This window comes from Pristiophorus japonicus, chromosome 9 (genome assembly GCF_044704955.1).
Source record: "Pristiophorus japonicus isolate sPriJap1 chromosome 9, sPriJap1.hap1, whole genome shotgun sequence".
In the NCBI taxonomy this organism is placed as follows: Eukaryota; Metazoa; Chordata; class Chondrichthyes; family Pristiophoridae; genus Pristiophorus; species Pristiophorus japonicus.
In genome coordinates this window covers 47,889,006-48,177,363 of record NC_091985.1, presented here as the reverse complement: position 1 = coordinate 48,177,363, position 288,358 = coordinate 47,889,006, and the positions used below count along the sequence as shown (strand labels likewise).

Genomic DNA, 288,358 nt, shown 5'->3' with positions numbered 1-288,358 from the left:
CAATGTCTAGACCATACATTCACTGCAGTACAAAATACATTCCCAGTGCCAAAACCTCTGAGGTTTCAAGGCCGAACTGGCTCTTTGTAAAATTGGGGGCATTTTCATTTATATTCAGAATCTCCACTTTAACTTAATACAGAGTGAAAGATCTTGAAAGACAATTTGTAAGTAAGACTCAGTCCATAAAACTATACTTTCAATGTTTTTCCTTTACAATGTAAATTCCAATGTCTAAATATACATTCAAATTTGCTTCCAGTATGGTCATTAATCACAGGTGAAACAACTAGACATGGGCATATGGAGCCAGGGTGCTGGTTCCTTTCAGCAGGTGATCTCTCATTGGACATTAAGTACAACAGGAAGACCTTCCAGCAAATACTGCAGCTGATACAACAGGTGGCCTCTCATTGGAGTGATCTTAAAAAACTGCTTCCACTGTAACAATTAAAATCTGAATGATCATAGCTGTTGTTTACATAAGAACTATGAGACATTATGGCCTTAAAAGAATGGAGCACCAACTTAACATAATAATGCATTGTACACTAAATGGTCGAACACTCCTGTCCCTAGAAAACAGCATATCTTTCGACTTACCATGAGCAATTCAAGGGGAGATCCTCTACCACATAATTAAGAGTATTGCATATAGTGCATATCACACTTTAAATGTGTCTGTAACACAAGCAATTTTTCAAGCTTTTCTGATTGGCTTGAATCACTATCAAATTGGGGACCTCTCCATTCATTTCCTGCATGCCACTCTCCCAGCAGCTACTCCTTGGCTCAGATCTCCATGACTCTCCCCCATGTAGGGCTGCTTAAAATTATTCTGACTCTGCTGCTTCCAATCATAGGATCAGGAGTAGGTCATTCAGCCCCTCAAGCCTGCTCCGCCATTCAATGAGATCATGACTGATAAGTATCTTAATTCCGTGTACTGACTTGATTCCGTAACCCTCAATAATCTTGCCGAACAAAAATCTATCAATCTCAATTTTGAAATTTTCAATTGACCTAACCTGAACAGCTTTTTGGAGGAGAGAGATCCAGATTTACTCTACCCTTTGTGTGAAGAATTACATTCTGACTGCACCCCTGAACAGTCCAGCTCTATTTTAAGGTTATCCCACCAGTTTCTCTCTATCTACCCTACCAATTCCTTTAACCATCAACCAGCAACAATAAGTAATACCCGGAGAGATTAATTAGTGTTTTCCAGTTTGTCACAATAATATCTTGGATTGATATTTTATTAATTACAGTTATGAATGTAGTTATACCTTGTAGCATTCTACATTATTAGTGTATAAGTTCCAGCATGTTGGGGCTGAATTGGCTCTGCCAAAGGATGATACAACATGAATCCAGATTCCCAACAAGAGGTTTTTAATCTTAGAATCATAGAATGGTTACAGCACAGGAGGCCATTCAGCCGACGATCCTGTGCCAGCCCACTGCAAGAGCACTTCAGTTAGTCCCACTCCCCTGCCCTTTCCCTGTAGCTCTGCAAGTTTTTTTCCTTCAGCTACTTATCCAATTTCCTTTTGAATCTGCCTCCACCACCCTTTCAGGCAGTGAATTCCAAATCCTAACCACTAGCTGCATTAAAAAAAATTTCCTCATGTCACCTTTGGTTCTTCCTTTGGTCAATAATCTTAAATCTGTGTCTTCTGGTTTATAACTCTTTCTCTCTATCTACTCTGTCTCGACATATCATGATTTTGAACATCTCTATCAAATCTCCTCTCAACCTTCTCTGCTCTCAAGAGAACCCCAGTTTCTCCAGTCTATTCATTTAACTGAAGTCCCTTATCTCTGGAAACATTCTTGTAAATCTTATCTGTACCTTCTCTAAGGCCTTCACATCCTTCCTAAAGTGCGGTGCCCAGAATTGGACACAATATTCCAGCTGAGGTTGAACCAGTGTTTTATAAAGGTTCATCATAACTTCCTTGCTTTTGTACTCTATGGGCTAGATTTTCTACTTTTTTTGCATGCATAACGCCCATTTAATGTCCATTTTACTGATGAAATGACGTATAACGCCCAGATATCGGCCATTTAGCCACAAAATGGAAACTGACGCCCATTTTTCGGACACTTATCGCCGAGTGTTACTTTCTCCATGAGCGTAACGCCGGAACAAAATAATACCGCCCGCCCACTTTTTTTGGATGGAATCATCAGAATGGGCGAAATCAACGCCCATAATATCGCCCAGCGTTAGTTTCCGCACGTAATTAACGGCGAGATTCAATAATACCGACCACCCACTTTATTTTGTCGTAAAGATCACATTTGCCGAAACTAACGCCCAGGAGATCGCCCAGCGCCACTTTCACTACCTCACACACATCTCGCCCACAGTATCGCTTGCCCAAAAAAACGCCGGGAAAAAGTGGAACCGGAACTACTCACAGATTTATAGACGCCATGTTCTAAATCACATGTCTCATCATTTAAAAGGCTGCTCTGCTTCAACATCAGGGGAGTTCGGATGTACTCTGGAGATTTTTGGAGGTGATGTGAACATCTGAACAAACATCTTTATCATACTCTGAATTTAATAGGTGTCTTTGTCGGGACATTCATTCTTTGTGACCAATTGGTGGAAAACAGATAGCTATTGGAATGGGGCCTGTCCTTTCTCACCCTCTCTTGATGACCAATTACATGCTGCAGACTCGAGATGACAGAAGGTACACTCCACAGCATTATCTGCCCAATGTAAGACGTGCCAGACTGATGAGGAGGACCAGACGTTATACCCCCCCACAAGTACAGGGAGAAGCGGTCTTACCTCAACTTGCCTGACACCACCTGCCTTCAGAGAGTGCACTTCCACAAAGAGGTTATCATTAAGGTATGCCAGCTCATAAGGGGAGATCTGCAGACTACCAGCACCATCAGTACTGCACTGTCCGTTGAGGTCAAAATCACCATGGCACTGTCGTTCTAATCATAGGGTTCTTTTCAAGCCTCAGCTGACGACATTTGCGGTCTGTCTCAGCATGCCACACATTGCTGCATTGGACAGGTCACTGAAGCCCTGTATGCATGCAGGATGGACTTTATCAGCTTCTCTATGACCAGGGAGGCTAAGACTGAGAAGTCTTTAGGATTCTATCGATTTGCTAACTTCCCCAAGGTGCAGGGAGCAATAAACTGTACGCACATCGCGATGCGGGCACCTTTTCAGGATGCAGAGGTTTTCAGGAACCGCAAGGGATTCCACTGCCTGAATGTGCAACTCATTGTCGACCACCAGCAAATTATTATGGCAGTGAATGCTAAATTTCCCGGCAGCATCCATGATGCTCACATCCTGCGTGAGACCACTGTATCTGACTTGTTTAACAATCAGCACAAGGTCAAAGTTGAATTCTTGGTGACAAAGGATATGGCCTCACCACCTGGCTGATGACCCTCTGCATGACACCCACACCAAAGCCGAGAAGCGATACGAGAGCCACAGAGCCACTCGCAATATCGTGGAGAAAACTATTGGAGTGCTAAAGCAGCGCTTTAGATGCCTGGACCACTCAGGAGACGAACTTCAATACCACCCTGAGCTCAATTTGTGGTCTTGTGCTCCATGCTGCACAACTTGGCTATCAGGAGGGGACAAGAATTGCCAGAAGAGTCTGACAGTCCACATCAGCAATGAGAGGAAGAGGAGGACGAGGAGATGGATGCTGACATTGACCCAGACAATCAGGCTGATGCTGAAGCCATGCCACCCGCCCCCCTGTAGACCGCATGAAAGGAACCGTGGTGGCATGATAGCTGCCAGACTCTTACTTCAGGAGCTCATAAATGAGCGCTTTGCCTGAAAGAATGTTGGTGTTATTTACAAGGCTGACACACTGCTGGGTGTGCAGGTGATACATCAATGGTGGGCATCACCTTGGTGACAGTCAAAGTTTAAGTTGATTGAAGTTAAGTATAATTATACTCTTTGATGTTAAGGAATCACCAGCGTGCAATGGTGCAGCTAACTGAGCCAATGCACAACAAGGTTTTGTTAAATAAAAAAACATTTAAACCGATCATTTATCTGAAATCATAAGTATTTCTGTAAAAACAAACCCTACCCCCGCCCTCCGCTTCTCCTCCCCACTCTACCCCTTCTCCTTTCCCTCCTGACTCCAAGCCGCCTGGCCGAGGACCTCCTCAGGCGATGCTTCATTGGGGGGGGGGGAGGGGGGCGCGGGGAATGACGGCCGAACCGCTGCTTGGACGGATACGAGAGAGAACGGTCCTGAGGTGGGGACGTTGCTCCTGGCTCTCATGTGTTGTTGACAATGGGGGTGCAGCACGTAGGGGTGCAGTGCCACACTCCAGAACCACTGGGAGCCCTCTGCCACCAGTGTTCCTGGCTACCAGCTCCATCCCTTCCATATTATATATTATTTGCTGGACAAAAACTCGGGGCCAACTATGTTCTTGGTGCTTAGTAGGTTTTTTGCTGCTGGTGAAACTCCCTCGTGCCTCCCACAACAGCCAAACAAGCACACACCACAGCCGCACACGCTTTCAGTCCCTCTCAGCTCCCTCTCTCTCCGTTTCCTCTTCTACGCGTCATGATGACCCTTGACCTCTTGAATCGCGGGTTACTATGCCATTGCTGAGGACGGCGACACTTTACGACAGAAGGTCAGAGAGATTTAACGCTAACACTCATTTCATATCGCTCGCGGTGATGTCTAATTTCAAAAATGGAGACTAGGGGCTTTGAGAATGGGTGACAAGCCGGCGATCTGCAAACTCATTTTTACCGCCCATGCCGGAAATACCGCCCATTTTTGGGTGACCACAAAAGTGTAAAATCTAGCCCTATGTCTCTATTTATGAAGCCCAGGATTCTGTATGCTTTTTTAACTGGTTTCTCTACCTTCTCTGCCATCTTCAATGATTTGTGTACATATAGCCCCAGGTCTCTCTGTTCCTGCACTCCTTTAGAATTGTACCCTTTAGTTTATATTGCCTCTCGTCGTTCTTCCTACCAAAATGTATCACTTCGATTTAAGAAGGGCTGAATTGGGGTTTACAACAGGGCTGAGAGGTTAAAAAAAACACACCAAATGAGTCACCCTAGACCATTCCAAGTAGCCAATTTAGGGATATACCTTACAAATCATCTGGCTGGGCAGTTTCCAATAACCTGTGCCAGTCCTCAACTTCCAATGTTGCAGATAAGCATCACGCTTGCATTCTCCCAACATGCAACAAAGCAGTTCAATTGAGAAGTTTACCTGCAATACTTGGGGTTCAGGTATTGGTACAGATATGAGATTCTCCCAGATAGATCAGGAGCCTCATACAATATACAAAAGGAGCATAAATAATACCCTTTCCATACCATGCTTCGCAGTATAGCTTACATTGCTGTATTGTGTATACAGGTTTCTGTACTTTAAAAATGAAAGACTAGCATATTAGAGGTTTGATTACTTCTAATGTTACTATTATATGAGCCACAATTCTGTCTCAAATCATTATAATTCAGCTCTTTGGGTTGGACTGGTTTATAGACATCTTTACAGATGTCAAACTCTCTCTCCACACTGTTTTTGTGGTAAAGTTGGTAAACTAAATCTTTGTCTTCCTACCAAATTAATTGTGACATCGTGAACATTTTTAAATATTAGGCAGAAATTGACCCAGTTCGGATGTTAAAAAGGGTCAATGGAGCTAAGTTGGGTTAATTGAGGTGCCATGATGTAATTGAATGGCAGAGCAGGCTCGAGGTGCTAAATGGCCTATTCCTGTATCAAATAATAGCTTCAAAGCTTTTGAGTTTTTGAAGAAAGTAATATTTTTGTTGCCAAATTGGCAGATAATGTATAATGTGGATAAGTGTGAGGATATCCACTTTGTTGGCAAAAACAGGAAGGCAGATTCTTATCTGAATGGTGACACAGTTAATTCAGAGTCTAGGGTCCTGAACTTAAAGAAAGGTAACTTCGATGGTATGAGATGTGAATTGGCTAGGATAGACTGGCAAATGATACTCAAAGGGTTGACGGTGGATAGGCAATGGCAGACATTTAAAGATCACATGGATGAACTTCAACAATTGTACATCCTTGTCTGGCATAAAAGTAAAACGGTGAAGGTGGCTCAACCGTGGCTTACAAGGGAAATTAGGGATAGTGTTAAATCAAAGGAAGAGGCATATAAATGGTCCAGAAAAAGCAGCAAACATGAGGACTGGGAGAGGAGGACAAAGGGTTTAATTAGGAGGGGGAAAATAGAGTATGAGAGTAAGCTTGCAGGGAACATAAAAACTGACTGCAAAAGCTTCTCTAGATATTGTGAAGAGAAAAAGATTAGTGAAGACAAATGTAGGTCCCTTGCAGTCAGGTGAATTTATAATGGGGAACAAAGAAATGGCAGATCAATTGAACAAATACTTTGGTTCTGTCTTCACTAAGGAAGACACAAATAACCTTCCGGAAGTACTAGGGGACTGAGGGTCTAGCGAGAAGGAGGAACTGAGGGAAAGCCTTATTAGTCAGGAAATTGTGTTAGGGAAATTGATGGGATTGAAGGCCGATAAATCCCCAGGGCCTGATAGTCTGCATCCCAGAGTACATAAGGAAGTGGCCCTAGAAATAGTGGACGCATTGGTGGTCATTTTCCAACATTCTATAGACTCTGGATCAGTTCGTATGGATTGGAGGGTAGCTAATGTAACCCCACTGTTTAAAAAAGGAGGGAGAGAAAACAGGGAATTATAGACTGGTTAGCTTGACATCGGTAGTGGGGAAAATGTTGGAATCAATGATTAAAGATGTAACAGCAGCACATTTGGAAAGCAGTGACAGGATCGGTCCAAGTCAGCATGGAATTATGAAAGGAAAATAATGCTCGACAAATCTTCTAGAATTTTTTGAGGATGTAACTAGTAGAGTGGACAATGGAGAACCAGTGGATGTGATGTATTTTGACTTTCAAAAGGCTTTTGACAAGGTCCCACACAAGAGATTAGTGTGCAAAATTAAAGCACATGGTATTGAGGGTAATGTATTGACATGGATAGAGAACTGGTTGGCAGACAGGAAGCAAAGAGTAGGAATAAATGGGTCCTTTTCAGAATGGCAGGCAGTGACTAATGGGGTACCGCAAGGTTCAGTGCTGGGACCTCAGCTATTTACAATATACATTAATGATTTAGATGAAGGAATTGAATGTAATATCTCCAAGTTTGCAGTGTGAGCTGTGAGGAGGATGCTAAGAGGCTGCAGGGTGACTTGGACAGGTTAGGTGAGTGGGCAAATGCATGGCAGATGCAGTATAATGTAGATAAATGTGAGGTTATCCACTTTGCTGGCAAAAACAGAAAGGCAGAATATTATCTGAATGGTGACTGATTAGGAAAAGGGGAGCTGCAAAGAGACCTGGGTGTCATGGTACATCAGTCATTGAAGGTAGGCATGCAGGTACAGCAGGCAGTAAAGAAAGCAAATGGCATGTTGGCCTCCATAGCAAGGTGGATTTGAGCAGGGAGGTCTTACTGTAGTTGTACAGGTCTTGGTGAGACCACACCTTGAGTATTGTGTGCAGTTTTGGTCTTCTAATCTGGGGAAGGACATTCTTGCTATTGAGGGAGTGCAGCTAAGGATGTGATTAGGGCATGGAAAATAGAGTACAAGAGGAAGCTTGCAGGGAACATTAAAATGGACTGCAAAAGCTTCTATAGATATGTAAAGAGAAAAAGGTTAGTAAAGACAAACGTAGGTCCCCTGCAGTCAGAATCAGGGGAAGTCATAAGGGGAATAGAGAAATGTCAGACCAATTGAACAAATACTTTGGTTCAGTATTCACTAAGGAGGACACAAACAACCTTCCAGATATAAATGAGGTCAGAGGGTCTAGTAAGAAGGAGGAACTGAGGGAAATCCTTATTAGTCGGGAAATTGTATTGGGGAAATTGATGGGATTGAAGGCTGATAAATCCCCAGGGCCTGATGGTCTGCATCCCAGAGTACTTAAGGAGGCAGCCTTGGAAATAGCAGATGCATTGACAGTCATTTTCCAACATTCCATAGACTCTGGATCAGTTCCTATGTAGTGGAGGGTAGCCAATGTAACCCCACTTTTTAAAAAAGGAGGGAGAGAAAACAGGGAATTATAGACCGGTCAGCCTGACATCGGTAGTGGATAAAATGATGGAATCAATTATTAAGGACGTCATAGCAGTGCATTTGGAAAGAGGTGACATGATAGGTCCAAGTCAGCATGGATTTGTGAAAGGGAAATCATGCTTGACGAATCTTCTGGAATTTTTTGAGGATGTTTCCAGTAGAGTGGACAAGGGAGAACCAGTTGATGTGTTGTATTTGGACTTTCAGAAGGCTTTTGACAAGGTCCCACATCAGAGATTAATGTGCAAAGTTAAAGCACATGGGATTGGGGGTAGTGTGCTGACGTGGATTGAGAACTGGTTGGCAGACAGGAAGCAAAGAGTAGGAGTAAATGGGTACTTTTCAAAATGGCAGGGAGTGACTAGTGGGGTGCCGCAAGGTTCTGTGCTGGGGCCCCAGCTGTTTACATTGTACATTAATGATTTAGACGAGGGGATTAAATGTAGTATCTCCAAATTTGCGGATGACACTAAGTTGGGTGGCAGTGTGAGCTGCGAGGAGGATGCTATGAGGCTGCAGAGTGATTTGGATAGGTTAGGTGAGTGGACAAATGCATGGCAGATGAAATATAATGTGGATAAATGTGAGATGTGGTAAAAACAAAGAGACAGACTATTATCTGAATGGTGACAGATTAGGAAAAGGGGAAGTGCAACGAGACCTGGGTGTCATGGTACATCAGTCGTTGAAGGATGGCATGCAGGTACAGCAGGCGGTTAAGAAAGAAAATGGCATGTTGGCCTTCATAGCAAGGGGATTTGAATACAGGGGCAGGGAGGTGTTACTACAGTTGTACAGGGCCTTGGTGAGGCCACACCTGGAGTACTGTGTACAGTTTTGGTCTCCTAACTTGAGGAAGGACATTCTTGCTATTGAGGGAGTGCAGCGAAGCTTCACCAGACTGATTCCCGGGATGGCGGGACTGACATATCAAGAAAGACTGGATCAACTGGGCTTGTATTCGCTGGAGTTCAGAAGAATGAGAGGGGATCTCATAGAAACGTTTAAAATTCTGATGGGTTTAGACAGGTTAGATGCAGGAAGAACGTTCCCAATGTTGGGGAAGTCCAGAACCAGGGGTCACAGTCTAAGGATAAGGGGTGAGCCATTAGGACCGAGATGAGGAGAAACTTCTTCACCCAGAGAGTGGTGAACCTGTGGAATTCTCTACCACAGAAAGTTGTTGAGGCCAATTCACTAAATATATTCAAGAAGGAGTTAGATGTAGTCCTTACTACAAGGGGAATCAAGGGGTATGGCGAGAAAGCAGGAATGGGGTACTGAAGTTACATGTTCAGCCATGAACTCACTGAATGGCGGTGCAGGCTCGAAGGGCCGAATGGCCTACTCCTGCACCTATTTTTTATGTTTATATGTTTCTGACCTTTCATGTAACCATGGACATGGACAAGAGCGAGAGTTCTTGTTTTTCGGGTGTATGTGAAAGAATACTGAAAGTGCTGAGTGGAAGTGCATGAAACAGGATTGTTATCTGTTCTGATGAAGGATTATACCTGGAATGTTAAGTTGTCTGTCCTTTCCAGAGCTGCTGAGAGTATCCAGCATTTTTTTGTTTTTGTTTCAGATTTCCAGCTGTTTTTACTTTGCTATGTGTCTGGTTTTGGAAATTTACCCCAAAAATGCAAAGCAAAAGACCTAAAAAAAATCATCAAAATAGGAGTAAAATTCCCTTCAATAATGACGTGCCTTATGTCGGTTGGGAGGGAAGGGGGAAACTTCCTCCCTTTTGTACCAAACCTCATGTCAGCCGCTGGTGCCAATTTTGGATCAGAAAGCCACTGTTTGTCCAACCCCCCCCGCACCAACACCCACACACACACCACCCTTGCGTGCGAATGAGCTCGGCCCGATGGACATTCCAGTCACGAGCTGCTGACCAGTAACGAGGCACCCGGGGTCAACTGCAAGGAGCCTCCCAAACAATCCACCACCAAACAGTGGAGTCAGGTGGTATCCTTATAGGCACAGCTTCTTCTATAGAAGAAAACTAAACATTGATTTGTTTTAATGAACCAACTGACTGAAGGCAAAGTACTGTAGATGCTGAAAATTTGACTTGCTGAGTGTTTGTAGCAGTTTTTGTTTCAGTTGTTCCAGGTATCCTCCTTCAGTGGACGGATAGACTGCTTGTTTTCTTGTCAGGATTAAAATCAATGCTAACTTTGGTAAGTAGTCCCATTCATGACCAATCCACAGAAAAGGCAGCGGTTACATTCAGGCATGGGGAAGCAACTTCAGGCTGTATCGACAGTACGTGGACTTTGAAGAGGTTTCACACTCCATGGCTATTCGCACAGCTGGTAATCTGATAGGAGGGTTTTATTCATCTTTGAACTGCGCATCTTCAAAAATGTTAATTAATTGCTTAAACATTAGTTCAGTAGGCCCATTTGAAGGTGGAACCACTTTTAAAGATTGAAAGCAATACAGATAAAGTAGAACCTATACTTCCCCACCTCAAAGAAATATATTACAATAAATGTTTTGCATCAGTTTACAATACAACATTCAAAAATGCATTTTCTTTTTTCTCCAAACTTTCCTGCATTTCAAATTAATTTATTGACCCAGATTTTCCTGGAGACTTATCATTTTAATGCCGCCTCTATGTCAAAAAGCTCAATTTATAGCTCAAAAATACTAAGACATTATGGCGTAAGTGTTTTACACGTTACCCACGCCATGCCATATTTTTCTTGAAATTTGGCACAGAACACCTCGCAGTGTGTGGCGTGAATTGGCTGTTGCCCCTCAACCTCCAGCTGCAATTATTTTTGTGCCTCATACTGCTGGAAGTGGTCAACGGGGCATCTGGGACCTCATGAACGTCAGGTCAAATGGTCTCTCTCCTTAACCAATTAAATTTAAGACAAAGAAATAGTAAACAACGGAGAAGGAAATAGGGTTAATTAGAGTCAAATTGGATACAGAAAGATTGGATTAAGAGAAAGGAAAATATGAAAACATTTAAAATAGTGAAAATCTCAAGGAACATTTTACTCAGTTGTTCCTTTTATGAGCCTCAGCAGTTGAGTGGCATTGCAGGACATAGATCTCATCATTAAAATAGACCTTATATCATGAAATTCCAGCTCTAACTTTCTGCGGTGAATTTAATTCGTATTTAAGCTGCAAATTCAGCTGCAATTTGTAGGCATGCATAGGGAGATTAATGGCAAGACCCCGTTTCCGTGAGGCCAATGGCAGAGCGATGCAAATCGTCCAGCAACTTGTGACAATTCGTAACTCATGCCGTATCTCTCCCTAGCCACAAGTTGCTGGGTTTTTTTACATACTAATAATGACACACGCTGTGAACTCACCATTATTTTCTCAGCCAGTTCAATTGTGCCCACCCCTCATAAAAATCAATTTTGCTAAATGAACGGTACTTTGATCGCCCACTGCCATTTAGACTGTTAAAGAATGGCCTTAGTGAGCTTTCTAATTATCTACAAAATTCTGTAACATCACCCCAATTCTGTTTTTCTTTCGTAATTCACATTTATAAATGCATTCAATTGTACATCAATGGAAAATTGTCTCAGTAACTATTTTGTTGAGGTGAACAATTTCAAATTTGAGTCCATATAGCTGCTGCTCAGAATTTAAAAGCAGGGATATCTGAGCAAAGAATTATTAAATAACTACTTCCTACAGATTTTACATTGAGTCTGTAATATATTTCCACAGCAAAACACAGCTTTGAAATGAATTTGCTACCAAACATCTGAAAATAATTACAATTTAGAAGCCTTCAATTAGTTCAGCTACCTGCAGCCACACACACTGCCAAATATTACACCCAGGAATTATATTTCCACAACTTTAGAAAACAAAACAAATAACTTGAATATCAGATTCGTAATAAATTTGAACAAGGAGAATCACAGGTGGAAAACGCGCCTTTATAAACCAGAATAAAAAGTGGATGAATAATGAGATACTATGCAAATGATCGAAATTGGAATTGATCGAAAACATTTGTCGATGGACATTGGCTAAGCTCACTGTGGCGCATTCTAATTAGAAAAGCAGGAAACTATGGAGTAAGTTATCAACGGCAAAATCGGACTAGCAGTGAAATTCCGGTCCATGTTGCCCATCTCACTGTTGCAAGAAAATCTGAGCCATTGTATGTGAAGCACTTTGCGATAGGAGGCTACATAAATGCAAGTCTGTGTTGTTAAATACGTATTTATAGATTCTTAGGATATATAAAATACAGCTACTATATTTATTGTTGGACCGTAACTCTTAATTTTTCTAAAAATTTACGAAAGCACAAAGGGGTCAATTTTGACATTTAGGCAGGCAACCGGGTGAGTGCGTAAGTTGCCTGTTGTTCCGGCAGTGAAAAGGTGAGTGCGATTTTGAGGCCCCGACCTTATTTCAATTTGTCAGGTGAGCTGCGGACGCCAAACAGAAGTCCTGATGCAGCTTCCCGCTCTGGCCTTAGGAATGTCAGCGGGCTGGGTCGAAGCAGTTTGAGGCCGGGCCGGGCAGACTGCAGCATTTTTGTGAAGCCAGGAGCAATCCTACTTCTTCCAACTCTACCAAAAAAATTCATTTTTGAAACTTTTTCTAGCCGTTCTGATCATAGCGGCAGTACACATGGGCTGAGCGCTCACATTTGCAAGCTCCACCCATGTCTCCATTAAAATGCAATCAAAGTCCTAACTATATATTGTTTCATACAGGTGCTTTGGCTGTCCAGTGTTAGGCCTCTATGAAAGTTACAGTGGGCTGATCATTGGGGTTAATGGGGCAGTCAGGTTACTGACCCATTTTTAGGACCTTACGCCTATTTTCCCCAGTGAAAACCGGCCCCCCAAAATGTTAGTTATACATGTATAATATGATTTCAAGAAATCAGTTTCACTCACCTTCAGTCTTCTTCCTATTCTTTGCACTGAATTCTCTCACTCTGGCCTCATTAACGACTCAAATGCTGACAAGCTTGATCCTCACAAGACTATAACACGTTGGGCGTTTTCTATCTTTCACTGATGCCCTTTTTAGAATACATTTAGCGCTTATGCAAGTATTGTTTTTCTATAGTGCCGTTGTTTCAAAATCTGTAAACCTGAGTAAGGATCCTATTCAGTTATTTAACTACATGTTCCCTGAGGCACAAGAATACCCTAGTTTGCGATATAGAAAGAAAATGGAAACCCCATTTCATTGATGTGTGCAGATCATGTTACCTTAATAACCTATTATAATGAATGAGAAACCTGCCTTTTGTAAAATAATACTTTTGTTTGATCATACCGGTTGGAAGAGTCTGTTGGCACCAAGTATCTGTGAACTACACTTAAGATTTGTAAGGTTATTTCACATCCTGGAAATTTTTTTAAAAATTTCATCTTAAAAAAAAATACATACAGCAGGCTATTCGGCCCAACTGGTCATTGAAAATTATTTTCAGCTAGACTCAGTTGGTAGCATTCACCTCTAACTCAGAAGGTCATAATCTTTCACAATTCATTGTAGTATTGAGAGTGCTGTGTTGTTTGAGGTGCCATCTCTCAGGTAAGTTATTAAATCAAGGTCCCGTATGCCTCTTCAGGTGGACGTAAAAGATTCCATGGCACTATTCAACAACAGTAACTTGTATTTATATAGCACCTTTAACATAGTGAAACATCCCAAGGCGCTTCACAGGAGTATTATGAGATTAAAAATTTGAAACTTAGTCACATAAGGAGAAATTAGGGCAGGTGACGGAGAGGTTTAGACAAGGAATTCCAGAGAGTTTCCCCTGTGTCCTAACCAACATTCCTCCCTCAACCAGGGACTGACATATCAAGAAAGACTGGATCAACTGGGCTTGTATTCATTGGAGTTCAGAAGAATGAGAGGGGATCTCATAGAAACGTTTAAAATTCTGATGGGTATAGACAGGTTAGATCCAGGAAGAATGTTCCCAATGTTGGGGAAGTCCAGAACCAGGGGTCACAGTCTAAGGAGAAGGGGTAAGCCATTTAGGACCGAGATGAGGAGAAACTTCTTCACCCAGAGAGTGGTGAACCTGTGGAATTCTCTACCACAGAAAGTTGTTGAGGCCAATTCACTAAATATATTCAAGAAGGAGTTAGATGTAGTTCTTACTACTCGGGGGATCAAGGGGGATGGCGAGAAAGCAGGAATGGGGTACTGAAGTTGCATGTTCAGCCATGAACTCATTGAATGGTGGTGCAAGCTCGAAGGGCCGAATGGCTTACTCCTGCACCTATTTTCTATGTTTCTATGTAACCAGCACTACCAGAAACAGCATGTCTGGTTAATCATTCATTTGCTGTTTGTGGCACCTACTCACCTCAAAAGCCCCCAGCACTTTGCTAGAAATGACCCTGGCCCTATCACTGACCAACCCTGGGACTAATGTAAAGATTTTTTCATAGAGGCCAGGGTCTTCAACCCTCCCTCTGCTGATTTCTGGAAAGCACTGGGAAAACGCAATCTGTAAAATGGGATGAGAATGTGTTCCAGCCCCATTGGATTTCCCACCGGAAGTGATTGGGTGACTTTCAATACACCTATCCATATATGGGCAGGTGTATTGAAATGACGAAATATGTCATCCAATGTTCCGTCATTTGACCTTTAGCAATGATGATGGCAAGGGATGCCTGTTTGTTGTTAATATCCACCGTTGCTATGGCAGAGAAATTGATTGCACAGGCTGGCGTGCAAAACTTTTCAATTTGAATACAAAATTCGAATGACATTTTCCGTCAGCTCAGAGGCTGTCAGCATGACCAGGCTGTAGCTTTGAGGCCTGCTGCATGAAATCTGTGTCCCCCACTACTGGCAGAGACTGTGGAGCCTGCTCAAAATATATAAATAACCCCAGACCAAAGATCAGACCGGATTAGCGGTATATATCTGTGACAGGTAGAAGTTCTACATTCTGAATATGTGCCCCAAAAGTGGAAGATCTAGCCTAAACAATGATTATAATATGGAATTCTCTGGCACAAACCATTGTTGAAAAGGAAGAATATTAAAGGATATGTGGAGTGATCAAGAGACTGTGATTAGGCTAAGTTGCTCAATGGAGCAAAATAACTACCAAGACTTTATTGCCAGAATAGCCAGTTTCTGTACTGTAATGTTTTACAGTTCCTCAGCCTAGCTTCATCCCGACTGTTGCAACTTTTTCTAGCATGTGGTCTTGGACTTCAGGCTCTGGTGTTCACTGTTTCCCCTCTCTCTGCTCTGCTTTTAGTCACTGAATTTTCAACCATCTCAAATACCCTCCCTAAACCTCTCCACCTTGCTACCTCTCATCCTTCCTTTGATAGCCTCCTCAAACCCAACTTCCTTGATCATGCCTCATTCACCTCCCAGAATCCTTGTCCCAACACTGTGTTTGTTGGTGCCTCTGTATACAAGGTGTCAGCCTTGACTCATTGGTAGCACTCTCGCCTCTGAGTCTGAAGACTTGAGCACATACTCAAAGCTAACACTTCAGTGCAGTATTGAGAGAGTGCTCCACTGTTGGAGGTGCCATCTTTTGGCTGAGATGATAAACCAAGGCACTATTTGTACTCTCAGGTGGATGTAAAAGATTCCATGAAATGATTTGAAGAAGGGGTGATCTCCCCGGTGCCCTGAAAAGTACTTCATTGGCTGTAAAATGTGTGGGACATTCTGAGGTCATGAAAGCCGCTATTTAAATGCAAGGTTTTTTTTCTATATAAGCGCAAGTTGTTGCTGTTGTTAACGAGTCCTTAACAATGTTTTCTTAAAGTGATGTGTAAATAACAAAAACTTAATGAATGGGTGAAAATTAGATATAGGTGACAGTTGGTCTTAAGGGAATTTATTAAACCAAATTTTATCGCTAGGTTTTCTTCACTGTGATATATTCTTACAATATCACTAAGAAACACACAAGATGGCACCAATACAAAAAACCTGTCATCATGACTTTGCCACGTGATCCTTTATTATTTCTGCCAGCAGTTGCAGTACATCAGTAGTCCACTAGGTGGAGCAGTAGTCCACTAGGTGGAGCTCTATTACACTTCTCGCTCCTTAATGAAGAAGCAATCATAACAAAATAATCATCATACATAACTTCCATTGTTATACACAACGAAATATATGAACTTATTTTTCCATATTTACAAATCAAACATAACCACTGGTTTTTGTTTCGAAGAGGGCACCTTCACTCTCAAACACAACTTTCCAAACTTGGTGTTGAACTTCGACTCATTCTAGGCTAAGCCTGAGAAGAGTTTTTCCCCAAGGGTAGCCCTTGATATACATTTGAACTCTCTACAACTTCACACTGTTTGTCTGCCTGACTCGGACTCAGGCTTAAATTCTGACTTTCTCTTGAACTTGTTTCGAGTACATCTAATTAGAATTCGCTACAGGTATGTTACTTGTAACAAAACTATCTGACTCATCAGAAATAACCGAATCATTCCAACTTTCAACTCTTTCCACATCTATAGGTAAAATATGATCAATGTGAACAAACCTAACCTTTCCATGATCAAACATCTTGACCAAATATGTGCGAGGGCCACATATCTTCACTACTCTTGCTGGTAACCACTTTAACCATTTATGGTGATGATTCTTCACTCTAACCTTTTTGATTCAATTTCACACTTATCTCTCTTACTCTACCTCTATCATGATTTTCTTTCTGTATTGATTGTTTCTCTTTTACTGACTGTGCCACATTTGGCTTTAACAACGAGAACCTGGTTCGTGGCTGTCATTTGAGAAACAACTCTGCTGGTGTTCTACCAGTAGTTGTATGAGGAGTATTATGAGGGAATAGCATGTTGCGGCCTGGCCCAGAAATCGGCGCGGTCCCGGCATGCAAGACCATCAGCAGGCTGGGGCCATTGGATGGAGCAGCATGCGGTGGCCTGACCTGGAAGTCGATGTGGTCCCGGCCTGTAAGACCATCAGCAGGCTGGGGCCATTGGATGGAGCAGCATGCGGTGGCCTGACCTGGAAATCGATGCGGTCCCGGCCTGTAAGACCATCAGCAGGCCGGGGCCATTGGATGGAGCAGCATGCGGTGGCCTGACCTGGAAATCGATGCGGTCCCGGCCTGTAAGACCATCAGCAGGCCGGGGCCATTGGAGGGAGCAGCGTGCGGTGGCCTGACCTGGAAGTCGATGTGGTCCCAGCCTGTAAGACCATCAGCAGGCCGGGGCCATTGGATGGAGCAGCATGCGGTGGCCTGACCTGGAAATCGATGCGGTCCCGGCCTGTAAGACCATCAGCAGGCCGGGGCCATTGGATGGAGCAGCATGCGGTGGCCTGACCTGGAAGTCGATGTGGTCCCGGCCTGTAAGACCATCAGCAGGCCGGGGCCATTGGAGGAAGCAGCGTGCGGTGGCCTGACCTGGAAATCGATGCGGTCCCGGCCTGTAAGACCATCAGCAGGCCGGGGCCATTGGATGGAGCAGCGTGCGGTGGCCTGACCTGGAAATCGATGCGGTCCCGGCCTGTAAGACCATCAGCAGGCCGGGGCCATTGGAGGGAGCAGCATGCGGTGGCCTGACCTGGAAATCGATGCGGTCCCGGCCTGTAAGACCATCAGCAGGCCGGGGCCATTGGAGGAAGCAGCGTGCGGTGGCCTGACCTGGAAATCGATGCGGTCCCGGCCTGTAAGACCATCAGCAGGCCGGGGCCATTGGATGGAGCAGCATGCGGTGGCCTGACCTGGAAATCGATGCGGTCCCGGCCTGTAAGACCATCAGCAGGCCGGGGCCATTGGAGGGAGCAGCATGCGGTGGCCTGACCTGGAAATCGATGCGGTCCCGGCCTGTAAGACCATCAGCAGGCCGGGGCCATTGGAGGGAGCAGCGTGCGGCAGCATTTCAGTTCAGGAAGCAGCGCGTGGTGCTGCAGGAGGGCGACGGCTGCGAAGCCAGGTCAGTGATTGCAGTGCGGGCAGGCACAGCAGGAGGGGTGAAGGAGTGGCAAGAGTTTGAAGAGGGAAGTGACCGGGGCCCAGGAGAGGCGCGAGTTTGGGGCTTAGAAGAGGCAAGGGCCCTGGGGCAGCACGGGCCAGCCCACACTGCGATATGCGTGCATGCTAGGTCCATGCAGCAAAGCTGGTCTCCAGTCATCTTTGGTAATCCTTGCCACTGGACCAAGACCTAGCTCTGTCAAGCTCGTGTGATGGCTGGTGTGCAACGGCCAATACATGTTTAAAAAAAAATCCACACACAGGCATCTTCCACCCTTCAAGATGTAATTCTGGATCTGGAATATTAGGTCCTTCATTGAAACACCTGTGAACTCATCCCTTTTTGGCGTGGAAGCTACCTGTGGTGGCGGTGGTGGTGGTGATGATGATGATGATGATGATTATGATAAGTAATCAGAAAGTTTGCCAATTTCTGGTCCAACGACAACTGCCATTTCTTTAGCTTTGGATCCAACATTTTCTTGATGAGGGAATGTTTTACAATTTGTACTGTGCACTCAGCTGCACCATTTGAAGCAGGGTGGTATGGTGGAACTTTGGTATGTTTCACCCGTTTCTGCTCATGAACTGTGCAAATTCTTCTGAACAAAATTGTGTCCCATTATCAGACACAATTTCTTCTGGGAGGCCATATGATGAAAACAATCTTCACAAAGTGTCTAGTGTTTTACTTATTGTTATTTTCCACATTGGAAACACCTCTACTCACTTCGAATTGACTATCAATCACAATGAACAACTATTGTCCTTCTAGCTCAGCAAAATCTACATGAACCCTTTGTCACACCCTGGGAGCAATTTCCATGACAATAATGGTACTGATGGTGATTTATTGCTTACCAATTGACATGTTGTACACTGACTAATGATGTACTCTATATCTTTATCTAAACCTGGCCACCATAAGTAACTGCGTGCAAAACTCTTGGTCAAGCACATTCCCAGGTACTGGTCATGAAGATCTCCTAACAATTTGGACCTGAACTTATTTGGGATAACTACTCTTACACCCCACATGCTCCAATCTTTATCTACTGATAATTCATTTCTACGAATGAAGTATGCATGAATATCTTCTTCTGATACTTGGTTTGGCCAGCCATTTGCTATGTAATCATACACCTTTGACATAACTGGGTCAGGTTTGGTTGTTCTACCAATCTCTTCAGCTGTGACTGGCAACTCAACAATGTACGAAAAATAGAACACTTCTTGTGTAACTTGTGATGGGGATGGCAGCCTGGACATAACATCAGCATTACTGTGATCAGCTGATCATCTATACTCGGTGTCATACGTATATGCTGACAAAATCAAAGCCCACATCTGCATTCGGGCTGCAGCTAAGGTTGGAACTAGGGACATTGGATGAAGGATTGCTGTCAGGGGCTTATGGTTAGTAACGATGGTAAACTTATGACCATACAAATATTTGTGGAACTTCTTGACCCCAAAAATCAATGCCAAAGCTTCCCTTTCGATCTGCGCATAATTACACTCACTGGTACTGAGAGTGCGAGAAGCAAAAGCAATTGGTCTCTCCTTCCCACCATGTAGTACATGAGAGATCACTGCCCCAACTCCAAATGGAGCGATGTCACATACTCCTTAGATACGTCATAGTGAACTAATATGGTACTCTTTACCAACTGGCTTTTACACTCTTGGAATGATGTGTCGCATTCTTCTGACCACTTCCAATGGACCTATTTTTTAAACTGCTCGTTCAATGGATGTAATACTGTAGCCAAATTTGGTAGGAACTTCCCATAATAGTTCAAAAGACCCAAAAATGATCGCAGTTCAGTGACATTCTTCTGAGTGGGTGCATTTATGATTGCATCCAGCTTTCCCTTGGTTGGATGTAAACCATCTTTGTCTACTCTGTGCCCTAAGTACTCCACTGAGTTTTGAAATAACTCACACTTGTGAGCAGTCACTCATACTCTGTGCTTCTCTAGCCGTTTGAGCACTTCATTCAGTATGTTATTATGGATTTTTCTGTTTGACGCTGTAATGAGTATGTCATCTAAATAACATACTACCCATTCAAGGCCTTGCAAAATCTGGTTCATCACCCCTTGGAATATGGTGGGGGCGGAAGATACTCCAAATGGTAGCCTATTAACTTGATATAGGCCTAGATGAGTATTTATAGTCAAGCATGACTTGGATTCCTCATCTAGCTCGAGTTGTAAGTAGGTATTTGTTGGATCTAACTTTGAGAAGATCTGGTCACCTGTCTGCGTTGTGAACAAATCTTCTACATTTGGCAATGTATTAGGTAGATTACCCTCTAGAACCTGGTTTACGGTTACTTTATAATCACCACACAATCTTACCTTATCATCTGACTTAGGTACAACAACAATGGGTGTAGCCCAATTACTTAGATCTACCTTAGAGATAATATTCTTGGTTTCTAGTCTTTTGAGTTCTTGCTCAACTTTCTCCTTGAGTGTGTATGGTACGGGATGTGGCTTGCAGTAAACTGGTCTAGCGTCCTTCTGCACTCTGACACTTGCCTTGAAGACTTGGATCAGACTGCCAGTTTTGTGGAACACCTTTGGATACTGCTTGATGATGTCATCTTTCGATGCAAATCTCATTTACACATGAAAAATCTCATTCCAATCCAGCTTCAGTGAACCCAACCAATTTCTACCTAATCAAGGCAGGCTTGTCTCCTGCCACTACTATGAGAGGCAAGCTCTGAAACTGATCCTTGTATTTCACCGGTATGGTGACACGTCCTACCACAGGGATTTGCTCTCATGAGTAGCCTCACAGCTCTATCTTCGATTTCTCCAGTCGAAATCATGCAACTTGTCGAGATATAACGAGATGCATGAGTGTCGATTTCCATGGGTATCCTACTTCCTGCAATGTCTACTTGGATGATGATACTTCGTGAATCATCTGTGAGATACCTTGGTGCCCCTGATGATATGTTTCTCCAGAACCTCCTCATCCTGTTGCTTTTCTTCAATGCTATGTAGTGTCTGGCGATTTCTACTTCTAGTATTGAACAACGGTTTACTCTTCAGTTGGCATGTCTTCGCAAGATGCCCAGTTTTTTTGCAGAAGAAACACTCTGCCTTCACATATGGATAGCTTTGAGCAATGTGTTGTCCCAGGCACTTCACTTCATGTGAAGCATGACTTCAATGTGCTGTTACCTTGGCCAGTTGCTGAGGCCTTGGTGCCCAACTGCTTTTTACTGTTAACCTGCAGGCGATTCACCTCGGTTGTCTGATGACTGGAAATGGCACTAAATTCTCGGGAGTGAGTATTGGTCGGCCATATCCATCGACATAGCTGTCTGACAAACTAAATCAAAAGTCAAGTTAGCAGTTTCCTGATTTCTTCATTTTTCATCCCACAAACAAAGCGCAATGCTCAGTCCTGAAAGTTTCCCAAATTACAGTGAATAGTTAGCCTTTTTAAAGCAACAATGTACTCACTGATATCCTTGTCATTCAATTGATCTTGTGTTCCGAAACAATAACTTTCAGCAATTTCCAGGGGCTCAGGACTGTTGTTCTCCGTCAGTGGCGTGTCCTTTGGCTTGATGGGTACAAGCAAATTTTTCAGGGTTTCATATACCTCGGGGCCTGCTTCAGTCAATAAAATAGCCAGTTTCCTTTCTAACACCACCCGGTTATGGCTTTCATCATCGGGGACTTCAACGACACATCTAGTCACTCCACATGTGCTCCGAAAGTCTCTCGGTAATGATGGAACCCACCCAAGTGCATATTATTCCCTTAAGCATGGCCATCTGGACTCTGGAAATGTCGACAGTTCAGCCAAGTGTGCTTGTAATTTACCTTGGATTTTTTATCTGTTCTGCAAAACAAAAAATCTCTCAAAGTTGCTCTGTTGATGGGCAGGATTATCCTATCCGCGTCACCAATGCGATATATTCTTAGAACATCACTAAGAAACACACTGCACAAGATGGCTCCAATATAGCAAACCTGTCATCATGTGACTTTGGCACATGATCCGTTATTATTTACATCAGTAATTGCAGTACATTAGTCGTCCACTAGGTGAAGCAGTAGTCCACTAGCAGGAGCTCTATTACGTTCACCACGTGGAAAACACATTCTAAAGTAGCTGCAGTCGGAAGTACAGTAAAAATACACATTTTGCCTGGTCTGTCCTTATATGAATGAAGAGGAGAGATTAAATTAAGTAATAATGGAGGCCATGATAATACCACATATTTGAAGCCAATAAAGTGCAATTTATTTATTTGCCAGTTGAAAATAGCTACATAAAAATCCATGGTTTGTAAAAAATGTTGTGCTGTGCCCTTTTATCAGTAACAGAGTAAAGTGCATTTTCCATTTGTTGTCTTAGCAAAATTCTGCAAATACTTGGAGACAGATATGATATTGAAAGGTTGTAGTGCCCTCTGCTGTGTTACATTTTACACAACTTTTACAAAGCAATTAAGTATTGTTTACATTTTGGAATCTGAGTTACTTGCTGTAACTTCCTGATGGATTTTAATGTAACTTTAGAATTCATAAGCCTTCAGATGTAAGAATGTACGTATCCTGAAGGGAAACACAGAAGCAAAGACAGCTTAAAATTAATTCCCAGTTTCACATACCACACTTTAAAAATACACGTCGGGGTCATTTTCCGAGTATGAGCTGGTGGTGAAAGAGGTTCATACTTGGGAAATTACCCCTTTCAATCTGGGATGTGCTTCAGTGGAATTTTTTTATTGAGAAACCAAAATGAAGAGCTAAGATCTGTAGTGGACACCAACAAGTTTAAAAAAAATAAAGACGCTTACAAAAATCAGGAAATAATGATTAAAAAGAAAGAAATGCATTTATAGAAATGAGCTTGCATTTTTATACAAAATCAAAATACTACAGATGCAGGAAATCAAAAATAAAAACAGAAAATGCTGGAATACTCAGCAGGCCAGGCAGCATATGTGGAGAGAGAAACAGAGTTAACATTTCAGGTCGATGACCTTTCGTCAGACCTGAAACGTTGCCGCCCTCTAAGGACGGCGCACCTCCATAAGGTGCGCCAATTTTCTGGAATAAAAAGGGCGCCTAAAACTTACCTTGTGATTCTGCGAGCTCCTCAGGACGTCTCTGTGCTCGGCGTCGCGCAGCACAAGGGGTCGGGGGCGGAGCCAGGTTCCGGCGCTGAAAACAGTGCCGGGACCTCTGCACATGCGCGCTAGAGTGTGCGCGCATGTGCAGTAGCTCCTCGCCCCCGAGACTGCGTGGGAGGGGCCTGAAGCACGCCGCCCCTAGCCCTGGCCGAATGGGCTCCCAGGGCAAAGATCAGACTCAGGCCTCCCTCCCTTCTGTTCAGCTCCCCGCCTCCCTCCACGTCCTCGGCGGGGCCCGCCCGCCCGGCATCTTGCTGGGGGCGGGCTCCGCACAAAGTCTTCAGCCAGGCATCTGCGTCGTCGGCGGGGCCCGTTCAGCCTCCCCCTCCCCTCTCTCTCACTCCCCTCCTCTCCCTCCTCTCCTTCCCCCCACCCCTCACTATCAGAAACACAGAGAGACACTGACAGAGGCAGAGAGAGAGAGACACTGGGAGGGCCCCGTCCCAGCACGCTATTGGAGGGCTCCTAGTGCTGCAGTAGGTGAGTAGAAACTTAATTTTTTATTTATTGATTTTTTAAATTATTTTTTTTATTTTTTATCTTTTAATTTTTAATTTTTTTGATTGATTTATTGATTTATGATTTATTATTGATGCCTCTTTATTTGTAAAAGTGAAGTGTTAATGTTTGTAAACCCCCCCCCCCATCTCTCGTTCCCTATGCCTGATTTATAAGTGTAGGCAAGGTTTTTCTGAGCGTACAAAAATCTACACTTACTCCATTCTAAATTAGTTTGGAGTAAGTTTTCGCTGCCTAAGCTTGCAAAACAGGCGTAAGTGGCTGGACACATCCACTTTTGAAAAAAAAAAATCTGTTCTAAAATGAAACTATTCTAACTCACTAAAACTGGAGCGAACTAAATGCCGAGAATTGCAATTTCTAAGATGCTCCATTCTAAACTAGTTGCTCAAAAAAAAAAATAGGAGCAACTCAGGCCGAAATTTGAGCCCGTTAACTCTATTTTTCTCTCCACAGATGCTGCCTGACCTACTGAGTATTTCCAGCATTTTCTGTTTTTATTGCATTTATATAGCGCCTTTTGTGATCTTAGGACGTCCAAAAGGGCTTTACAGCCCTGTTAGTTGACGTTTGTTTCTGTTGATGTTAAACTCCAGCCTAGTTGAAGGGTTTTTAATATTTTGATATTTCAAATAAGTGTGTTGATATTTGATGTCTCCAAGATAAGAGGAGACTAATTGATGTCCTGTTACTGACTGCTCCATTTTTGATTGGGGCGGAGGAGCGGTAAGAGATCGGGGCCCAGGAGAGGTGAGGCCCCAGGGGCAGCACGGGCCAGCCCACTCTACGATCTATGGATAGTAGGAGTATGTGTGCACACTAGGTCCGTGCAGCAGAGCTTGGTCTCCAGTCGCCTTGGTTAACCCTTGCCACTGGATCAAGACCGAGCTCTGTCAAGTCCATGTGGTGGCTGGTGTGCAATGGCCACCCCACGTTAAAATAATCCACTCACAGGCATCTTACACCCTTCAATCTGTAGTTCAGGACCTAGGATATCAGGTCCCTCATTGAAACCTGTGAACTCATCCCTTTTTGGTGTGGAAACAAGTCATCCTCGATACGAGGGACTGCCTAATACTATACTACTACAGCTAATTAACTACTTTTAAAATGTAGTCACCATTGTAATGTAGGCCCACCTTGGGGGTCTAACCGGAGTTGTATCCTAGCTCCCCAATGATTTATGGTAATAGAATTTTTTTTTACTTTTAAGATACTCTGGGGATTAATTGTTTTGGGGGAGGGGATGTCCTACATCCTTCCCCACTTGGCCTAGTTAAAGTCTGCATTTTGTGTCATCCTGGATCAGGGAGGCACCTGAGATGTCCACTTCCCTGCCCACTCCCCATAACCCCTTATTCCCTTATCAGTCAAGAAACTGTATCTCTGTCTTAAACTTATTCAATGACCCAGCTTCCACAGCTTCCTGAGGCAGCGAATTCCACAGATTTACAACCCTCTGAGAGAAGAAATTCCTCATCTCAGTTTTAAATGGGTGGCCCCTTATTCTAAGATTATGCTCCCTAGTTCTAGTCTCTCCTATCAGTGGAAATATCCTCTCTGCATCCACCTTGTCAAGCCCCTCAAATTCTTATACGTTTCGATAAGATCACCTCTTATTCTTCTGAACCTTTCCTCATAAGTCAACCCCCTCATCTCCGGAATCAACCTAGTGAACTTTCTCTGAACTGCCTCCAACGCAAGTATATCTGAGGAAGGACATTCTTGCTATTTAGGGCGTGCAGCAAAGGTTCACCAGACTGATTCCTGGGGTGGCAGGACTGACATATGAGGAGAGACTGGATCGACTGGGCCTGTATTCACTGGAGTTTAGAAGGATGAGAGGGGATCTCATAGAAACATATAAAATTCTGACGGGACTGGACAGGTTAGATGCAGAAAGAATGTTCCCGATGTTGGCGAAGTCCAGAACCAGGGGACATAGTCTAAGGATAAGGGGTAATCCATTTAGGACTGAGATGAGGAGAAACTTCTGCACTCAGAATTGTTAACCTGTGGAATTCCCTACCGCAGAGCTGTTGATGCCAGTCATTAGATATATTCAAGAGGGAGTTAGATATGAACCTTGCGGCTAAAGGGATCAAGGGGTATGGAGAGAAAGCAGGAAAGGGGTACTGAGGTGAATGATCAGCCATGATCTTATTGAATGGTGGTGCAGGCTCGAAGGGCCGAATGGCCTACTCCTGCACCTATTTTCTATGTTTCTATCCTTTCTTAAATATAGAAATCAAAACTGTAGGCAGTATTCCAGGTGTGGCCTCACATACCCTGTATAACTGTAGCAAGACTTCCCTGCTTTTATACTCCATCCCCTTTGAAATAAATGCCAAGATTCCATTGGCCTTCCTGATCACTTTCTGTACCTGCATACTAACATTTTGTGTTTCATGCACCAAGACCCCCAGGTCCTGCTGTACTGCAGCTCTTTGCAATTTTTCTCCATTTAAATAATAACTTGCTCTTCGATTATTTCTTTTCCTGCCAAACTGCATAACCTCACACTTTCCAACATTATCCTCCATCTGTCAAATTTTTGCCCACACACTTAGCCTTTCTATGTCCTTTTGCAGTCCTCACACATTGCTTTTCCTCCCACCTTTTGTAGCGTCAGCAAAGTTGGCTACGTTACACTCAGTCCCTTCATTCAAGTCGTTAATATAGATTGTAAATAGTTGGGGTCCCAGCACTGATCCTTGCGGCATCCCACTAGTTACTGATTGCCAACCAGAGAATGAACCATTTATCCCGACTCACTGTTTGTTAGCTAATCCTCTATCCATATTAATATATTACCCCCAACTACATGAACTTTTATCTTATATAGTAACCTTTTATGTGGCACCTTGTCAAAAATGCCTTCTGGAAGTCCAATTACACCACATCCACTGGTTCCCCTTTATACACCCTGTTCGTTACATCCTCAAAGAATTCCAGAAAATTTGTCAAACATGACTTCCCCTTCATAAATCCATGCTGACTCTGCCTGACTGAATTATGTTTTTCCAAATGTCCTGCTGCTGCTTCTTTAATAATGGACTCCAACATTTTCCCAACCACAGATGTTAGGCTAACTGGTCTATAGTTTCCTGTCTCTTGTCTGCCTCCCTTTTTATATAGGGGCATTACATTTTCAGTTTTCCAATCTGCTAGGACCTCCCCAGAATCCAGGGAATTTTGTTAAATTACAACCAATGTATCCACAATCCCTGCCGTTACTTCTCTTAAGACTCTACGATGCAAGCCATCAGGTCCAGGGGATTTATCCGCCTTTAGTCCCATTATCTTACTGAGTACCACCTCCTTAGTGATTGTGATTGTGTTAAGTTCCTCCCCTATCCCCCCCTCCCCCCCAATAGCTCCTTGACTATCCACTGTTGGGATATTTTTAGTGTCCTCTACCGTAAAGACTGATACAAAATATTTGTTCAGAGTTTCTGCCATCTCCATGTTCCCCATCACTAATTTCGCAATCTCGTCCTCTAAGGGACCAACATTTACTTTAGCCACTCTTTTCCTTTGTATACACCTGTAGAAATTCTTGCTATCTGTTTTATATTTCGTGCTAGTTTACTTTCATAGGGCTCAATTTTCCTCAGTGATTTGCGCCGTTTTTTTGCAGTAGGCTGCTTTTTTTGGTGCATTGAGTCAAATTTTTGACTTTTTTTTCCAAAACTTTTCCCCCTGCGATCTGCGCTGGCGTAACTGACTGAGTTACGATTTTTCTCGGCCAGTTTTTGTTTGACGTCATAGGAGGCCTTCCCTCCTGTCTGTGCCGTTTTTTTCAATTGTTCGCAGTTTGGCCAACATTTTTTTTTATTACGTTGGCGTATCTGGTCACTCGTGAAAAACCTTCTGGTGAGTTAAGAAAACCAGTGCACATTCACAAATCTGTGCTGAAAGATACCATTATTTTTAAATCTAAGATATTGGAGGGAGTCAAGAACACTGTCAAAATCAATAATAAAGTTCAACTTTTCTTTACCTGTCAATGTAGAAGTGTAAATTTGTTGGATTTCACAAGTTTTCTCTTTTCTTTTACTCACTCACACGCCACCAGCGAACGTCTTGAAGAAGGCCTGGAGGGTTGTAGGTTTGGCCGGCAAAATCGGCCTCGCGTCTGGACACAGTGGTTTGGGGTTCGGCTACAAAACAAGCCATGGGAGGTGGGGGAAAGAGATAGCCGACCTTGCGGCTTGTAGCCCGGGGAGGGAGAGGGGGAAGGAGAGGGAGAGACGATCTCACAAGACTCAAGGCGGGGGGGAAGAGAGGAGACCCTGAGGGCTCAGCGACAACTATTCCACATGGACATGTTTACCGTTTGGAGCTGTTCCGTAATGTGGTGTTGTGTTAATGGAACATAGTTCAGTTTTAAAGTAAAATATATTTTATTCAAAAGTTTACAATAACTTAACTTTAATAAAATTATTCTTGTATCAAACTTCACTTTAAGATCTCTCTTTAAGATCACTTATAAACTTGCAAATTTACATAACTTACAAAAAACTTTCAATTTGAGAACAGTTACAATAGTAACAATAATAATAACAACAGCAAAGAAAGGCTGCACCCATCTCTCATCCCTCTTATTCTAAGACTGCCCACTGAGCTTAGTCTTGGACTCGCCACCACCCCTGCCCGCAGGCGGTAGCACAGTGTACCAAGCTTATTCTTTCTAACATCTCGGGTACTGTGCACCTCGAGGGTGGGGGGGGGGCGCGTCAGCGTCAGGCGGCAAGTTGGAGGGGCCGGCTTTGGGCTGGTGTGGGGATTGCAGTGGGAGTGGCAGTTGATTCTGTCAATGGGCACAGGGTCTGGGCGTGTTCCCTTATTGCAGTAGCTAACTCCAACATGCTGTCCCTCATGCACCCTGACAGTGTCTCAGCAGCCCACAACATTCCCTCCCTAATGGCCAGTGACGTGGTTTGCACTACCTCTGACATTCCCTCCCTCATAGCCACTATTCCCTCACTGATAATCCCATCGTTCCCATTTCTCGTGAGAATGTTGTTACTTCTCCCGACAGTCCTGCTACATCATCACTCACCCACTGATGGTGTCCAGGAGTGATCGGATAAGGTCAATGCTCTCCACACTCAATGACATCATCTGAATCACATCTGTTATATCCTGCATCTCAGGAGAGCGTGGTCGAGCTCTCCTTCCCCTCCTCCCCATGGGTGCGGTTCACACCATGCCACTGGAACCCACAGCCTGGGATGGTGGGGGCCCTGGCTGTGCCTCGCTGTACCACACCACTGGGACCCGCAACCTCGGAAGGTGGGAAACCATGGAATGTCCCACCAATACTCAAACCACTAATCACGGAAGAGGCTGGCACCTCCATGAGCGGCACCTCCTTCATATTCAGTACAGCAGTGGGAGCTTCATCCAGTTCTTGGTCTGGAGGAGTGGGATTGAAAGATGTTCTCTTCAGGTTCATCCTTGTCTGAATCTTCTTCTGCATTGTCAGGGTTGGCCTCAAGTTCTGCAAAATATAACAGAACAGTCAAATGTTTAGCAGAGAGCAGGATGGGTGGCATGAGTAGGCTCACACATCGCAGGCCAGGCAGCAGGTTGATTTGAAGGGCCACAATGAATTAGAAACGCTCCCTCGAGTGTGGGCCCAGCTTGTGCAGTACTGATTGCTTTTTTCCAGGCAGGACCCATCAAAGCAACGACCCTCTCTTCCAAGGGTGTCAGTGGGTGCAGATTTGCCGGGCCTCCTCCTGCTCGAGTTCTTTCCCTTTTTGTTGTGTGCCACTTTCCTCTGCAAAGATGAAAATGCAACTTTTTAGAGAGGGTGTCTTTCTGCTGGGTGGGACATATACAGATGGTCACATTTACAATTGCATTGAATAAATGAAAATATTACTTACACTAACTACTTGACCAAGGTCCTGCCATTTCTTTTTACACTAGCTTCCAGATCTCGTGGTGTTCACCACTAAGCAGTAATCTTCTGTAACTTGGTTCCAGCGTCTCTTCATTTCTTTTGGTGGAACTTTTATGTGACCTCTGCTGGTACCCAGCTCCTGCCATCTGTTCTCAATCACAGTAACTAGTGCCTCCACTTCTTCCAATAAGAAATTCTTGTTCCTTGCATCTTGTATTGCTTCAGCTGTGATTTTTCCAATGCTCTCACAGCACTCCTTCAAATGGCCGATTGCCAAATCCGAGCTGTACTGAGCATGCGCGTCCATTGGAACGACATCAAAAACTTTATTTTTTTTTTTCCATGCACGCGCAGAAGGTACGGCATTGTTTTTTGGCGCAGACAGCAGGTTCCACTCCCCAAGGAGACTGGACATGCTGTGCGGCGTCAAATTTGAATTATAGATCGGGGAAACTTTGGCAGAATATTTCTGCCGTATTTCTGGCCTAGAAAATCTGGCGTAACTCTGACAATACGCTAGAAAACAGGCTTGGGGAAAATTGAGCCCCTAGTCTATCTTCCCTTTCTTAATAATTTTTTTAGTTATTCTTTGCTGGCTTTTAAAAGTTTCCCAATTTTCTGTCCTCCCACTAGTTTGGGTCACTTTGTATGCCCTTGTTTTTAATTGGATACCATCCTTTATTTCTTTAGTCAGCCACGGATGGCTATCTTCTTTTACACCCTTTCCTCCTCACTGGAATATATTTTTCTTGAGAGTTATGAAATATCTCCTTAAATGTATGCCACTGTTCATCAACCTTTACTTTAATCTATTTTCCCAGTTCACTTTACCTAACTCTGCCCTCACACCTTCATAGTCTCCTTTATTTAAGTTTGGTATGTTGGTTTGTGATCCAACTTTCTCACCCTCCATCTGAATTTGAAATTCAATCATACTATGATCACTCATTCCAAGGGGATCCTTTAGTATGAGATGTTTATTAATCCTGTCTCATTACACAGGACCAGATCTAAGATAGCCTGCCCCCTGGTTGGTTCCATTACATACTGCTCAAGGAACCTGTCCTTTATGCACTCTATGAACTCTTTCTCAAGACTACCCTGACCAATTTGATTTGTCCAATCAATATGGAGGTTAAAATCACCCATGATTATTGCTGTTCCCTTTTTATAAGCCCCCGCTATTTCTTGATTTATACTCCGCCCAACAGAGTTGCTACTGTTAGGGGGCCTAGAGACTATACCCACCGGTGACTTTTTCCCATTATCCTTATCTCCACCCAAACTGTTTCAACATCCTGATCATTTGAGCCAATATCATTTCTCACTATTGCAGTGATTTATCAAGAGCGCTACCCCATCTCCTTTTCCTTTCTGTCTGTCCTTCCGAATTGTCAAGTACCCCTGAATGTTTAGTTCGCAGTCTTGGTCATCTTGCAGCCAAGTCTCTGTTATGGCTATCAGATCATACCCATTTGTAACTATTTGAGCCAGCAGCTGCAGTAAGTTGTGACTCTTCTTCTAGTTGTACTGGCATATTGTGCATGAAGCTGAAGGAAAGATAAAGCAAGAATAATGGGCTGTCACTTCTGGCATGTTTCACATAGTGTTATAATTTTTTTTTTTTTTGAAATTCGTAGCCAATCGTTCCAATTCTTTGTCAAATCACAAACGCCAGAGGTCACCTTGCACACATCAAGGATCACTCTGCGCCAATGCTCTTAGCCAAAAGGCCTAGAGCCACTGCACCGTTCCTGGAAGTACTGCAATACCAGGTTCGTGCCATGGAGGTGGATGGGTCAGGCCCCCCACACACCTCCGTGGAGGTGGATGGGTCAAGCCACCCCACCCACCTCCTATTTCCAAAAAAGCAAGCATATACCTTCCTGATCCAGGGAGAACCACCCTGGGGTTATGGTGGTTACTCCCCTGTCAGGTCAGTTACGCATGATCTTAGCCAAAAGGCCGAGCCTCCTGATGTCGTACTAATACATGGGTTCCAGGTTTCCTCCCTAGTCCATGCTGACATAGCTGATCTCAGTGCTTCATGCACATCTAAGTTAGGAAGGTTAAAAAAAAAATCAGCCAAGGTTTGTTCCATTGCTGGAAAGTGCATATGCGTACATGAAATGTGAAGACAATTTAGAAGAGAAGAGATTGAACAATTTGCTAATGACATTAAATGCTCACAAATGACAAATGGCCACTTGGGTGAGATCGAGGAAAGGCACTGTACCACTGAATGAATCAGTAGACCGAACTGGAAAAAAAACATTGCAACATTTTGAGATGGTGCAGCAGCATTCAACAGTAGTTATTTGGAAACAGTTGTGATTAAGCCACATGGGGGCGCCCAAGGCACACAGTCAAAATGATTTTCAACTGCTGCTTTAAATCTGACCAGCCATCACAGATAAAATTAACAAATAGTAAAATAATTACTGCATTACATAGAATTACAGCACAGAAACAGGCCATTCGGCCCAACTGGTCTGTGCTGGTATTTATGCTCCACATACCCTTCTATTCTTTTCTCCCTCGTGTACTCATCTACTTTCCCCTTAAATGCATCTATGCTATGCACCTAAACTATTCCATGTGGTAGCAAGTTTCACATTGTAATCACTCTCTGAGTAAAGAAGTTTGTCCTGAATTCCTTATTGGATTCATTTCTATATATGACCTCAAAATTTGGATGTCCCCACAAGTGGAAACATCTTCTCTACGTCTATCCTATTCAATCCCTTCATAATTTTAAAGGCCTATATTTGGTCACCCCTCAGTCTTCTTTTTTCTAATGCCAGGGAATATTAGATTTAATTAAAGCTAAATTGTTCTGTATTAAATTTCTCATGAAATGCAATATTACAAAACAAATGTAAAAATTACAATTTAAAAACAAAAGAACATAAGAATTAGGAGCAGGAATAGGCCATTTGACCCTTCGAACCTACTCCGCCATTCAATAAGATCATGGCTAATCTTTTACCTCAACTCCATCTTCCCGCACTATCCCTGTATCCCTTAATTCCCTTAATATCCAAAAATCTATCGATCTCTGTCTTGAACACACTCAATGACTGAGCATCCACAGCCCGCTGGGGTAGAGAATTCCAAAGATTCACAACCCTTTCCGAGTGAAGCAATTTCTCCTCGTCTCAGTCCTAAATGGCTGACCCCATGTCCTGAGACTGTAACCCCTAGTTCTAGGCTCCCCAGCCAAGTGAAACATCCTCCCAGCATCTGCCCTGTCAAGCCCCTTAAGAATTTTATACGTTTCAGCACGATCACCTCTCATTTTCTAAACTCTGGAGAATATATTGCATCTCTCCTCATAGGACAATCTCCCCATCCTTGCATTCCCTTGAAGGCAGGTATATCCTTCCTCAGGTAAGGAGACCAAAACTGTATACAATACTCCAAGTCTGGTCTCACCAAGGCCCTATAAAATTGCACTAAGACTTCTTTATTCTGATACTCCAATCCTTTTGTAATAAAGGCTTATACCATTTGCTTTCCTAATTGCTTGCTGTACCTGGATGTTAACTTTCTGTGATTCATGTACGAGGATGCCTAGGTCTCTCTAAATAGCAACATTTCCCAATCGGTCACCATTTAAAAAATATTCTGCTTTTCTATTTTTCCTACCAAAGTGGATAACTTCACATTTCTCCACATTATATTCCATTTGCCATGTTCTTGCCCACTCACTTAACCTGTCTATATCCCTTTGCAGCCTCTTTGTGTCCTCCTCGCAGCTTACTTTCCTACCTAGCTTTGTATCGTCAGCAAACTTGGATACGTTACACTCAGTCACCTCATCTAAGCCATTAATATAGATTCTAAATAGCTGAGGCTCAAGCACTAATCCTTGTGGTACCCCATTAGTTATAGCCTGCCAACCCGAAAATTACCCATTTATTCCTACTCTGTTTTCTGTCCGTTAACTAATCCTCAATCCATGCTAATATATTACCTCCAATCCTATGAGCCATAATTTTTTTGTAATAACCTCGAGTGTAGAACCTTATCAAATGCTTTTTGAAAATCCAAATACAGTACATCCATTGGTTCCCCTTACGTGCCCTGTTCAGTACAACCTCAAAAAACTTTTGACAGGTTTGTCAAACACGATTTCCCTTTCATAAATCCGTGTTGACTTTGCCCTATCATAAATAAACATGAAAAGGCATAGCACGTCAGCCAGCATCTAAAAGAAAAAAGCCAAGTTGACATTTTGGGTGAAGTCCCTTTATGAAAATTGGCACAACTGACCAAAATTCAGGGAAGATGGGAGAACACGAGGTACAAGTCAAGATAACACTTTGGTTATCTCTTTTTAAAGCAGTTTCCACAATGAATTTAATAGATTTCAAAAGGCTGGAAAGAAGTAGCACATACCAGTGATATACAAAGATCATCTAAGTCCAACTGCAACAAATTATTTGCCAGATAAAAGCTCTAATTTTGAAAAACGTGCAATGGAATGTGAATGGGAGAATCGGGCAGAAAAACCGGGTGAGAGCTAAGATGTGAAGATGCAAAGGTCAATTTGCAGATGATACATCTAATCTGTAGCAGAAAATATAATCATGGCTTCTCCCCAGTGGCTGAAATAAAAAGGTAGACATTCCACTCCCAGGGTGGGTAATTCTGGTGGTGTTGTAGTTTGTGGTCATGGTGTAGGACAAAACTGGTATCTGCTGGATTTCAAACCCACGTGAAAATACCCACAAATTGCCCGCCAGGAGGGTTGGGCAATTCTTAATCCTACTATCATCACGTTCACAGCAAGCATTGGAAGTCTGCTGGGGCTACCCAGAATTCTGCACTTATCTACCTTATAGAACCAGTGGGGCACAAGAAGAGATTATCTTCAGAATTATATCATTCCAGTCTCCATGGGAACTGTGTTACATCTTTAATACTCTTATGAATGACTCCACGAGGTCTAATACTTGAGCTGTTGTGACCTTAGTCCCATTTATTGTAACTCCAGAGTGAGGCACAAACATGGTGGGCAGCCTTTTATGCTGGGCCCTGCACATCTATGCAGGTGACCCTCAGGTCTCCCACCACAGTGCCCTCTGGTGGCACACCTTATGTGACTATACAGTTAGTATACATGGTCTACATACATGACATCACTTTCCCCCCCCCAAAGTCTTTAATGCAAATTGACTCGTACATTGACGGTGACCTGGGCTTTGCTCTTCCTGGTTGACCATTGGAGGGTCGCTTCTAGCTTGGGTGGGTTGGTAGTGAGATTTGTTGCCAGTGGAGGTCCCAGTGGTTTCTTGTGAGTCCATGACTATTCCATTCTCCCCCCCTCTTCCCCCCCCCCACACAGGGATCAGGCTAATGGCCCGTTACATGCAAGTTGCATTCAAGTTCATCACATGGGTTTTACATTTACATCTTGGTACATTTGGGTGGATTACAGTTGCATTTCTTTTTGTGTGGTACATTTACATGATCAGTACAGGTATCTCAGTACAGGTACACAAGGACAGTCTAGTTCCAGCACGGCCGGATGAGATCCGGGTCGTCTGGTGGCGGCGCAGCGCCCCATGCTAGTGAGTGTATGGGCGAGGTGAGCTCATTTTGCTCAAGTTGCCGGAGCTCAGGGCTCTTGTTACTTACTCCAAGTGTCGGGCAGGCCCAAAGACAGCTGATGTGTCTGTGACCTCCCTGTCCTTTTCGTTTGCACAGTGTCGCTGCTGCTCCCTGGGAAGCGGTCTGAGTGAGTGAACGTTTCGTCTAAGCGACGGTGGGGCTGCCTCGTCTTGTCTAGCAGTTCACAGGGGACTGCTGACTCGCTTTTCTTGAGGGCACCGTTGTGAGCACTCTCTAGTTTTGGATCCTGACTGGTCGAGGTCCCGTTCGGAGGAGCCGTTGCAGGTGACCCTTCGCGCTTGGGCATTGCCGTGATGGCAAGTGGGTTTGTGGGCTGTGCCTTTTCCATCTGGGTGGTGGGCGACGGTAGCCGCCTGTGAGTTCATGCCATCAGGTGCCTGCAATGTTAAACTGATCTGAGGCAGGGTATCGCTACCGGTGCCTCTGCTCTCCGGGGATCGTTTACTCTGCAGCTTGTCTACTTCTGTCAGCTGCGGGGACACTTTATGATACATTGTTCTGGTCCCGGGGATGCAGGTTGCAGCATTGTGTAGCCTGCTGGACCTGTATACGACCGTTAGGTGTTCGCCCGCTACATTGGCTGATTGCAATTTGCACCCGACATCGCTCAACAACAACAACAGTTGGACTTTTACATTGGTTACCAATTTCAAGCAGTTCATTCAAAAATGGCGGGTTGCTGGCCTCCTTTAAAATGGCCTTACTACTTTTACCCCAGTTGTCTTCCTTGCGTGGAACCACGTGTCGTTGCTCCATTAGCGCTGCACCTCGTGGTCCCTGTCCATGATGTCGACTGCCGCGATCTTCTTTCCCAGGGATTCTGCCACTGAAGCTTGGAAAGCATCCTCGGATCCAATCTTCCTCCCCAGGAGTCCTGCCACTGAAACCAGGAAGGTGCGTTCAGGTCGTCTCGGCTGGATCATCGCCACGCAGTTGTGATGAGCGGCCTGTGCCTCGGGGGCTGCGCGGATCTGTTCTCCGGTGCCTGGTCCAAGCGAAGGTGGGGGCTTGCTCTGCCTCTGAGCACGGGGGACGTCGATCACTGGAGGGATGAAATCTTCCCAGTTCCAATGAATCTTCCCCATCCATCTTCTCTTTTATATATGTAGACTATAGATATATTCTCTGTGTAGTCACTGTATAGTTGCATAAGATGGAGACTTGTTATCTGATGTACTATCAATAAGGTTCACACTGTGTATATACTATGCTGTCCACCAGAGGACACTGCAGTGGGTCACCTGCATAGGTGTGCAGGGCCCAGTATAAAAGGCTGCCCACCATATTTGTGCCTCACTCTGGAGTTACGAATAAAGGACCAAGGTCACTACAGTTTGAGTGCAACACACTGCCTCGTGGAGTCATTCATAAGTGCATTACAGACATAACTGGCGATGAGAATACGGACTTTCACGCGATTATGGCTACCTTTGGCACTCTAAAAGACCGCAGAGGATTATGATTGGGATACCTTCATGGAAAGGCTTGAGCAATATTTCGTGGCAAACGACCTGGCAGGGGAGACGGACACATTGGCGGAGAAGCGCAAGCCTATACTGCTGACCAGTTGTGGGCCTGAGGTCTACTGCTTCGTCAGGGACTTGCTGGCACCCACGAAGGCCAAGGATAAGACATACGATGAGCTGACTGAACTAATTCGCGACCAACCAAACCCAAAACAGAGCATCCTCACGGCCAGGCACAGATTCTACATTCACCACAGACCTGAGGGCCAGGAGATTGCAAAATATGCTGTCGACCTCAGGCACCGTGTGATTTCGGCACGCACCTCAACGAAGCATTGTGAGACATCTTCATTATGGGAATTGGCCACGAGGGCCTCCTTCACAAGCTATTATCTGCCGACACCACAGTCAACCTGCAGAAGGCCATCAGCATCAGTCAGGCATTCATGACCTCGACCTGCAGCACCAAGCAAATTATTCATCCTGTGGATTCAAACCCAGCAAGTACTGTACACAGAATGGTGCCTTTCACAGGCAAGACTGTAGAATATGGCTCTGCCCAGGGCAGAGAGCACAGACCTCAGGGTTCCAGAACTGAGTCTGCCGAGGGATGCTAATCGAGTAGCACCATGCTGGTGTTAGTGAAAATAAATTTACATAGACTCCAGTAAAGTAAGAGAGACAACTTTATTGCTAACAGAGCTCTGGGAGAAGAGTTGAGGTCCCGCGATCTGCGAACACCTTCTCCCCGAGTGCCTGGTGCCGCGGGGTTATAAGCAGTTTACAGAGGGCGGAATACAATCATTTAAATTCACTTACATACAACCAATCAATCCATATGGCAACGCAATTCATTTACATACAACCAATCATATTGTTGCACAACCTTTTAGTCCTAGTGAAACCTGATAGCATGATGCGAGTTTGGGGGCCCTTCCTCTGTACCTTCTTTTGTGGTTAGTTATTCTGTTGCAAAGCTTTCTATGAAACAGTGGCCTGCACCTGGCCATGAGTCACTTGTTGCGGCAGAGTTCATTAGGCTTCTTGATATAAAGTTCATTTAGTGAAAAGGCAGATAGTTGGCTTACCCAATCATGCTTTGCTATGTCCGAAAATCCACTCCAACAGTTCCCCCTGTTGGTCCTGGAGGATGTTCACGAAATCCAGATGACCACAATGAAGGTGGCTCAGTGCCTGTGTCGTCTGCTCCGTCTTCCTCGGCGTCTCCGGGTGTTCCCATCAGATGTTCTTTTCCGATGATCACGCTGGCAACCGGCACTATTCCTTGCTGATGGCCCGTGTTACTATCCTTCTCCGGGTATGCCCCCTTTGGGGGCATGGAACAGTGAGTGGTCCTATAGTTCCTACTGCAAAGAGGACCGGGAGGGTCGGTGTTGCGGTCTTGAAGGTGCCGTTGAGGAGGAACACTAATCCCTCCTTAGCTCTATTTACGTCGGTGTTGCTAACACTCGTGAACTGCTTATACCACCAATTGCTCGGTTCCCTTGAATTTGAGCCCGATCCTACCAATTGGTAAGCATCAAACGGGTATGCCCATGTTTCTGAGCTGACATGAGTTCCGTTGCACTGACCGCAGATAACTTGCCTCCCTGCGGTCACGTTCAGGCATCTTTGCTCGTTACAGATGCAAGTAAACTGGCCTCTATGCACTCGACAGTGCTGACTGGCACACTGCGTCTGTACACAAGTGGCATTCTCGGGGACCAGGGCATAAGCACACCCCCATCCTTGCCCCGAGAAGCAAAGCGGGTAGCTTGCATTGTCTGAGCATACCATTTCGTCCTTTCCTCGGGACCCCCTGCACACAGGATCTGTGGGATTTATTAATTCCACGCATCTTCCATGTATACCCCTTCTATATTTGCCCGTTTGTCCCTCACAGGGTGCGTCCGAGGTATCCGCCATATATAAGTCACGGGGTCCACCCAGGGGTGGCCACGAACAGGGCCTCTACTGATTGGGCTAGTGGGTAACACACGGTTCGATTGCCGTGTAAACGTATATGGGTCTTGAAAAACAAGTTATCTTCTAATCCTATTAGCTTTACAATCATGTCAACATAGAGTAACGCGATTATATACGCTATCTTAGACATGTTTGTTACGCTCAAACAATACAATATTTACACATTAGCAGTAGCCGTAATTTGGACTTGCTTGCAGTCGTCACCTGTTCGGGGTGCATAAACAAGTATCCTGGTTACATTATCGTGAATCACATGTCTTATGTTTACTCATTAGTTTCTCTGTACAATTTCAACTGGGTCCAATGTTTCCATACACTCTTCCCTCTTATGTCCAGACAGACACAGGTGTCTCCACTGATTATGACCTCATATGGGCCATTCCATTTTGGTGCAAACCCTGGTTTTTCAGGTAATGTTTTTACCATGACATGACGTCCCGCCCTCGGGACGTCAGGGAGCCTTTCAAGCTCTTTCTGAGCTTCTCTCTCTTCCTGATTGTCTCTTACTAATTTACGCATCCCTTTGAGTTGAGTGCTTAGTTCCAAAACATACCGTTTAATTTTGTCTTTTAATGGGCCTACGTCGGCCCCACCTGTTATGATGCTTTCTGGTAATTGCATCGCCCTTCCTGTCATTAGTTCATAAGGGGTTAATCCGGTTGTCCGGTTTACCGTGGCTCTTAACTTCATTAATATAATAGGTAATACTTCTGTCCACGTTCTTCCTGACGTTTGCATGGCCTTTGCCAGGGCGTTCTTAAGGGTTCGGTTCATGCGTTCTACCATTCCCGAACTCTGCGGGTGGTAGGGGATGTGGAATTTTTGTTTTAGGCCCATTAGCTGGCATATTGTTTTTACAATTTTTCCCGTGAAGTGGGTGCCTTGGTCGGAATCTATTTGAAGAGGCACTTCCCATCGGGGAATCACCTGCTCAGTCAATATCCTTGCCACTGTTGAGGCAGTGCAATCACGTGTGGGGAAAGCTTCCACCCACCGGGTACCACTAGGCAATATCTTTTTCCATGGGATGGGGGCAAAGGACCTGTGAAATCAATTTGTACGTGTTCCCATGGCCCCCGTGGACGGGGCTGGTGTCCCATTTTAATTTTAATGGGCCTGCCTGGATTATATTGTGCGCACGTAACGCATCGATGGCAATGTTTGGCAATATCTCTCCCCATCCCCTTCCACCACCAATCTCTTCTAAGACTCCCGGTCATGGTCTCTCGTCCCAAATGGGACAGGCCATGGTGCAACTCCGATAAGGTATTCTGTATGCATTCAGGCGCCATTACCTTGTCGTTTCGTCTCCAAACGTTATCCTTTCCTTGAGTTGCGCCCTGCTTTGTCCACATACCCCTTTCTTCCTCAGAAGTGTCCTGGTGTAGTTTCTCGATACTTATCTGTTTGTCTCGGACCCCAGCGGCGCTGACTGAGGCTTCCTCACACCCCTCTTGTTCTCATGCCTCTTGTACAGCTAAGTCCGCAGCTTGATTTCACTGGTGACTCAGTCAATCTGGACTGGTTCGGTCCGGTTCCCTTTGGTGGGCTTTAATTTTAATGACCGCTACCTGTTTTGGTTTATTACTGGCTGCTAAGAGAGCTTCTACTCTCAGCTGGTGTTTTATGGGATGTCCGCTGGTTGTGATAAAACCCTTCCTCCCCCATGCTGTCATATAATTGTGTACTACCCCGAATGCATATCTACTGTCCGTATAGATATTAACAATCTTACCCTCTGATAGTCCCAGTGCCCGGGTGAGGGCTACCAATTCTGCCACCTGAGCTGACGACCCCCCCACTAATTTGCCCTGATTCGACTGTCTCTAGATCCTGGTTAACTACAGCCCATCCGGTACGAGGTAGTCCCTCTATGTATTTTCGCGAGCCGTCCACAAACAAGGTTTGTTCTGCGGTTTGAAGGGGCATGTCTTTTATTCTATCCTCTTCCACGTCCCCGCAATTGTGGGGCTCTCCCTCTTACACTATGCCCTCCGCGGGGTTTTCCCCTACATCTCTAATTATAGTTACTGCTTTGTTGGGTGGCAAGAGGACTGCTTCCCACTTTGCCCGTCTCATATTAGAAACGGATCTCAGTTTTCCTGTGTTTAACATTTCTACCAACGTGTGTTTGGTGTGGAGAATGATGTTTCCGGTCATTACCACGAGCTCGCTTATTTTTACTGCCCAAGCTGCGCAGTCTAGTGCAGCTATACATCTGGATAATCCGGTCACCACCGGACCTTCGGAAGTGGAGTAATAGGCTATAGGTCTCCTTTTATTCCCGTGATATTGGGTGACCATGGCTGTATAGAACCCATCTTCATTGGTACAGTGGATGTGGAAATCTTTACCCATGTCAGGCAATCCCAATCCAGGTGCGGAGACTAGTTCTGACTTGAGTTTACTATACGCCTGTTCGTGTTCAGGGCCCCACTCTATAAAGTCTAGGGCCGGTTTTCCTTCCTTTACTAGTCTTCGTATAGGCTCGGCAATCTTTGCAAACTCAGGGATAAAGTTCCGGCTGTAATTAAAGAGACCCAGTACCTTCCTCACCCCCTTACCGTTACTGGTCTAGGCATGTCCTTGACAGCCTTTTTCCTATCCGAGGGCATTTCTTTCAACCCCTTTTGAAAGGCAGTACCCTAGGTACAGGAGTTGGGTTTTCCCTACCTGGGCTTTCTTGTGGTTGACCTTAAGGCCTGCCGTCTCCAAAGCTCGTAACACCAGGTATAGGGTTGCCTGATGTCCCTCCTTGGTTTCTGAAGCTATTAATATGTCATCGACATATTGTAAAATACTATTTCCTGCCGGTATTTCTATTTGTTTTAGTACGTCGCTCATGACTCGGTGGAATATGGCAGGACTATTATGGAACCCTTGTGGTAATCGGGTCCAAGTATATTGTTTATCCTCCACCGTGAAGGTGAATTTCTCTTGTGATTCTGGGTCGAGGGGAAGTGCCCAGAAGCCATTGGCTATGTCCAGGACTGTAAAGATTTTATGTTCAGGGGATAATCTATTAAGGATTGTGGAGGGACGGGCCACTATCGGATATAGTTTGGGGGTGACCTTATTAAGGGTGGTGTAGTCAATGGTTAGTCTATAACTCCCATCTGGCTTCCCTACTGGCCATGTTGGGGAGTTAGTGGTGCTAACAGTTTCTCTTAAGATACCTTTTTCCACTAGTCCCTTTACTATTTCTACAACTTCTGTTCTGGCTTCGGGTCTTATAGGGTATTGCCGGTGTGGTTTATGATATGGTCCAGGGACCTTAATAGAGTCCATGTCCGCCTTTCCGGTATCCAATTTTGTCTGTGCCCAAACCCCGGGCACAGGGGCACAAATGCCGCCATATCCTCCAGTCTCGGTATGCCAGTTGGTTTTTGTGGCTGTTGCTACACCTAAACTTTCCATATGGTGAGCTATCTGTCCCAAATCTCCCTTACTGCCATCTGCCTTTGGCCATGTTAATTTCCCCTTGCCACAATCAATCAGGGCCTGAAATTCCTTCATTACGTCATTCCCCAATATTGTTCCCTCACGATTCTTGCATACGTAAAATCTCATGGGTATACATAAATTATCAATTTCCACCACTTGGGTGGTGCTTAGATAGGCTGGTGTTGGCCGTCCATCTATTCTGTTTATTAAAGCCTTTTTGTCGGTTACGGGAAAGGGTAGATTGGTAATGGATATTGAGGCTCCAGTGTCCACTAGCATCTCACACTGTCGGCCCCCTACTAATGTATATCTGGAATAATCGTTTCCATACTCTGAGGCTCCTTCCCCCTTTTGTTGTTTGGTTGTAGTAATTTTACTCCAATTAGTAGGGGCATTACCTAAAGTGTAGTTGGTGGCCCACGCAAACTGTATCCAGCTCTGCCCAAAATTTGGTATTCGCACACCGGGGTTGTAATTTGCCCAGGGATGCCATTATCTGCTGTCTCTCGCCGGGGGTAAATGGTTTATAGGTTGCAGTGGGATTCGCTGCAGTTCCTCCCCTGGTGACTGGCACCGCCGGGAAGGTTTCTAGATCTTCCTGACCCGGGGCTGTTGCCTCACCTTGGTAATCTTCGTAAGGGGACAGTGAGGCTGTTTCTCCCCACTATTGGGAACGGTTCTGAATCTGTTGTTCTAACGCCAGGCATTTCTTTTCCCATTCCCTACATTTTCCTTGTGCCTGACTTAATTGTTTACTTTTCTCTTCCCTTTTCTCTCTAACGTCCTTTACTTGCTCAATTAGTCCTGCTAACTGATGTACTTAAATACTCCGGCCTTTTTGGTTTTATCTTTCTTTTGTTTTGCCATCCAATTTCGTCGTTGTTCTAATGTCTGGGATACATCCCAGCTGTCTTTCTGCATTTTTTTTTTTAATTAAGACTTGTCGATCGGTCATGTAAGAGTTAATTAGGGACCCGGGCGGTCCACATTTTACGTCCGTTTCCTTACCTGCCATTGAAGATGTTTATTCTATGTTCCTGTATTCCCCTTTAGTTTATGGAATTTCAGAACTTAAATACTCACGGCCACGATTCACCTCGCAGAGACCTCTTGTCTTGTTCGTGAAGATTAACGTGTTTCCTTACCACCGGAGTCCGGCTCTTGGTTGGAGTGATCAGCTCCCTTCCGCACCGATTTCTATGTCACCTTCTATGAACATTGGACTAAAATAATCAACCCCCGCATCACTAATTACTTTCAGTCTGCATTGTATGCCACGACAGTCTGAATTTCTTAACTCTTATCACATACTATCACATATTATCACGTTATGTCTCTTTCCTCACTTAATCTATTTTATTCATTTGATACCACTTCGCCGGCCAGCCACTTCCCCCAGTATAATTTCTGGGTGGTCAGAAATTGACTACTGTCCCGTTCTACTGGGTCATACGACTATCCAGCTCTGCGGTATCCTGCCGACTATGCCAATTTGTTAGTGATAATAAATTCACATAGACTCTAGTAAAGTAAGAGAGACAACTTTATTGCTAACAGAGCTCTGGGAGAAGAGTTGAGATCCCGCGATCTGCAAACACCTTCTCCCCGAGTGCCTGGTGCCGCGGGGTTATAAGCAGTTTACAGAGGGCGGAATACAATCATTTTAAATTCATTTACATACAACCAATCAATCCATATGGCAACGCAATTCATTTACATACAACCAATCAATTCATATGGCAACGCAATTCATTTACATACAACCAATCATATTGTTGCACAACATTTTAGTCCTAGTGAAACCTGATAGCATGATGTGAGTTTGGGGGCCCTTCCTCTGTATCTTCTTTTGTGGTTAGTTATTCTGTTGCAAAGCTTTCGATGAAACAGTGGCCTGCACCTGGCCATGAGTCACTTGTTGCTGCAGAGTTCATTAGGCTTTTTGGTATAAAGTTCATTTAGTGAAAAGGCAGATATTTGGCTTACCCCATGATGCTTTGCTATGTTCGAAAATCCACTCCAACACTGGCGTTGTGGAGGAAACCATAGGGCTCACCAGTGTCGATTTGCTGAGTATATTTGCAAAGCCTGTAACTTAAAGGGCCGCCTCCAGCGTATGTGTAAAAGAAATACCGTCAAGCAGAGGAATCAGTAGATGACTTTGAATCCAGCAGGGAGTATGATGATTTGGCCAGAGAGGCAGCTCAGCCCCAAGAAGACTTGTATGGAGTGTATACCTGCACCACCGATTGTCCTCCAGTGAAGATGGAAGTCAAGATAAACGGCATTCCAGTCTTCATGGAAGTGGACACGGGAGCGAGCCAGTCAGTGATGAGCCAGGATGCCTATGAGAGGCTATGGAACGAAAAACGACCCGAGCTGGTTCCAGTATAGGAAAAATTGCGCACCTACACCAAGGAGCTGATCCCAGTCCTTGGTAGTGCAGATGTAAGTGTAATCCATAATGGCGTGGTGCACAAGTTACTTCTGTGGATTGTTGCAAGTGATGGTCCATCGCTACTCGGAAGAAGGTGGATGGGGAAAATCCAGTGGAAAGGGGAAGACCTCTTCACTCCAGCAATCGATGTCACCCATGCTCAGAGGCAGAGCAAAACCTCACCTTTGCTTGGGCCAGGCACCAGAGAACAGACCAGCGCAGCACCTGAGGCACAGACCGTCCATCATGTCTGCGTGGCAATGATCCGACCGGAATGACCTAAAAGTACCTTCCCGGCTCCAGTGGCAGGACTCCTGGGGAGGAAGATCGAACTCACATGCACTCTTCCAGCTTTTGTGGCAGAATCGCGGGAGAGAAGGATCAAGGCAGTCGACCTCGAGGACAGAGGCAAGATGGTGTCCCTGCTGCAGCGAGGTGCAGCTTGGCTGAAAAAAAAGATGGCTGCGGCCAAATCACGAGGTGCAACACTGAGGGACCAACACGTGGTGTCTAACAAAGGATCTGATTGGGGTAAAGCCATCAGAGTTCTCTTAAAGGAGACCTGCAAGCAACTGAACTTAAAGAGACATTGTATGCATGGCAATCAATGTCACGAACCGAGTAAGATTGTGAAAAAAATGTTGTTGCGAGACGTCTATACTATTCCTAATGTAAAGAACAAAATGTTGTTGCGAGGTGTGGGAATAGAGTGTCCCCAAAAGTAGAAAGCGAGCAAATTTGGGAGGGTAAAGGCGCTGATCCTGATGCCCTGCCCCAGGTGTCCCCACAAGTTATAGGCCAGTGACCTCAGGAGGGTGAAGGCACTGATCCTGATACACTGCCCCAGGTCTATCCCAAGCTGCAGGCACCCGATGGCACTATTCGCCACGGACCAGGAAATGAAAACGGCACCAATAGGTGCAGTCGCCCACCGTTGCCCACCATCGGGTGGAGACGGCGCATCCCCCAGACCCAGTCACTACCTCGGCCATGTCCAGGAATGAAAGGTCAGAACCAACGAGTTCCCCAAATGGGACCTGGAACAGCCAGGTTCCCAACATCATTAGAAAGCAGGGAGAAGATTCTGCAGCCCTCAAAGGAGGACAGGGAGGCCACACACATCTGTGGCTCTACCCACCACTAGGCAATGGCAAAGGCCCTGAGGCCTGGCTAGGTGAGCGAACCAAGCCCACCCTGCTAGCAGGGGGCACAACGCCGCCATCAGACGGCTAGGACCCCATCCGGTTGCTCTGGAACTAGTGTCCTCGCATACCTGCACTGCTACCTCAGTACTGACCATGACTGAACCATGAATGCAATCTACCCAATCCTGATGCATGACTGCAAAACGTAACGAATGTAAGTCACTGAACCAAGGTGTCACGATACAAACTATAACTTCCTTTCTTTGTACTTGCACTGTGTCTGCTCCTGTATGTTAATGTAACGGGCCTGCTGCATGATCTTGCTGTGGCGGGATGGGGGAATGGGCGGGGGGGAATGGATGTATGTAGCCACGGACACACACATGGATCATACTCAGAACCCACTGGAACCTCCACTGCATCATCAAACCATCCAAACTGATAACCACTACCCAACGTTGTGGCAAAAGGACTTGGGGGTTAAGAGGGAGAGAGCCAAGCCAAAGCACAGCCACAATGCAAGGGCTATTGGCACTTAAGTCTGGGGAGAGCTAAGCCAGAGCACATAGTGCAAAGATAATTGGCACAAAGGACTTGGGGGAGAGTGATGTTATATATGCAGACTATAGATATACTCTCTGTGTAGTCACTGTATAGTTGCATAAGATGGAGACTTGTTACCTGATGTACTATCAATAAGGTTTATACTGTGTATATACTATGCTGTCTACCAGAGGGCACTGTGGTGGGAGACCTGAGGGCCACCTGCATAGGTGTGCAGGACCCAATATAAAAGGCTGCCCACCATGCTTGTGCCTCACTCTGGAGTTACAAATAAAGGACCAAGGTCACTACAGTTTGAGTACAACACATTGCCTCGGGGATTCATTCATAAGTGCATTACAGACACAACATCTTCCAAGTAGCGTTGGTCCATCACCTGAAACAATCCACAATGGTAAATTGTGCACCGGGCCATCATGGGATACATTTACACCTGCACTACCAACAACTGATATCCATTCCTTGGTGTAGGTGCACAGCTTTGCCTGAACCAGGACCAGCTTCGGTCATTCTGCTTGATCATTCCATAGCCTCTCAAAGGCTTCCTGGCTCATTACTGACTGACTCGCCCCCGTGTCCACTTCCATGAAGACTGGGACGCCATTTATCTCGACTTCCATTATCACTGGAGGATAATCTGTGGTACAGGCATATACTCCATACACTTCGTCCTGGGACTGAGCTGCCTCTCTAGCCATCTCCTCGTAATCCGCGCTGGATTCACAGCCATCTGCTGACTCCTCTTCCACGTGGTGAGTCACAGCTCTTTTGCACATTCACTGGAGGTGGCCCTTTGTGCTGCAGCCTTTGCACACATAGTCTCTGAACCGACACTGATGAGCCCTGTGATTACCTCCGCAATGCCAGCATGGTGCTACTCAACTTACGTTTGCACCCCTTGGTGGACTCTGAGTTAAAGGACTCGGGGGCCTGTATGCTCTGCCCTGGGCAGATTCACGTTCAACAGTTCTGCCTGTGAACCCACCATTCTATTTACAGTATTTGCCGGGTTTGAGTCGTAAGTGTGAGTCATCATCTGCTTGAAGCTGCAGCTTGAGGTCATAAACGCCAGGCTAATGCTGATGGCCTTCTGCAGAGTGACAGTGGTTTCGGCAGACAGTAGCCTGTGAAGAAGGGCCTCCTGACTGATGCCAATTACGAAGATGTCCGGCAACGCATCGGCGAGGCATGCGCCGAATTCACACGGTCCTGCCACCTTCCTGAGATCAGCAGAGTACTTTGCGATTTCCTGGCCCTCGGGGCGGCGGTGTGTATAAAATTGATGCCTGGCCGTGAGGATGCTCTCCTTCGGTTTGAGTTGGTCCTGAATTAGCACTTTCAGCTCCTCGTATGACTTGGTCGTTGTTTCCTCTGGTGCAAGCAAGTCCCTGACGAGACCGTAGACTGCGTCAACAGGATAGCTCTGCGCTTATCTGCTAACATGGCCGGATCATCACCTACCAGGTCGTTTGCTATGAAATATTGGTCGAGCCGCTCCGTAAAGGCTTCCCAATCTTCACCCTCAGAACTTTTCTAATGCACCAACGTTAGTCATTTTTGCATGAAAGTTCGTAATCTCGTCGCCAGTTGTTACTTCTTTGATACTCTTTTATGAATAATTCCACGAGGTCAAGTATTGTACTTGAGCTGTTGTGACCTTATTCCCCCCGTTTATTGTAACTCCAGAGTGAGGCACAAGCATGGTGGGCAGCCTTTTATACTGGGCCCTGTACACCTATGCAGGTGACCCTCAGGTCTCCCACCACAGTGCCCTCTGATGGCACATCTTATATGACTATACAGTTAGTATACATGGTCTACATACATGACAAACTGAACTCTTCCTTGTGTGACCTTCAGCTTGAAAGGACTTCAGGTTACACCACTCTCCTACCCGCCCACCCCACCCCTGCCACTCCCTTGGTGCAGCTGGGTGCCACACTGAGCTTGCAGTGTCACAGCAGGTCAGATACCTCTACAGGCATGGGGTATGGGGTGTCCACACTGAATATTTCAATGACCCTGTCTTTGCGATTTGGTACGGGGAGAGCAAAAAGGCAGGATGAAGTCTCATTGTTCCCCACTATGGGTCCAAGTTTCCACAAGAAAAAAAACGGGCGCCCCTCCGAGCTGGGCACCCGTTTTTCACGCCTAAAACGGCGCCTAAAAAAATCCTCGGTATTCTCCACCTACTTACAGGTCCTCTGGCCCTCGGCGCAGCCAGCACGAGCTGTGGGGGGGGCGGAGCCAGGTCCCGGCGCTGAAAACAGTGCCGGGACCTCTGTACATGCGCGCTACAGTCGGCACGCAAGTGCAGTAGCTCCAGGCGCCGAACTGTGTGGGAGGGGCCCGAAGCACGCAGCCCCTAGCCCTGGCTGAATGGCCTCACTGGGGCTGCGTGAATAAGGCTCCTCCCACGGCCAGCTCCTGCTCCCCGCCCCCGACAAGACCCGACACCCGCTCCCCGCTCCCCGCCACCCCCCGCCGACCAGACCCGACCCGACACCCGCTCCCCTCCCCCCCCGACCCGACACCCGCTCCCCGACCCGACACCCGCTCCCCCCCCTCTCTCTCTCCCCCCCTCTCTCCCCCCCTTCTCTTTCCCCCCCCCACTCTCTCTCTCTCTCTCTCTCTCTTTCTCTCTCTCCCTCCCCTCTCTCTCTCTCTCTCTCTCTCCCTCTCCCTCTCCTTCTCCTTCTCCCTCTCCCTCTCCTTCTCCCTCTCCCTCTCCTTCTCCCTCTCCCTCTCCCTCTCCCTCTCCTTCTCCCTCTCCCTCTCCTTCTCCCTCTCCCTCTCCTTCTCTCTCTCTCTCTCTCCCTCTCTCCCCCTCCCGCTCAGCGACACGAACGGCTGCAGAATTCTCCCTGGCTGAAGCACTTTCACACAGGTAGGAAGATGGTTTATTTAATCTTTTCTTGGCTTATAAATGTTTATTCAGGTTGGATTTATTTGTAGAAGTATAAATAAGGATTTATTGTCGAATTTAATGAGTTCCCTTCCCCCCCCCCCCCCCACACCTCGTTCTGGATGCCTAATTTGTAACCTGCGCCTGATTTTTTAATGTGTAGAACAGGTTTTTTCAGTTCTACAAAAATCTTCACTGGCTCCATTCTACTTTAGTTTGGAGTACGTTTTCACTGTGGAAACTTTCAAATCAGGCGTCAGTGGCCGGACACGCCCCCTTTTGAAGAAAAAATTCTGTTCTAAACTAGAACTGTTCTACCTGACTAGAACTGCAGAAAAAAAAATGTGGAGAATTGCGATTTCTAAAATAGTCCGTTCTCCACCAGTTGCTCCTAAAAATCAGGAGCGAATCATGTGGAAACTTGGGCCCCATATTTCTACCCCCTCACCGGGGTCCTTGGAAGTTTTAGGCTGAAGTCTCCCTGTCTGACCATGAAGGTTCTAGTTTATGTTGAGGTAGTTGAATTCAGCCAGGGTATGATGTTACAACTGGCTTCAGCATGCTAGGGCAGGGAAAGGCAAAATCAGCTACTGCTGCTGAACTGAATACATTTTTGGACATAAGAACATAAGAAATAGGCTGATCTGATCATGGGCTCAGCTCCACTTCCCTGCCCGCTCACCATAACCTTTATTCCCTTATCGCTCAAAAATCTGTCTATCTCCGCCTTAAATATATTCAATGACCCAGCCTCCACAGCTCTCTGAGGCACAAAATTCCATAGATTTACAACCCTCAGAAGAAATTCTCTTCATCTCAGTTTTAAATGGGACGTCCCTTATTCTGAGACAATGCCCCCTCATCTTAGTTTCCCCTATGAGTGGAAATATCCTCTCTGCATCTACCTTGTTGAGCCCCTTCATTATCTTATATGTTTCAAGAAGATCATCTCTCATTCTTTTGAACTCCAATGTATATAGGCCCAACCTACTCTAACTACCTTCATAAGTCAACCCTATCTCCGGAATCAACTTAGAGAACCTTCTCTGAACAGCCTCCAATGCAAGTATAGCCTTCCTTAAATACGGAGACCAAAACTTTACACAGTACTCTAGGTGTGGCCTCATCAATACCCTGTACAGTTGTGACAGGACTTCTCTGCTTTTATACTCTATCCCCTTTGCAATAAAGGCCAACATCCATTTGCCTTCCTGATTACTTGCTGTACCTGCATACTAACCTTTTGTGTTTCATGCACAAGAACCCCCAGGTCCCTCTTGCTTTTCTATTTTTTCTGCCAAAGTGAATAACCTCATATTTTCCCACATTGTACTCCATCTGCCAAATTTTTGCCCACTCACTTAGCCTGTCTATATCCCTTTGCAGATTGTTTGTGGCCTCCTCACAATTTACTTTCACACCCATCTGTATAAGATCAGCAAACTTGGCTACATTACACAAGGTCCCTTCATCCAAGTCATTAATATAGATTGTAAATAGTTGAGGCCCCAGCACAGATTCCTGCGGCACCCCACTAGTTACTGTTTGCCAACTGGAAAATGACCTATTTATCCCGATTCTCTGTTTTCTGTTAGTTAGCCAATCCTCTATCCATGCTAATATATTACCCCCAACCCCGTGAACTTTAATCTTGTGCAGTAACCTTTTATGTGGCACCTTATCGAATGCCTTCTGGAAATCCAAATACACCACATCCACTGGTTCCCCCTTATCCACCCTGCTTGTTACATTCTCAAAGAACTCCATGAAATTTGTCAAACACGATTTCCCTTTCATAAAACCATGCTGACTCTGCTTGATTGAATTATGCTTTTCCAAATGTCTTGCTACTGTCTCCTTAATAATGGACTCCAGCATTTTCCCAACAACAGATGTTAGGCTAACCAGCCTGTAGTTTTCTGCTTTCTGTCTGCCTTTTTTAAATAGGGCCATTACATTTGCCGTTTTCCAATCTGCTGGGACCTCCCCAGAATCCACGGAATTTTGGTAGATTACAACTAATGCATCCACTATCTCTGTAGTCACTTCTTTTAGGATTCAGGATGCAAGCCATCAGGTCCAGGGGACTTGTCTGCCTTTAGTCCCATTATTTTACCGGGTACTACTTCTTTAGTGATAGTGATTGTATTAAGTTCCTTCCTCCCTATAGCCCTTTGATTATCCACTATTGGGATGTTTTTAGTGTCTTCTACCGTGAAGACCGATACAAAATATTTGTTCAAAGTCTCTTCCATTTCCCTGTTCCCCATTATTAATTCCCCAGTCTCATTCTGTAGGGGACCAACATTTACTTTAGCCACTCTTTTCCTTTTTTATGTACCTGTAGAATCTATATTTCGTGCTAGTTTACTTTCATAAAAAATGATAGAGAGGTAAGATAGATTTAGTCGTTCTTTGCTGCCTTTTAAAAGTTTCCCAATCCTCTGGCCTCCCACTAGTCTTGGCCACATTGTATGCCCTTGTTTTCAATTTGATACCACCTCTTATTTCCTTAGTTAGCCACGGATGGTTATCCCTTCTCTTATGGTCTTATATATTTTTCTTGAGAGTTATGAAAGATCTCCTTAAATATCTGCCAAAGCTCACCAACCGTCCCACACTTTAATCTACTTTCCCAGTCGACTTTAGCCAGCTCTGCCTTCATACTTTTGTAGTCTCCTTTATTTAAGCTTATTTGTCGGTATAAGCTGGTTTGAGATCGAACTTTCTCACCCTCAAACTGAATTTGAAATTCAACTATGTTATTCCGAGAGGATTCTCACCCAACTGGACATTGAATGAGAACATAATTGGCTTGACACTGAACCCTTTTGGTTCAATAGCTTGGACAAAACTCATCTGCAGTCAGTAATGCTAATTGTTGGTTTTGTGTATTAGCACCTGCCCAATTACATCAATGTTGACCTGATGAGAGTTCTCGGCTTTGGCCCTTTTTGCCCTGATGCTGAGAATTGACAGAGGAGGCATGGGAAAAAGTGCATCAGCAGCCCTTAAGAAATTCCTAACGAGATGATTTAAATTTTAAAGGGATGTGGCCACTTAAAAGGCACCGACCTCCCCTTTCCTGTTTTCCTTTCCTCTTCCGCCCCCTCCCCCTGCCAACCAGAGCTTACCTGAGGGTCACTGCCAGCAAAGCTGCCAGGTGTAATTGGAGGCCATTACACCTGCGTGCTGCCTCTGGAGGCACGATAGGTGCCCACAGCTTGCCGGAAATATGCTGACGAAGTCCAATATTGGTCGAGCCTGCGCCTGCTCGGACACTTCTGGACACAAAAATGGAACCAAGCCAATTTCCTGTCCAGTGTCAGCTGTGGCTCAGTGTGTAGCACTCTTGCATCTGAGTCAGAAGGTTGTGGGTTCAAGTCCCACTCCAGGGACTTGAGCACAAAAACAATCTAGGCTGACATTCCACTGCAGTGCTGAGAGAGCGCTGCACTGTCGGCGGTGCCGTCTTTTGGATGGGGCGTTAAACTGAGGTCCTGTCTGCTCTCTCAAGTGGATGTAAAAGATCTCATGGCACTATTTCATAGAAGAGCAGGGGAGTTATCCCTGGTGTCCTGGCCAATATTTATCCCTCAACCAACGTAACAATAAAACCGATTATCTGGTGATTATCATGTTGCTGTTTGTGGGAGCATGCTTGTGCGCAAATTGGCTGCCGCATTCCCTATATTACAACAGTGACTACACTCAAAAAGTACTTCATTGGCAGTAAAGCGCTTCGGGACATCCGGTAGTCGTGAAAGGTGCTAAGATATAAATCCAAGTGAAAGATATAAATCCAAATCTTTTTCTCCATTTTTGAGGAGGGAAATGAAATTGAGTAAAGAAAGTTAGCTTTGCTTACATCTTTTACTCCATACATTCACTTCCAATGTGTAAAATGAAGAGGCCCAGAAGAGACGAGGGCCCAGGGGCAGCATGGGCCAGCCCACACTGCGATATGGGTCCACGCAGCTGAGCTGGTCTCCAGTTGTCTTGGTTAATCCTTGCCACTGGACCAAGACCTAGCTCTGTGTCTCCGTGTGGTGGCTGGTGTGCAATGATCACCACACGTTAAAAAAATCCATGCACAGGCATCTTCCACCCTTCAACATGTAGTTCGGGACCTGGAATATTAGATCCTTCATTGAAACACCTGTGAACTCATCCCTTTTCGCATGGAAGCAAGTCATCCACGACACGAGGGACCGCCTATGATGATGATGATGTAAGATGAAGCAACGTAATAATTTGCTTCAGGTTTTGTCTCACTAAAGTGTTCTCCGTCAACCTACTAAAAAATTTGAGAATTGCATGTGAGAGCACTTGCAAAAGACTTATCTAGTTGTTACACCTCCTAGGTTATATTAGCAGATAATTAGATATTGGACAGTATGGCAAACTCCTGAATGTAAATTTGTAACAGTGTGCAACCTGCAAGGCCTGGTATATATATTCAAGGCTGAGATAGACAGATTCTTGAACTATAGGGGAATCAAGGGTTATGGGAACAGGCAGGAAAGTGGAGTTGAGGCCAAGATCAGATATGATCTTATTGAATGGCGGAGCAGGCTCGAGGGGCCATATGGGCTACTCCTGCTACTAATTCTTATGTTCTTATACTTGGGGCAGCCTTAAACAAGCTGCCATGGTAAACATACCCAGTGGTTTATGTCATGTATTCAACCAGCATTGTAACCCATGTATAATCTGACCTAAGTTGTACACTGTGAGAACACTGACCACTAGGTGGTGAACTTGTGCGAGACACTCCTAACCTCGACCTTCAGATATAAAAGGGGACGCTCCACCCACTTCCATCACTTGAGTGCTATGAAATAAAGGACAGGTCACAGACTGATCTCTCAAGCATGGGCCTCATGTGCATTTATACTGTGTAGTAAGGACGTATCAATGGCGACAAGAAACTGGGATTTAAACCACGCGAGCATGGCCACTAGCAGAACAGACGAGAGGTACTGTGTTTAAGGAATGGTTGGGACAGAGATTCAACATTGTTAAAGCAGCACACAGTTCTCCAGGCAGACAAGGGCAGTCGGGCATGCCCCAACATGTAGTCGAACCCAGAGGGGGAGTTCGACAGAGACAATGGCAAGCTGAACGGCGATTCACGCCATTGCAAGGGACAATGCGGCCAGTAATGGGGCCATCAACACCTGTTAATGGCGCACTCAAGGACAGTCACGGGCAGTCAGGGCCGATCGACTGGCAAGGGACCTTTTGTTTCCAACAGCAGCTCATGCTGGAGGCGTGGAGGCACACACTCAGCCGGAGTTTGCAGAGGTGAGCAAAATTCCTGCAGAAATTGCAGAAATGAACGCTGGGGGAAATTGCTGGAAGCTGAAGTTCAGCGAGTTCTTGTGGAGCACGTATACAGTTCATACACCAGGACGCCACCGATAGTGATGAAAGTGATCCTCAATGGCATCCCAGTATCAATGGAGCTAGATACGGGGGCCAGCCAGTCCCTGATGGGTATCAAACAGTTCGAAAAGTTGTGGGCGTCCAAGGCCAGGAGGCCAAAATTATTGCCGATTGACGCACAGCTACGGACATACACAAAGGAGATCATTCCGGTGCTAGGCAGCGCCACGGTAGTCGTGACCCACAAAGATTCGGAGAACAGGTTGCCACTCTGGGTTGTCCCGGGGGACGGTCCCGCACTACTAGGGAGGAGTTGGCTTGCTGTCATGAACTGGAAATGGGCGATGTCAATGCAATTTCCTCTGTGGAGCGAGTATCATGCTCACAGATCCTGGACAAATTTGACTCATTATTTCAACCTGGCATTGGCACTTTCATGGGGGCCAAGGTAGGGATTCACACAAACCCGGACGCCAGGCCAGTACACCACAAGGCCACAGCGGTGCCGTACGTGATGCGGGAAAAGATAGAAGGCGAATTGGACCGCCTGCTGAGGGAAGGCATCATCTCGCCAGTCGAATTCAGTGACTGGGCGAGCCCGATTGTGCTGGTGCTCAAGGCGGATGGGTCAGTCAGGATATGTGGTGATTACAAGGCCACCATCAATCGCGTGTCACTCCAAGACCTGTACCCGCTACCGAGAGCAGAGGACCTCTTTGCGACGCTATCCGGTGGCAAACCTTTTTCAAAATTGGACCTACCCAGGAGCTGGCGAGTGAGTCGAAGAAACTGACCACCATCACGACACACAAGGGGTTGTTTGAGTACAACAGATGTCCGTTCGAGATTCGCTCGGCCGCCGCGATCTTCCAACGAAATATGGAAAGCCTCCTCAAGTCGATTTCCAGGGACGGTGGTTTTTCAGGACGACATGCTCATTACAGGTTACAATACTGAAGAACACCTCCACAACCTGGAGGAGGTGCTACAAAGACTGGACCGGGTAGGGCTGCGACTGAAAAAGGCGAAGTGCGTCTTCCTAGCTCCAGAGGTAGAATTCCTGGGGATGAGGGTAGCAGCAGACGGGATCAACCCTACTACGTCCAAGACTGAAGCAATCCAGAGAGCACCCAGATCCCGTAACACGACGGAGCTGCATTCATTCCTGGGGCTCCTGAACTATTTTGGTAACTTTCTTCCCAAATTGAGCACGCTGCTAGAGCCGCTGCACGTGCTCCTATGCAAAGGTCACGAATGGCTCTGGGGGGACAGCCAGGAAAGGGCTTTTACTTGAGCACGCAATTTGTTATGTTCCAACAATCTGTTAACGCTATATGACCCATGTAAGAAACTTGTGTTAACATGCGATGTGTCGTCCTATGGTGTCGGGTGTGTGTTGCAGCATGTCCATGCCAAGGGTCAGTTACAGCCGATAGCTTATGCCTCCAGAAGTCTGTCCCAGGCAGAAAGGGGCTACGGGATGGGAGAAAAGGAGGCGCTCGCATGTGTATATGCGGTAAAGAAAATGCACCAGTACCTGTTTGGCAGGAAATTTGAGCTGGAGACAGATCACAAACCCCTAACGTCCCTTTTGGCCGACAACAAGGCCATAAATGCAAACACATCGACCCACATACAGAGGTGGGCACTCATGTTAGCCGCCTATGACTACACAATTCGGCACAGACCGGGCACCGAAAACTGCGCCGATGCACTCAGCAGGCTCCCAGTAGCCACCACTGATGGGGCTACCGAGCATGCTGCTGAGATGGTCATGGCTGTTGAAGCTTTCGGAAGCGAAGGCTCACCCGTGACAGCCCGTCAGATTAAAGTCTGGACAAATAGAGACCTGCTATTGTCTCTAGTCAAGAAATGTGTCCTGAATGGGGACTGGGCAGCCACGTACAGGGCATGCCCTGAGAAATTTAAACCATTTCACAGGCGCAAGGATGAACTCTCGATTCAGGTCGATTGCCTACTGTGGGGAAACCGCGTAGTCATGCCCCAGATGGGTAGAGAGGTGTTCATCAGAGAATTCCACAATGAGCACCCGGGCTTTGTCACGATGAAGGCAATTGCCAGGTCACACGTTTGGTGGCCAGGGATAGACGCAGATCTGGAACTTTGTGTTCGCAGGTGCAACACGTGTGCCCAGCTGGGCAATGCGCCCAGGGAAGCCCCCCTTAGCCCCTGGCCATGGCCTGCCAAGCCTTGGTCATGCATCCATGTGGACTACGCAGGTCCTTTCATGGGAAAAATGTTTTTGGTTGTAGTAGACGCCTACTCCAAATGGATCGCGTGTGATATTTTAAATTTAAGCACATCCTCTGCCACGGTAGAAAGTCTACGGGCAATGTTCGCCGCCCACGGTCTACCGGACATCTTGGTCAGCGACAATGGCCCGTGCTTCACAAGCACTGAATTCCAGGACTTCATGGCAGGCAATGGAATTAACCATGTTAGAACGGCACCGTTCAAGCCGGCCTCAAATGACCAGGCAGAACGAGCAGTGCAGATAATCAAACAGGGGATGCTCAGAATCCAAGGGGGTTCCCTACAATGCCGCTTATCACGCCTCCTGTTGGCCTACAGATCCCGACCACACTCGCTCACAGGGGTTCCACCCGCAGAGCTGCTAATGAAAAGGACGCTCAAAACCCGGTTATCCCTTATACACCCCACCATGAAAGAAATTGTTAAGAGCAGGTGCCAGTCACAATATGACTACCATGACAGGAATGCGAGGGCGCGGTGTATTGATGTAAATGACCCTGTTTTTGTCCTCAACTACGCTGCAGGGCCCAAATGGCTCGCAGGCACTGTGGTTGCCAAAGAGGGAAATAGGATTCTGGTAGTTAAACTTACCAATGGACAAATCTGCCGCAAACATGTGGCTCAAACAAAAAGGAGGTTCAGCAACCCCATAGAAGAAGCAGAGGAAGAACACGATGTAGAGTTCACTCCACCACAGGTGACCGAACACAGGAACCAAAGGGAGGAGAGCCCAGTCACTGTGGGCAGTCCGGACAGGCCTGAGGCACCGCAAACAGCAGACACTCAGGCCAGCGCCTAACAACCGGAGCCCCAACTCGGGCGCTCTACAAGGGAGCGTAAACCACCAGAGAGACTCAACCTGTGATCCCAATAAGACTTTGGGGGGGGGGAGATGATGTCATGTATTCAACCAGCATTGTAACCCATGTATAATCTGACCTAAGTTGTACACCGTGAGAACACTGACCACTAGGTGGTGAACTTGTGGGAGACACTCTTAACCTAGACCTTCAGATATAAAAGGGGAAGCTCCACCCACTTCCATCACTTGAGTGCTATGAAATAAAGGACAGGTCACAGACTGACCTCTCAAGCATGGGCCTTGTGTGCATTTATACTGTATAGTAAGGACGTATCAGTTTATGTAGCTGGGATTTGGCCCATTTATGCATATCACAGGCAACCTGCCATGCATTGGTCTATGCTAAGCCCTCTCACAGCCTTGCAGCTCTTTCATTTCCCACAATACATAGGCACACAATACTGCTGTAATTTACAATTAAAGTCTTGGCAAACAGAGCACCTTCAAAATGCTTCACACTTTAAAGCATTGTGACACAACCTAGCTGCATGAGGCTTCGACACTTAATGCCACCCAGAATGATCTACAGTTTTGGCACATGTCTGTCACTATGCACGTGTTTCAATATGTCATAACTACTCTGCTTGCACCACAACATGGCACATAATACAAGGGAGCCAACCCAAACTGGAGTAGAACTGAGAAAGTATCCATCCTTTGAGGAGGCCACCCTAAAAAATCTTCTTTATAAAGGCATCACGAGGGTAAGAAGTGAAGCCATGGATCTCCTCTAAGCTGATTGGATAATACCAGCCAGTTTTTATGTCTTGCCCACTTCTCACTCACTTTTACACAGGCTTACACACCTACAACATACATAATTAATATCTTATGATGGTGTCATTTGGACACAGCATTGTAATATTAGGCATTTTTCTATCATTGTAGGCCTGGACCAGCACTGTCAAAGGGCCAGGATTAGCATTGCAACCCTCTCAGCAGCCTTTACAAGTATAGACACTGTAATAGAGAGCTCCCCCTAGTGGAGTACTGCAACTACTAATGTAAATAATAACGGATCATGCGGCAAGGTCACATGATAGTTTCTGTCATGAGCCATCTTGTGTATGGGTGCTTCTTAGTGATGATGTAAGAATATATTACATATTGGCGAATGAGGATAGGATTTCTGGATTCCCGAGCTGAAATTTTTATTGGTGGATAATCCAGCCAACCGACAGAGACTTTAAGAAGTTCTCTGTTTTGCAGAACAGCGAAAAAAATCCAAAGTAAATTTAATGCACACTTGGCTGAACTGTCGATGTTGCCAAAGTCCAGATGGCCGTGCCCATGGGAATAATAGGGCGCTTGGGTGATTTCCATCATGACCGAGAGACTTTTGGAGTGTATGTGGAATGGCTAGAAATGTTTTTTCACCACGAATAGTATCGTCGAAATCCCCAATGATGAAAACCGTAACCAGGTGGTTTTAGAAAGGAAATAAGCTTTTTTTTTGACTGAAGCAGGCCCCGAGCTGTATGAAACCCTGAAAAATGTGTTTGTTCCCATCAAGTAAAAGGACACGCCATTGACGGAGATTCTGCACGACAGTCCTGAGCCCCAGGAAATTGTTGAAAGTTAGCGTTTTGGAACACAAAATCAACTAACTGATGGGGTATCAGTGAGTACATTGTAGCTTTAAAAAAGCTATCCATTTACTGTCATTTCAGAAACTTCCAGGACCGAGCAATTTGTGACTGCTTTGTTTGTGGGTTGAAAATTGAAGCAATCAGAAGGAAGTTGTTGACAACCCCTAACTTGACTTTTGATTTAGCTTGTCAGACAGCTATGTTGATGGATACGACCGACCAATACTTCCGAGAATTTCATGTCATTTCTAGTCATCAAACAACCGAGGTGAATCGCCTGCAGATTAAAAGTAAAAGGCAGTTGGGCCCCAGGGGCTCAGCAACTAGCCTAGGTAACAGTACATTGAAGTCGTGCAATCGGTGTCTGGGACAATACCTCGCTCAAAGCTGTCCATATGTGAAGGCAGAGTGTTTCTACTGCAAGAAAACTGGGCATCTCGTGAAGCCATGCCGACTGAAGAGTAGACCAACTTTCAATGCTATAAGTAGAAATCGGCAGAGACTATATAGCATTGAAGGGAAGTAACAGGACGAGGAGGTTTTAGCGATGCATGTTATCAGGAGCACAGGGGTATCTAACAACAAATCGCGATGTATTGTCATCCAAGTAGACATTGCAGGAATAAGGATACCCATGGAATTTGACACTGGTGCATCCATAGTACCGAAATCGCTATATCTCAACAAGTTGCGTGATTTTTTGACTGGAGAAATCAAAGATAAAGCTGCAAGGCTACTCAGGAGAGCAAATTCCTGTTTTGGACGTATCACCATACCAGTGAAATACAAGGATCAGTTTCAGAGCCTGCCTCTCATAGTAGTGGCAGGAAACAAGCCTGCCTTGATAGGTAGAAATTGGTTGGGATCACTGAAGCTTGATTGGAATGAGATTTTTCATGTGGAAACAAAATTTGCATCGAAAGATGATGTCATCAAGCAATATTCAAAGGTGTTCCATGAAACAGGCAGTCCAATCCAAGATTTCAAGGCGGGTGTCAGAGTGCAGAAGGACGCAAGACCAGTTTACTGCAAGTCACGTCCTGTACCATACGTGCTCAAGGAGAAAGTTGAGCAAGAACTCAAACGACTAGAAACTGAGAACATTATCTCTAAGGTAGATTTAAGTAATGTACATGCTATGTCTAGGTTACCATCCCCACCACAAGTTACACCCAATTGGGAAGAAGTGTTCTATTTTTCATACATTGATGAGCTGCCAGTCACAGCTGAAGAGATTGGAAGAGCAACCAAACGTGACCCAGTTATGTCAAAGGTGCATGATTATATAGCAAATGGCTGACCAAACCAGGTATCATAGGAATGAATTGTCAGTGGATAAAGATTGTATCATGTGGGGTGCAAGAGTTGTCATCCTGAATAAGTTCAGGTCCAAACTGTAAGGAGACCAGTATCTGGGAATGTGCTTGACCAAGAGTTTTGCATGCAGTTACTTATGGTGGACAGGTTTAGATAAAGACAATGGGCTAGACTTTACACTTTCATTTGCATGCATAATGCCTACAACGTCCATTTTACCGTTGTAATCATGTATGACGCCCAGATATCGCCCATTTGGCCACAAAATGGAAACTGACGCCCATTTTTCAGACACTTATCGTCGGGCGTTACTTTCTCCATGTAGGTAATGCCGGGAAAAAATAATACTACCCGTCCACTTTTTTGGGGAGGAACCATCAGAAAATGGGCGAAACCAACGCCCATAATATCGCCCAGCGTTTCTTTCCGAGATTGACGCCGAGATTCAATAATACTGACTGCCCACTTTATTTTGTGGTAAAGATCACATTTGCCAAAACTAACGCCCAGGAGATCACCCAGCATCACTTTCACCATCTCGCACATATATCGCCACAATATCGCTCGCCCAAAACACCGCTCTGAAAAAGTGAAACTGTTCTGAACGAATCACAGCGGTGTGGGCGCCATTTTTCAAATCGCAGATCGCTTCATTCAAAAGGCTGCTTCAACTTCGGGGGAGTTTGGATTGACTCTGGAGTTCTTCTCAGATGAAGTGACCATCTCAACAGACATCTTTTCAGAATCTGGACGATTGGGGTTTACTGTAGGTGTATTTTAGTGTAGAAATTATTGCTTCTGATCAATCGCTATTATACTTTCATTGGAATGGGGCCAGCCATTTCTCAGCATGCATCGATTAATACGCAGATGCTGCAGAGTATAAATGGCTCAACGTCTAATGCACATCATTATGTGCCCAATTTAAGATGTGCCAGAATGAGGAGGAGGTCCAGACTACACACCACGCACTTACAGAGAGAAGAGGTCTTACCTCAACATGTCCGAGCACACCTGCCTTCGGAGACTGCGCTTCCACAAGGTGGTGATCAATGAAATATGCGTGTTCATCAGGCTAGATATGCAGCCTTCTATCAGGACATCGGTGTCGGTCGAGGTCAAAGTCACCGCGGCACTGTCTTTCTACGCGTCCGGTTCCTTTCGAGCCTCTGCGGTCGAGATTTTCCCTCTATCTCACCGTGTGACCCATCGCTGCATTAGACAGGTCACGGAGGCCCTGTTTGTGCGTGGGATGGACTTTATCAGCTTCCCCATGAATACGGCAGCTCAGACTGACAGCGCTGGAGCATTCTACCGCATAGCTAAGTTCCCCAGGGTGCAGGGAGCAATACAGTGCACTCACATCACGATGCGGGCACCTTCTCAGGATCCAGAGCTTTATCGTAACAGAAAAGGATTTCACTCCCTGAAGGTCCAACTAGTTGTCAACCACAACCAGATAATTATAGCAGTGAATGCCAAATGTCTGGGCAGCTTCGATGATGCTCACATCCTGCGTGAGAGCGCTGTCTCTGACATGTTTAAGAGTGAGCCACAAGGACAATGCTGGATGCTTGGTGACAACCGATATGGCCTAGCCACCTGGCTGATGATCCCCGTGCATGACACCCACACCGAGGCTGAGAAGCGATACAACCAGAGACACATGCAATGTTGTCCAGAAAAACATAATTGTGCTTAAGCAGCGCTTTGGATGCCTGGAGCACTCAGGAGGGGAGCTACAATACAACTCTGAGCAAGTAGCTAAATTTGTGGTTAGTGTGCTCAATGCGGCACAACCTGGCTATCAAGAGGGGACAAGAATTGCCAGAAGGGACTGATGGTCCACCTCAGGAGAGAGAGGAAGAGGAGGACGAGGGGCTGGACGCTGAGCTAGGGCCATACAATCAGGCTGACTATGCAACCATGCCCACGCGCCCTCCAGACCGCAGGAAAGGGCCCGTGGTGGCTACATAACTGCAAGACTCTTGCGTCAGGAGCTCATAACTGAACAATTTGCCTGAAAGAACGTTGCTGTGATTAACAATGCTGACGCACTGCTGTGTGTGTGCAGCTCAGACATCAATGGTGGGCATCACCTTGGTGCCAGTTAAAATTTAAGTTGATTCAAGTTAACTTTTATTTAACCCTTTCATGTTAAGGAATCACTAGTGTGTAACGGTCTAGCTATCTGAGACAATGCACAACAAGGTTATGTTGAATAAAAAACATTTTATACGACCATTGGTCTGAAATCATAAGTATCACGGGCAAAAACACTCCACCCCCACCCCACTTTTTCGACCATTGACATCAATCAAATAGTCAACATGTCCAGCAACACAGAATACAAATGCAAAGCAGGAGGGTGGCCCCCTCCCCCCATAACATTACAACAAATTGCATACACCCAGATGGAGATATAACACAGCCATCACCTGCAGACATGCACCTCACTTTCTTTCCTCTCCCCACCTCTACCCCTTCCCCTCCTCGCTCCACGCCACCTGGCCGAAGAGTTCCTTAGGTGGTGCCTCATTGGGGGGGATGAACGCAGAGGCGGTGGTTGCACGGGTACAGGAGCGGGGGGTGCCGAGGTGGGAACATTCTCGGATCCAGAAGCAGGATCTTGGTCCTGCCTCTCATCTGTCGTTGGCGGTGGGGATGCGGAACTTAGGGATGGAGTGTCGCGCTCTGGGACCACTGGGAGGACTGCCAGTAGTGTTCATGGCTATCGCCTTCAGGGCCTCCGCTATCCGCGGAACGTACCTGGTCATGGTAGCCAGCTGTCGGGATATGCCCCCCAGATGCATTGAGGATCTGGTCACCAATGTCTACAGTCCTCCTGGACAACTGTACCATCTCTCCGCTCTCGTGGTGTTTGTGGAACAGAACTGCCGCGTTCACGAAACCTCCACGAGGTCGTCGCCGTCCTGGGGACAAATGGGGTGCCCTGTGGTGAGGTGCTTGGGCCCGGTACCTCCAGAGTGGAGGCGGGAATGGCCGGAAGAGCACTAGATGGCCTAGGAATGGAATGGCTTCTGGAGCATGGCAATGCAGGTTCCTCAAAGTCCGCGCTTTCATCCGTGGAGAACAGACCCAGCGGATTGACGGGCGAGAATCGGAGCTCCTCAGCACCAGATGTTGGATCACCCAGCGAGTCCGGCCCCGTACCCCCACCTTCTGGCCTCTCTGGTCTTGCCTGGGGCTGCGCTGCTGGCTGAGCTGCAAAACACAAATGAGGTTATTGGAGGAGAAGGGGGCGCTGGAGTCACAAGCTGATTCCAGTGCTACACACAGCATATGCATGACAAGAGCACCACCGCTATCAAAATCATCACAGACATCACATTTCATAACCATCAACACATTCTGCATTGCAATGATTTTCATTAGACCAGCATTATTTATTGGACAATTTTAGAAATCATCTATCATATATTATTGTTCGGATGAGTGGGTGTGGCATCTATTACATCACGCAATGGTGTAAACTTTACTCACGTCACATCACTTCAGGGTCTGAAGATGCTTGTGTGGCCATCCGGGAGTGCTTCCCCATGAGTGTGAGCATCCACTCCTCCATCTCAGTGATGTCGCTGGGGACTGGTGGCCACCCACCAGTTCGCCTCTGCACGGACCTTATCGTCGATAGCTTCTTCTGTAAAAAATAACAGGATGACATGGCATGAGATCATTGCGTGATATCATTGCTAGGGACTGATACAACACATAACCGACAGATGTAATCATGATGATTATCATTCTTTACCGACAGACGTACACTGTGGCCGCAGGCTTTGAGTACAATATTCCCAGTAAAAGTGAAAGACCTCATATCTGATGATAGTCACTCATGACTTACAAATCAAGTTATATAAGTACATGTAAATAAATGTAATACTTACTCTTGCGGATCCGACAAGGTTGTTCCATTGTTTGCGGCATTAGTTGCCCTCACGCACCTCATTGGTCGCCGACGAGATCACCTCTGCTATCTCAGCCCAAATCTTCTGGTAGGCCTTTGGGGTGGGCTTCCTACGCCCTCCCTGTGTCAAATCGCCCCATCATAACTCGACCTCCTGCACGAGTGAGGCATTTGCCTCATCCGAGATCCTCCTCGCTCTTTTGTGCCCTCCAATGTGCTCCTCTCCCAGACTTCTGCTCTCGCCATTATAGTCTCCACAGTGTGCTGTGTTGCCTCCTCCTCTCCCTCCATTATAGGCACCAAATTCGGCCAAATATCTGGCTGGTAACAGCTAATTTTTTTTTCCCCCAATTGCTTAAAGCTCGAAAATCTCCCTCCTTCCTCCCAAAACAGCCACACCACACCCACACATGCCTTCACTCCCTCTCAGCTTTCTCCTCTTCTGGGAATGTCATGAAGACCCTTGACCTCCTGAATCGCGGGAATCGAGTGTTGCCATGCCGTTACTAAGGACGGCGACACTTTACGGCAGAAGGTCAGAGAGATTTAACGCTACCGCCCATTTCATATCACTTGCGGTAACGGCCAATTTAAAAAATGGAAACGAGGGGCTTTGAGAATGGGCGACAAACTGCCGGTCTGAAAACCCATTTTTACCGCCCACGCTGGAAATAATGCCCATTTTTGGGTGATCTGCACAAAAGTGTAAAATCGAGCCCATAGAATACATCGTTGTCAGTGTACAACATGTCAATCGGTAAGCAAGAAACCACCATCAGTATCATTACAGCCATGGAAAGGGCCTCCTAGGGTGTGACAAAGGTTACATCTAGATTTTGCTGGATAGTAGGATAGCAATTGTTCATTGTGATTGATAGCCATTCGAAGTGGGTAGAGGTGTTTCCGATGTGGAAAATAATAACAAGTAAAACACTAGACAATTTGTGAAGATTGTTTACTTCATATGGCCTCCCAGAAGAAATTGTGTCTGATAATGGGCCACAATTTTGTTCAGAAGAATTTGGACAGTTCATGAGCAGAAACAGTGTGAAATATACCAAGATTCCACCGTACCACTCTACTTCAAATGGTGCAGCAGAGTGCACAGTACAAATTGTAAAATGTGTCCTCATCAAGCAAATGTTGGATCCAAATCCAAGGAAACAGCAGTTGTCATTGGATCACAAACTGGCAAACTTTCTGATTACTTATAATAATACTCCTCATACAACTACTGGTAGAACAGCAGTAGAGTCGTTTTTCAAACAACAGCCACGAACCAGGTTCTCATTGGCACAATCAAGACAGAAAGGGAGTCATGATAGAGGTAGAGTAAGAGAGAGAAGTGTGAAATTGAATCAGAAGGTTAGTGTGAAGAACGAACACTGTAAATGGTTAAAGTGGTTACCAGGAAGAGTAGTGAAGATATGTGGCCCTCGCACATATTTGGTCAAGATGGTTGATCATGGAAAGGTTAGGTTTGTTGACATTGATCATATTTTACCTACAGATGTGGAAAGAATTGAAAGTTGGAATGATTCAATTATTTCTGATGAGTCAGATAGTCTTATTACAAGTAGAGTACCAGTAGCAAATCTAACATCAGATGTACGCAAAACAAGTCCAAGAGAAAGTCAGAATTTAATTCTAAATCCAAATCAGGCAGACAAACAGTCTGAAGTTGTAGAGAGTTCAAATGTAGATCAAGGGCTCCCCTTGGAGAAAAACTCTCCTCAGGCTCAGCCTAGAATGAGTCTAAGTTCAACACCAAGTTTGGAAAGTTCTGTTCAAGAGTGAAGATATCCTCTTCGAAACAGAAAACCAGTGGTTAAGTTTGATTTGTAAATATGGAAAAATAAATCCATGGGGTCAAAATGGGAGCCATATCGCCATTGCAGAAAGCCACAGCCTCACTGCCCCATCAGGAAAAAGTAGATTTTGGCACCGCCCGGCAGGAGAAAAATTTTCACAGCGGAGTGGATCATCAACGGTGCGCACTGTGACGGATCGGCAGCAGTGGAGCGGTAGGAGTGAGAGTGGGTCACCGCCGGGATACCGCAGGAGCGGAATTTTGATAATGGCAGCCATTACATGAAAAGTCGATGGCCATTGCACTCCGCAGCGTAGCCGCCGATTTCCTGTGTTAAGAGGCCTTAAGGAAAGGGGCAATTTCGGCCCCCATATCTTTTGTTGTGTATACCATGCAAGTTATGTTTAATGATTATTTTGTTATGAGTACTTCTTCAATAAGGAGGGACTACTGATGTACTGCAACTACAAATGTAAATAATAAAGGATCATGTGGCAAGGTCACATGATGACAGTTTCTGTTAAGAGACATCTTGTGTGTGTGTGCTTCTTAGTGATGATGTAAGAATATATCACAGACACCACTACACACATTTTGGAGGATGCAGTTGGTGAGCATGATGATGTAAACACAGAGCACAACTGAAGAGGAACAACTCGTGATAGCACATGGCTGCTATCAATGACCCCTGTCCTTTGTCAAATGGAGCAGTATGCTGCCATATCATGCTACTGTTGCTCTTTAGTGAGAAAGAGAAAACGGTTGGTAATGCTGATCACCTCATATTCATGTGGACAGTACATTAGCTGATAGAGCAATGCTAACTTAGAATGAACTGAAGGCACAAAAAATGAGAATGTTATTGACCTTAACTGTCACTGGTAATGTCGTGTCTCTTTCAGATTGGCTGGAGATGTCCTTGCAACAGGTAACAAATTCTGCATATGCATCCCTGGTGATCTGGAGGTTGCAGAAACAATTGTCAGTCATTGGCAGGTAGATTGCCATGATCTGCAGGTATAGTTGGTGGTATAATGGCAGATGCATTTTTTTAATTCAATCACAGGATGTGGCCCAGCACTTATTGCCCATCCCTAATTCCCTCGAGAAGGTGGTGGTGAGCCGCCGCCTTGAACTGCTGCAGTTTGTGTAGTGAAGATTCTCCCACAGTGCTGTTAGGTAAGGAGTTCCAGGATTTTGACCCAGCAATGATGAAGGAACAGCGATATATTTCCAAGTCAGGATAGTGTGCAACTTGAGGGGAACTTGATGGTGAGGGTGTTCCCATTCTCCTGTTGCCCTTGTCCTACTAGATGGTAGAGTTTGCGGGTTTGGAAGGTGCTGCCAAAGAAGCTGTGGCAAGTTGCAGCAGTGCATCTTATAGATGGTGTGCCACTGGTGGAGGGAGTGAATGTTTTTTTTAGGTGGTGGATGGTGTGCCAATCAAGTGGGCTGCTTTAAGTGCATCTTGCTCCATTCGGCTGTGTGAGTGATGGTATTTTAGAGTCAGTGTTGCTTTGTTTGGAGGGAGCTTTGCTAGTGTCTGCTCTGTGTTGTCAGGTTTGTGTTATTGGGGGCCTTTGATAAATTCATGACTCGAAACAAAAACATCAGGAATCAGGACAGCCCAAGAATCAGTGCCTTTACCCAGGAAAACATCAGGGAATCAACGTAGATCAGGAATTGGTACCTTTACCCAGGAAAACATCAGGGAGTCAGCACAAACCAGGTAATCTTTTGCCCACTAAACCCGCAGAGAGAGACTCACTTTTAAAAGGATAACTTCTGTTGAATTTGTGAGCCATGCTTTGTGGAATGCTTTTGTCCCGAGACATAGTTGTTGATCCAGTGAAAGTTTGCACCTGTGTCTGACAGTTGGTTAGTTAGATATTGTATCATTTTATTGCAACATTAATGTACTGAGTGTACTGACTAACAGTTTTTCATCCATCAGATACAAGGCACCTGGAGTAAGGGGAAGTTCCCCTGTTTACGTCAAGGACATGTCTCCAAATCTTTGCCACGCCTATGTGATCTGAATTTCCTTTTGTCCATTTTGGATGTGCATTTTAGCTGCCGCTCTGGACCCAAGCCCATTACTTCTATCACCCTTGTTTCCACCTAGCCTTTCTTGGGCACCTCCTCTACCTGGCACCCATTCATGCCACCTTCTGTAAGATATACCTATTTTTCTTGGAACAAAGCACAGGAAGAGGCCACAAACAAACTATTTTGAAGTAAAACAAACTGTTGGACTACCTGGGAAGGGAACAGGTGCCAGCCTGAGGCAAGTGGTGATTCATCACCCATTAAAAGCGATCTCTGTGGTCAAGGACGAAATTTGGTTATGCATACAGACAAAGACATTGATACCCCAGAGACTACAAGTCTGCAAGAATACCAGCACTTCAAAGGACCTACGAAATGCACATTTTTGGATAACGGGGCATTAAGGATAAGGAGTTATCTTTTGCACTGTCGACTCTGTGTGCAAATTAGTAGCCATTCAAACTCCTCACCACAGCCAGTTAAACAAATCACCGCATCGATCCAGGTGCATTAATCGGACCCCGGCCCAGCAGGAAACTTATTCATACTATGGATGAACACAGAAACACAAGCGGGCACGGAAACGAGGAAGGAATAGAAGCAGGAGGAACAACGAAGGAAGAAGGACAAACAGAGAGACAGAAGGACATGAAAAAAACAGCACTGCAGAGAATGGCCAGAAGAAGAACCAACAGGTCACGGAATCAATAACCACGAACTTACAATAGCTACAGCCAGGGCTGGTGATTGTATGTCTTAAATCAATTTCTCTAAGAAGTCTAGTCCTGAGGTTTTCGTAGGTTTTTGTTGCGTAATAAAACTGACACTAGTTAAGCCTAAATTTTGTGCCACGTGTTGTCCTTTCCCACTATAAGTTCCGAGGTTTAAGAATCAGAGTAGAGTGAAAAACATATACCCTACACTTCGGAACCTGGACATCAGTTTGCTGATGCTCCAAGCTATCGCCACATTTTCTACTTCATCCCACCACAGGACCTCTGACTTTAACTTTGGACTCTCTCCTATTGTTTTCTCTCTATTCTCTGTTTACTACCAGGACATATCCTCATTTTTGCCAATCCTTGAAGGCTGAGTGTTGCACAATTTGGCTGCTGTTCCGGACTCAAACTCGTGACTTCTATTTCCCCTTTTTCTTCTTTTCTATTCACACCTCTTAGGCCCTGCTCTCCTGTCATCATGCCTCTTTTGATTTCTCCCCTCACGGGTACTCTGCCCCCCTGCAAATCCCTACCCCAACCCTACAGCACTCCTCGACCTTCCCACTCTTCTGGCACCATCACAGGCTTAACTCCCTCTTTGATAAGCCCACAGCTTCCCTCTGTGCCTCGCTCGGCATCCTCCGAAGGGCCCATCAAGGCACTCGTCACTGACTCCTTATGAGCAGCATCCCCAACTTCCCCATCCTATGCTCTCGCCGACCTTGCCGCTCGGCACGCCAGCTGAGGGCTAATCTTGCCAACCTCCTTCCCGTCACATTCACCCCTTGCACTGCTGATCCTGTGGACTTTGCCAACGAATAAACTGTCACCAACCCTCTCTGCATTACCTCCAGAATGTCAGTTCACTTTTGAACCAGGTCCTTGCCATCCACGAGCTTAGTGTGGAAGATTGCATCGTGGCCTTGACAGAAACTTGCCTCATGCGTGATGGCATCTTGCCCATTACTGAAACCTCCCCGCCTGGCTATAGCTTCCATAGAAACATAGAATCATAGAAAATAGGTGCAGGAGTAGGCCATTCGGCTCTTCGAGCCTGCACCACCATTCAATAAGATCATGGCTGATCATTCCCTCATTTCACCACATGTCCCGGTGGAGATGTGGTCCTTAACACCAAATCTCACGTTGGTCTATCCTCCTATTCCTCTGGCATCGCTCCCTTAATTTCAAGGAATGCAGACTTGAACATTTATGGCGGAAAATAGTTTAGCCATTCATCGGCAGACCTGGTTGGACTTAAGCACTATCGTGTCCTTCCCTCCTCTGCTAAAACTATTCATTACTCCAGGATCATCCTGGAATGCAAAGATAACTTCCGGCATCTCTTCTCTACTACCAACAGTCTTCTTAAACCCCTCTCCCCTGTCCCCTCCACCCTCACCATCAACAAGTGCGAGGAGCCCATGGACTTCTTTGCCACTAAGATTGAGACCATCTGTTCAGCTGCCTTTGTCGTATCCCTCCCTTTCCCTAACCCACCAACCTAAACTTCCCCTAAGGGTCCCTCTTCCCTAGCCCTGAGCTCGTATCTTCCTCTTGTTTCTCTCCTATCTCCCCTCATGCCTTACCCAAGCTCATCCTATCCATCAGACCAACCTCTTGCTCTCTTGACCCTATTTCCACTAAATTGCTGACTATGCAACTTTCCTTCCTGTCCTCATGTTAGCTAATAATGTTAATGGTTACATCTCCTCTGGTAGTTCTCCCCCACTTTCAAATCTACTGTTATCATCCCCCTGCTCAAAAAAACCACCCTTGGCACTACTGTCCTTACAAACTATCACCCCATCTCCAACTTCCCTTTCATTTCCAAAGTTCTCGAATGTGTTGTCACCTCCCAAATCTGTGCCCATCTTTCCCACAACTCCATGTTTCCACCTCTCCAATCAGGTTTCCGCCCCTGCCATTGCATTGATACATGCCTTATCAATGTCACAATTGATACCCTATGTGACTATGATCATGGTGCACATCCTTCCCGACATGTCTGCAGCCTTTGAGATGGTTGACCACATCATCCCTCTCCAACATCTTTCCTCCATTGTCCAGCTGAGCTGGACTGCCCTCACCTGGTTCCATTCTTACCTATCCAGTCGTAGCCAGAGAATTTCCTGAAACAGCCTCTCTTCCCTTCCCACACCATTACCTCTGGAGACTCCATGGATCCATTCTTGGCCCCCTCCTTTTTGCCATATACATATTGCCCCTAGGTAACATCATCTGCAAACGCAACATCAGATTCCACATGTAGGCTGATACCACGCAGCTCTACTTCACCACCACCTCTCTCGACCACTCCACTGCCAATGATTCATCACGCTGCTTGTCCAACATCCAGTATTGGATGAGCAGAAATTTCCTCCAAATATTGGGAAGACTGAAGCCATTGTCTTCAGCCCCTGCCACAAATTCCGTTTCCTACCCACTAACTCCATCCCTCTCTTTGACAACTGTCTAAGGCTGAATCAGACTGTCTGCAACCTTGGCCGTCCTATTTGATCCTGAATTGAGCTTGAACTCCATATGCTCTCCATCACCAAGACCGTCCATTTCCACCTCCGTAATATCACCCCGCCTCAGCTGCTGATGTGACACTCATCCATGTGTTTGTTACTTCCAGACTCGACTATTCCAATGCTCTTGTGACTGGTCTCCATCTTCCACCCTCCGTAAACTTGAGCTCATCCAAAACTTTGCTGCCCGTATCCTGACTCTGTGCTTGCTGACCTACATGACTCCCAGATCAGGAATACCTCAAATTTAAAATTCTCATCCTTGTGTTCAAATCCTACACCCCTCTCTATCACTATATTCTCCTCCAACCCTACAACTCTTTGAGAAATCTGCATTCCTTCAATTCTGGCCTCTTGCGTGTCTCCAATTTTCTTCACCCACCAGTGGCAGCCGTGCCCTCAGCTGTCTCAACCCCAAGCACAAGAATTCCCTCCTTAATTCTCCCTCCTCCTTTAAGACACTCCTTGAAACCTACCTCTTTGACAATGTTTTTGGTCACCTGTCCTAATATCTCCTTATGTGGCTCAGTGTCAAATTTTGGCTGGGCGGCCACAGTCTGGGCGGGCTGGATGACCACCAGCAACAAGTGCAATAGCAGAGTGGCGGTGGTGAGTACATGTGGCATCCAGCTGAGACTGCATGCGAGCAGTCTGAGCTTCCATGCCATCAACCATTGTCTGCATTACAGCACTAAGACGTTGAGTTGCTTCCGCCTGTGCTGCAATGGAAGCAGCCACATCACCTATGACACGCGTCATGAGGTCTGGATCCGCACGGTGTCTCTTGGAGTCCTCCATCATCTGCAAACTGGCAGTGATGTGATCCATGGTGTGCACAGAGCTCTGTGCAATGCTGGAGGTAGACACCACCACACTCCATACCACTGCTGAGAGGCTCTCAGGCATCCGTGCCATTGCATCTATGATGACAGTGTGCATGGCCATCATCATCATCATCATAGGCAGTCCCCCAGAATCGAGGAAGACTTGCTTCCACTCTAAAAATTAGTCCTTAGGTGGCTGAACAGTCCAATACGAGAACCACAGTCCCTGTCACAGGTGGGACAGATAGTCGTTGTGGGAAAGGGTGGGTGGAACTGGTTTGCCGCACGCTCTTTCCGTTGCCTGCGCTTAATCATAGAAGTTTACAGCACGGAAGAAGGCCATTCCAGCCCATCATGTCCATGCCGGCCAACAAGAGGATATGCAGCCTAATCCCACTTTGCAGCTCTAGGTCCATAACCCTGCAAGTTACAGCACTTCAGGTGCACATCCAAAACGTTTAAAAATGTGGTGAGGGTTTCTGCCTCTACCACCCTTTCACGCAGTGAGTTCCAGACCCCCACAACTCTCTGCATGAAGACGTTTCCCCTCAAATCACCTCTAAACCTTCTACCAATTACTTTAAACTGATGCCCCCTGGTTGTTGACCCCTCTGCTAAGGGAAATAGGCCATTTCTATCCACTATATGTAGGCCCCTCATAATTGTATACACCTCAATGAGGTCTCCCCTCAGCCTCCTCTGTTCCAATGATAACAAACTCTGTCGGTATTCTGGGCGTGGCGCATGGGTCAAGAGAGAGCCGAAAGTGTGAAGCAAATGCAATCTGCGTTGTTGCATGTCGGCACACTTTTCCCCGGCGGTACGTGGAAGCGCCACCGTGAAGGGGTCACTGAGGATCCCGCTGACCGGGTTTTCGCTGCAGAGGGTCAAATCGCGGCGAAAACCCGGTCGCAAAGTCGGCCAAATTCCAGCCCATTATATCCAAAGCACAAATCTGAAGAACAGGAATTTCTAAAATTCATGTTTTATCAAATATATTACAAAGCTAAAAATGACAGTCTTTCCCAATAACTGTGATATAATTATAATAAAGTATAAAATTAGAAGAGGAATTTAAACAATCTCTCCAAATTTAATTCTTTATGACTTTTCAAGAAATTAATTAGGTTGCCGAGCAGCACTTTCTGAAAAGGCTGCAAAATGAACCCCATGCTCTCGGCGATGAGACTCCAGGTGCTCAGCGGCTTCCCGGATGCACTTCCTCCACTTAGAACGGTCTTTGGCCAGGGACTCCCAGGTGTCAGTGGGAATGTTGCACTTTATCAGCAAGGCTTTGAGGGTGTCCTTGTAACATTTCCTCTGCCCATCTTTGGCTCGTTTGCCGTGAAGGAGTTGCGAGTAGAGCGCTTGCTTTGGGAGTCGCGTGTCTGGCATGCGAACAATGTGGCCTGCCCAGTGGAGCTGATCAAGTGTGGTCAGTGCTTCAATGCTGGGGATGTTGGCCTGGTCCAGGGGATTTGCAGGATCTTGCGGAGACATGGTTGGTGGTATTTCTCCAGTGACTTGAGGTGTCTACTGTACATGTCTCTGAGCCATACAGGAGGGTGGGTATTACTACAGCCCTGTAGACCATGAACTTGGTGGCAGATTTGAGGACCTGGTCTTCAAACACACTTTTCCTCAGGCGGCTGAAGGCTGCACTGGCGCATTGGAGGCGGTGTTCAATCTCATCATCAATGTCTGCTCTTGTTGATAAGAGGCTCCCGAGGTATGGGAAATGGTCCACGTTGTCCAAGGCCATGCCGTGGATCTTGATGATTGGGGCCAGTGCTATGCAGCGGGGACAGGTTGGTGGAGGACCTTTGTCTTACGGATGTTTAGCGTAAGGCCCATGTTTTCGTACGCCTCTGTAAATACGTTGACTATAACTTGGAGTTCAGCCTCTGTATGTGCGCAGATGCAGGCGTCGTCCGCGTTCTGTAGTTCGACGAGAGGTTGGGGTGGACTTGGACCTGGCCTGGAGACGACGAAGGTTGAACAGGTTCCCACTGGTTCTGTAGTTTAGTTCCACTCCCCAGTTGACTGACTGTGAGGTGGAACATGGCAGCGAGGAAGATTAAGAAGAGGGTTGGGGCGGTGACGCAGCCCTGTTTGACCCCGGTCCGGACGTAGATTGGGACTGTGATGGATGCGTTGGTAAGGATCATGGCCTGCATGTCGTCATGGAGTAGGCGGAGGATGATGATGAACTTTTGGGGGCATCCGAAACAGAGGAGGACGCTCAATAGACCCTCGCGGTTGACAGTGTCAAAGGCCTTTGTAAGGTCGATGAAGGCCATGAATAAGGGCTGGTGCTGTTCCCTGCATTTTTCCTGCAGCTATCGTGCTGTAAAAATCATGTCTGTTGTGCCCCGTAAGGGACGAAATCTGCACTGTGATTCCGGGAGGAGCTCCTCAGCCACAGGGAGAAGACGGTTGAGGAGGACGCTAGTGACGACTTTCCCAGTGGCTGACAACAGGGAGATTCCTCTGTAGTTGCCACAGTCGGACTTGTCCCCTTTTTTAAAGATGGTCACGTTCACTACGATTTCCCGGCATGCTCTCCTCCTTCCAGATGAGAGATGAGGTCATGTATTCGTGCCAACAGTGCCTCTCTGCCATACTTCAGTGCCTCAGCAAGGATTCCATCCGCTCCCGTAGCCTTGTTGTTCTTAAGCTGTGGCGCTTTCTACCTCGTGCAGTGTTGGGGTCTCAGAGGTGGTGGCGGGTCGAATGCTGCAGGATGGAGTAGAGAACACTCGAGTCAAAGGCAGCGTCTCGATTGAGGAGATCTTCAAAATGCTCCTTCCAGCGGGCCTCGACTGCCTCAGTGTCCTTGATGAGTGTTTCCCCGTTCTTGGCCAGCAGTGGGGTGGGGCCCTGGGAGTTTGGACCATCAGTGGCCTTGACTGCGATGAAGAATCCTCGCACATCATGGCTGTTGGCCAGCTGCTGTATCTCCTGCGCTTTCTCCATCCACCATCTGTTCTTTAGGTCCCAAGTTTTTTATTGGACCTCGGCCTTAAGCCGTCTGTAATGCTGCCTTGCTGCTCCCAAGTTGGGTTGTTGTTTAAGGCTCAGAATTGCCCTGCACTTGCGATCTATTAGCTCTTGGATCTCCTGGTCATTCTCATCAAACCAGTCCTGGTGTTTCTTGGTTGAGTGACCGAGCGTTTCTTTGCAGGCACTGATTATGGAGGCCTGGAGGGCAGACCAAGCGCTGTGGGCATTCTGTGTCTCCGGGGTCATCAAGGCACGCCAGGTTAGCTGTGAGGTGCTGACTGTACTGGGCTCTCTTAGCTGGATCTTTGAGTGCCCCAGCATTGACTTTTTTGTGGCACTACTTCTGCCCTCGCCGCTTTGGTCCTATGCTGATGTCAATGATGGATCGGATTAGGCAGTGGTCCTTCCAGCAGTCGTCAGCTCCTGTTATGGCGCGGGTGATGCGCACATCCTTGCGATCCTTGGCTCGGACGATGACATAGTCGAGCAGGTGCCAGTGTTTGGAGCGAGGGTGTTGCCACGATGCTTTGTACTTGTCCCTCTGGCGGAACAAAGTGTTGGTGATGACAAGTTCATGTTCTAGACATTTTGTGGAGTAGGGTACCGCTGCAGTTGGTTTTCCCTACCCCGTCTCTGCCGATCACATCTCCCCAGAGGGCTGTGTCCTTGTGTGCCTTTGTGTGAATGCCTCCCCATTTGAGTCCTATGGAACAGAACTCGCGCGAACTCGCCCTCCGGGGAGATGGCTCCCGAGGTTCCCTTTCCTCTTGGCCTTGCTGCAGCCCGCTCGTCCCTGCTGCATCACCCAGTGCAGAACCCTCTACTAACCTAACCTCTAACGAATGCATTGTGTCAGTATCTGAGCTGGTGCCTGCGGGTGAGAGAAGCAATGATGCAGTGCTCAGTCCCTCCTCCTCCTGCTCTTCCTCTTCCTCTTGTTGTGTCCTTACACTGTACTGTAAATCAACACGAGGCACATACTGGAGACAAGGTCATTCTGTGACCTGTACCTTTATTCACACGACCAAGGAGTGATGACCCTGCGTGGGACCTCCCTTTATATACCTTGATGACCAGGTGAGGAATGTCTCCCACAAGTTCACCCCCTGTGGTCAAGGTGTGCATTTCTTAGGTGTATACAGTGTACAGTGTTGTTACATGAAGGTTACAGTTACATTAAGATTGCATACATGATATCACCTCCCCCCCAACATCTTTGGGTCAAAGATTGAGTCTTTCAGGCGGTTGATGCTCTCTCGTGGAGCGCCGCAGTTGGAGCTCTGGTTGTTGAGCCTTGGCATGTGTCTCTTGTCACCTGTGGTGATTCCGGCTTGTCCGGGCTGGCCGCAGGGACTGTGCATGCTTCTGAATGTTCTTGTTGCTCGTTCACTGGCGGTGATGTGGGCAACATCTCATGATCTTCCTTGGGTTCCTCAGTGTCCATGCTGAACCTTTTTTTTAACTTGGTCCAGATGCTTGCGGCATTACTGTCCATTGTTAAGTCTGACCACTATGACCCTATTCCCCTCTTTGCCAATTACAGTACCCTCAAGCCGCTTGGGCCTCAAAGCGTGATTAAGAACAAATACAGGGTCATCGATTTCTATACATCTCCCCTTTGAGTTACGGTCATGGCACTCATTTTGGGACTGGCGCTTGCCCTCAACAATGTCTGACATGACTGGATGAATGAGGGACAGCTGCGTTTTAAGTGTACGCTTCATGAGTAGTTCCGCTGGCGGGACTCCCGTGAGCGAATGCGGTCGGGACCTATAGGCCAGTAGGAAGCGCGAAAGGCAGCATTGAAAGGAGGGTCCTTGAATCCGGAGCATGCCTTGTTTTATGATTTGGACCACATGTTCCGCCTGGCCATTGGAAGCCGGCTTGAACGGTGCCGTCCTGACATGTTTGATGCCATCACCCAACATGAACTCCCGGAATTCATAGCTAGTGAAACATGGGCCGTTGTCGCTAACCAGGATGTCCGGCAAGCCGTGGGTCGCAAAGACCGCACGCAGACTCTCCACTGTGGCGGATGTCGTGCACGAATTCATTATGATGCACTCGATCTATTTTGAGTACGCATCAACAACGATGAGGAACATTTTTCCCATGAACGGGCCCGCGTAGTCTACGTGAATACGTGACCATGGCTTGGTGGGCCAGGGCCACGGGCTGAGTGGGGCCTCCCTGGGGGCATTGCCCAGCTGAGCACATGTCGTGCACCTGCAAACACAGTGTTCCAGGTCTGCATCAATTCTCGGCCACCATACATGTGACCGGGCAATAGCCTTCATTAGCACAATGCCTGGGTGCTCACTGTGGAGTTCCCTGATGAATGCTTCCCTTCCCTTCTGGGGCATGACTACCCGGCTGCCCCATAGTAGGCAGTCAGCTTGGATGGAGAGTTCATCCAGCCGTCTGTGAAATGGTCTGACCTCTTCATGGCATGCTCCGTGTGCGGGCGTCCAATCCCCAGTAAGGACACATTTCTTAATCAAGGATAGGAGGGGATCTCTGTTCGTCCAGGTTTTGATCTGGCGGGCTGTGATGGGGGAGCCTGCGCTGTTGAAAGCATCGACAGCCATGACCATCTCAGCGCTTTGCTCCACTGCCCCTTCAGTGGTGGCCAGTGGAAGCCTGCTGAGCGCATCAGCGCAATTTCCGGTGCCTGGCCGGTGCCGTATGGTGTAGTCATACGCAGGCAGCGTGAGAGCCCATCGCTGTATGCGAGCTGACGCATTGGCATTGACAGCTTTGCTGTCGGACAACAGGGATGTTAACGGCTTGTAGTCCGTTTCTAACTCGAACCTGCCAAAAAGGTACTGGTGCATCTTTTTCACCCCGTGGACACATGCGAGTGCTTCCTTTTCAACCATCCCATATCCCCTTTCTGCTTGGGAGAGCGACCTGGAGGCATAAGCTACAGGTTGGAGTTGGCCTTCATCATTACTCTGCTGCAACACGCACCCAACCCCATAGGATGATGCATCACATGTCAAAACCAATTTCTTACAGGTGTTGTACAGGGTTAACAGCTTATTGGAATAAAGCAGGTTCCGCGCCCAATTGAAAGCCCGTTCCTGACAGTCCCCCCAAAACCAATCACAACCCTTACGCAGGAGCACGTGTAGCGGCTCCAACAATGTGCTTAAGTTCAGCAGAAAGTTCCCGAAATAGTTCAATAGTCCTAGAAATGAACGTTACTCTAATGTGTTGACGGGCCTGGGCGCGCGACGGATCGCCTCCGTTTTGGATTTGGTAGGCCGGATCCCGTCTGCGGCAACCCTCCTGCCCAAAAACTCGACCTCTGGGGCCAAAAACACACACCTGGACTTCTTTAGTCGCAGGCCTACCCGGTCCAGTCGGCGTAGCACCTCCTCCAGGTTGTGAAGGTGTTCCTCGGTGTCTCGACCCATGATAACGATGTCGTCCTGAAATACGATTGTTCCGGGGATGGATTTGAGCAGGCTTTCCATGTTCCTTTGAAAGATAGCGGCTGCTGAACGAATGCCAAATGGACACCTGTTGTAAACAAACAGCCCCTTGTGCGTGGTGATGGTGGTCAGTAGCTTGGATTCTTCGGCCAGTTCTTGGGTCATGTAGGCCGAAGTGAGGTCCAACTTGGTGAACAGCTTGCCGCCTGTCAGCGTGGTAAAAAGATCTTCCGCTCTCTGAAGCTGGTATTGGTCTTGTAGTGACACTCGGTTGATGGTGGCCTTGTAGTCGCCACAGATCCTGACCGAGCCATCCGTTTTTAGGACAGGGATGATGGGGCTTGCCCAGTCGCTGAATTCAACGGGTGAAATTATGCCCTCTCTTAGCAACCTGTCCAGCTCACAATTTTCTCCCGCATCACATACGGCACAGCTCTGGCTTTGTGGTGCACTGGTGTGGCGTCCGGGGTGATGCGTATTACCACTTTGGTACCTTTGAAAATCCTGACACCAGGTTGAAGTAATGACTCAAACTTTTGTAGGGCCTGTGAGCATGAACTTCGCTCCACAAATGAAATGGTGTGCACATCCCCCCATTTCCAGTTTATCTCGGCTAGCCAGCTCCTCCCCAAAAGCGCGGGACCATTTCCCGGGACAATCCAGAGTGGCAGCCGGTTCTCTAATCCATTATGTATGACCACCAACATTGCACTACCTAGCACTGGGATGATCTCTTTGGTGTACGTCCGTAATTGCGTGTCAATGCGTTCTAGTTTATGTCGGCTAACTCTGAGTGGCCATAGTTTCTCGAATTGTTGGACACTCATAAGTGAGTGGCTGGCTACTATGTCCAGCTCCGTGCATACCGGGATGCCGTTTAACAGTACTCTCATCATCATAGGTGGCGTCTTTGTGTATGAGCTGTGGATGTTTGCCACCTGAACCCGCTGAACTTCAGCGTCCATTGCTGTGTCCCAAGCATAACCCTGCCTTGCAAACCCTTCTGTGGTTCATCTGCTTCGTAAACCAGCCTCACTGCGGGCTTCCTGCACATTTTGGCTAAATGTCCCCTGAAGTTACAATTTCTGCAGATAAATTGTTGAAACCTGTAGGTTTTCACAGCATGTTTGCTCCCGTACCTCCAGCATGAGCTGAGATTGTTGTGAACAAAAGAGCTGTTACCAGGCATTCCTCTCTGATTGATTGTCTCTTTGATTACTCTTGAGCACTCTGTTAGTGGGTGTCAATAGCACCATCCCGGGACGTATTGTCCCTTGTGATGGTGTAAATGTCCATTCAACCTGCCATTGTCTCTGTTGAGGACCCGCCCTAGAGTCTGTTACTGCCTGGTTGGTGTCGAATTGCCCTTGCCTGCCTGCGGGGTTCTGAGTCGCGTTTACCATATTAACTCCCTGCTCCATCGCCACATTGGGAGCAGAGTTGCGCGTGTATATGATCTTGGATTCCTCCTCCCTCGCCATGAAGGTTTGAGCCATCAACGCCGCTGCTTCCAAGGTCAAGTCCTTGGTCTCAATTAGCTTCCTAAAAATTCCGGCATGACCAATGCCCTCAATGAAGAAATCCCGTAACATCTTCCCCCTGCAGGCGTCTGTGAACTTACAGAGGCTGGCCAAGCACCGAAGGTCCACAACAAAGTCCGGTATGCTCTGCCCTTCCCGACGTTGGTGCGTATCGAATCGGTGTTGGGCCATGTGTATACTGCTCGCCGGTTTGAGGTGCTCACTGATCAGTTTGCTGAGCTCCTCAAAGGTTTTGTCCGCTGACTTCTCGGGTGCGAGCAGGTCTTTCATCAGCACGTATGTCTTAGGTCCACAGCTGGTCAGTAGATGCGCCCTTCGCTTGTCAGCCACTGCCGCTCCCAGCCAGTCCTTCATGACAAAACTCTGCTGGAGCCTCTCAATGAAATCGTCCCAGTCCTCACCAACACAGTACCATTCCTCTGTGCTACCAGTGGCCATTCTCGTGAGTCGTTAATTCCCGTTTCTCGTCGCCAAATGTTGTGTCCTTACACTCTACTGTAAATCAACACGAGGCACATACTGCAGACAAGGTCACTCTGTGACCTGTAGCTTTATTCACACGACCAAGGAGTGATGACCCTGCATGGGACCTCCCTTTATATACCTGGATGACCAGGTGAGGAGTGTCTCCCACAAGTTCACCCCCTGTGGTCAAGGTGTGCATTTCTTAGGTGTATACAGTGTACAGTGTTGTTACATGAAGGTTACAGTTACATGAAGATTACATAGATGACACTTCTCCCTCAAATTTTCTAGGGGGAGCTCAGCTGCAGGCTCCGCAACTTCTGCCTGGTTATCTGAAAGTATAAATGGCACAAGACTCTCATTAAGGTGAGGGCAGTGGGGAAGAATGGAGCAAGGAATGCAGACAGTATCAGGAGCTGGAAAATGATAACGCCTTCTGGTGTTGGGGGACGGGGGAGGGGAGGGGAATGGTATGAGAGGACATGGGATTGGAAAATTATAAAGCCTTTCTGTGTTGGCGGGGGATGTTATGAGAGAAGGAGAGGGGATTGGAAAGTTATAAAGCCTTCTGGTGTGGGGTGGAAGTGGTATGTGAAAAGGCAAGGGGATAAAGATACCGTTGTTGTCCCCAGTGGGATTGACGTCTCCACTGGCCACGGGCCAATGAGCTGCAGCACTCACTCCTCAAAGTCAGACAGTGGCCGCATTTCAAGTTCCCCTCCTCCCTTCTGCTCCCTTCTGTTATGTGCCATCTTGGCCTGCAAAAGAAAGGAACTCATGTAAGAGTTCAGCTATGTATGTGGAAGATATGCCTGCCATGGTTGAATATCTGTGAATGTAGGCAAGGCACGAAATGAGGGTGTGAGTGTAAGTACTTGCAGATGCTTGATGGTTGAGTGGTGGGGAAGTGGTGGTTTGCACAGTGTGGTATGGTATGGAGGAGGTGTTGAAGCATGTACTCACCTTCGCCACCCGACAAAGGTCGTTGAATTTTTTCCTGCACTGGGTGAGGCTTCTCTGCACCACTGTGCTGGCCGACACCTCCTAGTCCACCTCTTGCCACATAGCCCGGAAAACCTGCGGAGATGGCCTCCTTCCTAATGCAAGGAACAGTGATTCCTTCCTTGTCTCCAGTGCCCCCACCAATGCCTCCAGAACCACATTGTTAACTTGTGTGGCCCTCTCCCTTCAAGAGGGATTAGCAGCAGCCATTTCAGAATGTTCCTCAGGTCCACAGATCACTGACTGAAATTTAGCACTGCTGAAAATGAGCAGCGGCAGCTTCAAATGATTTCCTCTTTAAGAGCCAGATCGAGCTGGAGTCAAGGATTGAAGACTGATTACTGAATGGAACTCAGCTGAAATTGGGTAACTGTCTGTGAAACTCTTTTGAGTTTACCTGAAAAAAAACATAAACATTAAACCGTGCCACCCGCCTGGGTGACACGGCAGACATTTTCAAGGCCCCTTTTTTTTTTCCTTTTTTTGTGTTTTTTTTTTCTTTTTTCTTTTTGTTTTTTTTTGGGGGCGCTAAAATCACATTTTTCCAAGTGCCCCCTATAAAAGGGGAGGGGGACACTAAAAGCACCGGCAATTAAAACAAATTAAACTTTAAAACGTAAAATCAAATTAAAATTTGGTTGCCGGGCGTGATGATGCACTCCAGTCCCTCCGGTCTGTGAATAGCACCACTGCAGCATCCAGCTGAGGCCATCAGTGCCTCATTCACCGCTCCCCTTCACCCTTGGGCTGAAAACGCCAAATTTCATACAATTTGGCAAGGCATCTCACCGGGCGCTAAATTATCTAAAAGTGAAAAGTTACCGCCCAAATGGGTCACTGCTGAATTTTGCCCCCCTTGTTGTCATTTTTAAATCCAAACCAAATGTTTCACACAAACAAATAAGCATAGTGCGATCTCTTGGATAGTTTTCTTCAGAGACTGAAAAGCTACTTTAATCTAAACCCAATAATGATAATCATAAGCTGCTGATCCCCACCCTCACCAACCAGGAACAGTAGAACTAAATTCAGCAGAGGGTGCTGTAGCCACTTACTACAGACTGCAATCTGTTCTGGTCTCTTAGTTTTCTCATCGTGCCACATGCAGTCAATTAGCTTAACTGTTTTTTTTTCCTTTTAAATCTGGAACTGGAAAGAATTGTACAGTTTTTTTGTGGGTTTTGAAGTAAGTTTCATTTGAGTAGTTGTTAATACAAAAAGAGGAACAGAATCATTCCAATGTGCAGCACTGATTTCCTGTCAAGCTACAAAAAGAAAATACAAAGCAACTTCTTCATGATAGGATTTGTGCATCTATTGTGCCCCAGTTCGAGTAGCAGTGTCATGCACTGCAAGGTCGATAAAATCCAGCTGCCATTTAGGATTGTCGCCTTTGGCTGAACGTAAAACTGAATATGGGAGGGGCTTGGGACAGGGCTTACGCAGTTGATGTGCGATTGACTGTATGTGATTCTCGGTTTCCCTGTGTGCTTGGGAGGAGACTTATATCTTGTACATGCTTGAGTTGTTTTAGCTTAAGAGAATATGATTTAATAGAATTCAGTGGGGAGCCCATCAGGCTCCAGTGCTTTGACAGATGGCGGCCCATTTATTGCTGCTTGGATCTCCATGACCAATATCAGGGAGTACAACAACTTGGCAACATGTGGTATGTTGTAAGGAGGGAGGTCCCCTAAATAATCCTTGTTCCTTGTTAGGTAACTTACGAATTTGAGCATAATCAGAGCATCTGGAATGTTAAAATCTGTAAACTCCGTTGATTTACTTGAAATAAAAATGAGACTGCCTTTCACTTTTCTAATTGGTGCTATCATTCTACAGTGCACTTGCTACTGAAGCAGGTATGCTAAAGGGCTGCTTTTTTCAAATGCATATTCCTAGTTTGGAGTTTCCTTTGCTGAAACGAGTCTCATTCATTCTTATTTGAATGAACCAAAAAATGTGAGGATTGCCTCCATAATTTCCCAACATACGCTACCAGGCACTGAAACAAAAATCCTCTGCCCTTAATTGCTGGTGCCCAAAACACCACCCCCCATTCCCCAACACTCCTGGTGCATCATGCATCCAGAGTCCAAGAAAAAAAATCAAAACAAGCCTTGCTAGGATCACAAAGTTGGAGAATTGCCCCTTTTGTGCAACATTCATCTGCTGAACAAAGTTTGCCCTTGTTCTGATGATTAAGAGTGTCCCTGTAGGAAAGTTATTAATAAACAGATACTGGGTGATGACATCATACTCCAAACATGTCGGCAACAAAACTCTCAAATTTCAACAGCTGCTTCAACATGGCTGGTCCTCTGCTTGTCCTTTTTTTAATCTCATAATACTCCTGTGAAGAGCCTTGAGACATTTCACTATGTTAAAGGTGCTATATAAATACAAGTTGTTGTTGTTCTAATCCTCACTCTGCGATTGTGTGCTGCCTTGGCTAGGCACTGAACATTTTGATTTGTTGCATGCCTTCTATGATTGAAGAGCGTGTCATATGGAACACTGGATACACTTAACTCGGCAATCCTCCAGGTGCCATTGAACTTGTGCTTTTGCTCCCAGGTCCAATGCATTACTTGAAAAGAAAACATTTCTAGAGATATGGGGAAGGAGCAGGGGATTGGGACCAATGTGCCCTGTATTTGTTTTTGCTGCGCAGGCCCTTTAACTAGCTGCATGGCCCATTTAGTTTTTTTGAACCTGCGTGGTCACTTCCATTGAAAAGCCTGTGAGCAGCCTGCGCGATATCTCCAGAGCATTGCACAGGTTAGCGAAAACGCTGATTGGGACTAATTGGCTAGCTCTTTCAAAGAGCTGGCATAAATGAGCCCCTTCCTTCTGCACTGTCAGATTCTAGGCACTCGATCCGCATTCTCCACCTATGCAGCTTGGACCTGTGATTGAACAGGAAGGCAACCTTCAGCTCCAAACCCTTACCTGCAACTCCTGCAGAAGGACACCCAATGATTCATTTGGACAGAAAGAAGCCTTCATCTTCCCTCATGGAGCACATTTTATAACTAAACTAGGGCTTGGATTTTCCACCGAATTACTGTCTATTTGTTGGGATTTTTGGCCAGGCCAGGCCAGCCTGCACTGCCACTTGCGGGATTTTCCGCCAGAAGTGATGGCAGATATGCCTGCCCATGTTCAAACAAAATGTCAATGACAGGAATACGACACCTATTTTGCATCATTAGCAGCTTAGCAATGCTGGGTATCAGGATTACCATTAGCTCCTGGCGTCCAGCGTTGTTGAGGAGGCAGATTTAAATTTTAAGCGGCCACAGAGCGATTAAACAAACTAGGCAAAGTAACATACTTTTTTTTTTAATTGAAACTTTTTTTTTCTTCCGCCAGCCACAATTCCCCTCCCTCCCAGTGGATCAGAAAAACTGCCGAGGGCCCATCACAAAAATCATAATTAGCCTGATGTCAGTAAACGGTGATGTGAGGGCATAATGACTGCCATCTAGCAGAATCCCCACTGAATCAGAAAATCCAGATCATCTATACACGGCTCCCCACAATAATGGCACTCCTGCAGGTCAAAAGAAACAGCAACTTAGACCTTATTAAGAGCTGGTGCCCTGCCCAATTTTGCACCTCCCAACCAATCGCACAACAGGCCTACCTCCCTGCTGCTGGCACAGATGCGCCTGCCTGATGGGAAACACAGCCCTGATTTTGCTGCTGTCACAAAATCAGGATTTATATGTCTGAAAACTTAGAGGGGCTGAAATTCCCCTGTTGTGCACCTCCCGTTAGCGCCTCTGGGAGGCGCAAACGAGCCTCAAAAGTGTTTTCGCCCGGCGGGGCTACTGGCTCCTGCGAATTTAGCGGAGGCACGAATCCATTAGTGCTGTTCCCCGCTAGTAGTGCCCCGGGCCACTGCGCCGGCGATGATAACGTCAACATCATGCACGGTGACCACTTTCCGCCCCATAGCACAAACCGCGCCACACACCCATCGCGGGGCGAAAGTTAAATGTGAGGTGTGTTGCGCCGAGCGCCACCATTTTTTCTTCTTCATGACTTACCGGTTGGGCCACTGTGCGACGTTGCCGCAGGGTCTGGCCCGCAATTGTGCAGCCCAGCATTACATTTCAGTGCTGGGTTATGGCCACGGCACCCCTTAGTCCTGGTGGCCCAGTGGAGGTGCATCAAAAGGCCTGCAGAGGTTGCACCGACCCTCCGACCCTCCCCTTTAACTGAAGGGGAGGGGTGTTGAAATATGTCAGTGATGCGCCCGCATAGCCCCCCCCGATCCCACCCCGAAAGGAAATGGAAGATATTGTGCTCCACTTCCTGTGTGGAGTGGTTACCCACATTTCGCTTCCAGGGCAGGACTTCTGCCGTGAGGTTACCGCCCCCAACCGGGCCGATAGCCAATTTCACCCGCAGAATACCTAAGCGATGACTGATTCAGAGACAGGAGTGTGAAGATAGAATTTCAAATGTGTTTACTCTTCATTCTCACACATTATTACACCCCTAATGTGACTTCTACCTTGTAAATGTCTCAGAGATAGAAATTGATATGCGCTGTACCCATTTTCCGGCTGTAAAATAGACACAAATAATACCAATTTAGCAGTGGGACAGCCTGCATCCAATCTGCACAGAGATTGATCCCACTGCTCAATTCCTGGGGCTCTTTTTTTTTAGGTGTCCCAGGCAAATACCTAAAACAAGCTTTAGACCCATTAAATATGTAAATTGGGGGCCTAACACCTATTCAAGGACGCCATCTGGATATTAAACACGAGGAGCCACAATTGGCCCCCACCCCCTCGTAGCTCGCTCCAATCCCCCCTCTAGGGACATCCTGAGGGCCATTGCTGGCGAGGCAGGAGGCCTGACATTGATGTCTCCGCTCGGTCGTGCTGCCTGGAGTACGTTGATGAGGCCTGGGAAACAATTTCCATCGATCATCAGGTTCTCAGTTCGGTAATGCGCTGATCACACTGCACTGAATCTGGGCACAAGAAAGGACCCAGACTAATTTCTAGGAATAATTTCTAATTCTAATCATCTGTATTTCCAATTTGGCATTCTATGTATGACATTCAAATGTAAACAGAGTCTTCTGATCATTTGTTGGCATAATCTCATCAGGGTGGTTTTTCTCACATCATAAATTTGCAGATCTCTATGCAAATATATGCAAATCGTATGACTAATATTGACCTAATTTGTCTCAGTCATAAAGGAGATGACTGAAGCCAGACTTATGATACTGACGTATAACGTCAAATGATAAAATCAAGTTGGCGAATCAGTACCTGTATCACGAAATACTGGTTCAGTGCTTTCCTCTATTGTATGCTATTTTGCACCTTTACCTAAGGATCGCTAGTATTTATGTTAAGTTTCAAAATCACATCATTCCTACTTCATTGAATTGTTCTGCTTGATCAAACTAAGGGAAACTTAAGCTATAATCCAGCACACTTTATCTTTCCTGCCTTGAATGTAGATGAACATTGCCACAGGAATAGGCCACTGAGTTGGTGGGGGGAAGGGGGGGGGGGCGGAAGGGAACAATGCACTGGCATTAACATGATTACTGTTCCTCTTGCTGGTATGTATTTCTGCTGTTATCTGTATATTTTCTCTAATACTTACAGCCAAGTGCCACTGTCATGTCACCACAACCAAGCATGTATTTGTATCCATTCTGCCCAACCCCACAACTCGCTGTGGTACGTCTCCTTGTGGTGTACTATGACGGAGCGGGTAGAGACTGACTTTACACATTGACTACTCACCTTTATTTCTTAAGGCAGCAGAGCATAGCTGATGAACTTTTCAGGGAGAATGGCCATTAACTAATTTTTTTTTTGTATTGTAAGGCATATACAAAGCCCATTAAAATTAAAAGTTGAATATTTATTTGGCAGCACAAATAGCAAACCTAAATGCACTGTTTTGAAACACTGTGAGATCGACACACCCTTGAGTTACAGTTCTTTAAACTAGTGCTGTCCTGTCTGCACTTCAATGGACTGCCTTGTGTTAGAGTTTTGATTAACACAGTTGTTTACTTTTGGTGAAGTGGACTCTTTCAGTGCCAGTAAAGTTGTTGCTGAGGGGGAGGGGAATGGGGAAAGGGAGTGTCGACTGCTCCTGATCGGTTTGTTATTTAGTCAAGCTTCTGAGGGAATATAGCTAACTCACTTTTGCCAAAATTCCTGGGAAGGGAGAGTTTACAGGAAACAACTTTTGATTAATCTATAAATTAATTACATTAATATATAAAACAAATGGACTGTTTGTAGCAGTCAAAAAACTGCTGCAAATACAGTCAATATCACAAGTAAAAACAATTTCACTGATTTAAATGCATGCAAGTATCTCTCCCACTGACTCGCGGGGTGATGTTGCACTGAGCAATATAACCAGAAAGGTTCCAGGTTAATGATAAAAACAGAAAATGCTGGAAATACTCAGCAGGTCAGGCAGCAACTGTGGAGAGAGAAAGAGTTAACGTTTCAGGTTGTTGACCTTTCGTCAGAATTGCAAGAAAATAGATATTTAACAGGTTTTAAGCAAATACAGAGGCAGGGAGAGGGGATGAGGTGGAGGGAAGGAAAGAACAAAGGGAAGGTCTGTGATAGGGTGCAAGGCAGGAGTGATTGAATGATGGGATGATGGTGCAAGGCAAAAGGGGGTGATAATGGGACATGTAAAAAAACAAAAGATGGGTCTCAAGGAGCTGTAAATGGCAATAGCTCCTCCTCTTAGGCAGTCCCTCGGAGTCAAGAATGACTTGCTTCCACACTAAAAATGAGTGCTCATGGCTGGTGAGTCCTATGTGGGACCTACAGTCTCTGTCACAGGTGGTGCAGACAGTGGTTGAAGAAACGGGTGGGTGGGGTGCTTGGGTTGTCGTGCGTTCCTTCCGCTGTTTACGCTTGGCTTCAGCTTGCTCTCGGCGTAGAGACTCGGTGTTTGGCGCCTTCCCGCATGCTTTTCCTCCACTTTGTACAGTCTTGGGCCAGGTATTCGCAGGGGTCAGTGAGAATATTGCACTTTTTCAAGGAGGCTTTGAGGGTGTCCTTGAAGCGTTTCCTCTGCCCACCTGGGGCTCGCTTGCCGTGTCGAAGCTCCGAGTAGAGCGTTTGTTTTGGGAGTCCCGTATTGGGCATGCGGACGACGTGGCCCGCCCAACCGAGTTGATCGAGCGTGGTCAGTGCTTTGATGCTGGGGATGTTGGCCTGAGCGAGATTGCTAACAATCGTGCGCCTATCCTGGATTTGCAGGATCTTGCGGAGGCAGCGTTGGTGGTACTTCTCCAGTCCTTTGAGGTGCAAGCTGTACATAATCCATGTCTCTGAGGCATATAGGAGGGCGGGTATCTACTGCACTGTAGACCATGAGTTTGGTGCCAGATTTGAGGTCCTGGTCTTCAAACACACTCTTCCTCAGACGACCGAAGGCTGCACAGGCACACTGAAGGCGGTGTTGAACTTTGTCAGCGATGTCTGCACTTGCTGACAGTAGGCTCCCTGTGATGTATTTGCAGCCACGATCTGTACCATGTAATTACATGCAATAGCCAACAGATGGGGAAAGCCCGGGAGGCACAAATTACTGCACCTCATGCTGCCTCCTATATAAAGCAGGATCCCCCTGCAGTGCTCACTTTTGGAGTTTACATTAAACCTAGAGGTCACAAGGTGATCAGCTCCAGCATGGGCCACGTGTGATTTATTATAGTGATAAGCATATGTATCAACTGGCGACAAGAATGGGATACTAACACGCAGCTATGGCCACCGTTGACTACATCGAGCAATATTGCGTTGGGGAAGACCGGGATGACTTCATTGACTGGCTGGATCAACGCTTTGTCGCAAAAGACTTAGAGGGAGCCACGAATGCCAACAAACGCAGGGCCGTCCTCCTCACGGTCTGCGGATCACAGACATACACATTGATCAAGGACCTACTGGCCCCAACAAAACCCGCTGAGAAAAGTTACAAAGAACTGTGCGAGCTAGTTCGAAATCACCTAAAGCCGAAACGCAGTGCGCTCATGGCGAGGTACCGTTTCTACACCCACCGGCACGGGGTAGGCCAAGACATGGCAGCGTTCATCGCTGAGCTAAGGCGTCTTGCTGGGCCATGCAAATTCGGGACAGTTCTTGAAGAAATGTTAAGAGACTTCTTTGTTTTGGGAATCGGGCACGAAGGGATTTTCCATAAATTGCTAGCGGAGGAAGACTTGGACTTAGCCAAAGCCACCCGGATTGCTCAGGCATACATGACCAGAGAGGAAGAAACAAAGCTACTCTATTCACAACTTCGGAATCACCCGGGGCCAAACACCGTAAATAAGCTAAATTTGTCAGCAGACAGGAGAAGTGCCCTCAGCTGGGCTAATGGTACCTCTGCTCGACCTGAGATGACTCACTCACCACAACAATGGACTAATGCGAAGAGATCAGTACCTGTGAATGCAAGTCCATCAGCAAGCTGTTGGCGCTGTGGAGGGGCTCATCGCGCAAACCAGTGCAGGTTCAAACAATATGTCTGCAAGAGTTGCTCAATGATGGGACACCTCCAACGAAAGTGTAAACGTGTTACAACTCGATATGTAGCGGAGGATGGGAGGTCAAGCATAGATCCTGAGGATCGCGCAGAGATGGCCGAGGAGGAAGAGGTACATGGGGTGCACGTGCATGAAGTGCACACCTTTACCAACAAGAGTTCCTCGATTATGATGAACGTTAATGTAAAGTCCTGTCCCCTCAGTACAGATTCACACGAGGCATGTAGTGAAGTCAAGGTCACTCTGGACCTGCACCTTTATTTCACAGCTCTGGAATGCTGCACTTGCCTGAGACCTGTCCTTATTTGCCTGTCTCTTGCAAGTGCATCCCTGTGGTAAGGTATGCTGGTGGTTACAGGTCATATCTTATTACAGTCATGTATAGCATGTTAGGATAGTTATATATAATAATGTAAGATACATCGCCCTCCCCCAAGGTCTTATTGTCTTTATAGGTTCAGTCTCTCAGGTGGTCTACGCTCTTGCGTGGAGCGTCTGAGTTGTGGTTCAGTTGTTTGCCTTGGTGTCTGTTTTTTTTTGGGTGCGGCTGCTGGTATCTCGCCTGGGCTGTCTGTTTCGATTGGTGTGATTGTTGTTGACTCGCCTGGGCTGTCTGTTGGGATTGCCCTTTCCTCAGGTTGTTCCCTCTGTCTGTCCACCAAGTGTGGTGCGAGTTCCACATTGTAGTCTGCCTCTGGTTCCACAGTGTTGTTGGTAAATCTGCTTTTGACTTGGTCTACATGCCTCCGGCAGGTTTTGCCATTGTCCATTTGTACTACCAGTAGCCTTCCTTGCCCGTTACTATCCCTGCAAGCCATTTGGGACCCCTGCCATAGTTTAGTTCAAACACTTTGGACCCTATCTCATTCCATCTCCCCCTCGCATTTCTGTCATGGTACTCAGTCAGTTTATGGTGGTTTGCCTCAATGATTTCATGCATGTCTGGGAGGATTAATGAGAGCCTTGTTTTTAAAGTCCTTTTCATCAACAGTTGCGCGGGGGGGGATCCCAGTCAATGAGTGCGGACCGAGATCTGTATGCCAGCAGCAGTCGCGACAGGCGACCCTGCAGCATGGGACCTTGGATTTTAAGCATGCCTTGTTTAATGATTTGCACTGCTCTCTCCGCCTGGCCGTTGGAGGCCGGCTTGAACGGGACCGTCTTGACGTGATTTATGCCGTGGTCAATTATAAAGTCTTGGAATTCTGCGCTGGTGAAACACAGACCATTGTCACTGACCAATATGTCAGGGATTCCATGCATTGCAAACATGGTTACAAAGCTCTCTACAGTGGTGGAGGTTGTGCTCGAGTTTAAAATGGTGCATTCGATCCACTTTGAAAATGCCCATGAATGGGACCGCATCATCTACGTGCACCCGCGACCACGGTTTGGTAGGCCAGGGCCAGGGGCTCAGTGGAGCCTCCCTGGGGGCATTGCTGAGTTGGGCACAAATGGTGCACCTTCGGACGCAGAGCTCCAAGTCCGCGTCAATACCAGGCCACCAGACGTGGGATCTGGCTATGGCCTTCATGAGAACAATCCCCGGGTGCTCGCGCTGGAGCTCCCGGACAAATGCCTCTCTGCCTCGCAGAGGCATGACTATTTGGCTGCCCCACATCAGGCAGTCTGCTTGTAGTGATAGCTCATGCATGCGCCTGTGAAAGGGTTTTAATTCCTCAGGGCAGGCATCGCGAGCCTCTGCCCAGTCACCGGTTAGGACACATCTTTTTACTAAGGATAACGTGGGGTTGCTGGCTGTCCAGGCTCTGATTTGGCGAGCCGTCATGGGCGAACCTGTGGACTCAAAGGCATTGATTGCCATGACGATCTCACAGTCCTGTTTGTCAGACCCTTCCGTGGTCGCCAGGGGTAGCCTGCTGAGCGCGTCAGCACAGTTGTGTGTGCCTTATGGTATAGTCGTAGGACGCCAGCATGAGTGCCCACCGTTGAATTCGCGCCGAGGCGTTGGCGTTTATTGCCTTGCTCTCGGATAGGAGGGACGTGAAGGACTTGTGGTCGGTTTCTAACGCGAACTTGCCCCTGAAAAGGTATTGGTGCATCTTTTTGACACCGTACACGCACGCAAGCGCCTCCTTCTCTACCATTCTGTACCTGCACTCCGCCCGCGAAAGTGACCTGGAGGCATAAGCTATGGGTTGTAATTTGCCCGCACTATTGACATGTTGCAAAACGCACCCGACCCCATACGCTGACACATCGCATGTGAGAACTAGCTTTTTACCTGGGTCAAAGAAAGTCAAAACACTGTTGGAACACAGAAGGTTGCGTGCCTTATTGAAGGCGCGTTCCTGGGCGTCCCCCCAAAACCAATCGCACCCCTTCCTGAGTAGCACGTGGAGAGGCTCCAGCAGCATGCTTAAGTTCTGCATAAAGTTCCCAAAGTAATTGAGTAGCCTGAGAAAGGCGCGCAGTTCTGAGACATTCCTGGGCCTGGGTGCCAGGCGAATTGCTTCTGTTTTGGACTCTGTTGGCCGATTCCATCAGCGGCAATACTTCTGCCCAAAAATTCAACCTCGGTTGCGAGAAACAGGCACTTGGATTTCTTGACTCGTAGGCCTACCCGATCCAAAGGCTTTAGTACTTCCTCCAAATTACGGAGATGGGAGTTGGTGTCCCTGCCCGTGATAAGTATGTCGTCTTGAAATACCCGGGATGGACTTGAGCAGACTCTCCATGTTGCGCTGGAATATGGCAGCTGCCGACCTGATGCCGAATGGGCATCGATTGTACATGAAAAGGCCTCGATGTGTATTGATGGTGGTGAGAAGCTTGGATTCCTCGGTCAATTCTTGTGTCATATACGCAGATGTGAGCTCTAATTTTGAGAAAAGTTTACCTCCAGCCAATGTGGCAAATAAGTCCTCCGCTCTGGGCAGCAGGTACTGGTCCTGTAGGGAGACTCAGTTTATGGTAGATTTGTAGTCCCCACAGATTTGTACGGATCCATCAGGCTTCATGACTGGGACGATGGGACTTGCCCAGTCGCTAAATTCCACAGGTGATATAATGCCTTCCCGCAGAAGCCTGTCTAGTTCGTGTTCAATCTTTTCCTTGTGATGAACCGGTCTAGCATCCTGTGTGATGTAGATTTTGACTTTGGCCCCTTTGAAAGTGCCCACACCTGGCTGAAAGAGATGTTCAAATCGCTTTATAACTGTTGAGCAGGAGGTCCGTTCCTCTAATGACATGGCATGGATATCATTCCATTTCCAGTTTAGTTTTGCCAGCCAGCTTCTCCCCAGCAGTGCTGGGGGATCTCCGGGGACAATCCACAGGGGAAGTCGGTTCACTATCCCTTTGTGTGTGACAGAGAGCATGGCGCTGCCGAGGACTGGTACGATTTCTTTGGTATAGGTCCTTAGTGTGGTGTCGACCATTGTGAGTTTTGGTCTGTCTCTTTTATGCGGCCACAGTTGTTCAAATTGTTGAGTGCCCATGAGAGATTCACTCCCTCCCATATCCAGCTCCATGTTGACAGATATCCCGTTGAGTAGGACCCTCATCATTATAGGAGGCATCCTGTTGTAGGAGCAGCGGCCATTGATCGTGTTGACACGATGTACATCGGTGTCCCGGGTACTGTCCCACCATCTTCTGGTCCGCTTTCCAACCCATCCAATTCGTATACCAGCCAAGCTGCCTTTTTCTTTGCACAAGCGGGCCAAATGCCCTGTTTATTCACAATTTCTGCAAACAGCCTGCTGAAATCGACATCCCCTTGACGAGTGCCCACCCCCACACCTCCAGCACAGACCTGTTTCATTGTTCAAAGTGTTCCCAAAGAATGAGCTGCGTCTGGCTGATCTCTCTTGAGCTTCTCTCAGTTTGTAGTTGATTGCTCGCATTGTGGGTTGATGAGGTGTGAACGGCCATTCCTGTGGCCCTTGATGGCTTCTGCCTGCTGTCGAGAGCCTGTTCTCCCGGTTTTGTCTGTGTGTGGGGGTAGCAGCTTGTTTAGCGCTGTGAACTTCTTGTTCCGATATTTCGTTAGTTGTCGTACCTGCATTGTAAATCAACCTCGTTTCTTCTTCCCCTACCAAGAATGTCTGTGCAACCAGTGCTGCTGCCTCTAAGGTCAGGTTCTTGGTCTCTATGAGCTTTCAGAATATGCCTGCGTGGCCTATTCCTTCAATGAAAAAGTCTCTCAGCATTTCTCTCCTCAGTTCATCGGAGAACTCACATAAACTAGCCAACCTCCGAAGTTCCGCTACGAAGTCGGGTATGCTCTGGCCCACACAGCATATGTAGTTGTAGAACCTGTGCCTGGCCATGTGTAGGCTGCTCGCTGGCTTCAGGTGGTCTCTTACCAGTGTGCTCAGTTCTTCAAACGACTTGCTTGCTGGTTTCTCGGGTGCCAACAGATCCTTCATTAAACCGTATGTTTTCGAGCCACAGCTGGTCAAGAGATGGGCTCTTCTCTTGTCTGCCTTATCGTCGCCTAACCAGTCTTTGGTTACAAAGCTTTGCTAGAGCCTTTCTATAAAGTCCTCCCAATTGTCTCCTGCATTGTACTTTTCATCTGATCCGTTGTTCGCCATTCTGTGGATTCTGTAATCCCATCCTCGTCGCCACTGTAAAGTCCTGTCCCCTCAGTACAGATTCACATGAGGCATGTAGTGAAGTCAAGGTCACTCTGGACCTGCACCTTTATTTCACAGCTCTGGAATGCTGCACTTGCCTGAGACCTGTCCTTATATACCTGTCTCTTGCAAGTGCACCCCTGATGGTAAGGTATGCTGGTGGTTGCAGGTCATATCTTATTACAGTCATGTATACCATGTTAGGATACAGTTATATATAATAATGTAAGATACATGACAGTTAAATTGAATGGCATACCGGTACCAATGGAACTGGACATGGGTACGAGCCAATCGATCAGAAGGCCTTCGAAAAGTTAAGGGCAAACAAGGCACACAGGCCCAAGCTGAGCCCGATCGTCGCGAAGCTGAGCACCTACACTAAAGAGATTATCCCGGTCCTCAGAAGTGCAATGGTTGAGGTGCTGTATGATGGTTCTGTGCGTAAATTGCCACTATGGATTGTTCCCGGTAACGGGCCCACGCTGCTTGGCAGAAGCTGGCTACGGAACTTTAACTGGAAATGGGGCGATGTAAAAGCATTATCATCGGTAGAGAAAGCCACGTGTGCGCAGGTCTTCGACAAGTCTCCGTCACTGTTCCAGCCTGGCATCGGCAGCGTCACAGGGGCCAATGTGACAATTCACCTCAGCCCAGAAGCGAGACTCGTTCACCACAAGACCAGAGCAGTCCCTTACATGATGCGGGAGAAAGTAGAAGTCGAGCTAGATTGGCTTCAGCGCGAAGGCATCATATCGCCAGTGGAATTTAATGACTTGGCCAGTCCCATTATCCCCATTCTTAAAAGTGATGGGACAATTAGAATCTGTGGCGATTATAAAGTAACCATAAACCAAGTATCGCTACAGGACCAGTACCCGCTGCCCAAGATGGGAGCAGTGGGAGTCCAGGGACGTCGGAGCGGCCTATAAAGGCCTAGCAGTTGTCCAGGAGGTGGGAGTGCGAGCAGTGGGAGTCCGGGGACATCGGAGCGGCCAGAAATGCCCAGTAGTCATCCAGGAGGTGGGATTGCGAGTAGCGGGAGCCCGGGGACGTCGGAGCGGCCTATAAAGGCCCAGCAGTCATCCAGGAGGCCAGCTGGTGCAGCTGCAGCAGGGAGAGAAGGCAAAAAAGAAGTAGAAAGAAATCAAAAGGTGACATCACAGCCAAGAGGGTAAGTGATTGGTTGGTGACTGGTGAGTAGTTTTTCTTTTTCTTTTCTTTATCAGTAAGTAACCTTTCGTATTATTGTTGCCAAATTAAGTTAATCTAGGGGTTAAGTCATGGCAGGAGAGCTCAGACACGTGTTATGCTCCTCCTGTACTATGTGGGAAGTCAGGAAAGTGTATCCAGCTGCAGCTCCTGATAGACCGCATTGCGGCACTGGAGCTGTGGGTGGATTCACTCTGGAGCATTCACGATGCTGAGAATGACGTGAATAGCACGTTTAGTGAGTTGGTCTTACCGCAGGTAAAGGTTACACAGCCAGATAGGGGATGGGTGACCAACAGGAAGAGCAGTGGAAGGAAGTTAGTGCAGGGGTCTCCTCCGGTCATCCCCCTGCAAAACAGAGATACCGCTTTGGCTACTGTTGAGGGGGATGACTCATCAGGGGAGAGCAGCAGCAGCCAGGTTCATGGCACCGTGGGTGACTCTGCTGCACAGGAGGGCAGGAAAAAGAGTGGGAGCGCTATAGTGATGGGGGATTCTATTGTAAGGGGAATAGATAGATGTTTCTGTGGCCACAACCGAGAATCCAGGATGGTATGTTGCCTCCCTGGAGCAAGGGTCAAGTATGTCTCGGAGCGGGTGCAGGACATTTTGAAGGGTGAGGGTAAACAGCCAGTTGTCGTGGTGCATATAGGTACCAAGGATATAGGTAAAAGACGGGATGAGGTCCTACAAGATGAATTTAGGGAGCTAGGAGCTAAATTAAAAAGTAGTATCTCAAAAGTAGTAATCTCAGGATTGCTACCAGTGCCACATGCTGGTCAGAGTAGGAATCGCAGGATAACTCAGATGAATACGTGGCTTGAGGAGTGGTGCAGAAGGGAGGGATTCGAATTCCTGGGACATTGGAACCGGTTCTTGGGGAGGTGGGACCAGTACAAACCGGACGGTCTGCACCTGGGCAGCACCAGAACCAATGTCCCAGGGGGAGTGTTTGCTAGTGCTGTTGGGGAGGGATTAAACTAATATGGCAGGGGATGGGAACCTATGCAGGGAGACAGAGGAAAGTAGAATGGGGCAGAAGCAAAAGATAAAAAGAAAAGTAAAAGTGGAGGGCAGAGGAACCCAAGGCAAAAAGCAAAAAGGGCCACATTACAGCAAAATTCTAAAGGGGCAAAGGGTGTTAAAAAGACACGCCTGAAGGCTCTGTGCCTCAATGCGAGGAGTATTCGCAATAAGGTGGACGAATTAACTGCGCAGATAGCAGTTAATGGATATGATGTAATTGGCATCACGGAGACATGGCTCCAGGATGACCAAGGCTGGGAACTCAACATCCAGGAGTATTCAACATTTAGAAAGGATAGACAGAAAGGAAATGAGGTGGGGTGGCGTTGCTGGTTAAAGAGGAAATTAATGCAATACATAAGAACATAAGAATTAGGAACAGGAGTAGGCCATCTAGCCCCTCGAGCCTGCTCCGCCATTCAACAAGATCATGGCTGATCTGGCCGTGGACTCAGCTCCACTTACCCACCCGCTCCCCGTAACCCTTAATTCCCTTATTGGTTAAAAATCTATCTATCTGTGCTTTGAATACATTCAATGAGCTAGCCTCAACTGCTTCCTTGGGCAGAGAATTCCACAGATTCACAACCCTCTGGGAGAAGAAATTCCTTCTCAACTCGGTTTTAAATTGCCTCCCCCGTATTTTGAGGCTGTGCCCCCTAGTTCTAGTCTCCCCGACCAGTGGAAACAACCTCTCTGCCTCTATCTTGTCTATCCCTTTCATTATTTTAAATATTTTTATAAGATCACCCCTCATCCTTCTGAACTCCAACGAGTAAAGACCCAGTCTACTCAATCTATCATCATAAGGTAACCCCCTCATCTCCGGAATCAGCCTAGTGAATCGTCTTTGTACCCCCTCCAAAGCTAGTATATCCTTCCTTAAGTAAGGTGACCGATAGTAAGGAAGGACATTAGCTTGGATGATGTGGAATCGGTATGGGTGGAGCTACGGAATACCAAAGGGCAGAAAACGCTAGTGGGAGTTGTGTACAGACCACCAAACAGTAATAGTGAGGTTGGGGTCAGCATCAAACAAGAAATTAGGGATGCGTGCAATAAAGGTACAGCAGTTATCATGGGCGACTTTAATCTACATTTTGATTGGGCTAACTAAACTGGTAGCAATGCGGCGGAGGAGGATTTCCTGGAGTGTATTCGGGATGGTTTTCTAGACCAATATGTCGAGGAGTCAACTAGAGGGCTGGCCATCTAGATGTGTAATGAGAGTGACCATAATATGGTAGAATTCTTTATTAAGATGGAGAGTGACAAGGTTAATTCAGAGACTAGGGTCCTGAACTTAAGGAAAGGTAACTTCGATGGTATGAGATGTGAATTAGCTAGAATAGACTGGCGAGTTATACTTAAAGGGTTGATGATGGATAGGCAATTGCAAACATTTAAAGATCACATGGATAAACTTCAACAATTGTACATCCCTGTCTGGAGTAAAAATAAAACTGGGAAGGTGGCTCAACCGTGGCTAACAAGGCAAATTAAGGATAGTGTTAAATCCAAGGAAGAGGCATATAAATTGGCCAGAAAAAGCAGCAAACCTGAGGATTGGGAGAATTTTATAATACAGCAGAGGAGGACAAAGGGTATAATTAGGAGGGGGAAAATAGAGTATGAGAGGAAGCTTGCTGGGAACATAAAAACTGACTGCAAAAGCTTCTATAGATATGTGAAGAGAAAAAGATTAGCGAAGACAAACGTAGGTCCCTTGCAGTCAGATTCAGGTGAATTTATAATGGGGAACAAAGAAATGGCAGACCAATTGAACAAATACTTTGGTTCTGTCTTCACGAAGGAAGACACAAATAACCTTCCGAATGTACGAGGGGACAATGGATCTAGTGAGAAGGAGGAACTGAAGGATATCCTTATAAAGCAGGAAATTGTTAGGGAAATTGATGGGATTGAAGGCCGATAAATCCCTAGGGCCTGATAGTCTGCATCCCAGACTACTTAAGGAAGTGGCCCTAGAAATAGTGGATGCATTGGTGATCATTTTCCAACAGTCTATCGACTCTGGATCAGTTCCTATGGACTGGAGGGTAGCTAATGTAACACCACTTTTTAAAAAAAGAGGGAGAAAAAAAACGGGTAATTATAGACCGGTTAGCCACACATCAGTAGTGGGGAAAATGTTGGAATCTATCATTAAGGATGAAATAGGAGCGCATTTGGAAAGCAGTGACATGATAGGTCCAAGTCAGCATGGATTTGTGAAAGGGAGATCATGCTTGACAAATCTTCTGGAATTTTTTGAGGATGTTTCCAATAAAGTGGACAAAGGAGTACCAGTTGATGTGGTACATTTGGACTTTCAGAAGGCTTTCGACAAGGTCCCACACAGGAGATTAATGTGCAAAGTAGGAATTGAGGGAAATCTTTATTAGTCGGGAAATTGTGTTGGGGAAATTGATGGGATTGAAGGCCGATAAATCCCCAGGGCCTGATGGACTGCATCCCAGAATACTTAAGGAGGTGGCCTTGGAAATAGCGGATGCATTGACAGTCATTTTCCAACATTCTATTGACTCTGGATCAGTTCCTATCGAGTGGAGGGTAGCCAATGTAACCCCACTTTTTAAAAAAGGAGGGAGAGAGAAAGCAGGGAATTATAGACCGGTCAGCCACACATCAGTACTGGGGAAAATGTTGGAATCAATTATTAAGGATGTCATAGCAGCGCATTTGGAAAATGGTGACATGATAGGTCCAAGTCAGCATGGATTTGTGAAAGGGAGATCATGCTTGACAAATCTTCTGGAATTTTTTGAGGATGTTTCCAATAAAGTGGACAAAGGAGTACCAGTTGATGTGGTATATTTGGACTTTCAGAAAGCTTTCGACAAGGTCCCACACAGGAGATTAATGTGCAAAGTTAAAGCACATGGGATTGGGGGTAGTGTGCTGACGTGGATTGAGAACTGGTTGTCAGACAGGAAGCAAAGAGTAGGAGTAAATGGGTACTTTTCGGAATGGCAGGCAGTGACTAGTGGGGTACCGCAGGGTTCTGTGCTGGGGCCCCAGCTGTTTACATTGTACATTAATGATTTACACGAGGGGATTAAATGTAGTATCTCCAAATTTGCGGATGACACTAAGTTGGGTGGCAGTGTGAACTGCGAGGAGGATGCTATGAGGCTACAGAGTGACTTGGATAGGTTAGGTGAGTGGGCAAATGCGTGGCAGATGAAGTATAATGTGGATAAATGTGAGGTTATCCACTTTGGTGGTAAAAACAGAGAGACAGACTATTATCTGAATGGTGACAGATTAGGAAAAGGGAAGGTGCAACGAGACCTGGGTGTCATGGTACATCAGTCATTGAAGGTTGGCATGCAGGTACAGCAGGCGGTTAAGAAAGCAAATGGCATGTTGGCCTTCATAGCGAGGAGATTTGAGTACAGGGGCAGGGAGGTGTTGCTACAGTTGTACAGGGCCTTGGTGAGGCCACACCTAGAGTATTGTGTACAGTTTTGGTCTCCTAACTTGAGGAAGGACATTCTTGCTATTGAGGGAGTGCAGCGAAGATTCACCAGACTGATTCCCGGGATGGTGGGACTGACCTATCAAGAAAGACTGGATCAACTGGGCTTGTATTCACTGGAGTTCAGAAGAGTGAGAGGGGACCTCATAGAAATGTTTAAAATTCTGACGGGTTTGGACAGGTTGGATGCAGGAAGAATGTTCCCAATGTTGGGGAAGTCCAGAACCAGGGGTCACAGTCTAAGGATAAGGGGTAAGCCATTTAGGACCGAGATAAGGAGAAACTTCTTCACCCAGACAGTGGTGAACCTGTGGAATTCTCTACCACAGGAATTAGTTGAGGCCAATTCACTAAATATATTCAAAAGGGAGTTAGATGAAGTCCTTACTACTCGGGGGATCAAGGGGTATGGCGTGAAAGCAGGAAGTGGGTACTGAAGTTTCATGTTCAGCCATGAACTCATTGAATGGCGGTGCAGGCTAGAAGGGCTGAATGGCCTGCTCCTGCACCTATTTTCTATGTTTCTATGTTTCTAGCCTGAGCCTGAATTAAGAGGACTTTTGTCCCACGTGACGGCCAGAAACTAAGTAGGCGTAGGGAACACACTTAGACGGTGGGATCGTGATACCGAGCGACACTTCCCGGACCCAGTGGTGTGATTTGAAAATATACCCCGGGGACCAGGTGGTGCACAGCGACCAACGGAAATCAAACCTGTGAACAGGGTCGGAACAACAGACAAAACGGTGGTAGGTAGTCGTTAAGGAGGTGTGGGACACTGCGGGAATTGCTTAAGCGCGTTTTAAGAATTGTATAAGTTTGTGTAATAGCAGAACTAATGACCTGACAGTAGCCAGGAGATGGTCTACTACAAGTTACACTAGGTAGAAAGCGGACCTCTGAGAGTAGATTCCTAACGGTTCTCGTCCTACCCAGGAATGGCCAGTAAAGCAAGTAACCTCGAGTGGGGACCGGAAGGGTCCCTTACCCGCTACCTGGTGAAAAAACAAAAGAAACTAATTGAGAAGATGATTAAGTCAGGATGGGACCCCCAGGACCCGCCAGCAAATCAGCGGGAATGGTGGGAGAAGGAAAAGAAAGATAAAGATGAGAAAGCCGTGGTCTTGATACTGCGAGCCCATGTAAAATTAACAGAGGAAGTAAATCAATATGTAAGAACTAAAAAAAAAACCTGATAGTGATTATCTCAAGTGAAGTATGGATCCAAAAATAGAGCCAGCTAAACAATAAACTTTGTTGAATGAAAAGAGACTTCTGTGAATGTCTGTCTAGGAATAAGATAAAGAATGGAGAAGGGAAGCTGTAATGCCTTTAAAAAAAAAAGCCTGAGTGGATGTCTCGAGGCTGCAGGCTGGGGAAGTACGCTTCCATTTTTCCTTTGTGTAAAACCTTGACGCGAAAGCTTCTAGCTCAGTAAAGAGATTTTTAAATAACAGATTGGCAGTACAATATTTAAATTGGAATTTTGAGATATTTCAGGTGATTCTCATTGATAAACATTTTGGTTGTATTGGAAAATCTTGGGTTTGGAAGCCTTTTTAATAAAAGTACACGTACTGCGTCAAAAGCTGAAACTTTAAAAAGATGTAAGTTATGAGATATAGTACCACAAAATTGAAGTTACAGAGCAATAGATTAGAGTTTTTGATCAGTTTCTAAAACAGATGTTAGGCACAAAAAAAACAGTATTACCATATTTGACATTTTGTAATTCAACAATAAATACAAATTCTACAAAAGGGGAGCAGAAATTAGGATGGGAACAATGAAGAGTTCATTTTGTTGTGAAGATTTCAAGTACCACTGGTTAAGAAAAGGCAAAAAAAAATGCGATACATTTAAAACAAAAAGTTAAATCTGATCTCTTTTTTTAAAAGTTGTTTGCGATGGGAAAAGACATAACTTACTAAATACTGGTTGATATTGGCTGTGAAAAAGATATTGGTTTAATTGGGAAAAGAAAAAAAATTGGAGGTAAAAGACACTCTACATTGATAATGATTTTAAATTACGAGAAAGTTTCACTGCAGTTTGAAAGATTTCCAAAATGGGCGTTGTTTATCAAGAAAAGTCCCGAACAGTCTAAACAAGCAGAAGGGTTTTGAAAATAATGAGGAGAAAAGATCTAAGCTATGCGAACTCAGCAGAGAGATAAATAAAACACAAGATTTTCCCAGTGAACGGGCCCGTAAAAAAACCCCCGAAATGTTGGAATGTATACAGCTTGTGTGAAAATTGGATTTCAGTAAACAAAATAGCTATTAAAAATGTGTGCTCTCGTTTTTAAAAAAAATCTTTGGCAAGTACTTGAATTAGAAGTTAAGAAAAATTGGAGTTTAATCTAAAATGCTGTCTTTCCCAATGAGAAGAGTTTTATTATGACCACTTTACTAATGATTTCTGCTGTTTAATCGGATTCCTAATTTCTAAGCAAGTTTTGAAGGCACAAAGATTTGAATGATTATGCGAAGTCACGCAATTTGACATCAGGCCTTCTTACAAACCTGTAAAGGGGTTAACCATTTCCATTGACAGCTGTTTTACACTGGACCTTACTAATTTGAATTTCTTAATAAAATAAAGAAGACTCATCTGACAGACAGAGGAAATGGTGGGGTAGTCAGAATAAAAAATAAAACAGAACTAGCTGGTCAAGAGTTAAAAGCTAAGATAAATAGGCTGGAAGAGATTTTTAAAAACGGGACCTGACGGACAGTGCAGTGCAGTGCGCAGTCATAGCACCATCACCTATGGCAATAGAGCCACTGTACCCCACGGTGGGTACGTGTAGTCTACAAACCCAACCTAACAGTAAACCAGACTGCGATGTTTGGAGGAATAGTGGTGGCATTGGTGTTGATTGGAGTTTGGATAATATTTAGATGGGTCATCGTGCAGGCTCGAGCACAGCAGGCTCAAATGCAAAATCGACAGCAGCCCAGACAGGGACATGAAGTGATAGAGATGGTCGACTATAAAGAATATGGATAACCTAACCATAACCTCTGATTCCACAGAGTGGCCACGACACAAGTAGACCAGAACCTAACACCTGGTGACGACCAGGCTATCTTTAAAATTTGCAGATAAAACACTCACCGAGATGTGACCGCAGCGGCGACTTCGACTCTGGGGACTCATGATACTGGGAACCTTTAGGCCCACGCACACGCTCGGGAGGATACCAATGGACTACAGAGCACGCTGGAAGTGGACAATCAATGAACTATGGAGTTTAGTTTACTTTGACTGATGGAATACGCATTCCAGCAGCCAAGGACTGGAGCAAGGATAGAACTTATTTTAACGCGTGGCTGCAAGTGAATCCGGATAAGAATAGAGTATGTGTGCAATGCTCCAAGGTTACAAGGAGCAGTTGCAATAGACGAAGGGAGGCCGGGGGCCCGATGAATATACCTTTGGAATAATTTGCGCGCCTCCTGGCCAGCCACAACCGTTAGTCACCCACAAATAGGGGGTGGGGCTGTGTAGATACTATGAGGAAGTAGAGGCTGCTGCAATATCGTTGTATGTATGCTTCTCACCCCCTCCAACACCGCGCCCCAAAAGAACCACCACACTGCCCATGGAATTGCCATGTCCAACAATTACAAGGGGATCGGAAAATGGGATTGTGCTGTCCAATAAAGGTGAACTATTGTATGATAATGTTAAGCATGAAATTGTGCCTGTCCTGATCAATATCTCAGGTATACAGACTCCGGGAAATCCTGCCGACTTCGCCACTGTTAGCGTGAATGTTTTCTCACAAGAATCACTCAACACTCGGGATCGGTTCCAAAGCCAAAACGGCCTTCATTGCGCCGGCGGGGAGGAAGCCTCTGGTCTAAGTCCAGGCACCTCTCTCCACTGAACAAAGAAATTCGTCGATATTTATATGTTTTACAATAGTTCATTACAATTACTCAGCCCATGTCGGCTGGACACAATCCAATCATAACGATTACAGATCGATTCCACTGGGCCAATGGAATTGGCCGCAGGCACCAGGGGACTGCGTGAACATCTCATGTTTTAGCTGGGGCTTATTCATGGCCTCGTGATATTCTCCAGACCCCCTTATCTCTACTGTCCTTGGGTTCTGCTTGCACCTAACCTCCTTATCCTTACACAGTCACAGGAATTTCTTTGTTCAGTATTCTGCTAGGACATCTTGTCTGTGGTTTGTTGATTAAGGACGTTCTGCTGAGCTCGCCCTTTCCAGTGTTCCTGTACACGGAACTGCAGTGTCATCATCTACCCCAAAATGTAGTCAAGCTAACGGTTAGCTGAATTCCCCTAGTGCTTTGCGGAATCCCTGGCAGCCATTTTATATCTGGCTACCATTTTACACATACATACATGCATACATATATTCAGCAGGTGCCTTTGCCTTTGAAAGTGCCCAACAACAATCCCCCCTTTCGGTAAGGGACTAATCCTAGTCCCCTTTAACCGACAACATAATTTGTTACTCTATTTATATTTTTATGTACCACCCGGTACTTCCTGCCTCAACATGCTGGCCAGTCACGTGGTTTCAGAAGTCCCGGTTGTTTAGATCAAATTGATATAGTTCAGATTCCCCTGTCCCTTGCTGGACAAGTCTCTTTATTTACTTGAGCCCTTGTTCTGATACTCCTTTGTCGCGCATAATGCCTGTAGGATCGACATGCCATGACGCCCCATGTTCGTGCTAAGACCAGCTGTATCCCTCCCATTATGTGTGATATTATTTGAGTCCAGGGGTGGATGTTTACGTTCAACCCCAGTCCCAGACCCTCCTCCACCAACTCTGGTTTTGTAACTCTTGGTCAGTATCCTCCTCCAGTATTTCAATCTTTGTCTACAGTTGGTGGTAGGGTCTGACAGACTGGCCTTAGTTCCTTTAATACTTCAACTAAATGTGGGATAGGGCCCTGCTCTGGCTCGTCATAATCCTGCAGGTGATGGTGGAGCTGATCGATGGCGTTAATGATATGGATAATGCGGGCTTGTCCTATTGTGACGGGTCATAGGGGTGTGAAGCAAAAGTTTGGTTGCGAGATCTGGCATTGTAAGCCATTGTACCGATATGTATGCATCGTGGTAGAGACACAGTATTTCCCTTTGCCCCCATAACCTGCTCTGGCAAAATGTGTGGGGGCAGGTACTATTTCTAATACGCATCCATCGGTTGGATTAAATCCACACTCGTCTAGTTCTCCCTCTCCCACCGGGTGAGGGCACACCGTAATGTTACCCGTCTGCTTGCATCCCGTCAGGGAGATCTCACAGAGTGTGTTGTCTCTGAGGATAGCAGAGGCTGCGGTCAGATAGCAATGGAGAGAGGTGTTTTCCCGTATGATCCCGATATTCTACAGTTGCTAAAGGGGAAACGGTCCTGAGTCTTGTGTGATGATAGGTATCATCAGGGCTATTCCCACTCTGGCAGCTTTGCCCATTAGGCAGTTTGGGATCACTTGGTATACTCTGGTTAGTCCCTTCAGAGTGCAATTATCCAGTGTCCCCTTCACTTTGGCCAACTGAGCCAGATGTGGGCTGTCTATCCAATCTGGCAACTCCCCCCTTTGGATCTGATCGAGGTTGTGCCATATCTGTTCCACCATCCATGGGCCATAAGCGTGACAGAGTTGCCCCTGTTTTCCGGTATCTTCTCTCTCCCTGTCAATAAGGTGATTGATTGTTTTTGCATGAGCTTCCAGGACCGAGATGCCATCCAATTGGATTTCGGCACCCTCTCTTCCTAGTTCGGCTTGATCTTCCTAATTCCGCTCTGCCCGTTCTAATAATCCCTTTATCACCCCTTTAAGCTGCTCCACCCTTTCATTTAGCCCTTGTATGTCCAATGAGTTTACTATGGAGGTTCCGGCATTAAAACCGGTAGCAACATCATTAACTATTTCCCTCTTAGTCCTATGAACTGGCTCCTGTCCTCGGAATCTACTGGCAGCCTGCTGCATTACAACTTTACTTAATACATTATACATTTTTCTTGCCTGCTCTGTACAATATTCCGGCATCTGTATATCTGAGATATTGATCAGGACAGGCACAATTTCATGCTTAACATTATCATACAATAGTTAACCTTCATTGGACAGCACGATCCCATTTTCCGATCCCCTTGTAATTGTTGGACATGGCAATTCCATGGGCAGTGTGGTGGTTCTTATGGGGCGCGGTGTCAGAGGGGGTGAGAAGCATACATACAACGATATTGCAGCAGCCTCTACCTCCTCATAGTATCCACACAGCCCCACCCCCTTTTTGTGGGTGACTAACGGTTGTGGCTGGCCAGGAGGCGCGCAAATTATTCCAAAGGTACATTCATCGGGCCCCCGGCCTCCCTTCGTCTATTGCAACTGCTCCTTGTAACCTTGGAGCATTGCACACATACTCTATTCTTATCCGGATTCACTTGCAGCCATGCGTTAAAATAAGTTCTGTCCTTGCTCCAGTCCTTGGCTGCTGGAATGCATATTCCGTCAGTCAAAGTAAACAAAACTCCATAGTTCATGTGATTGTCCACTTCCAGCGTGCTCTGTAGTCCGTCGGTATCCTCCCGAGCGTGTGCGTGGGCCTTAAGGTTCCCAGAATCATGAGTCCCCAGAGTCGAAGTCACCGCTGCGGTCCCATCTCGGTGAGTGTTTTATCTGCAAATTTTAAAGATAGCCTGGTCGTCACCAGGTGTTAGGTTCTGGTCTACTTGTGTCGTGGCCACTCTGTGGAATCAGAGGTTATGGTTAGGTTATCCATATTCTTTATCGTCGACCATCTCTATCACTTCATGTCCCTGTCTGGGCTGCCGTCGATTTTGCGTTTGAGCCTGCTGTGCTCGAGCCTGCACGATGACCCATCTAAATATTATCCAAACTCCAATCAACACCAATGCCACCACTATTCCTCCAAACATCGCAGTCTGGTTTACTGTTAGGTTGGGTTTGTGGACTACACGTACCCACCGTGGGGTACAGTGGCTCTATTGCCATAGGTGATGGTGCTATGACTGCGCACTGCACTGCACTGTCCGTCAGGTCCCGTTTTTAAAAATCTCTTCCAGCCTATTTATCTTAGCTTTTAACTCTTGACCAGCTCGTTCTGTTTTATTTTTTATTCTGACTACCCCACCATTTCCTCTGTCTGTCAGGTGAGTCTTCTTTATTTTATTAAGAAATTCAAATTAGTAAGGTCCAGTGTAAAAACAGCTGTCAATGGAAATGGTTAACCCCTTTACAGGTTTGTAAGAAGGCCTGATGTCATTGCGTGACTTCGCATAATCATCCAAATCTTTGTGCCTTCAAAACTTGCTTAGAAATTAGGAATCCGATAAAACAGCAGAAATCATTAGTAAAGTGGTCATAATAAAACTTCTCATCGGGAAAGACAGCATTTTAGATTAAACTCCAATTTTTTCTTAACTTCTAATTCAAGTACTTGCCAAAGATTTTTTTTAAAAACGAGAGCACACATTTTTAATAGCTATTTTGTTTACTGAAATCCAATTGTCACACAAGCTGTATACATTCCAATATTTCGGGGGGGGTTTTACGGTTCCGTTCACTGGGAAAATCTTGTGTTTTATTTATCTCTCTGCTGAGTTTGCATAGTTTAGATCTTTTCTCCTCGTTATTTTCAAAACCCTCCTGCTTGTTTAGACTGTTCGGGACTTTTCTTGATAAACAACGCCCATTTTGGAAATCTTTCAAACTGCAGTGAAACTTTCTCGTAATTTAAAATCATTATCAATGTAGAGTGTCTTTTTCCTCCAATTTTTTTTTCTTTTCCCAATTAAACCAATATCTTTTTCACAGCCAGTATCAACCAGTATTTAGTAAGTTATGTTTTTTTCCATCGCAAACACCTTTTTTTTTTAAAGAGATCAGATTTAACTTTTTGTTTTAAATGTATCGCATTTTGTTTTGCCTTTTGTTAACCAGTGGTACTTGAAATCTTCACAACAAAATGAACTCTTCATTGTTCCCATCCTAATTTCTGCTCCCCTTTTGTAGAATTTGTATTTATTGTTGAATTACAAAATGTCAAATATGGTAATACTGTTTTTTTTTGTGCCTTACTTCTGTTTTACAAACTGATCAAAAACTCTAATTTTTTGCTCTGCAACTTCAATTTTGTGGTACTATATCTCATAACTTACATATTTTTTAAGTTTCAGCTTCTGACGCAGTATGTGTACTTTTATTAAAAAGGCTTCCAAACCCAAGATTTTCCAAGACAACCAAAATGTTTATCAATGAGAATCACCTGAAATATCTCAAAATTCCAATTCAAATATTGTACTGCCAATCTGTTATTTAAAAATCTCTTTACTGAGCTATAAGCTTTCGCGTCAAGGTTTTACACAAAGGAAAAATGGGAGCGTACTTCCCCAGCCTGCAGCCTCGAGACACCCACACAGGCTTCTTTTTTTTTAAAGGCATTACAGCTTCCCTTCTCTGTTCTTTATCTTATTCCTAGACAGACATTCACAAAAGTCTCTTTTCATTCAACAAAGTTTATTGTTTAGCTGGCTCTATTCTTGGATCCATACTTCACTGAAGATAATCACTATCAGGTTTTTTTTTAGTTCTTACATATTGATTTACTTCCTCTGTTAATTTTACATGGGCTCGCAGTATCAAGACCACGGCTTTCTCATCTTTATCTTTCTTTTCCTTCTCCCACCATTCCCGCTGATTTGCTGGCGGGTCCTGGGGGTCCCATCCTGACTTAATCATCTTCTCAATTAGTTTCTTTTGTTTTTCCACCAGGAGGCGGGTAAGGGACCCTTCCGGTCCCCACTCGAGGTTACTTGCTTTACTGGCCATTCCTGGGTAGGACTAGAACCGTTAGGAATCTACTCTGAGGTCCGCTTTCTACCTAGTGTAACTTGTAGTAGACCATCTCCTGGCTCCTGTCAGGTCATTAGTTCTGCTATTACACAAACTTATACAATTCTTAAAACGCGTTTAAGCAATTCCCGCAGTGTCCGACGCCTCCTTAACGACTACCTACCACCGTTTTGTCTGTTGTTCCGACCCTGTTCACAGGTTTGGTTTCCGTTGGTCGCTGTGCACTGCCTGGTCCTCGGGGTATATTTTCAAATCACATCACTGGGTCCGGGAAGTGTCACTCGGTATCACGATCCCACCGTCGAAGTGTGTTCCCTATGCCTACTTAGTTTCTGGCCGTCACGTGGGACAAAAGTCCTCTTAATTCAGGCTCAGGCTAGGCGTTTGAGATATTAGACCGTCTCCTCGTGTCGATCAACCGGCTTCCACCTTCCGCACCCTTTATAATTACATTTTTTTTTATACTTACCCTTGTTTTTCCAAGGGCGTCCAGCGACTCCGGGAAATCCTGCCGACTACGCCACTGTTAGCGTGAATGTTTTCTCAAGAATCACTCAACACTCGGGATCGTTTCCAACGCCAAAATGCCCTTTATTATGCCGGTGAGGAGGAAGCCTCTGGTCTAAGTCCAGGCACCTCTCTCCACTGAACAAAGAAATTCATCGATATTTATATGTTTTACAATAGTTCATTACAATTACTCAGCCCATGTTGGCTGGACACAATCCAATCATAACGATTACAAATCGATTCCACTGGGCCAATGGAATTGGCCCCAGCCACCAGGGGACTGCGTGAACATCTCATGTTTTAGCTGGGGCTTATTCATGGCCTCGTGATATTCTCCAGACCCCCTTATCTCTACTGTCCTTGGGTTCTGCTTGCATCTAACCTCCTTATCCTTACACAGTCACAGGAATTTCTTTGTTCAGTATTCTACTAGAACATCTTGTCTGTGGTTTGTTGATTAAGGACGTTCTGTTGAGCTCGCCCTTTCCAGTGTTCCTGTACACAGAACTGCAGTGTCATCATCTACCCCAAAATGTAGTCAAGCTAACGGTTAGATGAATTTCCTAGTGCTTTGCGGAATCCCTGGCAGCCATTTTATATCTGGCTACCATTTTACACATACATACATGCATACATATATTCAGCAGGTGCCTTTGCCTTTGAAAGTGCCCTACAACACAAGCTTAATTACTTACCTGTGGGCCATTGCGATAACAGTAGCCCAAACTTGGAGGACCTACCTCCTCCCATAGTGTCATCTTCATGATCATGTGGATCACTGCCAAATACCCGGGGCTCCTCGAACCTCACCATTTGTGCACTCCTGAATTTAATCCCCTCTGTCTTCTATCTCCCAACCAATTTCCAACCCAAGTCAAAAGGCCAATTTGCTGCGCTCTCATTTTTGCCAATAATTTTTTGTGTGGAAGTTTATTGAATGCCATTTGGAAGTCCATACAGATAGCTATAGATACTCTCTTGACTATTTTATTAGTGATCTCCTCAAAAAAGGCAGTAAGCAAAATGCTAGAATCTATTATTAGAGATGTGGGAACAGGGCACTTCGAAAATCATAGTATGATTAGGCAGAGTCAACAAGGTTTTATGAAAGGGAGATCGTGTTTGACAAATCTGTTTAGAGTTTTTTGAAGATGTAACTAGTAGGATGGATAAGGGGGAACTAGTGGATGTAGTGTATTTGGATTTTTAAAAAGCATTTGATAAGGTGCCGCACAAGAGGTTATTACCACAAAATTAGGACTCATGGATTTGGGGGTAATATATTGGCATGGATTGAGGATTGGTTAATGGACAGAAAACAGAGAGTAGGAATAAATGGGAATTTTTCCGGTTGGCCAGTTGTAACTAGCGGGGTACTACAATGATCAGTGCTCGGGCCTCAGCTATTCACAATCTATATCAATGATTTGGATGAGGGGACCAAATATAATATATCCAAGGTTGCTGATGATACAAAGTTAGGTGGGAAAGTAAGCTGTGAGGAGGACGCAAAGAGGCTGCAGAGAGATATAGACAGGTTGACCGAGTGGACAAGAGCATGGCAAATGGAATACAATGTGGGGAAGTGTGAAGTTATCCACTTTGGTAGGAAAAACAAAAAAGCAGAATATTTTTTGAATAGCGAGGGACTGGGAAATGTTTGCATTCAAAGGGACCTGGGTACATAAAACACAGAAAGGTAAGCAAGCAATTAGGAAAGCAAATGGTATGTTGGTTTTGTTACAAAGGGATTAGAGTATAAGGGGCCGAAATTGCCCACCGCCCGGAACGAATCGCACCGAACGCTTTTGAAGTGTTCCGGCCGCCCCAATGCATGGGGCAGCCAATTCAGAGAAATTCAGCACTTCGGGATTTTTTTTTGGAGCTGGGCAGAAGTGGTCTTATCATCGAGGCAGAAGTAGGGGCTGGCCGGAGCAGCCGTCATTAGCGGGGCGGTAGTGGGGGCAGGTCGGAGTGACCGACGCTGCAAGGCATCAGCGCTGCATTGATGAGGTCATCACGCTGGTGCGTCACAATGTCCCTCCCCTTCAGTTAAAGGGGAGGACCACTGAAAGCTCTGCAGCCACTTCAGTGGCAAACATTGGGCTACCAGGGAGGATTTCAGCCAGGTGGTGCCAGGCTGCCTGTTGGCAGCCCGGCCGAACCCACGGGCATAATTGTCAGCTCGACCTGGCAGCTGGCTGACAAAAAAAAATGGAGTTACCGGCAGTGCAACCCCCTCCTTCCCCCCCCTTTAAGGGTGGCCGTGCCACCAAGCCACAGAAAGGGTACTGACAGCAAAAGTGGCACCGGCTGGCAGCAGCGCCACTCCCGCGGGGCAATGTTCAAAAGGGGCAATATCCCGAGGGGCAATTTCGGGAAGGGGTTGATGCAGGTCAGTAAGGGATCGGCGCGTGCAAGAGTAGAGCGGTCCCGTACACCACTCCAAAATTGAGGAAGGGTCATTTATAAAATGGCGGCCCCATCGCGGGGACGCGACGGCCAGTCCGCACCGACCCGTGGCCGCCGCTTTCAGCCAGCCACGGGCCTTATAGAAAGGGGCAATTTCAGCCCCTAAGAGTAAAGAAATGTTACTACAATTATACAGGGCATTGGTGAGGCCACACCAGGAGTACTGTGTACAGTTCTGCTTTCCTTACCTAAGGAAAGACATACTTACCTTAGAGGGAGTGCAACAACGGTTTACTGGACTGGTTCCTGGAATGAGGAGATTGCCCTATGAGGAGAGATTGAGTAGACCAGGGGGCCAAAATTGCCCCTTTTGACGATGGCCGTTGGACGCAAAATAAATTTTGCCCAGGCGCAGCAAGAAGATCAGCCGACACAGAATTGGGCAGTGGTTTTGCGGAGAAAGCACCATCGTCGTACGTATCGCCCACTTACCGCCCCGGAAATGAAATTGCCCTGCGCAACCTATCTTAGCGCCTGCCGATGACATCGACAGCTCGAGCTGTCGAGTTTCAGTCGCAAATTCGATGCGCCTGCGCTATATAAAGGCGCCATTTTGCAAAGTTTTTTTTTATTGGCCATTACCTATTTCTGGTTTGCAACAGTTAGCCAGCGTGGCTGCTGCACCAATCTCAGCGATTTTTTTTTTTTTGCTAGCCATTGTTTTGCCTCCTACCTTTTCCACTGCATCACTCACGGCACTTTCGACATTGTACCATTTCGGTCGCTTCATGGGGTGCTGATAGTTGACCACCTGCTACGACTTCAGCGTCAGTGGATGCTTCGCCGAAGACAATGGCGTCGCCAATTGCAGAGCGAAAGGCATCGAGAGAGGGAGAGAGAAAGGCTACAACTAAGAGAGGGAGCAGCACAGGGAGAGGCCTATGGAGCATGCCACAAGGAGAGGCACAGGAAGAGGGAAACATAGAAACATAGAAAGTAGGTGCAGGAGCAGGCCATTCGGCCCTTCGAGCCTTCACCACCATTCAATATGATCATGTCTGATCATGCAACTTCAGTACCCCACTCCTGCCTTCTCTCCATACGCCCTGATCCCTTTAGACGTAAGGGCCATATCTAACTCCCTTTTGAATATATCCAATGAACTGGACTCAACCACTTTCATAGGTTCACGATTCTCTGGGTGAAAAAGTTTCTCTGGGTGAAAGGTAGAGGCAGAGAGAAGTACATCCAGTATCACAGGGAGAAGCACATCAAGATGCTGCCAGAGGAAGAAGGCAACAGAAGGCCTTACTCTCCCAGGATATTCCGTCAGCAGTTCTCCTACATCAATATCATTGTGTGTGTGAAGGCTGCATTTCAAGAAGGATGTGGTCACAGACCTCTGCCATCTGCTGCAACCTATCTTAGCCTCAAACCAGGATGAAGACAGCTCTCTCAGTGGCAGTGAAGATCACAATCGCTTTCAATTTCTACGCCAATGGATCTTTCCAAGGAGCAACAGGCGACATCTCCAACATCTCCCAGTTTGGCGTCCATTCCTCCATCTGCGAGGTCACAGATGCTCTGTAGAGAAGGAGGAGGAACTATATCTCCTTCCCTATGAGCAGAGAGAAGCAGCACGAGCGTGCATGTGGCTTTGCCAGGATTCCCTGGAGAGCGGGATTCCCCATGGTGCCATCGACTGCGTCCACGTAGCTTTGAGTGCACCACAGCACAATCCAGAGATCTTCTGTTAACAGCAAATGCTACCATTCACTGAATGTACAGTTGGTGTGCAACCACACACGCTGAATAATATCCGTCAATGCCCGCTATCCTGTCAGCAGCCACGATGCCTTCATCCTGCGCCAGGCCAGTGTGCCAGCTCTGTTCCAGCCCTCAAATGAAGCTCGGGGCTGGCTGCTCGGAGACAAGGGCTATCCGCTATGCACTTGGCTCATGACTCCCCTCCGCAACCCCAACACTCCTAGCCAGCACTTGTACAATGCGAGCCATGGCGCCACCAGGATCATCATTAAGCAGACCATCAGAGTGCTGATACAACGGTTCCGCTGCCTTGACCGCTCGGGAGAAGTCCTGCAGTACTTGCCTGAGCGGGCGTCCCTATTCGTCGTCGGCTGCTGCATGCTGCTCAACCTGGCCATCATGAGGGCACCAGGAGTAAGAGCAGGAGGATGAGGAGGAGCAGGAGCAGCAACACCCGCAACGGAGGAGGCAACGAGTCCATCGCAATCCTGCAAGGGAGGTCAGTGACCATCTCATCAGAGCTCGTTTCCACTGATTTGTATCCCATTTCCCAGTTCCCGTGGATGTCACCATCACCATATCAATTTGCCCTTCCATACCAAATCCCCAACACTAAAATGAGAGACAATAGCATACATTAAACATTCCACCACCATTCATCAAACAACAATAAAATCTATAACTGTATTTAATTATCACCCGTGCAGTTTCTTGTAGCCCCTTTGTCGACGACCTATTCTACAACTTCTCCGCAGTGTCTCCCCTGTGGCTGCAGCATGGCTGGTGGAAGGCTGCTGTGCGTCAGGGCCAGAGACTACAGATTAGGCTGGGATTAGGCTGGAGAGATGTTTGTTGACCGGCACGGACACGATAGGCCAAAATGGCCTCCTTCCGTGCCGTAGATTTGTATGATTCTATGAGATGGCCTTAATAGGACACCCTCGACCAGCTCTGGGCCTGGAAGGCCTGGAAGGCCTGGCTGCAGACTGTACTACCTCAGGCTGGGCGGCGGCTGTCTGGGCTGGTTGGGTGACAAGCAATGGCAGAGTGGCAGTGGTGGGATCAAGAATGCTGTCATCCTGAGAGAGGACAGCAGGTTCCTGCTCCACTTATCCAGTGCCATTCCCCGGTCGGCTGTGGTGGACCCAGCGGCAATGGCAGCAGTCAGGGCTTGCGTGGCATGCAGCTAAGACTGCATGACATCACCAAGACGTTGCGTGGCATCAATCTGAGACTGCACGAGAGCAGTCTGAGCATCCATGCAAGCAACTCTATTGCAGAACCAAGACATTGTGTTGCTTCCGCCTGTGCCACAATGGAAGCTGCCACATCGCCCATGACACGTGTCATGAGGTCTGGATCTGCACGGTCTGTCTGGGAATCCACCATCGTCTGCACAACTGGTAATGATTGGCTCCATGGTGTGAGCAAAGCTGTCTACAATGCGGAGGCGGACTCCTCCACGCTCCTTACCACTTGCGACAGGCACTCGGGCAACCTTGCCATTGAACCTATCGTGTCAGAGTGCATGGCCATCATCCTTTGTGTGAACGCCTCCCCATCGAAGTTCTCATCTGAGTCCTCGGCAGCAGAACTCACATGCGATCTCACCCTCCGGAGAAATGGCTCCCGAGCTTACCTTTCCCCTTGACCCTGCTGCAGCCTGCTAGGCCCCAGTGCATCACCCAGTGCATAACTGTGTCCTAAACTATCCTCCAATGACCGCGTAGTGCCAGTATCTGAGCAGATGAAAGAAGCAGTGACGCAGTGCTTGGCTCCTCCTCCTCGTCATCATCCTGCCCCTGTTCTTCTCGCAAGTGTCTGGGTTGTGGGGGGGAGGGGGGCCTCGGACACAGGCTGCTCATCTGCTGGCTCATTATCTGAAAGCATAAATGGCACAAGAGTCGTGTTAAGGTGAAGGCAGGGGGACAGGAATGGAGCAAGGAAGGCAAACAGAAAGTGATAAGGCCTGTTTCAAGGGAACTGTGGGATGAGAAGAAGGGATTAAGATATCATTGATGCCCCCAGCGGGCTCGACATCTCCCACGGCCATGGGTCCACCACTTGCGGGCCAATGAGCCACAGTACTCGCTCCTCCGAGTCGGAAAGCTGGCGCAGTTCAGCTTCTCCCCCTCCAGTCTGTTGCTGTTGCGTCCTGTTGTGTGCCATCTTGGCCTGCAAAGGAAAAGAAGCTGTGTGAGTAAAAGTCCAGCTATGTATGTGGAAGATATGCCTGCCGTGGTTAAATAGCTGTGAATGTAGGCAAGGTGTGAAATGAGGCTGTGAGTGTAAGTAGGCACAACATTTTGGTGGTTGCCTGCTGGGTAAAGTGCTGGTTTGCAGAATGTGCATAGACAGAGGCTCAGAGGCTGGTATGTAAGAGCTATGGAAACCCGAGTGAGGTCATTAAATTTCTTGCGACACTGTGTGGGGGTTCTAGCCACGACCATGCTGCCTGACACCTCCGCAGCCACCTCTGCCCACATTGCCCTAAAAATCTGTGGAGTAGGCCTTCTCCCCGATGGAGGGAACAGTACCTCCCTCCTTCCCTCGATGGCCCCCACCAATGTCTCCAACACCAGGTCGCTGAACCAAGTGCTCCTTGTATAACGCATTGCAGCAGCCATTGCACACCTTCCTTGCTGCTCAGTCAACAAAACAATTTATGAGATTGACCAGGTGTTGCCTGAAACGATATCCGCTTTAAGAACTGGAATGAACAGCAACCTCATTATCAGTGAATGAAAGTCAGGTGAAATTGGGTGCAGCCCAGGTAATAGCGCCCCTGCAATGTCCTACTGAGGCCATTAGCGCCTCTGATACCACCTCACTTCATTTCTGAGGGAAACGTGCCCAATTTCACGCAATATTGCAGGCCATCTCGCCGAGCATTAAATCGTCAATCTTAACAAATTTTGTCCCCTGGGACTATATTCCCTCGAGTTGATCTAACTGAGAGGTGATCTAATTGAAACATATAACATTCTTAAGGGGTTTGACAGGGTTAATGCTGAGAAGATGTTTACCTTGGCTGGGGAATCTAGAACACAGGGTCGGCCATTTAGGACTGAGATGAGGAGAAATGTCTTCACTCAAGGGGTTGTGAATCTTTGGAATTCACTACCCCAGAGAACTGTGGGTGCTCAGTCATTGAGTATATTCAAGACAGAGGTCGATAAATTTTGGAGAATTAAGGGATATGAGGATAGTGCGGGAAGGTGGAGTTGAGGTAAAAGATTAGCCATGGACTTGTTGAATGGTGGTGCAGGCTCAAAGGGCCAAATGGCCTACTCCAGCTTCTATTTTTTATGTTCTTATGCAGTCAGACATGACTTATCTTTAACAAAGCCATGCTGACTCTCTTTGATCAATTCATATTTATGCTCAGTCACTCTTTCCTTAATGACAGATCCTAGTAGTTTCCCCACAACTGACGTTAAACTGACAGGCCTGTAGTTACCTGCATTCTCTCTCCCATTGTTCTTAAGCAATAGGGTTACATTAGCAATTTTCCTGTCGAATGTCAGTTACAGAATCAAGAGAGCTTTGAAAGATTACATAGAATTTACAGCACAAAAACAGGCCATTCAGCCTCCCACCCTACTTCATCCAACCCTATCAGCATATCCTACTATTCAATTCCCGCTTACGTACTCATCTAGCTTCTCCTTAAATGCATCTATGCTATTTGCCTCAACTACTCCATGTAGTAGCAAGTTTCACATTCTAAGTACTCTCCAGGTAAAGAAGTTTTTACTGAATTCCCTACTGGATTTATTAGTGACTATCTTAGATTTATGGCCCCTAGTTTTGGACTTTTCCACAAGTCAAAAGATCATCTCCGTCTACCTTATCGGACCCCTTCATAATTTTAGAGACCTTGATTAGGTCAACCCACAGCCTTCTCGTTTCCAGATAAAAGAGCCACAGTCTTTTCAATCTTTCCTGACAGGTATAACCACTCAGTTCTGGTATCATACTTGTAAATCTTTTTCGCACCTTCTCTAGTTCTATATTTTTGTAATATGGAGGCCAGAACTGTTATTCCTTTTGAACTTCAATCAATTCTTTAGGGAGCCTCCTGAGGGTTACTTTCCCAAGGAACTGTCTTAGGTTTTTTAAATGTGTTCTACACCTGTAGTCAACATTAAGAATGCAGTATTTGAGATGGGTGGCTACACCATCCTCCTCCAACACCTCTCCTCTGTTGTTCAGCTCACGTGGTCGACCCTTGTTTGGCCCCAGTCTTACCTGTCCAATCATATCGAGAGTATCGAGCAATGGCTCCTCTTTCTTACCCTCCCTCCCCCCATGGTTACTTTTGAGGTCCCCCAAGGATCTGTCCTTGGCCCCTCCTCCTCCTCATCTACACACTGCCCTTTTGCGACATCATCCGCACACATGGGGTCAGCTGCCACATTTTGCCCAGCTCTATCTCTCCAACACCTCTCTCGACCCCTCACTGCCTCTATGCTGTCAGATTGCTTGTCCAACAGCAAGTCTTAGTTGAGCTGTACAAGTGGAATATTTGTCCTTTAGAATTATGTATCGGTATATCTTGTACTAAATACTTCTTTGAATACCTCCCATTGTTTTTCTGCAGGTGTACCTGTTAGCAGCTCAGCCCTGTTTAACGTGCTCGGCTTATGTCTCATTCCTTTGATATCACATTACTTAAGTTTAAATCCTTGCTAAGTGTGTGATCTTTCTCCTTCTCAAACTCTATCATATTATGGTCACTGTTTTCAAGATGCTTCCTTACTGTCAGATTATTAATTAATTCTGGCTCGTTACTCATTACTAAGTTTAGAATTGCCTGTTCCCTTGTTGCTTCTAAAACATATTGGCCCCGATTTTAAAGGGAGGGCGTGTATGGTGCGCACGAACCCCGAAACGGACAGCGCAGTCGAGCAATCCTGCTGCTCCTGATCTAGAAGGAAACCTAAAATAAAATGTTAATACTTATCTTTGGCCCACTATCCACCTCTCGGCAGGTCTGGCCTGACTGGGAAGCCTCACTGCTCCCCTGCTCAGAACTAAATTGCATCATCGGACACGATCAGCAATATTTAAAGAAGGACCCCACTGCTTTCTGTGGGTATTCTGCTCGTCTGCTGAAAAAAGCAGGCTAACATCGGGACACCGGGACGCCAGAGAGGGGGCGGGGTTGAAGTTAGTGGGATGGGGGGAGTCATTTTAACTAAGCCCCCTGACCGCTTTCCGCCAGGCAGTGGCCAGCTGACTCTTTCGGGCTTGGTGGAGGGGAACTAAGGTTTGGCGGAATTAGGTGAATTCATAATGGGGAACAAGGAAATGGCAGACCAATTGAACAAATACTTTGGTTCTGTCTTCACTAGGGAAGACACAAATAACCTCCCGAAAATACTAGGGGACCGAGGGTCTAGCGAGAAGGAGGAACTGAGGGAAAGCCTTATTAGTCAGGAAATGGTGTTAGGGAAATTGATGGGATTGAAGGCCGATAAATCCCCAGGGCTGATAGTCTGCATCCCAGAGTACTTAAGGAAGTGGCCCTAGAAATAGTAGATGCATTGGTGATCATTTTCCAAAATTCCATGGACTCTGGATCAGTTCCTATGGATTGGAGGGTAGCTAATGTAACCCCACTTTTTAAAAAAGGAGGGAGAGAGAAAACAGGGAATTATAGACTGGTTAGCCTGACATCGGTAGTGGGGAAAATGCTAGAATCAATTATTAAAAATGTAATAGCAGCACATTTGGAAAGCAGTGACAGGATCGGTCCAAGTCAGCATGGATTTATGAAAGGGAAATCATGCTTGACAAATCTTCTAGAATTTTTTGAGGATGTAATTAGTAGAGTGGATAAGGAAGAACCAGTGGATGTGGTGTATTTGGACTTTCAAAAGGCTTTTGACAAGGTCCCACACAAGAGATTAGTGTGCAAAATTAAGGCATATGGGATTGGGGGTAATGTACTGACATGGATAGAGAACTGGTTGGCAGATAGGAAGCAAAGAGTAGGAATAAACGGGTTCTTTTCAGAATGGCAGGCAGTGACTAGTGGGGTACCGCAAGGTTCAGTGCTGGGACCCCAGCTATTTACAATATATATTAATGATTTAGACGAAGGAATTGAATGTAATATTTCCAAATTTGCAGATGATACTAAGCTGGGTGGCAGTGTGAGCTTTGAAGAGGCTGCAGGGTGACTTGGACAGGTTAGATGAGTGTGCAAATGCATGGCAGATGTAGTATAATGTAGATAAGTGTGAGGTTATCCACTTTGGTGGCAAAAACAGGAAGGCAGATTATTATCTGAATGGTGACACATTAGGAAAAGGGGAGGTGCAACGAGACCTGGGTGTCATGGTACATCAGTCACTGAAAGTAGGCATGCAGGTACAGCAGGCAGTTAAGAAAGCAAATGGCATGTTGGCCTTCATAGCGAGAGGATTTGAGTATAGGAGCAGGGAGGTCTTGCTGTAGTTGTACAGGGCCTTGGTGAGACCACACCTTGAGTATTGTGCGCAGTTTTGGTCTCCTAATCTGAGGAAGGACATTCTTGCTATTGAGGGAGTGCAGCAAAGGTTCACCAGACTGATTCCTGAGATGGCAGGACTGACATACAAAGAAAGACTGGATCGACTAAGCTTATATTCACTAGAATTTAGAAGAATGAGAGGGGATCTCATAGAAGCATATAACATTCTGAGAGGATTGGACAGGTTAGATGCAGGAAGAATATTCCCGATATTGGAGAAGTCCAGAACCAAGGGTCACAGTCTAAGGATAAGGGGTAAGCCATTTAGGACCGAGATGAGGAGAAACTTCTTCATTCAGAGAATTGTGAACCAATGGAATTCTCTACCACAGAAAGTTGTTGAGTCCAGTTCGTTGAATATATTCAAAAGGGAGTTAGATGTGGCCCTTACGGCTAAAGGGATCAGGGGTATGGAGAGAAGGCAGGTGCGGGGTACTGAAGTTGCATGATCAGCCATGATCATATTGAATGGTGGGGCAGGCTAGAAGGGCCGAATGGCCTGCTCCTGCACCTATTTTCTATGTTTCTAAGATTCAGCCCTCTTAGGCTGGAATTTGGGTTGGGACCCAGATATGCCAGGTCCCAGCTTTCCTGGGCGTTGGAGCCTCCACCAGCACCAAAGAGAGCCAGCAATTTAGGGTGGTTGGGGACAGGGGCAGGAACTCCGAACACCAGGTCTTGGAGCAGATTGGGCAAACTGGGTGGTTTCTGCAGCCAGTAAAATTAAACCTACCAGCCCATCAACTAAGGTATGTGGGACCACTTCGGCGTCCATGCAAGGGTTGCACTGCCTAATATTGTCCTTCTGAGGGTACCCGGCACAAACCATAGAACTAAGGGCATTCAGCTAATTTTCTGGCCTTTGAGGGAAGGCAGACACCCTAGGTGAACCCCTAGTGACATGGGTACCTGATCATACCAAATTTGGTGGGATCAGCGGCAGAGGTCCTGGATGGGTGCATCCTGGCACTTATGCAAGAATGCCTCCTCTCGGCTACCTTTTGGCTCTTCCATTTTTATCACATTTACTCCCACAATAATTTTAGCACTCCATAAAATTATATACCATATAATCACCACCACCGAACTACAAATTACTCTTAATATGTATCATCACAATGCTATCCCACCAGATGATTTCAATTTACAAAACTGAAACAAGAAACAGATTAAGTGCTTAGTAGAGTTCCGACAGCTTTGGCAATCATATTCCATTCAGGAAAAACCCAGAAAATCTTCCATAAGTATTCTGATTGCCTGTTCTACGTATTGAACATTTTTGAAAATTCTTCTTCATTCACACAGCCACATCAGGTAAAGAGGGGCATATTTCACCTTTCCTTTGTACAAGATTTTCGTTAAGGTTAAATTGTGCTCTTCTCTTTTGCAGATTCTCAAATATGCAAGAAATATGATGTTCCAAGAATTTCCCACTTACAGATCCCCTAAGTTCCTTGCCTCTATGATCCTGGAATCTTTAGACACTTTTACATTAATCACTTCGAGAGTTTGGATCTCTGGAGAGTGACACTTGTGCACCCACTCAACCCTTATCCTGACAGCACATTTATAGACCCACATAAATGTGGGGGTTCAACTCTGCCATTGGTATAATGGAGCCAGTTTTAGCAATGTTGACAGGGAAGCCATTGCACAAACAGCTCTCCCACATGATCTGAGCTACATAAATGCTAAATATAAAAGCGTTAGAAGGTGGAAAGTTATAGACATGGGCCTAGAAATTCGGTCATGTCCAAAAACAGGTGCACAGGGAGTGGAGAGTACACTGCATACGCCTGTTTACTTGGGCACAGTGACCATGTGAAATTGGTGTTGAGCCCTCATTATAATGTGTCAGGCATGCCACCAGCGCTATCCGTGCTGCTTATTGGCTGCATGCATGTTTTGAGGGGGGAGGTCAAAAGTTAGTCTCTAACGCTACTTAAAGGCAGCCAGCACCTCTTGCGGGGAGGTGCACTATTGCTGCAGATGTGAGTGGACGCTTGTGAAAATAGAAATAATTACAAAACCCCAGGATCGAGCCCTCAGGTTCTCCAGTGCCACTTTGGAGGCCTTGGTTTAGATGACGGAGAGGAGAGAGGGGGTGTTGAGGGGGAGAAGATTGCCTTCCAAGTAACACCTCCGTCGCCAATAGGAAGAGGTGGCTAAGGAGATCAATGTGAGGCGCTTAGCTCCCAGGACATGGCTGAAATGCCAAAAAAAAGTTGAATAACCCCAGCAGAGGTCAAGATAAGAATCTTAACTCTAGCCTCAGTTACTCTGCTCACACCTCCATCACCTGCAATCCCACTACTCACAACACTCCCATCCCTTGCTTCCTACCACTTTCTTACCATCACTGCATCAATTACACTCCACCTCTTTCTGCTCTGCACCTCATACTCTCACCACTATTGCAACTTTCACTTCCCTATACCTCACATCTTACACACATCTGCATTATTCGAACATGACAAGCACATTTTCAACACAGTTTACAATGCTGTCACTAACACACTCTGTTCCTTTTTGCAAGTAAAGGTTGGACACTATGAGACAGCAGACAATGACTGGAGAAGCCAGTGGCCGCTTTGACACACTCTCCCCACTTGAGGAGGACATGCTGGACATCACGGGCAGGGGATGAGTTATGGTCTTGGTGAGCGGCAATGCTAGAGGAGATGTCTGGCTGGGTCTCTCGAGACCTCGCCCCCTTTTCTTCTCAATTCTATCTCACCCAACACACTCTGCATGACAAACTACAGCTGCTCATCACTCTCTGCATTCTTATCACACTAAAATCTAATCCTTGTTCCTCTCTTTCATTTCATGTGCTGAAAATGTCATAGGAGGATAGGATGCCACAGGCGCCAATTCAACTGGAGGATGAGATCACATACTAGCTCTGTTGCAGAGGACTCAGATGCTGATTTTGAGTGCCCAAACTACCGATGAAGGCTGATGGGCACAAATCAGGAAATGCGAGGTGTGCTGGGTAGCCTGCCAGCGAGCTTGCACACAATGGCTGAGAGCATGGAGGAGTCCAACTCCAACTTGTGTCATGGCTTTGCACAGAGCATGGAGACCATTCTGTCAGATATCGAACGAGTTTCAGGAACATGACAGTGGGGTCCACCTTCATTAAGCTTCTGGTGACCGCTCTGACAACTTCCATGACAGCTCACACTGCTTGGTGAAGCACAGGAACCTCACACATTGCTCTTCAGCGAAGTTGAGGTACGAGAAGTGCTCCCTGAAGATGTACTGTGGGTATGGCTTCCTGCACAGTGCCTTTCTCCTCTCTCTTTTGCCAACTGCTCTTGCTCTCTCTTTCTGTTACTATGGTTAGGGCTATAGCAGCAGAAACAAGAAGCTTTAGTTCTCTGTTATTTCCACTATTGTTTTGTTCTGGAGCAATTTCATGAAATGAAACAGACTTTAACCACGTGTGAAACTTTAAACTAATTTACCTGAGATCTCCTTCCCTTTTCTCCCCTTCTGAAGGCACAGGATGTATGCTGGGGTTTGGTTCCATGGGTGCCAACAGCTCAAATGTGCCTCAGCCAATTGGACATTCATCAAATGTGAGCAGGTTCAACCATGAACGGTGTAGCACAGCCAAGATCAACCCTGTCCTCATCCGATGTTCACATGTGTAGAGATAATGTGATACCATTGTACAGTTGAGATTTTAGCTACTTTCTGCTGCCTCTCTGGCCCAGAGAGCTGAAGTCAATGGTGGAAGAGGAAGGGGAAGGGAAAAGGATTGCATTTTTATAGCCACTTTCATGACCTCAGGATGTCCCAAAGTGCTTTACAACCAATTAAGCACTGTTGTAATGTAAAAGCAAAATACTGCAGATGTTGGAAGTCTGAAATAAAAACAGAAAATGCTGGAAATGCTCAGCAAGTCAGGCTACATCTGTGGCGAGGGAAACAGAGTTAACGTCTCAGGCCAATAACCCTTCATCAGAACTGGAAAAAGTTAGAGATGTAACAGATTTTTAAGCAAGTGTAAGGGAGGCAAGAATAAAAGGAAAAGTCTGTGATAGGATGGAAGGCAGGAGAGATTGAAATACAAAAGGGATGATGGTGCAAGGCAAAAGGAGATAGTAATGGGGCAAGTTAAGAAACAAAAGATGAAGTGTAAATGGGAATGGCAGAATCATCATCAGATGCCATGAGAAAAAAACAAGTTAAGGGCAGAGGTTCTGGTTTGAAATTGTTGAACTCAATGTTAAGTCCAGAAGGCTGTAAAATGCCTAATCAGAATGTTGTAAATGTAACTGTTTCCCAAAGGTCAGCTAACTCAATACAGATCAGGGACTGAGCCAGAGACTTTCCCTGGTCTGTATAGGTTAGTTAAGGTGGAAGTAGATCTTATACTTTCTGCCCGGGTGTAAACTGCCATTGCAGATCAGCTGCCTGTTATGGAAACTGCATGAAATCAATGGAATTGAAAATCGAGCGTTTTCTGTAACAGCCGGCCAATCTGCAAGGTCAGTTTTAGACCTGGGCAGCAAGCTGAAGATCTACCCCAAGCTACATTTACCTACGAAGCCATTATAGAGCTGAGGGAAATTGTTTTAGTAAAAATAATTTTGGAAATAAAGAAAAACACCTAATATACCAAATGGGGCAGCACTGCTTCCTACTGCTGTAAAAAATGCTTCCATTTATGGAACTGAAAAAAGATTTTAAATTCTAGTTTTTAAAATGGTGCATAAAATACTGCTGTGGTCTCGGAAGGGTTACAAGAATTGAATGTGTATAATTGGCTACGTCAATTTGAAACAGAAATGAACATGCCTTCCTCGCCTGCCCTTCCCCCAGCCAAACATTGGCTCTCTGAAATGGTTGCTATGGACCACGCCCTACCAACCATGATATGTTTAGTGTTTGTGCTGCTGTAACTCAAAAACAGGTATGTCCAGTCTCTCAGCTTTTGGGCTGTTCTCACAATCTCTCCACTTTATCTCGTAAATAATACACTACATTTGTGCGTGACCTGTAACTTTCTGCTATAGTTTTTGTATCTCTCATTCAAATATTCTCCCTTCGGCTCCTGAAATCATTGACTATTAATGGGGTACAGTTGCTCGAGCATCAGCAGCCCACCACTTCCTTGGTCCCATCATGACTGAGCCTAGACAGTGAATGTCGATATTCTATGCGGCAATGGAGAGCATCAGATCCTCACTCCTCATTCAACATCGACATACGGGCACTTATCATTAGGAATCAGTGATCAGGAGTGGGAACCCTGACTTATTTTTCCCTTCTCCAGCCCAGTTGTATTGCGGCCAATTCAAACATCCTAATCCTAATTTCCGCCAGCTATTTCAGCATAAACCAGAGATCGAACCTGGGACCGTTTTCTCCACGACACCCTAGTCCACTCTTCTATCACCCCTAACACCTGCTCCCCTTCCAACGATACCTTCCCATGCAAATGTAGGAGATGCAATACCTGCCCTTTCACCTCCTCCCTTCTCATGGTCCAGGGTCCCAAATACTCCTTCCAGGTGAAACGGCGATTTACTGTACTTCTTTGAATTTCGTATCATTACTGCTAACGATTCCTACATTGCAATAGTGACTACATTCCAAAAGTACTTCATTGGCTGTAAAGCACTTTGAGACGTCGTGAGAGGCGCTATATAAATCCAAGTCTTTCTTTCTTTTCAAATGCAGATTGGGTGATCGCTTTCCTGAACACTTCTGTATAGTCCGCAGGCATGACCCTGAGCTTCCAGTCATTTACCATTTTAATTCTCTATCCCGCTCCCACTCAATCCGTGGCCTTTTACACTGTTCCAATGAAGCTTAATGAAAGCTCAAGGAACAGCACCTTATCTTTCGATTAGGCACTTTACAACCTTGCGGTTTCAACATTGATTTCAACAACTTTGGATGATAACCACTGCTCCCAATCTTTTCAGGCAGCGGGTGCTGGTAATGGTTCTGCTCTTGCCCTTTACAGCTCCTCCAGACCCATCTTTTGTTTCTTTACGTGTCCCATTGCCACCCCCTTTTGCCTTGCACCATCATCCCTATTGCCATTTAATGAGTCCTGTCCTCCACCCTATCACAGACCTTTCCTTTTGTTGTTTCCTCCTCTCCTGCCCGTCCCCCCCCCCCACATTATAACAGTGACTACACTTCAAAAAGTACTTCATTGGCTGTAAAGCGCTTTGAGACATTCGGTGGTCGTGAAAGGCGCTGTATAAATGTAAGTCTTTTCTTTCAGAGTGGCCTTTCTTTTTGTATAAGCTTGGACAGTACTCCGTAGTGCCACTACCATGACAACTAATTCAGCACAGGACACAGAAAAATTACAGGACTGAAAATCCACAGCTTTTTTTGTACACTTCCATTATAACTCCAGTGGGAAAGTACCAAAAGGACCAGGAGATAGGCTGGCACCTGGATACACCGGGTTGCAGAGGACTTCCCACTCGGCCGAGTTGGGGGTGGATCCTCTACATCAAATAAGACCAGCAGCATATAGAAAGATTCGGGGATGGGGATACCCAACCCAATTATTTGGCCTCCTCTTCTGCTCTTCTTCCTCCATTGTAATGCCAGATAAACAAATACCCATTGGGAGTCCCATACCTGATCTTCAGAACCTCTCACAGGTGATCTCACAGTTCCCTAGGCAGTTAGAGACAAGTCCAGTGCTGTCGAGGGGAAGAGCAAAAACTATGTTCCAAAAACTCTTTCCCAGCTCCGGTAATCCATTGTCAAAGTTGCTGCACTTTTCAGGCTCAAAAGTTCTTAATTTCTACCAATCTCAAGCTGATCCTGGCAATCGATAGGCTTAAAAACACATTCCGAATAATCCCTAATGCAATGCAAGCATAACTGCTGCAATTTCGGCACACCAACGCCACTGGCCCTCATTTTAATCAATGATAATGACCTCTATGGGGACACAGTGGGAGATAGCAGGAAGGGCCAAATTGGAATCAGAAACTCAAGTGATTCATTATTGCGGGGGAGAAAACCGTCAGAAATGGCTAGTAAACAAAATAACACTAATTCTAAATCCCAGAAACGCTAAAACAGCAAGGAATTGCAGAGACAATTTTATTATCTGTTATAATTTCAGTATACAGTATAGAGACGCCACCTTTACCTAAATTCTAACTGGGCAGGCAAGAACAAGGAACGGTTGGGTGTGTGATTATTCCTGATATATGTTTTGATGTACCGATGCTAAGCATTGATTGAAAGCTTTAATAACCTTGCTTACTAATATTCCACATAATAACTAAAAGGAGTAAATGGGAAAAGTGAAATTCGGGTTCCTTGTTTTATATTTTAGAAATTTCTCTGAAAACTGGTTGGATGATAATGCTAGCACAGACAAATGGTAATAGGTGGGGAAGGAGATCCTAGTCAGAGCGCTGATGTGGCACTAAACCTCTCCACTCAAAGGTTTCATGATTTCTGCAAGGCATCATATGGAGAGCATTACAACCAAACATGATCCTGTCCTCACTAGTATCTAACAAGCCCATGTTATGCAGAAGTCACCGAATAGTAATCAGAACAAAAACCCTGGCTTGACACCCCAGCCCTGGGGTCAATTGCAGTGTCCCTACTGTTGGGATCAGCTAACTCAGCAGAGGTTGAATCTGGGATCGGTATGGCTCAGTACCTCACCAAACTGTGTATTGACTGCCTAGTATCAGCTTTGGCTCAGTGCAGCACTCTCACTTCTAAATGAGAAGATTGTGGGTTCAAGCCCCACTCCAGAGATTTGAGCATGTAATTGTTGACACATTGGATAAAATGTTAAATTAGGGCCCTTTCCGCCCTCTCTAGTGAATGACACTGTTTCAAAGAGTAAGGGACTTCCCGTGGTGTTCTGACCAGCATTTATCCCTCAAACAACACCACTAAAATGAATTATCTGGTCACTTACCTGATTGCTGGTCATGGGACTTTCCTATGTGCAAATTAGTTGCATTACAATAGTTACTGTACTTCAAAAGTACTTCATTGGCTGTTAACCATTTAGGGATGTCCTGATGACATGAAAGGCACTATATAAATACAAATTATTTATTTCCTTTATCCACTAGCCATTACAGAATGTATTGTTTTCCAATTTGCTTTGTTTGGGCCCATAAAATCCAGAGTTTATTATCCAACACAAGGTGCAATGTGCCTACACTTGTGTGATTGAGGAAGTCCAGAAAGAAAGAGAGAAATTAATTATCTATAATATGTTTATTTCTTTAACAACACTGATAAGACAGGCCGCAGATTGCATTGTTCAATTCAATAATCTTATCGGCCTAACATTATCAAGATAAGTCGCTGAGGCCCTGGAGCTGGTAGCCAGGAACACTGGTGGCAGAGGACTCCCAGTGGTCTTGGAGCGCGGCACTGCACCCCAAGGTGCCGCACCCCCATTGCCAACCACACACGAGAGCTAGCAGCAACATCTTGCTTCTGGCTCGGAGCGCGTTCCCACCTTGAGACCGTCCTCTCCTGTATCCGTCCAAGCAGTGTTTCGGCCGTCACCGCCCCCCCACCAATGAAGCATCGCCTGAAGAGCTCCTTGGCCAGGTGGCTTGGAGTCAGGAGGTGAAGGGGAAGGGGTAGAGGTAGAGGTGGAGAGGAGAAGTGGGGGTGGGGGGGGAACTGTTGGTTTGTACAGAAATACTGATGATTTCAGACTAATGTTCCGTTTAAATGTTTTTTATTTAACAAAATCTTGTGGCGCATTGGCTTAGATAGCTGCACCGTTATACGCTGGCGATTCCTTATCAAAGTGTATAATTATACTTAACTTCAATCAACTTAAACTTTAACTGTCACCAAGGTGATGCCCACCATTGATGTATCACCTGTACACCCAGCAGTGTGTCAGCCTTGTAAATAACACCAACATTCTTTCAGGCAAAGCGATCGTTGATGAGCTCCTGACATAAGGCCCTTGCAGCTATCATGCCACCACGGGCCGTTTCATGCGATCTACAGGAGGGGCGGGGGCATGGCTTCAGCGCCAGCCTGATTGTCTGGACCGATGTCAGCGTCCGCCTCCTCGTCCTCCTCTTCCTCTCTCTGGTGAGGTGGACTGTCAGACTCATCAGGCAATTTTTGTCCCCTCCTGCAGCATGGAGCACATCACCACGAATTGAGCTACCTGCTCAGGGTGGTATTGGAGCTCGCCTCCTGAGTGGTCCAGGCATCTAAAGCACTGCTTTAGCACTCCAATGGTTTTCTCCACGATATTGCGAGTTGCTCTGTGGCTCTCGTATTGCCTCTCGGCTTCTGTGTGGGTGTCACTCAGGAGGGTCATCAGCCAGGTGGCGAGGCCATATCCTTTGTCACCAAGCATCCAGCATTGACTTTGTGACTGATTGTTAAACAAGTCAGATACAGTGCTCTCACGCAGGATGTGAACATCATGGATGCTGCCAGGAAATTGAGCATTCACTGCCAGTATAATTTGCTGGTGGTCGACAACCAGTTGGACATTCAGGGAGTGGACTCCCTTGCGGTTCCTGAAAACCTCTGCATCCTGAAAAGGTGCCCGCATCGCAATGTGCATACAGTCTATTGATCCCTGCACCTTGGGGAAGTTGCAATTCTGGAGAATCCTAGAGCCCTCTCACTCTGTGCCTCCTTGATTATAGGGAAGCTGATCAAGTCACTCCTGCGTGCGTACAGTGCGTCAGTGACCTGTCTAATGCAGTGATGTGTGGCATGCTGAGAAACTCCGCAATTATCTCCAGCTGTAGCCTGAAAAGAACCTGCGGCATAGAACGACAGTGCCGCGGTGACTTTGACCTCGACGGACAGTGCGGTACTGATGGTGCTGGCAGGCTGCAGATCTGCCCTTATCAGCTGGCATACTTCAGTGATAACCTCTTTGTGGAAGCGCAGTCTCCGAAGGCAGGTGGTGTTGGGCAAGTCGAGATAAGAATGCTTCTCCTTGTTCTTGCGGGGGTTGTAACGTCTGGTCCTCCTCATCAGTCTGTCACGTCTTACATTAGGCACATAATGCAGTGGAGTGTTCCTTCGGCGATATCGAGTCTGCTGCATGTAATTGGTCACCAAGAGAGGGTGAGAAAGGACAGGCCCCATTGCAGTAGCGCTGTTTTCCACCGATTTGTCACAAACAAGGAATGTCTCGCGAAGACACCTATTCAATTCCAATCGGTCACTGTATAGTCAAGATATTTTTAGAGATGTTCACACCAACTCTAACGACCTGCAGAGTACATCCGAACTCCGCCGAGGTTGAAGCACTGCAGCCTTATAAAGCAATGCAACATGAATGTTCCCGATGTTGGGGAAGACCAGAACCAGGGGACATAGTCTTAGGATAAGGGGTACGCCATTTAGAACTGAGATGAGGAGAAACTTCTTCATTCAGAGAGTTGTTAACCTGTGGAATTCCCTGCTGCAGAGAGTTGTTGATGCCAGTTCATTGGATATATTGAAGAGGGAGTTAGATATTGCCCTTACGGCTAAGAGGATCAAGGGGTATGGAGAAAAAGCAGGAAAGGGGTACTGAGGGAATGATCAGCCATAATATTATTGAATAGCGGTCGGTGCAGACTCGAAGGGCCGAATGGCCTACTCCTGTACCTATTTTCTATGTTTCTATGTGATCTAGTCCATAATGCATGATTAGTTCCGGTTAGTTCCACTTTTTTGGGCGTTTTTTTGGACGCGTGATATTGTGGGCGATATGTGTGCGAGGTGGTGAAATTGACGGTGGGTAATCTCATGGCCGCTAGTTTCAGTAAATATGCTCTTTACGACAAAAAAAAGTGGGCGGGCGGTATTATTGAATCTCGGCATTAATTCCGTGCGGAAAGTAATGCTGGGCGATATTATGCCCGTTGATTTCGCCCATTCTGATGATTCCGCCCAAAAAAGGTGGGCGGGCAGTAATATTTTTTCCCGGCGTTAAGCACATGGGGAAAGTAATGCTCAGCGATAAGTTTCCTAAAAATGCCTGTCAGTTTCTATTTTGTGCCAAAACGGGTTATATATGGCCGTTATACGTCATTTCAGCGGTAAAGTGGGTGTTAAGCATACAATAAAAGTGGAGGTTCTAGCCTATTGTCATTGGATCAATACCTACACCATCATGGGAGCACCATCAACAGAAACCCACCACCATCTCCTCTCGGCAACTAGGAAGAGGCAATAAATGCAGTCTTGCCAACATCATCCACATTCTGAGACAATTTTTTTTTGAATTGTGGGGTGAACTCATTTGCAAGACCTTTGGCAGTTCATTAGCGCAGATCCTGTTTAACACAGAAATATTACACTGGGGGTCCTTGGAAATTAGATATTGTTAGCAAGGATGTGGCACCAGGTGAATCACAGAGCACAAGAGAACCAGAGGAGTGGGGAGTGGGTGAACATGTGCAACCTTCCCAACGGAGGCCAAGACTTTAGAATTATAGCATCAAGATCTCATGGGTACTCATCTGAAAAGAAAGATATACGAGGAACAACACCCTTAAATGCAGGCTCTGAGGTCAGTCACCAAAGATTTACAGAAACGGATATGGATGGCTGTAGAATCTATGGGCCCAAGTTTCCACAGGATAAAAAACGGGCGCCCCTCCGAGCTGGGCGTCCGTTTTTCGCGCCTAAAACGGCGCCAGAAAAAAAACGCGCTATTCTCGAGCACTTTGCAGCTCCTTGTCTGTTTGGCGCGGCTCCCAGGGGGGCGGAGCCTACACTCGCGCCGATTTTGTAAGTGGGAGGGGCGGGTACTATTTAAATTAGTTTTTTTCCTGCCGGCAACGCTGCGCGTGCGCGTTGGAGCGTTCGCGCATGCTCAGTGTGAAAAAAAACATTGGCACTCGGCCATTTTTGTAGTTCTTTGTAGCTGTTTAATTTTTGAACATTTTTTAATAAAATCACATTGCCATCAGCACATCAGCACTGAGGCTACCCTTCTCACTGTCTCCTTCCCCTCCCTCCCCTCCGCAGCAACAAACGGCTCTCTCCTTCCCCTCTCTCCCCTCCCCGCGCGGCAACAAGCCGCTGTCTCCTTCCCCTCCCTCCACGGCAACAAGCCGCTGTCTCCTTCCCCTCCCTCCCCTCTCTCCACGGCAACAAGCCGCTGTCTCCTTCCCCTCCCTCCCCTCCCCTCCACGGCAACAAGCCACTGTCTCCTTCCCCTCCCTCCGCTCCCCTCCACGGCAACAAGCCGCTGTCTCCTTCCCCTCCCTCCCCTCTCTCCACGGCAACAAGCCGCTGTCTCCTTCCCCTCCCTCCCCTCCCTCCACGGCAACAAGCCGCTGTCTCCTTCCCCTCCCTCCCCTCCACAACAACAAACCGCTTTCTCCTCCCCCCCACCCCCCCCCACTCCCGCTCAGCGACACGAACGGCTTTCTCCCCCCCCCCCTCCTGCTCAGCGGCACGAACGGCTGCAGAATTCTCCCTGGCTGAAGCACTTTCACACAGGTAGGAAGATGGTTTATTTAATCTTTTCTTTGCTTATAAATGTTTATTCAGATTGGATTTATTTGTATAATATTTGTATAAGTATAAATAAGGATTTATTATAGAATTTAATGACTTCCCTTCCCCCCCCCACCTTGTTCTGGACGCCTAATTTGTAACCTGCGCCTGATTTTTTAATGTGTAGAACAAGTTTTTTCAGTTCTACAAAAATCTTCACTTGCTCCATTCTACATTAGTTTGGAGTATGTTTTCACTGTGGAAACTTTGAAATCAGGCGTCAGTAGCCGGACACGCCCCCTTTTGAAAAAAAAATTCTGTTCCAAAGTAGAACTGTTCTACCTGACTAGAACTGCAGAAAAAAAAATGTGGAGAATTGCGATTTCTAAGATAGTCTGTTCTCCATCAGTTGCTCCTAAAAATCAGGCGCAAATCATGTGGAAACTTGGGCCCTATAACCTTCAGCTGCAACAACAATAAGAAAGTATTTTCTGTTTTTATAACAGGAAAGTATCATCTATTTTACAGAAGGCAAAGAACAGACAGTACTCTTTCCTATCTGATTTCAGACCCTGGGGCCTGGCATGCAAGATTCTGTCTCACAGGGCTTTCAGAACATGATAGCTACCATTAAGCCAGCCATATCGCTGGTTAAAATGAACACCGATGCCGGACTCAGTGGTATGAGAATGAGAGGAATTGACCTGCATCAGGCTACCGTTTTCCAAGACCCAGCTACGTGGGAATCACCTAATTCATCCTGCACTTTCAGAAACTAAGCAATACCATGAAAATGTTTGGCCTTGTCTCACTGCTGCGATGTCAAACTGGAAGAACTTCCCACCTCTCTGGAAAATGTGTCCGTTACCTAACAAATTCATGCCCGGATGGCCACTGGCTAATGTTACGCATATCCCCCATGACTGCCTTAAATGATTTGTTGACACAAAGGTTGAGTGTGGTCAGCCACAGGTGGAGCTGTGCAGGCAGATGACCGTGGCAGCAGGTCTTCAACTAGTAGCTGGCACAGCTGCCCTATTGCATCTTAGCTCTTCACTAAAGTCTGTATAGGATCTAAATATCCTGTAAATTCGTTGTTGGGTATTATCTTGTTTTTCTGATAATCTTCTTCACTTTCCTTTCCTACATGCTCTCCTGCTATTCCTCCACCTCCATTATAATGCAAAACAAAAGAATTTCTATTGGGAATCCAATACCTGATCCTCAGTACCTCTTACTATAGGTTTGTGAAAATGCCAAGGGTCTCATAGTCCCACACGCACACCTGATGACTGAGGAAACTGTGTCAGGGTTGCAGTAGTGTTGAAGGGGCAGGCAGAAGTCCTGTTCTGTTGGAACACTGCTACTGGGAGGAGAATCCTATCCCGAATAACTGGTTCAGAACATATTTCTTATACACTTCGATAATCTGCAAGACTTTTTCAAAGGCACAGAATTTTGAATATTTCCTGATGCAACATGTTTGTATATGGGTGTTGTTCAGCCATCAATTTGGACATAACCGACACTGAACAAAAATGTACAGGAAAGATTGCTGTATGTATTCCTAAATAAACAGGAAGCTGAATAAAGAACTGTCAAGCCAGTTCTTCAACAACAACAACTTGTATTTATATAGCACCTTTAGCATTGTAAAAACACCCCAAGGCTCTTCCTTCCTAGGCAGTCCCTTGTATCAAGAATGACTTGCTTCCACCAAAAAGGGATGTGTTCACAGGTGTTTCAATGAAGAACCTAATATTCCAGGTCCCGAACTGCATATTGAAGGGTGGAAGATACCTGTGCGTGGATTTTTTTAACATGTGGTGGCGAGTGTGCAGGCTTGACAGAGCTAGGTCTTGGTCCAGGGGCAAGGATTAACCAAGACGACTGGAGAGCAGCTCTGCTGCATGGACCTAGTGTGCACACATATCGCAGTGTGGACTGGCCCGTGCTGCCGCTGGGCCCTCGCCTCTTCTGAGCCCCTAACTCATTCCTCTCCTGGGACCCGATCACATCGCTCTACAATCTCTTGCCGCTCCTTCGCCCCGACCTCGTGATACCTGCCCACGATCCAATCAGCGACCTGGATTTTGGTGACATCCAATCCAATCACCCTCTTCACAGACGTCGCCCTCCCAGACCGGCTCACGCTGTACTTTGCAGTGGCATGCTCCTTTTATAGCCCCGACCTGCCGCAGATGGTTCCTCGCTGGTCGGGGCATCGCAGGAGTGTTATCAAACAAATTTTGACACCGAGCCACATGAGATATTAGGACAGGTAAGCAAAAACTTGGTCAAAGAAGTAGGTTTTAAGAAGTGACTTCAAGGAGGAGGGAGAGATAGAGGCAGAGAGGTTTATGGAGGTAACTCAAGGGCTTAGGGCCTAGACAACTGAAGGCACGACCACCAATGGTGGAGCAATGAAAATCAGCAATATGCAAGAGGCCAGAATTGGGGGAGCGCAGTGATCTTAAAAGGTTGTGGAGTTGGAGGAGGTTACAGAGATAGGGAGGGGCGAGGCCACGGAGGGATTTGAAAACAAAGGTGAGAATTTAAAATCGATGTGTTGCCGAACCAGGTACCAATATAGGTCAGTGAGCACAGTGGTGATAGATGAACGTGACTTGGTACAAGTTACAATATGGGCAGCAGAGTTTTGGATGAACTGAAGTTTTCAGAGGGTGCAAGATGGGAAGGTGACCAATAGAGCACTGGAATAGTTGGGTCGAGGTGTAACTCTAGTTCAAAGATACAATGGTGCATTCAGTGCATTGAATAAATTATCGAGTTGATATTCATATCACGGATGGGCTTTGAATAACAAATTAATGCTTTGACTATATATACGATGGCAAAGTTCAACATCCTGGCTCACCTGCAGCTGATAAGACAGTAGGTCTCCTCCATATCCTCTACACCAGCGTGTGCAACCTTTATGGACTGTTATGTATGAAGAAAGAGTCAGACTGAATACTGTGAACTCAAAGTAAAGTGTGACTGTAGTCTTTTATTGCAGGTCTCCAGAGTGCCTCTCCAACCTGTGAGGCCTCCTTAAATACCTGTGCTCCCAAGGGATTATGGGATCCCTTGAGACTCCAGGGGATGAGCCCTCTGGTGGCTGTACAGAGTATATACAAGTTTACATATATAACACTCCCCCGCAAAGTCAACAGTATAACTATTTACAAGGTGAGTCGATCTGGAGCCCTTCTTGCCCTGGTGGATTGTCTCGGGGCAAACGCTGGTATTGGTGAATTGTCTGTTGGGCCCTCGCTGGGCTGCTGTGCAAATGGCCTTGCTGGGCTGCCTGGTGTGGTGAGTCCTGCTGGGCTGCTATGGATGATGGGTTCTGCTTTGTGGTCAACCGCTCTGTCAGTTGCCTGAGTTGGGGGGGTCAAAGAAGGTAGGGTCCAAAGTGGGCTGCTCAGGATAGTCCGTGAATCTGAGTTTGATTTGGTCCGGATATGTCCTTACTATACAGTACAAATGCACACGAGGCCCATACTTGAGAGAAGGTCACTCTGTGACCAGTAACCTTTATTCCAGCACTGAAGTGATGAAGGTGGGTGGAGCTTACCCTTTTATACCTGAAAGTCCAGGTTATGAGTGTCTCCCACACGTTCACCACCTAGTGGTCAGCGTTCTCACAGTGTACAACTTAGGTCAGTTTATACATGGATTACAATGACAGTTGAATACATGACATCACCTCCCCCCAAAGTCTTATTGGGATCACAGGTTAAGTCTCTCTGGTGGTTTACGCTCCCTTGTAGAGCGCCTGAGTTGGGGCGCCGGTTGTTGGACGCTGGCCTGAATGTCTGCTGTTTGCGGTGCCTCAGGCCTGTCCGGACTGCCCACAGTGACTGGGCTCTCCTCCACTTGGTTCGGGTGTTTGGTCACCTGTGGTGGAGTGTTCTTCCTCTGCTTCTTCTATGGGGTTGCTGAACCTCCTTTTTGTTTGATCCACGTGTTTGCGACAGATTTGTCCATTGGTAAGTTTAACTACCAGAATCTTATTCCCCTCTTTGGCAATCACAGTGCCTGCGAGCCATTTGGGCCCTGCAGCGTAGTTGAGGACAAAGACAGGGTCATTGGCATCAATACATCACGCCCTCGCATTCCCGTCATGATAGTCACATTGTGACCGGCGCTTGCTCTCAACAATTTCTTTCATGGTGGGGTGTATGAGGGATAACCTGGTTTTGAGCGTCCTTTTCATTAGCAGCTCTGCGGGTGGAACCCCTGTGAGCGAGTGTGGGCGGGATCTGTTGGCCAACAGGAGGCGTGATAAGCGGCTTTGTAGGGAACCCCCTTGGATTCTGAGCATCCCCGGTTTGATTATCTGCACTGCTCGTTCCGCCTGGCCGTTTGAGGCCGGCTTAAACGATGCTGTTCTGACATGGTTGATACCATTTCCTGCCATGAAGTCCTGAAACTCAATGCTTGTAAAGCACGGGCCATTGTCACTGACCAAGACGTCCGGTAGACCATGGGTGGCGAACATTGTCTGTAGACTTTCTACCCTACCGTAGCAGAGGATGTGCTTGAATTGAGAATGTCACACTCGATCCATTTGGAGTGGGCGTCTACTCCAACCAAAAACATTTTTCCCATGAAAGGACCTGCGTAGTCCACATGGATGTGTGACCATGGCTTGGCAGGCCAGGGCCAGGGGCTAAGGAGGGCTTCCCTGGGCACACTGCCCAGCTGGGCACACATGTTGCACCTGCGAACACGAAGTTCCAGGTCTGCATCTATCCCTGGCCACCAAACGTGTGACCTGGCAATTGCCTTCATCATGACATTGCCCGGGTGCTCCTTGTGGAGTTCTCGGATGAACGCCTCTCTGCCCATCTGGGGCATGGCTACTCGGTTCCCCCATAGTAGGCAATCGGCCTGAATCAAGAGTTCATCCTTGCGCCTGTGAAATTGTTTAAATTCCACAGGGCATGCCCCGTACGTGGCTGTCAAGTCCCCATTCAGGACACATTTCTTGACTAAAGACAGTAGCGGTCTCTATTAGTCCAGACTCTGACGGGCTGTCACGGGTGAGCCTTCGCTTTCGAAAGCTTCAACAGCCATGACCATCTCAGCAGCATGCTCGGTTGCCCCATCCCTGGTGGCTAGTGGGAGCCTGCTGAGTGCATCGGCGCAGTTTTCAGTGCCCGGTCTGTGCCGAATTGTATAGTCATAAGCGGCTAACGTGAATGCCCACCTCTGTATGCGGGCCGAAGCATTTGCATTTATGGCCTTGTTGTCAGCCAAAAGGGACGTAAGGGGTTTGTGATCTGTCTCCAGCTCAAATTTCCTGCCAAACAGGTACTGGTGCATTTTTTTTACTGCATATACACATGCAAGCGCTTCCTTTTCTACCATCCCGTAGCCCCTTTCTGCCTGGGACAGACTTCTGGAGGCATAAGCTACCGGCTATAACTGACCCTTGGCATTAACATGCTGCAACACACACCCGACCCCATAGGACGACGCATCGCATGTTAAACAAGTTTCTTATATGGGTCATATAGCGTTAACAGATTGTTAGAGCACGCAATTTGTTATGCTCGATCAAAAGCCCTTTCCTGGCTGTCCCCCCAGACCCATTCGCGACTTTTGCATAGGAGCACATGTAGCGGCTCTAACAACATGCTCAATTTTGGAAGAAAGTTACCAAAATAGTTCAGGAGCCCCAGGAACGAACGCAGCTCCGTCGTATTACGGGGTCTGGGTGCTCTCTGGATCGCTTCCGTTTTGGACGCGGTAGGTCTGATCCTGTCTGCTACTACCCTCATCCCCAGGAATTCTACCTCTGGAGCTAGGAAGACGCACTTCGCCTTTTTCAGTCGCAGACCTACCCGATCCAGTCTGCGTAGCACCTCCTCCAGGTTGTGGAGGTGTTCTTCAGTATCGCAACCCGTGATGAGGATGTCGTCTTGAAAAACCACCATCCTTGGAATCGACTTGAGGAGACTTTCCATGTTTCGTTGAAAGATCGCGACGGCCGAGCAAATCCCAAACGGACATCTGTTGTACTCAAACAAACCCTGTGTGCCGTGATGGTGGTCAGCTTCTTCGACTCACTCGCCAGCTCCTGGGTCATGTAAGCTGAGGTCAGGTCCAATTTTTTAAAAAAAAGTTTGCCATCTGATCGCATCGCAAAGAGGTCCTCCGCTCTCGGTAGCGGGTACTGGTCTTGGAGTGACACCCGATTGATGGTGGCCTTGTAATCACCACATATCCTGACCGACCCATCAGCACAATCGAGCTCGCCCAGTCACTGAATTCAACTGGCGAGATGATGCCTTCCCTCAGCAGGCGGTCCAATTCGCCTTCTATCTATTCCCGCATCACGTACGGCACCGCTCTGGCCTTGTGGTGTACTGGCCTGGCATCCGGGTTTATGTGAATCACTACCTTGGTCCCCATGAAAGTGCCAATGCCGGGTTGAAATAGTGAGTCAAATTTGTCCAGGACCTGTGAGCATGATATTCACTCCACAGAAGAAATTGCATTGACATCGCCCATTTCCAGTTCATGACAGCAAGCCAACTCCTCCCCAGCAGTGCGGGACCGTCCCCCGGGACAATCCAGAGTGGCAACCTGTTCTCCGAATCTTTGTGGATCACGATTACCGTGGCACTGCCTAGCACCGGAATGATCTCCTTTGTATATGTCCGTAGCTGTGCGTCAATCGACAATAATTTTGGCCTCCTGGCCTTGGACGCCCACAACTTGTCGAACTGTTTGATACTCATCAGGGACTGGCTGGCCCCCGTGTCTAGCTCCATTGATACTGGGATGCCATTGAGGAGCACTTTTATCATTATCGGTGGCATCCTGATGTATGAAGTGTATATGTGCTCCACATGAACTCACTGAACTTCAGCTTCCAGCGATTCCCCCCAGTGTCCATTTGGCCTCGTAGGGCTTACATCGGGCCCGTCCTCCTCGTACATCAACCTGGCTGCAGGCTTCCTGCACATACGCGCCAAGTGACCGCTGACGTTGCAATTTCTGCAGGTATATTGCTGATACCTGCAAGCTCTGACTGCGTGTTTGCCTCCACACCTCCAACATGAGCCGTTGTTGGAAACAAAAGGTCCATTACCAGTCGATCGTTTCTGACTGTCTCTGTAACTGTCCTTAAATGCACCATTGACAGGCGTTGATGGCCCCATTACTGGCCGCATTGTCCCTTGCGATGGCATGAATTGCCGTTCAGCTTGCCATTGTCTCTGTTGAATTCCCCCTTTGGGTTCGACTACATGCTCGGGCATGTCCGATTGCTCTTGTCTGCCTGGAGAACTGTGTGCCGCATTAACAATTTTGACGCCCTGTCCCTGTGTATTTAAACCAAGATTTTTGTCAAACAAAATTCTGGTCTCTTCCTCCCCTGAGATGAATGTCTGTCCACCTGATACCTGCAAGTGCCTCTCCAACCTGTGAGGCCTCCTTAAATACCTGTGCTCCCAAGGGATTATGGGATCCCTTGGGACTCCAGGGGATGAGCCCTCTGGTGGCTGTACAGAGTATATACAAGTTTACATATATAACAGGGAGCACGTTCATTGGCGAGAGACTTGTAGGCAGTGCACACATTTTTTTTTTGATAAACTGCCTACATCGCAATGCAAAGCCCTGTTAGTGGCAGTAGGTATCAGAAAACTTTGCCCAATATTTATTTTATTTGTAAATAAATTAAATATTAGTTTTTGCATGATGAGAGAGTTTGCTATCTTACTTGGAATATTTATGTAAATAATGAGGAACTTACTGAAGAATATATGTATTGTCTCAGTAAAGCATATTCATTAAATTAAGTTCAGTTTTGTGGCAACTGCACGAAACCCAATTATCTGCCATTGTAAACTTGACATTTTTACATACATAATCAAATTCCCTTCAAGCATAAATCAATAGTTAAACTACTGAAAAGGAAAGAAACAAATAACAAGATAAAAAGACATGTAGCAACATTTTTATGTTGGAAACTTCAGAATTCACTAAAGATGAACTGAGGAAACAAAATGTGTTCCTTTCTAATCCCATCCCCAGAAACACATGTTGGCAGGCAAAAATATTTTAAAATATTGAATTTAAAAGTGGATTGTAGAATATTGAAATATTAGCAAATTATTTATGTATATATTTATATTTCAACCATTCATTTTCATATGCCACCACACACATATGGAGCTATAAATACCCAATTTCCTCTGTTCTTTGCTGGGGTAGCAGGAGAAATACTAAATTATGTAAAAGGTGCTGTATAAATATAAGTTGTTATTGTAGATACGTTTGGCCAAAAAAATAACTAAAATGAATTCAAAAAATATGCTTTTCCAGCAGAAGTTGAAATAGATTCTGTAATAAAACCAACATTAATATAACCTAAAACAATTGCCCTAAGCTTTACTTATCTTGTCCTCACCTTCCACCGCACCATTCAAAGGATCATCCTCTGCCGTATCTGCCACCTCCAGCGTGCTGCCACTAACAAACACATCTTCCCCTCCCCTTTCAGCATTCCAAAGGGACTGTTCCCTCCACAACACCCTGGTCCACTCTTCAATCACCCCCAACACCAGCTCCTCTTTCCATGGTACCTTCCCGTGCAAGTGCAGCAAATGCAACATCTCCCCTTTCTCCTCCTCCCTTCCCACCATCCAGGGCCCCAAACACTTCTTCCAGGTGAAACAGCAATTTACTTGTACAGGTATTTTTTTGATTTAGTATACTATGTTTGCTGCTCACGATGCAGTCTCCTCTACGTTGAGGGGACTAAGTGGAGATTGGGTGATCGCTGAACTCCTCCATACAGTCCGCATGCATGACCCTGCGCTTCCGGTTGTTTGCCATTTTAATTTTCCATCCTACTGGGTACATAAAAAATCAAAAAGGCTAATGGGATGCTGGCCTTTATATCTAGAGGACTAGAATACAAGGCAGTAGATGTTATGCTGCAGCTATTCAAAGCCCTGGTTAGACCACATCTAGAGTATTGTGAGCAGTTCTGGGTACCACACCTTAGGAAGGATATATTGGTCTTGGAGGGAGTGCAGTGTGGGTTTACCAGAATGATACCCAGACTCCAAGGGATAAATTACGAGGAGAGATTATACAAATTAGGGTTGTATTCCCTAGAATTTAGAAGGTTAGGGGGTGATTTGATCGAAGTTTTCAAGATATTAAGGGGAATGGATAGGGTAGATAGAGAGAAACTATTTCCGCTGCTTAGGAATTCTCGGACGAGGGGGCATAATCTAAAAACTAGAGCCAGACCTTTCAGGAGTGAAATTAGGAAACACTTCTACACATAAAGGATGGTGGAAGTTTGGAACTCTCTTCCGCAAACAGCAATTGATGCTAGATCAATTGTTAATTTTAAAACTGAGATTGCTAGATTTTGGTTAATCAAAGGTATTAAAGGATATGGGCCAAAGGCGGGTATATGGAGTTAGGTCACAGATCAGTCATGGCAGAACAGGCTCAAGGCGCTAAATGGCCTACTCTGTTCCTATATGTTCCTATGTTCACTCTCATGCTCACCTTACCGCCGTCGGCCTCCGACACTGCTTCAATGAAGCTCAATGGAAGCTCGAGGAACAGCACCTCATCTCTCGATTAGGAACTTTACAACTATCTGGTCTCAACATTGATTTCAATAACTTCAGATCATAACCACTGCTCCTATTTTTTTTGAAAGGCAGTTGCTGTAAAGGTTCTGCTGTTGCCATTTACAGCTCCACTAGATCCACCTTTTGTGTCTTTACATGTTCCTTTTGCCTTACACCATCGTCGTTTTTGTCATTTAATTACTCCTGCTTTCCACCTTATGAAAGATCTTCCCTTTTGTCCTTTCCTCCCCTCCCCCCTTTCGCTGCCCCTGTACTTACTTAAAAACTGTTACATCTCTAACTTCTTACAGTAATGACCAAAGGTCATCAACCTGAATTGTAACTCTGTTTTTCTCCACAGATGCTGCCTTACCTGCTGAGTAGTTCCAGCATTTTCTCTTATTTCTTATTTAAACTCGTTTATATATTTATCTAATATCTTCATCTGTAGTGTTTCAATTTATTTAATTTATAAAGTTGTAATGCAGAACAATAATTTGCTTACTAAAGTATTAAAAAAATATATACATACATATATAAAATGAGTTTTGAGTGACTAGGCCCCACGTTAGTTAACATTAAAATAAACATAAAGAACAGCATGGTCTGGATTCGGATGACCCCACATTATAATTTGAGATTACGTGATTCTCTCGATCTAAGGGTGATGAATAAAATGCCAGTGATTCAGTGTCACGTCCTTATCGGTATTCTCCACTTTCTGGGTGGGGTGAAGAGGGGAATTAATCTTTGTATTTTGTTCTCAACGATCCCAGAGCGAGAACGAGAGGTAGGATCACGCCCTTTTCTCGAGAAGAGGAAGAAACAAATATAATATGGAACAAGGTAGAGACTTCAGCGAAACGGTGATATCACCTCACAGGAAACGACTCATTCCAGTTTCAACAGGTAATGAACTGACGTCAGCTTCCTTAAGGTATAAATACCTGAAGCGAGGAAGAAACTCGCATTGAGACTCCGACGGGGAAGGTCGACATAAGCAGCTGTGGTGCTTAAAACAAGTTATTTGTTTATTTACAATTAATATATTGGGGCCAATTGTAGCTGGTCTTAAGCCAACAGCTGCAGAATCAACGTTGACGTCAAGAATTCATTTGTTGCGACTGACTGGGAAGTGAATCCGACCTGAAACTTGCCGCTGACTTTCCTACCGGTTGATCAGGAGATCGGGCATCGGCTCCGGCTGCTGACGTTGTGCGGGTTTTCTCCCTCTCCCTGCCGCTGAGTCTGTGAAGGGTGAAGATGCGTGTGCTGGGCTCGCTGGTACTGGCCGTGTTGGCGCTGGTCGCCTTCGCACAGGAGGAGGAGGAGGAAAAGGGTGAGTGAGGGAGGGAGGGAGTGCCGACCTGGCGCTTTGTTCTCCAGGTGCGGCTCCACCCAGGCAAGCTGCTCGCTGAAGTAACTTTTTTTTATGGTTTAAAACCACGAATTAATTCATTTCCACTGCAACAAGAGTAAAGCTAACCAATGCTAATGGATTAATTAAATGTGTGGGTTTAAAAAAAAATACCTGTGTTTTTGTTTTTTTAACTTTTTTTTCTGAGCTTATCCACTCGTTTAGTTGGGCGGTAGAATTGTTTAGTGGCTTCGGACTGTTGCCCTGACGAGCGAATGCCCGGGGTTTGGGGGTTGACGGTTTGCCGCTGTTGGGGCGCGGTCCAGTGTCCCCGCGCTGGCCGCCAGGGGCAGGGGCCGCTGGCAATCTCCGGAGCGGGCTGCTGCTGCTTGCTCATGGATAGCTTCAGTGCGGCTAACAGTAAACACCTGGAACCGTATTGTCTAACTTCTTCACCCTTTCCCCTTCCCTAATATGGGTCTTTTTAAGTGGCTGGCCATGGTAAATCTGTCAAGTTTACTGTTATGAGTGTCGGTGGCTCTACTATCCGCCTAAGTTCCTGTGCGTATCCCGGTTGAATTTTGGGGAATATCTGGTCTCTTGACTCGTTTAAACTACAGGTTAGTTCAGTCGGTAACAGCCTTGACTGAGTCAAAAGGTGGTGGATTAAGAGCTGCTCCGGGGCTTGAACATGATCCAGGTTAACACTTGGTGCTCATTTTGGGGTTTAACATGATGTAGAGGACCAAAAAAACCCACACTTGTCCATCTGATTTGAGATGTTTTGTATAGTCATGGGTCCAAAATTTGATTTCCCACAAACATTCTGTTTTGAGCTTCAAACAACTGGCTCATTTGTACTTGTGTAACTGCAATGAATTGTCTTGATTACAATGTGGTTGGACTGAATTTTGAAAGCTCTCTCTAGCAAACTTTTGTATTTAACTGATTTACTGAGGGGGCAAGCAGTGAGCAGGAATTGCAATTCCCATTTTTTAACACTGGTCTCAGTTAATGAGTGAATTTGTCAGCTATACCAGTATTTTGTTGTAAGTTATGTATAATTTTGGTCTTGACAAATTGCATCTAATGTATAACTTTTCTTCCAGAGTGTTCTGTATGTATGACAAACCAATTTGCCAAATGTCAGGGTTCCAATTGTGAGTGTACCTTGCAACTATCTACTGACAATACCCCTATAGTAAATTGCAGCACATGTAAGTTTTTTAAAATATTTTTACTATAAAGATCTAAAAATGAATATTTTAAGCAGGATGTGTATTAATACTCGTGAATGCAGGTACCTTCAGTTTGCTTACACACTGTCCCTTGTGCAATATCGTGCTGTGCAAATTACTACTTGCAGTTGAGTTTCTTTTTATTTAGCATAATGATGGTCAGATCTTTAAGTTTAAAACATTGATTGTAGTATGCTGGGGGGGGGTGAAACTAGTGGGTTTTTTAGATCTATGGTTCCCAGTAATGGAGGGGGGGGGGGTTCCCCTCATGTGCCTTGGTCAGAGATTTATTGCCATGAATATGATTTATCATATAACTACCATGATGGTAGAGGCAGACTAGATGAACCTTGATATTCCAGTCAACCTTGTTTCTATCTTTAACATTCTAGAGAAATGGTTTTAAAATGTATAGTAGGACATCAATCCATTATATGGCTGGTTCCTCAATTAACTACTCATAATTTGCATTCCCATTTAAGCTTGATCTTAAAAACCCTGGGTCAGGAGCGTGGCAGTAAAATTCAGTTTGTCAGTCTAGATGACCAAGTTGTCATTTTTGGTCTCTAGGTATCCATCATATTTATATCTATACAGTATTGGTCTTTACATGCAGCACATGTGTAGTGAGTGAATGTGGAGCAATCACTAGTTTTGTTCTACATTTGGCTAATAGCATAAATGTTAATAGAACTATTGGAGCCAATCTATGACCTAGACACTGAGCTCTGCCCAGAGAATCAAATAGCAAGGAAAAACTATACTTTCAGGCCACTGCAATATTGCAATTAATTAAGCATAAAGTTCTGCATTGAGTTAGAATTTTTTGTTACTTTTGCATGCACAAGCTTCATTTCTGTAACCAACAGTTTCATGTATCAAATGTGCACAACTTCAGTGTCATTTCCATAGTTTTAGTACCTTGCATTTGGTATGCTTTTAATGTCCCTTGCTGTGGTTTATGCATGTGACTGGACTGTAGTTTTTTTTCCAAAAGCTGCTAATGTCCTCTTCTGCCTACTGGCTGATGATGCATGTACCCAACACTAAAGTAAGCAGGGGATTCAAACTTCACTGAGTCATGGGGTACTTGAGTTGCTCATTTATTTGATGTAATGCTTCAGAAAAGTCTCTTGACTGCTTTTCATATAGGTCCTGCACTGACAATATTTCAATTTGAACTGCACTTAAGCCTAGAGATGTAACAAAATGCAACTGAGTCAGTTTTTTTTTAAACAAACTGTTCATAATAGGATAATGCATAGTGGAAATGGTTGTATTGCCAATAGGTTCAATGGGTAACTGTTAAGAAGTTGTAGAATTTGGCCATTAATTACTTCATCCTTCGCAGTTCAAATTGGGGGGACTCCATTAACTGTAATCAGTTGGTGTTGCCTTTCCATTATAGTAGATAATTGCAGTTTCATTTTCCTAAATCCCACTTGTCCAACAGTTCATATTCTGGCAGCCCTCAAATTTCAACTGGTGGGGAAGTAGCAAGGGAATGAGTGGTATCAAAGCAGCTGCAGGCTCTGCCAGCAATTGTGGGGTGAAAACAGGGAGGAACTGCAATCAGAAGGGTTTGCATGACACACATAGGATGAGCAAGATTGAGAAACTTGGAAGACTAGAGTGAAGAGTTACAATTAATACACTAGAGGACAGCAAGGGCAAAAGTGATGGGAGCACAGCTTTAATGACAAACAGGATACTGATGGCTGTAGTTTGTGGGTGGGAACAGAGTCTAGATGTGATCAACACAGATCAGTGTTTTGGCAGGGCCAGAGATGTGCATGTGGAATTGGGGTGGTGGTCTTGATTGAATATAATTTGGTTCGTGATGGATGGCAGGTCAATAGGTATGGATCACTTCAATTCTGAAAAGAATATGAAGTAAATATTCAAAAAAAAGTTTACCATTATCTTGAGGGCAACTTTAGATGGGCAATAAATCACTTTGCCATCAATGTTCACATCCTGTGAACCAAAAATAATTGTATAATGAATGAGGATTGGATACATTGCATGAGCCTATTTGTCAAATATCAACATACACTTTTGAACCCTTTAGTGACTAGCAAATGCTGGATGATGAAGAATGAAATGTACAGAATAAAAAATGGAATTGGAACCCGCAGAAAGCCCACTGAGCATGCTATGTTGGATAATGATGGCATCTATGATCCTGATTGCCGGGATGACGGAAAATTCCATCCCAAGCAGTGTAATGGGACTAGCACCTGCTGGTGTGTAAACAGTGCAGGTGTTCGAAGGACTGACAAGGGTGATGAAAACCAGCAGTGCCCTGAACTTGTGACTACTTTGTAAGTGCATTGCAATCCTAGGTATTTTGGAGGGAGGGGTGTGGTCAATGGGAGGGGGTTGGTTGATGACAGCCCTGTAATGCCAAGAACATAAATAAGAGCAGGCCATTTGGCCCCTCATGCCTGCTCCACCATTTAATAAGATCATGGTCGATCTGACCTTGGGCTCAGCTCCACTTTCTTGTCTGCTCCCCATAACCCTTCACTCCCTTATCGTTCAAAAATCTGTCTCCGCCTTAAATATATTTAATGACCCAGTCTCTACAGCTCTCTAGGGCAGAGAATTCCTTAGATTTACAACCCTCAGAAAATTCCTCCTTGTCTCTCTTGTAAATGGGTGACCCCTTATTCTTAAACTATGCTCCCTAGTTCTAGATTCCATCATGAGTGCAAACATCCTCTTTGCTGCATCTACCTTGTTGAGCCCTCTCAGTATCTTGTATGTTTCAATAAGATCATTTCTTCTTCTTGACTCCAATGAATATAGGCCTAACCTGCTCAATCTTTCTTCATAAGTCAACTTTCATCTCAGGAATCAACCTAGTGAACCTTCTCTGAATAGTCTCCAATGCAAGTATATCCCTCATTTTTTTTTAAAAAATGAGATCAAAACTGTATGCAGTATTCTAGGTGTGGTCTCATCACTGTAGCAGGACAAATCCCACTTGTAATAAAGGCCAACATTCCATTTGCCTTCCTGATTATTTGCTGTACCTGCCTACTAATGTTTTGTTTCATACCCTAGGTCCCTCTCTACTGCAGCATTTTGTAATCTTGCTCCATTTAAATAATTTGCTTTTTACTTTTCCTGCCCAAGTGGATAACCTCACACTTTCCCACATTATATTCCATCTGCCAAATGTTTGCCCATTCACAGCCTGATTATATCCCATTGTAGATTCTTTGTCCTCCACACAACTTTCTTTCCCACCCATCTATCATCAGCAAACTTGGCTACATTACACTTGGTCCCTTCATCCTCTTCTTGTGCATTCCATTTTGGGCAAATGAAAACCCTGCAGGTGGCTGTAGGTTTATTAATAGATGCATGGTGATGAGATACTCAGCTGACAGAAAAATAAGAATCACTGTTTTAAATGGATGTGAAATTTCAAAAATTCCCTTATGTACTTTTTGTATATTAACTGTTTATGCATCTGTCTTGTCAGACAAATAATTAGTAGTTTTTTCCTTTTTATTGCAGTTGGTTTCAAATTCAACTGAGGCATAAAGCCATGGATAAAGAAATGGATGAAGCTAAACTTAAGGAGTAAGCATCACTACTTTTCAAATGTGTCAAGTGCTATTTTATGTCTGCTTGTGTCCTGAGTCAAAAGCTATGGGTTTAAGCCCCATTCCCTGGATGTGGAGTGAATAATTTAGGTTGACATTTTAGTGCATTCAAGTGCAGTCTTTCAGATGAGATATTAAACAGGCCCTGTTTTGCCTCTATTGAATGAATAGTGCCACATGATCTTTCACAAACAGCAGAGATCTCCTGGTGTTCTAACCAACACATATCCCTCTGACCAACATCACAGATTATCTGGTCCTTTATATTGCTGCTGTTTGAGACTTTGCTACATGCAATTTGGGTGCTGTTGTCCTACATTACAACAAAGTACACTTCAAAGTAATTCATTGGTTGTGTAACACTTTGGAAAGCTGTGAAAACTGCTTCTACAAATGCAAGTTTGTTCTTTAATTGGGCATGGAACATTTGCATTTCAGGCACCTGGTGTTGCATAAAGTACAACTCTACCTCGAGCAACATTGTTGCACCAGGGTGCCAGGACTTGAGGCTTGAATTGTTCAGCAATGGGGGAAACTGGATTGAGTTTCTAAACTTGATTCAGTCTATTTAGCTAGTAGAGGGGTAGTTTTTCTTTCTTCTATTTAGGCTCATTTTAAGTCTAAGTTTAGGTCTGTCTAATCTATTGTGGGAGCCTGTCTTGTTGCAGTAGTACATTTGATGACTATTGTGTGTACACTTTGCTTACAATATTTTCTTTCAACAGAGTTATCACAAAGTCTTTTGCTGCCTACCAGGTGGACCCAGGCTACATCGAGAAGATTGAGGTAGTCAAATATTCATGGACTATTTTCTCTTGCCTCCTTTTTTAGAAGTATTGCTGAATATGTTCCTTGGAATTTCTTAACCTTAGTTGTTGCAGAGTATGACTATTACAGTGCTGGCCTCTTCCAACTGATTCTTCCAATTGACTGCTGGATTAATGTGGAAACTTGTGTCATTCCAGTTTTCTGACTTGGGAGTTAATTAACCTACAGATGTTTAATTACTCAGCTATTTAGCTTTTCAATGGCCAAATCAAAAGTGCAGATAATATGAATGAGATTACTTGTGTGATCTAAATTTAAAGGCTCTTGGCAGCAAGGCCAACTACAGTTGTTTTCTAAGCAATTATTTTTTTAGACTAATTTTTAGCTAACTATTGGCTGACAGTTTAAGGATTTTACTTTCTCGCTTCCACTCCTTTTCTCCCCTGCCCTATGACAAAAAATGTATTCTTGGCTAAGATTTCACCTAGTTGCTTTTCCAAAAGGATGAAGTATCTTTTTATAGGCACTGAAGTTTAAATTCCAACAGACTAACTTGTCTTTTTTTTTTTAAAGTATCTTAAGGAGGACCGGTATATCCTGGTGGATCTGAAACAAAATCGTACTGTGCAGACACCAACTGATCTTGCAACTGCTGCATATTATATAGAGAAGGATGTAAGTTACATTTAAATATATCCTACAAACTAGATGCTAGCTGTAGCTCAAACTTTCTTGCCCTTATTCAAACTATCATACCTCAAAGGTTGGAAATTAATTGCCAGAAAGAATATTGAATGTTACTAGCTTATCGCTCCCCTTGAGCAGAAGGCTTTGGAAGATGATTAGAGGAAGGTGATCTTGGCTAATGCAATGGGAGACTTTTTAAGCATCACTTGTATTAAAATTTGTGCTTGTGAACTAATCCCCTAGAAGATAACTTGTTTCTTATGGATTAGCTGCAATAAAACATTAACTGTAACCCTTTTTTCTTCCCTACCAGGTCAAGGGTAGCAGCTTGTTCTCTTCCACATATAATAGATCAATTCTGGATGATGGGATCCCATTTAATGGAGATAAGCTTAGTTTTGAACAAGCTTATGTGTACTATATTGATGAAAAAAATCCAGAGTTCTCCATGAAGCAAATGACTCCTGGCATTATTGCAGTCATTGTGGTGGTGTGCCTTGCAATTGTTGCTGGACTTGTTGTGCTTGTAAGTATAAATGGAAAGAACTTCAAAAGCTGCAGTTTGTTACTGGAAGATTAATTTTGTACCCAATGAAACCTTTGCTAGCATGAATAATTTCTTGCTCCTCCACAAATCTATTGAATTGTGTATTTGCAGTTTCCATGTATTGTGAATTACAATTAGTGGGTGTGGCATACTTGAAGTTTCCAAGTCTGCACTTTGTTTATCAATGACCAACTATGTTTCAAACTTCTATAGTGGGACAGAGTTTAATGCCTTGTGTTCCTCTTTCAGTTTGTTACCAGAAGGAAGGCAGCCAAGTCTCACATCTATCAAAAGGCTGAGGTAATTTTTCCACCATCTTAAGCTCCAATGTTTTTTTAAAAAGATGGAAACTTTTTCTAAATGTTTGCATTCTTCTATTACAGGGAAGAGAATTGGATGAAATTCAGAAACAGCAGCTGACTACCTCCTAAATAACTGGACCCTTTGCTAGGATGTCAATATCCACCCTGAATTTGGGGACATTTTGAACTAGTGAGAAGGCAGTGCAAGTGGGACAGTCGCCTAGTTTTGGGTTATCTACAAGGTTGCTGTACAGCTCCTTAATTTCCATTCATTGAATTTAATTTAACTACATTCCATCCTTGCCACTTGCCTATGGAAGAACATCACTTGATACAAAATGGTACTGTTACGGGACTTTTCCCCCAAGAAATCGGATGCAATATTTCTGAGACCAGCCTTTTATTGGATTAAGATGAGTGATTTTTGTACTTGGTCTCTTAGACTGTCATCTTAGCATTAAAACTAGGATTGTGTTTTTTTGGGGGGGTGGGGGGGAGGATGGAAGGAACCTTGCAAATAGTCAATGTAATTCATAACTTTTTTAAACTATGCTGTACAGTGCAACAGCCTGTTTTAGGTCGGTAAGCTTTGATACTTTAACAATTCAGAATTTATGTATGAAGTACTTTTTTAAATGACCATGTAAAATTTCATTTTTAATAAAGACTGACTGACTATTTCTGAAGCAGTGGTTCACTTGTTAAATTGGAAGTCCAGGCTCTTAAAATGCAGTGATTTGTAATGGTGCCTTTTCTACCTCGTGGGCATAGTTAACTTCTGTACTACTTGCTGCTCCTTCTGTGCCCAGGCTCCTGAATTTTGGTGAGCTACTTCATCCCAAGCTAGGATTAACCATGAATCCTTGCAAACTTGTTTTTTCCAAGCCCCTACCCAGCCCAGAGTACAGCAAATTGCTGAACTGACTAAGTGTAGTTCTAAAGTTACTTGGTATGCTAGTATTAATTGTTTCTCATAAGCACGATAGGAACTTATTAAATCTTGAACTTTAAAAAAAAACACATTGAAGACTTGCAATTTGCTTAACCATCAAATGCACAAGGATGTAATTAACAGGGTGGATAAAGGGGAACCAGTGGATGTGGTATATTTGGACTTTCAGAAGGCATTTGACAAGGTGCCACAAGGTTTTACTGCACAAGATAAAAGCTCATGGGTTTGGGGGTAATATATTAGCATGGATAGAGGATTGGCTAACGAACAGAAGAGTCAGGATAAATGGTTCATTCTCAGGTTGGCAATCAGTAACTAGTGGGGTGCCACAGGATCAGTGCTGGGACCCCAACTATTTACAATCTATATTAACTAAAGGAAGGGATATACTTGCTTTGGAGGCAGTTCAGCAAAGGTTCACAAGATTGATTCCAGAACTGAGGGGGTTGACTTATGAAGAAAGGTTGAGTAGGTTGGGCCTCTACTCCATTGGAATTCAGAAGAATGAGAGGTGATCTTATTGCAACGTATAAGATTGAGGGGGCTTGACAAGGTGGATGCAGAGAGGATGTTTCCACTGATGGGGGAGACTAGAACTAGAGGGCATGATCTTAAAATAAGAGGCCGCCCATTTAAAACTGATGAGGAGAAATTTCTTGGAGGTTGTGGATCTGTGGAATTCACTACCTCGGAGAGCTGTGGAAACTGGGACACTGAATAAATTTAAGATAGAAATAGACAGCTTCTTAAATAAGGGGTTATGGAGTGCGGGCAGGGAAGTGGACCGGAGTCCCTGATCAGACATGATCGTATTAAATGGCGGAGCAGGCTTGAGGGGCCGTATGGCCGCCTCCTGCTCCTATTTCTTGCATTCTTATGAGTGGCTGAATCTGGTTGGTAGCTACTGATTTTCAGCCAGCAGAACTTCAGTGCTTTCTACAAATTGACTCAATTGACTGGTGTGGGCTTTCACAGTGCTCCATTCTGGCTGATAAATTTTTAAATATACCAGGTATAGCTAGGAGAATTTTGCACAAGTACCCTAAAAGATCACAATTTATAGACCATTGCATAGCTGCTAATTTTTTTACTTGGTAATCTATGACTGCAGCTTTTTTAAAATGGCAGCATCCACAATAGTCTAGCATGATTTGGGATAAACACCAGTATATAAGTTCTGACTCCAGGGCAATGAGGATAAAGGAGCTCCAGTAAACATCTGTTGAAGACCAATGCCATATGATAAATACACTAATTGATTAATGACACTGATTTGAAATCCAACTCTCTCAGGCTGTAAGCAGAAGAAATGAGAATCTACTGGGAAGAGTGCATGCATTTTATTAAAAATCTAAAGCTGGTGAGTGTGGGAAAAGGGTTAGAAGAGAGCTGTAGAAATTAGTCCTATGGTGCTAGTCCAAAAGGAATTGCATCTTTAAAAGGATACACATTGGGTTGAAGTTAACTTAAAATGCTTGTCCTGGAACATAATTGATGGCATGAACATCCCCCAACCTCAATGATGGCAAAGCCCAGCATGAATGGGAATACACATGGCTGGTGTTCATAATCATCAGCCAGAAGAGCTAAGTGGATGATACTCCTGAGGTGCCCATACCAGTCTTCATCCAATTTGATTTCACTGACATCAGGAAAAGGCTGAGTGCACTGAACACAGCAAAAAGTTCTAGTCCTGACAAGCTGGCTAGTGTGTTGATGTGTGCTCCAGAACTAGCCATGCTATTGTCTAAGCAATGTGGAAAATTGCCTGGGTATGTCATGTTGACAAAAAGCAACACTAATTGGATATTGCCAATTATCTGCTTAACCCCCCCCCGGCTTACTCCCAATCAATATTTCCCCCAATCTGTGCGGCACCAATCAGGAGGTCCTGTGCAGGCCACTTACCAGCTGTTGCACTGGAAAAGATATAGTGAATTTAAAGGGACCACACACCAAAATTAAAATTATAAAAGAACATTGCTCCTAATCATCAGCAAAATAATGGAAGGCATCTTCAATAATGCTATAACGGGGCACTTGTCAATAAACTGTACACCGATGCTCAGTTTAGGTTACTCCAGAACCACTTGGCTCCAGACCTCATTATCGGTCCAAACATGGACATGAGCAGAATTCCATAGATGAGAGTGACTATCCTTGACATCAAGGCAGCATTTGATGCGAATGGGGCACCAAGGAGCCCTGGCAAAACAAGTCAATGGGATCAAATAGAAAAAACTCTCCAGTGGCTAGAGTCATAGCTGGCAGAAAGCAAGATGGTTGCGGTTGTTGGAGAGCAATCATCTCAGCCCAGTCTGGCCCAACTATCTTCAGCTGCTTCATCAATGACCTGCCCTCCATCATAAGGTCAGAAGTGGAGCTGATGATTACAAACTGTTCAGCACCATCTGTAATGCCTCGAATAATGCAGCTCATGCCCACATACAGCAAAACCAGGACAACATCCGAGCTTGGGTTGATGAGTAGTAAATAACATTTGCACCACACAATGTCAGATTATGACCATCTCCAACAAGAGAGCATAATGGCATTAGCATCGCCAATTCTGGGGTTCACCATTAACCAGACATTGAACTGGACCCCGTGGTTACGAGAGCAGGTCAGAGGCTGGGTATTTTGCGGTGAGTGGCTCACTTGACTCCCTAAAGCCTCTACCATCTACAAGGCACAAGTCAGGAGTGTGATGGAATACTCTCCACTTGCCTGGATGAGTGCAGCTCCAACACTATAGAAGCTCAACACCATCCAGGACAAATCCCAAAACTGCAACACTCATGCTTGCTCGGCACCCCATCCATTGGCTCCACAATCATACCATGGCTGCACGGTACTATCCACAGGATGCACTTCAACAACTTGCCAAGACTTCTTTGGCAGCATCTCCCAAATCCATAAACCGCACCATTTATAAGGATATGGGCATCAGGTGCATGAGAACACCCTCACCGCCAAGTCACTCACCATCCTTATTTGGACAAAAATTACCATTCGTTCATTGTCGCTGTTTAAATCCTGGAACTCCCTACCTAACAGCATTGTAGTAATACTTTCACCAAATGGACTGCAACAGTTCAAGAAGGCCCACAATACCTTCTCTAGGGCAACTAAGGGTGGGGCAATAAATGCTGGTTTACCAATGATGCCCAGATCCCGTGAATGAATTATAAAGACTTCCAAAAGTGTAGTACTCCCTCAGTAATGCATTATAATGTTAACATAGGTTATGTGCTAAAGTGTTGGAGTGAGGATTGAACACATAACATTCCACCTCCACAACACTGACTTTACCTCATCCCCATCACAGTTGAAACGTTCCTTTGACAGTTCCAGGCTTGCCTTCTCCAGTGCTGTCCTCACTGGCCTCTCGAGTTCCATCGACCTAAATTCCAACTACTCCCAAAACTGTTACCTCCCTCCTTTCCCATGCTGTTTGCAGTGTCATCCCTTTGTCTTCAGCAACCCTACTGGTTCCTCAACCATCTCCAGCCACAGGTACCAGTGTACATCTTCTGCCCTTTTGACTTTGACCTCCTTTGCATCTTCATCTTGACAGGGCACCCATCGTGCAAACTCCAACTTGTTCAAGATTTAGCTGCCATATTCTGCACAAAGTCCTGCTCACCCATCACTCCTGTACTCGCTGACATTCCCAACGTATTGAATTTAAAATTGACATCCTTATCTTCATCTACAAATCCCTACATGCCTTCACCTCACCCTTTCTCCATAACCTCCTCCAGCTTTACCCACCACCCACCTCTGCATGCCCTCTTGTTCTATTTTCCAACCTTTGCCCCAATATTGATCAGTCCTGGTCTCTGGTGCCTCTTCCCCAACACTTTCTGGCTTAACTTTTCTCTCCACCGTCTAAAATCTCATCTTTCTTTTTAACCAAGTTTTCGGTCACCAGCGAGCCAGTAAAAGTATATTCGATGATATACTTTTACTGGTGACTGAAAGCTTGGTTACAGAGCAGTCTACAGAGCAGTAGTGATATCCGCCCTCCAAATGCTTCAGAGATATGGACCATGTAGAGCAGGCACTTCAAAGCACTGGAAGGGTACCACCAACACTGCCAACGCAAGATCCTGCAAATTCATTGGCAGGATAAGTGCACCAACGTCAATGTTCTCGCTCAGACAATCATCCCCGTCATCGAAGCATTGACCGCGCTCGATCAGCTCCGTTGGACAGATCACATCATCTGCATGCCCGATACGAGACTCCCAAAACAAGCACTCTATTCGGAGCTCCGACAAGGCAAGAGAGTCCAAGGTGGGCAGAGGAAATGCTTCAAGGACACCCCCAAAGCCTTCTTGAAAAAGTGCAACATCCCCACCGACACCTGAAGGCCCAAGACCACTCAAAGTGGAGGAGAAGCATCCGGGAAGGCGCCGAACACCTCAAGTCTCTTAGCTGGGAGCAAGCAGAAGCCAAGTGCAAACAGCGGAAGGAGTGCACGACAACCCAAGCACCCCATCCACCCACCCTTTCAACCACCGTCTGCCCCACCTGTGACAGAGACTGTATATCCCGCATTGGACTCATCAGTCACCTGAGAACTCATATTAGTGTGGAAGCAAGTCATCCTCGACTCCGAGGGACTGCCTAAGAAGAAGAGTAAAAGTATAGATCTGAATTCAGTGTGAGTCCCACGTCATTGTGTCATAATACATTAGCTGCAGAAGGAATCCCTAGCTGTTTTAGTGTCATGGTAACATTTGTTGCTATGCAAGCTCACTAGCCAAGCTATTGCAGCCAGTCTGTGCATACACAAAATGCAGAAATCAAGTTCGCAGCTGGTCTACACAGAGGCCAACTGAATTCTATATAGTAATAATAACTTTTATTTATATAGCGCTTTTAACGTAGTAAAACGTTACTTATATGCATAAACGTAAGAGAATAGCATGCTTAGGCCACTATCCTACAACCCGGCCCTCTTGAATTACAAAAGGCGGGTGATGCATGTTAACTCAGTTTCCTTATCTGATGCAGAAACACAGTGCAGCCATCCCATAACCTATTACTGTCAATGGTGAATGATCAGAGAATTTTGATTTGAAATCAGCAAGCAGATAAATTATATTAAAGTTATAAATTCTGAATTTAAAGTTGAAGGTGATTCCTTCTAAAAGTTGATTTTAGAATGATCCCAGAGTTTAAATATAAATTGCACTGAGGCACTCGTGTTGTGTACATTGATGGCTAGCTACGTGCTTATTTTCTATTTCTATTCTCTATAATGCAGCTAATAAAAAGTTAATTATTGATGTTATGTGTCTGAAGACAGCATCTAAAGAGAACACTATGTTTCCTGACTGAATTATAATGCACCATAAGCTGAACTAATTTACAGTATTGAATTTACAGCTGTAAAGTAGTGTTAATTATTATTTTTTACCTTTTACCCTACCAATTAAACTGGACCGTCGAAATGGTTTGAAAAAATGACTTACTGTTATTATTGTCTGGAATAATACAAGACATTCTACAGCTCCATAGTTTGAACTTGAAGGGAAAATTAAGTTAAAAAAAGCACTTCATTAGTAACTAAAACAGAAAATACAAGAAAGACACAGGTCTGTGAATATCTGAAAAGTAAAAAGACTGTTAACATTTTGATCTGAACAGGAAGCTGGAAGATAAATTAATTCCAAATAGGATGGAAGAAACAAAAGTGGGGGGAGGGGAAGGGGAGAGACTAAAAGGTAGAAATCAAGAACCAGGAAAGCTGACTTGTCACACAGCGGAGTTAATGGACTAAAGGGGATGCCAATATGTTTTTTTAAGTGTAAAGAGGTGAACACATATAAGTGGTTTTGCCCTTGGTAATTTCAAATCACCCCCCCCTTACAACAGTTCTAGACACCGGAATTATAGTAGTGAACAGATATACACAGTTATAGCCAGATCTTTCGGTCTCAACCGTGCTTTTATTCAAGTTAAAGCACACACCTGCACCCAGTAAAACACACCCTGGTGGTGTAAAACAAACACAGTACAACACATAACCCTGGTCCATCTGAACAGGCTCCTATCGTGAAGTACCCACGACTAAAACACACCTGCTTGGTTCGATAGGGCACCACCGAATCTGTCCAACAGAATGTGCGTATGCCTATGATCCGTGCAGAAACCTCCCCACTAAACCCCTAAGGCTTGGTTAGGACACACGACACCCCTTTACACTATGCGGTGGTCTTAAAGAATGCATGAGCTGGGATAATGCTCACCAGTTACCTCTCTGGCTTACTCGCTGCTTCTCCCGATGAGCAAGGCTCTTTTTGCTCGTAGATGTTGTTTCTTCTCTCCATCCCAGACAGAGTGCTTGGTCTTTGAGTGCATTGAACGAAGCAAGCAAGCATAGAACAGGAGAGAGAGAGAGAAATGGCAGCCAAAACTGCCTCTCTTATACCTGCAAAGATGCTTCTTCTCGCGCCAAAAATTAGTTCTTCGCCTGAGGCAGTACAGCTAAAAAGCAAATGAAAGACCTTTTCGGCCGGTGTCTTTGTCAACTGGCTGTTCCTGGGGATAAGGCTCCAATAAGTCTGGGTGGCCAAAAAGCTTCCTTTGTGTCTTGAGCACCGACCAATCTTCCTGATGGGTTCCCATTATATGACAAAGGATCCTCCATTAGGTTCCTTCCTGCGATGCTTTCCTGCATTCAGCCATCGACCCATCCCTGCCCACTTGATGTGTATTCCTGTGGAACATGTTTGGACCTGTCCCAAGTAATGCTGTTCTGCTCTTCTGCAGTAACAGAAAATGTGTCCAAAAGCAAAGTCCAAAACTTAAAGTCCAAATGTTTATGCTTTTGCTGTCGATGTTTTCGCCGAATCCTTACCCTATGATATTTCAAGAATCCTTCTGGAATATCAAACGTCTGCTGGTGAAAAAACATCATGGCTTCCAACCAACCCTATATACTTTACTTTTAAATACACCGAGTACATCCCTTAAAATACAACACGAACACATTCATACAACATATTTACAGAGAAAAACATTCAGGTTCAACTTTTAACCAAGGCCTCCCACTGACTTCGGAGCGCTTTGCTTCACCTTTTGCAAGACAGCGCAACAATGAGAAAATGTATAATTACAAGAGTGTGAGCAAATCCGGATCCACAGAGGAACTTCTACATTCAAACCAATGTCCCACCAGGGCGGTGAATTTATCCCTTTAATTTCCTCCCGTGTTCCAGTTTGTCTGTTCCAATGTAAAATAATGTTTCTGCGAGAGCTCAACGGCTTTTATTAACATTGTGAGGTGTTCAGGCAGAAAAGGAATCTGATATCCGAACTGTGTGATGTACTGCTGCAGATTATGGATTGTGTCATTCACCGTGATGTGTACCGTGGATGGCTCTGGGATTGGAAGGATGCACTCTTGGGCCACTTGAACTTTGGCATGGGGTTTGGAGCAGAAAGTCGTGTTGGTGACCGGTCTCTAGGCCATCACCTCCATGCTCTGCACTCTCTGATTCAAATCCGCACTCTGGCCGATCGAACGCATTCAAGTGCTGGGGACACAATATGACATGTGCGCCCCTGCTGTGGCACCCCTGGAGGTCAGTGCCGGCCATGACGTGCTCCCACTTTATTACAAACGGTGGGGCCCCTGGTACCACACGTGCATACCCTTCTATAAGACGCCAAGTTTTCCACTCGGTATACCGGCACTGGCTGTGGTGTCCCGCCCATCACTGGCATACGCAACACAATCACCATAACCAAGTGGTTAGACCGACCGACCACAATCCACTGGGACTGGGAAGGCTTTGGAAGCTAAGCGGAGCTGACACAGACTCAGCGATTTATGATACGGGCTGAGCGCTGCGAGGTGCCGGTTGCTGACCCACGATGGGACACGACTTTGCCAGAGGTCCTCCAAATTACTGCGTCCTTCATTCAGCAACCAGACACCGTAAAAAACACACACTTCATGGCTGCCTGTGCCGAGGCATTCCTGTCCTCTTGTATCAATTCATTAACTGTTTTAGCATGTGTCATCAGCTCCGCAATGACCTCTTGTAAGTGAATAGCCATCGCCTGGTCTTCCTTTTGCTCCGACCCTACCACTTCGTTCCCTGACCCCAGGATCTTCTGCAGCTAGTCCTTTAAACTGCTAACCTGCATTTGCAGCTGCACATTGTCCATACCATTGATGAGCGATGTACCCGCGCTAAACGCTGTAGCGACATCATTGAGCACCCCTCGCCTCTGTCTCCCCGGACTAACGTTATCATACACTTCCATGTCGTACAACTTTCCCCGACTCGCATCCCAGTAACTGAGTTCAAAGAACTGGCAGAACATTCTTTAATGAGGGCCTCATACAGCTGCTTAATTTCTTTTAGACACCACTCGGGCAGATGTACCCTGGTTAAATTTAAAATGACTGATGCGACCGCGTAATGCATCCCTGGAGTAGAACATTCCCGATCATGACTAAAACTAAAGCATTCCCTAGGCCTGGTGTGGTGGCGGGACACCTAACTTCTGTCGTCTGTACCGGTGGGGCTGTGGGCAGGGGCTTCCTCTTGTGTGCGACAAGCTCCGTGGAATTTATTCTCTTGGGAGGGTCTGGGATCACGCGGGAGTCCATACTTTGATCCCATCTGATCCCAGCCCCGGCATCCTGCCATTGCCTCGAAAAGGTAATCGACACACCTGCTGGGCAGATCCGTTCCGACCCCCACATACACACATAAATTCCCTGTTCCTCCTTCCACCACTTGTCCCAGCACACTTCCACTCCCCCCTGTGACCCTGTAATTTGTCGGTATGTATCGTTCCCTAGTCCCTCCCAGTCCGTTGTCTGGTTCCCCGTGTCCTGACTCAATTTCCTGAGCCACCACCACCGTCCCAGAAGAATGTGTCCCTTGCACTTCAAGCATGCACGCTTGCCCTCGGTCACCCTAAACCGTGTGGCTGTGGACCTTCAGTCTGGGACACTGTATTGAAGCCTCCCTGTATGTGAACCCGGAGTGGCTGGAGTACTTCGTCGAATTCGACCCCAGCCACCCTGACCTCCTTCTCTCGTGGTAGTAGGCTGCCATCCCGTCCGTGTCCCCTGTCCTACCCCCCTGTGTCACGGTGGGTCCTTTGCCCCCAGTAGAGCCATAGAGGAAGGACAACTCGGTGACTGCTCTCCTGCTGTGCCCCATTCTGGCCAGCATCCAAATCATGCTCAGTCTCAGGGCTGTCTCCATTCCGTCCTCAGCTTCCTGCAAAACAAAACTAACAAGCATCTTGCTGTGAGAGGGGCTACCTCCACAGGTCTGGCTTTATTACAACTAACCAAAACACTTTAAAAGAAAACTATGTACAATACCATCCATGACGCCGGGTGGCCCCATTAGCGCGCCTCTTGCCTGGGCCTTTTACGGCTCCTGGTCGGCGTGTAAGGAGGCATCCACGGCATCCTTGGTCATGGGATCCTGCTGCTCCTTCTTACAGCCCCCACCACGGGGTCCTCGCTGTCCCAAACTATGGGAGGAAGACCCGCGTCCACCATGCTGTTTACTTTCCTTTCATTTCCCTTTCCCCTGGGTTAAACAACTTACACTGGTTCACGTGGAACCACTTTGTGCACCTTGGAAGTTTAACCGCGTAAACCATGGGGCTTGCCTTATCCACTATACTGTAAGGGCCCATATACAGTGGCTCAAACATCCCTACACGAGCGTAGTTTTGGACCATCACCTGGTCCCCTACCTTCCACTTGTGCGTTCTCTGGAGTTCGAGCAGCAACCGATTACTCCGTTGCTGCTTCTCCATGTTATTGGCTGCCTGCCAATGAATCTGCTTCAACCTCTCGTACAGATTTTTGACAAACTTATCCCGGTTTACTTCTCTCACTTGACCTTCGGTGAGAACCGGTGCCAGAACATGGATGGACGTGTGATGACCCTCCCGATCATGAGCTCGTGCGGGGAGTACCCTGTGCACCTGGAGAGGCTGCCTTGGACCCCCATCAAAACTAATGGCAGGACCTCATCCCACCTTTTCGGGGACGGCACTGTTTCCTTCCGCAGCCTTTCTTTGATGGTCCAATTAAGTCGTTTCACAACCCACGACGACTGTGGGTTGTGAGCCACATGCCATTTACCTTCTATCCCCAGAACCTTCAAAGTGGCCTGCATGACTTGCCCCGTGAAGTGGCTCCCTTGGTCGGACTCCACGATCTGTGGCAGTCCCCACCTGGAGAATACTTCCCTTACCAAAATCCAACGCCGTGGCTGATCGGCAAGGGAAGGCTTCCACCCACTTGGCGAACACGCCTACTAAGACCAAACTTGTAATCCCCCCTTTGTGGTGGGAAAGGGCCTGATGTAATCAACCTGTACTGACTGCCATAGTTCCTCTACCCTTCTCGTCCTTAGCCAGCTGCTCCAGGACAACCTTGAGGACGGGATCCTGTGCCTGGACTTGCCTCTATCGCGGCTAATGCTACCCCTACACTCCCTGATGTCCCTCCTTTGTCCCGAATCACTGCCACTGGGCTGGACCCGTATGGATCCCAAAAAACTCCTTCCCTGGCTCCCTCCTTTGCTAACTTGTCTGCCCTTTGGTTACCTTCCCCTCTGGGCTCTGTCTTAGAGTGAGCCTTTACTTTGTGGATGTAATGACATCCTGGGGTCCCTGTGGCCTCTAAGACTTTTCTCAGCAATGGTGCTGTTGCTACGGGCTTCCCGTCTGCGGATGTGAAACCGCGACGAGCCGAGATGGCCAAGTATTCGGTACATGAATTGCACGTAAACATGGATTCTGAGCAGATGGTGTATGGGGCCGGGAACTTGTCAGCGTGGGTAATGACGTACACCACTACTGACAGTTCAGCGTGGTGGGCGCTCAGAGTGCTTGGGAGTTTAATGGCCCTTGCTATCCCAGCCATAGCGTCATAAAACCCGCACCCGGTGAAACGCTCCCCGTTCACTACCGAACTAGACCCGTCGACGTAGATCTCGCGGCCTGTTGGGTGTAACCCGGACTGGAATCCTACATCCATGTCCCATACCCCTTCCGCCGTATACTTGTGGGCCATCCCTGGGTAGATCTTGTTGGCGGGCCAACTTTTGCTCACTCAGGTCTTGCACTCTCAGATGCATTTGTGAGAGCAATAAAGTCCAGTGGGCAATGCGAGCACTGCTCACTGTGATTGGGATTACAGAGACGTGGCTCCAGGATGATCAGGGCTGGGAACTCAACCTCCAAGGGTATTCAACATTCAGGAAGGATAGAATAAAAGGAAAAGGAGTTGGGGTAACATTGCTCCTAAAGAGGAGATTAATGCAATAGTTAGGAAGGACATTAGCTTGGATGATGTGGAATCTATATGGGTAGAGCTACAGAACACCAAAGGGCAAAAAACGTTAGTGGAAGTTGTGTGCAGACCTCCAAACATTAGTAGTGATGTTGGGGAGGGTATCAAACAGGAAATTAGGGGTGCATGCAATAAAGGTGCAGCAGTTATCATGGATGACTTTAATATGCATATAGATTGGGCTAACCAAACTGGAAGCAATACGGTGGAGGAGGATTTCCTGGAGTGCATAAGGGATGGTTTTCTAGACCAATATGTCGAGGAACCAACTAGGGGGGAGGTCATCTTAGACTGGGTATTGTGTAATGAGAGAGGATTAATTAGCAATCTCGTTCTGCGAGGCCCATTGGGGAAGAGTGACCATAATATGGTGAATTCTACATTAGGATGGAGAATGAAACAGTTAATTCAGAGACCATGGTCCAGAACTTAAAGAAAGGTAACTGTGAAGGTATGAGGCGTGAATTGGCTAGGATAGATTGGCGAATGATACTTAAGGGGTTGACAGTGGATGGGCAATGGCAGACATTTAGAGACCGCATGGATGAACTACAACAATTGCACATCCCTGTCTGGTGTAAAAATAAAAAAGGGAAGGTGGCTCAACTGTGGCTATCAAGGGAAATCGGGGATAGTATTAAAGCCAAGGAAGTAGCATACAAATTGGCCAGAAATAGCAACGAACCTGGGGACTGGGAGAAATTTAGAACTCAGCAGAGGAGGACAAAGGGTTTGATTAGGGCAGGGAAAATAGAGTATGAGAGGAAGCTTGCAGGGAACATTAAGACGTACTGCAAAAGCTTCTATAGATATGTAAAGAGAAAAAGATTAGTAAAGACAAACGTAGGTCCCCTGCAGTCAGAATCAGGGGAAGTCATAACATGGAACAAAGAAATGGCAGACCAATTGAACAAGTACTTTGGTTCGGTATTCACTAAGGAGGACACAAACAACCTTCCGGATACAAAAGGGGTCAGAGAGTCTAGTAAGAAGGAGGAACTGAGGGAAATCCTTATTTGTTGGGAAATTGTGTTGGGGAAGTTGATGGGATTGAAGGCCGATAAATCCCCAGGGTCTGATGGTCTGCATCCCAGAGTACTTAAGGAGGTGGCCTTGGAAATAGCGGATGCATTGACAGTCATTTTCCAACATTCCATAGACTCTGGATCAGTTCCTATGGAGTGGAGGATAGCCAATGTAACCCCACTTTTTGAAAAAGGAGGGAGAGAGAAAACAGGGAATTATAGACTGGTCAGCCTGACATCAGTCGTGGGTAAAATGATGGAATCAATTATTAAGGATGTCATAGCAGCGCATTTGAAAAGAGGTGACATGATAGGTCCGAGTCAGCATGGATTTGTGAAAGGGAAATCATGCTTGACAAATCTTCTGGAATTTTTTGAGGATGTTTCCAGTAGAGTGGACAAGGGAGAACCAGTTGATGTGGTGTATTTGGACTTTCAGAAGGCTTTCAACAAGGTCCCACACAAGAGATTAATGTGCAAAGTTAAAGCACATGGGATTAGGGGTAGTGTGCTGATGTGGATTGAGAACTGGTTGACAGACAGGAAACATAGAGTAGGAGTAAATGGGTACTTTTCAGAATGGCAGGCAGTGACTAGTGGGGTACCGCAAGATTCTGTGCTGCGGCCCCAGCTGTTTACATTGTACATTAATGATTTAGATGCGGGGATTAAATGTAGTATCTCCAAATTTGCGGATGACACTAAGTTGGGTGGCAGTGTGAGCTGCGAGGAGGATGCAATGAGGCTGCAGAGTGACTTGGATAGGTTAGGTGAGTGGGCAAGTGCATGGCAGATGAAGTATAATGTGGATAAATGTGAGGTTATCCACTTTGGTGGTAAAAACAGAGAGACAGACTATTATCTGAATGGTGACAGATTAGGAAAAGGGGAGGTGCAACGAGACCTGGGCGTCATGGTACATCAGTCATTGAAGGTTGGCATGCAGGTACAGCAGGCGGTTAAGAAAGCAAATGGCATGTTGGCCTTCATAGTGAGGGGATTTGAGTACAGGGGTAGGGGGGTGTTGCTACAGTTGTACAGGGCCTTGGTGAGGCCACACCTGGAGTATTGTGTACAGTTTTGGTCTCCTAACTTGAGGAAGGATATTCTTGCTATTGAGGGAGTGCAGCGAAGGTTCACCAGACTGATTCCCGGGATGGCAGGACTGACATATCAAGAAAGACTGGATCAACTGGGCTTGTATTCACCGGAGTTCAGGAGAATGAGAGGTGATCTCATAGAAACATTTAAAATTCTGACAGATTTAGACAGGTTAGATGCAGGAAGAATGTTCCCAATGTTGGGGAAGTCCAGAGCCAGGGGTCACAGTCTAAGGATAAGGGGTAAGCCATTTAGGACCGAGATGAGGAGAAACTTCTTCACCCAGAGAGTGGTGAACCTGTGGAATTCCCTACCATAGAAAGTTGTTGAGGCCAATTCACTAAATATATTCAAAAAGGAGTTAGATGTAGTCCTTACTACTAGGGGGATCAAGGGGTATGGCGAGAAAGCAGGAATGGGGTACTGAAGTTGCATGTTCAGCCATGAACTCATTGAATGGCGATGCAGGTTAGAGGGGCTGAATGGCCTACTCCTGCACCTATTTTCTATGTTTCTATGTGCCGTCCTTTGTCCTCCCACCTAATAACAGCTGAGTGGGGGTATGGTGGGTTAGTAGAACGATCAGGGATATTCCCGTAAAGCGCTGTAATTCGTGGCTAGGAGATGCCTCTCGCCATTGGAATATCCCCGTTCTACATGCGTGAGGACTCTTGATAAGTGCACCATGAGCCTCAGTTTGCCATGTCGCTCCTGGAGCAGCACCGCGCTCAAACTGTCCCCGCTAGCGGCTTCTTCCAAAAGGAAGTCCTCCCAGGATTAATCACCTCTGAAGCGGGTGCCATCTGCAGGTCTCCCATGAGGCGATTAAACGCTGCCGTGCAGTCCTCATCCCATTCCCATCCAACTCCCTTGTGAAGGAGCCGAAGCAGAGTGGCTGCCGTGGCGGCCTAATCCTCAATGAAATCCCTGCACTACTCCGTGAGCCCCAGGAAGTGACGGGGGGGCTGGGAACTCCTGTACCGCCTTCCGTTTGGCCTCGTCTGTAGCCCTTTCCCAGCCCTCACGGTCAGCCCAAGGAAGTTTACTTCCCTCTGACCAATCTGAGCTTTCCTCGGATTGACCTTGAACCATGTCTCTCTCAGCAGCTCCAGCAGCTTGGCCAGCAGCAGTCCATGCTCTTCCCCCTCATCGGCGAACAAAAGCTGGCACAAAAACTGTCAGAAGGGTGGCCACCAGAACATCAAATTGTTTTGTGGTCAGTCCCTTCACCTCGACAGGTTTTGTCTTAGGCACTGTCTTAAAGATTGCATGAGCTGGGATAATGCTCACCAGTTACCTCTCTGGCTTACTCGCTGCTTCTCCCGATGAGCAAGGCTCTTTTTGCTCGTAGATGGTGTTTCTTCTCTCCATCCCAGACAGAGTGCTCGGTCTTTGAGTGCGTTGAACGAAGCAAGCAAGTGTAGAAAAGGAGAGAGAGAGAGAGAGAGAGATAGAAGCCAAAACTGCCTCTCTTATACCTGCAAAAATGCTTCTTCTCGCACCAAAAGTTAGTTCTTCACCTGAGGCAGTACAGCTAAAAGGCAAATGAAAGACCTTTTCAGCCGGTGTCTTTGTCAACTGGCTGTTCCTGGGGATAAGGCTCCAACAAGTCTGGGTGGCCGAAAAGCTTCCTTTGTGTCTTGAGCACCGACCAATCTTCCTGATGGGTTCCCATTACATGACCATTAGGTTCCTTCCTGCGATACTTTCCTGCATTCAGCCATCGACCCATCCCTGCCCACCTGATGTGTATTCCTGTGGAACATATTTGGACCTGTCCCAAGTCATGCTGTTCTACTCTTCTGCAGTAACAGAAAATGTGTCCAAAAGCAAAGTCCCAAACTTAAAGTCCAAAGGTTTATGCTTTTGCTGTTGATATTTTCGCCGAATCCTTACAACACTGGATATGCAACGATCACCACAGTGAAGCAATGAAAAGAGTTTCAAATAACCAAAGGGTGAGAAAGTTAAATAAGGCATGGGGAAAAATACAGCAAAACAAGAAAATGGGAGAAAGGAAAACTACAAACATATGGACTGAAATAAGAACAAGAAATCCTGGAAACACACAGCCAGCTCCTGGGGTGTTAGTCTTTCATTTCTGTCTTCATGTGTTGGCAGATCTGTTGTGCGTTTCCAGCATTTTCTGCTTTTATTTTAGATTACCTGTTTTTTTTCCTTTTAATTTGAACACTTAATCAATACAATTGATTTTGCTGGTGTACAGTATTACAGGCACCTGGGGCTAGAAATTCGAATTTCAGCGAAAATGGTATTTTTGTGCCAAAATTACTGTTTTCGCTTCACTACTGTTATTAGGCCCGATATTCAGCCTTTAATTTGAGCAGTGGTAAAAATCGGCGTTGCACAAGGATTCACGGCGCAAACCGCGAATTTCGGCAACTTTAGTCCGAAGCCAATAGTGCTGTGAGAGAGGCCTTGGGAGTCGTGGCCCCCTGAGCTGTGAGAGAACTCCTCCGCAGGTCGGGGATATAAACGAGCTGGAGCGGCAGGCATGGAACATCGTGCCCTCCCCCCCGACCTGTGAGAGAACACCTCCGCAGATCGGGGATATAAAAGAGTATACCACTACAACTTCCAGCGCGAGCTGCTACAAATGTACAATGATTTCGAGGTGGGTGACTGGGTGATGTCATCAAAACCCAGGTCTCCATTTGGAGCATGGGCAGGAACATTGGCGGGGCCCTAGTACAGTGGAGGAGCGGGAAAGTCGGGGCGGATGAGTGGCAAGAGATCATGGCAGAGGTGCGGCAAGTGATCGAGGCGGAGGAGCGATGAGAGATCATGGCTAAGATTCGGCGAGTGATCGTGGCAGAGGCTCAGCGAATGCTTGATACGGAGGTGCGGTGAGAGATCGTGGCGGAGATGCGGCGAATATTTGTGGTGGAGGAGCGGCGAGAGATCGTGGCAGAGGTGCGGTGAATGTTTTTATGGCGGAGGAGCGGCGAGAGATCGTGGTGGAGGAACGGTGAGAGATCGTGGCGGAGGTGCGGCAAATGTTTGTGGCGGAGGAATGGCAAGAGATCGTGACGGAGGTGCGGCAAATGAGGGTACGGGGGCCCAGAAGAGTTGAGGGCCATGGGGCAGCACGGGCCAGCCCACACTGCGATATGTGTGCACACTAGGTCTGTGCAGGTCTCCAGTCGTCCTGGTTAACCATTGCCACTGGATAGAGGCCTAGCTCTGTCAAGCCCGTGTGGTGGCTGATATGCAACGGTCACCACACGTTAAAAAAATCCACGCACAGGCATCTTCCACCCCCTCAGTTGGAGTTCAGGACTGGAACATCGGATCCTTCATTGAAACATTTGTGAACTCAAGTGGAAGCAAGTGATCCTCGTTCGAGGGACCGCCTATGATGATCATGGGAGGGGGGAAAAAAACAACAAAATAAAAATTAGAAAAAACAACAAAAAATTCACAAAACATTCACGCTCTTACCGACTAAATCGCTGAAAAAGAATTAAAAAATAAAAACGGTAACTGACTTTTTTTGAAGGTATTCATACTTACCGCAGCTCGCAAGGCTGCAACGCAGGTTTTCCCCTGTTGGTATTCTGGGCGCAGAATACAGGTGCGGAGAGAGCCAAATTTCAGGCGAAAACGACATTTCGTGTGTTGCACGGCGGCGCCCCTCTCCCCGGTGGTACATGGAAAGCGCCATTGCAAAAGGTCACCGAAGTTCCCACCGACCATTTTTTCGCCGCGGAGGGTGAAATATCACCAAACACCCGGACCCAAACTCAACAGTGTGTGTAGGCAGCCTACTTTGTGTGGCATCACAAAAACTGTCCACACCTGTGCAATTCTATCCAGCAGGACTTACAATCAGAAAAAAATTAATTTGTATTTATATAGCGCCTTTCATGACCTCAAGATACCCCAAAGCACTTTACAGCATGGCAGGCAATTTGAACACATTAAGATCCCACAAACAGCAATGGATAATGACCAGAAAATCTGTATTAGTGATGTTGGTTAAGGGATAAATATCGGTCAGGACACTGGGGAGAACCAATCTTCTTCGAATTAGTGCCATGAGATCTTTTACATGCACCTAAGAGGACAGATGGGGGTCTGATCTAAAAGCCGGCACCTCCAACAGTGCAGAGCTTCCTCAGTACTGAATGCTCGAGTGTCAGCCTAGATTTTGTGCTCAAGTCCCTGAAGTGAACTTTCAATCTTCTGTCTCAGAGGCAAGAGTGCTATCACTGAGCCACAGAACAAAACCTCCAGCTGATCCTTCCACTCACAAAATTAGTAGCACTGATCAATTCCCTGAACGATATCACTGCTCCAGCTGAGATCAGCACAGACAGAGATCAGCACAGACAGAGGAACTTTATCTACTAAGCCAGGTGCTGCATTTACAGACCGAATCTTTAGAGAAGTTACAAAGGCATCTTATGACTTAGAACTGTGTGAGAGACGCTATCGGGTGTGGTATCAACATACTATACCATGACAATCAGGGGGACACAAGCTTGATACCACAAATGCAATTGTATTCCTATTTCAGCTACATTGGTATGTGGAGGAGCTGAGCAAAGGTCAGGAGATTCCACCATAGAATAGGAAAGACCTGAGAAGAACAATTCTTGTGGGTGGTCACGAGATACTGGGAAAAGTGGGAGAAAAAGAAAGCGGCTGATAATATTTTACAATGATTGTATTTGCTCTAGTCAATTAAAAACATCTTTACTGCATTTTCAAATTCCACAAAGATCCGAAAATTCCGCTTACCAAAATAAGCCAAATAGGAGTTACTTCCTGGCTGCACTGAACTGAAATGGAATAAAGGTCCATAGTGAAACTTTCTGAAACTCAGCATAACCTCTGTAGTGTGTGCATGTGTTGACATGTGACTAGCTGCAGTCACTCCCTTGTGCTGGGACAATAACCTTGTTGTTCCTAACCTGCAATTTCTCTTCTGGCTAAGTTGTCATTGGGTAAACTGTTCCCTTGTGTTGTCATCACAGTCCCAGCAATTGAACAATGGTTGTTTTTATTCACGAACTGCTGCTATTTACAAAATAAATATCTTTCCAAGCTCCCTCAGTGCCTCAGTGGATGAATGCACCATGTGCTGTACGATTGAGCCAAACAGAGCAAGAATGTTTCAGGTTCCATCCATGGTGAATTCGGTAGTCACAGGAAAGTGTACAATCAGTTTCTTTACTCAAAGAAAGAAAGATCGTGCATTTATATAGCGCCTTTCACAACCTCAGGACATCCCAAAGCTCTTTACAACCATGAAGTACTTTTAAAGCATAGTGACTATTGTAATGTAGAAAATACGGCAGGCAATTTGTGCACAGAACATTTCCATAAACAGCAATCTGATAATGACAAGATAATGGGCTGGACTTTCCACTTTTTTTGCATTGATACCGCCCACTTAACGTCCATTTTAACACTGAGATGAGGTATAACACCCAGATATCGCCCAATTAGCAACAAAATGGAAACTAGCGCCCATGTATTGCTCACTTATCGCCCAGTGTTACTTTCGGCTTGTACTTAACGCCGAGAAATAATAATACCGTCCACCCACTTTTTTTTGGCGTAAAGATCAGAATGGGCGAAACTAAGGGCCATAATATCGGCAAGCGTTACTTTCGGCACCTCGCCCACATATCACCGAAAATATCGCCGCCGAAAAACCCGCTGAGAGATAGTTGCCCTCACCTGAACAAAACCCAGCGGTATGGACGCCATTTTGTAAATCGGAGGTTGATTCATATAAAAGGCTGCTTCAACTTCTGGGGAGTTTTGATGTACTCTGGAGGTCTTTTAAGGTGATTTGAACATCTGAACAAACATCTTATCATACTGTGGATGATCTGAATTCATTTTAGGTGTTTTAGTAGGTAAATTTATTGTTTGTGAACAATAGGTATAATTGTAATGTGTGTGATTGTAATGGGGCCTGTAATTTCTCAGCCTGTCTTGATGACTACGCACATGCTGCAGACTAGAGATGGCAGAAAGTATATTCAAGAGCATTATGTGCACAATCAAAGAGGTGGACAGACTGATGAGGAGGAGAACTTACACCCCACGCACTTACAGGGAGAAGTGGTCTTACCTGAACTTGTCCGATAACACGTGCCGTAGGAGACTGCTTCCGGAAAGAGGTTATCAGTGAGATATGGCAGCTCATCAGGAGAGATGTGCAGCCTGCCAGCACCATCAGGACCACATTGTCTGTTGAGGTCAAGGTCACTGCGGCACTTGCCTTCTATGCATCGGGTTCCTTTCAGGCCTCAGATGGCGACATTTACGCTATATCTCAGCATGCCACACATTGCTGCACTAGACAGGTCACTGAAGCCCCTTACGCACGCAAGATGTACTTTATCAGCTTCCCTATGACCAGGGAGGCACAGACTGAGAGGGCTCTAGGATTGTCTGGAATTGCAAACTTCCCCAAGGTGCAGGGAGCAATAGACTGTACGCACATCGCCATGCGGGCACCTTTTCAGGATGCAGAGGTTTTTCGGAACCGAAAGGGATTCCACTTCCTGAATGTGCAACTCATTGTTGACCACCAGCAAATTATAATGGCAGTAAATGCAAAATTTCCAGACAACATCCATGATGCTCACATCCTGCGTGAGAGCATCTGTATCTGACATGTTTACCAGTCAGCCACAAGGTCAATGCTGGATGCAAGGTGACAAAGGATATGGCCTCGCCACCTGGCTGATGACCCCCCTACGTAACACCCAGACAGAAGCCGAGAAGCGATACAACAAGAGCCACAGAGCCACATGCAATATCATTGAGAATACCAGTGGAGTGCTTAAGCAGCGCTTTAGATGCCTGGACAACTCAGGAGGCGAGTTACAATATCACCCTGATCAATTCGTGGTGGTGTGCTGCATGCTGCACAACTTGGCTATCAGGAGGGGAGAAGAATTGCCAGAAGGGACTGACAGTCCACCTCAGGAGAGAGAGGAAGAGAAGGACGAGGAGGTGGGCGCTGACCTAGGGCCACACAATCAGGCTGATGATGAAACCATGCCTTCGCCCCCCTCTAGACTGCAGGAAAGGGCCTGTGGTGGCTACATAGCTGCAAGACTCTTACATCAGCAGCTCATAAATGAGCGCTTTGCTTGAAATAACGTTGGTAGTATTTACAAAGCTGCAACACTGCTGTGTCTGCAGCTCATACATGAATGGTGTGCATCACCTTGGTGACAGTTAAAGTGATGTTGAATTATCCCCTTTAATGTTAAGTAATCACCAGTGTGTAATGGTGCAGCTATCTGAGACAGTGCACAACAAGGTTATGTGAAATAAAAAACATTTAATGGAAACATTTGAATAAAATCATAATTATAACTGTAAAAACATCCTACGCCACCCCACCACACAACAAATTTATAACATTTATATCATTCATTAAATGTTTAACATTTCCAACAACACTTCATAAACATAGAACACAAATGCAAAAAAAACGAGGTGCCCCCCTCCCCCCAAACCTCCCAACAAAATAGCAGCAACAACATAAAAATACTGTGACCAAGACAACACCTGCGGTCATGCACCTCACTTTCCTTTCCCCCCCACCCTGCTTCTCAACCCCACCTCTACCCCTTCCCCTCCCCCTCCTGACTCTAAGCCGCCTGGCTGAGGAGCTGCTCAGGCGCTGCTTCATTGGGGGGGTTGACGGCAGAACCGCTGGTTGGATGGATAAGGGAGAGGACGATCCCGAGGTGAGAACATGCTCCGAGCCAGAAGCAAGATCTTCCTCATGGCTCTCATGTGTCATTGGCAATGGGGGTGCGACACCTTGGGGTGCAGTGCCCCGCTCCGGGACCATTGGGAGGCCTCTGCCACCAGTGTTCCTGGCTATCACCTCCAGGGCCCCCGCCATCCGCGACATGTACTCACTCATGGTGACGGACATGCTGGCCAGCTGGTGGGATATGCCCCCCATTGTCTGTAGGATCAGCTGACCTATGTTCTGGACAAGTGTACCATGTTGCCACTCAGATCTGCCGATCGTGAAGCAGACCTGCTGTGTCGAACCAACCTCCACGTGGTCGGCGCCATCCTGGAGACACCTCGGGTGCCCTGCGGTAAGGTGCTTGGGCCCGGTACCTCCACAGTGGAGGAGGGAATGACCGTGGGAGCACTAGATGTCATGGGTATCGACTGCATTATGGAGCTTGGCGATGCAGGCTCCTCGAAGTCCGCACTCTCATCCATGGAGAAGGCACCCAGCAGCTCCACAAGTGAGATTCAGGGCTTCTCAGCACCAGATGCACGATCATCCGGCGAGTCCGGCCCCACACTCCCATCTTCTGGGCTCGGTGGTGTTGCATGCAGCTGCACTGCTGGCTGAGCTACAAAACATAAATTGGGTTATTAGAGGAGAAGAGGGTGCTAGGGTCACAAGGTGATTCCAGCACTATAGACAGCATATGCATGACAAAAGCACCACCGTTATCAAAATCATCACAGACATTACATTTCATGACCATCACCAAATTCTGCATTGCAATGATTCTCATGAGGCCATCATTATTTATCTAACACTTTTATCAATCATCTATCATATATTATTGGTCGGATATGAGTGGGTGTGGCATCTATTGACTTTACATCACGCAATGGTGTATACTTTACTCACATGGTATCACATCAGGTTCTGCAGCTGTATGCATGGCCGACTGGGGGTGGCTCCCCACTAGTGCCAGCACCCGCTCCTCGATGTCGGTGAGCTCGATGATGACTGCTGGCCCGCCACTCGTTCGCCTCTGCTCGGCCCTATTCTTCGAAAGCTTCTTCTGTAAAAGATAACACCAGCACAACATGGCATGAGATCATTGCGTGTGATCATTGTTAGGTACTGTCACAGAGTCTGATACAACACATAACCGACAGATGTAATCATGATTATTATGATAATTATCATTCTTTACCTAAAGACATACACCGTAAACGCAGGCTTTGAGTGAAATATTCCTGGTATAAGTCCAAGACATCACATCTGATTTTAATAAATCATTACTCTTACAATTCAAATTATATAAATATATAAGTATATGTAAATAAATGTAATAATTGCTCTGGCGGATCCGCCAAGGTCGTTCCAGCGCTTGCGGCACTGGTTGCCCTCACGCTTCTCGTTGGTAGCCGACGAAACCACCTCGGCTATGTCGGCCCATATCTTCTGGTAGACCTTTGGGGTGGGCTTCCCACACACACCCCGGGTCAATTGACCCCAGCGTGACTCCATCTCCTGCAGGAGGGAGCCATTTGCCTCGTCGGAGAATCTCCTCACTCGTTTGTGTCCTCCCAATTGTTCCTCTCCCACCTCACTGCTTTCGCCATCGTCCTCAGTCTCCACAGCATGCTGGGTCACCTCCTCCATTCCTTCCATTTTAAATATTTATTTTCGTCAAAAGCTCGGTGGGAACAACGTTCTTTGTGCTCAGCAGTCTTTTTGCTGCTGGTAAATCTCCCTCCTACCTCCCACAACAGCCAACCAAGCACACAACACACCCACATAGGCTTTCAGTTCCTCTCTGCTCCCTCTCTTTCCTCTTCTGCGCATGTATTGATGACCCTTGACCTCCTGAAACGCAGGAAACAACCAATGCCATGCCGTTGCTATGGACACCGACACTTTACAGCAGAAGGTCAAAAAATTTAACGCTAACTTCCATTTCAGATCGCTCGTGGTAACGCCCATTTTCTAAAATGTAAAGTTGGGGTTTTGAAAATGGGCGATAATCCGGCGATCTCAAAATCCATATTTACCGCCAACACTAGAAATAACGCCCATTTTTGGACGATCTGCACAAAAGTGGAAAGTCTAGCCGAATCTGTTTTAGTAATGCCATTTGAGGGATAAATATTGGCCAGGACACTGGGGATAACTGCTCTTCTTTGAAATAAAATATTCAAAGGGCTCTGCTCACTGTCCAGTGAACCTCCTGATGAAATGTTAGAATATGTGTTTGCGTGGATGTGAGAGGTGGAACAGATCAGATTCATCTGTGGTCAAGTAACTTTCCAACACTCACTGTCTGTGCTTGCACATGAAGAACGGACGCTTGGTAGGGTATCAGCGAGCTGGCACCCATCGAACTGTACCCATAAAGCGTTAATCTCTTTCCCTCCTGAAGATACTAAGTCAAAAACAAATTTGAAAAAAACTATTTTGCTTACAGTAGTTATTACAAATTGATTTTATTGACCTGATCACCGATATTGACAGCGACAGTTTTGGAATTGGGTTCCCAAACCAATTAGCTATCTCATCATACATTTTATGTTGCATCAGAATAGATTCATTTTTCAAAATTTATAAACTTTTGAGAAAGTTCATTCAGCTGTTGAGAAATGTTTAGAAGATTTAAATGATAATTGTAATGTCCTTACACACTACTATAAATCCACACAAGGCACATTCTGTAGACAAGGTCACTCTGTGATCTGAATCTTTATTTACCGGACCAAGAAGTAATGACCCTGCGTGGGACCTCCCTTTATATCCCTGGATGACCAGGTGAGGACTGTTCCCCACAAGTTCACCCCCTGTAGTCAAGGTGTGCATTTCTTAGGTGTATAAAGTATGCAGTGTTGTTATGAAGGTTACAGTTACATGCAGGTTACATACATGACATCACCTCCCCCCCCCGCCCCCCCCAACGTCTTATGGGGTCAAAGATTAAGTCTTTCAGGTGGTCGACGCTCTCTCGTGGAGCGCCGCAGTTGGGGCTTTGGTTGTTGAGCCTTGGCATACGTCTCTGTCACCTGTGGTGGTTCTGGCTTGTCCGGGCTGGCCGCAGGGACTGTGCATGCTGCTGAATGTTCTTGTTGGTCGTTCACTGGCGGTGGTGTGGGCAACATCTCATGATCTTCCTCAGGTTCCTCAGTGTCCATGCTGAACCTTTTGTTTACTTGGTCCAGATGCTTGCGGCATATCTGTCCATTGTTAAGTCTGACCACTATGATCCTATTCCCCTCTTTGCCAATTACAGTGCCCTCGAGCCACTTGGGCCCCAAATCGTGATTAAGAACAAATACAGGGTCATCGATTTCTATACATCTCCCCTTTGAGTTAAGGTCATGGCACTCAATTTGGGACTGGCGCTTTCCCTCAACAATGTCTGACAGAACTGGATGAATGAGGGACAGCCGAGTTTTAAGTGTACGTTTCATGAGTAGTTCCACGGGCGGGACTCCCGTGAGCGAATGCGGTCGGGACCTATAGGCCAGCAGGAGGCGCAATAGGCGGTACTGAAGGGAGGGTCCTGGAATCCGGAGCATGCCCTGTTTTATAATTTGGACTGCATGTTCCGCTTGGCCATTGGAAGCCGGCTTGAACGGTGCCGTCCTGACATGTTTGATGCCATTACCCGACATGAACTCCCAGAATTCATAGCTAGTGAAACACGGGCCATTGTCACTAACCAGGATGTCCGGCAAGCCGTGGGTCGCAAAGACCGCACGCAGACTCTCCACAGTGGTGGATGTTGTGCACGAATTCAATATGATGCACTCGATCCATTTCGAGTACGCATCAGCAACAATGAGGAACATTTTTCCCATGAACGGGCCCGCGTAGTCTATGTGAATATGTGACCATGGCCTGGTGGGCCAGGGCCACGAGCTGAGTGGGGCCTCGCTGGGGGCATTGCCCAGCTGGGCACACGTTGTGCTCCTGCGAATACAGTGTTCCAGGTCTGAGTCAATTCCCGGCCACCATACATGTGACTGGGCAATGGCCTGCATTAGCACGATGCCTGGGTGCTCGCTGTGGAGTTCCCTGATGAATGCTTCCCTTCCCTTCTGGGGCATGACTACCTGGCTGCCCCATAGTAGGCAGTCGGCTTGGATGGAGAGCTCATCCGTCCGTCTGTGAAACGGTCTGACCTCCTTGGGGCATGCTCCATGTGCGGGCGCCCAATCCCCAGTAAGGACACATTCCTTAATCAAGGATAGGAGGGGATCTCTGTTGGTCCAGATTTTGATCTGGCGGGCTGTGATGGGGGAGCCTGCGCTGTCAAAGGCTTCAACGGCCATGACCATCTTGGCGCTTTGCTCCGCTGCCCCCTCAGTGGTGGCCAGAGGAAGCCTGCTGAGCGCATCAGCGCAATTTTTGGTGCCTGGCCGGTGCCGTATGGTGTAGTCATACGCAGCCAGCGTGAGAGCCCATCGCTGTATGTGAGCTGATGCATTGGCATTGACAGCTTTGCTGTCTGACAACAGGGATGTTAACAGCTTGTGGTCCGTTTCTAACTCGAACCTTCTGCCAAAAAGGTACTGGTGCATCTTTTTCACCCCGTAGATACATGCGAGTGCTTTCTTTTCAACCATGCCATATCCCCGTTCTGCTTGGGAGAGCGACCTGGAGGCATAAGCCACAGGTTGGAGTTGGCCCTCATCATTACTCTGCTGCAACACGCACCCAACCCCATAGGATGATGCATCACATGTCAAAACCAATTTCTTACAGGGGTTGTACAGAGTCAACAGTTTATTAGAACAAAACAGGTTCCGCGCCCGATTGAAGGCCCGTTCCTGATAGTCCCCCCAAAACTACTCGCAACCCTTATGCAGGAGTACATGTAGTGGCTCCAACAATGTGCTTAAGTTCGGCAGAAAGTTCCCGAAATAGTTCAAGATTCCCAGAAATGAACGCAACTCCAATGTGTTGCCGGGCCTGGGCGCACGATGAATCGCTTCCATTTTGGATTCCGTAGGCCGGATCCCATCTGCGGCAACCCTCCTGCCCAAAAACTCGACCTCTGGGGGCCAAAAACACACACTTGGACTTCTTTGGTCACAGGCCTACCCGGTCCAGTCGGCGTAGCACCTCCTCTAGGTTGTGGAGGTGTTCCTTGGTGTCTCGACCCGTGATAAGGATGTCGTCCTGAAATACGATTGTTCCAGGGATGGATTTGAGCAGGCTTTCCATGTTCCTTTGAAATATAGCGACCGCTGATCGAATGCCAAATGGACACCTGTTGTAGACAAACAGCCCCTTGTGCGTGGTGATGGTGGTCAGTAGCTTGGATTCTTCGGCCAGTTCCTGGGTCATGTAGGCTGAAGTGAGGTCCAACTTGGTGAACAGCTTGCCGTCTGCCAGCGTGGCAGAAAGATCCTCCGCTCTCGGAAGCGGGTATTGGTCTTGTAGTGACACTCGGTTGATAGTGGCCTTGTAGTCGCCACAGATCCTGACCGAGCCATCCGTTTTTAGGACAGGGACGATGGGGCTTGCCCAGTCGCTGAATTCAATGGGCGAAATTATGCCCTCTCTTAGCAACCTGTCCAACTCACTCTTAATTTTCTCCCACATCACATACGGCACAGCTCTGGCTTTGTGGTGCACTGGTCTGGCGTCCGGGGCGATGCGTATCACTACTTTTGTACCTTTGAAACATAGAAACATAGAAAATAGGTGCAGGAGTAGGCCATTCGGCCCTTCTAGCCTGCACCGCCATTCAATGAGTTCATGGCTGAACATTCAACTTCAGTACCCCATTCCTGCTTTCTCGCCATACCCCTTGATCCCCCTAGTAGTAAGGACCTCATCTAACTCCTTTTTGAATATATTTAGTGAATTGGCCTCAACAACTTTCTGTGGTAGAGAATTCCACAGGTTCACCACTCTCTGGGTGAAGAAGTTCCTCCGCATCTCGGTCCTAAATGGCTTACCCCTTATCCTTAGACTGTGACCTCTGGTTCTGGACTTCCCCAACATTGGGAACATTCTTCCTGCATCTAACCTGTCTAACCCCGTCAGAATTTTAAACGTTTCTATGAGGTCCCCTCTCATTCTTCTGAACTCCAGTGAATACAAGCCCAGTTGATCCAGTCTTTCTTGATAGGTCAGTCCCGCCATCCCGGGAATCAGTCTGGTGAACCTTCGCTGCACTCCCTCAATAGCAAGAATGTCCTTCCTCAGGTTAGGAGACCAAAACTGTACACAATACTCCAGGTGTGGCCTCACCAATGCCCTGTACAACTGTAGCAACACCTCCCTGCCCTGTACTCAAATCCCCTTGCTATGAAGGCCAACATGCCATTTGCTTTCTTAACCGCCTGCTGCACCTGCATGCCAACCTTCAATGACTGATGTACCATGACACCCAGGTCTCTTTGCACCTCCCCTTTTCCTAATCTGTCACCATTCAGATAATAGTCTGTCTCTCTGTTTTTACCACCAAAGTGGATAACCTCACATTTATCCACATTATACTTCATCTGCCATGCATTTGCCCACTCACCTAACCTATCCAAGTTGCTCTGCAGCCTCACAGCATCCTCCTCGCAGCTCACACTGCCACCCAACTTAGTGTCATCCGCAAATTTGGAGATACTACATTTAATCCCCTCATCTAAATCATTAATGTACAGTGTAAACAGCTGGGGCCCCAGCACAGAACCTTGCGGTACCCCACTAGTCACTGCCTGCCATTCTGAAAAGTACCCATTTACTCCTACTCTTTGCTTCCTGTCTGACAACCAGTTCTCAATCCATGTCAGTACACTACCCCCAATCCCATGTGCTCTAACTTTGCACATCAATCTCTTGTGTGGGACCTTGTCGAACGCCTTCTGAAAGTCCAAATATACCACATCAACTGGTTCTCCCTTATCCACTCTACTGGAAACATCCTCAAAAAATTCCAGAAGATTTGTCAAGCATGATTTCCCTTTCACAAATCCATGCTGACTTGGACCTATCATGTCACCTCTTTCCAAATGCACTGCTATGACATCCTTAATAATTGATTCCATCATTTTACCCACTACCGATGTCAGGCTGACCGGTCTATAATTCCCTGTTTTCTCTCTCCCTCCTTTTTTAAAAAGTGGGGTTACATTGGCTACCCTCCACTCCATAGGAACTGATCCAGAGTCAATGGAATGTTGGAAAATGACTGTCAACGCATCCACTATTTCCAAGGCCACCTCCTTAAGTACTCTGGGATGCAGTCCATCAGGCCCTGGGGATTTATCGGCCTTCAATCCCATCAATTTCCCCAACACAATTTCCCGGCTAATAAGGATTTCCCTCAGTTCCTCCTCCTTACTAGACCCCCCGACCCCTTTTATAACCGGAAGGTTGTTCGTATCCTCCTTCGTGAATACCGAACCAAAGTACTTGTTCAATTGGTCCGCCATTTCTTTGTTCCCCGTTATGACTTCCCCTGATTCTGACTGCAGGGGACCTACGTTTGTCTTTACTAACCTTTTTCTCTTTACATATCTATAGAAACTTTTGCAATCCGTCTTAATGTTCCCTGCAAGCTTCTTCTCATACTCCATTTTCCCTGCCCTAATCAAACCCTTTGTCCTCCTCTGCTGAGTTCTAAATTTCTCCCAGTCCCCAGGTTCGCTGCTATTTCTGGCCAATTTGTATGCCACTTCCTTGGCTTTAATACTATCCCTGATTTCCCTTGATAGCCACGGTTGAGCCACCTTCCCTTTTTTATTTTTATGCCAGACAGGAATGTACAATTGTTGTAGTTCATCCATGCGGTCTCTAAATGTCTGCCGTTGCCCATCCACAGTCAACCCGTTAAGTATCATTTGCCAATCCATCCCAGCCAATTCACGCCTAATACCTTCAAAGTTAGCCTTCTTTAAGTTCTGGACTATGGTCTCTGAATTAACTGTTTCATTCTCCATCCCAATGCAGAATTCCACCATATTATGGTCACTCTTCCCCAAGGGGCCTCGCACAACGAGAGTGTTAATTAATCCTCTCTCATTACATAACACCCAGTCTAAGATGGCCTCCCCCCTAGTTGGTTCCTCGACATATTGGTCTAAAAAACCATCCCTTATGCACTCCAGAAAATCCTCCTCCACCGTATTGCTTCCAGTTTGGTTAGCCCAATCTATGTGCATATTAAAGTCACCCATTATAACTGCTGCACCTTTATTGCATGCACCCCTAATTTCATGTTTGATGCCCTCCCCAACATCACTACTACTGTTTGGAGGTCTGTACACAACTCCCACTAACGTTTTTTGCCCTTTGGTGTTCTGCAGCTCTACCCATATAGATTCCACATCATCCAAGCTAATATCCTTCCTAACTATTGCCTTAATCTCCTCCTTAACCAGCAATGCTACCCCACCTCCTTTTTCTTTTATTCTATCCTTCCTGAATGTTGAATACCCCTGGATGTTGAGTTCCCAGCCCTGATCATCCTGGAGCCACGTCTCCGTAATCCCAATCACATCATATTTGTTAACATCTATTTGCACAGTTAATTCATCCACCTTATTGCGGATACTCCTTGCATTAAGACACAAAGCCTTTAGGCTTGTTTTTTTAACACCCTCTGTCCTTTTAGAATTTTGCTGTACAATGGCCCTTTTTGTTCTTTGCCTTGGGTTTCTCTGCCCTCCACTTTTCCTCATCTCCTTTCTGTCTTTTGTTTTTGCCTCCTTTTTGTTTCCCTCTATCTCCCTGCATTGGTTCCCATCCCGACACCAGGTTGAAATAATGACTCAAATTTCTGTAGGACCTGTGAGCATGAACTTCGCTCCACAGACGAAATGGCGTGCACATCCTCCTATTTCCAGTTCATGTTGGCTAGCCAGCTCCTCCCCAAAAGCGCGGGACCATTTCCTGGGACAATCCAGAGTGGCAGCCGGTTCTCTGATGCATTATGTGTGGCCACCAACATTGCACTGCCTAGCACTGGGTTGATCTCTTTGGTGTACGTCCGTAGTTGCGTGTCAATGCGTTTGGGTCTGCTAGCTCTGAGCGGCCATAGTTTCTCGAATTGTTGGACACTCATAAGTGACTGGCTGGCCCCTGTGTCCAGCTCCATGCGTACCAGGATGCCGTTTAATCGGACTTTCATCATCATAGGTGGCGTTTTGGTATATGAGCTGTGGATGTTTGCCACATGAACCCGCTGAACTTCAGCGTCCATTGCTTTGTCCCAAGCATCAACCTGCCTTGCAGACCCCTCTTCCGGTTCATCTGCCTCGTAAATTAGCCTCGCTGCAGGTTTCCTGCACATTCTGGCTAAATGTCCACTGAAGTTACAATTTCTACAGATAAATGTTGAAACCTACAGGTTTTTGCAGCATGTCTGCCCCTGTACCTCCAGCATGAGCTGAGATCGTTGTGAACAAAAGGGCTGTTACCAGGCATTCCTCTCTGATTGTCTCTTAGTTTACTCTTGAGCACTCTGTTAATGGATGTCAATTTGTCCACCGTGATGGCGTAAATGTCCGTTCAACCTGCCATTGTCTCTGTTGAGAACCCACTCTAGAGTCTGTTGCTGCCTGGGTGGTGTCGAATTGCCCTTGCCTGCCTGCGGGGTTCTGAGTCGCGTTTACAATGTTAACTCCCTGATCCATCGCCATGTTGGAAGCAGAGTTGCGCGCGTATATTATCTTGGTATGCTCCTCCCCCGCCATGAAGGTCTGAGCCATCAACGCCGCCGCTTCCAAGGTCAAGTCCTTGGTCTCAATTAGCTTTCTGAAAATCCCGGCATGGCCAATGCCCTCAATAAAGAAAATCCTTAATATCTCCCCCCTACAGCTCTGTGAACTTACAGAGGCTGGCCAAGCACCGAAGGTCTGCAACGAAGTCCGGTATGCTCTGTCCTTCCCGACGTCAGTGTGTATAGAATCGATGTCGGGCCATGTGTATACTGCTTGCCAGTTTGAGGTGCTTCAAAGGTTTTGTCCGCCGGCTTCTCGGGTGGAAGCAGGTCTTTCATCAACGCGTACGTCTTAGGTCCACGGCTGGTCAGTAAATGCGCCCTATGCTTGTCAACCGCTGCATCTCCCAGCCAGTCCTTCATCACAAATCTCTGCTGGAGCCTCTCAACGAAATCGTCCCAGTCCTCACCAACACAGTACCGTTCCTCTGTGCTACCGGCGGCCATTCTCGTGAGTCGTTGATTCCCGTTTCTCGTCGCCAAATATAATGTCCTTACACAGTATTATAAATTCACACGAGGCACATTCTGCAGACAAGGTCACTCTGTGACCTGAACCTTTATTCACAGGACCAAGAAGTGATGAGCCTGCGTGGGACCTCCCTTTATATACCTCGATGACCAGGTGAGGAGTGTCTCCCACAAGTTCACCCCCTGTGGTCAAGGTGTGCATTTCTTAGGTGTATACAGTATGCAATGTTGTTATGAAGGTTACAGTTACATGAAGGTTACATAAATGACAATAATGGTCCTTGCGTCAAGGAAAGGAATTCACTGGGAAGATACATCACACTTTTATCACATTTATGCCACACATGAGATACAATGAGAATTTTGTAACATGATGACTTTCTTCAATGCAATTTGTGTCATCAAGGCAGTATGTCTGCAATTCATTCAAAATATCACTGCCTGTGTCCTTAACCCACTCAAACCCTTATACTTTCACTATACCATAAGGCTTCCTTGGCTCACTGTACCCATACCAATAATTTTCCTTATCCTCACCTACAAATGCCTCCATGAGCGAACTCCACCTTACTTCAGTGACCTCCTTCAACTCTGTTCCTGCTCGAATCCTTTGCTTTTCTGATACTAACCTACCCCTCATTCCAAACCTTTTTTGGTCTATCATTGGCGGCTGCTCTTGCAGCCACCATGCTCCTTTCCCCTTGGACGCCCTCTCAAAATTCCCTCCACATTATCTCCTTCCTTTCTGTTCTCAAAAGTCGGTTTGAGATTTTCCAATCATTCTTTCAACCCTGCCTTTAACCACCGTGCGACCAATTGGTGTCCATTTCATTGCCTGATCTGTAAAGTGCTCTGGGATATCTTTCCAATGTAAGGAGAGCAATCTAAATTAAAGCTTTGTTGGTGGGTGGCAAATAAACTATTTAAAAAAAAAATCCCCTTTAAAAATTTGTAATTAGGTGAAAATGTGCTTAAGAACACTTAAGCATGCTTTTTAAAATTTGTTACAATACATAAAATTATTATTTCTGTGGAGTCACAAAAAAAATACCTATGTCTTTATTGCACTCAATAGGAGTCACCTGCCCTGGGTCCTTCCATACTGCAGCAGAGAGCGTAGCTAAAATCAAAACAGCTCTATTCAGATAAAAAAAACAGTGTGACATTTTAGATAGAAGCCGATGAAGTAACATAACTGTGTTTCTCGTCAGTAGCCTAATCCGGCAGGCAATATACTCTTTATAGAGCCTCCATATAACAACAAGCTTGCATTTATATAGCGCCTTTAATGTAGAGAAATTTGAGCAGGAACTTCACAGAAGTGTAAGCAGAGAAAAATTGACGCTGAGCCAAAGGAGAATGTAGAATGGGTGACTAAAATCTTGGACAAAGAGGTGGGTTTTAAGGAGTGTCTTAAAGGAGGAAAAGGAGATTGAGAAATGGAAACGTTTATCGAGGAAAATACATGCCAACCGTCCATGTTTTACATAAACAGTCAGTATTTCAGACATAGTGGAGTAGAAATTGGATCCTGCCCAAATCGAGGTGCAATGGAATGGTCCTAATACCAGTTTCAGGCACACATCCTAGACGCCTACTGAGCAACCCTAACCAACCTGGTGGGTAGTGCAGTGACATCGCGGAATGAACGTGTGCACCCATTGTACGCCTGCAAAATGGGATGGGCACAGCACCATCCAATTTTTGAGCCAGTGTCCACTTGTCTGTGTTTGTAGGGGCGCTGCTTAATTCTACTATCACTGCTACCAAAACTTACTGCTCGAGAGATAAGAATTCTGCTATAAGCTGTGACAGTTTTGTGATAACAGGAATTCCTCCTTGCAGAATATAGTGAAGTTTCAGTCCTCAAAATGAACAACTTTAGGTGGGAGAAGGATAAATTACAGAAGTGGGGAGGGGTTGGTGAGAATTAAAAATTGTTTGCATGAACTGGGGGGTGGGGGAGTATTGAAGATTAATGAGGGGAAAAATCAGGGAAGAGTGCTGGAGTGAGGGAAATGAATGCCATTATGTCAATGTAATAATCTTATGAACAATGTAATAATTGTATTTAGCAACAGAGAGTCCAAATACTTAATCACAATGGCTTGCAATTTCTGTTCAAGAAATGACCAGAAATCCTCCAAATTTCTGCCCTAGTCTTTCAACATGCAAGTAATGAAATGTTGGGTATACCCAAAGCTTAATTTAGGACTTAAATTGTATGTAGTTCTGGTCCCTCAGACACATTGGAGATGTATAGAAGCTCTGAGAACATAAGAAATAATAGCAGAAGTAGGAGGCCATTCAGCCCCTCGAGCCTGGTCCGCCAATCAATAAGATCATGGCTGATCTTCTACCTCAACTCCACTTGTTGATGATACAAAGATAGGTGGGAAAGCAAGTTGTGAGGAGCACACAACGAATCTACAAAGAGATATAGATAGGCTCAGTGAGTGGGCAAAAATTTGGCAGATGGACTATATAATGTGGGAAAATGTGAGGTTATCCACTTTGGTAAGAAAAATAAAAAAGCAAATTATTATTTAAGTGGGGAGCAAGTACAAAATGTTGCAGTACAAAATGCTGCAGTACAGAGGAATCTGGGGGTTCTTGTACATGAAACGCAAAAGGTTATCATGCAGGTACAGCAAGTAATCAGGAAGGCAAATGGAATGTTGCCCTTTATTGCAAGGGGGGATGGAGTTTGAAAGTAGCGAAGTTCTACTCCAACTGTATAAGGCGTGTAAGACCACACCTGGAGTACTACAGTTTTGGTCTCCTTATTTAAGGAAGTATACTTGCATTGGAGGCAGTTCAGAGAAGGTTCACAAGGTGAAGGGGTTGTCATATGAAGAAAGGTTGAGCAAGTTGGGTCTATATTCCTTGGAGTTTAAAAGAATGAGAGGTGATCTTATTGAAACATGTAAGATTCTGAGGGGGTTTGACAGGGTAGATGCTGAGAGGATGTTTCCCCTCATGGGGGAATCTAGAACTAGGGGCATAGTTTCAGAGGGGTCACCCATTTAAAACAGAAATGAGGAGGAATTTCTTCTCTCAGAGGGTCGTGAATCTTTAGAATTTTCTACCCCAGAGAGCTGTGGAGGCTGGGTCTTTGAATATATTTAAGGTGGCGATAGACAGATTTTTGAATGATAAGGGAGACAAGGGTTATGGGGAGCAGGCAGGGAAGTGGAGTTGAGGCCAGGATCAGATCAGCCATGATCTAATTGAATGGCAGAGCAGGCTCGGGGGGCCAAATGACCTACTCTTGCTCCTATTTCTATGTTCTTTCCAGCACTATCCCAATATCCCTTGATTCCCTTAATATCCAAAAATCTAGCGATCTCTGTCTTGAATATACTCAACGACTGAGCCTGCACAGCCCTCTGGGGTAGAAAATTCCAAAGATTCGCCACCCTCTGAGCGAAGAAATGTCTCCTCTTCTCAGTCCTAAATGGCCAACCCCTTATTCTGAGACTGTGACCCCTGGTTCTAGACTCCCCAGCCAGGGGAAACATTCTCCCCGCATCTACCCTGTCAAGCCTGTATGTTTCAATGAGATTACCGCTCATTCTGCTAAACTCTAGAGACTATTGACCTAAGTCTTCGCAATCTCTCCTCTTAGGATAATCCCCCATCACAGGAATCAGTCTGGTGAACCTTTGTTGTCCTTCCTCTACGGCAAGTATATCCTTCCTTAGGTAAGGAGACCAAAACTGTACACAATTCCCCAGGTGTGGTCTCACCAGGGCCCAATATAATTGCAGTAAGACATCTTTACTCTTATACTCAAATCCTCTTGTAATAAAGGCCATCATACCAGTTGCTTTCGAATTGCTTGCTGTACCTGCATGTTAACTTTCAGTGATTCGTGTATCCAGGTCCTCCTGATCATTTCTCAAACTCTCATCATTTAAAAATTATTTATTTTTCTATTTTCCCACCAAAGTGGATAACTTCACATTTCTCCACATCATATTCCATTTGCCATGTTCTTGCCCAGTAGGACTTAGATATGAGGATAGACTGGAATGGGCTCCCAAGTAGGGAGGCAGAATCCTGGAATAATTGAAGAAACGATTGGACCATCCCTGCGATAGGGAGTGGAAATGATTTCCCAGTGGAACAGCTTAAGCAAAGGTCTTTGTTCATTCATCCCTCATCAATTGTGACGTTGCATAGCCCCGCCTCCCAGTCGGCGCAGGCCCCGCCCTCGCTGGTTCTCCCGCGCTGTGGCGGCGGCTGGCCCGTGACCTGTGACCCAGAGCTCGGCGAGATGGCGGTGCAGCCGCGGGACCGGCTGTGCGGAGCGGACGGTGGGCAGGATGGCGGCGCCTTCGTGGCCTTCTACAGGTCTATGCCCGAGCAACCCCACACCACCTTCCGCGTCTTCGACCGTAACGACTACTACACGGTGCACGGGAAGGACGCGCTGTTCGCCGCCAAGGAGGTCTTCAAAACCAACGGCGTCATCAAGTCCCTGGGATCCGGTGGGTGCGCGCTGGGCCCACCGGGGCGGGGAGGAGGGAGAAGGCCGAACCCTGCGGGGCCGCAGCCCGGGCCGATCCGACCCGGCCTGGCCGACTCCGAGCAGTCCATCTGGGACTTTGTCCTCATTCATTCATTAACGAGACAAGCCCCTGAGCTACGCGGGACACGGGGCCCCGGTTCTTTACGGGATGCGGCTCCGCCGTGTGTGCGGTGGTCGGGTGTTTTTTGTTGTTTCCGATGAAAAGATGCAAATGCAGAAACCGCCCTCTCGATTCTTGCATTCTCTCTTGCAGCGCCCCTTCAATCTGTGCAGCCGTCTGACCTGACGACTCGAGTACAACACTTAACCCCATGTGTAAAACATGATGGGGAATGAGTTTACATGGTGGCATTGGGAAACCTACCTGTTAGTAAGCATCAGCGTGTAAGTTTGTAAATACCCTCTAAATGGTGCAGCATGGAAATTTGTAACCTGCAAGTTTAGGGGCATCTGATTAAGCCGGTGAGTAGCTGAGTTATGCAGAGTTGGAAAATCACAGGAATGATTCCTGGCCTGTGCTAAATTGATCTTAGTGAGGGGAGCAGAAGCAGCCATGGTGCTTCTCATGGTAGGTTTTTGTCTTTCCTGGACCACCAGATGCACACTAAATGCAGGCTACATGTAAAGTTTAAATGAGCTGAATTCCATGTATCTTAAGGTGCAGATATTTGTAATCCTAGTGTTGTTCTGATTTAGGATTTATCCAGCAATGTGTCAACAGTACTAAGAATACTTGACCAAACCCATGAAATTCAAACAGGACAATCCAGCAAGTCAAAAAACTATAACCACAAATAGAAGTGGAGTTGCCTGGAGCTTAGTGGGCCAGATTGCCAGGGATGAGGACAGAATTGGGTATGATAACTGTCTAAGCTCAGGTGAAGAATATCCACTTGGATGAATTATTGCATGTCTACTGGTGGCTGTGGAATAGTCTTAGCCAGAATCAGTGCTGATGCCTGGTGTGGGTGGGGGCTGATTGTGGTGTGGGGAAAAAGTTATATTAGTCATTACCATCCCTCTTTTTGCAGGAAACCATAAGATTGAAAGTGTCGTGCTGAGCAAAATGAACTTTGAATCTGTTGTCAGGGATCTTCTGTTGGTCCGACAGTACCGTGTGGAGGTTTATAGGAATAAAGCTGCGAGTAAGTCCTCAAAGGAGAATGATTGGTACTTGGCCTGTAAGGTAAGTGTTGGTAAACAGTAAAACTGTTCAGTTACTATAACTTCCATTCTTAAGCTAGAGAATTAAAAAAATACATTGGGCCCAAGTTTCCACATAATAAAAAAACGGGCGCCCCTCCGAGCTGGGCGCCCGTTTTTCGCGCTGGAAAAAAATCCGCGCAATTCTGGAGCGCCCTACAGCTCCATGTCTGCTTTGCGCGGCGCCCAGGGGGCGGAGCCTACCACTCGCGCCGATTTTGTAAGTGGGAGGGGGCGGGTACCATTTAAATTCGTTTTTTTCCTGCCGGCAACCCTGCGCGTGCGCGTTGGAGCGTTCGCGCACGCGCAGTGTGAAGGAAACATTGGCACTCGACCATTTTTGTAGTTCTTTGTAGCTGTTTAATTTTTGAACATTTTTTTAATATAAGCACATTGCCATCAGTACTGAGGCTTCTTGCAGCAGCGAGAAGGCTGCAGGAAGCCTCAAGCCTCAAAGTTGAGGCAGCCGTTTCCCTCCACCTTCTCCCCCCCCCCCCCCCCCCCCAAGCCTGCCGTCGGGAACGGCTTCCTCCTCCTCTCCCCCCCCCCCCCCCCCGGTGGGAATGAACGGCTTGCTCCCCCCGCCCCCCCCCCCCCCCCCCCCCCCGCGGGAACAAACGGCTTCCTCAATTCTCCCTGGCTGAAGCACTTTCACACAGGTAGGAAGATGGTTTATTTAATCTTTTCTTTGCTTGGATTTATTTGTATTAGTATAAATAAGGATTTATTATAGAATTTAATGACTTCCCCTCCCCCCCACCTCGTTCTGGACGCCTAATTTGTAACCTGCGCCTGATTTTTTAATGTGTAGACAAGGTTTTTTCAGTTCTACAAAAATCTTCACTTGCTCCATTCTAAGTTAGTTTGGAGTACGTTTTCACTGTGGAAACTTTGAAATCAGGTGTCAGTAGCTGGACACGCCCCCTTTTGAAGAAAAAATTCTGTTCCAAAGTGAAACTGTTCTACCTGACTAGAACGGCAGAAAAAAAAATGTGGAGAATTGCGATTTCTAAGCTAGTCCGTTCTCCACCAGTTGCTCCTAAAAAATCAGGCGCAAATCATGTGGAAACTTGGGCCCATTATGTTGCAGTGAGTGGTGGAGGGGAGGGGAAAGAGAGTGATTGCCTATTAGGTGGCATGCTTTTCCTTATGTCATGTCTACTAGTGTGAAAGAGGTGTTAAAAGAGCTTCCCTGGATATTCAAGTGTTGGATGGAGATGTCCAAGGCAATAATATGGCGATTCACCAAAGTGTTCATGAGCAGAGTTCCAGGAGTGTGTGTTGCAAGCAATAAACTCAGTTATGGAATAGCTATGATGAAAACAATATTGATTATCATGGATCATTCCAGATGATTAGCAGCTTCCCTAATTTTAGAAAGTACGGATGTAGGTAAAGACAGCAATTTTTAAAGAAGGAAAGGCAGACTGATGAGATGGGAATGGGGTGGAGACAGCAATTTTTCAAGGAGGAAAAGTAGACTGATGAGGTGGGATAGGGAGTAAGTTTTCAGGCAAATATCTTGAGATATTAAAATCCTCTTTAAGGCATGCTGTAGCAAAAACATGTGATGTACACTTGGGGCCCATTGGTTGGGAATCAACAGCCAGAGGAATTCTATTCCTTGTGATGTAATTTTTAAAAATCCCTAGAATTACTGTCTGCTTGGTAAAAAATCATTTTTTTAACCTTTTTCTCTCCACAGGCCTCTCCTGGTAACCTCACTCAGTTTGAAGAGATTCTTTTTGGCAACAATGATATGTCTACTGCAGCTGGCGTAGTGGGCGTTAAACTGGGCACTGCAGATGGGCAGAGGTTAGTTGGTGTTGGTTACGTCGACTCCACACTTCGGAAGTTAGGCGTGTGTGAGTTCCCGGACAACGATCAATTTTCCAATCTGGAGGCTCTGCTGGTGCAGATTGGGCCCAAAGAATGTGTACTGTCAGGTGGCGAGACTGCAGGAGATATCACGAAACTGCGACAGGTAAATTTCTGACTTTTCACTTGATGTCCGGTGAGAGTGGGTAAGTGCGAGATGTGAATTTTAGTTGCTGCTCAAAATTGCAGAGCTAATATTTACAGTGTTGCCATGTTGTGATTGAGGCTCCCCATTGTATCAGTTGGTTAATTACTGCTTGGTACACCTAAGAGGGGTCTAGGTTTAATCAGTTGTCTGTGCTGGGTTAACTGATCTCAACTGCGGTGCTACAAACAGCTTTGGGGTGGCTAGCTCTAAAATTGGGCTAAGGAAGACATAGAAGTGAGATGGGCTGAAACATTTGATAGCAGGACATGGGCTAAAGTGGAGGTGGCACAGAGCCTGGGAAAAATCGGGGTTGGGGCAAGGAGTGGGCCAGAGATCAGGTCGGAGGTCAAAGAAGCAGGTAAGAGCTGCCACTGCACCACCAATACTGGGAGGCCTGCAACTGCAGTATGACAGGTGTTTACATTGCAAATTCCCATTTCAGTGTTTACATAGTTCAACTATGAACTTGACAACAGGAGGTTGGGCAGAATTATATGCATATGCATAACTTTTAATCAGATATAAATTATGGACCAATTGTTAACTATTATGATGCAAGGCCTTTTTGATTTGTTAATGTGAAATGACGCACGACTGAGCAGAGTTGCGAGTTCTTCTGTAATTCTTTATCTGCAGTGCTGTATAAGTACCTGGAACCACATTGCAGAGCTTGATGCTTGTTTCCCTCTGACACATGACCCTCCGTGTTTCTTTATTCCTTCCTTTACTCCATCTTTCCTGTAGACAAGTCACCCGTGATTGGGTATAGCTTTGTGGACATTGCTTTTTTTTAAACTCCCCTTATCAAAGTGGCCATTAGCCTAGACACTGAATGTTGGCAGGCTATTTCAGTTACAAGGCTGATACCAGAACTAACAGGGTATAACTATCAGGAATGACTAATCAGACTGGGGTGCATTTCTCTAGCAAAGGGAATACTGAATGGTGACCTGAGGTCTTCAGAATTATGAAGGGGTTCGATAGGATAGTAGACTTAGGGAGGATGTTTCCACTTGTGGGGGAGTCCAAAACTAGGGGCTATAATATAAGATAGTCCAATATGAGATAATATAAGATATAATAATACAAGATAAATCCAATAAGGAATTCAGGAGAAACTTCTTTCCTCGAGTGGTGAGAATGTGGAACTTGCTACTACGTGGAGCAGTTGAGGTGAATAGCATTTAAAGAAAGATAGACTTGGATTTATATAGCGCCTTTCCTGAACACCGGACATCTCCAAGCGCTTCACAGCCAATGAAGTACTTTTGGAGTGTAGTCACTGTTGTAATGTAGGAAAGTGGAAGCTAGATACGTACATGAGGGAGAAAGGAATAGAAGGATATGCAGATAGAGCGAGATGAAGTAAGGCGGGAAGAAGCTCATTTGGAGTATGAACCAGTTGGGCAGAATGGCATGTTTCTGTGCTGTACATTCTATATAATTCTATGTGGACAGTAGGAGTGTGTGTGTATGTACTCGGCCCATGCAGCAGAGCCTGGTCTCCAGTCGTCTTGGATCCCCTTGCCACTGGACCAAGACCTTGCTCTGTCAAGCACGTGTGGTAGCTGGTGTGCAACGGCCACCCCACGTTAAAAGAATTCACGCACTGGCATCTTACACCTTTTTAAGATAAAGTTCGGGCCCTGGAACATCAGGACCCTCATGGATAACAGCAACAGACCGGAACACCGTGCTGCTATCATTGCCTGGGAACTCAGATGTTTCGACGTAGTCATCGCCGCCCTAAGCGAGACCCGATGGGCAGTGGAAGGCCAGCTCAAGGAACAAGGTGGTGGTTACGCCACCTTTTGGAACGGTAAACCAGAAGAAGAACGCTACCTCCCCTGGTCATCAGTGCATACACTGGAAGCTACAGACGAGACCAAACAGGAATTCTACTCTAGCCTTGAACAATCCCTGTCCCGAGTACCAACGGGCGACAAGCTGATCCTCCTTGGCGACTTTTAACGTTAAGAGTTGGGGAGGTGTGATCGGCAGAGAGGGGGGAGGGAAAACCAACACCAATGGTACCCTCCTCCTGATGAAATGCTTAGAAAATGGCCTTATCATAACCAACGCCTTGTTCCATCAGAGGGACAATTACGAAGTTTCATGGCAATCCCCCTCGCTCCAAGCACTGGCATCTGCTCTATTCCATCATTGTCCGAGCGAGGGACCGCATGGACATGCGCATCACCTGCGCCATGACAGGAGCAGACGACTGCTGGACGGACCACTGCCTAATCCGCTCTGTCATCACCATCCATATAGCCCCAAAACAGCGGCGACAACAGAAACAGTGCCGCAGGAAAATCAACGCTGGAGCACTCAAAGACCCTGCTAAGAAAGCCCTATTCAGCCAGCGCTTCGCTACCATCCTAGCGACTTCAAGTGATCCAGAGTCGCAGAGTGAACACAGCGCCTGGTCTGCCCTCAAGGCCTCCATAACTAGCACCTGTGAAGAGATTCACTCAACCAGGAAACACCAAGACTGGTTCGACGAGGATGACCAGGAGCTAATAAGCCGCAGGCGCAAAGCATTCTTGAACTGGAAACAGCAACACAACTCGAGAGCAAGAAAGCAGCTCTACAGATGTCTGAAGGCCAAGGTCCAACAAAAAAAACTCTCAACCTAAAGAACAGATGATGGGTGGTGAAAGCGCAGGAGATCTAGCAACTAGTCGACAACCACGACGTGCATGGATTCTTCAGTGTAGTCAAGAACAACTACGGCCCAAGGCCCTACCCCACTGAGGGCCAAGAACGGAGAAGTACTCATCAAGGACCGAGAGGCAGTCAGCGCCCGCTGGAAGGAGCACTTCCACTCTGACACAGCAAGTGAGCTCTGACACAGCAAGCGAGCACCAGGTGAGCAGAGGAAACGCTTCAAGAGCACCCTAAGCCTCCTTGAAAAAGTGCAACATTCTCACTGACACCTGGGAATCCCTGGCCCAAGACCGCTCAAAGTGGAGGAGAAGCATCCGGGAAGGCGCCAAACACTGAGTCTCTTCGCTGGGAGCAAGCAGAGGCCAAGCGGAAGGAACGCTTGACAACTCAAGCACCCAACTTACCTGTCCCTCCAACCAATGTCCCTTCAACCATCGTCTGCCCCACCTGTGACAGAGACTAGGTCCCGCATCGGACTCATCAGTCACCTGAGAACTCATTTTTGGTGTGGAAGCAAGTCATCCTCTACTCCGAGGGACTGCCAGAGAGAGAGAGAATTCCATGTAAGCCCAATGCCTACACAAATAAATGTACTTTCTAGGAGGGGTGATTGGATAGCAATTAACAGCAAATCCGGTGGATTTTTCTGCTGTAGGTCAGGAATTGTCATGCCAATTGTAGTGTCGACCTATTGGGCCATGTGGCCTGTTTCTGTGCTGTAGAATTCAAGGTAACATCCACATATGAATCACTGGTTCGTGACCTCCACTGGCTAGTTTTTGCTCTTCATGATCCATGCAGAGGCCAATTTCAGCACCCCATTTATACTGCTATTATACTGACATCACCAAACTCATCACAGACCAGCGACTGAACTTGGGAGCATTCTGATCTTCATGGCTTAGTATCAGAACATGTATATATCAAATGAGTTTGGGTACATTTCCCTGTGTACAAAATAATTATACTCTAGTTTAAAAAGAAACCAAGCTATTTTTTTGTTTGCACAGATTGCACTTTTTTGCCCCCTCGATTTTGAAGAGTAGGCGTTTGTGTATGTTTCAGTCATTCTGCACTGGGGCGAAATGCAAGTTTACTGCCTTTGATTATCAATCAGAAAGCATGTCATGGGTGTTTATCTTTTATACTGTTGTATGGGTTTGAGCAGAATTCTGATGTCCATTGCTTGTGCAATTTATTACCAAACTGTGAGCTGTGATGCACATCATTAGACAATTGATTTTAAAGGACAAAATGACTGGCAAAGTCCTTTTGAATGCGAAGTACTTAACTCTGGTTGCACTCCAAGGAGTTACTTATTAATTAACAAGGGAGACTGGTATCTGAAATTCCATGGCAGGAATCCTCTCGCTCTCTCCACCCCACTAACACCATGGTTTTACATTTAACCCTAATTTCCTTTGTTAATCCTCCACTCTTGGCATTTTACCCACTCTGCCTGACCTCTGGTTGCTCCTTGACATCCTTCCAGGTTTCGCTTCATTCCTGGGATGAGCATCAAATTGTACTCTGATTCTTCCCAGGCCTGCCATGAGTGCTCCGTCCTCTCCTTAATGCCAAGGCATAACAGTACTCCTGGCTGAGCTCCCTCCCTTGCAGTCCTTTTAGGAAGACTGCTACGGAAGACTTTGCACCTTGAGCTCTTGCATGTCTTCGATCACCCAGAGACCCCCAGGATGATGCAGATTTAGCCACATTTTCTTTCTGTTCCCACCCCCCTAACTCAACAGCACCTTCCCCCTTGTAGTAGGAACTCCGAAGCGGGTAATGTGTGCAGGAGATCAAGTCTTGCCCGGTCAAAGACACAAGCATGTTGGTTATGTGGTAAACCTGTTCGAGAGAATCATTGCTGTTTTAGGAGGAAAAATCATTTAGCATTTTTAGTGTCATTACATTTGAATTGCTATTGTATATAAACAGCAGGGGATGGATGATGAGCTTCTGTAATAACCATGCAGTGCCTTGATAAACATACTGTTAGTTTTCAAATATCCTGCTTGACTGAGACAGTGTGTGTTAATGTATAATACAGGTAGTGCAACGGGGAGGCATTTTGATAACGGATAGAAAGAAAAGTGAGTTTACAAATAAAGACATTGTACAGGATCTGAACCGCCTGCTGAAAGGAAAAAAAGGGGAACAGATGTCAAGTGCTGCTCTGCCAGAGATGGAAAAACAAGTGAGTAAAGTGTCCTTCGCTAATTGCTCGACAGAGGGAGACAGTTATGTTCTGCGTACCTCCACCCTTTCTTAGATAGTTAAACGGAACATTTCCATCTGAGCTCCGTCAAAATGTTTGACATTTAAGCACTATATTAAATTGTTGATTCGTTTTTATGTTCATTACAATAAGAAAAAGTGCTGGCAAATGGAGTACTCAGTTATCATGAAGATGAGACTCTTTCCTGGCTTATTTTCTCTGCTGTCCACATTTCATACAAGGTCTGTGGCTAACAGGGTAGATGGGTGGCCAACTTGTTTCCAAACCTCTGCAGTTCCCATCCTGAAAGGGACTGTAATGAAGTGTGGCAAGTGAAAGATTGACTTTCCAGACCCTTCTGGAGGGGAAACTCCTGATCTCAATTCATAAACCGCCTTCCCCCTCTCCCATAGTAATATGGGTAAGATCAGCCCTTTGCGAATTGTGCGCAAGTCCACATCCCACAATCCTGTGCCACCTGTGGTGCTTCTAAAGTACTGCATTCACATTAAAATTTACACTCCCTGACGGTTTATGCATTGAGTGATGCCTATGAAATATTTATTTATATATTTGGTGTAAACGCTGAAATATTCGGTGTTTATTTCCCTGATCGATTAACTGTCCCACCATGAACTGGAAACGCTATCTGGCCTGGAATGCCATCCTGCAATTTGGTTTCCTTCACTTAAAAGATTTTTTTTAAGTGCTGAGGTGGCCTGTTGGGTCAATGGTTAAATATTCTGACTAGTGGCCCAGATAGATCTCAAATTTGATTCTGTTGGTCTGAATTTTATGGAAACAAATTGACTGCCGAGGGCAGACTCGGTAATCTAATACCTGAGACAGATATTAACAGTACTCCAGGGTACGGGTAATCATGGCGCAGGCAGCCTGAATCACTAATTGAAGCTGGAGAGGTAGAACCTGCCACTGGAGGTTGGGATTCTGCACACTCTCCAAGAAATCCCTGCAAGCCAATGCCCCAGCTTTAAGGCCATCCTGGCTGAGCAGGAAGCTTACCAGTTCTGTGCTGGCAAACTAAATGGTGTTAGCTGATTAAACTCTGCATAGTTGAGGCTTCCTGAGCCTTGCCTCAGTCATGTTGCACCTAATTGGGGTGTGTTTTTACAAAGACTCTAGTTGTGTAGATTTTTCATCTGCTTGGAGACTCCTGCATGACAATGGCCTTATGTGTGTCTGATATCTAGCTGACCCCCAAAATTAAATAATTGATTAGCATTGAAATTAATTTTGTTACAATGTGGGTACGGAAGATAAGATTGTGAAATAGGCTTCAACTTACACACGTTACTGCTAAGTTGCAAATGATAGGCTCCTTCAAGACTTGATCTTGTATGTAGTTGATAAGTGCATTATTTTTATTGTGGTTAGTGCAGCTTTACATACAGTAATAGTGACTACATGGCTAATGCAATTCTTTTTTCAATTTTAAAAGGTCGCCATGTCTTCTGTTTCTGCTGTGATCAAATATTTGGAACTCCTGTCTGACAAAAGTAACTTTGGCCAATATGAGCTGATGACCTTTGACCTGAATCAGTATATGAGGCTGGACAATGCAGCGGTCAGTGCACTCAATCTTTTTCAGGTGAGTGCTAGGTCTGACCCTTTGTACCTGTCAGTCTGAAGACAACTTCCCGCTTAGCAGGAGGAGCAGAGAAGATTCCAGCCCTTTAACCTGCCACACAGCTAAAACAGCAGCGTGCTTCAGACCACATTCTGTGACCGTTCCTATTTCCAGTGGTTTACTAAAGGGGAACTTTAGCATTGGGATAAATATGAAGAATTAATGTACAGTACTTTGCACAATGTGTTAAAAAATTATTCAGCAGGAAAGAAAATCTAAGACTAGTGTAGAAGCACTATATAAACATTACAGAAACACAATCACCAGTGGAGAGCAGATGTGATGCACTGGATAAAATGTGCACAAGACTTTTTGGAGCCCTGTAAATACAGTTGCACCAGACATTAATTGGGGCAGGAGGACAGTTATTGGTACATAATTCAGATCAGGGTAAGTTTATACACCAAAGCTCCATATTAAGTTGCCATGTTCATGAGATTATGCTACAGACTGAAGCACAGCTGGTATGTATTGTTAAATGGGAGAGGTGGAAGAATAAGACTTCCTATTTTATTCCCCAAGATATTTTCTCACCTTCCCCTTTCTTGGATCTCTCTCAGTGCATGTTCTACGGTCAAGTACATAGCCTATTCAAAGGTCAATGATATCCTCAAAGTCTACATTGTGTTTGAGAGTGGTATGAGAATTCTCTCTCCCTCCCCACCCCCCCCCCCCCTTTCCCTTCCTTTCTATGGGGAAACATTGCTTATAGCATACTTCCTATAGCACAGCTGTGATTAGCACTTCAGAATATGGGGGAATTTTAAGAGGGAAGCTGGGTTCTTCTCTCTGGCAACCCTCCATTGTTTACCACAATAAGTACAGATGAGGGAGGATATTTGGGCCATCTAGGTTATCCTTCCATAGCAACTTCCAGGATCTTGCCCTCTTAAGCAGCCAACCACCTGTTGAATGACTCCAGAATCTTTGTCTCTACAATCTCTGGAACAAAGGAATTGATGGATGGAAAAGACCACGGTCCATCTAGTTTGCCTTCTGCCATCCTGGTACTTGCATGATACAACAATAATGGAGTTGTTGACTAATCATAGCAAGCAACCAATCAATCTCTTATCAGTTAGTCGACTACAACAGACCCAGAGATGAGGTGAGGAAAACCCCCAGTGGTGGAAAACCATAGGTCCAAGGTCACCTGTTCCTCCCAAGCATGCTATATGATCAAATAACTTCCTTTTTCCCATTTATTTTTGTACGCTTCTGTCCTCTTATCTCCCTACTCTTTTTACTACCCCTCTCTGGAAATACAACAACTTTGGGAAGCAATCATATTTGAATGTTTTGAATTTATTGCCCCCTGCTCTGTCAGACCCAATATGTTGCAGAAAAGGCAGGTAAAAGAGATCTACAATAAAAAAATATCAGTTAGGGAGGAATTAAGGAAAAGCACACTGAACTGTCTTTAATAGGGTTTTTAAAAGCTGATAGCTTTCCTTCATTCCTCTCCTGCAGCTAGGATATTCTGCTACCAGTAGATCTTCCATCTCCTGGCTTGGCTGAGATGCAGTGAAACTCAGATTTCCGATTGAGTTCAGGTGTTCTAGTTCTTGAGAACTTTGCACTTGATATGTTTTCTGTTGTAACTAAATAGTAGTCAATACTTAAAAGCTTTTGATTGTGACACGTGACAGAATTGAAAAAGTGTAAAAACAAATGGATATCGTATTGTCGCTGGTACCCACAAAAGGTTGCCCCTATTTCTTTGGACAAGTTTTTCTGCAACAAATTAATTCAGGAGGCTAAGTTGTGGAACCTTGGGCCTTAAAGTTGCCCAATTGCTTTTGAGAGAACCAGGTAAATGGTCCTAATGCAAAGTCAAAAAAAGAGAAAAGACTATATAAATGAATTTAATTTTGACAAACTGAAATGTTAACACATAAATAAACATTGAGAAGTAAATTAAGTAATGAGCCTGTGCCATCAATTGATAGGCACGCACAATATATACAGCCCTTTTAAATTCTGGAACTATAGAACAGCATTTTGAAGTCGGGCAAAAAAAGTAGACCAAATCCAAGCGAGTTGGTATTTTTTCTGGTTTTCGTCCATTGCTGACTCAAATCTTCCATAAAGAATGTTATGGCAATTGTTCGTTATATTGACTGTAATCCACGCTGATCGAATAAATCTCCGTTTAACGAAACGTTGTACTGCTGCTGTTATGAATACAATATAATAGGGGCGAGGAACTGCCACAAAACAATTGGGAGGGTGAAAAATATGACCTGCAATGTTCTTTTCATCTTAGGGCTCATCAGAAGATGCTAGCAATACGCAGTCACTGGCCGGTTTACTGAACAAATGCAAGACCCCTCCGGGACAGCGCCTCGTGAATCAGTGGATCAAGCAGCCACTAATGGACAAGAACAGGATTGAGGAGAGGTAGACAGTTTTATAATACGAAAAATCATCTCAGTAGTTCTACAAGTAGCAGCTGTCCTATGGTACCTTGCCCAAATGGGCATTCTTTGCCTCAGCCCAGAGGTGAGGGTCATTAAACTATTCGACAGAGAGGTTGGGCATCTCACCAGAGTCTGATCCTCACTTGGCTGTTAACACGCTGTACTTCTCAGTAGGGCATCAGTGACCAGAAGCAATATCCCAGACTGACTTCCCCCCCCCCCCCCCTCAACCTACGCATTTGATACCAATTGTATTTATTCTATGACCACAGCAGCTGACGTTTGCTAACTCGTGCCTTGGACTTTCCTGGTCTTTATGGCTTAGTTTCACTAACGGATGTATATTTAACCACTGAAACTCTGGGGGAGTATGATCTACCTTATTTCGTGCAGTAGTGGTTTAAGAGCTGCGAGTTGAAAAAGCATCTAACCTGATAATATGGAGGGGGGAAAAAACAGAATTGTTACTGTTACCAATGTAGACTATGAACCCAGGAATTCATCACATGGCATTGTCATTACAATCGCAATGCAAAGTGCATTCAGGCTATTGTCAATCTCAAAGGCAGTGTTTGGGAATGATTAAACAACCAAAGTTATTTCCATTTAAGGCAGTTTTTTATTAACAGCATTTAATGATGCAGAGATAAATTGAGCTGAGTATTGTAACATTGTACCATTTCCCTCGCTATTAACTTGTAACCAATGTTAGAACTAGCAGTTCAAGTCTTGCATGATTTAGGCTTGTTTGAGATCTTCGTTGTGCTAGCTGTTAACCCTCTGCTACTAAAGTGTTCACTTGACAGTAGGATCTGATTGAGCTGGATGGGTAAGTGACACAACTGTTCCCGTTTACAAGCAGAGCAAGCACTAAAAATTGGATATCAAATATGTTAAAATAATTTGGGAATATTTGACCATTCCCTGGATTTGTGTCTTTTAATGAATTGAAGCAAACATAATCCAGTGAAGGAATGTTATTTTTCTGATTTTCTTCCCTCCTCTTGCTTAGGGACGCTTCCATAGGTATCAACAGCTCTTAGTACTTCATTCGAGGCCATTTCTCATGTGAAAAATTAAGCAACAAGTGAGAGCATCACATTTGAACCCAATTCTGTTCTCAGTGTTCACACACATGCACTTCCCAGCAAGGTCACCAGATATGAATTTGGACCAGGGAATCATGACTGATAATTCCACATCATCTCTCACATTCCTAGCTCCCTGCTGAGTAATGAAAGTATGGCGGAGAGGCGCTGTTGGCTCGGATACATGACCTCCTCTCACTCATCTGGCGGGAGGAGAGCATGCCGGGAGATCTCAGAAATGCAGTGATTGTGACCATCTTTTTAAAAAAAAAAGGGGACAAGTCCGACTGCGGCAATTACAGAGGAATCTCCCTGCTATTGGCCACTGGGAAAGTTGTTGCTAGAGTCCTCCTCAACCGTCTTCTCCCTGTGGCCGAGGAGCTCCTCCCGGAGTTACAGTGCGGATTTCGTCCCCTACGTGGCACAACGGACATGATCTTTGCAGTGCGACAGCTGCAGGAAAAATGCAGCACCAGCCCTTATACATGGCTGCCTTCGACCTTACAAAAGGTCTTTGATACTGTCAACCGCGAGGGTCTATGGAGCGACGTCCTCCGTTTCGGATGCCCCCAAAAGTTTGTCAACATCCTCCGCCTGCTCCACGACGACATGTAGGCCGTGATCCTTACCAACGGATCCAATACCGACCCAATCCACATCCGGATCGGAGTCGAACAGGGCTGCATCATCGCCCCAACCCTCTTAATCTTCCTCGCTGCCATGCTCCACCTCAGTCAGCAAGCTCCCCTTTGGAGTGGAACTCAACTACAGAACCAGTGGGAAGCTGTTCAACCTTCGCCGTCTCTAGGCCAGATCCAAGACCACCCCATTCCTCTCTCGTCGAGCTACAGTACGAGGACGACGCCTGTGTCTGCGCACGTTGAGGCTGAACTCCAGGACATAGCCGACATATTTACTGAGGCGTACGAAAGCATAGGCCTTATGCTAAACATCTATAAGACAAAGGTCCTCCACCAGCCTGTCCTCGCCGCACAGCACTGCCCCCCAGTCATCAAGATCCACGGCGCAGCCCTGGACAATATGGACCATTTCCCATACCTCGGGAGCCTTTTTATCAACAAAAGCAGACATTGATGAGAGTCAACACCGCCTCTAGTGCGCCAGCACAGCCTTCGGCTGCCTGAGGAAAAATGTTCGAAGACCAGGCTCTCTCTTCTACCATCAAGCTCGTGGTCTACAGGGCTGTAGTAATACCCGCCCTCCTGTATGGGTCAGAGACATGGACCATGTACAGCAGACACCAAGTCGCTAGAGAAATACCACCAACGATGCCTCCGCAAGATCCTACAAATCCCCTGGGAGGACAGACACACCAACATTAGTGTCCTCGACCAGGCCAACATCCCCAGCATTGAAGCACTGACCACGCTTGATCAGCTCCGCTGGGCAGGCCACATTGTCCACATGCCAGACACGACACTCCCAAAGCAAGCGCTCTACTTGGAACTCCTTCATGGCAAATGAGCCAAAGGTGGACAGAGGAAATGTTACAAGGACACCCTCCAAGCCTCCCTGATGAAGTGCAACATCCCCAACGACACCTGGGAGTCCCTGGCCAAAGACTGCCCTAAGTGGAGGAAGTGTATCCAGGAGGGCGCTGAGCGCATCGAGTGCATGCAGGAAACAAGTGCAGGCAGTGGAAAAAACGTGCGGCAAACCTGTCCTACCCTCCTTTACCCTCAACTACTGTCTGTCTCACCTGTGGTAGGAACTGTGGCTCTCGTATTGGACTGTTCAGCCACTCAAGGAATCCTTCTAAGAGTGGAAGCAAGACTTCCTTGATTCCGAGGGACTGCCTATGATGATGATGATAATGCTGGTTGCTTCTGATCTTGTAATCTTTGACCTGAAATTGGGCAAATTGACAGTTTTCCCAAACAAACTACAATTAACTCTGAATAAGCTTCCATTTACAACTGAGACTTTGTAGCCTTAAAGGAACACAGCTCTATTTTTAGTAGTATTGTGAATTATATGCTTTAACATTCTTGCCCATATAAAACAAACATATTCTCCAATTTGAACAACATCACAGATAGCCACTCGTTATGTACTTAAGAGTCTTGTATATAAGCAGCAACAACTTATATTTGCAAAATGTCCCCAGGCACTTCACAGCAAGCATTGCACTTAAAACATGTTTACTGATAATATGTTCCTCCTGGCAAGGCATTGCCCTACCTCCAGTGTTCTGAGTTCACTCTGAATCTCTCTATCAGGTCTGGCCCACTACCTCTCTACAAGGCATCGTGGCAACACCCTCGATCCAAACACTGGCACCCCCTCGACTGTCATTGTTCGAGCCAGGGATTGCAAGGATGTGTGCATCATTCGTGCCATGACAGGAGCTGACAGAAGTCAATGTCTGGGTAATCGAAGATCCAGCTAAAAAAAACCAGCGCCTCATTGCTAACCTGGCAACCCTTGATGACCCCGAGATGCAGAATGCCCACAGCGCTTGGTCTGCCCTCCAGGCCACCATAACCAATGCCTACGAAGAGACGCTCGGTCACTCAACCAAGAAACACCAGGACTGGTGTGATGAGTGACCAGGAGATCCAAGAGCTAATAAATCGCAAGCGCAAGACATTTCTGAACCAAAAACACAACCCAACTCTGGAGCAGCAAAGCAGCATTACAGACGGCTTAAGGCTGAGGTCCAACAAAAAACCCGCGACCTAAAGAATAGATGGTGGGTGGAGAAAGCACAGGAGATTCAGCAACTGACTGACAGCCATGATGTGCGAGAATTCTTCACCGCAGGCAAGGCCCCACCCCACTGCTGGCCAAGAACAGGTAGACACTCATCAACGACACCGAGGCAGTCGGGACCCGCTGGAAGGAGCACTTCGCGGATCTCCTTAACCGAGATTCTGCCTTTGACTCGAGTGTCCTTGACTCCATCCCGCAGCATGGTACCCACCACCACCTCCGCAAAACCCCAGCCCTGCACGAGGTAGCTCAAGGGCAATGGGAGCGGATGGAATCCCCACTGAGACTCTAAAGTATGGCGGAGAGGCACTATTGGCATGAATGCATGACCTCCCCTCTCTCATTTGGAAGGAGGCGAGCATGCCGGGAGATCTGAGATTCAGTAATCGTGACCATCTTTTTAAAAAAAAAAAAAGGGGGGACAAGTCCGACTGTGGCAACTACAGAAAATCTCTCTATTATCAGCCACTGGCAAAGTCGTCGCTAGAATCCTCCTTAAAAGTCTTCTCCCTCTGGCTGAGGAGCTCCTCCCGGAGTCACGGTGCGAATTTCGTCCTCTACGGGATACAACAGACATGATTTTTACAGAGCGACAGCTGCAAGAAAAATGCAGGGAACAGTACCAATCCTTGTACATAGCCTTCTTTGACCTTACAAAGACTTTTGACACTCAACCGTGAGGGACTATGGAGCGTCCTCCTCTGTTTCAGCTGCCCCCAAAAGTTCATCACCATCCTCCGCCTGCTCCACGACGACATGCAAGCCGTGATTCTTACCAACGGATCCATCACAGACCCAATCCACATCCAGACCGGGATCAAGTAGAGCTTCGTCATTGCGCCAAACCTCTTCTCTCTCTTCCTCGCTGCAATGCTCCACCTCACACTCAACAAGCTCCCCCGCTTGAGTGGAACTAAACTACAGAACCAGTGGGAACCTGCGATGCTTGCGTCTGTGCACATTCAGAGACTGATCATCAAGATCCACGGCACGACCCTAGACAGCGTGGACCACTTTCCATACCCCGGGAGCCTATTATGAGCAAGGGCAGACATCGACGATGAGGTTCAACACCGCCTCCAGTGCGCCAGTGCAGACTTCGGCCACCTGAGGAAAAGTGTTCGAAGATCAGGCCCTCAAATCTGCCACCAAGCTCATGGTCTTACAGGGCTGTAGTGATACCCATCCTCCTGTATGGCGGAGACGTGGACCATATAGAGTAGACACCTCAAATCACTGGAGAAATACCACCAACGTTGTCTCCGCATGATCCTGCAAATCCCCTGGGAGGACAGACGCACCAACGTTGGTGTCCTCGATCAGGCCAACATCCCCAACATTGACCACACTCGACCAGCTCCGTTGGGCGGGCTGCATTGTTCGCATGTCTGACAAGACTCCCAAAGCAAGCGCTCTACTTGGAAACTCCTACACGGCAAGCGAGCCCAAGGTGGGCAGAGGAAACGTTTCAAGGACACCCTCAAAGCCTCCTTGATAAAATGCAACATCCCCACCAACACCTCTGGGAGTCTCTGGCCAAAGACCGCCCTAAGTGGAGGAAGTGCATCCGGGAGGGTGCTGAGCCCCTCGAGTCTCATTGCCGAGAGCATGCAGAAAGCAAGCGGAAGGAGCGTGCAGCAAACTAGTCCCACCCACCCTCTCCTTCAATGACTGTGTCCCATCTGTGACAGAGACTGTAATTCCCTTATTGGACTGTTCAGTCATCTAAGAACTCACTTTTAGAGTGGAAGCAAGTCTTGATTTCGAAGGACTGCCTATTTGTATGTAAACTACCTCTGTCCATTTGTGCCGTCCATCTTTTCCAGCAACCACATCTCGGCCCAAGTCAAAAAGCATATGGTGGTTTATTTTAGGCTAAAGTTCCATCACTTTGTGTGTGTTAGTCATATACTCTGTGCGGCCCAATTTAACTTGTGTATTAACTGTTTTGTTGCGCTTTTTGTGGTCGTTTTTGTTTTCCTGCCAATTTTCCCATCTAACACTGGGGATGTGGGAGGGAGGAGAAGCTTTGACACATGATGCCCAATCTCATCCATTAAATCCTGTCCATTAATCAATGGCCTCACATGGCCCTCCAGCGGGGGTTGCTGGATAATGATCAGTAACCTTGTCTAATTCTGCCTCCCCCTTCCCCCTGCCCCCAACCCCCCTCAAAGCTTAGGACAATTGTAGGGCCCCTACTGCTGCTTTAGCTCTGATCACTAATTTAGCACGGACTGGTAATTTTCAGATGCAGATTGTTCCGTCGCTAACTGCTTCGATGACCTCTCTTGTATTGCCGTGCAGGCCCTCCTTTTGCTTTTTGTGCATCTGTTCCTGTTTGCTAAATACCGTTCCACCAAACGGAAGGAATGATAATTATTTATCATTAAACACTTCACAAGGAAGCAAGTGAACAGTCACATGCAGCATTTGGAGAAGCTGTAGCAGTCTTGTTTGTTTCGGTGGAGAGCTTGAAGGTGGTTATTAGTCTGTGATCAGTGGAAACCAAACTAGCTTGATGAAACCTTTGTGTTTTGTCTGTAAAGCATTTCACTGGCTTGATTCATCATAAGCTATGAGAAGGTTCCTGTAATCGTTCTGCTGAAAGGAGCATTGCCTTAGGGTGTGTGTGTGTACCTTAAATAGGCACTCCCATTCTAACCAGTTCAAACAAGTTTCAGGTGCTGCAATTTCCTGCAGAGAATGGGCGAGCAGTTTCGGTGGATTTGGATACTTGGTCTGGTGGGATAGCAATTAGTCAGTGAGCTGACAAGTTCCAGCAAATACGTTTCTTTTCCTTTGACGCAATCTACTCCAAATATCCTCTTGGGTTCAATGAGACACTAGAATCCCCAGCAGTGTTGTTTGTTGATGTTTTGAAATCAAACTGAGAATCTAAAGGTACTATATAGTGGCGGACGAGCCCTGTTCTTTACTTCCGTGCATGAAAACCAATAACTGCAAAGGGTTGGACCATTTCTCTTTTAAATTGTGGTTTCACATTGACTGCAGTAAGGGAACTGGTTTTAGCTATTGGGTGCTGGCATTGAGCCTGAATGTTCTACAACAACAACCACTTGCATTTATTTAGTGCCTTTAAGGCAGTAAAACCCCCCAAAGTGCTTTGCAGGAGCATAATCAGACAAACTGGGCCAAAGAAGCAGATATTAGAATAGGTGACCAAGCGTTTAGGGCCTACACGACTAAAGGCATGGCTGCCAAGGGTGGGACGAAGGAAGAGAGGGATGCACAAGAGACCACAGTTGGAGGAATGCAGAGATCACAGGATTGTGGCTGGAGGATGTTACAGAGATGGAGAAGGATGAGGCCATGGAGAGATTTGAACATTTGGATGAGAATTTTAAAATTGAGGCATTACCGGACTGGGAGCCAATGTAGGCCTGTGAGCACAGGGGTGATAGGTGAATGGGACTGGGTGCAAGTTAGGATACTTGTCCTAGATCGAATCAAAGCTGGTCTTTTGCTCTGTATGATTCCATATTGCAAAATACACTAGGCCATCATGGCAGCTACTTTTAAATGATTTTGCAAAATTAGAAGTATTAATTTTCCTCTTAATTTACACTTCTGCCCTTTTTAAAACAATTGTTCTCAAAAATCCCTTTAGATCAGAATTTTGAATCAGGAGAACAAGTTGGTTGTGTGAATCCAATAATAAAATTCTCTCATACTATATTAAAGGAATGTAATTTTGCCTTTTATTGATGTGACCAAAGTTGTATAGGTAAAAAATGTCACTTCACACTGAGATTATTGGTGAAAATTACAATTGATGGGTTGGAATAATTTGTGGGTGGGCTGCACTCGGCAGTGCAGTGCCATCAGTAAACTGCTGCTGGCTTTCCAGCCAATCATATGAGTGAATGGTGAGAGGGAAACCAAGGAATAGAAACATAGAAAATAGGTGCAGGAGTAGGCCATTTGACCCTTCAAGCCTGCATCATCATTCAATAAGATCATGGCTGATCATTCACCTCAGTACTCCTTTCCTGCTTTCTCTCCATACCCCTTGATCCCTATAGCCGTAAGGGCCATATCTAAATCCTTCTTGAATATATCCAATGAACTGGCATCAACAAGTCTCTGCGGTAGAGAATTCCACAGGGTAACAACTCTCTGAGTGAAGAAGTCCTAAATGGCTAACCCCTTATCCTTAGACTTCCCCAGCATTGGGAACATTCTTCTTGCATCTAACCTGTCCAGTCCCATCAGAATTTTATGTTTCTATGAGATCCCCTCTCATTCTTTTAAACTCCAGTGAATACAGACCCAGTCGATCCAGTCTCTCCTCATTTGTCAGTCCTGCCATCCCGGGAATCAGTCTGGTGGACCTTCGCTGCATTCCTTCAATAGCAAGAATGTCCTTCCTCAGATTAGGAGACCAAAACTGAACACAATATTCCAAGTGAGGCCTCACCAAGGCCCTATACAACTGCAGTAAGACCTCCCTGCTCCTATACTCAAATCCCCTAACTATGAAGGCCAACATACCATATGCCGCCTTCTCCGCCTGCTGTACCTGCATGCCAACTTTCAATGACTGATGTACCATGATGACCAGATCTCGTTGCACCTCCCCTTTTCCTAATCTGCCGCCATTCAGATAATGCCATCCAGATAATAATCTGCCTTCCTGTTTTTGCTACCAAAGTGGACAACCTCACATTTATCCACATTATACTGCATCTTCCATGCATTTGCCCACTCACCTAACCTGTCCAAGTCACCCTGCAGCCTCTTAGCGTCCTCCTCACACCTCACACTGCCACCCAGCTTCGTGTCATCTGCAAAATTTGAGATATTACACTCAATTCCTTCATCTAAATCATTAATGTATATTGTAAATAGCTGGGGTCCCAGCACTGAGCCCTGCGGCACCCCACTAGTCACTGCCTGCCATTCTGAAAAGGACCCGTTTATCCCGACTCTCTGCTTCCTGTCTGCCAACCAGTTCTCTATCCACGTCAGTAGATTACCCCTAATATCTTGTGCTTTGATTTTGCACACCAATTTCTTGTGTGGGACCTTGTCAAAAGCCTTTTGAAAGTTCAAATACACCACATCCACTGGTTCTTCTTTGTCCACTCTACTAGTTACATCCTCAAAGCATTCTAGAAGATTTGTCAAGCATGATTTCCCCTTCATAAATCCATGCTGACTTGGAGCAATCCTGTCACTGCTTTCCAAATAATTGATTCCAACATTTTCCCCACTACTGATGTCAGGTTAACCGGTCTATAATTCCCCGTTTTCGCTCCCTTTTTAAAAAAAAAAGTGTGTTACATTAGCTACCCTTCAGTCCATAGGAACCGATCCAGAGTCGATAGACTGTTGGAAAATGATCACCAATGCATCCACTATTTCTAGGGCCACTTCCTTAAGTAGTCTGGGATGCAGACTATCAGACACTGGGGATTTTAACGGCATTCAATCCCATCAATTTCCCTAACACAATTTCCCGCCTAATACGGATTTCCTTCAGTTCCTCCTTCTCACGAGACCCTCGGTCCCCGAGTATTTCCAGAAGGTTACTTGTGTCTTCCTTCGTGAAGACAGAACCAAAGTATTTGTTCAATTGGTCTGCCATTTCTTTGTTCCCCATTATAAATTCACCTGAATCTGACTGCAAGAGACCTACGTTTGTCTTCATTGATCTTTTTCTCTTCATGTATCTATAGAAGCTTTTGCAGTCAGTTTTTATGTTCCCAGCAAGCTTCCCCTCGTACTTTATTTCCCCCTCCTAATTAAACCCTTTTTCCTCTGCTGAATTCTAAATTTCTCCCAGTCCTCAGGTTTGCTGCTTTTTCTGGCCAATTTATATGCCTCTTCCTTGGATTTAACACTATCCTTAATTTCCCTTGTTAGCCACGGTTGAGCCACCTTCCCCGTTTTATTTTTACTGCAGACAGGAATGTACAATTGTTGAAGTTCATCATGTGATCTTTAAATGTTTGCCATTGTCTATCATATCACTCGCCACTCTATTCTAGACAATTCACGTCTCATACCATCGAAATTACCTTTCCTTAAGTTCAGGACCCTAGTCTCTGAATTAACTGTGTCACTCTCCACCTTAATAAAGAATTCTACCATATTATGGTCACTCTTCCCCAAGGTGCCTCGCACAACAAGATTGCTAATTAGTCCTTTTTTATTACACATCACCCAGGCTAGGATGGCCAGCCCTCTAGTTGGTTCCTTGACATATTGGTCTAGAAAACCATCCCTAATACACTCCAGGAAACTCTCCATTGTATTGCTACCAGTTTGGTTAGCCCAATCTATGTGTAGATTAAAGTCGCCCATGATGACTGCTGTACCTTTATTGCACGCGTCCCTAATTTCTTGTTTGATGCTGTCCCCAACCTCACAAGTACTGTTTGGTGGTCTGTACATAACTCCCACTAGCGTTTTCTGCCCTTTGGTATTCTGTAGCTCCACCCATACAGATTCCACATCACCCAATCTAATGCCCTTCCTTACTATCGTGTTAATTTCCTCTTTAACCAGCAACTCTACCCCACCTCCTTTTCCTTTCTGTCTATCCTTCCTGGATGTTGAGTTCCCAGCCTTGGTCACCCTGGAGCCATGTCTCCGTGATGCCAATGATATCATATTCGTTAATTGCTGCCTGCGCAATTAATTCTTCCACCTTATTACGAATACTCCTCGCATTGAGGCACAGAGCCTTCAGGCTTGTCTTTTTAACACACTTTGCCCCTTTAGAATTTTGCTGTAATGTGGCCCTTTTTGATTTTTGCCTTGGATTTCTCTGCCCTCCACTTTTACTTTTCTTCTTTCTATCTTTTGCTTCTGCCCCCATTCTACTTCCCTCTCTCTCCCTGCATAGGTTCCCATCCCTGTGCCATATTAGTTTAACCCCTCCCCAACAGCACTAGCAAACACTCCCCCGAGGACATTGATTCCGGTCCTGCCCAGGTGCAGAGCGTCCGGTTTGTACTGGTCCCAGCTCCCCCGGTTCCAATGTCACAGGAATTTTTGAATCCAATCCTTCTGCACCACTCCAAGCCTGTATTCATCTGAGCTCTCCTGCAATTCCTACTCTGACTAGCACGTGGTACTGGTAGCAATCCTGAGATTACTACCTTTTGAGGACCTACTTTTTAATTTAACTCCTAGGACCTCATCCTGTTTTTTTTTACCGATATCGTTGGTACCTATATGCACCACGACAACTGGCTGTTCACCCTCCCCCTCCAAAATGTCTTGCAGCCGCGCCGAGACATCTTTGACCCTTGCACCAGGGAGGCAACATATCATCCTGGAGTCTTGATTGCGGCTGCAGAAAACATCTTATCTATTCCCCTTACAATAGAATCCCCTACCACTATAACTCTCTCACTCTTCTTCCTGCCCTCCTGTGCAGCAGAGCCACCCATGGTGCCATGAACTTGGCGGCTGTTGCTGCCCTCGCCTGATGAGCCATTTCTCCCCCCCCAAACAATACCCAAAACGATATATCTGTTTTGGAGGGGGATGGCCGCAGGGAACCCCTGCAATACCTTCCTTCCACTGCTCTTCCTGTTGGTCTCCCATTCCCTATCTGTCTGTGTAACCTTTACCTGCAGTAAGACCAACTCACTAAACTTGCTATTCACGACATCCTCAGCATCGCGGGTGCTCCAGAGTGAATCCACCTGCAGCTCCAGTGCCGCAATGCGGTCTGTCAGGTGCTGCAGCAGGATACACTTCCTGCACATGTAGTCGCCAGGGACACTGGAAGCGTCCCCGAGTTCCCACATAGCACAGGAAGAGCATGACACGTGTCTGGGCTCTCCTGCCATGACTTAACCCTTAAGATTACTTAATTTGGCAACGATGTCAAAGGTTACCTACTGATAACGAAATAAAAAGAAGAAAAAAAAGATTAAATACTCCCCAATCCACCAGTCAATCACTTACCCGCTTGGCTGCGACGTCACTTTTCGATTTCTTTCTACTTCTTTGTTTACCTTCTGCCCCTACCCGCTGCACCAGCTGGCCCCTCCGAACTGTTGAGACTGTTGAAACCCATGGAATTGAAGGCAAATTATTGACTCAGTTAAGAATTTGGCTGAGCGGCAGGATACAGAGAATAGGGATTACGGGTAGGTATTCAAATTGGCATGATATGTCTATTGGTGTCTTGCAGGGATTTGTGTTGGGGCTTCCAACTATTCACAGTATTAATGACTTCAGTGATGGGATAGATGACCATATCCAAATTTGCCAATGAAACATAAATAGGTGCATTGTAGGCAGTGTAGATGAAAGCATAACATGACAGAGATATTGCTAGATTAAGTTCCCTGGACCTGATGGCTTACATCCTAGGGTCTTAAAAGAAGTGGCTGCAGAGATAATGGATGCATTGGTTGTAATCTACCAAAATTCCATGGATTCTGGGGAGGTCCCAGCGGATTGGAAAAGGAGGCAGACAGAAAGCAGGAAACTATAGACCAGTTAGCCTAACATCTGTCGTTGGGGAAAATGCTGGAGTCAATTATTAAGGAAGCAGTAGCAGGATATTTGGAAAAGCATAATTCAATCAACGATATAGGTAAAAAATGGGATGAGGTCCTAAGAGATGAATTTAAGGAGCTAAATTAAAAAGTAGGACCTCAAAAGTAGTAATCTTGGGATTGCTACCAGTGCCACGTGCTAGTCAGAGTAGGAATCGCAGGATAGCTCAGATGAATACGTGGCTTGAGCAGTGGTGCAGCAGGGAAGGATTCAAATTCCTGGGGCATTGGAACCAGTTCTGGGGGGGGGGGGTGGGACCAGTACAAACCGGACGGTCTGCACCTAGGCAGGACCGGAACCAATGTCCTAGGGGGAGTGTTTGCTAGTGCTGTTGGGGAGGAGTTAAACTAATATGGCAGGAGGACGGGAACCAATGCAGGGAGACAGAGGGAAGCAAAATGGAGACGGAAGCAAAAGACAGAAAGGAGATGAGTAAAAGGGGAGGGCAGAGAAACCCAAGGCAAAAAACAAAAAGGGCCACTTTACAGCAAAATTTAAAGGGTCAAAGTGTATTAAAAAGGCAAGCCTGAAGGCTCTGTGCCTCAATGCGAGGAGTATTCGGAATAAGGTGGACGAATTAACTGTGCAGATAGCAGTTAATGGATACGATGTGGTTGGCATCACGGAGACATGGCTCCAGGGTGACCAAGGCTGGGAACTCAACATCCAGGAAGGATAGACAGAAAGGAAAATGGACTGCAAAAGCTTCTATAGATATGTAAAGAGAAAAAGGTTAGTAAAGACAAACGTAGATCCCCTGCAGTCGGAATCAGGGGAAGTCATAACTGGGAACAAAGAAATGGCAGACCAATTGAACAAGTACTTTGGTTCGGTATTCACGAAGGAGGACACAAACAACCTTCCAGATATAAAAGGGGTCAGAGGGTCAAGTAAGAAGGAGGAACTGAGGGAAGTCCTTATTAGTCGGGAAATTGAAGGGATTGGAGGCCGAAAATCCCCAGGGCCTGATGGTCAGCATCCCAGAGTACTTAAGGAGATGGCCTTGGAAATAACGGATGCATTGACAGTCATTTTCCAACATTCCATAGACTCTGGATCAGTTCCTATCGAGTGGAGGGTAGCCAATGTAACCCCACTTTTTAAAAAAGGAGCGAGAGAGAAAACACGGAATTATAGACTGGTCAGCCTGACATCGGTAGTGGGTAAAATGATGGAATCAATTATTAAGGATGTCATAGCAGCACATTTGGAAAGAGGTGACATGATAGGTCCAAGTCAGCATGGATTTGTGAAAGGGAAATCATACTTGACAAATCTTCTGGAATTTTTTGAGGATGTTTCCAGTAGAGTGGACAAGGGAGAACCAGTTGATGTGGTGTATTTGGACTTTCCGAAGGCTTGCAACAAGGTCCCACACAAGAGATTAATGTGCAAAGTTAAAGCACATGGGATTGGGGGTAGTGTGCTGACATGGATTGAGAACTGGTTGTCAGACAGGAAGCAAAGAGTAGGAGTAAATGGGTACTTTTCAGAATGGCAGGCAGTGACTAGTGGGGTACTGCAAGGTTCTGTGCTGGGGCCCCAGCTGTTTACATTGTACATTAATGATTTAGACGAGGGGATTAAATGTAATATCTCCAAATTTGCAGATGACACTATGTTGGGTGGCAGTGTGAGCTGTGAGGAGGGTGCTATGAGGCTGCAGAGTGACTTGGATAAGTTAGGTGAGTGGGCAAATGCATGGCAGATGAAGTATAATGTGGATAAATGTGAGGTAATCCACTTTGGTTGTAAAAACAGAGAGGCAGACTATTATCTGAATGGTGACAGATTAGGAAAAGGGGAGGTGCAACGAGACCTGGGTGTCATGGTACATCAGTCATTGAAGGTTGGCATGCAGGTACAGCAGGCGGTTAAGAAGGCAAATGGTATGCTGGCCTTCATAGCGAGGGGATTTGAGTACAGGGGCAGGGAGGTGTTACTACAGTTGTACAGGGCCTTGGTGAGGCCATACCTGGAGTATTGTGTACAGTTTTGGTCTCCTAAACTTGAGGAAGGACATTCTTGCTATTGAGGGAGTGCAGCGAAGGTTCACCAGACTGATTCCCGGGATGGCGGGACTGACCTATCAAGAAAGACTGGATCAACTGGGCTTGTATTCACTGGAGTTCAGAAGAATGAGAGGGGATTTCATAGAAACTTTTAAAATTTTGACGGGTTTAGACAGGTTAGATGCAGGAAGAATGTTCCCAATGTTGGGGGAAGTCCAGAACCAGGGGTCACAGTCTAAGGGTAAGGGGTAAGCCATTTAGGACTGAAATGAGGAGAAACTTCTTCACCCAGAGAGTGGTGAACCTGTGGAATTCTCTACCACAGAAAGTTGTTGAGGCCAATTCACAAAATATATTCAAAAAGGAGTTAGATGTAGTCCTTACTACTAGGAGGATCAAGGGGTATGGCGAGAAAGCAGGAATGGGGTACTGAAGTTGCATGTTCAGCCATGAACTCATTGAATGGTGGTGCATGCTTGAAGGGCCGAATGGCCTACTCCTGCATCTATTTTCTATGTTTCTAAGCAGAGTCAGCATGGTTTTATGAAAGGAAAATCATGTTTGAAAAATTTGCTGCCGTTCTTTGAGGATGTAACGAGCAGGGTGGATAAGGGGGAACCAGTGGATGTGGTGTATTTAGATTTCCAGAAAGCATTCGAGAAGGTGCCACATAAAAGGTTACTGCACAAGATAAAAGTTCACGGGTGATATATTAGCATGGATAGAGGATTGGCTAACAAACAGAAAAGAGAGTCGGGATAAATGGGTCATTTTCCAGTTGTCAAACAGTAACTAGTAGGGTGCTGCAGAGATCGGTGCTGGGGCCTCAACTATTTTCAATCTATATTGATGATTTGGATGAAGGGACTGAGTGTAATGTAACCAAGTTTGCTGATAAAATGAAGGGTAGGAAAGCAAATTGTGAGGAGGACATAACACAGCTGCAAAGGGATATAGACAGGCTAAGTGAGTGGGCAAAAATTTGGAGATGGAGTATAATGTTGGAAAATGTGAGGTTATCCACTTTGGCAGAAAAAATAGAAAAGCAAATTTTAATTTAAATGGAGAAAAATTGCAAAGTGCTGCAGTACAGAGGGTCCTGGGGGTCCTTGTGCATGAAACACAAAGTTAGTATGCCGGTACAGCAAGTAATGAGGAAGGCAAATAGAATTTTGGCCTTTATTGCAAGAGGGATAGAGTATAAAAGCAGAGACATCCTGCTACAACTGTACAGGGTATTGGTGAGGCCACACCTAGAGTACTGCATACAGTTTTGGTCTCCATTTTTAAGAAAGGATATATTTGCATTGGAGGCTGTTCAGGGAAGGTTCACTAGGTTGATTCTGGAGATGAGGGGGGTTATGAAGATAGGTTGAGTAGTTTATGCCTATACTTATTGGAGTTCAGAAGAATGAGAGGAGAACTTATCGAAATATATAATGAGTGGGCTCGACAAGATGGATGCAGAGAGTATATTTCCACTCGGAGAGGAAACTAAAACCAGGGGATATAGTCTCAGAATAAGAGACTGCACATTTAAAACTGAGATGAGAAGGAATTTCTTCTCGGAGGGTTGCAAATCTATGGAATTTTGTACCCCAGAGAGCTGTGGAGGCTGGGACGTTGAATATACTTAAGGCGGAGATGGACAGATTTATGAGCGATAAGGGAATAAAGGGTTATGGGGAGCGGGCAGGGAAGTGGAGTCGAGTCTATGATCAGATCAGCCATGATCTTATTAAATGGCGGAACAGGCTCGAGGGGCCAAATGGCCTATTCCTCCTATTTCTTATGTAAGTGAATAGGCAAAACTGGCAAATGGATCTCAACTTAGGCAAATGTAAGGTCATCATCCACTTCAGACCTAAAAAGGAACGAACGTGGTATTTTCCAAATAATCATCATAGGCAGTCCCTTGGAATCGAGGAAGACTTGCTTCCACTCTTAACATGAGTTCTTAGGTGGCTGAACAGTCCAATACGAGAACCACAAACTCCGTCACAGGTGGGGCAGATAGTCGTTGAGGGCAGGGGTGGGTGGGACTGGTTTGCCGCACGCTCTTTCCGCTGCCTGCGCTTGTTTTCTGCATGCACTCGGTGATGAGACTCGAGGTGCTCAGCGCCAAAGAGGGTTTTTACACCAACCTCAAAAAATCCCTGTCCTGCGTCCCCGCGGGCGACAAACTGATCCTCCTCGGTGACTTCAGTGCCAAGGTTGGCAAGGACACAGACCTCGGTGGGGGGTGGGGGGGATTGGCAGAGGGGGTAGGGAAAGCCAACTCCCAGTGGTACCCTACTCCTGATAAAATGTCTAGAGCACGAACTTGTCATCACCAGCACCTTGTTCCGCCAGAGGGACAAATACAAGGCACTGTGGTAACACCCTCGCTCCAAGCACTGGCACCTGCTCGACTATGTCATTGTCCGACCCATGGATCGCAAGGATGTGCGCTTCACCCGTGCCATGACAGGAGCCGACGACTGCTGGACGGAACACCACCTAATCCGATCCATCATCGACATCAACATAGCCCCAAAGCGGAGGGGGCAGCAGAAGCAATGCCGCAAAAAAGTCAATGCTGGAGCACTTAAGAACCCAGCTAAGAAAGCCCTATACAGCCAGCGCTTCACAGCTAATCTGGCGTGCATTGATGACCCCGAGACGCAGACAGCGCTTGGTCTGCCCTAACCAGTGTCTGCAAAGAGACTTTCGGTTATTCAATCAGGAAGCACCAGGACTGGTTTGATGAGAATGATCAGGAGATCCAAGAGTTAATAGATCGCAAGCGCAGGGCACTTCTGAGCCATAAACAGCAACCCAACTCGGAAGCAGCAAAGCAGCATTACAGACGGCTCAAGACTGAGGTCCAACAAAAAACCCGGGACCTAAAGAACAGGTGGTGGATGGAGAAAGCACAGGAGATACAGCAGCTGGCCGACAGCCATGATGTGCGAGGATGCTTCAATGCAATCAAGGCCACCTACGGGCCAAATACCCAGGGCCCCACCCCACTGCTGGCCAAGAACGGGGAAACACTCATCAAGGACACCGAGGCAGTCAGGGCCTGCTGGAAAGAGCACTTCGAAGATCTCCTCAATCGAGACTCTGCCTTTGACTCGAGTGTACTCAACTCCATCCCGCAGCATGCTACCTGCCACCACCTCAGTGAGACCCCAACACTGCACGAGGTAGAAAAAGCTATAAAACAGCTTAAAAACAAGGCTACAGGTGCGGCCGGAATCCCTGCTGAGCCATTGAAGTATGGTGGAGAGGCGCTGCTGGCGTAAATACGCGACCTCATCTCTCTCATTGGGGAATCTCAGAGATGCAGTAATCGTGACCATCTTTTTTAAAAAAAAAAGGGGGTCAAGTCCGACTGCGGCAGCAGGAAGATTCCTCTGTAGTTATCAGCCACTGGGAAAGTCATCGCTAGAGTCCTCCTCAACCGTCGTCTTCCCGTGCCGAGGAGCTTCTCCCGGAGTCACAGTGCAGATTTCGTCTTACGGGGCACAATGGGCATGATGGTTGCAGCGCGAAAGCTACAGGAAAAATGCAGGGAACAGCACCAGCCCTTATACATAGCCTTCTTCGACCTTACAAAGGCCTGTGACACTGTCAACCGCGAGGGTCTATGGAGCGTCCTCCTCCATTTCAGATGCCCCCAAAAGTTCGTCACCATCCTCCGCCTGCTCCACGACGACATGCACGCCGTGATCCTTACCAACGGATCCATTACAGACCCGATCCATGCCCGGACTGGGGTCAAACAGGGCTGCGTCATCGCCCCAACCCTCGCCACCATGCTCCACCTCACGGTCAACAAGCTCCCCGCTGGAGTGGAACTAAACTACAGAACCAGTGGGAACCTGTTGAACCAGATCCAAGACCACCCCAACCTCTGTCGTCGAGCTACAGTACGCGGACGACGCCTGTGCCTGCACACATACAGAGGCTGAACTCCAGGACATAGTCGACATATTTACTGAGGCGTCCAAATCCTGGGTCTTCAGTTAAACATCCCTAAGACAAAGGTCCTCTAACAGCCTGTCCTCGGCGCACAGCACTGCCCCCCAGTCATCAAGATCCACGGCACGGCCCTGGACACGGTGAACCACTTTCCATATCTCGGGAGCCTCCTATCAACAAGAACAGGCATTGACGACGAGATCCAGCACCGCCTCCAGTGCAACCTTCGGCTGCCAGAGGAAAAGTGTGTTTGAAGACCAGGTCCTCAAAACTGCCACCAAGCTTCATGGTCTATAGGGCTGCAGTGATACCTACCCTCCTGTATGGCTGAGAGACATGGCCCATATAGAGTAGACACCTCACATCGCTGGAGAAATACCATCAACGATGTCATCTCGATCCTACAAATCCCTTGGGAGGACAGACGCACCAACGTCGTGTTCTCAATCAGACCAACATCCCCAGCATTGAAGCACTGACCACATTCGACCAGCTCTGTTGAGCCGGTCACATTGTTTGCATGCCTGACACAAGACTCCCAAAGCAAGCACTCTATTCGGAACTCCTACACAGCAAGCGAGCCCCAGGTGGGCAGAGGAAACGTTTCAAGGATACCCTCAAAGCCTCCTTGATAAAATGCAACAATCGCACCGACACCTGGGAGTCCCTGGCCAGAGACAGTCCTAAGTGGAGGAACAGCATCCAGGAGGGCGCTGAGCACCTCGTCGCCGAGAGTATGCAGAAAGCAAGCGCAGGCAGCGGAAGGAGCGTGCGGCAAACCAGACTCCTCCCCACCCACCCTTTCCTTTAACGACTGTTTGTCCCACCTGTGACAGACTGTAATTCCTGTATTGGACTGTTCAGTCACCTCAGAACTCAGAGTGGAAGCAAGTCTTCCTCGATTTCGAGGGACTACCTATGATGATGATGAATGTTGTGCAAATATGTATGCTTTAAGTGTTGTGTGATGCTCTTGATTCACCCACATCAACTTGCTCCTGCCCTCTACCATCACCACTGCTAGTGAAAGGCCTGTAACCACCAGTATGTCACTAATACTATTTCCAAACACAACCCTGGAAAGGCAGAACTACAAATGCTTTATTGGGTGAACAAATACAGATAAGCAGCCTTTCCTTGGTGGTCAGTCTGAGATTGATATACGGGGCATTGTGAGCAGGATAATTCCATTTTTTTTAAAAACAAAGATTTCTCTTTCTGCCCCTCCACTTTTTCTGAAGGTCACAAGGTCTATAGATACCTACTGCTCTCCTTTATTGTGAATTTTGCCCTCACTAGCCCAGGAGAGCTGAAGCTAATTTTAATTATATAGACAGGCTAAGTGAGTGGGCAAGAACTTGGCAAATGGAATATAATGTGGAGAAATATGAAGTTACCCACTTCGGTGGGGAAAAATAGAAAAACAGAGATTAGTAAATGTTAGTGTTCGGAGGGACCTGGGTGTCCTTGTACACTAATCAGTAAAAGTTAACATACAGGTGCAGCAAGCAATTAAGAAAGTGAATGGTCTGTTGGCCTTTATTACAAGAGGATTTGAGTACAAGTGTAAAGGTGTCTTCCTGCAATTATTTAGGGCCTTGGTGAGAGTACACCTGGAATATTGTGTACAGTTTTGGACTCCAAGGAAGGAGATACTTGCCAGAGAGAGGGAGTGCAATGAAGGTTCACCAGACTGATTCCTGGGATGGGGTGATTGTCCTATGAGGAGAGATTGAGTAGACTAGGTCTATGTTCTTTATAGAGTTTAGAAGAATGACGTGATCTAATTGAAAAGTACAAAATTCTTACAGGGCTTGACAGGGTAACATAGAAACATAGAAAATAGGTGTAGGAGAAGGCCATTCGGCCCTTCTAGCCTGCACCGCCATTCAATGAGTTCATGGCTGAACATGCAACTTCAGTACCCCATTCCTGCTTTCTCGCCATACCCCTTGATCCCCCTAGTAGTAAGGACATCATCTAACTCCTTTTTGAATATATTTAGTGAATTGGCCTCAACAACTTTCTGTGGTAGAGAATTCCACAGGTTCACCACTCTCTGGGTGAAGAAGTTTCTCCTCATCTCGGTCCTAAATGGCTTACCCCTTATCCTTAGACTGTGACCTTAGATTGGGGAAGTCCAGAACCAGGGGACACAGTCTAAGGATAAGGGGTAAGCCATTTAGGACCGAGATGAGGAGAAACTTCTTCACCCAGAGAGTGGTGAACCTGTGGAATTCTCTACCACAGAAAGTTGTTGAGGCCAATTCACTAAATATATTCAAAAAGGAGTTAGATGAAGTCCTTGCTACTAGGGAGATCAAGGGGTATGGCGAGAAAGCAGGAATGGGGTACTGAAGTTGCATGTTCAGCCATGAACTCATTGAATGGCGGTGCAGGCTCGAAGGGCCGAATGGCCTACTCCTGCACCTATTTTCTATGTTTCTACCCCTGGTTCTGGACTTCCCCAACATTGGGAACATTCTTCCTGCATCTAACCTGTCTAAACCCGTCAGAATTTTAAACGTTTCTATGAGATCCCCTCTCATTCTTCTGAACTCCAGTGAACAAGCCCAGTTGATCCAGTCTTTCTTGATATGTCAGTCCCGCCATCCCGGGAATCAGTCTGGTGAACCTTCGCTGCACTCTCTCAATAGCAAGAATGTCCTTCCTCAAGTTAGGAGACCAAAATTGTACACAATACTCCAGGTGTGGCCTCACCAAGGCCCTGTACAACTGTAGCAACACCTCCCTGCCCCTGTACTCAAATCCCCTCGCTATGAAGGCCAACATGCCATTTGCTTTCTTAACCGCCTGCTGTACCTGCATGCCAACCTTCAATGACTGATGTACCATGACACCCAGGTCTCATTGCACCTCCCCTTTTCCTAATTTGTCACCATTCAGATAATAGTCTGTCTCTGTTTTTAACCACCAAAGTGGATAACCTCACATTTATCCACATTATACTTCATCTGCCATGCATTTGTCCACTCACCTAACCTATCCAAGTCACTCTGCAGCCTCATAGCATCCTCCTCGCAGCTCACACTGCCACCCAACTTAGTGTCATCCGCAAATTTGGAGATGCTACATTTAATCCCCTCGTCTAAATCATTAATGTACAGTATAAACAGCTGGGGCCCCAGCACAGAACCTTGCGGTACCCCACTAGTCACTGCCTCCCATTCTGAAAAGTACCCATTTACTCCTACTCTTTGCTTCCTGTCTGACAACCAGTTCTCAATCCATGTCAGCACACTACCCCCAATCCCATGTGCTTTAACTTTGCACATTAATCTCTTGTGTGGGACCTTGTTGCAAGCCTTCTGAAAGTCCAAATACACCACATCAACTGGTTCTCCCTTGTCCACTCTACTGGAAACATCCTCAAAAAATTCCAGAAGATTTGTCAAGCATGATTTCCCTTTCACAAATCCATGCTGACTTGGACCTATCATGTCACCTCTTTCCAAATGTGCTGCTATGACATCCTTAATAATTGATTCCATCATTTTACCCACTACTGAGGTCAGGCTGACCGGTCTATAATTCAGTGTTTTCTCTCTCCCTCCTTTTTTAAAAAGTGAGGTTACATTGGCTACCCTCCACTCGATAGGAACTGATCCAGAGTCAATGGAATGTTGGAAAATGACTGTCAATGCATCCGCTATTTCCAAGGCCACCTCCTTAAGTACTCTGGGATGCAGTCCATCAGGCCCTGGGGATTTATCGGCCTTCAATCCCATCAATTTCCCCAACACAATTTCCCGACTAATAAGGATTTCCCTCAGTTCCTTCTCCTTACTAGACCCTCTGACCCCTTTTATATCCGGAAGGTGGTTTGTGTCCTCCTTAGTGAATACCGAACCAAAGTACTTGTTCAATTGGTCTGCCATTTCTTTGTTCCCCGTTATGACTTCCCCTGATTCTGACTGCAGGGGACCTACGTTTGTCTTTACTAACCTTTTTCTCTTTACATATCTATAGAAACTTTTGCAATCCGTCTTAATGTTCCCTGCAAGCTTCTTCTCATACTCCATTTTCCCTGCCCTAATCAAACCCTTTGTCCTCCTCTGCTGAGTTCTAAATTTCTCCCAGTCCCTGGGTTCGCTGCTATTTCTGGCCACTTCCTTGGCTTTAATACTATCCCTGATTTCCCTTGATAGCCACGGTTGATGCAGGGAGAAAGTTTTCCCTGGCTGGGGAGTCCAGAACCAGTCTCAGAATAAGGGGTCGGCCATTTAAGACTGAGATGAGAAATTTCTTCACTCGGAGGTTGGTGAATCTTTGGAATTCTCCACCCCAGAGGGCTCAGTCGTTGAGTATATTCAAGACAGAGATCAATAGATTTTTGAATATTAAGGGAATCAAGGGATATGGGGATAGTGCAGGAAAGTGGAATTAAGGTAGATCAACCATGATCTTATTGAATGGCAGTGAAAGGGGCCGAATGGCCTACTCCAGTTCCTAATTCTTATGTTCTTAGTAGCCCCATGTGCTGTTCTGGCTCAGATCAGCTGACTTTGTGCTGACCAGAAATTGAATGCCTCCACTTTTATGCAGGAAGGCCCAAAAGTCTTCTTAACTTTAGGGAGAATCTAGAGCAGAGTCACCAGACCTGGATTATACTTCTGTGGCATTGGGAGATGAGAGCTTTAGGCGTGGAAGCTTTCTTCATGCATTGCCGGTCCTGTGGTTAAACAGTAACTGCTTTTAAACCCCTGTGCCCTTCAGAGCTGCTGTTTCGGCAGCTAGTCACGCAATACACTTGTCAAACTGGTCGTGTGGTTGCATTGCCAATTTGGGCGTGCTCAATTGAGAAGTGTATTCTACTTGTGTTTTAGAATTGCTGGAAGCAACCATTTAGGGTAGGCCCCTCTCCAAGGGCCCAACATTGGCCATGACTTGCATCAATTTTTTTGGAGTAAGTTTTTTCTGGTGTAAGTTTAAAAAAATGCCATTTTCTCCCCAAAATTTGCTCCAGAGTAAGTCAGTTAGGTACGACCTTTTTTAGGTCAATTTTTTTTTTCAAAAGGGGGCGTTCCCAGACACACAACAGTTTTGGCCATTTATGCCACCTTGGCCAGCAAACACTTACTCCAAATCCACTTCGGTCAGCATATGTGGCCAGCTCTGAAAAACCTTGCGGGCAGTGAAGAAAAAGCAGCGCATATTCGGCAGACATTAGGGCAGGGATAGGGGAGGGAAGGGAACTGGAGAGGGCCTCAACAACCAAGCACCAAACATTGCAAGGAAAAGCTCAAACGATTAAAATACTAATAAAAATGAAGTAAATCCTACCGGAGAAATGAGGGGGGTGGGGGGGTAGAGAGAGAGAGATATACAAAACAATCTTTCTTTCTCTTTTCTCCCCCCCCCCATACATTATTTCTCTCTTCCCTCCCCACCCCCCCCCAAAAAAAACTCTCCTCTCTTTCCCCCCCCCCGGCCAATCAAAAAGTCTCAAGCACAGCCACTAAATAAAAAATAGAACCGAAGTCCTACCTCACCCGGGAACTCGGCCGGCCGGTGCGGGAGGCCGCTCAGCCGGGGATGGGGTGCAGCGAGATCGGGCGTCCCTTCGGCCGGGGATAAGGGCTGCGAGCATCGGGTCCTGCTCACAGCCCGCAGGATCATGCGCGCAGGTGCAGGCAGGCCTGTTGCACCGCCCCCACCTTCAGTCTCCACGCCACGACTCCGGAGACTCCGAAGAGCGGCTAGGGTGGGGCTCCTTTTTTCTGGCGCCCTTTCCAGTGCGCAAAGTCAGCGCGCTTCAGGTCAGTATGCTGAAAAACCGGTTTGGGCAATGTTGGGCCCCAAATTACTCCCCGTGTCCTGTGACATTAAAATGGCACTACTGCCTCCCCCCCCCCCCCCCATCCCCTATTTTTTTCATGCTACATTCTGTTGATTTTTCTGGCCTTTCATAGACACGATTTTGAGATTCCTTCCGTCTAGACCTGTGTTGGAGCAGCTTTATTTTTCACTGTAGCTTCAAGAGTTTATATCCACAATTTATCAATGTTTTTGTTGCTGTACGGCTTTCAAGTTTTGGGTGGTCGTTGGATATTCTTTGTGGGGGGAGAGGTATTGATGGGAGGTAGCGATGCCAAGTGTGTCTCCAAAAATGAGCCTCAGGATTTGGTGTCTCCCATTCCTGGTGGAGGCAGAGAGACACTCATTGCGATTTGGATGTGCCCTACAGGTGCTTCATAGACATGTTTGTTGTATGGAGGCCTGCACTTTGTAACAGTAGAGGGAGGCACTTACCAGAAGTCAGACTTGAAGGCAGGTTTTGGGCAAGGTCCTTTTAATTATGAGGCTAGGCATGGGCCTTGTGGTTTTCTGGACCATTGTCCACAAAATGAATGAAGGAACATGACCAGAACATGTGATGGTGGGTCCTGTCCATAACCCCTCTGGGAGTCAGCTCATATGAAGGGATGGAGCAGATGCTGTATGTACACAGTATGATTTTGATATTTTCTCTTTCTCTCACTTTCCCCACCCCCTCTCTTGCCTGCTCTCTCCTTGCTTTTATTATCTTGCACATTTAATAATATAGCAAGGAGATATTTTTCTTTTCTTGGGTCTTCATGGGCACTTGGAGCCACTGTGATGTATCCTGTGGGATGCTTGACTTGGGAAATGTTTTTTTTAAAACCCATACCTGTCCATACAGGTAATTGCAGGCGAAGAAGCTGCTCGCTGCTGCCTTGTGGCTCAGCACCCACTTTCCCACACACATAATAGAGTTGTGCAACTCTGTATATTCCTCTGACATGCTGAATGTTGATTATTTGGGATGGGATCAGAATCTTGCTTACCTCCAGTTTATTATATTATTCCACCTTAAGCCTGGTGACACGTTCAGGTACTTTGAACTACAGAAAGCTTGTCTGTGACACCCAGATATTGTACAGACTGAGAAGATGCATGTGGGAAAAAAATGCTTTTTGTGCTTCATTACACACTTTGTATGGTAATTTAAAACTGGCGTCACCCAGTTCGAGCCTAACCCGACAGGTCTTGCATTGCAGACAATAGGGCCGCAGGCCTGTGATTTTCTGGCCCGAACTTTCTACGAGTGTATTACCTTGCTGGGATCACCCATTCGTGGAATCGGCCCTTGTAAGGACCAAGCTTATGCCTTGTGTTAAATAGCGCAAGATACCCGTTTGCTGTAAAAATATGCTTTGTAGCTTATTCTGGGGTGGGGGGGTTGTAGGATGTGATTTTCAATAATATGTTCCAAAGCTGCACTGGAGCCAAGCCAACCTTATTACCTCAGATAAGACAAAGAACCAGTGGTGACTTGTGTTTGCAGGCCTTGTTTCAACTGTTGCGATGAAGGTGCAGCTAGCATATAAAGCTGTATGTCTTCTCTTCTTAGGCGGTCCCTCGAATCGAGGATGACTTGCTTCCACGCCAAAAAGTTTTGTGTTCAATGAGTTCACAGGTGTTTCAATGAAGGACCTAATATTCCAGGTCCCGCACTGCATATTGAAGGGTGGAAGATGCCTCTGTGGATTTTTTTAACATGTGGTGGCTGTTGCACACCAGCCACCACAAGGGCTTGACCGAGCTTGGTCCTGGTCCAGGATGTAAGTAGACTGCAGCACATAGTACATGTTGCAAACCCCACCCCACTCCCAGTTACGCAGTGAAATATAGTTCTCCCTTCTTCACCCCCTCCCTCAACCCCGTCCCCCATGCAAACAGGAGTATCCTGACTTAAATACTCAATGAAGCCACCTCATTCAAAACATGCTTTGTCATCTAATGCATGTTTCTATGGAATTGCTCCTGCCCATCCATTTTGCACATTGCACAGCCTAACCTTCCTCCACTCAAACTTTTTCTTTGTGATCATAAATGTGGCAAGCTCACTTTTATAGCTTGGTAATGTTACCTGTTGCAGCCAGTAAAATGGGTGTGCATTTGGCAGCAGTCTTGTCACTTTGATGGAAACAATCTCTTTGGCGTGGCACCCATTTTTCCTCCTTGTGCCTCTATAAAGTACCTTGAGACATTTTTCTACAGTAAAGGCAAATTTTTGGCCCAGAAATCCCGGCCTCCCTGGGTCCGTATGGTGTGTGTACAGACCCGGGAAGGCATCGCAAAAGCTGGTTTTCAGCGCACAATGCGCATGCGCTGAAAACTGGCTTTTCCGATCTGTCAAGCTGGAGCTTGACACATCTTCCGTATCTGCAGCCAGGATATTCACATGGGCAAGATTGCGGCATTTATCCATATCTTGCCCAGCGGATGTCCTGAAAACTCTTGTGCCTGATAAAAGCAGACGCATAGCCTACTTTTACAGGCGTAAGAGTTTTAAAATACGCAAAAACATAATTAAAATAAAATCTTAAACACTTTGTTCAAAACCATCCCCACTACGGTAAGTTTATTTTTTAAAAAATCAAAATTTTTTTTAATACATAAATAACTAACTAATTTAAATTAACAAATATGTGGCGTATTTTTTCTATTTTTTTATTAGTGTTTGGGACGGGGTGGGGAGGGGGGTTCTCAATCATCATAATGGGAACTTCAACTTACGGCGTTCCCATTATTATGAATGAGAACATACTTTACCTGGATTGGCTGCCCAGAGCCTTGTGACTAACTCCAGCTCTGCTGACGTGTACACGATCTGATGCGCAGGCAATGGAGGCCTCAGGACCGGGATCTCATGGGCGCAACAGGTTCAGGTAAGTGCGCATCTTTTTAAACTTTTTTACCCGATCACACACGGGAAGCAGCCGACTGGGATTTATAAGCTGTTCTATAAATGCAATTTGTTGGTGTATGTCTAGATTCTTTCAAAATGGAGGGTAGTAAGATTTGAAAAATAAAGATCCTGCTGCCCACTGCTGGTCACACCATAAAACTGTTCAGAATTTTATGCTCTGAGACCATGCAGCAAAAGGTTGAGATCAATGTTCCCTCTAAGCTGTGCAATAATCTGCAAGGTCCTGCACAGATCGGTCGAGCTTTTACATTGGAAATACCGTGCATGCGCAGAAATTTAAAGGGACTGCTCATTGAAGGAAACCGGTCGCGTAGAGCAAAGCGATTGATTGGTATAAAATTCTGCTCCAGGAACTATCCTGAATATGACCTGTAAGGGATTAATTTCAAAATGTAAATTTTCCTTTCTCTCCAGTTATCTTCCATTTTCTGTTCTGCCATTTCGCAAGTACCTTTTTAATGGGGGGAGGGGGAGGGGGGGGGGGGGGGGAAGGAAAAAAGGATAATTTTTGTGTGGCATCTTCATGGTTTTTGTCTCTACTATATTATGGCCACAGGGTGGCAGTGTAATACCCAAGACTGATTTATTTGCCAGTTGTAAGGTTAAAAAAAATAATTACTGCTGCAGAAAATAGAAAGATTCAAAGCCGAGAATGCAACATGTTAAAATGTTAAGAGAAGTAGGATTTTTTGTAATCTTCAAGTTATGGTTATTACATATTTTTTAATGTTAATATATTATCCCAATTAATCTAGAATGCTTCCACTCAAATGAGTTTCCCATTATTTGGTGGAAAGCAGTGTTGGAGAAGGAGTGGCTCACTGGCACTTCGCAATGCAGAAGGCTATGTGACCGTTGGCACCACAACTAGACTTGATTCTGATCGCACCCAATGTGCGCTTTGGGGGTGGGTGGGGGGGGGTGCACTGGAAAATGATCAGGAGTGAGAATCCTGGCTCTCTGTCTCCTCTCATCCAGGGGCACTGTGCAAGTTCTAATGTTCTGGCTGCCTGGTGGTTGAAGTAGAGTAGCTCAGCATTGATCAGATATATTTCTGAGGCCAACTTGGTTTGTACAGGGCTTGTTCCATGTGTCTCATACGTTGTAATAGTGGCTGCAAAAGTACATAATGGGCTGTGAATGCTTTGAGGTATCCTGAGGTGGTGAAAAGAGCTTGACAAATGCAAGTTCCATCTTGTGAACAGGAATTCTTATTGTAGGTGCTGAGGTTTCTGTTTTGCTTGGCAATCTCCAAAGCAAGGAGGGTAGAGGGGGCTGTTGCTTACCTCAGTTTTATCCCCTGCCCTGACTTTCTCCTCAACCCTCACCAATGATTGGCTTTGAGCCCTGGCCTAGCAAATGAGGTGGTGTCTGGGCCCCTGCCAATTTGACACTAGAAGCTCAATGATACCAGTCAAGAAAGCCTTTATCTCCCAAGCCCCCTCCCCAAGACCTGGTACCCGGCCTTTGTTTGATTCCTTTCCACAGAAATGCAGATAAAATAGAGAATTGGACAGAGTGGGACAGTGAGGCTGTATGTCAACTCTCTCTGTTGACACATTCAGTGTGCTGTAGCACAGCTTCATATGGGTGAAGGTGTTATCTTCATGGGCTGTTTTCCTCCATTATGAGTTTCTGACTGAACCGACCGTGTTAAGTAGTTTAAAACAAATGTGTAATGAGTTCTCCTCATTGCCTGGAACAGGCTGAACCTGGTGGAGGCTTTTGTGGAGGACACGGAGCTTCGGCAGAATTTACAAGAGGATCTGCTTCGGCGATTTCCTGACCTCAACCGCTTGTCGAAGAAGTTCCAGCGTCAGGCCGCACTCCTACAGGACTGCTACCGGATTTACCAGGCTGTCAATCATCTCCCCAATGTGGTACAGGCGTTGGATAGATATGAAGGTAAGAAATAACATACAGAAATTGTCTTGTTCAACATATATAAATATGTTACGTGCTGCATCATGCAGTTTTGGGAACCAATGAGTTTTCATTTTAATGATCTGCAGCAAAATTGAGGATAAACTGGACTCTTAATTTCAAATCCTGTAAATAACTAAGCCCCATTTGGCTGCCCTTGTTTACTGGCCCCATCTCACAGACTTAGGCTTTTTTTCACTGTGAAAAAAGCCTATCATTGCTATTTTGTGTATCCAATTTTTTTGTGAATTTTTGTTCAAGCACTTCCATTTCACGTATAGCCAAGGCTACTGGTTTTCATTTTTTTTTAAACAGTAAGCAGGCCAGATTCAGGAGTATGATCCCCAAAACACTAGCAAAATCCTGAAATCCCACAAAATTGCAGTTTGATTTATTCGGTCACAGATTAGCGATGCCAGCTTTGTTTATTAATAGCAATGCTACTAATTTCACAGAAAAACTTGCAGAATAATTGTGTGATCAACATGCCCAAAAAGCAGAATAAAAATTGCAGAATCATATATATAAAAATAGAATTCGACTTTATACAAGCAACTCTCATTTATCCGGATACGGATCTAACGGAAAACCCGCTATAATGGAATTTAAAATAACTGTCACACACGTGAATACCTCGCTCACTTCAACTATCAGTTACACATAAATTGACACAGGCGTGGACTTTCTCACTTTTCAACTGTCACACGTGTTGAAAGCAGTTCAAGCAGTCGGGTGTACAATTTAAAGGCCCCAAGTTTCCACATGATTTGCTCCTGATTTTTAGGAGCAACTGGTGGAAAACGGAGTATCTTAGAAATCGGAATTCTCCACATTTAAGTTTTCTGCAGTTTTAGTCAGGTAGAACAGTTTCACTTTTGAACAGAATTTTTTTTTCAACAGGGGCCGTGTCCGGCCACTGACGTCTGATTTGAAAGTTTCCACAGTGAAAACGTACTCCAAACTAACTTAGAATGGAGCAAGTGAAGATTTTTGTACGCTTGAAAAAACCTTGTCTACACATTAAAAAATCAGGCGCAGGTTACAAATTAGGCGTCGGGAACGAGGGGGGGGGGGGGGGGAGGGAAGTCATTAAATTCTACAATCAATCCTTAGTTATACTTCTACAAATATTATACAAATAAATCCAACCTGAATAAAAATTTATAAGCAAAGAAAAGATTAAATAAACCATGTTCCTACCTGTGTGAAAGTGCTTCAGGCAGGCCTTTCAGGCAGCGGTGTGGCGTCGGTCCCGACGGCAGGGGCAAGAAGCAGCAAGCAGCCTCAGTGCTGATCATGGAAGGGCAATGTGGTTTTATTAAAAAATGTTAAAAATTGAACAGCTACAAAGAATTTGAATAGTCTGAAACAAGTGCATGTGTCCCGTTTATCACAGTCTATCTTTAATTACAGAATGAGTGGTGGAGATTGAAACGGTAACGAGTTGTAAAGGCTGAATTAAAATGCACAGTTGCTGCAGTAACACTGGTTAAAGAGCCAACATTAATTCAGCAGGTGATTTATTCAGCAGTGCTTCTAAAAGCACTCCCTCACACACAGAAATATCAAGAAAATTAAAATACAAGCCTTTGCAAGGGTTCAATAAACAAATTTTCACTTTTTCTGCAGCACTTTTAAAAATGACCGAGTGCCAATGTTTCGCGCACGCGCAGGGTTGCCGGCAGCAAAAAACTCATTTAAATTGTACCCGCCCCCTCCTACTTACAAAATCGGCGTGAGTGGTAGGCTCCGCTCCCTGTGCGCCGCGCCAAGAGACATCGAGCTGCAAGGAGCTCGAGAATACCGCGTTTTCTTTTCGGGCGCCGTTTTCGGCACGAAAAACAGGCGCCCAGCTGTGAGGGGCGCCTTTTTCGCCACGTGTGGAATCTTGGGCCAAAATGTCTTGTGGTACTAAAAGGAAACAAAGTATTGAACATTCAGCAGAAATTAGAAATTAGAAAGAAGTCTGAAGCTGGCAGAAGTGTGTGCACCTTGATAGACGAATATGAAGTTGGATCATCAACAATTTGTGATATGAAGGAGCAAAAGAAAGATTTAGAAAGATTAACCGATGCTTCTGAATGTCCCGTGAAGGTAATGGCCCGCAAGAATTTGCGAAAGCCGAAGCTTGACAAACTAGACCAGGTGCTTTATGAATGGTTTTCTTTGAAACGGTCTGAAGGTGTGCCAATTTCAGGGCCAATGATTACAGCAAAGGCCAAGGACTTCAAGATGAAACTGAATCTAGCAGAAGAGTGAATTTTCTCAGAGGGATGGCTCACACGTTTTAAGCAGCGCCATGGCATTCGCCAGCTAGATGTGTCGGCCGAGGAAAGATCAGCAGACAATCAGACCGCACAGAATTATTAAAGAACATTTGCTGAAATGGTGCAGGAAATGAAATTGACCGCAGATCAAATATACAACGCCGATGAGACTGGCTTGTATGGAGGTGTTTGCCAACTGCTACGTTGGCTGCAGCAAGGGAGAGAGAAGCTGCAGGCTTTAAAATGGAGAGGGTAACAATCTTGAATGTGCCAATGCCTCTGGAGAACATAGACTTCCACTTTTAGTGATTGGCAAATCAAGGAAACCACATGCTTTAAAAGGAATTGCTCATTTACCAGTTCGCTATAAGGCTCAGAAAAGTGTGTGGATGGACAAGGATATAGTCATGGAATGGTTTACCACAGAATTCGTCCCCGAGTTTGAGAAAACATGAAGAAAATAGGCAAACCTAGTGGAAAGTTTGTGCTGCTTCTGGACAATTGCAGATCGCACCTGCATGAGTCAAAGTTAGTGTCCAGTTGTGGCACCATCTTCGCATGCTATCTGCCCCCCAATGTGACCTCGCTCATTCAACCTATGGATCAGGATGTCATACAAAACTTCAAGTGCCACTATAGGAATGACTTCATGCGCAATTTGATTAATAGCGATCAATCAATCTTTGATTTCCAGAGAGCATACAATAATAAAGATGCCATCTATGCATGCTCTCTGGCGTGGAGAGAAGTAAAAAAATGTTACATTTGACGAGGTGTTGGCGCAAGTTGTAGCCCAATGTCATATTCGAAGACCGTGTTTCTGATGAAGAATTAAAAGGTTTCAATGTACGGGCTAATAAACAGGCTGTCACAGAAATCGTGGGGATTGTCAGCAGTGCACACGAAACAAACGCACTTAAATCCCTAGCAGAAGGTAACATTGCTGAGTGGATAGATGTTGACAGATGTAGCACAAACTCATACTGATGAGGAACTCATTGGCATAGTCTCCAATAAAGACAAATCTGACACAGATGAGCGCTTCAGACAATTAAATTGAAGAAAAAGAAAAAAAGACTTGGACACGTGCTGAAGAAGCAATGAAATATGTTGTTGGTTTTTTTGAGGAGAATTCTTATTTTACTTCTCAAGGTTCTGCAAACTCATATCATCCACAACATTTTAATTAAGAAGAAAATGAATTCATTTAAACAAGCAGATATAAGATTGCTATTTTAAAAATCAAGCTCAGTTTTAACAAAAAAATAATTTTTAATTTCGAGACGTTATGAATCAATTTTCATGTATTTTATTACGTTCACGTTCAGATAACACAAATTAAATCTTCAAATTATTATCATCAAATATCAGATTTAAAATGTAAACCCGCCCTAATGGAAAATTAGTTTACCCGGAATTGCTGAATCCCTGAGCGATCCGGATAAACATGCGTTTACTGTAATTATAAACTAGTAGCTCAGGATGTTTAGATGTATAGAAAAACTTCCTTTGCTCTGCCAAACCCCTACTATACCATCTCCCATGCCATAATCCTGTGCCCTGACTTAGTGAGTTTTTCAATAGGGGCATTTTTATGCTGTGAGCTCATGTAAATGAGGAACAGTGTTGAGACTGTGAAAACCTATTTTACTTGGGACAGTTACAGCCAACAATCAAAAGAAAAAGTGCCATGTACAATCCACTTAACCATCCAGTGTCCACCAGTTTGGACATCCTACCACTCTTGTGGCTGCTAGCATATTGCTGATGGGGAATGCTGGTATGGTGCCCATTTTGATTTGCTGATGATTCATAAAGGTGAAGGAGAAAGAACTTGCATTTATAGGGCACTTTTCAGGACATCCCAAAAGGGCTTCACAGACAATGGCCTTGATATTTACGTGGAGAGTAACAGTTGCTGCGTGGGTTTCCCAGGGTTTGAGAAACCTGGCAGTAAAAGGGAGGTGTGAGCTGGCAGCACAAGAAGTTAAGTGCCTGTTACAGCACTCCTTGTGGGCCAGACAGGGCAGGATTGCTTTCTATGTGTTGGGGCCTCAACTATTTACAATCTATATTAATGACTTGGATGAAGGGACCGAGTGTAATGTAGCCAAATTTGCTGATACAAAGGTGGGTGGGAAAGCAAGTTGTGAGGAGGACGCAAGGAATCTGCAAAGGGATTATAGATAGGCTAAGTGAGTGGGCAAAAATTTGGCAGATGGAGTATAGTGTGGGAAAATGTGAGATTATCCACTTTGGTAGAAAAAATAAAAACGCAAATCATTGTCCTTGGAGACAGAGGGAGACAAAAAGGAGGCAAAAGCAAAAGACAGAAAGGAGATGAGGAAAAGTGGAGGGCGGAGAAACCCAAGGCAAAGAATAAAAAGGGCCACTGTACAGCAAAATTCCAAAAGGACAAAGGGTGTTAAAAAAACAAGCCTGAAGGCTTTGTGTCTTAATGTAAGGAGTATCCGCAATAAGGTGGATGAATTAACTGTGCAAATAGATGTTAACAAATATGATGTGATTGGGATTACGGAGACGTGGCTCCAGGATGATCAAGGCTGGGTATTCAACATTCAGGAAGGATAGAATAAAAGGAAAAGGAGGTGGGGTAGCATTGCTGGTTAAAGAGGAGATTAATGCAATAGTTAGGAAAGACATTAGCTTGGATGATGTGGAATCTATATGGGTAGCGCTGCAGAACACCAAAGGGCAAAAAACGTTAGTGGGAGTTGTGTACAGACCTCCAAACAGTAGTAGTGATGTTGGGGAGGGCATCAAACAGGAAATTAGGGGTGTATGCAATAAAGGTGCAGCAGTTATCATGGGTGACTTTAATATGCACATAGATTGGGTTAGCCAAACTGGAAGCAATACGGTGGAGGAGGATTTCCTGGAGTGCATAAGGGATGGTTTTTTAGACCAATATGTCGAGGAACCAACTAGGGGGGAGGCCATCTTAGACTGGGTGTTGTGTAATGAGAGAGGATTAATTAGCAATCTCATTGTGCGAGGCCCTTTAGGGAAGAGTGACCATAATATTGTGGAATTCTGCATTAGGATGGAGAATGAAACAGTTAATTCAGAGACCATGGTCCAGAACTTAAAGAAGGGTAACTTTGAAGGTATGAGGCGTGAATTGGCTAGGATAGATTGGCGAATGATACTTAAGGGGTTGACTGTGGATGGGCAATGGCAGACATTTAGAGACCGCATGGATGAATTACAACAATTGTACATTCCTGTCTGGCGTAAAAATGAAAAAGGGAAGGTGGCTCAACCGTGGCTATCTAGGGAAATCAGGGATAGTATTAAAGCCAAGGAAGTGGCATACAAATTGGCCAGAAATAGCAGTGAACCCGGGGACTGGGAGAAATTTAGAACTCAGCAGAGGAGGACAAAGGGTTTGATTAGGGCAGGAAAAATGGAGTATGAGAAGAAGCTTGCAGGGAACATTAAGGCGGATTGCAAAAGTTTCTATAGGTATGTAAAGAGAAAAAGGTTAGTAAAGACAAACGTAGGTCCCCTGCAGTCAGAATCAAGGGAAGTCATAACGGGGAACAAAGAAATGGCAGACCAATTGAACAAGTACTTTGGTTCAGTATTCACTAAGGAGGACACAAACAACCTTCCGGATATAAAAGGGGTCAGAGGGTCTAGTAAGGAGGAGGGACTGAGGGAAATCTTTATTAGTCGGGAAATTGTGTTGGGAAAATTGATGGGATTGAAGGCCGATAAATCCCCAGGGCCTGATGGACTGCATCCCAGAGTACTTAAGGAGGTGGCCTTGGAAATAGCGGATGCATTGAGTCATTTTCCAACATTCCATTGACTCTGGATCAGTTCCTATCGAGTGGAGGGTAGCCAATGTAACCCCACTTTTTAAAAAAAGGAGGGCGAGAAAACAGGGAATTATAGACCGGTCAGCCTGACCTCAGTAGTGGGTAAAATGATGGAATCAATTATTAAGGATGTCATAGCAGCGCATTTGGAAAATGGTGACATGATAGGTCCAAGTCAGCATGGATTTGTGAAAGGGAAATCATGCTTGACAAATCTTCTGGAATTTTTTGAGGATGTTTCCAGTAAAGTGGACAAAGGAGAACCAGTTGATTTGGTATATTTGGACTTTCAGAAGGCTTTCGACAAGGTCCCACACAAGAGATTAATGTGCAAAGTTAAAGCACATGGGATTGGGGGTAGTGTGCTGACATGGATTGAGAACTGGTTGTCAGACAGGAAGCAAAGAGTAGGAGTAAATGGGTACTTTTCAGAATGGCAGGCAGTGACTAGTGGGGTACCGCAAGGTTCTGTGCTGGGGCCCCAGCTGTTTACATTGTACATTAATGATTTAGACGAGGGGATTAAATGTAGTATCTCCAAATTTGCGGATGACACTAAGTTGGGTGACAGTGTGAGCTGCGAGGAGGATGCTATGAGGCTACAGAGCGACTTGGATAGGTTAGGTGAGTGAGCAAATGCATGGCAGATGAAGTATAATGTGGATAAATGTGAGGTTATCCACTTTGGTGGTTAAAAACAGAGAGACAGACTATTATCTGAATGGTGACAGATTAGGAAAAGGGGAGGTGCAAAGAGACCTGGGTGTCATGGTACATCAGTCATTGAAGGTTGGCATGCAGGTACATCAGGCGGTTAAGAAAGCAAATGGCATGTTGGCCTTCATAGCGAGGAGATTTGAGTACAGGGGCAGGGAGGTGTTGCTACAGTTGTACAGGGCCTTGGTGAGGCCACACCTGGAGTATTGTGTACAGTTTTGGTCTCCTAACTTGAGGAAGGACATTCTTGCTATTGAGGGAGTGCAGCGAAGATTCACCAGACTGATTCCCGGGATGGTGGGACTGACCTATCAAGAAAGACTGGATCAACTGGGCTTGTATTCACTGGAGTTCAGAAGAATGAGAGGGGACCTCATAGAAACGTTTAAAATTCTGACTGGTTTAGACAGGTTAGATGCAGGAAGAATGTTCCCAATGTTGGGGAAGTCCAGAACCAGGGGTCACAGTCTAAGGATAAGGGGTAAGCCATTTGGGACCGAGATGAGGAGAAACTTCTTCACCCAGAGAGTGGTGAACCTGTGGAATTCTCTACCACAGAAAGTAGTTGAGGCTAATTCACTAAATATATTCAAAAGGGAGTTAGATGAAGTCCTTACTACTCGGGGGATCAAGGGGTATGGCGAGAAAGCAGGAAGGGGGTACTGAAGTTGCATGTTCAGCCATGAACTCATTTAATGGCGGTGCAGGCTAGAAGGGCTGAATGGCCTGCTCCTGCATCTATTTTCTATGTCATATGAGGAGAGACTGGATCCTTTATTCACTGGAGTTTAGAAGGATGAGAGGGGATCTCATAGAAACATATAAGATTCTGATGGGACTAGACAGGTTAGATGCGGGAAGAATGTTCCCGATGTTGGGGAAGTCTAGAACCAGGGGACATAGTCTTAGGATAAGGGGTAGGCCATTTAGGACTGAGATGAGGAGAAACTTCTTCAACTCAGAGTTGTTAACCTGTGGCATTCCCTGCTGCAGAGAGTTGTTGATGCCAGTTCACTGGATATATTCAAGAGGGAGTTAGATATAGCCCTTATGGTTTAGGGGATCAAGGGGTATGGAGAGAAAGCAGGAAAGGGGTACTGAAGGAATGATCAGCCATGATCTTATTGAATGGCGGTGTAGGCTCGAAGGGCCGAATGGCCTACTCCTGCACCTATTTTCTATGTTTCTATGTTTCTATTATTTAAATGGGGAAAGATTACAAAATGCTGCAGTACAGGGATCTGGGGGTCTTTGTACATAAAACACAAAAAGTTAGCATGCAGGTACAGCAAGTAGTTAGGAAGGCAAATGGAATGTTGGCCTTTATTGCAAGGGGGATGGAGTATAAAAGTAACCAAGTCCTACTACAACTGTATAGGGCGATGTTGAGACCACACCTGGAGTACTGCGTGCAGTTTTGGTGGTCTCATTTAAGGAAGGATATACTTGCATTGGAGGCAGTTCAGAAAAGGTTCACGAGGTTGATTCCTGAGATGAAGGGCTTGTCTTATGAAGAAAGGTTGGGCCTATACTCATCAGAGTTTAGAAAAATGAGAGGTGAGCTTATTGAAATGTATAAGATTCTGAGGATAGATCCAGAGAGGATGTTTCCTCTCGTGGGCAAATCTAGAACTAGGGGGCAGAGTTTCAGAATAAGAGGTCGTCTATTTAAATATAAAATGGAGATGAGGAGGAATTTCTTTGTGGGTTGTGAATCTTTGGAATTCTCTGCCCCAGGGAGCTGGGTCATTGAATATATTTAAGGTGGAGATAGACAGATTATTGGACAATAAGGGAGTGAAAGGTTATGGGGAGTGAGCAGGGAATTGGAGTTGAGGTCAAGATCAGATTAGCCATGATATTGAATGACGGAGCAGGCTCGAGGGGCCAAATTGCCTACTCCTGCTCCTATTTCTTATGTCTATTCTTGTGTATAACGGAGAACGCCATTAGACTCACTGTTATTTTGGCACCAAATTATGAGCCATTTTGTTGTATGCTCAGTGGAATGTTGATATTTGTGAGTTGGAATGCTATTCATTAAATAACAATGTATACTGGAATAAATCTCTCCTTTTGCTGTAGGCCACAGCTTGTCAAATGTGATCGACACTAATTATTTTCACAGGAGTACACCAGATGTTATTGAAAGCTGTGTTTATCTCCCCATTGACGGATCTCATCTCCGATTTTGCCAAGTTTCAGGAATTGATTGAGACAACATTAGACCTGAATCAGGTATGTGGCTAAATTCAGAGTGTTAATATGCTAGGCTCTTAAAGATGAATCAAGTTTGTGGGAAGACGAGAGAGAGAGAGAGTCTGTGTGGGTTAAAGAAAAAAATAAAAGTTTATATATTGTACAGCGCCTTTCAACAGGTCGAATTAATTTAGGAATCCAGCCACTGCTGGCAGTGAAAAAGGAATGGGGTTCATTTTGCAACCTTTTTAGAAAGTGCTGTTCGGCAACCTAATTAATTTCTTGAAAAGTCATAAAGAATGAAATTTGGAGAGACTGTTTGAATTCCTCATAATTATAATAAATTATAAAATTATCTCAATTATTGGGAAAGACTGTCATTTTTAACTTTGTAATATATCTGATAAAACATGAATTTTAGAAATCCCTCTTCTTCAGATTTGTGCTTTGGATATAGTAGGCTGGATTTTTGCTGACTTTGCGACCGGGTTTTCGCCGCGATTTGACCCTCCGCGGCGAAACCCGATCAGCGGGATCCTCGGTGACATCTTCGCGGTGGCGCATCCACGTACCGCCGGGGAAAAGTGTGCTGACGTGCAACAACGCAGATTGCATTTGCTTCACACTTTTGGTGCTCTTGACCCATGCGCCACGCCCAGAATACCGACAGAGTTTGTTTTCATTGGAACAGAGGAGGCTGAGGGGAGACCTCCTGTGTAAAATTATGAGGGGCCTAGATATAGTGGATAGAAAGGGCCTATTTCTCTTAGCAGAGGGGTCAACAACCAGGGGGCATCAATTTAAAGTAATTGGTAGAAGGTTTAGAGGTGATTTGAGGGGAAATGTCTTCACGCAGTGGGTTGTGGGGGTCTGGAACTCACTGCGTGAAAGGTTGGTAGAGGCAGAAACCCTCACCACATTTTTTTAAGTTTTGGATGTGCACCTGAAGTGCTGTAACCTGCAAGCTAATGGAGCTAGAGCTGCAAAGTGGGATTAGGCTGGATATCCACTTGATGGATACGATGGGCTGGAATGGCTTCCTTCCGTGCTGTAAACTTCTATGATTCTATGAAACCTGTCGATGCAGCCCTGCCAGCAGTGTTAAGTATGAAGATCTGCAAAAAGATAAGTTAAAGTTTTTATTTTATTAATTATTTTTCAGCAATTTAGTAGGTAAGGGTTTTTTGAATGTTTTGTGAATGTTTTTACAATTTTCTTTTGTTTTTCCTCCCTCCCAAGGCACCTCTCGTAGCACTACCGACTCCGGACTAAAGTTGCCGAAACTCGCGGTTTGCACCGCGAACTCTCATGCAACGCCGACTTTACCGATGTGCAGACGTAAAGGCCGAAAGTTATGCCTGAAAACTGTAATTTTGGTGTAAAATTACCGTTTTCACTGAAAGTCCAGCCCAGTATCTACAGCTGTATCCCAGTGCCAGCAAAATAGCCACCCACAATGTATCAGAAGGGGCTCTAACTGTACCATTAATTTCTGACTAGGATCTGCTTCTGCGTTAACCCAGCAAGACACCAGCTCCTGAGGGCCATTCCCAGAAGTGGTATTGACAACAAAAGACCGACTTTGACTTGAGGAAGCAAGTCAGTCTGGAAAGTACTTGCCCCAAGTAGTCTGGGGTGGGGGACGTGGGTCTATCTCTGTGACTTGAATGTAGGTTGAGTGAACCCAACTCCATTTGCAATGTTGGTGCTGTAGAATAAAGGGAGATGTCCTTCATTATTCTGGGCCATGACACACTGATGTTTGAGAGTTGAGCAGATGCTTTTCAGGTGGAGGTGAAAAAGGGAGTTTTATTGGTGATGGTGGACCTGTTAACAATTGCTGGAGAAAAATATACGTAAGGGGGGTCGAGAATTTGTCTTTAGTAAAACCACTCGATCAGCTTCATGACTGGTACTGCCTTCACTCTAGATCCACAAAAATGTGGGAAAACTGAAGCAACGGTCAACTGATTTGTAAACATAGAAACATAGAAAATAGATGCAGGAGTAGGCCATTCAGTCCTTCTAGCCTGCACCGCCTATCAATGAGTTCATGGCTGAACATGCAACTTCAGTACCCCCTTCCTGCTTTCTCGCCATACCCCTTGATCCCCCTAGTAGTAAGGACTTCATCTAACTCCCTTTTGAATATATTTAGTGAATTGGCCTCAACTACTTTCTGTGGTAGAGAATTCCACAGGTTCACCACTCTCTGGCTGAAGAAGTTTCTCCTAATCTCGGTCCCAAATGGCTTACCCCTTATCCTTAGACTGTGACCCCTGGTTCTGGACTTCCCCAACATTGGGAACATTCTTCCTGCATCTAACCTGTCTAAACCTGTCAGAATTTTAAACGTTTCTATGAGGTCCCCTCTCATTCTTCTGAACTCCAGTGAATACAAGCCCAGTTGATCCAGTCTTTCTTGATAGGTCAGTCCCACCATCCCAGGAATCAGTCTGGTGAATCTTCGCTGCACTCCCTCAATAGCAAGAATGTCCTTCCTCAAGTTAGGAGACCAAAACTGTACACAATACTCCAGGTGTGGCCTCACCAAGGCCCTGTACAACTGTAGCAACACCTCCCTGCCCCTGTACTCAAATCTCCTCGCTATGAAGGCCAACATGCCATTTGCTTTCTTAACCGCCTGATGTACCTGCATGCCAACCTTCAATGACTGATGTACCATGACACCCAGGTCTCTTTGCACCTCCCCTTTTCCTAATCTGTCACCATTCAGATAATAGTCTGTCTCTCTGTTTTTAACCACCAAAGTGGATAACCTCACATTTATCCACATTATACTTCATCTGCCATGCATCCCCTCACCTAACCTATCCAAGTCACTCTGCAGCTTCATAGCATCCTCCTCGCAGCTCACACTGCCACCCAACTTAGTGTCATCCGCAAATGTGGAGATACTACATTTAATCCCCTCATCTAAATCATTAATGTACAATGTAAACAGCTGGGGCCCCAGCACAGAACCTTGCAGTAACCCACTAGTCACTGCCTGCCATTCTGAAAAGTACCCATTTACTCCTACTCTTTGCTTCCTGTCTGACAACCAGTTCTCAGTCCACGTCAGCACACTACCCCCAATCCCATGTGTTTTAACTTTGCACATTAATCCTCTTGTGTGGGACCTTGTCGAAAGCCTTCTGAAAGTCCAAATATACCACATCAACTGGTTCTCCCTTGTCCACTTTACTGGAAACATCCTCAAAAAATTCCAGAAGATTTGTCAAGCATGATTTCCCTTTCACAAATCCATGCTGACTTGGACCTATCATGTCACCTCTTTCCAAATGCGCTGCTATGACATCCTTAATAATTGATTCCATCATTTTACCCACTACTGAGGTCAGGCTGACCGGTCTATAATTCCCTGTTTTCTCTCTCCCTCCTTTTTTAAAAAGTGGGGTTACATTGGCTACCCTCCACTCGATAGGAACTGATCCAGAGTCAATGGAATGTTGGAAAATGACTGTCAATGCATCCGCTATTTCCAAGGCTACCACCTTAAGTACTCTGATGCAGTCCATCAGGCCCTGGGGATTTATCGGCCTTCAATCCCATCAATTTCCCTGAGTGATCTTCGTGTTTGTTTCTGTGTTTCCTATATAACGACAGTGACTACACTTCAAAAGTACTTAATTGGCTGTAAAGCGCTTTGTTATAAAAGGTGCTATATAGTACAAGTCTTTGGGCCCAAGTTTCCACAAGAAAAAAAACGGGCGCCCCTCCGAGCTGGACGCCCGTTTTTTGCGCCAAAAACGGCGCCTAAAAAAATCCTCGGTATTCTCCACCGTCTTACAGGTCCTGTGGCACTCTGCGCAGCCAGCACGAGCTGTGGGGGGGGGGGGGGGCGGAGCCAGGTCCCGGCGCTGAAAACAGGGCCGGGACCTCTGCACATGCACGCTACAGTCGGCACGCAAGTGCAGTAGCTCCAGGCGCCAAAGCACGCAGCCCCTGGCCCAATGGCCTCACTGGGGCTGCGTGAATGAGGCTCCTCCAACGGCCAGCTCCTGCTCCCTGCCCGACCAGACCCGACACCCGCTCCCCCCCCCCCGCCCCACCCGACATCCGCTCCCCCCGACCCGACACCCGCTCTCCCCCACCACCGACCCGATTCTCCCCCCCCCCCCCCGACGCGACACCCGCTCTTCCTCTCCCCCCCCCCCGACGCCCGCTCTCCCACCCCGACACCCGCTCTCCCCGCCCCCCCGACCCGACACCCGCTCCTCCCCCCCCCCCCCCCCCCCACCGACCCGATTCTTCCCTCCTCCCCCCGACGCGACACCCGCTCTCTCCCCCCCCCCCCCCGGACACCCGCCCCCCCGCCCCCCCCCCCCCCCCACCGACACCCGCTCCCCCCCGACACCCGCTCCTCCCCTCCCCCCCCCGACACCCGCTCCCCCCGACACCCGCTCCCCACGACACCCGTCCCGTCCCCCCGACACCCGCTCCCCCGACACCCGCCCCCCCCCCCCCGACACCCGCTTCCCCCCCCCGACACCCGCTTCCCCCCCCGACACCCGCTCCCCCCCCGACACCCGCTCCCCCGACACCCGCGCTCCCCCCCCCCCCCACCGACACCCGCTCCCACCCCCCACCCCCGACACTCGCTCCCCCCGACACCCGCGCCCCCCCCCCCCCGACACCCGCTCCCCCCCGACACCCGCTCCTGTTCTCTTCCCCGACCCCTCCCCCCTCCCTCTCCCTCTCCCTCTCCCTGCCTCCCCTCTCCCCCTCCCTCCCCTCCCCTCTCCCCTTCTCTCTCTCTCCCCTCTCTCCCTCCCTCTCTCGCTCAGCGGCACGAACAGCTGCAGAATTCTCCCTGGCTGAAGCACTTTCACACAGGTAGGAAGATGGTTTATTTAATCTTTTCTTGGCTTATAAATGTTTATTCAGGTTGGATTTATTTGTAGAAGTATAAATAAGGATTTGTTGTCGAATTTAATGAGTTCCCCTCCCCCCCCACCTGGTTCTGGACGCCTAATTTGTAACCTGCGCCTGATTTTTTAATGTGTAGAACAGGTTTTTTCAGTTCTACAAAAATCTTCTGGCGCCATTCTACTTTAGTTTGGAGTACATTTTCACTGTGGAAACTTTCAAATCAGGCGTCAGTGGCCGGACACGCCCCCTTTTGAAGAAAAAATTCTGTTCTAAACTAGAACTGTTCTATCTGACTAGAACTGCAGAAAAAAAAATGTGGAGAATTGCGATTTCTAAAATAGTCCGTTCTCCACCAGTTGCTCCTAAAAATCAGGCGCGAATCATGTGGAAACTTGGGCCCTATGTGTTATAAGTAATTACTTTAGTCCCTCTGAGTATCTTTATCCAGTTCCATTTCTGTGTCTGTTTATTTCTTTAGTTTCTCTGGTATTAAATGTTTTTTTTGGTTTATTTTATGACTTCCTTCTCCTTCGGCCAATACAGTTTCGCTATGGAGGCTCTCAAGTGTCTCTTCACTGCGGCTGTATAGCTGGGTTAAAAGGAAAGCATTGCAGATGGATTACTGTTCTGTTACAGAATGATGAGTGATTCCCTGAAATGCTAATCATCTTTTCTCTACAGATGCTGACAGATTTGTTTCCTATTTTTTGCAGTTTTGTTTTTTATAGCTAGATGCAAGGAGATGGGCACCTCCCTCCTTGGCAGGATCCACCAGATCTTCACTGATTCTCCTTTTCTCACTCTCGTTCTCACCCATCGCACCCCCTACTTCATTCTTTTTAAAATGGAGAACTCACCATGTAGAATAGAAATAGAAACTGAAAATGGGCACTTAAGAGCTTTAATGTGCATAATGGCCTTCCTTTGCAGTAATAAAGGCATCAATTAGATAGAGTTGTTGTAATTCTTCATCATAGGCTGTCCCTCGAATGAGGATGACTTGCTTCCATGCCAAAAAAGGATGAGTTCACAGGTGTTTCAATGAAGGACCCAAACTACATCCTCAAGGGTGGAAGATGCCTGTGCGTGGATTTTTTTTAACATGTGGTGGCTGTTGCAAGATTAAAATCTCAACATTAAAAGCAATCACTTGATTTAACAGGTGGAAAACCATGAGTTCCTGGTGAAACCATCCTTTGACCCAAATCTAACTGAACTGAGAGAGAAGATGGATGACCTGGAGAAAAGTATGCAGTCAGCACTCAACCAAGCTGCCAGGGAGCTAGGTAAGAAATTGATCGGAGATAAACATGTACACTTTTTCACAGTTACAATTGATCAGAGTAATTCCACTCTTTTTGTGTTCATCAAACAACAACTTGCATTTATATAGTTCCCTCAACATAATAAAACATCCCAAGGTGCTTCACAGGAGCGTTATCAATCCAAGATATGGAAAGTGCGCTGATATCCATTTCGGGCCCTCCGTGTCAGCATCAAGCATAGTTAAATGCAGCGTAAAGCCCCTGCTCTATTTCAACAATGCCCTTGACCCAACCTTAGAAGAACATTGCCTACTGGACTAGTGTGACAGTTGTCCAATTCTCACATCAGCCATTCTGTGGCCTGCAAGAGTGAGAATACCAGTTGTTACTAAGTTAGCGTCAGTTTCCCACTGTGGCTCCATCCTCGCCAGGATCTGGATTGAGACTCATTTCATGTTGGACTCTTAAAGCCAACAAACACAGGAGAGTCCCATCTCATCAATCTGGGCTGGATTCAAATCTGATCCCAGAATTGGAAGGCCAGTGTCCAACCCACTGCACCACTCTAGCTTTACTGATAGTTAAAAGGTGCTCTATATTAAATATACAGTTATGTATGTAACCACTAATGTGGTTTAACAAAGTGCTAAGATTTAGGGTTTTCGCTGATATTTTCCTTGAGTTCCCTATATCACCTGTGGAAGTTTTGAGTGGGTGAGGCAGTTCCCCATCCCAAGACAGGGAAATTTGAAGATAGTCTGGTGCAATTACTCGTGCACATACTCTCTACTGCAGGATAATAGAACGTGGAAACCAGGCACTCCTGTCTTCCTGTTTAAAATTAGGTACATAGCACAATGGACCTTATACTTGGTAGAGTTTACTTGAAAGAAACAAGTCAAGTGAAGGAAGAAAAAAAACAACCTGATGGATTTCACACTGTTTAAAAACTAATTTCTACCGGAGATCAGTTGTTGATAGAAATATAAATGTCCCTGTAAAGTATAGAACCGATAATGTTTTATTCATATGAGGAAGTACCTAGCCTCCTCTTAGTAACTGCTCATGTGATTTAATGCAGAAGTCCACTGTGTAGAGAATCTCATCACAGACCTTGTAACCCTTCACTCCATAATGGGGCTTGTTTAAGTAGCCCTTAAGCAAGAACCTGCTTGGGATTGTGGCTCTCAATGAAATGTTAGTGAGTATAAGACGTGCTGTTGGTACTAGGTCAGCTGTAAGCACCAGTAGCAGTGTGTTTCAACTTGTATAGGGTTTGTATATAGGTTATGGGGAATGACTCCAAAAACCTAAATGCAAGTTAAATGTGGAAAACTCTTGCCTTGCTAAAAATATTGATACTTGAAAAATAAAGTTCCTTGGGAGCACACTTCACCCATTGATTATGTGCAATCCCCAGCACCGGCATTAATACTGGGCAAACCTTATTTAAATCCCCACATTTTTTTCATTTTTATTTTCTTCTCCTTACTGGCCACGTGCCTGCTCCTGGTTAGGGGATGGGCAGGTGGCCGCTTCCACAAACAACTCAACTCATAGTGAGAGTTAAAATACAATCCATGATAAAACTTACTCTGTTTGTTTCCTTTGTGTCCTCCACTCCCTTTCCTACAAATGATCTGTGAGACACTGGCTTTATTCAGTGCCATAATAAGTCTTTAATTTGCCTTATGGATACTGGGATAGGTTCCAACTGCTATTCCTTTACCTTCTCTGACTGGATGGCACTAAATCTGAGTTCTGCTGACGTCCACTTTCACCCATCCCCAGCAACGGCACTGTGGATGGCAGGTCAAGGGCAAGTGGGCTGCAAGTGACCCCTGAACTATACTAGGTGTAGGTATCACTGACCTTATAGTGTCAATGTGAGTTAATAAATGGGGATTGTTTAGCACTGCTTAAAGTTTCAAAGATTTTATTGAAAGAGGGCAGGAGCATTTAAAAAAAGAATACATTGTAATTGAATATCTGTGGGACGGTTTTAGCAAATTATTATCTGGTTGATTGATTTATATGTAGGTCTTGAAGCCGGCAAGACTGTGAAACTGGAGTCAAACGCTCAATTGGGTTATTATTTCCGTGTCACCTGCAAGGAGGAGAAGGCTCTTCGCAACAATAAGAAATTTAACACTATAGATATCCAGAAGAATGGAGTCCGGTTCAGTAATGGGTTAGAATTTTGTTTTTTCTTTTTTATTGCCATACAGTCGTTTGGTTGATTATCATTGAGGCCTGTCGTACTGGATGGATGTCCAAAGCTACACTTTCTATCTCTGTTTTGGGAATATTGATACAATATAACCTTCAAATCATAGTATCAAGTTCAGTACTGTAGTATAACATGAAATTCCTTATATTAAAAAAAAACTTTTATGGAAGTTGGTTGGAAACTTGATATATAGAAGTTGAACTTCTTTCAGATAATTTATTTACATTTCCTAGAATTTACTTGTGCTTAAATGGAGCTGGAGGATGCAAGGACTTTGCACTAAGGATGCCAGCCTTTAATAAAGAATGTTAGCCTGACCGCAAGAACAAAGAGAAATCGTAACATTCGCTCAAATGCGCTATCCAATGTGGAGCTGAGGAGCTGAGCCATCCAGACCAGAAAGGTTCCAGGCTTGATCTGTAGTCGGTGCTGAATTTGCTGATCTTAGCCAGAGTTGCAGTTTGCATACTGCAGTTTGCCTTGCTGCTTCTGGGCTACAATGGGGGAGGGGTGTCTGGGGAGGGGGTTGTGGGAAGGTAGGTTGGGGAGAGGGGGGTGGGGGGGCGGAAGAGAGGGAGAACAAACCAGCCAAGTCAGGGCTCCTGCTCCTGATCGCTGGTGGTAGGTGTGTGTGGGGGACATTGGTTTAGGGCAGGCACTGCTGTGATCCCAGATGCATTTTCCATGGTTGTCCTCCATTTCTCCATATCCTTCAATTTGGTTGACCATCGCCGTGACACCATGGTTGCATGCCGACCTAACTCCCCTAGCACATGTGTTCCACTTCTCCTTTTTCACATGGTCACTTTTGGCATGCCTCTTATTCCTAATTTTACATGCTGCCTCTTTTAAGACATTATGTAAGCATGGCCTGAACCTCTGCATGTATATTGATGGCACCTAGCTTTACCTCTTTGCTATCACCCTAGATTGCACGATTGCTGCTGTGGTATGAGACAACCCGTTCCCTCCAGCTAAACATTGGCAAGACTGAAGCCCTCATCCACCAGGCTCAACTTTTGCCAATGTCCTCTTGACTGGCCTCTTGTGCCCACACTATGCAAACTCCAACTCCACCAGACCTCCACTGGTTGCATCCTAACTTGCATTAAATCCTGCTCACCTATCACCTCTGACATGCAATCCCCTCGCAAATTGATTTCAAAATCCTCCGTGTTTTTGGCCTTGCTCACTATATTTCTGCAGTGTCTTTCAGTCCTATGTCGTAGTTTACATCTCTGCTTTTGAGTCTGGATTAGAACACAGCACCCACTCCCACCACGTATAGCCTTTAGCTATCATACTTCTCTGCTCAGGAATTCTGCCCCTAAATCAGTCTGTATTACTACATCTCTTCCTACTTTGAGAGGGGGAGGTACACCATACATTCCTGTTCCTGCAGGTGCATGTATAATTCAGTGTAATTTCAGAGCAGAACGGATCAAAAATTAAAATTAATCTAGTCAATTTAGCTGCTGTAGAAGCTGTTGCAGGTGGGACTGGGAGCCTAGTATTGGAGCATGACTTCAGGGAGTGCTTCTCCAATATTAATACATCATTAGTCTACAGAATGTAATATTTAATTAGGTAATAGGCTATGAGAAACCAAGTGCACAGCATTGAGATGAATTAAGTAGGTGAACTGTCTGTTGGTGCAGGGCCAAAATATATATCATGACAGGAATGTACAAGATCAAAAAGACCATTGTGGTCTGTTTGATTGCTCCCATTGTCTAGGAAATACGTGCATCTGAGTCCCTTTCAAGTTTTTCTCATGATACTTATCCAACTCTCTGAATTTGCTGATACATTCAGCTCCCAATGCCTCCACATGACGGCCCATTCAATGCGATCACTGCTCTGCATGATGTAGTTAAATCTAACCTGTCTCTTTTTCATCCTCTCCTCTAATTTTGAGGCTCATGTAGAATTTGACCATTAAACTATAACCGCAAATTTGGACGGCCTGTGCTCCAACTGCACTATCCTCCATGCCTAATATTTTCGACGTGCGCTCAGCGTACACTACTCAGCACTGGAAGCACAAAAGTGGAATATTGCTCCTATCTCCTTTCCGTGCTGTGGTGCAGTGCATGCCACATAGCCATCTGCATTGAGTTCTGCTTGCCAAGTACAAAGATGAACATCCTTAAAATGCACTGCTTAAATCAGAAACTAGAAAGGCTGCTCAGCTGGTTAGAATTTGTGAAACATTAACTCATCAATCTTCCTTCCAGTAAGCTGAGCTCCTACAATGAGGACTACATGAAGAGCAGGGAGGAGTATGAAGAAGCCCAGAATGCGATTGTTAAAGAAATCATTAATATCTCTGCAGGTAAGATGTTCTGGAACAAATTGCTCTGCATGTTTTTGACCAGATGAGGTTCTGCTGATCTATTCATTTGAACATTAGCGATATTATTTCATAATTGGAAGAAATGTCAATAATTATTTATTTAGCGGAATTTACAAATGTGGTTGGAGTAGGGTACTCTACTTTTTGTAGAGTATTGGTAGTCTGGGTGACTGGAGACCCATCATTTGATGTCCTGTACAGTGTCAACAGGGCATCGATCTCTTGTGGTAGCAACTTTTGGCCACCTGCCATGTTGCTGTTCAGTAGATTACATTTAGGTTGGGCAAGCAGAGGTGAAACTTCAGTGACGCCCAAGATTAGTGTCATTAGTTTTTAAGCAGATTGTATTTTTAAAGGGTAAAAGTCAGACTTCAATTATATCATGCCCTGATTATATTACTTTTTGATGGTAGTGCAGCTTATTGGCAGAAACCTCAATATAATTGTAGCTGGTTTAAGGATCGATGCCTGGTGCTAAAGTAAGAGTTTTAAGCTGCACTGCTGATGGCAGTACTCCTTCAGCCACCAATATAAACCCTGCCATAGGAAGCAAAGGCAGCCAGAAAAAAGTGGAAGCAGTTTTGCTACAGCTGGGATATATGGAACTTCTCCAGCCATGCGGGAAAATAGTGGCATTGCAGAAAATAAATTGCATGCGCAGTTTGTGTTTCTTTTGTGCTGAGGTGAGGGATATTCAAGCTGGTGAATGGAAAATGTTCTGTTTCAGGCACTCCGCGTCAGCATCGAGCACTGCCAGATCAGGTACCAGATGCAAAGTAAAAGCTCCCTTTACTCTTGTCCCCAGCAATGTTCCTCAGCCCCAACTTCAGAAGAGCACTCCATACTGTACCAAGTGGGCGCTTTGTTTCCACTTCCCACACCTTGCTTTAGCTGAATGGGGTTGTAATTGGTGCCTAATTAGGGACAATTTTTTTGCTGTGGGCCCATGCCCACCAGGAGCTGGATGGAAGTTGCACAGTTATTTCATATGGGACCCTTAGCCAACAGACACAGGTGATTTGTATCCCATTGGTCTAGGCTGGATTTGATCCCAGAGATGAAAGACTCACTGCACCATCCAGTTTATTGCAGCTTTTACGTCGTTTTGGAAGCTAGAAATTGCTATGCAGTACAGTAGTGAGGCTGGGAGCTGGCACAGAGAAGCCTCTTCAGGAAGTGGTTGTCCATTTATAAGTGCAGCATTACTCTATAGAATTTGATTAATTTAATTGGATAATGGGCTTTGAGACTCCAGCTAGTAATTGACCTTTAGGATTTTCGTGTATGGATGATTTTTATCTGTTGTACTGAAGGTACAAATAAGATGCTGTAAATGGTGCTTAGATTCTAGCAACATTATGTAATCAGAGCAGTGAACAGTGTTTTGACATGCTCCTTGTACTGTAGCTTTGTGTGTTATTGGCAGTAACTTCCTGTGTTATTAAAATTAGGTCATATATCCTCGAGTTTGAACATAGCATTAAATTGCAGACGATGCCCAGCTTTATGCCATCTTCAGTTTTGATGGTGGTTAGTATGGTCTCAAAGAATCAAAAGGCATGTTTGTTATAGCCAATTTAGATTGATGTTGTTTTATTCACAGGAGGTTACAACAAAGCAATTATTGTATTTTTAAAGCAAAATTATGAAGTTTTAAGCGCCCACATGTAATTTAATATCCAATTTCTTCTGAACTAATATCTGAGTTTGCTAACAGTGGGCATGCAAGTGTGATGATAACTTGGGCAAGTCTGCCTCCTAATGTGTTGATATAAATTCAGGATAACTGAATAGTCAAGTTATTGGCTAAGTGGATGGCTTCAGTCGGACCTATGAATGAGTCTTCCAGACTGGGTTCAGTTGATTGAAGTGAATTTATTTCAAAAAAGTTTTTTTTATTTGTACCTAATAAATATTTTTTTTTTATGGGGAATGTTTATGCTTTTTGGAGAAAGCATTACCTGAGTGTTTATGTTCTAACAGAGACAGCTATTGTTACAGTATTCTTAACTAAAATAGTGGGAACGGATTGACAGTATTATTGAGGAAACCTGTAATTTATCATTCCACCTTTGATTTCAGACCTGTTTCCTATTCCCATTATATTTATTAATTCTGACAGATGGAGTGTCAACTAAATGACATCAATCCTGGAATGAATATTGAGTATTGCAGTATTTTTTAATCAATGTTTGCAATTAAGGCATGGTTAGAACAGTTTGTTCAGCTATAATACAATGGCTTCATGATCTGTCTTAGAGAGAGAGAGAGAGAGAGAGAGAGAGAGAGATATATCTTCTGCTTTAAAAAAAATTCCCTCAAAAATCTTAATGTAATTTACAGCTCTGCTGCATTTCTGCTGCGTAGCTTAGCAGTGATGATCCCTGGCTGTTGAAGTCAGCCTCTATTAAATTTTGGTGGGGAAAGAAATTGTTTGTCAGCCAGTATCCACATTGAGTTCCCCTATGTCAGGTATAGCAGGATTAGTTATAGAGCAAAGTTCCTTCTATTCTGTCCTAGTAATATGCCATACAACCTTATTAGAGCTCTTACTGGGCAATTTGACAATTTCCCTTCCCATATGGCCTTTCTGAGTAAGACTGTCAATTGGTGCTGAACTGGGATATTGTCTGTTGAGAGCAGGATTGAGACTACTATAACTTCATTTCACTGAAGATCCTGACAGTTGTCAGAGAAGTTTTTCATGTCTTCACTATGGTTGAATTCACATCCGGGTACCAGATGTGAAAGGAGTGTGCCAGCCAGTCCCTTATTCAGTGCAAAACCAGTTAGAATTTCCAAAATAAGGTTATAAAATAAAAAGGATTGCTGTGAAAATTGAGCCTCCTACAAGCAGATCCTCATCGAATTTGAGCTGTGGTATTTCCAGAACTTGTGCTGTTGTAGCATTTTAACATTCGGAATAATTTTGGCCAGTTCAGTTATCCCTTGCTTACCTGTTCATTGGAAGCTATTGCAATGAGGGGAGGGGACATCATATCTAAGTCAGTACTGTTCTTGTGACGTCCTAATTCTTCATCTTTGCTTACTCTCACCATTACCCCCAGTGATGGACGTCAACCATGAATACTTCACCCTGACGATATATCCCCAAATTCTCTCTCCAACTGCAACCTAACTTTGGAAAGGCAGTTTAACTGTGCTGCTGGTTGTTCTTCTGCAGGTCAAGTGGACATAGTATGAGTATTCCATATGCATCTTTTGTGCTTTACTGAAATATAAGTGAAAATGAACCACTGAAAACTTCAGAGCTCCCACCGGAGGGGTAATTAGTATAACTGTTGTCAGTTACCCCCACCAATCCCTCTTCTGTCTCGGTGTGTTCTCATATTAACTTGCTCTTTTGAGCAGGGTGCCGCAGGAAGAAAGCGGGGTTCTGTTTTAAACATGCAGACCGGGTCTGATCATGACCTGATCTGCAATATCAACCAGAGCCTTGAGCAGGGGGTAGGTGCCGGTGTCGGCGTCCCCGTTGGGAAAAATCTACCGGGAGTCGGATCCTGGGCCAGAAGAGGCCCAGCAGGTAAGTTTAAAATGTGTTTTTTTGTAGGCCACGAACGCTCCTCTGGGCCTCTCGAGTAAGCCGTGGGTCTTCCTTGCACTGGGCTACCATCCCACACCCTGCCCTAGCTAGGCTGTAAATCTAACCAGCTTTCAGATGGCAGGAGACTGCAATATTTTATTTAAATTATACCCTGTCATTAAGCTTGGCATGGCCTCCACTTCCCTGGCTGTGCCAGGTTTTTTGATGTGCTCTCCTGTGCCCTCCCCACCTCCCCATTAAAATCGGGGGCCCAGGTGCCTGCAGTTTATTTGCACTGAAATCTTAGTGAGATTCTATAGAAAGTTTCTATAGATATGTAAAGAGAAAAAGGTTAGTAAAGACAAACGTAGGTCCCCTGCAGTCAGAATCAGGGGAAGTCATAACGGGGAACAAAGAAATGGCGGACCAATTGAACAAGTACTTTGGTTCGGTATTCACTGAGGAGGACACAAACAACCTTCCGGATATAAAAGGGATCGGAGGGTCTAGTAAGGAGGAGGAACTGAGGGAAATCCTTATTAGTCGGGAAATTGTGTTGGGGAAATTGATGGGATTGAAGGCCGATAAATCCCCAGGACCTGATGGACTGCATCCCAGAGTACTTAAGGAGGTGGCCTTGGAAATAGTGGATGCATTGACAGTCATTTTCCAACATTCCATTGACTCTGGATCAGTTCCTATGGAGTGGAGGGTAGCCAATGTAACCCCACTTTTTAAAAAAGGAGGGAGAAAGAAAACGGAATTATAGACCGATCAGCCTGACATCGGTAGTAAGTAAAATGATGGAATCAATTATTAAGGATGTCATAGCAGTGCATTTGGAAAGAGGTAATATGATAGGTCCAAGTCAGCATGGATTTGTGAAAGGGAAATCATGCTTGACAAATCTTCTGGAATTTTTTGAGGATGTTTCCAGTAGAGTGGACAAGGGAGAACCAGTTGATGTGGTATATTTGGACTTTCAGAAGGCTTTCGACAAGGTCCCACACAAGAGATTAATGTGCAAAGTTAAAGCACATGGGATTGGGGGTAGTGTGCTGACATGGATTGAGAACTGGTTGTCAGACAGGAAGCAAAGAGTAGGAGTAAATGGGTACTTTTCAGAATGGCAGGCAGTGACTAGTGGGGTACCGCAAGGTTCTGTGCTGGGGCCCCAGCTGTTTACACTGTACATTAATGATTTAGACGAGGGGATTAAATGTAGTATCTCCAAATTTGCGGATGACACCAAGTTGGGTGGCAGTGTGAGCTGCGAGGAGGATGCTATGAGGCTGCAGAGTGACTTGGATAGGTTAGGTGAGTGGGCAAATGCATGGCAGATGAAGTATAATGTGGATAAATGTGAGGTTATCCACTTTGGTGGTAAAAACAGAGAGACAAACTATTATCTGAATGGTGACAGATTAGGAAAAGGGGAGGTGCAAAGAGACCTGGGTGTCATGGTACATCAGTCATTGAAGATTGGCATGCAGGTACAGCAGGCGATTAAGAAAGCAAATGGCATGTTGGCCTTCATAGCGAGGGGATTTGAGTACAGGGGCAGGGAGGTGTTGCTACAATTGTACAGGGCCTTGGTGAGGCCACACCTGGAGTATTGTGTACAGTTTTGGTCTCCTAACCTGAGGAAGGACATTCTTGCTATTGAGGGAGTGCAGCGAAGGTTCACCAGACTGATTCCCGGGATGGCGGGACTGACCTATCAAGAAAGACTGGATCAACTGGGCTTGTATTCACTGGAGTTCAGAAGAATGAGAGGGGACCTCATAGAAACGTTTAAAATTCTGACGGGGTTAGACAGGTTAGATGCAGGAAGAATGTTCCCAATGTTGGGGAAGTCCAGAACCAGGGGACACAGTCTAAGGATAAGGGGGAAGCCATTTAGGACCGAGATGAGGAGGAATTTCTTCACCCAGAGAGTGGTGAACCTGTGGAATTCTCTACCACAGAAAGTTGTTGAGCCAATTCACTAAATATATTCAAAAAGGAGTTAGATGAAGTCCTTACTACTAGAGGAATCAAGGGGTATGGTGAGAAAGCAGGAATGGGGTACTGAAGTTGCATGTTCAGCCATGAACTCATTGAATGGCGGTGCAGGCTAGAAAGGCCGAATGGCCTACTCCTGCACCTATTTTCTATGTTTCTAACACTGAACAGTATCAGGTGTTTTAGAATAAGTCACATAAGCTATCTCTCTTCCTACACTTGCAGGATATGTGGAACCTCAACAGACTCTAAATGATGTGATTGCTCAACTGGATGCAGTGGTCAGCTTTGCCCATGTAGCCAATGGTGCGCCTGTGCCATATGTGCGACCTGTGATCCTCGAGAAGGGCCACGGTCAGATTATCCTGAAGTCTTCCAGGCATCCTTGCATTGAGATCCAGGATGATGTGGCCTTCATACCCAATGATGTTACTTTTGAGAAAGATAAACAGATGTTCCATATAATAACAGGTAAGCGTTGGTGCTTTTATTAGAGAAATTACTAATTAAAGGATAAGGTAGGAAAAAATGAAATATTTAACATATTTGGGATTTTTGATGAGGAAAAGAGAAAAGGAGGCACATATTACTCTATTTTGGTTACCTCAAACTGAGGGTTTGCTTGAGATTGTTCAATGGTTGTTGTCCTAATAAAATAGGTCAGTAACAACGTTGTCTGCAAATATTCTAATATCCTGGTGTTCAGCCAGGTTTAAGAAGGATTTGAAGCTGTCGCTAGCTACCTGCAGAATATTCTTGTGCAGAGGTTCCCAAACTGGGGTGTTGCTACAAGGTTATTGGGGGCGGGATGGGGTGGGCAGTGGAAGCACAGGCAGAATGGGCTGGCCTAAATTAACAAGTATGAGAGCCATTGATACAGCCACGTATAGCCAGAGGTCATGCATTCTCGCCATAGTATGGGATGTTTGATTCCCTGCTGAATTCTAGTAGTGAACGCTGGACCCATCACAGCTGCCTGCCGACTGAGCATTTGTATGAGTGAAACCTCTTTGAAAAATGGCAATATAAACCTATGTGGTGGAAACAAACATTGATTTTACTTGATAGGACGGCAGCTGATTGCAGAAGTGGGATTCAACTCACTGTCTGCATTCATAAATATAAAACAGCATGACCCATAGGGAACCGACGTCAACAGTGTCCCAGGAAATTGCAGGTCTAAAAATCTGCTGTCTGGTTAAAGGCTGCTGTTCCAATAAAGTAAATGGAAGGGAGATAACCAACGCACCAGAGGCCAGCATCCAACAATGAAAGCATAATGGAGAGGGAGAGCCAGCACAGGGAGGTTGTGACCCGCAGTTACAAATGTCCAGTCATGTATAAGCATCCACGTGTCTGGCTTGATTCAAGGATCATTGAACTGCCACATGTGAAACTGAGCACTGTCCCTAACCTAAACCACTGAATATTGTTTCCCACCATTATTGATGATACACATTCCCCCTGGGATGGCAAAGTCCTATCTCCTGTGCTTCATGTTACCATGTGCACAATACAGTTTTAAATTCATAGCTCCTCTCGACTTGTGGAGAGACAGGGAACTAGTCTGAAGGAGATTACCTAGATAGAGAGGGGCGAGGCTATGGAGGGATTTGTAAACCAGAATGAGAATTTTGAAATCGAGGCGTTGCTTAACTGTACAGGGTATTGGTGTGGCCACACCTGGAGTACTGTGTACAGTTTTGGTCTCCTTATTTAAGGAAGGATATACGTGCATTGGAGGCTATTCAGAGAAGGTTGATTCCGGAGATGAGGTGGTTGAGTAGGTTGGGCCTATACACATTGGAGTTCAGAAGAATGAGAGGTGATCTTATCAAAGCATATAAGATAATGAGGGGACTTGATAAGAAAGATGCAGAGAGGATATTTCCACTCTTAGGGGAAACTAAAACTAGGGGACATAATGTCAGAATAAGGGGCTGCTCATTTAAGACTGAGATGAGGAGGAATTTCTTCTGAGGGTTGCAAATCTATGAAATTCTCTGCCCCAGAGAGCTGTGGAGGCTGGGACATTGAGTATATTTAAGGTGAAGATGCACAAATTTTTGAGCGATAAGGGAATAAAGGGTTATGGGGAGTGGACAGGGAAGTGGAGCTGAGTCCATGATCAGATCAGCCATGATATTAAATGGCGGAGCCGGCTCAAGGGGCCAGGTGGCCTACTCCTGCTCTATTTCTTATGTAACCGGAAGCCAATGGAGGTCAGCGAGCATAAGGGTGATGGGTGAGCGCGACTCGGTGCGAGTTAGGACACGGGCAGCCGAGTTTTGGACAACCTCAAATTTACGTAGGGTAGAATGTGGTAGGCCAGCCAGGAGTGCGTTGGCTTTCTGCCATAATGGAAATGATCACTGACTGAGGCTGTCTGTTACAGACTTCAATGCTTCTTGGATGGGGAGAAGGGGATGACTTCCCAAAGCAGTACAACTGATATCAGGAAACTCATTTAAACAACAGGTTTCTTCCTTCACAGAATTCTGTGGCGCTAGATTGCAAATGTGAATCACTGTGTTGACGTTGTAAACTCCTTTTTACATGGTGTTGATCTAGTTTGCCTTTGTTTGTCTGTGCCTGCATTTAATAGGTCCAAACATGGGTGGTAAATCAACATATATCCGGCAGACTGGCGTGGTGGTTCTGATGGCCCAGATTGGTTGTTTTGTACCTTGTGACTCAGCAGAGATCAGTATCGTGGATTGCATCCTTGCTCGGGTTGGTGCTGGTGACAGTCAACTCAAGGGTGTTTCGACCTTCATGGCGGAAATGTTGGAGACTGCAGCTATCTTGAGGTAGAGTGTTCCTATCACAGCTAACTTGGTGCTCCACCTTCCTGAAAAGGGAGTGTTCTGTAGGTGAAGGGTATGCATTCATTTTACTGCCTGCAGTAAAAATAGTTTTCTGTCAAGAGCAACTCTAAAGCAGACTGGGTGGAAAGTGGGAATAAAGAAATATATATCTGTATCTGCTAGCATTGAAAGTGCTTATCCCCTGACTCCCTCTCCTTTCAGTGCAGTCTTGGAACTGTGCTTTACCTAGACCCTTTTGTCTTCTACAAAGTGTGCTGGAGTTTTTTTAACTAAATATGGGCATGCTAATAACGTGAATTTTGAGAAGAGGCGTGTATGTTGCAGGAAGTTGTAAATGACTGATAATTGTCACATTGAAAGCACTAATTACTGACTGCTCTTTTTGGTACATTCTGATGACTTCCATGTTGCTATTGTTAATCCACCATAATAACTTACATTTTTGTAGTGCTTTGTTTTTAATGAAATGTCACAAGGCACTTAAACATATCAATTTTGTCAATTGTTTTTAAAATTTATAGGGAACAAGATGGTGCAGTGGGTTTAGACACTAATGTTTCACCTCTGGGAAATTGTCCAGTGGAATGATTTATTTTCTGACGCAATTGCTACTACAGCCCTTTGCCAAGCTCTCCAATTTTTTCTATATTCTTTTCACTTTTTAAGCTGGTGCCAGCCTGTCCCCTCTCAGCCTCTCGCCTGGTGCGTGCCTGTTTTCCTCAGTCTCTCGCCTGGTGCGTGTCTGTTTCCCTCAGTCTCTTGCCTGGTGCGTGTCTGTTTCCCTCAGTCTCTCGCCTGGTGCGTGTCTGTTTCCCTCCCCCCCCCCCTTGCCTGGTGCATTCCTGTTTCCGCCCCCCGCCCCCCCTCTTGCCTGGTACATGCCTGTTTCCGCCCCCCCCCCCCCCACTTGCCTGGTGCATGCCTGTTCTCCCCCCCCCCCCCCCCCTTGCCTGGTGCATGCCTGTCCTGTCCCCCCCCCCCCTCGCCTGGTGCATGTCTGTCCCCCACCTCTTGCCTGGTGCATGCCTATTCTCCTCTCCCCCCCCCCCCCCCCCCCCCCCTCGCCTGGTGCATGTCTGTCCCCCCTCCCCACCTCTTGCCTGGTGCATGCCTATTCTCCTCTTCTCCCCCCCCCCCCCCCCCCTCGCCTGGTGCATGCCTGTTTCCCCCCCGCCTGGTGCATGCCTGTTTCCCCCCCCGCCTGGTGCATGCCTGTTTCTCCCCCCCCCCTCGCCTGGTGCATGTCTGCCCTCCTTACAGCATGGCCTGGTGGTGCCTGTGCCCACCGCTTCAGCCTCTGGTCTTGTCCCCTCAACAAGTTAAAAGAAAGGATTATTTATTTGAAAATTTTATGTCTGAACACACAGATTATTTTTCTACAATCTTTGTAGGCATGCCACTGAGTAATGAGAGATCTGAACAGGCAAATTATATAATCTTTAAAAGAATTATTTATTTGAATTAAATTTCATCACTAAATGCCTAAATCACTAAGTGCAACAATTCACTCTTGTATATGGTTGCATTGGGGCATCTATATTGCCTCTGAATTTATTATTTTAAAGATGCTTGAGCTTTTATAGGACTTCGGACGTCTATGGAAAGAGTCAGTTCATGTTTGGGCTGAAAGAATATAGCAATATCCTGCACTTTCTTCAAAGAAGTAGAAATTCATTTTATGCACAAAACTTATCCACTGTCCTATGCCAATTAGTAGATGAAGGTGCAGGTATGCTTGTTCAATTGTGAACGGTTCTATTACTTAGCCTCAATACTGTCTGTTTTCCTTCTGTGCCAATTTAAGTAACCTCATCATTCCTGCGTCTAGCTTACAAGTTCTAGCTGACGTAGACAGATACTACAAAGATGATTTAATTTTAACAATTTTCATTTTTGACATTAATTTGTCCAATGAGTTTTAATTCCTGTGTTTTGGATAGGTTGTCTCAATTTTGCATCCCCATGCTTGGGAAGGGAGGACTTTTTACTACAGTGAAGCTATTCCAACAGTAATGAGAATATTCCAAATGCCCGGAAATAATTTGAGTGTTGATCCCATTCTGTACGTGTTGTATTCAGACAGTGTTTGTAGCTTCTGTTAGTAGGAACTAAACTTGTCAGCAATCGTTCACATCGGTCAGATTTTGGCCTTTGAGTCAGAAGTTCTGAAAATGTTTTCTATAGAATAAAGCCAAACGGGAATACAGTTAAGCTTCTGTTATCTGCTGCAACAGAGGACAACCTACCCTGGTTGACTTTTTTTTTAAGCTTTCCGTTGATTTTAGATTACCTAATCAAATTTCCAGCATGTGCATATAAAACGCATGTTTTTCCTTGCTTGAAAAAAAATTGTTGACAACCCAATGCCTGCTAAATAAAGTCTTCTGGACCTATAGCCCTGACTTGTACGAACATCAGAATTAGGAGCAGGAGAAGGCCCTTCGAGCCTGCTCTGCCATTCAGTGAGATCATGGATGATCTTCTAGTTCAACTCTGCTTTCCCGCACAATCCCCATATCCCTTAATTCCCTTAGTGTCCAAAAATCTATCTTATCTTAGCCTTGAATATACTTAACAACTGAGCATCCACAGACCTCTGGGATAGAGAATTCCAAAGATTCACAACCCTCTGAGGGAAGAGATTTCTCCTCGTCTCGGTCTTAAATGGCCGACCCCTAGTTCTAGATTCGCACTGCTCTCATGGATTGAAACTAACATTCAGAGCAGTGTGGATAGTAAATGCTACCAGGGTTTTTAGGCATGCGGAGAATTGTTACATCAAGATCCAGAGCCTATCAAAATTAATTTAAAAACGCTCACATGCATTTTAGCTGATTTAGTAATACGAAGTACAAACCTGCACATACAAAATTGCAGGTAATGGGAGAGAGTGTTAGATATTCAACATTCAGGAAGGATAGAATAAAAGGAAAAGGAGGTGGGGTAGCATTGCTGGTTAAAGAGGCGATTAATGCAATAGTTAGGAAGGACATTAGCTTGGATGATGTGGAATTGGTATGGGTAGAGCTGCAGAACACCAAAGGGCAAAAAACGTTAGTGGGAGTTGCGTACAGACCTCCAAACAGTAGTAGTGATGTTGGGGAGGGCATCAAACAGGAAATTAGGGGTGCATGCAATAAAGGTGCAGCAGTTATCATGGGTGACTTTAATATGCATATAGATTGGGCTAACCAAACTGGAAGCAATACGATGGAGGAGGATTTCCTGGAATGCATAAGGGATGGTTTTCTAGACCAATACTTGTTCAATTGGTCTGCCATTTCTTTGTTCCCCGTTATGACTTCCCCTGATTCTGACTGCGGGGGACCTAAGTTTGTCTTTACTAACCTTTTTCTCTTTACATATCTATAGAAACTTTTGCAGTCCGTCTTAATGTTCCCGTCTTAATGTTCGAGGAATCAACTAGGGGGGAGGCCATCTTAGACTGGGTGTTGTGTAATGAGAGAGGATTAATTAGCAATCTCGTTGTGCGAGGCCCCTTGAGTAAGAGTGACCATAATATGGTGGAATTCTACATTAGGATGGAGAATGAAACAGTTAATTCAGAGACCATGGTGCAGAACTTAAAGAAGGGTAACTTTGAAGGTATGAGGCATGAATTGGCGAATGATACTTAAGGGGTTGACTGTGAATGGGCAATGGCAAACATTTAGAGACCGCATGGATGAACTACAACAATTGTACATCCCTGTCTGGCGTAAAAATAAAAAAGGGAAGGTGGCTCAACCGTGGCTATCAAGGGAAACCAGGGATAGTATTAAAGCCAAGGAAGTGGCATAAAAATTGGCCAGAAATAGCAGTGAACCCGGGGACTGGGAGAAATTTAGAACTCAGCAGAGGAGGACAAAGGGTTTGATTAGGGCAGGGAAAATATAGTACGAGAGGAAGCTTGCAGGGAACATTAAGACGGACTGCAAAAGTTTCTATAGATATGTATGGCGAGAAAGCAGGAATGGGGTACTGAAGTTGCATGTTCAACCATGAACTCATTGAATGGTGGTGCAGGCTCGAAGGGCCAAATGGCTTACTCCTGCACCTATTTTCTATGTTTCCATACTCTGCTGTACAATTTTGAAAGTTATATCTTCTGTAAATTGATACCTGTTCATTTTTTAACTTTTTTTTAAACCTATATTCCCAGCCACCCCCACAATTTTCCTGAAAGCGCTGATTCATGCCAGCAGATGGTTCCTTGAGGGCTGGCTGCCATTTAGTACCCTGCCCAAGTGGTCATTGTTCAAGTAAGCCTATATAGTAAGCGCAGCGACGTTAATCACCTGAGTTGGGTTGGAGTCACTGAAAGGTGAGTGGGAGTAAGAACACCCCGGCAGATAGTTCTCTTTCATAGGAACAGTAGTAGGCCATTGAGTCCCTCAAACCTGTTCTGCCATTCAATGAGACCATGGCTGATCTGCGACCCAACTCCATATACCCCTTGCCTTTGATCCATATCCCTTAATACCTTTAGTTAACAAAAAGCTACCAATCTCTGATTTAAAATTAACAATTGATCTCTCATCAATTGCTGTTTGCAAAAGAGAGTTCCAAACTTTTACTGCCCTTTGTGTGTAGAAGTGTTTCCTAATTTCACTCCTGAAAGGTCTGGCAATTTTTAGACTATGCCCCCTAGTCCTAGAGTGCCCAACCAGTGGTAAAAGTTTATCTTGATCTACCCTATCTGTTCCCTTTAATATCTTGAAAACTGCAATCAGATCACCCCTTAACCTTCTAAATTCAAGGGAATACAACCCTTGTGTAATCTCTCCTTGTAACTTAACCTTTGAAGTCCGGGATCATTCTGGTCAACCTATGCTGCACTCTCACCAAGGCCAATATATCCTTCCTAAGATGTGATGCCCAGAACTGCTCTCAGTCCTCTAGGTGTGGTCTAACGAAGGTTTTGTACAGCTGCAGCATAACATCTACCCCTTATATTCTAGTCCTGTAGGTATAAAGGCCAGCATTCCATTAGCCTTTTTGATTATTTTCCGTACCTGTTCATGACATTTTAATGATCTATGTACTTGGACCGCCAATGTTTTTAGGTTTTTGCCATTTAGAAAGTTCCCTGTTCTATCCTAAGTCAATGACCTCACATTTGCCTTCATTGAAATCCATTTGCTACAGTTTATCCCATTCACTTAAATTGCAGATATCCCTTTTTGTAATTTTATGCTTTCATCTATAATGCTGCCTATCTTTGTCAACAGCATATTTGGATATATGCCATCATCTAAGTTAATAAATACTGTGAATTGTTGAGGACCCAACACAACACCCTGCTGGACACCACTTGTCACATCCTGCCAATTTAAGTATTTGCCCATTAATTTTTTTTAAATTCATTCATGGGATGTGGGCGTTGCTGGCAAGGCCAGCATTTATTGCGCATCCCTAATTGCCCTTAAGAAGGTGATCGTGCGCCGTCACCTTGAACCGCTGCAGTCCTGGTGAAGGTACTCCCAAAGTGATGTTAGAGAGAGAGTTCCAGGATTTTCCAAGCCAGGATGGTGTGTAACTTGGAGGGGAGCTTGCAGGTCATGGTGTTCCCATGCACCTGCTGTCCTTGTCTTTCTAGGTGGTTGAGGTTGCAGGTTTGGGAGGTGCTGCCAAAGAAGCCATGGCGAGTTTCTGCAGTGCATCTTCTAGATGGTACACACTGCAGTCACGGTGCGCTGGTGGTGGAGGGAGTGAATGTTTAAGTGGTGGTTGCGGTGCCAATCAAGCGGGCTGCTTTGTCTTGGATGGTGTCAAGCTTCTTCAGTGTTGTTGGAGCTGCACTCGTCCAGGCAAGTGGAGAGTATTCCATCACACTCCTGACTTGTGCCTTGTAGGTGGTAGAGAGGCTTTGGGGAGTAAGGAGGTGAGACAATCACTGCAGAATACTCAGCCTCTGACCTGCTCTTGTAGCCACAGTGTTTGCGGCTGGTCCAGTTAAGTTTCTGGTCAATGGTGACTCCTGGGATGTTGATGGTGGGGATTCGGCGATGGAAATGCCATTGAATGTCATGAGGTGGTTAGACTCTCGCTTATTGGAGATAGTCATTGTCTGGCACTTGTGTGGAGCGAATGTTACTTGCCACTTATCAGCCCAAGCCTGAATGTTGTCCAGGTCTTGTTGCATGTGGGCGTGGATTGCTTCATTATCTGAGGAGTTGCGAATGGAGCTGAACACTGCAATCATCAGCAAACAGTTCCACTTCTGACCTTATGACGGAGAGAAGGTCATTGATGAAGCAGTTGGTAGGGCATTGGACACTGCCCTGAGGAACTCCTGCAGCGATGTCCTGGGGCTGTGATGATTGTCCTCCAACAACCACAACCATCTTCCTTTGTGCTAGGTATCGCTACAGCCAGTGGAGAGTTTTCCCCAGATTCCCATTGACTTCAATTTTACTAGGGCTCCTTGATGCCACACTCGGTCAAATGTTGTCTTGATGTCAAGGGCAGTCACTCTCACCTCGCCTCTGGAATTCAGCTGTTTTGTCCATGTTTGGACCAAGGCTGTAATGAGGTCTGGAACCGAGTGGTCCTGGCGGCACCCAAACTGAGAATCGGTGAGTAGGGTATTGGTGAGTAAGTGCAGCTTGATAGTGTTGATGACATCTTCCATCACTTTGCTGATGATTGAGAATAGACTGATGGGGCGGTAATTGGCCAGATTGGATTTGTCCTGCTTTTTGTGGACAGCACATACCTGGGTAGTTTTCCACATTGTCGGGTAGATGCCAGTGTTGTAGCTGTACTGGAACAGCTTGGTTAGAGACACGGCTAGTTCTGGAGCACAAGTCTTCAGCACCACAGCCAGGCCATTGTTATATCAAGTGCGCTCAGCTGTTTCTTGCTATCACTGGCTTCTGTGATGGTGTGGACCTCAGGAGGGGGCCGATATGGATCATCCACTCGGCACTTTTAGCTGAAGATAGTTGAAATCGCTTCAGTCTTTTCTTTTGCACTCACTATTGGGCTCTGTCATTATTGAGGATGGGGATATTCATGGAGCCTCCTCCTGTTAGTTGTTTGTTTGTCCACCACCATTCACGACTGGATGTGGCAGGAATGCAGAGCTTTGATCTGATCCGTTGATTGTGGGATCGCTTAGCTCTGTCTATGGCATGCTGCTTCCACTGTTTAGCATGCATGTGGTCCTGTGTTGTAGCTTCCTCAAGTTGGCACCTCATTTTTAGGTATGCCTGATGCTGCTCCTGGCATGCTCTTCTAAACTCTTCATTGAGCCAGGGTTAATCCCCGGCTTAATGGTAACGGTTGTGTGAGGGATATGCCGGGCCATGAGGTTAAAGCTTGTGTTGGAATACAATTCTGCTGCTGCTGATGGCCCAGAGCTCCTCACGGATACCCAGTTTTGACCTGCTAAATCTGTTCCGAATCTGTCCAATTTAGCACAGTGGTAGTGCCACACAACACGATGGAGGGTGTCCTCAGTGTGAAGATGGGATCTTGTTTCCACAAAGACTGCGGTGGTCACTGCTACCAATGTTCAGCGGTGTTCAATCACCCTATCCTTTATTATAGACTCTAGCAATCTCCCGACAACAGATGTTCGGCTAACTGGTAAATAATTCCATGGTTTCCCTCTCGCCATTCTTTCCCCACCTTTGTACTCAAGGGACGCTACAGCCAATTGTGGTACCCCCAATTAACTTGACACAACCATTCTTAGTATGTGCAGTTAATTAAAGTGAAGTCTTTCAGGTTAATGACACTTACACTTTGGTGAAAGAAAATAAAACTTAAACCCAAAGAACATCCGGCTTTGAAGTCCACACAATGCTGTTTTTTTTACAATAAGAAATAAAGTTCTACTGTAATCATTTATTTAAAAAAAATTAAAACTCCAGGTGAAAGGCAGCAACTACTGAGTTGGAGAGTGAGAAGATAAATAAGGGAATGGCGATCAGTTATTACCAAGTTTGGGTTTTAGAAGGATTATAGGAGGAGCAGAACACTGTAGAGTTGCAGCTCAGATCCTGAGAACGAATGAGTAAAAAAAAAAATAGGAGCTGCTGTGTCAAGTCTTGATTTCAGCAGTGAGGTTGCAGCGATAGCGAAGTGTGTGGGATGGTCTATGTGGAGTTCAGGACTAACAGGAAGAAAATTCAGGTTTCTATGAAGAGAGAGGTTAGTAGTTAAATGTAAAGGAAGTAAGTGCAAGCATTTGTTTTGCATCCTGTTGAGATTGCAGGTGTTTATTTCAGGGAAGAAGACCATTAGCAACAATATACATGTAACTTTGGGTGGTTGAATGTTAAAATGCACTTTGCAGGTTTGTGACAAACCTTTTGGCCCCAGTATTGGAGGCATTAACTTAACATTATTATTGTTTCTCAGATCGGCGACTGAACACTCCCTGATTATCATCGATGAATTGGGAAGAGGCACCTCTACATACGATGGCTTTGGCCTGGCCTGGGCCATATCAGAATTCATTTCCACCAAGATTTGCGCATTTTGTATGTTTGCCACTCATTTCCACGAGTTGACTGCCCTCGCTGACCAAGTACCAACAGTCAACAACTTGCACGTGACTGCGCTCACCACAGATGAAACGCTAACCATGCTGTACCGTGTGAAGAAAGGTAAAGCACAAACATACAGCAGCAGCAACTCAGTTTGAAATGTTATTTGCTCTATTCACTGAGTGAATGGTATTGCATAGAGCAAATGAACAGAAATTGCTTATTCCAGTGGTTCCTATCTGTCTACATAAGAGAGTATAGCAGCTTACTGGTTACTATGGAATAATTGTGCAACATAAATAGCTTTCTGAATTGATAAATGAGTAATTTCTCTGTGTATTAACAAAAGTAAAAGACAGAAAGGAGATGAGTAAAAGTGGAGGGCAGAGAAACCCAAGGCAAAAAACAAAAAGGGCCACTGTACAACAAAATTCGAAAGGGTCAAAGTGTAATAAAAAGGCAAGCATGAAAGCTCGGTGCCTCAATGCAAGGAGTATTCGGAACACAGGAGAGGGCTCTGAGCTAGTTAGAATGGGTGAGAGCTCATATGAACAGGATCCCAAGAAAGAATGCAAAAGGCAGGAGGCAACAGAGCAGAGTAGTACTGGGGTAAGTGTAAACCACAAGGTGATAGGAAGGGACAATATGTATGAATATAAAGGGGCTGCAGGAGGGGTCAAAACTAAAAATCATGGTTTAAAAACTAGTATTAAAACACTCTACCTAAATGCACGCAGCATTTGAAGTAAAGTAAATGAGTTGACGGCACAAATCATTACAAATGGGTATGATTTGGTGGCCATTACAGAAACGTGGTTGCAGGGTGGCCAAGACTGGGAATTAAACATACAGGGGTATCTGACAATACGGAAAGATAGGCAAGAAGGGAAAGGAGGTGGGGTAGCTGTTAATAAAGGAAGATATCGGGGCAGTTGAGAGACGATATTGGCTCTAATGAACAAAATGTTGAATCATTGTGGGTGGAGATTAGAGATAGTAAGGGGAAAAAGTCACTGGTGGGCGTAGTTTATAGGCCCCCAAATAATAACTTCACGGTGGGGCGGGCAATAATCAAGGGAATAATGGAGGCATGTGAAAAAGGAACGGCAGTAATCATGGGGGATTTTAACCTACATATCGATTGGTCAAATCAAATAGCACGGGGTAGCCTGGAGGAGGAATTCATAGAATGCATACGGGATTGTTTCTTAGAACAGTATGTAACAGAACCTACAAGGGAGCAAGCTATCTTAGATCTGGTCCTGTGTAATGAGACAGAAATAATAAACGATCTCCTAGTAAAAGATCCTCTCGGAATGAGTGATCACAGTATGGTTGAATTTGTAATACAGATTGAGGGTGAGGAAGTAATGTCTCAAACGAGCGTACTATGCTTAAACAAAGGGGACTACAGTGGGATGAGGGCAGAGTTGGCTAAAGTAGACTGGAAACACAGACTAAACGGTGGCACAATGGAGGAACAGTGGAGGACTTTTAAGGAGCTCTTTCATAGTGCTCAACAAAAATATATTCCAGTGAAAAAGAAGGGTGGTAAGAGAAGGGATAACCAGCCGTGGATAACCAAGGAAATAAAGGAGAGTATCAAATTAAAAACCAATGCGTATAAAGTGGCCAAGGTTAGTGGGAAACTAGAAGATTGGGAAAATTTTAAACGACAGCAAAGAATGACTAAGAAAGCAATAAAGAAAGGAAAGATAGATTACGAAAGTAAACTTGAGCAAAACATAAAAACGGATAGTAAAAGCTTTTACAGATATATAAAATGGAAGAGTGACTAAAGTAAATGTTGGTCCCTTAGAAGATGAGAAGGGGGATTTAATAATGGGAAATGTGGAAATGGCTGAGATCTTAAACAATTATTTTGCTTCGGTCTTCACAGTGGAAGACACAAAAACCATGCCAAAAATTGCTGGTCACAGGAATGTGGGAAGGGAAGACCTCGAGACAATCACTATCACTAGGGGGGTAGTGCTGGACAGTCTAATGGGACTCAAGGTAGACAAGTCCCCTGGTCCTGATGAAATGCATCCCAGGGTATTAAGAGATGGTGGAAGTTATAGCAGAATCATTCGTTATAATCTATCAAAATTCTCTGGACTCTGGGGAGGTACCAGTGGATTGGAAAGTAGCTAATGTAACGCCTCTGTTTTAAAAAAGGGGGCAGACAAAAGGCAGATAACTATAGGCCGGTTAGTTTAACATCTGTAGTGGGGAAAATGCTTGAAACTATCATTAAGGAAGAAATAGCGGCACATCTGGATAGGAATAGTGCAATCAAGCAGGCGCAACATGGATTCATGAAGGGGAAATCATGTTTAACTAATTTACTGGAATTCTTTGAGGAAATGACGAGCATGGTGGATAGAGGTGTACCGATGGATGTGGTGTATTTAGATTTCCAAAAGGCATTTGATAAGGTGCCACACAAAAGGTTACTGCAGAAGATAAAGGTACACGGAGTCAGAGGAAATGTATTAGCATGGATCGAGAATTGGCTGGCTAACAGAAAGCAGAGAGTCGGGATAAATGGGTCCTTTTTGGGTTGGAAATCGGTGGTTAGTGGTGTGTCACAGGGGATTGGTGCTGGGACCACAACTGTTTGCAATATACATAGATGACCTGGAAGAGGAGACAGAGTGTAGTGTAACAAAATTTGCAGATGACACAAAGATTAGTGGGAAAGCGGGTTGTGTAGAGGACACAGAGGCTGCAAAGAGATTTAGATAGGTTAAGCGAATGGGCTAAGGTTTGGCAGATGGAATACAATGTTGGAAAGTGTGAGGTCATCCACCTTGGGGGGTGAAAAAAAACAGTAAAAGGGAATATTATTTGAATGGGGAGAAATTACAACATGCTGCAGTGCAGAGGGACTCGGGTCCTTGTGCATGAATCCCAAAAAGTTAGTTTGCAGGCGCAGCAGGTAATCAGGAAGGCGAATGGAATGTTGGCCTTCATTGCGAGAGGGATGGAGTACAAAAGCAGGGAGGTCCTGCTGCAGCAGTATAGGGTATTGGTGAGGCCGCACCTGGAGTACTGCGTGCAGTTTTGGGCACCTTACTTAAGGAAGGATATACTAGCTTTGGAGAGGGTACAGAGACGATTCACTAGGCTGATTCCGGAGATGAGGGGGTTACCTTATGATGATAGATTGAGTAGACTGAGTCTTTACTCGTTGGAGTTCAGAAGGATGAGGGGTGATCTTTTCGAAACATTTAAGATAATGAAAGGGGTAGACAAGATAGAGGCAGAGAGGTTGTTTTCACTGGTTGGGGAGACTAGAACTAGGGGGCACAGCCTCAAAATACGGGGGAGCCAATTTAAAACCGAGTTGAGAGGGAATTTCTTCTCCCAGAGGGTTGTGAATCTGTGGAATTCTCTGCCCAAAGAAGCAGTTGAGGCTAGCTCATTGAATGTATTCAAGTCACAGATAGATAGATTTTTAACCAATAAGGGAATTAAGGGTTATGGGGTGCGGGCGGGTAAGTGGAGCTGAGTCCACGGCCAGATCAGCCATGATCTTGTTGAATGGCGGAGCAGGCTCAAGGGGCTAGATGGCCTACTCCTGTTCCTAATTCTTATGTTCTTATATTTTAAATGATAACTACAATATCTGAACTAATCTACATCGTAAATATTTCATCCATCAATTACTGAAGTATCCATTATGGAGAATTCCTGGGTTCCAAACAACTATGATTGTGTACATTGAGCAATCCTCTTAATTTACATTTTTTAAATCTCTACAGACAAGGCAGCATTTTTACTTATTGCCTGTTACCCCCTCAGAATTATATGGGGTTTGTCAAGCATGAAATAGAGGAATTATTACAACAACATCTTTTATTTCTACAGTGCCTGTAACATTGTAAAACGTCCCAAGGCACTTCACAGGAGACAAAAAATAAATTTGACACCGAGCCAGATAAGAAGAAATTACGGCAGGTGACCAAAAGCTTGGTCAAAGTGGTAGGTTTTAAGGAGCATCTTAAAGGAGGAAAGCGAGGCAGAGGTTTAGGGAGGGAGTTCCAGGGCTTCGAGCCAAGGCAGCTGAAGGCACGGCCACTGATGGTTGAGCCATTATAATCAGGGATGCTCAAGAGGGCAGAATTTGAGTAGCGCAGATATCTTTGTTGGGGTGGGGGAGTTGTGAGGCTGAAGGAGATTACAGCGATGGGGAGGGGCTAGGCCATAGAGTAATTTGTAAACAAGGATGAGAATTTTGAAATCGAGAGGTTGCTTAACCGAGAGCCAATGTAGGTCAGCGAGCACAGGGGTAATGGGTAAGCAGGACTTGGTGCGAGTTAGGACACGGGTTGCCGAGTTTTGGATGACCTCAAGTTTACATAGGGTAGAATGTGGGAGGCCAGCCAGGAGTGCATTGGAGTAGTCAAATCTAAAGGCGTAGATGAGGGTTTCAGTAGCAGATGAGCTGAGGCATGGGCGGAGATGGGCGATGTAACAGACGTGGAAATAGGCGATTTTAGTTATGCCGCGGATATGTGGCCGGATGCTCATTTCAGGGTCAAATATGACACCTAGGTTGCAAACAGCCTGGTTCAGATTCAGACAGATGCTAGGGAGAGGAATGGAGTCGGTGGATAGGGAACACAGTTTGTGGCGGAGACCAAAGACAATGGCTTCGGTCTTCCCACTATTTAATTGGAGAAAATTTCTGCTCATCCAGTACTGAAAAGGATTGAGTCGTCAACCGTTTCAAATGCTGCAGACTGGTCAAGAAGTATGAGGAGGGATTGTGTAACTTTGTCGCAGTCACAAAGGATGTCATTTGTGACTGAGAGCCGTTTCGGTACTGTGGCGGGGCGGAAACCAGATTGGAGTTCCAGGAAAGAAAAGATGGGAAACCATCTCTCGATAAAAATGTTCTGTTCTGACCCATCTGCAAAATGTACCTTTCGATGGAACAACTTTATTATTCCATGATAAATGAGGCTAACAAGAATGTAGTCATTTTGCAGCATTCCCATTTAAATGAGGTAGATTGTCTCCCAAAACTTGGTCAAAATCCAAAGTTTGATTCCAATTCTCTCCAGTTACTTCCCCAGCCTCTTCGAAGAGTTTATGAAGACCATGTGACAAATCCATTGGGTTCCTTTTCATAGAAATAGGCAGGCTTTGGGAATGAATGACACTGGTGGAATATGCTGCAATTTTTAAACCGGAATATGGTTTTGCAAAATGTTTTAATAATGTCATTCCTCCATAAACATTCAGGCTCTGTATATCACTTTCTGTATGTGAAATTGGGCAGGCTACCTGCTTCCAGGGTTCTACTTTTGCTGCTTATGAACAATCCTTGGGTCTCTGGATGACGTGCTCATATGTCTGTTTTCTTCATTCCTCTCTCAGCATGGCCTTCTACCCACTTCTGGTACTGCAACTAACATCTATTTTAATACATTCCTGACAGTGACTTGAAGGCCTGTAAATGCACACACTTGTTGAATGTAACAAATTTGAATGTTACACATGAATTTACAAAGCTCCATGGAGGAGTAATGTCTTGATATCTAAAATTACCGATGTTTGTTTTCTCTGTGAAACACGGGAAAGGGGAGCTCCAAATTTCGTGTCTTGAACATCAGTATAATCAATGGCCCTGAAATCCCGCTCCTCTGCCTCCCACGGGCGCTCAACTGAAAATGGTGAAAAAAAGGTGTGCACCTACCTGTTCCTGCTGCGCCCACCAGCGATCCCGGTGCTGAGGCCTCCTCTCCCTGCGCATCGGGGCGCGTGCACGTCTGGCCGTCCGCATGCTGGAGCTGGAGTCACATGGCATTGGCCAGCCAATCCAGGTACAGTATGTTCTCATTCATAATAATGGGAACTCCGTAGGGGGTTCTCATTATAATGATTGAGAAACCCCCCCCCCCCCCCCCCCAAACACAAATAAAAATAGAAAAAAATACATCACATATTTAAGATTAATTTAAATTAAAGTTAATAAATGTCTTAGAAAAAAAATTTATTCTGATTTTTAAAAAATTATTTAATTATGGTTTAAAATAAACTTACCTTAGTGGGCAGAGTTTTTAACATTAAAATGTGTTTTAAAAATTTTATTTTACTATGTTTTTGGATGTTTTAAAACCCCTATGCTGGTAAATGTAGGCTGTGCGCCTGCTTTTTATCAGGTGCAAGAGTTTTCAGGACATTCGCTGGGTGAGATATGGGTAAATACCGCAACCTTGCCCATGCGAATGTCCTGGCTGCCGAGATGTGTTGGATCGGTCAAGCCAGAACTGCTTTCCTGAAATAGTGACTCTTAGAAATGCTCAAAATGAGCTGAACCCAAAGTCTCCAATCCTACGCCAGCTGTGTGTTACTCAACTTACTTTTATGAGTCAACAGTAATTGCCCAGTGTCATAGCCATTCATATAACAGAGGGAGCTTTGCCATCAGTGTCGCTTTTAGAAGAATTGAGATGAACTTTAGTATCCCATTTTTTTCTGCCTCTTTAAAAAAAAAAATATATATATATTTATTCCATTCAAACACTGACTGCTAAGATAAGCTGGGACAGTGGCCTGAACTGATAAGATTGGACAAGCTGGTTTTCGGCATATGCACATTGCGCGGTGAAAACCGGCGCTTGCGATGCCTTCCCAGGTCCATACGGACCCGGTGAAGTCACGATTTCTGCCCCAATGTTTTTTGGTTAATTGGCATGTCATAAAAGCTATAGGAGCGACTTTCATGTTAAACAACTTGTAGATCTACTAAAGCAAAATACTGCGGATGCTGGAAAGCTGAAATAAAAACAGAAAATGCTGGAAATACTCAGCCGGCAGCATCTGTGGAGAGAGAAACAGAGTTAATGTTTCAAGTTGATGACCTTTATGATGTGCAAATCACATCAGCAGCTTTAGAGTTCTGATAGAAAGTCCTGAACTGACTTGGAGAAACAGTTAATTCTAGCAGTGCAAAGAGTGGATGGCGGAGTTTCTGGTGATGTTGATTCAGCTGCTTCGTACAGTTGGGCTCAGTAACCAGTTCAGGCCACTGTCCCAGCTTATATTAGCAGTCAGTGTTTGAATGGAATAAATATATATATTTTTTAAAGAGGCAGAAAAAATGGGATACTAAAGTTCATCTCAATTCTTCTAAAAGTGACACTGATGGCAAAGCTCCCTCTGTTATATGAATGGATATGACACTGGGCAATTACTGTTGACTCATAAAAGTAAGATGAGTAACACACAGCTGGCGTAGGAGGATTGGAGACTTTGGGTTCAGCTCATTTTGAGCATTTGTAAGAGTCACTATTTCAGGAAAGCAGTTGGTACTGGATGATTTGGAGCTGATCAAATGTGTGAGGGCTCCTCATTTTCAAGCTTATAATTAACATGTGGGAAGGAAGCATTTGTAACTGAGAACAACAACATGTTAAGCTCAAAGTGTCTTGAAAGCTGCATCTGCTGCCCGCAGCCTAAATCTATCTTGCGCTTGTTAATACAATTAGCCTGCACAAGACCTTGCTGTTGTAGATTTGTTACTCACCCTCCTCCTCTCTCCTTTAAAGTTGATTCAGCTTCAAGTTGCTTGCTTTATTTCAACATTACAACAGTGACTCCACTTCAGTACTTTATTGGCTGTAAAGCGCTTTGAGATGTTCGGTGTTCGTGAAAGGTGTTCTATAAATGCAAGTCTGTCTTTTTTCTCCTTCCACCCACTTGTTTTTTTTCCATGTAGCTTTCTACTGTCTTTGCAGATGTTGGCTCACAGATGCCAGCTGTACCTTGCTTGCTTTTGGGAGAAAGAATGAATCTAGGAAATGTAAACTAAAGGGTACAATCCTAAAGAGGATACATGAACAGAGGCCTAGGGGGCTAAGGTGCACAAAAAGGTGGCAGCGCAAGTTGAGAAAGCTGTTAAAGCTTATGGGAACCTGGGCTTCATGAATAGAGGTATAGAGTACAAAAACGTGGATATTATGATGAACCTGTATAAAGCCTCAATTGGATTATTGTGTCCAATTCTGAGCACTGCACTTTAGGAAGCATGTGAAGGCATTAGAGAGGATGCAGAAAATATTTACGAGAATGATTCCAGGGATGAGGGACTTCAGTTACGTGGGTAGACTGGAGAAGCTGGGGTTGTTCTCTTTGGAGCAGAGAAGATTGAGAGGAGATTTGATAGAGGTGTTCAAAATCCTGAGGGGTCTGGACAGAGTAGATGGAGAGAAACTGTTCCCATTGGCAGAGGGTTGAGAACCAGTGGACACAAATTTAAGGTGATTGGCAAAAGAACAAAAGATGGCATAAGCTAAAACTTTTTTACACAGCGTGTGGTCAGGATCTGGAATGCCTGAAAGGGTGGTGGAGGCTGACTCAATCTTGGCTTTCAAAAGGGAATTGGATAAGTCCCCGAAGGAAAAAAGACTTTGCAGGGCTACGGGGAAATGGCAAGGGAGTAGGACTAGCTGAAGTGCTTTTGCAGAGAGCCGGCACGGGCTTGACAGGCCAAATGGCCGCCTTCTGTGCTGTAACCATTCTATGATTCTATTCTATGATTCTTCATGTGTGAAAACCGAAGATGAGGGAGGACATTTGGTCATTGTAGCTCATTCTTCCATGAGCAACCTTTGCGCTCTCCTCCCCATCCCTGGCCATCACAGCCTCTAACTGCTTCTTGAATGTCTTGAGTTTTTGTGTTCACTACCCTAAAGAGTAATCCAGTTATTGATGGTCTATATGAAGAAAAAGAAGTATTTGCTGTCATCACTTTTGACCTTGCTGTTTACCAGCTTATACCAAGTTCCCTTAGCCTGGTTTAACTTGGTTGTGGTGAACCTTTCCCATGATTTAATATCTTGTGCACCTCTATAAAGTGTCCTCTCATTTGCTTCCTTTCAAAGTTCAGGAGTCCTTTTCTAATCTTTTCTCATAAGTCAGTACAGGTACTCTATTATTAAAAACCAGCCTTGTTGCTTTTCTATACCAGGGCTTGGATCTTAACCTTGTGTTTTGGTGACGAGTACTGAATGCAGTATTCGAAGTGTAGTCGGACAAGAGCACGATAGAGTTTCACAACTTGGCCTCAGACTGAGTATAGTCAGCTCATTTGCCAATATAGTTCAGCGTTCTGTTTGCTCTATGGATTGTTGCACTGCAATGGGCGCTTTGTCTTGAGTTTGAATTTTAATTTTGAAGTACTGATCTTTCTGCTTTATGTGAACTGCGACAGGTTTTCCCTAATCACTAAATTTGGCTTCCCAGGGATATTGTTATTGTCTCTTTGGGGTTCTGGAAATTGGAACAAAATGTGGGATGTTATTTATTATAAGAGAAGAATTTAAAATCTATTGTCTGAGCATGTCACCCAGAATTGGTATTCAGCTCTTATGGGTTTTATTTTGGCCAGAGTAAAAATAAGCTATAGTACCAGGTACCATTATACTCAGAAGTGATGCAGTAAGATGAGATGGTGGGTGTTTATTTTCCTGTATTTCTCAGGATTGCTCAGTTTCATTGTTTCCTCTGTGTCTGTCGGGGAGAAACGGAGAGCCAGTGGCCCTCTGTACTATTACTGCAGTAAGTTACACATCACTGAGGAACCAGGAGGAATTGCATAACTGTTGGCTCTAAACTAGTTCTTTTAGCACTGGATAGGATGCTTTCAATAAGGATGCAGCTGACCACAAAACTTATTTTTAGGTAACACCAGGACTTAAAATGAACCCCTGCCCCAGCCCCCTCCCCAGGGAGGTGCCAGCTGAGCAGGAAATAAGTCGTGTGGCACAGCACCACGAACTGTAGGGGGTTGTAAAGAAAAAAAGACTTGGATTTATATAGTGCTTCTCACGACCACCGGATGTCCCAAAGTGCTTTACAGCCAGTGAAGTACTTTTGAAGTGCAATCACTGTTATAATGTAGGAAATGTGGCAGCCAATTTGCGCACAGCAAGCTCTCTCAAACAGCCATGTGATAATGACCAGATAATCTGTTTTTTTTAGTGATGCTGATTGAGGAATAAATATTGGCCAGGACACTGGGGATCATTCCCCTGCTCTTCTTTGAAATAGTGTCATGGGATCTTTTACATCCACTGGGAGCAGACCAGGCCTCGGTTTAACATCTCGGCCGAAAAACACATCTCCGACAGAGCAGCACTCCTTCAGCACTGCAATGGAGTGTCAGCCTAGATTTGGAGTGAGACTTGAACCCACAACCTTTTATCTCCGAGGCGAGTGTGCTGCCCACTGATCCACAGCTGACAGACATTTGTATCAGTTTTTGTTTTGTTTTGTGTTTTGCATCTGAATTGCATTTGAGAAATCAATTTATTTTGGCAAAAGTGGAAGTCTCAGTATTTTCCTTTTTCAACCTCAACCCCCTGTACTTTTACAGTTTGTACGCACTCGCAGAAATAATATTCTGCCTCGAGCCACAGCAAGAAGTTTTCGAGCTAGAAGAATTGTGGAAGTCTACAAATTTGAATTGTTAACCATAGAAAATAGGTGCAGGATTGGCCATTCGGCCCTTCGAGCCTGCACCATCATGGCTGATCATGCAACTTCAGTACCCCATTCCTGCTTTCTGTCCATACCCCTTGATCTCTTTAGCCATAAGGGCCACATCCAACTCCCTTTTGAATATATCTAACGAACTGGCCTCAACAACTTTCTGTGGTAGAGAATTCCACAGGCTCACAATTCTCTGAGTGAAGAAGTTTCTCCTCATCTCGGTCCTAAATGGCTTATCCCTTATCCTTAGACTGTGACCCCTGGTTCTGGACTTGCACAACATTGGGAACATTCTTCCTGCATCTTAACTTGTCCAATCCCGTCAGAATTTTATATGTTTCTATGAGATCACCTCTCATTCTTCTAAATTCCAGTGAATATAAACCTAGTCGATCCAGTCTTTCTTGATAGGTCAATCCTGCCATCCCGGGAATCAGTCTGGTGAACTTTCGCTGCACTCCCTCAATAGCAAGAATGTTCTTCCTTAGATTAAGAGACAAAAACTGTACACAATACTCAAGGTGTGGCCTCAGCAAGGCCCTGTACAACTGCAGTAAGACCTCCCTGCTCCTATACTCCAATCCCCTCGCTATGAAGGCCAACATGCCATTTGCCGCCTGCTATACCTGTATGCCAACTTTCAATGACTGATGTACCATGACACCCAGGTCTCGTTGCATCCCCCCTTTTCCTAATCTGTCACCATTCCGATATTCTGCCTTCCTGTTTTTGCCACCAAAGTGGATAACCTCACATTTATCTATGTTATACTGCATCTGCCATACATTTGCCCACTCACCTAACCTGTCCAAGTCACCCTGCAGCCTCTTAGCATCCTCCTCACAGCTCACACTGCCACCCAGCTTAGTGTCATCTGTAAACTTGGAGATATTACATTTTATTCCTTCGTCTAAATCATTAATGTATATTGTAAATAGCTGGGGTCCCAGTACTGAACCTTGCGGTACCCCACTAGTCACTGCCTGCCATTCTGAAAAGGACCTGTTTATTCCTATTCTCTGCTTTCCCCGTCATGAATCCATGCTGCGTCTGCTTGATTGCACTATTCCTATCTAGATGTCCCGCTATTTCTTCCTTAATGATAGTTTCAAGCATTTTCCCCACTACAGATGTTAAACTAACCGGCCTATAGTTACCTGCCTTTTGTCTGCCCCCTTTTTTTAAACAGAGGCTTTCCAATCCGCTGGTACCTCCCCAGAGTCCAGAGAATTTCGGTAGATTATAACGAATGCATCTGTTATAACTTCCGCCATCTCTTTTAATACCCTGGGATGCATTTCATCAGGACCAGGGGACTTGTCTACCTTGAGTCCCATTAGCCTGTCCAGCACTATCCCCCTAGTGATAGTGATTGCCTCAAGGTCCTTCCTTCCCACATTTCCGTGACCAGCAATTTTTGGCATGGTTTTTATGTCTTCCATTGTGAAGACCGAAGCAAAATAATTGTTTCAGGTCTCAGCCATTTCCACATTTCCCATTATTAAATCCCCCTTTTCATCTTCTAAGGGACCAACATTTACTTTAGTCACTCTTTTCCGTTTTATATATCTGTAAAAGCTTTTACTATCTGTTTTTATGTTTTGCGCAAGTTTACCTTTGAAATCTATCTTTCCTTTCTTTATTGCTTTTTTAGTCATTCTTTGCTGTTGTTTAAAATTTTCCCAATCCTCCAGTTTCCCACTAACCTTGGCCACCTTATACGCATTGGTCTTTGATTTGATACACTCCTTTATTTCCTTGGTTATCCACGGCTGGTTATCCCTTCTCTTACCGCCCTTCTTTTTCACTGGAATATATTTTTGTTGCGCACTATGAAAGAGCTCCTGAAAAGTCCTCCACTGTTCCTCAATTGTGCCACCGTTTAGTCTGTGTTTCCAGTCTACTTTAGCCAACTCTGCCCTCATCCCACTGTAGTCCCCTTTGTTTAAGCATAGTACTCTTGTTTGAGACACTACTTCCTCACCCTCAATCTGTATTACAAATTCAACCATACTGTGATCACTCATTCCGAGAGGATCTTTTACTAGGAGATCGTTTATTTTTCCTGTCTCATTACACAGGACCAGATCTAAGATAGCTTGCTCCCTTGTAGGTTCTGTTACATACTGTTCTAAGAAACAATCCCTTATGCATTCTATGAATTCCTCCTCCAGGCTACCCGGTGCGATTTGAGTTGACCAATCGATATGTAGGTTAAAATCCTCCATGACTACTGCTGTTCCTTTTTCACATGCCTCCATTATTCCCTTGATTATTGCCCGCCCCACCGTGAAGTTATTATTTGGGGGCCTATAAACTACGCCCACCAGTGACTTTTTCCTCTTACTATCTCTAATCTCCACCCACAATGATTCAACATTTTGTTCATTAGAGCCAATATCGTCTCTCACAACTGCCCTGATATCATCCTTTATTAACAGAGCTACCCCACCTCCTTTCCCTTCTTGTCTATCTTTCCGTATTGTCAGATACCCCTGTATGTTTAATTCCCAGTCTTGGCCACCCTGCAACCACGTTTCTGTAATGGCCACCAAATCATACCCATTTGCAACGATTTGTGCCGTCAACTCATTTACTTTATTTCGAATGCTGTGTGCATTTAGGTAGAGTGTTTTAATCCTAGTTTTTAAACCATGATTTTTAGTTTTGACCCCTCCTGCAGCCACTTTATATTCAGTGGCCCTTTTTGTTTTTTGCCTTGGGTTTCTCTGCCCTCCACTTTTACTCATCTCCTTTCTGTCTTTTGTTTTTGTCTCCTTTTTGTTTCCCTCTGTCTCCCTGCATTGTTTCCCATCCCCCTGCCATATTAGTTTAACTCCTCCCCAACAGGACTAGCAAACACTTCCCCTGGGACATTGGTTCCGGTCCTGCCCAGGTGCAGACTGTCCGGTTTGTACTGGTCCCACCTCCCCCAGAACCTGTTCCAATGCCCCAGGAATTTGAATCCCTCCCCGCTGCACCACTGCTCAAGCCACGTATTCATCTGCGCTATCTGACTAGCACGTGGCACTGGTAGCAATCCCGAGATTACTACTTTTGAGGTCCTACTTTTTAATTTAGCTCCTAGCTCCTTAAATTCGTCTCGTAGGACTTCATCCCTTTTTTAACTATGTCGTTGGTACCAATGTGCACCACGACAACTGGCTGTTCTCCCTCCCTTTTTAGAATGTCCTGCACCCGCTCCGAGACATCCTTGACCCTTACACCAGGGAGGCAACATACCATCCTGGAGTCTCGGTTGCGGCCGCAGAAAAGCCTATCTATTCCCCTTACAATTGAATCCCCTATCACTATCACTCTCCCACTCTTTTTCCTGCCCTCCTGTGCAACAGAGCCAGCCACGGTGCCATGAACTTGGCTGCTGCTGCCCTCCCTTGATGAGTCATCCCCCTCAACAGTACTCAAAGCAGTGTATCTGTTTTGCAGGGGGATGACCGCAGGGGACCCCTGCACTACCTTGCACTGCTCTTCCTGCTGGTCTTCCATTCCCTAGCTGGCTGTGGACCCTTCACCTGCGATAAGACCAACTCGCTACACGTGCTACTCACGTCATTCTCAGCATCGTGGATGCTCCAGAGTGAAACCACTCTCGGCTCCAATTCCGCAACGCGGTCCGTCAGGAGCTGGAGGCGGATACACTTCCCGCACACGTAGACGTCAGGGACCGGAAGTATCCCTGAGTTCCCACATGGTACAGGAGGAGCATATCACGTGACCGAGCTCTCCTGCCATGACTTAACCCTTAGATACCCTTAAATTGACAACAACAATGTTAACAGGTTACTTACTGGTATAAAAAAGAAAAAGAAAAGCTACTCACCAATCACCAGCCAATCACTTACCCTCTTGGCTGTGACGTCACCTTTTGATTTCTTTCTACTTCTTTTTTGCCTTCTCTCCCCGCTGCAGCTGCACAAGTACGTCTCTCGGACTCTCGCTGCCGCTGGGCATTTTATAGGCCTCACCAACCACGCACTCCCGCCTCTCGGACTGCCGCCGCTGGGCCAAACAACTCCGCCTACGATATCGGTTCCGGTCCTGCCCAGGTGCAGACCGTCCGGTTTGTACTGGTCCCACCTCCCCCAGAACCGATTCCAATGACCCAGGAATTTGAATTCCTCCCTGTTGCACCATTCCTCAAGCCACGTATTCATCTGAACTACCCTGCTATTTTCCTACTCTGACTAGCACATGGCACTGGTAGTAATCCTGAGATTACTATCTTTTGAGGTCGTACTTTTTAATTTAACTCCTAGCTCCCTAAATTCAGCTTGTAGGATCTCATCCCATTTTTTTACCTATATCGTTTGTACCTATATGCACCACGACAGCTGGCTGTTCACCCTCCCCCCTCCACAATGCTCTGCAGGAGCTCCGAGACATCCTTGACCCTTGCACCAGGGAGGCAACAGTACCATCCTGGAGTCTCGTTTGTGACCGCAGGAACGTCTATCTATTCCCCTTACAATAGAATCCCCTATCACTACAGCTCTCCCACTCTTTTTCCTGCCCTCCTGTGCAGCAGAGCCACCCATGGAAACATTTCATCATCAGTAATGATGTTTAAAAATGAATAAAGCTGATCAAATATATATTGCGTTAGTGTTAGCTTTGAAGATTCTGCAGGCGCCAAATTACTTCCTGATGAACGAACAAGAAAGTTGAAGTACAGCCATCCCAAGGATTTTAACGAGTGTGAGCATAGAAAGCTTTTCAACTTTTGGTTTCAGTTGTCTAGTGACTAACATCCCAGTTATGCAGTGTGTTTATAGCGCATGACTCCCTGATCTCAGCCTGGAGCTTCACTTTCCCAGCTCCTGATTAAGCACTAGCAAAACAAATGCTTTTATTATTTTTCATTTTCTTTTTAATGCATAGTTGAGTTTCCCTGCAATACTGCAATAGAAAGTTGTATGGAAAGTGCAGTTACTGCTCTTGTGCATTATGGAGTTCTGTTGCTTGGTCTCATAATATCTTGCATGGTGTGCTGAGGGCATATTTTCCTTTTCATATTGGACGTTTTTGGTTATCTGTGCTTGCACACTGGTGCATTGTCTTAAAGGAAACTGGTTTTAATTGTACATAATGTTTCCTATAATATACACCCAAGGTCAAGCTATCAATTTTTTTAAAGCTGTTTTTAATGTGAAATCCCCATAATCGTGAGCCCATTATAAGTTGAAGCTCTTATTTAGTTGGACATATGTGTATAAGCACATGTGCACTTACATACACTCTTTCCCACTCACTCACACCTCTCGCTATCACACACTCACTCTCACACACACACACACACGCATACTCGCTCTCGTATATTAGAATAACTTCTACATTTGATTTTTTTTCTTGGTCTATGCTCTTGATCTGATCAGAAGAATGACCACATTTACTGATGCGTGTTGCGAGTTTTTAATCCGTAATCTCGTGTAATACTCGAGTTAAGACTTTCCGTTGTTGCTCGATTCTGAGGCCTCATTGAATTCTTTTAAAATGAAATTATGCTATCCCTCAGTTCATTTGGCCAACAATACTATCAACTGCTGAAGTTTATTTATCTAATTGATGTTCTGTGATCAATTTAATTCTTGCCAAGTTTTGTTTGAGTATTCCATAATCTGAATTGCAGAACACATTGCAGAAATTAAATCTTTAATTATTGCAACTTTTCTTCCATCTTCTCACCCCAGCCCTCTTATCATCCAGTAATTGTATGGTATTGAAGGCTTTAAATAAATTTATTTTATTTCTCTCATTTGCAGGTGTTTGTGACCAGAGTTTTGGGATTCATGTAGCTGAGCTTGCTCAGTTCCCCAAACATGTTATTCAAAGTGCCAAGGACAAAGCCCTGGAGCTTGAGGAATTCCAGAATACAGGGAACTCTGAAGATTTTGGTGAAGGGCCTGCAGCTAAGAAATCCCGCCAAGAAAAACAGGTTTGTGCTTGAACTATAAAGGGGCTTAAGCTTTTTAAATTATTTAGAATCATTTTGCTTTTCAAAAGTAAGAATATCAGTATTGAGGAGTTAAAGCATTCTTGTAATGAACCAAGCATTGACATTAAGCACTCAAAGATCATATACAAAACAGGATAGACCGCACGCTGTCTCGGCAATGTGCTTTAAACTTGACCAGCAGAGTACCCTGTCTTTGCCTCCACTTTGTCGGCCATTTAGTGCTAATTTTTGGGTTCCAGCAGGACCACTTGGCTCCAGACCTCATTACAGCCTTGGTCCAAACATGGACAAACGAGCTAAATTCCAGAGGTGAGGTGAAAGTGACTGCCCTTGACATCAAGGCAGTATTTGACTGAGTGTGGCATCAAGGAGCCCTAGTAAAATTGAAATCAATGTGAATCGAGGGGAAACTCTCCACTGGCTGGATGCATACCTAGCACAAGGGAAGGTGGTTGTGGTTGTTAATCATCCCAGCCCCAGGACATCACTGCAGGAGTTCCTCAGGGCAGTGTCCGAGGCCCAACTATCTTCAGTGCTTCATCAATTACCTTCCCTCCATAAGATCAGAAGTGGGGATGTTCGCTGATGATTTCAGTGTTCAGTTTCATTCGCAACTCCTCAGAAAATGAAGCAGTTCATGCCCATGCAGCAAGATCTGGATGACATTCAGGCTTGGGCTGATAAGTGGCAATTAAATTCACGTCACATAAGTGTTAGGCAATGACCATCTCAGATTCAACAGCACTAACATTGTCGAATCCCCCACCATCAACATCCTGGGGGTCACCATTGACCAGAAACTTAACTGGACCACCCACGTAAATATTGTGGCAACATGAGCGCATCAGAGGCTGGGTATTTTGCGGCGAGTGTCTCACCTCCTGATTCCCCAAAGCCTTTCCACCATCTACATGGCACAAGTCAGGAGTGTGATGGAATACTCTCCACTTGCCTGGATGATTGCAGCTCCAACAACACTCAAGAAGCTTGACACCATCCAGGACAAAGCAGCCTGTTTGATTAACACCCCATCCACCACCTTCAACATTCACTCCCTCCACCTGCACACCGTGGCTGCAGTGTGTACCATCTACAAGATGCACTGCAGCAACTCACCATGGCTTCTTCGGGTGCACTTCCCCAACCTTCTGCCACTCACAAGGACAAGAGCAGCAGGCACATGGAAGCACCATCACCTGCACGTTCCCCTCCAAGTTGCACGCCATCCTGACTTGGAAGTATGTCGCTGGGTCAAAATCCTGGAACTCCCTAACAGCACTGTGGGAGTACCTTCACCACACGGACTGCAACGGTTCAAGAAGGCGGCTCAGCACCACCTTCTGAAGGGCAATTAAGGATGGTGGCCTTACCTCAGAACGAATATAATATTTAAAATAATCCTGAATTATGGGAAGTTTTAGGTTATAGTTCGATCTCCACGAAACTCATTTAATTCAGAACCCTGATAGCCAGCAGGAAGAGGAGATTTACATCTTAGTGTTCATTGTATTGGATTTCAAGCTGCAATTCATTTGTAGACAGATTCTCTTGTTTCATCAAAAAGCTACTTAGAGGGCAGTGCTGATCCCTCATAGGCCTGAGCCAGGAATGTGCAATTTTTGTACGTGGGGCACAGCCTTTTTTTTCAGGATTTCAATCCAGGCAGCCATTTAGTAGCAGGGTGGACTGGAACCATTTATCTTGAGCTCATTACTCAACAGGATTGCTTGTACAGGAACTCTCTGCACTGGTGGAGAGGAAGATCATTAATTTTTATTTTATATTTGTTCTGGGATGTGGGCAAGGCCAGCATTTATTGCCCATCCCTAATTGCCCTTGAAAAGGTGGTGCTGAGCTGCTGCCTTAAACCGCTGCAAGCCTTGTAGGGAAGGTACTCCCACAGTGCTGTTAAGGAAACCCACAGCTGAAAAACCCAAATAATTATATAATATATATATATATATATATAATTTCAACCAAAAATTGCAAAATAAAAATATTTGTTTAATTGCAACAGTTTTATCTTGGAAAATGGTACTGATGACAAGCTTCAGACCCCTCCCTCTTCCTCTCCTTTTTAAAATCTTAAAAGTTTCCTCACAGCATTAGTAGTTGCAATATTAAGACAGTTGCTTGTACGCATTGAGAATGTAGTTTGGCCTTTTCTGCAGGTGTCAGGACACTGTGCTGGTAGGGGTGGGGGGTGCAATGTTACTGTTAAGCTGCATGGCCACGCAGCGGTCTGAAGGTCCCCCGCACGTCGATTACTGGCTTTTCAGTGGGAATAACTGCGCATGTGCGAACATTTGAATGGGTCACACAGCCAGTTTAAAGGGATTTCCATTATCGTGAAGCTGTCATAAGTGTATTTGATTACATTTAATGCCACTGTAGACTCAGAAAATAATTTGCCTGGAATGCTTAGTCTCTGAGGCATGGAAATATTACATAATTGCAGACTATCAGATCTTCGTAGCATGAGATGCATACTGTAATCCAACAATATGGAATAATGTCTTCCCTTCCATTTTGTAGGATGGTGAAAGGATCATTGCAGATTTTCTGTCGAGCATCAAAGCTTTACCCCTTACTGACATGTCTGAGGAAGACATAAAGCAGAAGCTGCTGGAGCTGAAGTCTGAAGTGTTAGCACAGAATAACAGTTTTATCAATGAAATGATCTCGAGATCCAAGGTCTCGGCGTAAGGTCGTGATTTTAAAGTAAAATTAACTCCATAGAATATATTGAGATGTACGGTTTTAAACATGTGGCGTGGGAGAGAGAGCGAAAGAATCTATAACTTGAATCCCACTCACAAAATGGCCAGTCATGAGGAAGGAGGAGATAAAGAAGCAGATCCTTCCCTCAACAAGCACGGTGGGTTATTGCCTCTCTAACATGTAAAACTGTCAAGTTCATAAATTGTCCTCGAGAAGTTAATGTTTGAGAGCAAGAAAAGCATTGTTTTTGGCAATGGCAAAGCCAGTCATCTTTCCCCAAGAGTTCAGCAGCCATATAAATGGAAACGCTTCCCATATGGAACGCACGTGTAAAATGGAATTGGAGGAATGCTGTTCTTGCCAAAGTCTGCTTTTACATCATTATGTAGCTGCAATGTCAGTCCACATTGCACTTAATTTTGTTATGATTAGTTTTCTTTTCTGAAAGATGACATTTACAATAAAATTATTAAAATCTCCTACTGTTTGTTTCTTTTGTGACTTGAACAAATTGGGTGGCCATGTGGTAAAACAACACCACTTGTGATGCTCTGTAAAATAAAAAGTAAAACTGAAAATGCTGGAACTCATTAAAAATAACAACTTGCCTTTAATGTGGAAAAATGTCCCAAGAGAAGCATAATCAAAACAAATGACACTAGGCAAAGGGGGACAAATTACAAGGGCTGACTAAAAGCTTGGTCAGAGGTGAGGTTTTTAAGGAGAGAGAAGCAGGGGGGTTTGGATGGGGAATTCCAGAGTGGTACCGAGGCAGCTGAAAGCATAGAAAGTTGCGGGAAGGGAGACACAAATGCACAAGAGGCCGGAGCTGAAGAGAGTCGGAAGAGGTTACAGAAATTGTGGGGGGGGGAAAGAAGAGAAAGAGTGAGGCCATAATGGAATTTAAACATGAGAATTTTAAACTTGAGGACTTTGACTTTGTCAGCAATGTAGGTCACAAAGATGGCTGAGAGGCAAGTGGAACTTGGTGTGGGAAAATATAGACTGCAGAATTTCAGATAAAATGAAGTTTGTGGAGCAATGGGATGCTGGCCAGGAGAGTATTGAAATAGTCAAAAATCTGGAGGTGAAAAAGACATGGATGAGGATTTCAGTAGCAGATGGGCTGAGGCAGACGATGCTACAAGGTGGAGGTATGTGGTCTTTGTGGGAGAGGCTATGGGACTGGGAGCTCTGCTCTGAGTCGAAAAGGACGCCGAAGTTGTGAGCAGTCTGGTTCATTCTGAAATATTAGCTAAAGAAGGGAATGGCATAGTTGGCAAGGGTACGGAGTTTGTGGCAGGGGCCGAAGGCGATGGCTTCAATTTTCCCAGTGTTTAGCTGGAGGAAATTGCAGCTCATCCAAGACTGGATGTCTAATAAGCTACCTGACAGCACAAAAGCAATGAGGGAAACAAACAGAAAATACACAACAGGTCAGTCAACATTAAAGAGTAAAGACCGGTTATATCATTTCAGTTATCAGAATTGTTGCGATGATGGAAATGCCGGTCTTAATTCTAGGTCTGCTGAATTAACTGATCTTGTACACTTCAGTTGGCTGTTAAGGGAGGATAATCGGCCATGGGTCCCGCTCCTTATTGTTAACCCCGCTGTGCGAATGCGCAGACTGACTCGGACATAATGTGATGTCACTGCAGTCAAATAGCTTGGTGACATGCACTCGCGTGAACAGTGACATCCTGGGCAAAGTACTAGGGAATGCACACTGAACTGTACCCCACAAAGGCTAGAACTAGCATTGCGCATCAACCATCCATTACAGAAACCCCATGATTTACACTGCCATCGACTTCAATCGAAATGAAAATCAGGCTGTTTCCAAAACATGAATGCGCATTTCTTCTGTCGCACTCACTTTCTACGTCCTGATTCGGTCACACCTGGGTGTCGGGGGTCTTTGGAATGCCCAGGCTGACTTCCCATTGGTCTATCCCAGCCATGTGAGAAAATCCCTTGTGCATCCCAGATCTATCTCCTATTCCATTCAGATGAACAAATCAAACATTGTACCACTTAATAATTGAAAACATTTTTATGTCTTTTATTTAAACTTCTATTTAATCTTAATTTTCCCTGACACTCATTTTGTGAACAGATTTAATTGTAAATTGATTTTGTTGGTTCGTATTTAGTTTCCCACATTACAATGTGATTATACTCCAAAAGTACTTAATTGGCTGTAAAGCTATATAAATCCAAGTCTGTGTTGTGGTTTGTTTTAGTATATTTGCTTTTAAAAATAAAATCTAATAACTAGGTTTTTAATCAATTGCTGAACATCTGTACCTCAACCCAATGTTTTGGCCAGTTTAAGGATGTGACTTTTTTTAAAAAAGAATTTCACGTGAGAAAAAAATTAAATATGGATTTCTGCTGTATCCATTGTAGATATCTAATGGCACTGAAGTGAAATTATATAGCCCTTGGCATGGAGACCTGACACAGTCAATATCTCATCATCCCATTCTCTCAAAAAAAACTTTCTGCTTTTTCTACAAGTTTAAATAATTCAGTCAGTCAGTTAATATTAAGCTATGCCAACAAATAAAGAAATCGGGTTTAGGATCATGAAGAATGAAGCAATTGGGACCTGTTCAAACAAATGGAGCTGAGTTCATGTTTAAGAGTGCCGTGTATCAAAGTAAGCCATTTGTTTAAAAACCAAAGGCCTTTTAAGTGACCTATTTTAATGTACATCACTTAAAAAATGTATT

The 288,358-nt window shown here is 45.5% G+C and overlaps 2 protein-coding genes across 5 annotated transcripts; both read left to right on the top strand.

Annotated features, from left to right (window-relative positions):
* The first annotated feature begins 67,911 nt into the window (after window positions 1–67,911).
* Window positions 67,912–152,331, top strand: epcam (epithelial cell adhesion molecule). 4 transcript variants are annotated; one of them, XM_070889327.1, is made up of 10 exons: window positions 67,912–68,219; window positions 143,912–144,044; window positions 145,602–145,709; window positions 147,802–148,054; window positions 149,259–149,324; window positions 150,073–150,133; window positions 150,689–150,790; window positions 151,116–151,328; window positions 151,599–151,649; window positions 151,733–152,331. In XM_070889327.1, exons 2-10 carry the CDS (start codon window positions 143,972–143,974, stop codon window positions 151,778–151,780), a joined length of 975 nt encoding a protein of 324 aa, XP_070745428.1. In that variant the 5' UTR covers window positions 67,912–68,219; window positions 143,912–143,971; the 3' UTR covers window positions 151,781–152,331. The 4 variants fall into 4 exon arrangements, with proteins under 4 accessions (XP_070745428.1, XP_070745429.1, XP_070745427.1 ...); XM_070889328.1 differs by lacking the exon at window positions 67,912–68,219 and having other exon boundaries at window positions 143,782–144,044; XM_070889326.1 differs by lacking the exons at window positions 67,912–68,219; window positions 143,912–144,044 and adding an exon at window positions 144,087–144,474.
* Window positions 152,332–188,235: 35,904 nt separating this feature from the next.
* msh2 (mutS homolog 2 (E. coli)) lies at window positions 188,236–286,102 on the top strand. Its single transcript, XM_070889325.1, has 16 exons — window positions 188,236–188,514; window positions 189,587–189,741; window positions 191,464–191,742; window positions 196,508–196,654; window positions 198,135–198,284; window positions 200,590–200,723; window positions 229,553–229,752; window positions 238,728–238,837; window positions 244,857–244,980; window positions 247,000–247,150; window positions 249,427–249,524; window positions 255,319–255,564; window positions 257,699–257,903; window positions 266,292–266,539; window positions 282,706–282,878; window positions 285,435–286,102. Exons 1-16 carry the CDS (start codon window positions 188,301–188,303, stop codon window positions 285,603–285,605), a joined length of 2,805 nt encoding a protein of 934 aa, XP_070745426.1. The 5' UTR covers window positions 188,236–188,300; the 3' UTR covers window positions 285,606–286,102.
* Window positions 286,103–288,358: the final 2,256 nt, after the last annotated feature.

Excerpts from the sequence above, each read along its gene's own strand:
- epcam (XM_070889326.1), top strand. The coding sequence starts at position 144,399 with ATGCGTGTGCTGGGCTCGCTGGTACTGGCCGTGTTGGCGCTGGTCGCC. Across the intron at positions 149,325-150,072 it reads GATGAAGCTAAACTTAAGGA|AGTTATCACAAAGTCTTTTG; the intron begins GTAAGCATCACT and ends TTCTTTCAACAG. Across the intron at positions 150,791-151,115 it reads CATATTATATAGAGAAGGAT|GTCAAGGGTAGCAGCTTGTT; the intron begins GTAAGTTACATT and ends CTTCCCTACCAG.
- msh2 (XM_070889325.1), top strand. The coding sequence starts at position 188,301 with ATGGCGGTGCAGCCGCGGGACCGGCTGTGCGGAGCGGACGGTGGGCAG. Across the intron at positions 188,515-189,586 it reads CATCAAGTCCCTGGGATCCG|GAAACCATAAGATTGAAAGT; the intron begins GTGGGTGCGCGC and ends CTCTTTTTGCAG. Across the intron at positions 255,565-257,698 it reads GATGTTCCATATAATAACAG|GTCCAAACATGGGTGGTAAA; the intron begins GTAAGCGTTGGT and ends TGCATTTAATAG.